This window comes from Haliotis rufescens, unplaced genomic scaffold (assembly GCF_023055435.1).
Source record: "Haliotis rufescens isolate VD_foot unplaced genomic scaffold, xgHalRufe1.0.p SCAF_8, whole genome shotgun sequence".
NCBI classification, from domain to species: domain Eukaryota; kingdom Metazoa; phylum Mollusca; class Gastropoda; order Lepetellida; family Haliotidae; genus Haliotis; species Haliotis rufescens.
In genome coordinates this window covers 2,373,370-2,611,719 of record NW_025964372.1, presented here as the reverse complement: position 1 = coordinate 2,611,719, position 238,350 = coordinate 2,373,370, and the positions used below count along the sequence as shown (strand labels likewise).

Here is a 238,350-nt window from a genome sequence, read left to right as displayed (position 1 = left end):
ACCTATTACCCTATGGATAAAAAATAGTATAGTTATAGGCGCAACCACACGCGCACACAGTGACAAGGAGGGAGAGACATCCAAAATGCTTAAGTATCCTGGGAGATAATGCTAACGCCAACATTCCCCTCCACATTCAATTGGACACTTTTTCACTTTATTTTAGTCTCAAATCAATAGTATTACAATGTTTTCGCAAATGATTAGCTGTAAACCCTGGAGATCTTTTCATCCTATACATTTAAGGATTCGTTTATTGTGCTTTTGAAGTGCTGTACTGTACGTCTATTTCCTTGTTGTGAGCAACATCTTAGTTTATACTATTGTTAGTTAATACGACCAAACGTTTTGTATGCAAGCTTTAGAAATAAAATTTCAAGAATTAAATGCAATTATATTTATTTGTTATCAATAAATGTTGCATTTGTCCATAATAATTATGGAATACAACATGGTGCACGTCACGTTACCACCAACGGAAGCTCAAGATCTTCGCAAAGATATGGTTCATGTTATGAGAAATATTATCCAAAGACATACGCTCATGATGTTAATCTGTTGACGTTTCGATTTCAATTTCATTCACAACGCCAATGCCTCAGTGAGTCATTTTGCCATTTGTTTAGCAATAATAAATTTAATATTTTGCTGTGTATTGATATTTTACTTGGCATCATTCACTTACAGAAATGTGTGTTTTAACTGACACGCTGTGAAGATGCCAGCTGTGCACTGTTCTTTATTATTCTTCGTCACACTTGCTTGGCCTTTCTGATCTAATATATTGGGGGTAGAATGGATCTTCTGCATGTCATCACATCCCATTTGCGTAGATCGATGCTCATGATGTCAGTCATTGAATTGTCTGGTCCAGACTAGATCAATACAGACCGTTGTCATATAGATGGAATATTGTTGAGTGCAACTTTAAAAAATAATCACAAACAAACCTGATCTGATATGCACGGGGTATTTGTCCCCTGGTCGCGAATTTAGGGGTTAAAACAAGGACTTTGTGCATAATTGTCTCCGATTTATACTTATGTGTTCTCGAAATATTGTCAAAAATTGACGAAAGTGAGTGTCGAAGATGGTGCCTCAGGAACTTGAAACCTAGCAAGTTATGTTGGTCGTTTGTGTCGACTCAGTGAATCAGGTTCACACTCGCTGACATGGTTGATAACGTGCCAACCCCCCTCGACGGCAAGATCACCGGGGGCAGTGGCTATCGTCGGATACACTGATTTTCCGTTGTTTCAGTGTAAAATATATATAGAAGAAATCATTTGTGGAAATACAAACGGTACATGAGTTATGCTATGGAAATTAGGCCTTCAATTATTGGAATTTTAAGAAAACCGGAAAAAATAAGAGCAATAACGTTTCATGATGCTGCTAATTAAGATTCAGAATAGAAGTCGGTTAAACCGCCATTCTGAAAAGTAATGGAGACGAGCCCCGATCTTTGAAATATATGTTCTACACAAAAGAAGTTCAAGATTACCCTGTTCTTTCTTTCATATTACTGAAGTTTATTTGTCATGACATACGCTCGACAACAGTGTGAACATTGGAGCAAGTGTGGGAAATTATGTTTTAATAATATTTTACAAAAGATTTTATTCCTTTTGTTCAAGGAATGAGGTTAATGATGCTCTTGAAGGTAGTACATGTGACTTTTTTATTTATTAGTTTTTTATAATGTTATGAACATATCGAAAAACGTATTCCTTGCTCAAAGTGAACCATTTCATTCCTACTTTTCAAAGAATGAGGTTACAGGTTAATAGCGTTCTCAAAGATCGCATATGTGACGTTAAAGTGAAGACATTTATCTAGTCTATTTGTACACTTGAAGTCAAATATAACATTGTACATGTATAACGTCTGTCTGCATTATGTACATACATTCATCATAATCAATATTATGGTCACTCCTTTCGGCGGCGTCTAAATCTCAAAGATGACCGACAACATAATTCCTTGAACAATGCAAAAAAAACACACAAAAAAGTGGCTGATAATACAGACGTTTTTAAGTATTTGTTCTAGCTCAGTCCAATTTATTTACCTATGAAGTCATTTGCAAGTCTAAGCGTGGTAGAGTATTTTAAGAGAGCTGAAACGATTTGCGTTATTAGACCAGAAGTGTAATAATCATCATGACGGTAAAATAAGAACAAAAATTCTAATTTTACTTAAGTACGATCGGAAATGCTACAACACTGCTTATCTGACTTCATGTAATAAATACGAGTCATAGGACTATAATAAAACATATATCAAAATAACGCGAATTGACCTAATCTGGCCTGTCCTAACTGACATTTTGATTACCCTTCAAATGTACTTTTACAGGTAAAATCATGATCAATCAAGAAAATATTCGTGTGTTGTCATGCATGTATGAAATGGCCTAATTACCTGACACCTGTCCCGAGGTGATGACCTCACACCGTCCGTGCATTCTCCGAGGTGCAAATGTCACCGAGTTGGGTGTGGTCTCAAAATATTGCTGTTATTGTATTTAATTGACTAGCGTTGATGGGGTAGCAATTTAGGATATGTACTGCATTATATTTACTTGGAAACTTGATGGACTAGTTAAGAGCTATGAAACGGGATGAGTATTGGAAGCTTGAGGTTTTTTTAATCCAGAGGTACTTGTTGTTCAACAGATGGCTGCTTGAGGTAGCATTTATCTCCGCTGATGACGTATATGAAACTGTACTTATGAATGTTATGTTATGTCTACGAACCCGTTACACTTAGCCAAGATTGGCACAACAGGGTTGAGCTCACAATGTCTGACTGGCGTACGTAAGACAACGTAACCGTGTTGTGCCGCCAGCACATATGTCTTGTACTTTACTGGTTTCTTATTCAGCCGAATTTTCTCCATGAGTTGAACTTTCGTTTCATATGGTCTGAAGTCGACAATGTCATATATTCCTGTATGGTCGCCTTCAGACTACTCATGGTTTGGGCGACAGTATCTGATTCCCGGACGTTATATTAATTGGCGTTATCCATGACAATAACACTGGCGTTGTTTAAAATAGGCGTCCGGTATCATTCAAAGTATTTTTTTTTCATTTCTCTGTGATTTTAATCGTAGTATTTTTGTTTTTTTAACTGTTTGGTTAATAATTCTGACCACCGCCAGTAGCCAGAGCAATGGTGTAAATCCTGCTGGGGACCATGTAGGTAGCAGAAGTACCGTAATTCCCCATGGTCCCTAGTATGGTGGCCGATCTTTGGTTGCTTGTGATCTATAGTTCATTTATATATTGTATCATGACATATAGTGATATCTTTTTATGATTACATGCTTGTTTTAACAATGTATCCGTGATATTCTAGTTATTTTACTGTCCGTTGATGACAAGTTTTTATTAATTGATAATTTATAATAACTTCTCGTCACGTTATGGCTGAAATATTGCCGATATGACGTTAAATTTAACTCACTCACTCACTCACTGTTTAAAATGGGCAATAGCTGAAGTTCCAACCAGTCTATAAACACATCACCTCCTATAATGTCCTTATGAAAATCACCAGTTTTCTTTTTCGCCTCGAAAACTATTACACATCCATCAATAAGCCCCATATCACGGGTTGCAGCGTGCAAAACAATGACACGTTTATCTTTACCTGATGGTACCATGGGTGCTTTTTGTCCATCTGCCGATAGCCACATGTAGTCAGTGGAACGATTCATCAAGGTAAATTATCTGGACGCCCTGACTGTGATAGTTATGAATGGTTCGGAGATAATGTGACCCCATAGACAGGATGGAATATTTCCCCTGAAAAATGCTCGGTCATCGCCACGCGCAGTGTATCGAAATCTCATCTCTTGGAGAGCAATAGTTAGTGCAGTCCGGGAAACATTTATTGTATCTTTAATTCCTCCCAAATTCTACTACCAGTCAGGGTTACCTTCTGCTGATGAAGCTTGTGCGCTATACGCTTCATCACCCTGTATCACAGCCATCTAATACCCTTTACTTCCCAGTTTTGTTTTGAGACCACCCCTATACCTGTTTTGTTTTCTTATCATACCGTAGACTTGATGGTATGATTTTAAAACCCCATAGCTTGGGCAGTTCGGTAATTCACCCCATCTAAATAAATCAATGGTTTCCCTCTATCTCTCTAAAGTGTAAAGAACTTGTATACATTTCCCAGTACAGACTCCATATCGTGTACCATGGTTATGGCTATGCAAGTGTAATGTAACATGCATCATGGGAGCAATGTTAACAAAAAGTGCAGCGTCAGTTTGTCATTTTAGAAGATGCACATCTAGAAATTTCTCAAAATGATTTTTGTGTGTGGATTAGATGTTTTATGAAGACTACATCATTATCATTATAACGGAGTCAGGTGTGCATATTTCAGACTGTCATCATTGGACTTAGAATAAATGTGAACTTCCTGTTTTCGTACGAATTTGTTTCCTGTAAACTTGTCGATAGGACTCGTTGTGACTGAAGTACTTCAAACCACAAGTAGGGCGATCGGTAGTTACTCGATATTTCAATAACAACAGTCTGTAAAAAAAAATAATTTTTTTTTAACAGGCAAAAAGCAGTTTTCCAGCATTTCCGACAGTACTTTGATTATATCTTTTTCTTTTGAGATGAGCATCAGAATCCTATAAACACACCTGTGTACGTCATGGTTCCCAGACATTTTATGTGCGCTTCATAAACACATATGCTCCTCACGCCATCTTCCCGAGGCAAGGGAGTATACTGTTTCCACTTTTTCCGATCAAGGCTGGAATTATTGAGTTAAATTATGGCTGGACTAAAGAGTCTATGCATGGTCCAATTAAAAATCGGGTACCGAAATCGGCATTCGGCGACATGGCGACTGCCCTCATATTTCGGTCTGTTGCGGAGTTTGCAGAGCATGATTACCGCCAACTGGACGTCGACAGATGTTTTCCATATCTGTTAATGTTTTAATCAAGGTGCTTAAATGACTTGATGCACTTCGCGAGGTAGGGCTCACATTATTACAATGAAGGTTTTGACTATCAACCAGATCGTCTTGACTGGGTGCCGCCATTTGAATCAAACTTAAAGGATATGAGAGGTTGAATTTATTGGTAAATTGAAGGGACGTAACAGGGACGCAACGATAGATCAATGAGAGAGAGCGGGAGAGAGAGAGAGAGCGAGAGAGAGAGAGAGGGAGAGACAGAGAGGGAGAGAGGGGGAGAGAGAGGGAGAGAGAGAGTGAGAGCGAGAGAGAGGGGGAGAGAGTAGGGAGAGAGAGGGAGAGAGAGAGTGTGTGTTATACCTTAAAACATTCATTCCACAGCTCTGCACAATAAGCTTCCTTTCAGTTTAACCTCCACTAAATGTCACACTGCATGCTTTTGACTTACAACACTCTTTGCTAGACCTATCTGGCCACACCTGAAACTTAATTGTTTAGATTGAATACATTTATAAAACAATTACTGCTTTACTTCTCAAGGAAGGACATATGTCCTATTGCCATTTATTGGCGTGCTCTTAGTCACCTTCCTCGTCACGTGACGATATGAATGGACAGGAGGAAATTAATTCACACGAAAGGTTAGTTGATGGTGTATTGTATCATAGTGTTTGTTTATTTTTAACGCCGCACTCAGAGATATTCCAGCGACATGACCAGATAATCCAGTGATTAATATCATGAGCATCGATCCACACAATTGGGATACGGTGACATGCATAAACCAAGTCAGTGAGCCTGACCACCCGATCCCGTTAGTCGCCTATTACGACAAGCATAGTCGCCTCTTATGACAAGCATGGATTGCTGAAGATCTATTCTGAACTGGATCTTCACGGGTCTTGATATGAGTGTATGATGTATGTGGGTAAGTGCAGGTGTATGAGCGTTGTATGTTTGATATGGGTGATTGATGTATCAGGATAAGTGCAGGTGTATGAGCGTTGTATGTTTGATATGATTCATTGATGTCTCTGGGTAAGTGCAGATGTATGAGCGTTGTATGTTTGATATGAGAGATAGATGTATCTGGGTAAGTGCAGGTGTATGAGCGTTGTATGTTTGATATGGGTGTTGATGTATCTTGGTAAGTGCAGGTGTATGAGCGTTGTATGTTTCATATGGGTGATTGATGTATGTGGGTAAGTGCAGGTGTATGAGCGTTGTATTTTTAATATTGGTGATTGATGTATGTTGGTAAGTGCAGGTGTATGAGCGTTGTATGTTTGATATGGGTGATTGATGTATGTGGGTAAGTGCAGGTGTATGAGCGTTGTATGTTTGATATGGGTGATTGATGTATGTTGGTAAGTGCAGGTGTATGAAAGATGTATGTTTAATATGGGTGATTGATGTATGTTGGTAAGTGCAGGTGTATGAGCGTTGTATGTTTGATATGGGTGATTGATGTATCTGGGTAAGTGCAGGTGTATGAAAGTTGTGTGTTTAATATGGGTGATTGATGTATGTGGTTAAGTGCAGGTGTATGAACGTTGTATGTTTGATAAGGGTGATTGATGTATGTGGTTAAGTGCAGGTGTATGAACGTTGTATGTTTGATAAGGGTGATTGATGTATGAGGTTAAGTGCAGGTGTATGAACGTTGTATGTTTGATAAGGGTGATTGATGTATGTGGGTAAGTGCAGGTGTATGAGTGTTGTATGTTTGATATGAGTGACGTCACCTTATAGTTTTAAGCATTATTTAACCATTGCATATATCATGTATATATAATTTTCTGCATATTTTATATATACATATTATATATATATATATATATATATATTGTGCGTGCGTGCGTTCGTGCGTGCGTGCGTGCGTGCGTGCGTGCGTGTGTGCGTGTGTGTGTGTGTGTACCATAGTATTTCTTTGCATAGATTTTTTTTAATTTGAAGTTTACACTATACAGGGCTTCTTCCATTAATAGAGAGGTCGGTCACATGACACCGAATTTGACGTTCATAAATGTACGAACGACACAATTTGACGTTCATATGTTTTTCACGAGACCGTGTTCTTGAAATGACGTAAACGCTGACAGACTACTTCAACATTCCTGGGGAAACCCCTTGGAATTCCCGAGAACGAATACATACAAAAGCGTTCTTTCTGATCATTTAGACCCTTTAATCTTGAACTAAGTGTTTTAGTATACATTGGGAAATTTCAGAGAGTTGGACTGCATGGTCGTTAACAAATATCCCCGCTACGACCCATGCAAATAAACAAAACGAAGAAGTGCACAACCAAACTATGGTAGTATCGATTCGATCCGTGTCCAGGTTGACATTTACTGTCTCCAGCAAACTGAGTTTGCCCGTGTGTCCTTTTGACACATTTTGAGTCACCTTTCAATGTCCGGCCAATTGATCATTAACGACTAAAACGTGTAACCTCCACAGGTTCATTAAGAACTTCGGAAATCACACCCTTCACGTTTATCGTGTCGGCTGTGTTGACGTCTTGTACTTGACGTAAATGTATTTATTTATCACGCGCTTTCGTTGTGACTGACTTACAGAGGTAGTTCTTAAACAGACGTTTCTCATCTAATGGTGACATTATTTGAATACATGTGTTGGGTCAGATGTTTCTGAAGAGCAAGTTGTGCATACATCCGCTCATGTCCCCCGGTTGCTGTATGGCTGTCAGTGTAAACATGGAGTCACATATACTAAATAAAATTGTGTATAGATCCAGACAGATTATAAGAATTGACTTTCACGTTGTGTAAGTTCATTGGAGTATGAACATTCATAGAGTAAGGGCCAAACTGTATGAACGTCGGAGCTTGCGACGTCAATTCTTAAGATTTATCACAATAAATTAGATAGCCACGCGATAAATCGCAAAGGACAACGAAGAACGAAGCGTGGTTTTTTTCACGATAGAACATTGTTCACGTCATGTCTGGAGATTCGAACGTACGCTGGCAACTTCATAATGTCGTAAATTGGACGAAGCTATTTTGGAGCATGTAGTGACTTGTTCTCCTTGGACGTAGCTGGGCAACGCAGATAAGCGCAATGGCCGAACAATAGCACGCAAAAGTGGACGAGAAAACGAAAACGTACAGATAATATACCCCCTGTTCAATAAATGGACTTGTCCGACATGGCCCAGTCAGGATTGTATCCAGGGTGTCATCATTATTTAAATACGGGTACACATGTTTTAAGCTTGTAAATGTTAATAACACCCTTAAAGAGGCTGAACATAATGTTGATATTTCATATAAGAAATAAACGACTTGTGGTCATTGTTCATCGTACAATACAACCCAGGGCAAACAAACCTAATCCGTGATTTATTCTCCCTGCAGTGTTTGCTGTACTCCGCCTCGTCGTTCATTTCTTAAATAATAGTATTACTATGGTATGTATCCATGTATCTTGATCTTTTGTCCAGATACGTACGACGTAAATATACTAGATGGATGTAATATAAGTGTTATTTATAGGCGAAAGTGATACGTGCATTTTATACATTCAAAGAGTAACAGTGTGTACATATTTATTAGATTCTATTTTATATTTGCTTACGTTTAAGTTTCATTGTTTCAGGTTGCAGTACGTTCTATCGTACATGCACATACTCAATAAACGTCATCAGCCTCACACCCCACAGCGTTGTGGTCATTTGGGACGCTACCCCAGTCAACTTAATTCTACCTTGTGTTTTCACGACACGCTCCGAACCAATATAACATTTCTTTCTATAACCCTAAATTCTATTTCACATCGTAGTCTAAATGAAAACATAAACTATCTACTCAGTCTATTTAAATACATTGCTGAAGATTTGGTATTCTACCACGACATTGATAAATGCTTTATTCTGATTGGTTTAAAAGAGGTTTCCTATTTGCTACGGAAACCCCTTTCAAATATATTAAGCCTTTTCGCCAAAAAAAACCGTTGTTGCCGCCATGGTAGAATGGAGATAAACCTCCTGTGTTTTGAAATTTGATGTAGTCCCGCTGTAGAGTAGAAGAAGTATTTTATTTGTACTAAGGCCACTGGCCCATATACAATACATACACTTAAAATAGTGTGGTACATGAAAAAAGGTAATGTCAGGTACAAATTTAACACTTTACAGGCTTTTCATAATTACGTCTTCTTTTAAAGCTGTAATACAGGTATTTACAGAGTTTTCCAAGTTATTGTTTACATGAGGATGACAGCAGCGTTTTAAATTTATGCATATTTGGATTATAACAGAAAAGTTGTTGGTAAATACAGTTGACTAATATCGTTGTAAGTTCACATTCTAAAGTAAAATGATATTCATTCTCTATACTTGTTTCACATATGGGGCAGTGTCATAAACGTAAATCAATATCAGCCCATCTACCTTCGTTTACCTTCAGTTTTAGTAGCCCGGCTCTAAGCCTTATCATAACATTTCGATACTTTATTTCAGTAATAATGGAAAGGTATTTTTCTGGTTCCAGGATACTTTTAAACTCTTTATACAGGATGTACCTAGAACTAGCCTTGATAGTACTATTCCATGATTGGTGGAACATATTTATCAAAACGTTTTTAAAACTATAAATGAAAGATGGTTTGTCGCCAACTTCTCCAAATCCATGAAAAAATAATATGGAACGAAAAGAAGAAGCATAGTTATGATGGCCACATTTATCGTTATATACAAGCATATTATAAGATTTTCTTGGTATCCTATCTTCATCATTTTCAATCACGTTTAGCCAATACTTTACAGAACGACACATGACATTTACATATAGTTGGTATCGACCGCATTCCCCATACACAATAGCATTTGGTGTTTGCAAACCAATGTTAAGAAACTTCTTACAAGCCATAATATGCACTTGTTCTATTTTTTTTCAAATCTGTCTTCACCCCATATTTCCGCACCATATAAAAAATAGGCTGAATCTGAGTATCGAATATTTTAAAGAAAACTGAAGTGTCAACAAAACCAATCTTCCATAGATTGCGAAATATTTCCATTAGAGCTCGTTTACCCCTTGATGCCAGATCTGAAACACACTGGTTCATCTTTGATGCATATGCGAATACAAAACCAAGATATTTATAGGAGCTGGCGGTTGAAACACGTTTGCCTTTATAGAACCATTTCTAATTAACAGATAACCGCCCTCCTCGTCTAATACAACACTCGTTTTATCTAAATTTACCATTAATCCGTGTGAATCTGCAAACTTTTCAAGAATATTAAGTTGGTTCTGTAAACCAGTTACTGTGTCAGAGACAAGAATAACATCATCGGCAAACAATAATAATAATATTTCAAACAAGTCTGGAAATAATTGTACGCCGTGTTTCCAATGTGATGAAACATCATTTGACAGTTCATTGATGAAAAATATAAATAATAGAGGGCTTAATATACACCCTTGTTTAACTCCCTTAGGAAAATCAAAATATTCTGTATAAATGTTATCATTACATCTCACACACGCTTTCACGGAGGCATAGATTCCCTTAAGTGCATTCATCATCTCTCCACCCAAACCTACATCGTGCAGACACCCCCATAGCTTAAGGTGATTTACTGAATCAAACGCTTTTTTAAAATCCACAAAAGCAACGTATAATTTCCTTTTTCTTTTCGATAAACATTTTTTAACAATTGCATTCAACGTGAATATGTGAATATCCCCGTCGAAAGCCTGCTTGTGTCTCAGGTATACGTAGTTTACTTCTTATATTAGCCCAGTTTGTAAGTCTAGAGTTTAAGACACTTGTGTAAACCTTATTAATTGTACACACTCCAGCTATCCCTCTAAAGTTATCTGGATTATTTTTGTTACCTTTCTTATGTAGTGGAAGGATGATAGCTTTCGCCCATTTCTCGGGAAATAATCCAGAATCAAATACTTTATTGAACAAATTTCGTAGGAAAAGAGTTGACACCTCTGAAGCGTTCGGTTCAAAATTAAGAAAAGAGGTATCTACTCTACAGCGGGACTACATCAAATTTAGGTTTATCTCCTAAATATCTTCATGTTGGAATTCAACATAGTTATTATTGATTGTCTTTGTGTGTAATATTCACATTAGATAGAATCTTAGATCTCAACGTTTAATATTTTTCACACACAAAAAATGATACTCTTCTTCAACCTCCTTGTTGGTACAGTTACTGTATATACAATTAACAGATTCTACATTCTTGTTTCTGACCCTTGAAGATCCGGGGTAGAAAAGGTATTCAGCAACCCATATTTGCCGTAAAGGATGACTACGCTTGTCGTAAGAGTCGACTAACGGTATCGGGTGGTCAGGCTCGCTGACTTGATTGATACATGTCATCGTATCCCAGTTGCGTGGACCGATGCTCATGATGTCAATCACTGGATTGTCTGGTCCAGATTCGATTATTGACAGACCGTCGTCATATAGCTGGAATATTGCTGAGTGTGGCGTTAAACAACAAACAAATAAACAACCAAACAAAATATTCTTGTTTCTACGTTATCTATTGACATTGACGGTATGGAGATATATTCTAAATCTACAAAGAGCTCTCAAAAGAGATTTTGTAATACAGTTAAATATTTTATGGTAGGCATGCGGAGGAACTTTCCACTGATTTACCCATCTGTACTAGAAATAAAGGAGACCAGTGAGCCCGTCTCATCTGTTTCATATTTCGATCTATCCATAAAGATTCAGAGTGATAAAATTCTCCCAACAAGACCGTATGACAAGATGGATGACTTACCAATTGTCAATGTTCCCTTTACGTTGAGCCATATTCCAGCAGCTCAAGCCTTTGGTGTCTACATTTCACAGCTTTTCATGAACAATCAAGCATGTTCTTTCTTCGAAGATTTCAAAGAGCGTCATACGACTCCTGATCAAAAGTTGTTTAACAAAGGTAACGCCATTCAAGGCCTTAGTATTGCTGTCCAAACGTTTTATGGTAGACGCGTGGAGGACATTTCCAGATTTAATGCACCAATGACCAAAATGATGTGAGTATCCGATGCAATTCCCTATTTTGGCTTGTATCCCTGTTTCTTCATGTGATAACTTTTGTCTTGCCTTTGCATGTGTTTGTAACGGGTGCAACTGATGTGGTGGTATACACTCACCATTTCGCAAACACTATTTGGCTGTGATTCATATACACATTATTATGATATAGTCAGAATCTCACATTGACTCCGCTTTTAGTAGATATTGCTGTCTATGGAAATGTTTTTAGTCGCGAATATTTCACTTGTTGCAAGGGAGCATCACGAATGTGTGAGATGTGATAACCGAAGGTGTTGTTGTTGCCTAGGTACAACCTTGGTTTCTAATTTCTCACTGATTAAATCCTAATTTGCGAGGTAAGGGTATTTTTGTCGCTTAAAATCTTACTAATTTAATCCCCCTCTGAGGATGACATGTGTCAAAAACACTTCTTGAGTCATCACGAATAAATGTATGAATGTATCAAAAGCACGCCACTGTTTGTCGCATGAGAAGTGTTGCGAGGTGATTCGAATGTGTGAGACGTGATAACCGAAGGTGTTGTTGTTGCCTAGGTACAACCGTTGGTTCATAATTTCTCACTGATTAAATCCTAACTTGCGAGGTAGGGGTGTTTTTGTCGCTTAAAATCTTACCAATTCAATCCCCCCTCTGAGGATCACATGAGTCAAAAACACTTCTTGAGTCATCACGAACACATGTGTATGATCCAATAATGAATGTACGAATGTGTCAAAAGCACGCCACTGTTTGTCGCATGAGGCGACTAAATTGGCCAGGAGAAGTGTTGCGAGGTGATTCTGGAGCTTGGACCCCAGGAACAGCATATCTTTGTCAAACTCACCACTTTTGACCTTAACTTCACCTGGACTGCTTCTATCAATCGGCTGGTCACGCCATGTTCAATTGTTCAGAAATATCATTCACTTGCCTTGACCTATGACAGAAGGTGCTGCCTCATAGGCCAACCTGGCATCACTGGCTCACATGTTCTAGTTTTGTTGAGGTAATTACCAACAGCAGCCTGATGTGTACTGTTTGACAACAATATGTCTTTTTTGCCTGGGTATTTGCAGTTGTCTTGAGCCCTTGTTTGACACTTCATGGGGGTGGAGGCCAAGGAGGACCTGACAATTAAGTGGTTCTCATTCAAGAACAAGACTGCATGATGATTTAGACACTGCTTCATCTCTTGATGACGGTTCAGCTGTGCACATCAAATATGGATTGTGGACGCAGAGTAGAGGTTGTAGAGGTACAGAGAAGCAACAAAACTCTGTCGATATTCATAAGAAAACTCTGCATCTGGACTATACGATTCCGAATACATCATGAGCATGTGTCTATGAATCACTATCAAATAGTTATAACACCAGCCTAGCTCAACTGTTTGGCCATATCAAAACACTGGATTCAGTGAGCATGGGTTTACGCAGCTTTGAGCAATAACATGGCGGGGGACACCAGAGAAGGCCGATCGATAATGCATTATCTGACAAGTTTTCTTTAGGGCTCCGTTTCAGACCCCATCTTCATCACCCAGTATTTGATACCTCTTTTGCATCTCCTACGTGAGCTCATCATTCTGATGGTGGACATTCTGATGATTGGCAGTTTCAGTATGGCAACTGACAGTCATGTTGCTTGTCAAAAGTGGATGTTATTACAAATGTAAGAACATAGCGATGAGAACACTGGGGTTATTTTGGTAGGTCCAACTTTACGTCTTAGGAACTGTTGACATCTGACACAAGTGACAACTCTGTCACTCTTACTGTTAGACATCAAGGTGCCTAGCTTCACCATAGGATATGATCCTCTGTATAAAATAAGCTAGCTCCATGTAAGATACAATTGATCTATCCTACATTTTATCACCAAACATGCAACTGCCATCCTTGTTCAATCATTATTCTATCCTGACGAGATTCTTGAAAAGGCCTTGAAACTGGAATATCTGATAAGCAGCTGCTCACAAGTCTGAAGAAAATTCAAAAACAGAACAACTTACATCGTAACTAGAAGCAACCCACATTCCTATATTACCCCTATTTTTCATTGCCTCAAGATACGCGAACGTTTTGACGTCACATTTCTGACTCCTGACTCTGTTGCTTCTCGATCCTTGCAATATGCCGCTGCTTTCACAATGGTACTCTCCTTACCTCAGCCTCAGATAAGCTCATACTCAATTCAAGAATAAAAGACACACCATTTTGAATGTTACAATTGACTAGTCATTCACGTAATTTTGTAAGAAGCTGCAGGAAAAGTATTCGACATAAATGGAAAGATGACGATTGGAAAGTTGAAGTCACCCCCCTTGTCATACAGTCTTGTGGAGAGAGTTTTGTCACCCTGGATCAAAACAACGCTTGGGGATCTTTAAGACATGTTCATCTGAAATTATTCTAATTCTCGGGCATCTGAAATAATGACACAACTCATACATGGGACTTTGGGTCTCAGATATTAAAGACAAGATACCATGAAAAGCTAAAATATGTTGTGAACATGTTGGTTATATCAAAACTTCCGTGAGTGTGTATGTAAAATGATGTATGATTTACGTTCAGGTGTTGAAGTTTTGAAAGAGATCAAATGGTTTTAAAATCTTCAATTTTAAGATTTGTGCATCCTTTAATACGCAGATTTTCAGGATAGGGTAAACTTATGAAAAAGGAAAGAGAGAAGATATTCCTGCAAATAAAATCGACAAATCCCTTGATAAGAAATCTCCGCCCAAACCAGCGTTGATTGTTACCAAGATCTAAACTATTGACATTCCCAGATTTAATGAGTCCAAATGTTAGTATGTAGGCAGTGACGGAAAAATTCAGATTTCGTTAGAATGATACTGTTCTATCGCCAATATTTTCAGCCAGACTTCGCCCTGTAAACAGTTTTATGCATTCTTTTGCCTTTTATTTCAATTCCATAAAGAACCGCTGGGGCTTTGAAATGTATTGAAAATACAAAACTATGAACTCCCCATCTTTGGCACTTTCTAACCCCATGTCACATGACGGCAGTACGGCATTGATAATTTATATTTACGTTACTAGTTATCAAGTGGTAACTTTCATTCAATTCTTTGCTTTGAAGAATATGATTACCGTTTGGAAGTGGCATGATTAGAAAACAAATTCCGACTTTCACTTTCCGGATCTGGTAAGCAACACCTGAATGCTTGGGTGAAAGATCGTTCTGAGGTGACGGTTGATCTTAGCGGTTGCAGGAACTAGGATCTGATTTCAATAGATCTTCTGGGATAAAAGTATGTATACTTTTGATAGCTTCAATTATGTCTCACCAAAATGCAGAAATGATGTCTTGAAAAAATAATTAAATTGTCTAAAACCGGGACAAATTGTATTCATTTGTGTCGCAAATTAGACTTCATGAGGATCTTGAGCCATAGCTTGATGGCATTGCAATAAACATTATGGAGGAAGCCACTTTTTAGAACTTATCTTTGAGTGCGTACACAAGCATAACGCGCAACCCACTCTATGGGGTGCAGTATTTCGTGAACAAAACATATTTCTTGTATTATGCACAGTCAAAAACTACATCGTATCACTTCAGGGGAACGAACGGGAGATAACAAAAACTTGATCAATGAAAATGTCTGATAGAACATCCCCAGACATGGTGATTTACCATTCTTTTATAAGCAGTGATTAAGATTAGTGTGTGTATTTATGTCTCTTGTTGGTTACCAAGCCATTTTGAAATTGTTGGTAACAAAATGGCTGCTGTGACTTCTAAAGCAGCGCTCAGCACGTCTGTGACACCACTGCTTATCCCTAACAGTGATTATTAACCTGTGGTTAGAAGTTACAGCAGCTATATATTGAAAAGGAAATGGGACACTCAAGTATTTATGAAAAAATTACATCACTCTAAACCCAGGGATAGGGAACAACCACTTTGGTTGTCAGTCCAAATTTGAAGAGGTCACAATGTGAATGTGTCGTCTTGATCATATGAGTATTTATTGAAATGTGAGGATCCCTTGTGATGAAAGAATGAAAGTCATGTCATGTCATGTCATGTCATGTCATATCTGGATCTGGTTTTTGTACTGTATGACGGTATGTTTGTGGCCTATGGTTATAACTGGTCAATAATATCCCTTGATCGAGGCTTACGTGCCACTGGCAGAAGGACAATATACTTACACCACTCTAACCCCCGAGTAGCCCCACCATCAACAATATCACTTTATGATCATATAAAACTTATTTTCAAACATATACCAACTCTTCTAAATTTATCTATTACTTATATTTCTCTTAAAAAGCCAAAAATTACACGAGTGCTGACATTATCAAAACGATTTTTTTAAGAAGTTAGAGGATATTAGATATCCCTTATCAGAGAAAAAATCTGCACAGTCAAGCATAACATGTTTGACTGTGATTCTTTCATCACAAGTGATACAGAATGGAGGATCTTCAGCTGTAAATTAAGAGAGAGCTAAAACTTAGGGAAGGTTCATCAGCTTCTTCATCGAGACTATCAATGGGAGATGCCCTAAAGGCGCCAAAACATAGTCTCAGTCCTTGATGATGTATTTTGTCTATTTTTTCTATATTACTCTTGCAGGCTCCACCATAAACAATCGGGCCCTATTAGAATTTTGAGTGAATATGTGATGTGTATAAGTGGAGGAGGGCTGTCTGATCCCCTCCCCACTTTTAATTTGATTCGACTTTCAACAAGTCTAAAGTCTTTGGCATTTAGTCGTTAGATACCTAATATGCGGTCAAATGATCGTCAGAACAAGTCATGAAACTCTGGCCTCCTCTCAAACCTAAATAGATGTACCATCAAGAAACAAATCTTTGTCGGGTTTATAGCTTTGACAAAAATGTATACAATTTGTCGCGGATTTTAAAAATTTGAAACAATTTTCAAGATATCATGATTGAATTTTATTCAGACACAGCTGCAATTGTCCTTCAGTAGTACATATATTTTTGCTAAAACATTTAATGTTAAAATCTTCAACAAATGATGACTTAACAATTGAGTCATTTAAAACAGGTTCCAATTACCAAATTAATCTATTGTCTACCATACGTTCCATGGTTTTATAGACACACATAGTTAATGATATAGGTCGATAATTTGAAGGATCTGAATGGCCCTGCCAGGCTTTGGTATAGGGACCTGTGTAATTAGAAGTTGTTAGAAGTTCATTGCTTTGTATTTGGACAATAATTAGTTGTTAGGAATGTAGTATTTTTTAATGTAAGCAGTGGTGGGGAAGTTATAATATTTAGATTTTCAAATTATCTGTAAACGATCGAAATGGCTTGGGTAGATGTCAAGCGTAATAGAATATTCTGGAGTATGTGGCACTGGATTTGTCTCGCACTGTGTAGAAAGCTTGAAGCTAGTTAGACTATATGAGTGGAGCGGGCGCATGCCTGTGGCATCTGACATGTCATCTCACATTTCATCTCACATTTTATCTGACATTATTATAGACAAGCTTTCATGTGAAGATCACTGATACACCCAAGATTCCCAACCTCGGACCAAGTCGGAAGCTTGACCACTGTTATAGCGAAGTGATTTTCATTCTTGTCATTGTCATTTCCACTGCTCACATTTTATACTGCCATTGAATATTGTACCAACCCTATATTGCATACTGTCATTGTCGTTGCTGTGCAGTAATGTGCTTTGATTTGTAAACCTAATTAATTGTGTATTTCAATTGTTGATTGTGTACTATTTGTTTGTTGGTTTCATACCTAATTGTTTTAAGTTCAGATTTTTGTCTAATTGTCTAAATTTGATTAATATCAACATTTGTCTTCTCTTGCTGCTATTTATATATTTGAAAATTAGCTAGGTAATCAGATAATGAAGAATGTTTTGAAAAATACCAGGTTTCAATTTATTTTCACAATTTGCCTATGAAAATTTCCACGGCTCATCAGCTGGGTTTATGGCAATAAGAAAAGAAGGGAAATGGTCCCTTCCGGAAAGGTCATCGTGGAATGATCATGTTAATTCATCTACACAAACTAGGATCTGAAAGTGAAAGATCCAAAACAGACAGTAGGCAAGAAGTAGGCATTCCAATGTGCACCAACTGTACTCCCCTTCTTGATGATCTGTTTCATTGTGCATATGAATCGGAAGTTCTGGTCGGATCGCTAAAGTCAAAATTAGGTAATTTGGCCAAGAAGTTAAGCTTCAGATATATCAATGATCTGATATCATTCAATAACAGTCAAAAAACCAATTGCCTTCCAATAATTTACCCACCTGAACTAGAAATAAGGGAGACAAGTGAGACCGCTTCATCTGTTTCACATTTAAATCTATGCATAAAGATTCAGAGTAACAATAGACTCTCAACAAGACTGTATGACAAGAGGGATGACTTCAACTTTCCAATAGTCAACTTTCACTTCATGCAGCTCCAGCCTTTGGTGTTTACATTTCGCAACTGTTAAGATACAATCGCACATGCTCATTCTACCCAGATTTCAAAGAGTGGCATACGACTCTTGCTCAGAAGTTGTTTGATCACGGTTACAAAATTCAAGGCCTCCATAAAGGTTTCAAAAGTTTTATGGCAGACATGTGGTGGACATTTACAAACTTGACGCATCAGTGACAAAAGATGTCCGATGCAATTCCCTATTTTGACTTGTACCATGTTTCCCCACGTTTGTTTTAGATGCATTGACTTTACATTTCTTAATGACGTGTGCCACCGCAGGGCAGGATATGCTAACCTTTTCGAGAACACCTGATATCATAACTATTTGATAGTGATTCATAATCACATGCTATAGTCAGAATTGTACAATAGATTCTGCTTTATGCAGAGTTTTCTATTGGATATGGAAAGGGTTTGTGGCTTTATTTGCTCTGTTCACTCCATGAAAAGGACGTGAAATAAAAACAGTTGCTCAGTTGTAATGGCCGGGGAAATGCCTGAATGGGCAAAAAACAGGACCTTAAAGTAGGACAGATAATCCAGGAACAATACTAATTCCATTGAAAACTGGATTCACTCAAAACTGCGTCAGAAACTAGCGTTCAATCGACACGTTCACTGTACTACCGGGCATAGACGCCAACCCCAGTACCATTCCTCAGGATCATGGACTTGCCGCTGGGGCCAAAGAGATATACAACTTACTGCAAGACACTTTATCTCATTTGACTTATGTTTGAATGAATCGCGTCAAGGTTTGCATCGCTGTGACCTACAAGCCGTCGATGTGCTTGCGAAATGTGCCGGTTTTGCAGAGACAAACAAGACTTTATGTCTCCTAGACCAGGCTTCATAAACACATTAACATGATACTGTCAGAATCGTACAATCGACTCTGCCTTTAGTAGAAATGCCTTGTGGCTGTGGAAAGGGTTTGTTGCTTGTATTTACAACAGAAGTAAATGTAACCTCACCAATAACTGTTGGTAGAAGCATTAGACTTTCTTTTAAAGCCGCACTGCATACTGCATGGAAGTTTTCAAATGAAAATGATATTCAATGGAAAGTGCATTTAACTTTCTTACTGAGGTAGGCATGTGTAGTTATGTAGCTAGAGGTATAAGAGTTTCTTTTTCAAAGTTGTCTTACATTGGACATGTGTTTCTCAGACCAGAAATCGTGTGACTTCATTGGGTCAGTTGAGGTTGTGGTAGGCGCGTATTACAAGAAAATCGAAGGTCATTGAATGACACTGGAAATGAAATATTGCTCGACATGAAGAGAATGTTCACTACTCGAAAGTTGAAGTCTTGTGGAGAGTTTTCTGTCATTCCGAATCTTTTTGCATAGATCTAAATGTGACACTGATCTCGTTTATTCCCTCATCTCGTGAATGCAAGTATCGTTTTACACCCCTGTTAGCAATATTCCAGCAATATCACGGCGGGAAACACGTGGAATGGGCTAGACACATTGTACCTATGTGGAGAGTCAAACCCAGGGCGTCACAGGGGAATGCTGTAACCACTAGGCTACGACACCAACCCCTACTACAGGTTGTTAAATCAGGGAATTGACTATTTTACCAATACTGAATTATATCAGATCAGCGTTATACCTGAAGCTTAATTAAAACTACTTGGGCAAATTACCAATTGATAAAATCCCTTGATAAAGACCTACATATTGCAACAATTCTTTTTGTGACAAGTGTTCAAACCATGAAGTTGCAATATGAGCTTTAGATGACATTGGCAAAGGTAGTGGAAGTGCATGTATGTCAGGGAATGTGTATGATCCCTGAAAAGTTCCGGGCATTATACATATTTCCTGGCCCAACATGTTTTAGACATTTTCCCTCAAACTATTTTGGGGGACCATAAGGTTAAGACAAAGATTAGACAACGAACAAATTTATATGAATTCAGGTGAAGATTTATTTGGCATCCACTATTCAACAAAGCTGCCTTACATCAGACTCATCCATTGGTAAAACGTCAGTGTCATACTGACGCATTTGTCATATTTGTCTATACACTGCACATAGTACATATATATTACAAAAAACACTTTTAAGCAGTAGTTAATCATTTTTCCCCGACTCGCTCCTCTTCAAACGACGTTTGATTCTTTTGAAGATGTTGATACGATTTCTTTTAGGGAACAGAAAAGATTGGGTTTGAATGGCAATCTCTCTGAAAATGTCTGAAACGTTGGAACTGTCCTTGACTGACACCTCCATGTAGGTATGCTGCCAGCCTACATTCACCATGCATTCGGTTTTCTCACTTGACATAAAACGAGGAGTTGCGGGTATCAGGTCTGTCTTGTTGCCAACAACAATGATGGGAACACCAGCAGGCTTCTGTCGGACGATCATGTCTCTCAGATTAGCCACCGTCTCAAGGGATGCCTCAGCTGCGACTGAATACACTAGCACAAACGCATCAGCATTGGCGATGGCTAATTCTCTTAAATAAGAGAAGCAATAGCCTCCAGGAGTGTCAAAGATGTCCAGAACAACGGACTTTCCATTCACATCAATGTCTTCGGTGTAGCGTTCCTGCACCGTTGGCCAGTAAAGTCGAGGAAACGTGCCGTGCAGAAACTGGCTGATGATGGTTGTCTTACCTACAGCGGCTGCTCCCATGACAGCAATTCTGAACGTGTCTCCTCCAAACGTTGATGATGTGAAGGTGGAAGAAGCGGTGCCGGAAGTCAGGTAGGAATATGCCATCCTTCCTTGTTACGGATTCAGTTGTCCAGCAGCGAATGTTAAATGATCTCACAATCCCAAGTCTTTTATACAAAACGGCTATGTTTTTCACACCAACATTGACGTCAGAAACCAGTCCCATCCAGCCATTTCCAGTAAATTTTCCTTTGGGCAATTCATGGATAATGTTATCATGCCTCTGTGTTGATATTTTTCGATCATTGACATCTTAGACATGAGACGCTTTTTGTTTACTTTGAGAATTACTGAACGGTAATAACAATGTCAGAACTCAATTTAGTGGCAGAACAATATTCAATTGCACAGTAAAATACAGTAGCAGAGGTAATAGAGCAACAGTGGTCAAGCTTTAAAAAAAACCTAGGCTGGATATCCAGGATGAAAACAATGATCTTCACACAAATGCTGACCTTGGTGATGTATGATATGTAATGTGAAATCAGAGAAGCACGCCCTGGACCCCTTTTAACAATAAATTACACTGCATGAAATAGCGAGTGAACCGTATTCCACTAATATCACGGGATGACTCTTTAATGTAACAGGAAAGCCCGAAACGGACAAGACGGGTATGGTGCTGACAAACATGTATACATTGGGGTTGAACCAGGATCCGAAACAACGATCCACGGTTTCTGACGTGCCTAAGACGACTGGACCGTTTCTCCAGAGAGGAAAACAAAACCTTACCTACCCTATCTTTAGCCCTTCCCCTACCCTACCCCAAGCCCTTCCTCTACCTCTAGTCCTACCCTACCCCAAGCCCTTCCTCCACCTCTAGCCTTTCCCATTCCCCTACCTCTAGCCCAACCTCCAGCCCTTCCTCGACATCTAACCTTTCCCCTACCCCTACCTCCAGCCCTTCCCCCACCCCGAGTCTTTCCCCTACCCCTATCCCCAGCCCTTCCCCCACCCCTAGCCTTTCCCCTACCCCTACCCCTTCCTTAACCTCTAGCCTTACCCCTATCCCTACCTCCAACCCTTTCTCAGTCTCAAGCCTTTTCCCTTCACCTAGCTCTAGCCTTTCCCCTACCCCTACCCTAAGCCCTTCCTCCACCCCTAGCCTTTCCCCTACCCCAACCCCCAGCCCTTCCTTAACCTCTAGCCTTTCCCCTACCCCTACCTCTAGCCTTTCCCCTGCCCCTAACCTTTCCCCTACCACCAGCCCTTTCTCCACCTCTAGCCTTTCCCCAACCCCTACCTCTAGCCTTTCCCCTACCCCTACCTCCAGCCCTTTCTCACTCTCTAGGCTTTTCCCTTCCCCTACCTCTATCCTTTCCCCTACCCCTACTCCCAGCCCTTCCTTAACCTCCAGCACTTCCCCTACCTCCAGCCTTTCCCCTACCTCCAGCACTTCCCCTACCCGGGCCTTTCCCCTACCTGTAGCCTTTCCCTACCTCCAGCCTTTCTCCTTCCCCTACCTCCAGCCCTTTCTACATCTCTAGCTCTCCCGTTTCCATACCTCCAGCCTTTCCCCTACCCCTACCTCCAGCCCCTACCCCTACTCCTTACTCTACCTCTAGCCCTTCCCCCACCTCTACTCCTTACTCTACCTCTAGCCCTTCCCCACCTCTAGCCCTTCCCCCACCTCTAGCCCTTCCGCTACCTTTAGCCCTTCCCCTATCTCTAGCCTTACTCCGTCTCTAGCCCTTCCCCTACCTTTAGCCCTTCCCCCATCTCTAACCCTTACCCCACCTCTAGCCCTTCCCCCATCTCTAACCCTTACCCCACCTCTAGCCCTTCCCCAACATCCAGCCCTTCCCCCATCTCTAGCCTTTCCCCGTCTCTAACCCTTCCCCTATCTTTAGCCCTTCCCCACCTCGAGCCCTTCCCCTACGTTTAGCCCTTCCCCCATCTCTAACCCTTACCCCACCTCTAGCCCTTCCCCAACCTCCAGCCCTTCCCCCATCTCTACCTCCAGCCCTTACCCCACCTCTAGCCCTTCCCCCATCTCTAACCCTTACCCTACCTCTAGCCCTTCCCCCATCTCTAACCCTTACCCTACCTCTAGCCCTTCCCCAACCTCCAGCTTTTCCCCAATCCCTACCTACAGCTCTTCCCCCATCTCTAGCCCTTCCCCTACCTTTAGCCCTTCCACCATCTCTACCTCCAGCTCTTCCCCTACCTCTACTTCTACCTCTAGCCCCTCCCCACATTCTCACATGCTGACTGGTACAATGTGTGCAGCCCATTTCTGGTGTCCCCGACAGTGATATTGTTGGAATATTCTAAAAGCGGCGTAAAATCAAATGTTTATGTGGAATGTTGATCATGCCTGTCACCTTTGTAAAACTGTCAAACTTATCGCCATGGAAACGGGAGATGTGTAGGTGTAAATGAATGAGGATTCGCTGAGTCCTGTTTCACAACGGTGTAAGGATCTATACCGAAACGTCGCCGTTACAGTATTAAAGAAGATTTTTTCCATAAACATTGTCATCCGTCAACTTCTAAGTAATGCCTATCAAACAAAACACTTCACACTCTTGATACTTATTATGGGAGACTACTCTCTGCTTTCATTTCAAGATCATGCATCAACTGTTGTTCAATTCATGTTATTGTCTTCTTAGGAATTGTGCTGATAAATCTACACAATGTCAATCTCGCATTCTAACAATACGCTTCCTGACAAACACTTAAGTCTTTCTTTCTGTCAATCTCATTAAAACCAGATCTTTGTTCTCGCTATCGCTAAACAACGATGTGCATAGCTATACAGGTCACGTCATAAGGACCTTTCGCGAACTTTGGCAGATCAATGAAATACCTGACAAGAAGTCGATATTAGCCAGTTAGAAAGCAGATATCTTGAGCTGTAAGGCATTAGTTTCTAGCTGGCGACTTTCATTCCAGATTGCGCTCAGAAAAATCTGTATAATCATCTTTGATTCTGCCTCTGGAATAAGAATTAAACTTTTTATTTCTGCTGCTAATATTGAACTTTGTATATCACCTTTCCACTTGCTGTCTTATCAACCTTGGCAAATGGTAAAGCCATGGGTAGACCTGACATTGACTGAACTAAAGAAACAAGAAACAAATCAATTACAGTATCAACAATAATATGATCAGTTAAGAAGTACATATATTACATATCAATCAAAGTTTACAGATGGTTCCAAGGATTTTCAGCTGTTTGTATGACGTTTACCAGGGTGTACATCAATCATTGTTGTTTGAAACCTATGCGTCAGCTACCAAAACTCCAACAGTTTCAACATCAACATAAATAATTCAGTGCCCAAAAGATAGACATGGGTAAATTCTACACCGACTGCAGATCCAAATCCAGCTACACAGACTTCTGAATCTTGAAGTGAACTTCTGTAAAACCATCTCAATCAACCTTGAAATCAAGTTCACAGCATGATTCGGTACCAGCAGCACAATCTGGAAGAGAAAGAATTGTCATAACAAGATGTAAAACAGACTCTACTTTAGGGCAGAAAAACCAAACCAGAAGAACACCAAAAGGATCATTTAGGATCTCTTGAAGAGATGGATGTTTAAGAAACAATGCATCGTAGGACTACAAGTGTGTCGCTAAGCAACATTGGCAAGGCAGTTCAATGCTCCCTGGAGATGAATGATTCCCAAACATTGATTCATTGTAATTGGAGAGCATTGAAAACAATTATTGGTCCAAGAATGAAGACCAATTAGCATTATGTCTTCAAGAAACGTATTTAAAGCAAAAAGATAGAATTAACTTACGTCAATAGAGCTCTTACCATTGTTTTTCTCCTCGAGGTGATAGGGCAACTGGAGGCACTTCTAACTTCGTGAGGCAGAGAGTGACCCACAGCCCTGTCTCACTAAACGTCAACCTTCAAGCTGTACACTCTACATTACACGTGGCCTTTACACTGTGCTCTTTGTATGTTCCCCTTTCTTTTAATCTCCAGCAGTCATTGTATGACGGATACCTAAACCATCTATCATCATGGGCGACCTAAATGGTCACAACTCGCTCTGGTTTGGTAGACACACAAACACTAAGGAGAAAATCCTTGAGGGTGCTGACTTCAAATAATGATTCGTGTATTTCTAGTGATGATGCACACACTTATCTAGACCCTGCAAGTGATTCATACATTTTGCTGGATTTGTCCCTTACAGATTCCAGTTTGTTCAATGAATTTGAATGGTCAGTTTATGACGGCATGTGTGGAAGTGATCACTTTCCAACTAAACTTTCACCATTAAAGAAAATTGCTGATGAATGTATTCCTAAATCCCCTACAAATCCACACAGACGGAAACCATGTAATCAAACAAGAAAGTGTTTCTGCAAACACACCACAGTCCATCAAAGGCTAGAGCCAGTGCCATCTTCAAGCCAACTAAACGCCAGTCTCGGCAAACCTATGTATCTAAAATTAATTCAAAATCTCATATTAGTCCAGGCAAAATAAGCTTTCACTTGGAATAGAATTTATTTCACCACAATGCATTTCTACAAGATCTCGAAAACAACATACTAAAAGTCCCAAGCAATCCCAGTTTGGGAAATATGTCTAATTTGCATAATCCAATATGGCCACAAATTATCAATATATCTTCGATATTTCAGATGAGGTTCAATGTTTTGATGAAAAAAAGCATGTGTTGTATGTATAACTTCTCGTCACGATATGGCTAAAATACTGCCGATGTGACGTTAAAGTTAACTCACTCACTCACTCTTTCCATCTATATTGTTATGGTTAAGCGGTTTAAAGCAATGTTTCATTTGTAATGCTGAAGACTAGTGTTCGATTCCCCATAGGTGTACACAATTAGTGAAGCCCATCTTTACATTTGCGAAGTATGAAGTTTTACTTTTTCCTGGCAAGACCTGACTGACGTGCTGTAAAGGGATGAAAGGCAGTGACCAACATTAAACTCAAGTTCAAGATTAAATTATTTATTTTCTTGACGAGTTCAAAGTACAAATTAGTCACTGATATATATATATAGTCTAAGAGAGTCCGAAAGACAACTCATTTTTGTGACCGATGATTGTGTAGCACTGTTAGTGGCAAGTGTATGTTATACCCTAGTGTGTGTTCTGAAATAGATTTAATCATGTTTGATTACAATATCGAACACATACAATTCTAAAGAGGATGTCACGCGAATGTGTCTTGGGATGGTGAATATCATGTATTAGTATGTATTTCTAATGTAAACACACAAGCGCGATAACCTCCATAGCATAAAATGACATGTCTTTGAAAAACCAGTTCTCATCGCTCACAAACATTACCGAGTACCGATGACGGACAAGGGCAACACCATGTTTGTTTGAAAACGCTGAAAGTAGTACCTACCTGACCTTTCACGCTTTCTTTATCCATACATGACCTCAAAGGATACCTATTTTATCCGTTGGCTTTATCTGTTGGCTTTATCCGTTGGCTTTATCAGTTGGCTTTATCCTGCGAGAAACGAACCTATTACTAGTATATGATAATATGGTTTATCGACGGGCATTATAAAGTGCATCGATGCGTAGACTACCAATAGATCGATGTCTCCATGGTACGTTTTTGTGTGAATTAGGCATATTATTTATTAGGTATCAAATGGAGGTAGAGACCAGATTTTTATAATATTTTGACTAATCAGAATCGGACATTCTTCAGTGTCACAGACCTTTCTAATGATAAGAGGGGGATGTCTGTTCGTGGTCAGGCAGATTCACACAAATGCTGCATTGACCTTGGATGATTCTGTCTGGTTTACATAAGGGCTCTGTGGGCTTCCTGTCAATATATCAAAGTGTTGAAAGACACAGTTCGTTGTTATTATTTATTCATAGTACATATTTATGTTGGCGATAATAATAAACATAACACTCACCCACGACACTGATAGAAACATGAATGATATGCTACTAGCTGAATGGTATATTTTGCCAAATCAGGATGGAAGTGTTACTGTGGAAAGATCACCGGGGGCAGTGGCTATCGTCGGATACACTGATTTTCCGTTGTTTCAGTGTAAAATATATATAGAAGAAATCATTTGTTGAAATACAAACGGTACATGAGTTATGCCATGGAAATGAGCCCTTCAATTATTGGAATTTTTAGAAAAACGGAAAAAACTAAGAGCAGTAACGTTTCATGATGCTGCTAAATAAGATTCAGTATAGAAGTCGGTGAATCCGCCATTCTGAAAAGTAATGGGAGAAGCGCACCGACCTTTGAGAAATATGTTCTACACAAAAGAAGTTCAAGATAACCCTGTTCTTTCTCCCATATTACTGAAGTTTATTTGTCATGACATACGCTCGACAACAGTGTGAACATTGGAGCAAGTAAGGGCCACCGGTTTAAAACTCAGTCCGACAGTCGGTCGGTCGGTCAGTCAGGGTTGAAGACTTACACGGAAGTACAGTAGGTGTCGTTTCTGGAACAGAACTAAATACCTATTCAGTATTTTTCATCCAAACTTGTAACATTTATTAGTCGAGGGCTGAAGTAATGTCTTTTCCTATTTAGGAATTCTTTAAAAAAGCATTTTTCTGTTTCCAGTTGGACAGTCATATGATTTGTTCTCTCTAATTTGTGGGGGCTGCGGGATTTGTCATCTTCTAATGACCCTTGTTTTTTTAGAAAACGTTTTCTTACAGTTACAAAGTATGAATGGTGGAAGTCAAACACATGGTTCAAGACTTGCGATTACTATGCTTTACCTCTATACAGGCAAAATCTGGCTAATCCCTGCTATATATGTTTGAATACCCCCAGCATGATTTACTTTACGAGTGTTTAATTTTGCTGTAATTATGCACTGATTGTGATGCTAGAAATTATTATATTTTCAGACTATTGACCTTGTATAGAAAACATGAAATTTATTGCTCACCGGCCAGCTGCATCTTACGTTCACACATAACGGAAACTGCAATATCCTCATTGATTTGCAGTCTATTAAGGATCGAAAGGTTCTGAAAATAATACCCCCCTGTCAACACCTCAGGTTCTACATAAAATAGTATATTAAACTGTTTCAAATGTCTATTCCAATCATTCTGTTTTGGCGACGGGTGACGTGCGACATCTACCTGTTTCAAAATGGCGTGGATGAACAGCTGATCGCCCACACAACTGGCTACAGCAGTACTGCTGTACGGAACGGGTCATCGACGGCCAACAGAATCAACTAAGCAGGATCAGACAGGGGAGATGTCCCAAACAGCGGAAAGCTGAAGTTGGGGAGTCACCGTCTGTTCCCCGAAGTTGTCTAGGAGTACAGCAGATGGATCTCGGAATGAAATCGTACTTCATAGTTCTGTTAACAACTTGTGTCTTGAAACTGCTAATAAATGTTTGAAAGGTTTATGTGTTGGTTCAATGAAAGTCTTGGTTAGTTACTGTCCGTTAGGAAATAAAGAAGCCATGCTTTAATGCAGTGTTAATAAAGAAGCACACAAAGCACCATATATATTAAAAAGAAATTAGTTTGCAATTTTTAATAAGTTATGATTCTGAAAATAATGATATACATTTAGACATTGCCATCTAAGGAACTTTGTTGTATATTGAAAAGAACCATTGCTCATTCAGGTGATTGGAATGGAAAGAAAGCATTTCAAGATTTTCAAGATGTTTCCTTTGGCGCTGCTCCTTCTGGCAATGCAAAGTGTCAGTGGTAAGAACGGGTCTGCAGCTCAGTTGAAAAATGGAACTTGTTTCTGTAGACTTTGAAACGAAACTGAAACTTAGAAGACAACTGAAATTCAAAATATTTTTCCCTTAAATTCAAATGATGACACACAACATCAAAGTGCACCTGGTCCATGTAATGTATCATCAAATTTGTGCATAATTGTCTGCGATTTATGCTTATGTGTTTTCGAAATATCGTCAAAAATTGATGCCTCAGGAACTTGAAACCTAGCAAGTTCTGTTTGTCGTTTGTGTCGACTCAGTGAATCAGGTTGTCACACTCGCTGACATGGTTGATAGCGTGCTAAAAACCTGAATAATATGCTACTAGCTGAATGGTACATTTTGCCAAATCAGGATGGAAGTGTTACTGTGGAAAGATCACAGGAGGCAGTGGCTATCGTCGGATACACTGATTTTCCGTTGTTTCAGTGTAAAATATATATAGAAGAAAACATTTGTGGAAAAAACAAATGGTACATGAGTTGTGCTATGGAAATTAGCCCTTCAATTATTGGAATTTTTAGAAAAACGGAAAAAACTAAGAGCAGTAACGTTTCATGATGCTGCTAAATAAGATTCAGTATAGAAGTCGGTGAATCCGCCATTCTGAAAAGTAATGGAGACGAGCCCCGATCTTTGAGAAATATGTTCTACACAAAAGAAGTTCAAGATTACCCTGTTCTTTCTTTGATATTACTGAAGTTCATTTGTCATGACATACGCTCGACAACAGACCGACCGACTGACTGACTGAGTTTTAAGCCCGTGGCCCTTACGTTCTCGATTTATACTTATGTGTTTTGGAAATATCGTCAAAAATTGATGCCTAAGAAACTTGAAACCTAGCAAGTTCTGTTTGTCGTTTGTGTCGGCTCAGTGAATCAGGTTGTCACACTCGCTGACATGGTTGATAGCGTGTCAACGCCCCTCGACGGCGTGGATTGTCGCTCACAGTATCAAACACTGGTTTGTCTTTTCTTACAAATAAAATAATGGACCTGGACCATTCAACCATTAACTGAATGCTCGAGCAATGATCAACTCCTTCGGGCAACATGAAATATAATCGTCAACATCACAAAGTCGGACCACTCAATAATCTTAAATGAATCTTATGACAAGCATGGGGTACTGGTTATACAACTAGAATATTGCTAAGTGCAGCGTTTAACAACAAACAAACACAAAATGACGTGAGCCTTATCCTTGTCACAAAATGTAGACAGAATGAAATGTTTACAATATTATATTCAGAGAATAAATCAAAACAGCACTTGGTTCTTCTGAAAAGAAAACACAGGCGAAGAAATATCTGGTCTGAAATGTGACAGCTAAAAAGAGTGTTTTTTTATTTTGTTTTGCTGGTCCAACCGGTAGGACAGGACATGCGTATCCTTTCGCGAACAATTAGTGTCATCTACAAATAACCCATTTATATCATTTTCATCTTTTGCCTTTAAAGAGCCTGGTGAAATCTGCGTGGGCGGATAATCGTTATTCTCTAACGTTGATGTTTTATCAACATCGGGTCACATCGGGTTATTTATTACAAGCGTGTTGGTTACACGTTTTATTTTATCCGACTTCGTTTTATCCTTTATTGGTTCTTTGAGCACCTCCTTCTGTACAGGATGGTTGGAATATACGCGGCTTTGTAATCTTGTTTTAACTTCAACGGGTGAAGACTTCCTGGCAGTTATGGCATACAAGACGAGATACACCTATGTTCATGCAATAGCTGGAGAGACTGGAGGTCTTTTACAGGTACAGTACCCTCCCTTTGCATATGGAACATCAACACAGTGTAGATAATTCGGTTCTACCTCAGTGACTATTGATGACAAAATGAAGATTGAAAGTGCTATTGAACCCAAGGCCATTATTATAAGTGCCAGCGGTGCTGATATGCTGATAGTAGTACGTGGTGAAAGTAGGTTCTCTCCCTACCAATATCTGTACTAGGAACCAAGTACATAGTGCCATCTGATGTTGAGTTTACTGGGGAGTATCAGAATCAAAGCACCGATGTGGAGATCATTTTGAGAATGATACAAGGGTATGTAAACGTCAACGGTCAAAGTTACAGTGACGGCGGTCTTTCCATTGGCCTTGGTCCCTATCAAACACTGACGATACTCACCCAGTATGATATCAATGGACCTGTGATCAGTGCGAGAGAAAGCATAGCCGTCTATTCTGGGATAATTTACAAAAACACATATACATCATATGATCAACTACTCCCTGTCAAACATTACGGCCAGGAATTTGTTGTTGTTGTTGATACTCCTGTAAGATATAGCCAACTTCAGGTGACCAAAGAGCAACGTGACAATAGTGGCGCAGCATTTCCCCTTGGTCAGAAACGTTTCTATCAGCGACCACTGTACGGGAGTCTTCATGTAAGTGCCGCGCGACCGGTTATGGTGACACTAATTAGACGAGATGGTGCGAAAAGTGTCTTTGCTACCATTCCACCTGTGCAATCGTATGTCAACAGAGCTCCAGATAAGCTTTTGGTGTTGTGGGTATTTTACCCATGCATTTTAAAATCATTTGGTATCAGTAATTCTATCTGGGTATTCAAATTTCTGTTACCCACTAGCTTTTACACATGTGGGTATTTAAATTAAACATTTAAAAACACTATACATCTAGTCCCTGCAAACTGGTGTCGTGTGGGTTCGAGAGCTTTATAGGACTAAAAAATACCAAGATACTTCCACAAGAAAGTGTGATGGCAAATGATCATGATGTAACTGTCATCGTGGAGTTTGGCAAGGTTGACGGGATGCCGTTTATAATTTCAAAATAAGTTGCTGATTTGCTAATCTAATATGCAGGGTTACTTCACAATATTTTGATGATACGCACAAGTTTTATTTTTGTAGCTTATCTGTAATGTTCGTTGCGTATTTCATACGCTTGGATTTTTTTTTACAGCGTACTTCTGCATTTCTGATGCGTATTTTACGCAGATACGCAGCTTATCTGGAGCTCTGGTCAATCACACCGTCGGATTTGTGCCATATCTGATGTATCATCATGGTCTCAAGATTTGTACCCAGAAGAGAGCTTCGGTTGTGATTCAGAAAAGGAACCAATACCAGATTGCAGTGGATGTTACGGCCAAAATGATAAATTTATTATTTGGTATTTATGTGTTCCCGATAGATTGTCGGAGAATTGCTATGATTAACCCTAGTGCAAATAGCAGTAATTTATTGTCAAGTTTGTTTTTTAGCGGGTAGCAATTTTCGTGGTTACAAAGGGGGATAACTGCTGGTTGGTTTTATTTTGGAAGTATGTCGCTGGCCTGCCTGCCATCATTGCCATGTGGGTTATTCTTTTGGAAGAATAGATGGTCTACAAACGGTATGAAATACTTTATTAGCAGTCTTTGCTTGGAAGCATTTTGTGTTAGTATTATTAACTTATAAGCAGCACTTTCTATAGTATTCAGTCACGTTATTTAGTCTGTATTTTCACAAGGCTTTCGAAGCTGTTTGCTGCATTCAAAACTCGCTCGCTTTGCACAAGGTGTTAAAAATAGATTTTGCAACAGGTTGTTTTGTGAGGGCTTTTCAAACTTATTATTTAACAGTAAATGCTTATTTATTGAAATATTGGTTATATGACTTGACTGACATGTTTCGGTTCTCCAGAATTTCAAAGTTGTAGACTTTGTAAAAATATATCTTTATTGGTGAAGTTTGTTACATAAGGTTGTAATAGTATCACAATGTAAAATACCATTATGTCATGCTATATTTTCTTATTTATTGCAGTCAATCTGTCACAAGTGAGACTTCAACACGCTATGAAATATGAACTGAACTTTGATATAAACTTTCACTACAGTCTTCAGTCTTGCTTGTTTTCTGAATTGGCGATAGGGCCTATAGACCTATCTACTATAGAGAAGAACAAATATTGACGTTTTACCCAAACATGAGTAACGACGAAAAGAAATCTCAGACCGATGATGATAATCTCACAAGTACTGATGGTAGAGCAGGGGCTAGGATTAGAAAAGACACAGAGAAAGGTCTTCAATACCGCATGGAATCAAAAGAAAAGAAAATATGTGGTATTTGTAAGAAGTTCAAACAAGTAGAAGAACATATTGATTCTTTGATGCTCAATGAAGATGATTATTGTTATGTACAAGGTGCTTATAGAGACTGGCTATTCACATATGAAGAGTTTATGCAATCCAAGTGTGACTATGAAGAATTATGTTTGCAGTGTGACATAGTGCCAGACTTCAAAATGGTTTTAAGAACAAAGAGTCAAACATAGAGTTACTACATGGCTACAAATTAAGGACAAAGAACGCATTGAATCTGTTAATTTGGAGAGGCATGAAGTAAGGTCCAGGACAAGTAGAAGTAACAGATCACTTGTTTCCAGGGTGAGTTCAGTAGCCTCAGCACTGCTCAGGGAGGAACAGAAGAGTGCCGAACTGTCGGCAAGGGCAGCTGCATTAGAGAGAAAGCAGGATCTAGAACTTAGGAAATTGAAACTTAAGATTGAAGAAGAAAAACTTGAGTTGAACACAGAACTAGCTATCACAGAGGCGAAGAAGTCTGTTCTTGATCGGTATGATGGTACAGACAACTTAGAAGAGCATGAGCTAAGTCACAGGGAGAGGAGATATACAGGTCAGAACACATCCAGCCATCGTGATGGAAGAAACGACATAGAAGAGCATGAGCTAGGTCATAGGGAGAGGAGATATACAGGTCAGAACACATCCAGACGTCGTGATGGAAGAAACGACATAGAAGAGCATGAGCTAGGTCATAGGGAGAGGAGACATTCAGAACGGAACACATCCAGACGTCGTGGTAGTCGTATCTTTGTTCAGTCGCCTGACGAACAAGAAAGTGTATCTTCCTCACCACCTGTTCATACTGACGAGGTTATATTGTCGGTGGTTCGACAATTGCGGAAACCAGTTCCTGACATCAGAAAGTTTAGCGGGAATCCACTCGAGTACCGCAAATTCATGAGACAATTCAGAACTAAAATTGTGATGAATTCAGAATGTGAGGATGAAAAGATGAACTATTTAGAGCAGTTCACCTCTGGGGAAGCGAACAAGATTGTCAGCGGCTATGGCTATTTAGATTCGGAGCAGGGATGTCCAGCTGCATTAAAAGAACTTGAAGAACGCTATGGAAATGAAGAGACCATAGTGAATGCCTTTGTGAAGAAAGTGTTAGATTGGCCACTTATTAAAGCTGATAATGCCAAAGCTCTTGATGATTTCTCAATTTTCCTGTGTGAATGTCAAAATGCAGTGCAGAGTATGCCTTATGTCAGAGTACTTGACTTTTCTGAGAACATTAAGAGAATAGTTGGAAAACTACCCTCTCAGTATCAGGAGAAGTTCAGGGGTGTAGTACAGAACTTGAGAGAGCGGAAGAGAACTGTAAATTTTGACAATCTAGTGGACTTTGTGAAGAATGAGGCCAGAAAAGCGAATGATCCCATGTTTGGAAAAGAAAGAAAGGACGAGAACACAGGAAAGATGGTGCACAAGAAAACAGTATCTGCAAACAAGACTAAGTATACCTTTGCTGCTAGTCAGGTTAATACACTTGAGACAGAGGAACAGACATAAGATGAAAACACAACTGGTAATCAGAATGGCAGGAATGTTAGCTTATACCCCTTTGAAACCAGATCATTGCGAAAACCCTGTTTGTATTGTTATTCCCAACAGCACAGTCTTGTGAGGTGTGAGAAGTTAACAGTAAAACCTTATGCAGAAAGAATTTCTTTCCTGAAAACAAATGGTCTTTGTTTCAGATGCCTTAAGAGAGGTCATCTTAGTAGGACTTGTTATTTCAAAGCCAGGTGTAATCAGTGTCAAGGTCGGCACCAAACTTTACTGCATATGGAGAACCAAGACTTTCGAAACTCTGAACAGAACTCTAAGACAGACCATTCCGTGACAAGTGAAAAGACCATTGCAAGTTCCTGCCCATGTGGTTCTGATAAGGGGGATCAGTGACATTGATTGTGCTATGGCTATCATTCCCGTGGTTGTCAAGATGAAGGATGGTTTGAAGACAGTGAAAACCTATGCATTTCTGGACCCAGGGAGCAGCGTCTCCTTCCGTACAGAGAAGTTAAGAAAGGAACTTGGTGTTCAAGGGAAAAGAATGAAAATCACCATAGAAACTATGGGAACTCCACATACAATGCAGACCTATGCTATTAATGGACTGGAAGTTTGTGATTTACAAATGGAGAACTCGATCAGACTGCCAAAGGTCTACACTAAAGCTATGATGCCTGTGTCAAATAGTCACATACCTACAGAGAATGATATTTCTCAATGGTCTCACTTAAGTGACCTAGAGCTTCCAGAGTTGGATGCAGGAATTGGACTATTAATTGGAAACAATGTCCCCGATGCTTACACACCATTTGAATTAAAAACAGGTCCTCGTGGCACCCTGCATGCAGCAAAGACTATGCTAGGTTGGATTGTGTGGAATGTTGTTAGATTTTCAGACAACATGGAGTCCACAGAGGAACAGCACACAACTTGTTTTGTCAACAGAACATAGTACTTGCCATTCAAGAAGTTGAACAACTTGAGCACCTGGTTAGGCAATCAATGACCTTTGACTTCTCTGAACGTATAGCAGATGATAAGAAAGAATACTCCCAGGAAGATAGGAGATTTATGAAGAAAATGCATGATACTATTGAACAAAAAGATGGTCATTATTACCTGAATCTTCCATTCAGGAAAGATGTTAAACTGCCAGACAACCACAATCAAGCTCAGCAGCGACTTGGTGCTTTGAAGAGGAAACTAACAAAGAACATTGAATTTAAGAAAGACTACACAGATTTCATGGCAAACATTCTTGACAAGGGTTATGCGGAGAGAGTTCCTGACGAGGAGTTGGACAGGGAGGACGGTAGAGTCTGGTATATATACCACACCACGGGGTATACCACCCTCGCAAGCCTGACAAGATACGTGTCGTCTTTGACTGTACTGCTACATATGAAGGAGTGTCTTTGAATGGTCAGCTTCTAAGTGGTCCAGACTTGATGAATAGTTTGACTGGCATTCTTCTACGTTTTCGACAGGAACCAATAGCTATAATGGCCGACATAGAATCAATCTTTTATCAAGTGAAGGTACCTAAGGAAGACTGTGATTGTCTACGTTTTTACTGGTGGCCTAATGGAGACATTTCTAGAGAACCAGTTGTCTACAGAATGTTGGTACATTTATTTGGAGCTATCTCTTCACCCAGTTGCTCAAATGCAGCACTTAGACAAACAGCTATCGATCAAACAGTGTTTGACGCAGATCTTGCAGACAGAATTATGAAGAGTTTTTATGTGGATGACTACCTATCATCAGTTGCTAATGAAGCTAAGGCCATTTCACTTATCCATGATGCACGCTCTTTGTGTCTTCTCGGAGGATTCAGACTGACAAAATGGATTAGTAACAATCACGCGGTGTTAGAATCTGTACCTGTTGATGAACGAGCCAAGGATGTCAAAAACCTGAATTTGTCATGTGAAGATATCCCGTCTGAACGTGCCTTGGGTGTGTATTGGTCAGTTGAGTCAGATACTTTTGGATTTAAAATGCAGATCAAGGACAAGCCACATACCAGAAGAGGCCTGCTATCTGTCATCAGTTCTGTATATGATCCACTGGGATTCGCTGCTCCATTTATTTTGAAAGCCAAACTTCTGCAACAGAATCTCTGTTGTCAAGGAAACAGCTGGGATGAACTAATACCCGAAGATTGTCAACTTAGTTGGATACAGTGGCTGGATTGCCTTCCACAAGTAGAAACTATGTCTATACCAAGATGTTACAAACCATCAGAATTCGGAGATGTAACGTGGTGTGAGTTACATATGTTCTCAGATGCCTGTGAATATGGATATGGGGTAGTAGCGTACCTTCGGCTCTGCAATGCGAAGAATGAATCACATTGTACACTTATCACTTCAAAATCACGTGTCGCTCCTATGAAGAAGATGACTATTCCAAGATTGGAACTTACTGCAGCAACTGTGGCGGTCCGTCTAAGCACACAGATACTTGCCGACATAGATTACTCGTTTGACAGAGTATGGTTTTGGACAGACAGTATGGCTGTTTTACGCTACGTAACCAACGAAACAGCACGATTCCACACTTTTGTCGCCAATCGAATTACAGTGATCAGAGAAGGTTCCAAGAAAGAACAGTGGAGGTACATTGATTCACAACGAAATCCAGCAGATGCAGCATCAAGAGGTTTGAATATGAAACAATTCCTTAAAGCAGACTACTGGATTCATGGTCCACAGTTTCTGTGGAATTTAGAGGCTGATTGGCCACGAGATAGGCAGTTCTCACTTTCTTTAAGTGAGGATGATGCTGAAGTGAAGATAAAGAAGCCTGTACATGCTAGCATTGTCAAAAAGTCACAAGATGCCATGACAAAGCTTTTGAACTACTATTCAAGTTGGGCCAAACTGAAAAGTGCTACAGCTTGCCTTCTACTTGTAAGAAGTTATCTCCATCACTGTGTGAGAAAGAAAAGGTTGAAAAGTTCAAACACAGTTGGAAACAAAATGGTTTGGAATGGGATGGAGTCCTTGCCTTTGACCATGTTGACACCAGAATTGATTAATGAAGCTGAAAAATCATTGATCAGCTACATACAGCATCAGCATTTCTCAAGCGAGATAGAAGCACTAAGATCATCACAACATGGGCAGTGTAAATCTGTCAAGAGATCAAGTGCTATATACAAGTTAGACCCTATCATCATTGATGGTATTCTAAGAGTTGGAGGTCGTCTTGATCATGCAGATATTTCCTATGATGCAAAGCACCCTATTTTGTTGCCGAGAGAGGATACCGCGTCTACCATGCTACTTATGGATATTCACAAGGAAGTAGGTCATCTTGGGAAGAATAGTATGCTTAGCACATTGCGTCCGAAGTACTGGATTCCTGGTGCTGGATCCATCATTAAGAGACTGTTATCCAAATGTGTGATTTGTAGAAGGTATAGAGCACATGAAGGAAACCAAAAGATGGCAAATCTACCCGACGACCGACTGACTCCTGAAGAGCCACCCTTTACTCGGGTTGGCATGGACTTCTTTGGACCATTCTATGTCAAGCGAGGTCGATCACTTGTCAAACGATATGGAGTACTCTTTACTTGCTTATCGATACGGGCAATTCACCTCGAGGTAGCGTGTACCCTCGACACAAGTTCTTGTATTAACGCCATCAGGAGATTTGTTGCCAGAAGAGGTATGCCGAAAGTTATTCGATCAGATAATGGCACAAATTTAGTAGGGTGTGAAAAAGAGCTTCGAGAATCAATTAATTCATGGAATCATGAACAGATCTGCAAAGAGCTCTTGCAGAAACACATTAGCTGGAAGTTCAATCCTCCCCTGGGATCTCACCATGGAGGTGTGTGGGAACGTTTGATACGCTCAGTGAGAAAGGTACTCTATTCCTTACTACATACTCAAGTAGTCCATTTGGATGATGAAGCATTGCAAACTTTATTTTGTGAAGTTGAGGCTATATTGAATGGCAGACCAATTACAGAGTTATCGTCTGATCCAAATGACCTGACACCTCTTACACCAAGCCATCTATTACTACATACAGCTGGAGAAGTCTTACCCCCGGGCATGTTTCACAAGGATGACAATATTGCGAGACGAAAGTGGCGTCAAGTACAGTATCTTGCCGATATCTTTTGGGGAAGATGGGTCAAGGAGTACTTGCCATTGCTACAAGAAAGGCGAAAGTGGTTAGTACCAAAGAAAAATGTATGTGTTGGGGATATTGTCCTTCTTATGGATTCCTCACCAAGAAATATGTGGGCTATGGGCAAAGTAGTGGAGACATTTCCAGATAACAGAGGCTTTGTTCGCAGTGTTAAAGTGAGAACCAAGTCGTCAGAACTGGTTCGTCCCATTGATAAGCTGTGCTTACTGTTGGAAGCAGACTGTGAATTGAAGGCATAGGTCATTGTGACATTGTGGTGACCTTTTAAACTTACCTCTAAGTGGACATTTGCTTAGAATCGACTTTCCTAGGGCAATTGCTGTCTGTTGTTGCAATCCTGTGATTGTCGGTGAACATTTGGTTACCAAGGTAACAAAGTGTCTTCGAATGAGACACAATATTGACTGAGCGAACATTTCATATGGAAATATTTCTCCAAGATTCATTATTTGGCCTGTTGTGTTCATATTTTGTAATAGGTATGATTTAATCATCCCAATTAAGGGGCCAGTGTGTTACGGCCAAAATGATAAAATTATTATTTGGTATTTATGTGTTCCCGATAGATTGTCGGAGAATTGCTATGATTAACCCTAGTGCAAATAGCAGTAATTTATTGTCAAGTTTGTTTTTTAGCGGGTAGCAATTTTCGTGGTTACAAAGGGGGATAACTGCTGGTAGGTTTTATTTTGGAAGTATGTCGCTGGCCTGCCTGCCATCATTGCCATGTGGGTTATTCTTTTGGAAGAATAGGTGGTCTACAAACGGTATGAATTACTTTATTAGCAGTCTTTGCTTGGAAGCATTTTGTGTTAGTATTATTAACTTATAAGCAGCACTTTCTATAGTATTCAGTCACGTTATTTAGTCTGTATTTTCACAAGGCTTTCGAAGCTGTTTGCTGCATTCAAAACTCGCTCGCTTTGCACGAGGTGTTAAAAATAGATTTTGCAACAGGTTGTTTTGTGAGGGCTTTTCAAACTTATTATTTAACAGTAAATGCTTATTTATTGAAATATTGGTTATATGACTTGACTGATATGTTTCGGTTCTCCAGAATTTCAAAGTTGTAGACTTTGTAAAAATATATCTTTATTGGTGAAGTTTGTTACATAAGGTTGTAATAGTATCACAATGTAAAATACCATTATGTCATGCTATATTTTCTTATTTATTGCAGTCAATCTGTCACAAGTGAGACTTCAACACGCTATGAAATATGAACTGAACTTTGATATAAACTTTCACTACAGTCTTCAGTCTTGCTTGTTTTCTGAATTGGCGATAGGGCCTATAGACCTATCTACTATAGAGAAGAACAGTGGAATTGGGGGAAATATCAGGCAGTGGCTACAAAATAGGACTTGTTTCATCGGCAGATTCCAGTTTTTATACCTCCTTTTCCTCTGACCACCCTTTTACTGTCCTGATGTATAATACTGGATCAACTCCCTATTACTTGTACCGCTACACCTTGTCACTGCAGGAAGCAGCAACAAAATCTTTCAGAGGTATGTGTTAAGTTTCATTAAAATGCCAGATGCAATGCCTTATTTTGACTATTACTATAATATGTTCCGGTGTTTTCTCACGTGAATAATTGACTTGCACTTGCATGTGTTTAGGGGAGGGGGAGGTACACTGATCTTTTCGCGAACACCTGGTGTCATCACTATGTGGTAGTCATTCATAAACATATGCTTATGATGTAGACGGAATCGTACAATTGACTCTTTTAGCTGGTATTATTTATGATTATTGTTATTTGTTTGACACTTTTATTCACTTGAAAATAATGCGACAACCCCCTTCCCATAATCATACAGAAGCATCTGTTCCTCCTCTGTCAAACAAACAGGACCATGTGGTAAAAGTCAAAATGGTGAATTGCATTGGACATCAATTTTGGAATTAAAACGTCAAGTTTGGAAATGTCTTTCACATTTGAACCATAAACTTCTTGAAACATTTGAGGCCTTGAATGTTGTGACCCCGTTCAGTCAACTTTCAAGCAAGCGTCGTATGATGCTTTTTTAAACCTTTGAGGAAAGAGCATGCTCAGTTGTATCTCAAAAGTTGTAAAATGTAGACGCGAAATGCCCCTCAAGCTGATGGAATGTCGCTTGACATAAAGGGAAAGTTGACTTTTAGGAGCATGTTCCACTTGTCATAGTCTTGTGGATAGTGCTTTTGTCACTCTGAACCTTTATGCATCGATCTAACCGCCAAAGAAACGTCACTTATTTGTCCAAACGCTGTAAACATACTTTGAGACATATTAAAAAGATGAAACTTGGCAAAATGGATCATCAAGGTTGAAATTAAAGTGTCAAATGTTCTTAAAGTGAAACACAACACTAGTCTCTGAGAAAATGGTATCACAAGTCAGTATCTCATGTGTCCGCCATGTGCATTGATGATTGCCGTGCAACGTCGATACATGGAATGGATGAGGCGGTTGATGAAGGCCATAGGCACTTGTGCGGACGTCATTCAGCCGTCTTTGAGTCTTGTCCCACAGGTGATCAATGTGATTTACATCGGGACTGAGGGCAGGCCACTGCATGGTTCTGATGCCATTCTGCTGGAGGAAGTCTCTTGTTGCTCTCGCAGTGTGGGCCCGGGCGTTATCATGCTGAAACTCGTAGTTGCAGCAACGTGCTAAATGAGGTATGGCGTGTGGTCTCAAAACTTGATCATTGTACCGAGCTGCTGTGACACCCTTGCCTCTCCCTGGACCGATGTTCTGGAAGACCACAGGGCCAACCCTCTATGCAAGACCAATTCCACCCCACACTATGATGCTTGGACCACCCCACAAGTCCATCTCAACAACACAAGCATCTCTCTCTCTCTGCCATCTGCTGTTGAGATAAAGTAACGGCTCTCGTCTGAGAAGAGGACTCTTCTCCACTGCTGGTGACGCCAATGCTGGTGCTGTGTTGCCAACCTGCAGATGGTCCCGGCGATGACGTGGTGTCAGAATGGGTCCTCGGTGTGACCTGTCAATCGTCAATCGTCGACGCACGGTATCCGCACTAATGTGTCGCTGGTGTGTCCCCATGGTCTGTCGAGCAGTTTCCGCGGCAGTAACAAAGCGATCTTAAAGATGCTGTCCCACAATTCGACGACCCTGACGTCGGGTCGTGACCCTTGGTCTTCCACTACGTGGTCGGTCATCTGTAGTGTTGGTGGTCTGGTACCCTTGCTGGAGCCTGTATATGGTCCTTACGTGGACGGGGGCCTGTGTGGCACAGTCGTCTAAGGCGCCGCATTTCACTGTGCAGAGTTGCGTCCCTTAGGCACATCAGAAACCTATGATTGTGGGTTCGGATCCCGGTTCGCCCTGATTATGTTTCTAGGTTTGTCAGCACCATACCCGTGCTTGTGGGTTTCACCGAAGTCGTAAACGTCTGAGACCTGTATCACTTCAGGCTTTCCTCCCACATAAAGTTGACCCACCGCGATATAACTTGAAAACTGTTAAAAGTGGCGTTAAATCCAACTCACTCACTCATCTTACGTGGACTTGAAATGCATTGGCTACTTGCCGGGCGGTTTGTCCAACTTGCAATCGTCCAAAGGCTTGGTGTCGCTGATTTCTTGTCAATGTTGGCATGTGGTAGCAATTCAATAACGAATGAATGTTATCCGATCTGGGTGGATTTTTATAGGGCAAGAAATGGGGTAACACATGTGCATTTCAATTTGCACGGAACTCACGTGCATCGGTTTACTATGGCCGTTGCAGTGATGCGTTTTGGCGATCGGTTTAATTGTCATCTGCTTAGTCTTTTTATCATCAAATTTCATTTTTCCGGACAAGGTAATGTTAAATTTTACAAACTTAGACAAAAATTACCCAGATATTTAAATGACAACTTTTTATGCAATGTAACTTGGGGTGACGTTTCTTTTGCGGTTCAGTATATGAGACAGTTTCACTGATCTCTGCAATCTCCAGCAAATCAAATATGTCGTGTTGCTTTCAATGAAACACTTTAATCCTAATAACAAGTGTGCACTTTTGTATGTCACATTTTGTGATGATTGGATGCGAATCAAAGAAAGATAGTACCAAGGGTACTAAAATAAAACCAAATGCAGATGAAAAGCTATTCTACCACAGTTTACATTAGAAGTGATAATTGACTACACTTCCTGTTTTTCTTGAGTAGGTGTGTCTTTAGGACGAACATACCTGATGGCACTCCCAAGTTTTCAATACAGCCCTGAGATACATGCATCAGTTAGAGAGGAAGGAGGACAATGGCAGGTACAAGATCCGTACACAGGGAAGATCTGGTCTCGACAAGTCAAACCATTCAACACTGACTATTTCTACCCCCAATATTCTGTACACACAACAAATGGTATTCAAAATAAAACTATCCTTGTCCATGTAGAAAGTAATGAGATTCAGATCAGAGGATTCAGTGGCTTCACTCGTTTCTTTCCACTCCCTATATCCGCTTTAGGGACAAAATACGTCATGACTTCTTCATCCTTCTGGTGGCTACATCTCATAAATGGTGATTGCCACGCACAGCAAGAAGACGAATGTGGACATCACATTTAGACTGGATGGTGATGTAACCTATGACAACAAAACGTACACCCACGGAGACACGCTCAGCGTCACACTAATGGAGTACCAAACTTTCACAATCAACAGTTCATCTGATCTCACCGGAACAGTTGTAGCTGCTGAAGAGACTATAGCCGTCTACAGTGTGATATATACAGCTGCTCCTTACATTCGTCTGATTGCCTATGAACAACTTCTCCCGAACAGCCACCATGGACAAGAATATGTTGTAGCAATTCGTGATAATAGTCCGGAACGATATCACAGTTCCCTACCATCTTCAGGTCGTCACCGACCACAGTGACACTCAGATCAGGTTCAATGGCGGCTCTACAGTATCTGTTGGTGATACACGGGTGTACAAAAAGCGATATGGACCCCGTACGCATCTCTACTTCAACACCACACATCCGGTTATGACAACGTTGTGTATTGTTGCAGGGCCAAGCGGGTACTTCCAGCAAGGTTTGTTCACTGTCTTACCACCCGTTAAATACCACACAAAACAAAGTACACTAACCTATGGTGGTACTTTACAAATACTGACAGATAAAGGAAATAACAAAGTGCACGTTGAACGTCGCTTCGGATCTACAGTGAACAATATTGACGTGGACTGGACACCAATCCCTGGGACAAGATATAAAGTAGGGACATGTACAGTTGGTTCCTCAACGTTTATCCGCTCAAATACCTCCTTCAGTGTCCTGGGATACAGTAATTATCGCATCGACAATGGAGGCTTCAGTTTTAAATCTCCAGATCATCCACGTAAGTAAGCCCTTATTTCAATGCCTCTAAAGTTGAGCCATGCATGTATATTTACATAGCCATGTACATGTATATCCGAAGGTGTTTGTACATACTAGATATATTCCTACTACAATGAATAATCAAAGATTGATAACACATCTGGCACTTGTTTTCTTTTATGATTCATCCCAAATTCGCTGATGTTTTACTGGAAAAGGGAATTAAAGGAACATTTTGTCTTCAATGTTACATTTGTAATGGCAGTCATGGTTTCAACTTATTAAATATTTCCTCATGTTTTCAGGGGCGATACCAACAATTAGTGGTCAAACTCCACTTCAAAGTCCGTCAGTCAGTGAGTGACTTGTATAAGTAGTTCTTCTGTGAATGTACAAGTATTATATTTAACTATAAAAATGCAACTTGAGCGTAAGTGCATTTGTTGTAATTTATACTTTTACAATTGAGCAGGTGCTTGTGCACAATGTTAAGCCAAGGTGAATCCTTCAGGAACACGTTGATGCGAGTTATAGTCATGGGACTGGGTGACCACTTGGGTACCTGATGGAGCAATCGACATGCAAATAACCATTCTGAACTGAAATTCCGAAATTCAACCATTTGCCTGTCTCCTCTCCACTTCGATAAGGTGTTGCTATTTTGTATCAAGTCCATAATATGCAAACCTACAAAATCTGAGTTATGTATCGTTGCGTTTCTGTAATGGCCATGGAGTTGTGTGTTCGACTTATTGTGCCACACACTAACAATCACATAGACCCTTTTTTTACTCGTGCGATTTGAGCAATACAAAATTAGTATTGTGTTTAAGCAATATCCATTCTATGATACAGTGAGTGATTTTGGCTTTACGCACAGTGTTGGAGTTCCATCGAGTGTCAACTTGATGCGCGAGGAAAATCCCTCAAATACTTTGGTGAAACCACCATCTTCAAATATACCTGACATCAATGAAATGGAAAGAACAAATATTTAATAATATTTTTCCGAGACATATTATATATAGCTTGCATGTAAGTTGTTATTGTCCTTTCTTCAACAAGGTTAAATTGTATTTCAAGTAACTTTTGGTGACGGATAACTAATAAGTTTCCTAAGTTTAGTTTGTGATATTGATTTGTTATTTGCTTCCAGACGCTGCGATGATTGTGGGAGTGTGTTGTGGGGTGATCATTGTGTCCCTGCTGGTCGGTTTCATCGGATATGTTCTCTATGTGTAGCTGTGCTGAGTTGCGTCCCTTGGGCACGCCAGAAACCTATGATTGTGGGTTCGAATCCCGGTTCGCTCCGATTATGTTTCTAGGTTTGTCAGCACCATACCCGTGCTTGTGGGTTTCACCGAAGTGGTAAACGTCTGAGACCTGCATCACTTCGGGCTTTCCTCCCACATTAAGCTGACACGCCGCGATATAACTGGAATATTGTTAAAAGCGGCGTTAAACCCAACTCACTCACTCACTCACTCACTCTCTATGTGTAAGTATTGCATCCTGCTGTGTTCGGAGACGTCTTGGGAAGGAACCCACAATAAACCTTTAATAAGGGACCCATGAAGATCCGGGGTAGAATAGGTCTTCAGCAACCCATGCTTGCCGTAAAAGGCGACTATGCTTGTCGTAAAAGGCGACAAACGGGATCGGGTGGTCAAGCTCGCTGACTTGGTTGATGCATGTCATCGATCCCAATTGCGTGGATCGATGTTCATGATGTAAATCACTGGATTGTCTGGTCCAGACTCGATTATTTACAGATCGCCGTCATATAATGGAATATTATATTGTCGACATCTCCTCTGAAACTAGAAGATTTATGAAGTTGAAACCTACGAAAGCCTATGATGCCACTTGGGAAGCATTAGTTTGTTTTTTAGCTAAATTTCTCGTTATCAAAATTTCGAGTACTGTCTCTTTACTTCGAATATTTTCTCGTTATTTAAAATCTATATCAAATTTTTATTTGTTTAATTTCTCGATATTTCGATTTTCTCGTTGCCTCGAGGTTTTTCTCATTGCTTAGATTATTATTTCGTCCTTACAAATTTTTACTTATTATTTCAAGCTTATTTCAAACACTCGAATTTTTTAATTTATTCTCGTTATTTCAATTGTTTCCTCGAAATTACGAGTTATTTCTCGTTATAAATGTGTGATCTTACCATCACAGTATAAAAAACCCTTGTCATTCTATCCTTAATTCTTGTGTGAAGTGTTTGTTTTTAACATGTTTAAGGTCAGCCGATCTGTAAACGAGCAAAAAACGAAAACAAGGCCTAAATCATTTGGTGATCAAAAAACTAACAATAACTAATTTTTTCACAAAGTATCTGCAGTTATCTTCAGCACTTGTGGGGTGGTTATAGCGTTCGCTCGTTCGATTCCCGACATGGGTACAACGTGTGAAGCCCATTTGTGGTGTCCCCCGCCGTGATATTGCTGGAATATTGCTAAAAGCGGCATAAACTCAAACTCCCTCCCTCCCTGAGCACCTGCATGTTAACCTGTGATCTCATAACACACCCTCCCTATCTCAGAACACTGTATACATCAGTGCTTGTATAACAAGAGATGTCCATATTGGAATGAATAACGCATCACCAGATCTTAACTAATTCAACACCTGGATTCTCATCAGCATCTGATAAATTCAACTCCCGATCAATAAGAAAATACTGCCATGACCCATTAATATCTGCCAGAATAGTGCTAAAAGTGAGATAATCTCGCTCATAACTAACGCAACATATATAAAAAAGATGCATTGGTTAAAACGTATCTGCTAAATCACCAAGTTGTTAAAGGTGTCTAATATATCATGTCTATGTATTAGGGGTGACTATTGGTCTGGAAATCACTATTGCGATAACTATTGATATTGAAAGAAACTATTGTGATAACTATTGATATTGAAAGAAACTATTGTGATAACTATTGTTATTGCAAGCAAGTATTGCGATAAATATCGATAGTTTTCAGTGTATCATTTTAGATGGATTTTAGAGTTGAATTAAACCTTGGAACTGAAGTTTCCTTTGAATGTGATAACCATAACAACAAATAAAAAGTAAAGTTTGAGATATGACTCATTTGTTTTGTCTTTACCCTAACAATTTAAGAAACTTCCACTTTACCATGCCTGTGTGAATTACTACCACTCATGATAAAAAGAAAAACAAGTTTGACAAGCATTGCATGTATTTATTGATATGGTAAATACAATCGAAACTATCGATATTCCTGACTAAAATCGATACTATTAATCGGAAACTGATTTAACAATCGATTTATTGACTTTAAGTGCTTACCAATAGCAATATATTGAAATTTCGATTTATCGTGACACCCCTACAATGTATAATACTAAAATACAACATATATAGCTAGAAGAGCCCACTGAAATATAGAACATCTCACAGCTTTCATTGTTATCAGCACAACCCGGAAAATTGACAAATGGGGTGCTTATTAAACCCAATAACAACATTAGTTAAATATATTTTCAGAGATTGAGCGGTAGAGAACAAACTTACTTCAAATGGCGATAAACTAAAACTTTTTCAATAAAAGTCTCGAGTAAAACAATCTGTAATATACAGAGGAATGTACAAACTGTTATGTAATCTTCGGTCTTAGAAATTTGGGTGTGGGAACTTGGAGCAGAGTAAAAAATAATAGAATTGGTTCTCAGGCAGTGGCTTTTTAAAATTACTGTGCGGCGGGCGTTGGCATTTTTGGTTGTTGTTCAAGATAGTATGTGACCAAATTTTGTTTACAATAATTTTAGGGAAATCATGTTGTTCTAAGTACTGTAGCATTTCACTGCCGGGGTGGTGTGTTTGAGACGTGGATATTTAGAATTTTAAAAAAAAAAATTAAAATGGAAATAAAGACAAAACGTGTTGCAGACTTTATGATGATTTTATTACGAGAACCAAGACTATTATTTCTTTTTAGTCTAATATGGCGAACACATGTATATGGAATGTAAAAATATATCACAACACTCACGATATATATACATGATATACAGATACAATCATTCATATATCTTTATGTTATTCTATACAAAGTGCAACAAACACAATTACATTTCTGTTTGTAGTAATTTAACTCTGAGACAGATATACATCGGCCGTACACCAGTCCGCAAAACGTAATTCTCCACAGAAATCTCTAGTTTATGCCAGCATGGTAAAACTAACCTAACAATATTAAACTTGTCCATACTAAGTAGGTTAATTACTCAAAGGTGTTGATAGGGGTTCAAAGAAAAGCCCTTAGCAGGCAAATTGGGAAATCATTTTTCCAGAGGTACTTTAATGTTTACTCGTATCACCTAAAGCTAAAGCTTTACAAAAGAGGTAATTATGAATTATGATAACCATCGTAACATGAATTATGAAAATATATATTCCATTTTGTTACTGTCTTTTCCCACAGACTTCGATATTGCAATAAAAATCAAATCCAGCTATAACAGTTACAAGTAATTCAACAAATTTTCAACTAAAAATACATTGTATAATGTCAGCAATCGACAAGTCCACATATTTTCCACTTTAAAAGCTTTCTACAGACCATGCGTAATATTTGACAGTCTGATAGGGCCTCCATTGTAGCAAGAATATGTACAATTATTTACATATAATACAATCTTGAGAGTAAACCTGTACAATTTATACGTTAAAAAGTACAACACTTTTGCAATATGTAATATGAACTAGAAGTACATCAAGGATGGGTAAATAGGTAAAAATATAGACAGTAATATCACAGCTAGCTTGTACAAACCATGTTTGTGATGTGTCTGCAGACACAGAGGAATGAACATTCACACACACACATTAAAATAACTTATAATACTGCATGTAGAGATACCTCGCATACACTCGACCAGCAAAACACTGTCCCAGACACTCATCCCTCATTAGCCAATATAGTGCATCTTAATGTTCAAATATAATTTTTTCAAATCATCATCATCATCATCATCAAAATTACCATTTTCAGCATGAGCACACAAGAGCATCATCATCATCATCATCATCATCATCAACAATTTCGGCATGAGCACACAAGATGCTTATATACTCAAATGCAAAAGTTACTGTGACATGGATTTTTGTATGAACTTGCCTCTGAACCCTCTCTGGTCACATGACACATTTGCATATGATAGGAGTGCTCCTTATATTGACTTGTTAGTTACCATTTCCCCAGACACTGTTCTTTCTATGTTATATAATTCCATACACAGCAGTACAATTGTTTGACCGATCCTCTTTGTGTTTATCACAAGAACTTTTGCCTGAGTATAAAATTGCCAAAGGGGCACTTATTAAAACCATTGTTGTCAGAGATAGTACTGAACAAACTATGGAACATTTTGATAATTGTTACAATATGTAGCCTTATGTGCTACTGTTTTCTGTAAAGAATCTGTAATATACATAAGAAAATATAAACAGTCATGTTAATTTTCAGGGGCATTTATAAAGAGAGTTTACAGATTGGTCTAGAAGTTACGTAGGCACTTACTGGGTTGAATACAGTATACAAGGTATATTGCTGATGAGTTCAAACACTTTTCAAATCCCTATGTCCCCATGTATGACAGCCACAATCCTATTCCAACTATCCATACACACACCCCATTCACACCTGCAACAACACAAATGCTTTAGATAGGCACCAGCGAATGGAAACAACACGCAGACCAGCCGTGACAGGCACAATGAGTCTGCCACCATCACTTCCTGATTGTCATGTGACTTCCTGTTGTGTAACCATGGAGACAGACGATAGATGTTTATCATTTCTTCACATCACTGAAACATGAAAAGTCACCATACATTTCAGTCCCCAGTACTAACATTAAGAGTATGAGGAGATGAAGGGATGTTGAGGTATGGCAACTGCAGCTACAAAGGTATCTCAGTAACTTATCCAGCATAGAGAAACAGCCATAGGGGATATTCTGGGTAGGGGCTAGGATTTATTGAAAAAGAATTACATTTCGCCAAAAATTCTTAAAAAAATAATTTTGCTTCAGACCGTTGAAAAAAAGTTTGTTTTTATTATTATCAATTCCTTTTCTAAACTACATGTGTATCCCAACATTTTCATAATTATAACTATATTTTCATAATCATCACTATATTTTCATAGTTATTACCATATTTTCATAATTATCCCATTTTAAACTTAATTCATTTTCATAATTATCACACTATTTTCATAATTATAACATTATTTTCATAACCATCAATTCATTTTCAAATTTATCATTATTTTCATAAATATAATTTTCATATTGATATAAATTGCAATTGCAAATGGCAAACATTGACAAGCGATATAAATCTCCCAAAAGGACACTTATAAAAGATTTCTAACTTGGTTTGATTTAACTTTGGAGTCATTAGAAACCAGGGTTTGAAGCAAATGTTGGTCTGACATTAATGCCTCTCAAGGTTAGACGCATGAAAAAGAACAGAGCAAAATGTCTGAGGATGAATCCTGCAGGGTTTATTTTTTAATGACCTAACATTTAATAAAATTAAGAAGTTTATTATATAATAAATTGAAAACAAATACAAAAGTGGACACATTGAAACAAGATTAATATCATTTTGATCAAAATATCTATTGCCAAGAGGTGTACTGATACACCTTCAAAACGAGGCGTTGATCTTTCACTAGTTTTAGACAAACTGTTGACAGTGAAGAAAAGATACCCAACCTAAACATTTTCTATTCTTTCGTTGCAATTCATACGGTCAGAAATGTGCAAAGGAATTACCCCAAATTTCATTAAAGTATCCAGATTATGAATTGAATTTTCCAAAACATGTTAAATTTTGTCTGCTATGATCAGAGAATTTGTTTATTACATACATTATTAATTCATCATACTTACAATCTCTTTCGGGTATCAGTGGACTAAGTCTTTCAGATGACCTTGACCTTGACCTTCGATTTGCCAGATAGCTAAACCGACTTCTTGGACTTTGAGAGTTATTCCGAGACTGGAAAGCAGAATTCAGTTTTGAGTAACAAGAACAATGCATGTTCTTCACAAAAGATTTGAGATGATGACAATTCCTGTCTAAATGAATCACTAGTCTTCTGAAGGGTTTTGAACCCTTAATGCAAACTTATGCAGAAAGTTTTGGAAGATTATTTACGATGATTTAAACAAAGCTGCAAAATGCAACCACAGCCACATAAGAACTTACATAAGGTGACCTTGGTGGTGAGTTTGACCTTGACCTTGTCAACTCATGTATTGCGTGAATATCTGATGAGAGATGGTTGTTGTTGTTGAAAAGCACTTCCTGTAGTGTGTTGAGCTTGCGTTTGAGACTTTCAATGGTGCCCTCGGACTGCAGTCGCGTTGACTCCATCGACTCCGCGTGCCGGAGCATCTGTTGTCTCAGCTGATGCTGGAAGGGCAGCAGACCATATACATGTGAGGAGGCCAAACTTCAAACAGGTGAAAAAACTTCGGGGCCACCACATAATCATCGTCTCGAGGCAAGCGTGTCCACTAGCCTATATCAGAACCTAGTTTCTACCATCTGTCCGAGACAAGCGTGTCCACTAGCCTATTTCAAAGCCTAGTTTCTACCATCTCCCCGAGGCAAGTGTGTCCACTAGCCTATTTCAAAGCCTAGTTTCTACCATCTCCCCGAGGCAAGTGTGTCCACTAGCTTATATCAGGACCTAGTTTCTACCATCGTCCCGAGGTAATCGTGTCCACTAGCCTATATCAAAGCCTAGTTTCTACATCTCCCCGAGGTAATCGTGTCCACTAGCCTATATCAGAACCTAGTTTCTACCATCTCCCCGAGGCAAGCGTGTCCACTAGCCTGTATCAAAGCCTAGTTTCTACATCTCCCCGAGGCAAGCGTGTCCACTAGCCTATATCAGGACCTAGTTTCTACCATCTACCCGAGGTAATCGTGTCCACTAGCCTATATCAAAGCCTAGTTTCTACCATCTTCCCGAGGCAAGTGTGTCCACTAGCCTATGTCAGGACCTAGTTTCTACCATCTCCCCGTGGCAAGCGTGTCCACTAGCCTATATCAGAACCTAGGTTCTACCATCTCCCCGAGGCAAGCGTGTCCAATAGCCTATATCAGGACCTAGTTTCTACCATCTCCCCGAGGCAAGCGTGTCCAATAGCCTATATCAGGACCTAGTTTCTACCATCTCCCCGTGGCAAGCGTGTCCACAAGCCTATATCAGGACCTAGTTTCTACCTTCTCCCCGAGACAAGCGTGTCCACTAGCCAATATCAAAGCCTAGTTTCTACCATCTCCCCGAGGCAAGCGTGTCCACTAGCCTATATCAAAGCCTAGTTTCTACCATCTCCACGAGGCAAGGGTGTCCACTAGCCTATATCAGGACCTAGTTTCTACAATCGCCCCGAGGCAAGCGTGTCCACTAGCCTATATGAATGCCTAGTTGCTACCCTTGTCCCATCAAGGCCACTTTCTCATGTGCCCCAAGTAATGAAAACGATATATCCAATCAGATCGCTGTTATCTCGTATAGCTTCACAAAGATGGCGACTACCTAGTCGATCAGATAATGAAAACATTTGCTATTTCATCACTGACACAACAATAAAGGCAATCCTTGGGTGGGGGGGTAAAAGATGAAAGAGACATATTTGAATCATCAAAGACAGACAGCGGTAAATCACTTTCATACAAAGGTGTATCAGTCGTGGATGTTGATTTTGTGAAAAGTTCTCATATTTATCACAGGAAATTGGGCTTGATGTGGCAAGGGTGGAAACAAGACTTTGATAAAAAGGCAAGGGAACGCTCTTGCCTCGGGAAGATGCCAGATAATATTCGGGACCAGGGTTTACTTCGTATACTTACTGTAAATCTTGAAATGCTCCCATTAATTATAGTTCGCATTTATGTCTCCAAAATGACTATCAACAATAAGACAGCCCCACTGCACACTTTAGACAGCAAAAATAACAACCTATCGACGCTTGGTATGAAATTCATTTGCCACTCTAAAAGTATATTGAAGGGGGCGGTCGGGTAGCCTAGTGGTTAAAGTGTTCAGTTGTCACGCCGAAGACCCGGATTTCGATTCCCGACATGGGTACAATGTGTGAAGCCCATTTCTGGTCTCCCCCGCCGTGATATTGCTGGAATATTGCTAAACTTAAAGTTATATCATAGAAACATTACTTTTAAGTGACAACTAGCTCGCTCATTGTTAATACATGATAACAGTAATTCTTATAGATCTACGAGAACTTGCAGACCACAAGCATAACTGTACTCACTCTGAGATAGTCTTGTTCTTCCAGGAGCTTGTCTTTCAGGGCCTCCTTCCTCCACTCCTCTCGGAACGATATCGACACATCACGCCGAGACAATCGGTTCTCCTTATTGTCTGTGCGGTTGTCCGTCTGCAAAAAAATTATGAAATAAAGAATTGGAAGACCTGGCAGCGGATATCCCCAGTCTGCTGGTTCAAAGAGCAGCAGTCTTACTTCATCAATAAACGGGACCATCCATGACATAAGGGACCCTATGGGGGAAAAATCACATTTTAACTAGGGCTGTTACGATGCACTTCGGTGAATTGAACCGTATCCATTCATGAATTGAATTCGTTATTCGTGGCCACTAAATTCAAATAATTATGAATATGCAAGCATGTGCATTTACATAAAAATATCCATAAGAATATATTATATGCATAGATTTCTTCAAAATACAACACTCTATACTATTTAATTTGACAGTATTGCGGTCACTGGTCATTGTCGCATTTGAGCAGATACTAGTACCTGGACAAGTGCAGTATATAAATGTATAAGATATTATTAATTAACAAACCATGTCAAATAATTTATGTTGTTAATGTTTCACTGAATACAACAAATAATACATACTGCTGACTTATTATTGTATTCGTTGTATTCGTAGTCGTTACCCTATATTCGTGATACGAATCGTATTTGCCTCATAGTGTATTCATTGCAGCCCAAATTTTGACTTTTCATTATGTTTTAAAACTATAGTATTTTACTGAACCCATGATCAGAGATGCAACGCAGCACAGCGAATTGTGATGCGTTATGCAACTGCGTCTCCTCACGCTGCCAATCAGACGTCTTGTTTTTAACATTAGGATCCCCTGCCAACCCTGGTGCAGTGCCTGGGTCAGTCCGTTTGGGTTTTGACCTGGACGATCTCTAGCTCTCACGTAGCTGCCAAGGTAATCCCAAACTAGCTCAAGTGGGTTCACAGGATTTGTCATTATTTTTCAGAATTGAATTTTGAATCAGGCTGTGCTTGATTAATGTTCAAGTGTACAGTCCAATTAGGGGTTTTTCACAAACAGTGTGAGAATCAGTATAATTAGCCATCCAGAGTGCAGAAAACCATTCCTCGATGAAAACTACCAAAGCTCATTTCTTGTTCAACATGGCTGTTTGGGTGACAGAGTTCTTATAACTTGAAGGCTCACAGGTCACGGTGTTCTGTGAACAGGATCATTAATCACTACGCCATTCAAGGATCTTTGATACAAGGAATAGCATCTTAACATGTAACTCATGAAAATGCTTAATCAACATTCTTTCATTCAGGCTGATTTCAAAGCAAAAGCAAAGCAAAGCAAAGCAAAGCAAAGCAAAGCAAAGCAAAGCAAAGAGGTCAGAAAAGCGGTGACAAAGTCATTCATAAAATATGACAATATTCATTTTTATTTTTTCCCCATTTTCTAAGAATTCTGGTCAGAGGAACTGCAAACCAAATAACAGTAAAAGAGGCCAAAGTGAGACTTCAGTTTCTGGGGGGAGACAGGTCTGTAATAAGGTCTCACTGAATCAAGAGAGACTGAATCACTGTGGTTAACAACAGCGCGATACACAAAAGCTGACTGGCAACGCAACTGTCAGTTTGTGTTAGTAGATGGAAGCATGTCCACTGTCCTTCAGACCCGATCTGGGGTAGAATAGGTCTTCAGCAACCCATGCTTGCCATAAAAGGCAACTATGCCTGTCGTAAGGGGCGAATAACGGGATGAGTGAGGCTCGCTGACTTGGTTGATCCATGTCATCGTATCCCAATTGCGTGGATTGATGCTCATGATGTCAAACACTGGATTGTCTGGTCCAGACTCGATTATTTACAGACCACCGTCATATAGCTGGAATATTGCTGAGTGTGGCGTTAAACAACAAATAAACAAACAAACAAAAACACTGTCCTGCACCTCAGTCTCAAGCATGTGTCTAATGTCCAGCATGTGTGCCTGCAGGCGAGACTGGACCTCCAGAGGGTGCAAGCTGGGCGTGGCAGGGGCGGGGCCAGGATCGGGAGTTGGGTCCTGGAAGCAGGCAATATGTCAGGCAAACAGTTTGGAGTGGTGAAGCATGTTAAGAGATACGACATTGAAAGAAGAGGGGTCATGTAGATTGCTGCATCATTTTCATCTTGATGATAAAAAAAAAACTCTATCCCTCGGAAGTTGGGATCATCTATCTGTCAGTATATTAAGTAATGGGGTGACATTTTCCAACAATACAGCTGGATTCTGTGAGCTAAGACCGTCTCGTTCTCAGGCAATTCCAAGCAACCCATGCTTGCCGTAAAAGGCGACTATGCTGGTCTTAAGAGACGACTAACGGATCAGGTGATCAGGCTTTTTGACTTGGTTGAGGCAAGGCATCGTATCCTAATTGCATGGAACGATGCTCATGATGTCAATCACTGGATTGACTCCATTATTTACAGACCGCCATCATATAGCTGGAATATTGCTGAGTACGGCGTTAAACAACAAACAAATCAGGCAATTCCAAAACAGTTGTTTATGAACATTATCCACTTTCAATAAGGATACGTTTTTACCTTCCTATGATAAACAAAAATGATTCTCATAATATTTTAAGTGTATATTTAAATGCATTGATATATCTGATATCTGCCTAGTTCTGGCATTGATAAGATGGGTCACTTGTCCACTCGTTCTGGCATTGATAAGATGGGTGACTTGTCCACTAGTTCGGGTATTGATAAGATAAATGTGCTTCAACAATTCATAAAATCATGTCATAAATTATCTCCCTTGTGAAATGAAAGGGTAAGTCCCTTCTCAAGGTTCTTAAATAAAATTGGGAGTAAAAATCCAGAATTCTTCATAGCCTGTATGTATTTGCATAAAAAATGAAGGTTACAAATACTGTCTGCTAGAAGTCTGTAAATTAACATATGATAGAAAGTCCTGCAAAAGTAGAGTATTTGAGGAGTAAAATACTGCTGAGGGGGTACTCATGATACAACTGTGCGGTGAGTACGCGTGATATGATACAACTGTGCGGTGAGTACACATGATATGATACAACTGTGCGGTGAGTACACATGATATGATACAACTGTGAGGTGAGTACACATGATATGATACAACTGTGCGGTGAGTACACATGATATGGTACAACTGTGAGGTGAGTACACATGATACGATACAACTGTGAGGTGAGTACACATGATATGATACAACTGTGCGGTGAGTACACATGATATGATACAACTGTGAGGTGAGTACACATGATATGATACAACTGTGAGGTGAGTACACATGATATGGTACAACTGTGAGGTGAGTACACGTGATAAGATACATGAGGTGAGTAGACGTGATATGATACAACTGTGCAGTGAGTACGTGTAATAAGATACAACTGTGAGGTGGGTACACGTGATATGAGTGATATACACATGCTTGGTGTGTACTCACATCTGATTGGTCGGAATCGTGTGAGTCTGATGGTGTATTACTCTCAGGGTGTGGGAGTGACTGGGTCTGCTCGCGTGTTCTAAGCGCCTCCTCTAGTGTAACCAGCCTTATGTTTAACATGTCCTGAGACAACAGCTGAAAGTAACCAGGCCACACATCACCAGGGAGGATGGATTCCTAGTGCCAAGTGAGTGAGTGAGTTGGGTTTAACACTGCTTTTAACAATATTCCAGTTATATCACGGCGTGTCAGCTTAATGTGGGAGGAAAGCCCGAAGTGATGCAGGGTCTACTTCGGTGAAACCCACAAGCACGGGTATGGTGCTGACAAACCTAGAAACATAATTGGGGTGAACCGGTATTCAAACCCACAATCATAGGTTTCTGGCGTGTCCAAGGGACACAACTCTACAAACCATTACTTTAATTACATACACTATCCTACATGGCTCACACAAGCATTACTGTAATTAAATACACTATCCTACAGGAATTACATAAGCATTACTGTAACTAAACTATCCTACATGGCTTACACAAGCATGACTGTTACTACATACACTATCCTACATGGCTCACACAAGCATTACTGTAATTAAATACACTATCCTACAGGAATTACATAAGCATTACTGTAACTAAACTATCCTACGTGGCTTACACAAGCATCAATGTGGTTGTGACAGAATTGAAACAAAAGGCTTGAGGCGTAAACTAGAGCCAGCGGCCATTTTATAGATCCACTCAACACAGAAACATGAAGCATATTTCTAACCTGCTTCTTAGTACTAAGGACCTCTCTCTTTAACCTGGAGAGGTCATCATTCAACCGATTGGCTCGGTTATAATGTTCCTCCGCAATATCCTGGAGCTCCGAAACTTGACCTGTTGACCTAGACTGCATCAAGGCCATCTCCTGACCAAAAGAAATGTCTCATTATTTTCAGGTGTCAGACTCTGCTGCCTACTCAATGTCTCATTAGTTTCTGGTGTCACATTCTGCTGCCTACTCAATGTCTCATTATTTTCTGGTGTCAGACTCTGCTGCCTGCTGAATGTCTCATTCGTTTCTGGTGTCAGACTCTGCTGCCTACTCAATGTCTCATTAGTTTCTGGTGTCAGACCCTGCTGCCTACTCAATGTCTCATTAGTTTCTGGTGTCACATTCTGCTGCCTACTCAATGTCTCATTAGTTTCTGGTGTCAGACTCTGCTGCCTGCTCAATGTCTCATTAGTTTCTGGTGTCAGACTCTGCTGCCTACTCAATGTCTCATTAGTTTCTGGTGTCAGACCCTGCTGCCTACTCAATGTCTCATTAGTTTCTGGTGTCAGACTCTGCTGCCTACTCAATGTCTCATTAGTTTCTGGTGTCACATTCTGCTGCCTACTCAATGTCTCATTAGTTTCTGGTGTCAGACCCTGCTGCCTACTCAATGTCTCATTAGTTCCTGGTGTCACATTCTGCTGCCTACTCAATGTCTCATTCGTTTCTGGTGTCAGACCCTGCTGCCTACTCAATGTCTCATTAGTTTCTGGTGTCAGACCCTGCTGCCTACTCAATGTCTCATTAGTTTCTGGTGTCAGACCCTGCTGCCTGCTGAATGTCTCATTAGTTTCTGGTGTCATACTCTGCTGCCTACTCAATGTCTCATTAGTTTCTGGTGTCATACTCTGCTGCCTACTCAATGTCTCATTAGTTTCTGGTGTCAGACCCTGCTGCCTACTCAGTGTCAATAAGGACAAGTTGTACTTGGCATAAGTTGATAATCTTTTAAGTGCATCAGGGACAATTCAACAGTAAACCATCTGTCTCTACCCAATCTACAGTAAAAGATTTCTGTCTCTACCCAATCTACAGTAAAAGATTTCTGTCTCTACCCAATCTACAGTGAAGGATCTGTCTCTACCTAATCTACAGTAAAGGATGTCTGTAGCTCTACCAAATGCACAGTAAAGGATTTCTGTCTCTAACCAATCTACAGTAAAAGATTTCTGTCTTTACCCCATTTACAGTAAAGGATTTGTCTCTACCCAATCTACAGTAAAGGATTTCTGTCTCAACCAAATCTACAGTAAAGGATGTCTGTCTCTACCCAATCTACTGTGAAGCATCTGTCTCTACCAAATTTACAGCAAAGGATCTGTGGAGTTAATGTGGAGTAAAGGATCTCTGTCTCTCTGACCCCTTTCTAGAGTAAAGTATCACCTAAAAGTTCTACTCCATCTACAAGTGATTGCTACACAATCAGTAAGCTCTGGTACCTGTTTTGTCGTCTCTAGATGTTCCTGCACGTCTCGCAGTGTGTTCTGGAGCTCTGCTCTCTCGGTGTTCAGGCGTTCCTGTTCCTGGGGACATCCACGGCACTTTAGTCACTTTAGTCACTTTAGCCACACAGCTCAATGTCTAACATAGTGAACAGGTCCTACATCCATGGCACTTTAGCCACACAGCTCAATGTCTAACATGGAGAACTGGTCCTACATCCAAGGCACTTTAGCCACACAGCTCAATGTCTAACATGGTGACCAGGTCCTACATCCAAGGCACTTTAGCCACACAGCTCAATGTCTAACATGGTGACAAGGTCCTACATCCATGGCACTTTAGCCACATAGCTCAATGTCTGACATGGTGACCAGGTCCTACATCCATGGCACTTTAGCCACACAGCTCAATGTCTAATATGGAGAACAGATCCTACATCCATGGCACTTTAGCCACACACCTCAATGTCTAACTTGGTGACCAGGTCCTACATCCATGGCACTTTGGCCACACAGCTCAATGTCTAACATGGTGAAAATATTCGAGTCTGGACCAGACAATCCAGTGATTGACATCATGGGCATCGATCCACACAATTGGGATAAGATGACATGCATCAACAAGGTCAGCGAGCCTGACTACCTGATCCTGTTAGTTGCCTCTTACGACAGTCATAGTCGCCTTTTATGGCAAGCATGGGTTGTTGAAGACCTATTCTAACCCGGATCTTCACGGGAACACAAGGGAATGAGGAAGGTGTGATGTGGACCTTAGTACTTCTGCATCAACACCACAACACCCACACAGGCTTCACAAGCAATAAACACAGGGAGCTAAACTCAGAATTTATGTATGACAAGAAAATGCCTTCACCAATCAGCAACCCCATTGTGACCCACCAGAGGTAGACACTGTTGGTCAAATCCAACAAGTCTTCAGTTCATTTTGGACTAGTGGATTATGTTAAGTAGATAGGACTGGTACTGTGGTAGAAATCAACCAGGGGGTCGTTGTACAGAGCGATCTTAGCGCTAAGGTGATCGTAACTCCCATACCTCAACATAGACTTACGACAGTCATAGGGCTAAGGTTGTTTTGCACAATGGCACCCAGTACCTCTAGATTTCCACGGACAAGAGACTGTGTCTGTCCCTGCCTGTACAATACAATCAATACCTAACAGAGTCCTTGGTATGCACCTGTTCACAAACATCTTTTAGTTGACACACAATTATTCTCATAACACACGTGATAGATTTAGCAGACATATACAGGAACACTCAATCATTCCTTAGGTCAGAGAAATTACTTCTGTTTCATTTGATTTCCTTTGTCAATATGTTGTTTTTGGGGGTTCTTTTTGTTTGTTGTTTAACGCCGCACTCAGCAATATTCCAGCTATATGACAGCGGTCTGTAAATAATCAAGTCTTGACCAGACAATCCAGTGATTGACATCATGAGCATCGATCTACGCAATTAGGATATGATGACATGGATCAACCAAGTCAGCCAGCCTGACCACCCAAATTCTGTTAGTCGCCTCTTACGACAAGCATAGTCGCTCTTTATGGCAAGCATGGGTTGCTGAAGACCTATTCTCAGATGTTCACGGGGCCTTTGTCAATAGGTCAAAATGCACATGGAATGTTTTGTTGTTGCCAGGGTTAATATAGGATTAATTTCATAAATACAAAATAACATAGAAATGAAAATGCCAAGAAGTAGGTGACCCAACAGGCACATTACAAACCCCTGACACCATGTTAATAATGTCCTTGTGTCGATTACCTTTACAACATCGGGGCAGGGTAATCTGTAAAACTAGAACAATTTGTCTGGCCTAAGAAAGTTAGTGGCAAATCACGGAGGGCAATCCCCAAGATATATGTGTGGGTAGACCTCATTGATGTCTGACCTCAGAATGTTAGTGGCAAATCCAGAGGGCAACTCCCCTGTTTCATGTGTGGACTGACCTCATTGGTGTCTTGTCTTAGTTTCTGCAGTTCCTCGTAGGACATGGTCAACGCTTTAGCCAGCTCCTTCTTCTCGTCATTCCGATCACTCACCTCCCGCTCTGCAGGAACAGGAAGTATTATGTAACACGCATGAAATACTCATATTGCCACCAATATGACATGTCCGGTTGTGTGCAAGGCAAGAAATATTGTAGATTTTTCAAGATCTGCTCCGGAAAGTAGCACAACCACCATTTTCAGTCTAAATCAATGTCGTTGCCAGTGAAACTCGAAAAATAATTTTTTTTTAAATCCGAAACTGTCAAAAGGCACCAGTTCACCACTAGACCTACCTATGTGCCAAGTTTAGTTAAGATATCTCTCATGGTTTTTGAGTTCTGCAAGGACTATCCTGGATATTTTTACCTATGAAAGAAAATCTCCCCTGGTCCAAAAGCACTGAGATTTTTTGGTGTGTGATGAGATTTTGCTAATATTCAGAGATATTTCATCTTCACACGGGGGAAACTGTATTTGATTTTTGGTACTTGTGACACAAATAATGTTGCAAGTAATATTACTAGATTATATAGATATATCCTCGGATATCCTATTTTCGAACATTAATTATTCCACTGCGAATACATGTATTTAAAAATATTAGCATTAGCATTAATTACATTCGACTTATATTTCTCTTCATTGTCAACTTTAAGGAGAAAATTACACTAATATTTATGTATTTCTGTTCATTGTCGAATTGATGGGGAATTATTCGCGAGGACAATTATAGATCGTTTGGGAGGCATGTTTACCACCATCAGCTGTTCATTTCGTTGGCATGCAGGAGACAACAATCTGCAGTTATCAAATTTCGACAATGTGTGTTTAGATCGTAATTCAATATATTTAGAGTGATGACATGAAATAGCTACTGTTGTAAATGGTATTACAGTTTGTTGGGTAAAAAAACATTATTTACATTCCAGTGCTTTCGTCAATTTTGCCGTCTTATTTCCGTCTGAAGTGTATCAAATGAAATCTTATCAATATGGACTTTTCAGTTAATTAGAAGTGACAGTTCATTTTACAATGACTATTGCTCCAGGTTCATGCTCTTGTTTAATTAGCAACAATTAAGTCATTTATTTCACACAGAAGGCAGCGTGTTTGCCATGTGCAGCAGCCAGAAAATGTTTACTAGTAACCAGAAGTTGAAAAGACTGTTGACATTCACGATATTTAAGAGTTACATTTGAGAGATTAAGTCACAGTTTTCAAGTTTTATGGACAAATTTGGAAGCAAACGTATCGTAGCATATTCTAAAAAATCTAAATCCAACTTCCTGTTTGGCCACACAATAACATGTAAATACATCAAATACCATGTAAAAAAAACCATATTTATCATATAATGGGTATGTTTCTTGGCAGGATAAAGCCAACAGATAAAAACGATATCTGTTGGGGTCATATGCGGATAGAGATGCAAATATCAAAGGTCAAGTAGGACTACTTTCACTGTTTATAAACAAACATGGCGTCACCCTCGTCATTCGGCGATCGAGTCAGAATTAACCATCGGGAATCTGGATAAACTACAGGGATAATTGCTATCATTATCAAAAGAACAGTCTAATATACTGAAAATCAGTGTCTAACTGTGACGTGGCTAAGGCATTTTATAAGTTTTGGCAACTTTGGAGATATCTATAAATTTCGAAACAATTTTGCAAGGGCACGAGGCCTAGCCAAGCGGGATCAGTAGCCATATGTGCTTGTAGACCTCTGCGGCTTGAAACCTTCTCCACAAATCAAAATAGTTGGATTTGGCCGAAATATGTTTGAATTGTTACCTTGTTTCATTGTGTCGCTGTGTGTACATCTGACTACACTTCTTAACGTTATGACAGGACAGACAGACTGTCAACAACGTCTGACCGTGGAGGTGACGTCTCATAGACAAGGGTTAGAGTAGCTTCCCTTTGACAAAGGGCAGTTACTCTAGCGGACAGACCGATGGATTGCCGCGAAAGGCAATTAAAAAGAACTGTTGTTTTGCGTATATGTTGCTTTGCCACTGTATAAGAAACAGATTTCAGTTGGAACTATATTGGCTACTGTCACTGTCCGACTGACACATCACTTACCCTGTGACGTAATAAATATTAATGCGCGCATTCCAGGAAAACTCGCAATGTTTCGGTAATGTTTGTGAGAGAGGGAAAGCGATTTTAAAGCACAGAATTAAAGAATGACATTATATGATAAAGAGGTTTTCACGTTTGTGTGTTTGGGGATGGTAAATATCCTGCATTAGGAATAAACACTATGTATTTAGCTGCAGTGATATAGGAATCAGTTATGCACAGTAAGAGATAGCATGCAATGTTTTGAGTATGCAAAATCACTGTTTCGATTTTAATTTTGACGATTGAATAAACTAGCGTGTAAGTTTTTTATTGACATTTTTAGGTACCATTAATAAATTTATTCAAGCAATACAACATTTTTGATTTTTGTAGGTGAAAATGAGAGTGTTAATGTAGATAAAACTATTGAAAGATCTACAGATTTTCAATTGTGCTAATTAAATGTAAAAAAATTAATATCATTAAAGAGGCGGTAAAAAATGTTGAAATCTCACACAGAAAAAACAAGAACAAACTTGCTCTTTATATGGAAAATTCATACTTGTGTATGTTTAGACAGTAAAACCATTATTATTCTGGTCACTGTAACTGTAGTAAGGTGAGTGAGTATGTTTTATGCCGCTTTTAGGAACATTCCAACAATATCACGGCGGGGGACACCAGAAATGGGCTTCACACATTGTACCCATGTCGGGAATCAAACTCGGGTCTTCGGCGTGACGAGCGGACACTTTAACCACAAGGCTACCCGTCTGCCCCCACAGTGAAGACATACATGTATATGCATTCATAACGCATAACATACATGGCTCTTTATTGTATTGGCAGAAAGTGGTTCAAAATATCGTAATAATTCTAAAAACATCTCAATAGTTGGCATCTATGTTGAGTGGTTGCGGCAACAAAAAATTAGACACACAAATATTTTACAAAGGACTAAAAGACACCATGAAGATCTCCCGATGACCCTCCACAGGTAAACTATCACCATGGTGTTTACAACCCCTGATTGTTCAACTACCAAGATAACATGACGTTGGCAGATAACGTTTTTCATAAGCATAGTCTTGATTAAACAAAAGAATAAATAAATTTTGCTTCAGGTTCTAAAAAAGGAATATATTCACAAGATGTTCTGAAAAAAAGGTCACAGAACCTGTTTGGATTCTACTGGAAAAAAAAAATTGAATGTCTAGAAGAAATAGGCAAAATATTTGGTCTCCTAAAAAATGCCAGTTGGTCCCTAATCTGATATCATCTTTCCAGTAATGTCTTACCTAGCTCTTTGATCTTTTTATCCATCTCCACAAACTTTTCCCCGCTGTCCCTGATGTCAGTGGCTTCGGTCTACAATACAAATGTCTACATCAATCAACTGTGCTTCCATGATGTTACCCTACCTCAATCCATGTGTTCAGATCAAACCAGCAGTGTCGAAACGAGACGGAGATCCTGAATTAGCTCTCCGTCAAGTGTCTGGATGTTGTAAAATACAACATAATACTCGTATCATGTTGAGGCAGTGAGGCTAAAAAAACAACTCTTGGTTCTCAGGCATCGCCTGCATCATCCTAAAGTTCACGTTTCATTTTTATTTCCATTTAAAAAAAAAAAAAAAAATCCTTAAATATTCCAAGTCCAATGGTAGTCAAATACTTTATTCCAGTATTTTACTCATCAAGAAATACGTTTTCCAGGTTGATTGTACACAACTGTTTATTGGTTACACAACTGTTTATTTGGCTACACAACTGTTTATTGGTTACACAACTGTTTATTTGGTTTCACAACTGTTTATTGGTTACACAACTGTTTATTGGTTACACAACTGTTTATTTGGTTACACAACTGTTTATTTGGTTACATAACTGTTTATTTGGTTACACAACTGTTTATTTGGTTACACAACTGTTTATTTGGTTACACAACTGTTTATTTGGTTACACAACTGTTTATTGGTTACACAACCTTTTATTTGGTTCCATAACTGTTTATTTGGTTCCATAACTGTTTATTTGGTTACACAACTGTTTATTGGTCACACAACTGTTTATTGGTTACACAACTGTTTATTTGGTTCCATAACTGTTTATTTGGTTACATAACTGTTTATTTGGTTACACAACTGTTTATTTGGTTACACAACTGTTTATTGGTTACACAACTGTTTATTTGGTTTCACAACTGTTTATTGGTTACACAACTGTTTATTGGTTACACAACTGTTTATTTGGTTACACAACTGTTTATTTGGTTACACAACTGTTTATTTGGTTACACAACTGTTTATTGGTTACACAACTGTTTATTTGGTTCCATAACTGTTTATTTGGTTATATAACTGTTTATTTGGTTACATAACTGTTTATTTGGTTACACAACTGTTTATTTGGTTACACAACTGTTTATTTGGTTACACAACTGTTTATTGGTTACACAACTGTTTATTTGTTACACAACTGTTTATTTGGTTACACAACTGTTTATTTGGTTATACAACTGTATATTTGGTTACATAACTGTTTATTTGGTTACACAACTGTTTATTGGTTACACAACTGTTTATTGGTTACACAACTGTTTATTTGGTTCCATAACTGTTTATTTGGTTACACAACTATTATTTGGTTACATAACTGTTTATTTGTTACACAACTGATTATTTGGTTACACAACTGTTTATTGGTTACACAACTGTTTATTTGTTACACAACTGTTTATTTGGTTACACAACTGTTTATTGGTTACACAACTGTTTATTTGGTTACACAACTGTTTATTTGGTTACACAACTGTTTATTGGTTACACAACTGTTTATTTGGTTACACAACTGTTTATTGGTTACACAACTGTTTATTTGGTTACACAACTGTTTATTGGTTACACAACTGTTTATTGGTTACACAACTGTTTATTTGGTTTCACAACTGTTTATTTGGTTACACAACTGTTTATTTGGTTAGGCAACAGTTTATTGGTTACATACTACCTGAAATTGTAATATAAAACATCCCTCATGCAGTAATCGCAGCATCCAAGGAAGGACGAAGTTACTTTGACTTTGTTCTGCTCAGTTTGCATGTGTTCTCTTGAGCAGGTCGGATGTGGTAGTTTGAACATAAAAAAAAAAAGAAGTAAATAAATAAATAAAAAAAAATAAAAAATACACTTCCCGCTGCACTATATTTTCTAAAGCCACTGCCTGAGAACCAATTCTTTTATTTTTAAGCCTTATACATGATACAAGATACAACAGATGATACACAATACAATTCATGGCCAATGGCGCCATAGAAGGTACCTCAAAGGACAACGTATGATTTGGGCTCTTGTTGGCTCCCATGATCTGCCTAATTTAAGATGTATGCAAAACTTGTAGAAGCTGTTATGACAGATATGTATCTTCACAAAGACGAACAAGACTTGTCTAAATGTACATGCAGTGCTGGAGTTTAAAAGGCTGATTTTTCATCTTTGGACTTGAGTGAGTCTTTGATCAAGGCTGATTTTGTTAGAACTTACATGAAACAGTACAAATATACGGCATAAAAATCATCATGGGTCACAGAGTTGCTCATACTTTGATTTTGTCTTAAAGTTCGACCAATCAACCTTTATCACTCATTTTATCCATACATTGTTTTGCTTCTTAAAACTAGTATGTAACCAAATAAACAGCTGTGTACCATCAACCTCGGAAAGGGCCTCCCTACATAAACAAGCGTACAAACTCCTATTGCGGCAATGACCATAACACGAGATGCGCAGTATAGCATTGTGCATGTAAAGGGCACTAGCTGTGCACTATACTGAATCACATTCTTTTAAATATTTGGATTTTTTTTTTAAATAGAAATACAAACGAAATGTGGGGCAGACTTTACGATGATGCGGGCAGTGCTTGAGAACAAAGACTTTTATTTTTTTAGCCTTAAAGTTGAAATTTTTCGCTGGACCCAAAAGCCCCTAATCATACTTTGTCCTTTCTCATCATAAAGAACTGTATTGGGGTACTACTGCTAATCACTGAAAGTTAATCGTAACAGCTCCAAACTTCAACTGGCCTTCTGTTACAGACTGATACACATACCGTAGTTCATGTGTTTAGTGCCTCTCTTATTAGTTCATCATAACACATAGTCATATTCACAAACATGAACTAAAGCCACATTCCTTTTCTTTCAGATTACTTACGGATGACCTGAAGCTTAAAACAAAAACAAAAACAAAAAACAGCCAAAAACAACAAAACAATAATTTCATCTGGAAAAATTACAAAATTAGAAGAAATCCCAAATCCATAGTTCTACAAAACTCAACACAACACCAGCTACAAAAGTCAAACTGATAAAATAGACTGTGTGGTCTTGACTCTTAAATACAAAGTAAATATGAAATCTAAGTAGGTTTAGCATTTTCTTTTGCACTGATGTACCGACCATCAAAATCAAAAATTTCATTTTAAGAGATCTATATAAAACATAACAAAAATTATTCAGAAACTAAATTTTACTTTATTTCAACCCACCTATTAAAGCTAAAAAAAAAATTAAACTAAAACATAAATACATAGTGTTGCCTAATGACATTTTTAACATTGTAAATAATTTTTTCAAGAATAAGCACAAAATCTAGTTCTATACTGTTGTAGATAAAACAAGCACGTGATACACAAGCACTGATACTCAGACTTGTGGTACAAGAAGCATGTGGTACACAAGCACATGGTACACAAGCACATGGTACACAAGCACATGGTACACAAGCACGTGATATCGATCCAGTCCACCTGCACCTGACCCGGGGAACAAACCTTGAGGGAGTTGATCTCCTGCGTGACTGACGCCAGCTCCTCGTGTTTCGTGTTCAGCTCACTATGCAGCGTGTCCAACTCTATGTTAGCGTTACTGACAAGCTACGTGACGGAAATAAACCAAAAAAGAAACAAAATGTTAATACATCTAAAACTACTGCTAGCTTGGCTCGGGACGCTTTCATGCACATGCAGCAAGGGGGGGTAACTCTCATGGGGCATGTCAACACGGTGGCATGGAGACTAATATTCAAGCACATTCTATGGTGTATTTGTCGCGGGATTTGATACGGCTCAAAGCACAAGGGATGGAATTATAAGGAAGGCGACGATACGTATCTTGATACACTGCCTACAATACGATATATACCTTGACACACTGGCATTGATACGTTATGTATCTCGATACATTGGTCCTACAAAACTCATCTCGATACACTGGCAACGATACAATATGTATCTTGTTCCGCAGTCACGATATATGTATGTCGATACTCTGTTCACAATACAATACACTGGTCACAATATGATATGTATGTCATTACTCTGTTTACAATACGATACGCATGTCGATACTCTGTTTACAATACAATACGTATGTCGATACTCTGTTTACAATACGATACGTATGTTGATACTGTTTACAATACAATACGTATGTCGATACTCTGTTTACAATACGATACGCATGTCGATACTGTTTACAATACAATACGTATGTCGATACTCTGTTTACAATACAATATGTATGTCGATACTCTGTTTACAATACAATACGTGTGTCGATACTCTGTTTACAATACGATACGCATGTCGATACTGTTTACAATACAATACGTATGTCGATACTCTGTTTACAATACAATATGTATGTCGATACTCTGTTTACAATACAATACGTATGTCGATACTCTGTTTACAATACGATACGTATGTCGATATTCTTTTCACAATATGATACACATGTCGATACTCTTTTCACAATACGATACGTATGTCGATACTCTGTTCACAATAGGATACATATGTCGATACTCTGTGTACAATCGATACGTCTGTCGATACTCTTTTCACAATACGATACACATGTTGATACTCTGTTCACAATACAATACGTATCAAAACATACAAAAAAAATCACAAGCCCGTATGTATCGTGTATCCTATCGAAAGCTATGTATCATGGTACATACAAATTTCGGCATACCATTTCACCTATAGAAATCATTGATAACATTTCTTCAAAAGTGTGCATAACGTTATCTCCCTCTGACATGAAACAGGCAGACACCAGCAGATCCGGGCCTGATTAAGGGAAGCAACTCTACATAGGTAATAATAACCAAGAGAACTGTATATCCATCCAGAGAGTGACTCATCGGTCAACAACAAAAGCAAACGCTGCTTGGTAACTACACTGTATCTCAATAGAAAATTCAACAGGGGACTTGTTTCTGCAATATTTACTGACGTATTCCAAAAACAAATCTGAACGTTTGATTCATATTTTTTGCACGAATGCACAGGACAGCATCCCTACCGACAAACGGGTTCCCATAAACCAAATTGCAAGCAAGGACAAAATGAAAAACTCCAAAAAACATTTGCAACACAATTAGGATTCTTTACAGATTATTCCAAACCATTAATCACAAACAAACTTAATGTTTATATAAATAAAGAAACACAAAAAAATACATTTTCAAACAACATAAACCAATATATACAGATATGAAAAAAACATTCCACTAATATAATGTTAATGAAAAATAAGTAATATACACAAGCCAAAGTATATATAAAAGCTTATGTGAATACAGGAATAAGCATATAGATATCATATATGATAAGGATTGCCTCTTAGATAAGTTGTCTCCAGATCTTGCATCGATTTCAAAAGAACCCCGTAAACCACTAACGACAGAGCAAAGGTAAGAACTGGGAGTTGTTGTTATTTGTGATTACAGAGAGCTGGTTCTATTTGTTAAAAGATGCACAGTTATATCTAAAGAATTAATCCTATTAATAACTAGTTCTAATTAGAATGAAATCTCTCCTTATACAAGCCCAGTTACAAGATTGTCAGTTAGAGTGTAGGGTTTCATTCTATAGGCGGATTCGTCCCGTGAAGATTCCGGGTTAGAATAGGTCTTCAGCAACCCATGCTTGCCATAAAAGGTGACTATGCTTGTCGTAAAAGGCGACTAATGGGATCAGGTGGTCAGGCTCGCTGACTTGGTTGAAGCATGTCATCGATCCCAATTGCGTGGATCGATGCTCATGATATCAATCACTGGATTGTCTGGTCCAGACTCGATTATTTACAGACCGCCGTCATATAGCTGGAATATTGCTGAGTGCGGCGTTAAACAACAAACCAACCAACCAACCAATATGGGCGGATCCAGAGGGGGTGTCCAGGGGATCCGAACCCCACCGTCTTTTGAAAACCAAATGCATTACGTTGTAAGCAGTAAAATTATGAGAGAGAGGATTTTGATATTTTGGACCCCTCCCTTTAAAAAAGCTGGATCCTTACATTCCTCTCGGATCTCTTCCTGTTAATCTTTTAGCGAAGCGTCTTAGAAAAATACTTTCAGTCTGCTTAAAATTCATATGATATTTTTTAGATTGAATGGTTTTCTGACTTTGACAACTGGTGCACCAAGAATAGCTTCACTTATTGGGCACTGGGATTGAAACCTAGAATTTTGTCTTTCACCACTGGGCTTTCCTCCACTGCCTTAGAGTGAGTATTGTTTTATGCCGCTTTTAGTAATATTACAGCAATATCGCTGCGAGGAACACCAGAAATTGTACCCATGTGGGGAATCGAACACGGCAAAACGAGCGAACACTTTAACCAGTAAGCGACCCACCGACCCTACTCCCATTTAAATTGTCTTTCCATACAAAATGTCCATTGCCGAAATTAACTTTTTAATCCTCTGCATATACGGATAAAAATATTTTAAATTGAAAACATCTTGTTTACCGCCTAATTATCTGAGTCTCAAACAGAGAGATAACATCGACGTATGTTAAAAAGTATCTACATGATCTGCAATCTGAACTATTATTTAATCATTTCCTATTTCAGTGCAAGCAGCAGCTGATTATATGGTGGTGACTAAATACTGCAAGTGTGTCTACAAATTATCTACAAAGGCAAATGACTATACAAAAAAGCGACGAGGTTAGTTGAAGTTCAGTAAACAAGAAATTTCAGTAATTCTGTGGCTTGAGATCGGTGCCTGGCACAGATGACAGAATACCTGCCACCCCTTTATATACGTGTACTCACCCGGTTGAGTTTATTCTCCTCAGTCTCCATCTCCTGTCGGACTTTGCTCAGAGCCTGAGATACAATATTGTTTGATGGGTCAAAACATGTCCCTACGTGCAGGTCTGGGTTATAATTGGTCAAAATCAGGCGACTCACGGGATCAGGTTCGGTCAGGTACCCCACTTGGCACAGCTTATGTTATTAGCCACCAGAGTGCTGACTATTCTAGAAGCACTACCTGTCTGAGATTACTGGTGAGTGAAATGATGTCTACATCTTCAACACTGAGTTGGAGAGATTCTCTACCTGCTTATGGCTACCACACAATGTAGAGAATCTCACCAAGGGTCTTCCAAGATCAAATATACAAGACAAGTTTGACCATCTCCATTGTTTGATTGTTTGGGGTTTGATCTCCGGCCTCGTCATACCAAAAGATGGTATTTGTTGTTACCCTGCCTGGTGCTCGGCATTAATGGGCTAAAACAAGGACTGGTCGGTTCGGAGTCAGTATACTGTGTCTGAGTGGGTTATTCATGTTAAACTGCGGCATGGTATCTCAGTGAGATAGCACTATAAATTGGCATCAGTCCGGACCAGTACAAGCAGCCACACATACACACACACACACACACACACACACACACGCATGCACGTCGCTATAAAAGTGCAATAATCTTGGACGCGACGTTAAACCCCATTTCACCTCACCTCACCCTACAAGATGAGTTGATAAAGGTTTCAAATATCTGCGGTTTGCTCCGGATAATTTAACATTCATCAACAAATCTTGATATATTTGACCTTGGAAAACACAAAGGAAAGATTCTATTTATCATCCAAAATCATTTTTCCAACTTTTTCAGTTTCCAAACAGTAATAACTAGTAACTTTAGTGTAAACAGTTGAAGTTGAGTGATTAGTGATTTCATCTGATTGTGACGCCATGGTAACTGATGACGTAGCAATGGCTTGCAAAGCACTGTTAGGCAACTTAATAGAAGCGATATCTTCAGGGAGACTTCACTTGATATCACCCAAGCAATATCTCCTGTGAAAGCTGGGTTTGGATGACAAACTACTGATTAACAGAATTATTTATATGTATACACCTAATGACCTACAAAAGTTAGAAAGCATCTACAAAAACAGCTAGAAAAAAAGTTTGATCTTAAAATGTGACAATAAAGAGTATTATGAGATGTGAATTAATAATGTGAATTTAAGGAGTGTGACTTGTCTGTGGATACACAAATGACTCAGCACTAACCTGTCTGGCAGTCTGGTACTCCACGTCGTGATGTTCGTACGTGTGCAACAAATCTTGCAGTTCCGCCTGTTTCGACTTCTCCTGCCGTAGCGCCTCTTCGTGGGCAAACCTGGTGGTCCGTATCGCCTCGTTCAGCCTCTCTATCTCGACCTTGGCCTCATCCCGCTGGCTGTGTGCTTCCCGCAGATTCTAGAACCACAATTGTCATCTCATTTCATTGAAACTGATTGTACCAAAGGCAAGAGTTGTGGGGGACTTTGCCAGTACATCATATAAGTCCCTTGAAGCTTTTACCATTGGCAGCCCAAGTAGTGCAGTCCTCCTGATGAGTGAGAAAACCATACTGTCTTTGTGATAGTGTCAGGATAACATCAAAGTTATGTATACAAATGTCCCTTTAAACATGTATGTATGTTCCAAACAGTCGGTTAGCACTAAGACTATCGAGTAATGTTCATCGTCACACTAAGACTATCGTAAGCCTATCGAGTGTCGTTCATCATAGCACTAAGACTATCATAAGCCTATTGAGTTAGGATCATCGTAGCACTAAGACTATCGTAAGCCTATCGAGTTACGATCATCGTAGCACAAAGACTATCGTAAGCCTATCGAGTTACGGTCATCATACAAATAGACTTTCTTAAGCCTATCGAGTTACAATCATCGTAGCAATAAGGCCATCGTAAGCCTGTCGAAATACAATCATCGTAGCACTAAGACTATCGTAAGCCTATCAAGTTACAGTCATCGTACAAATAGACTTTCTTAAGCCTATCGAGTTACAATCATCGTAGCAATAAGGCCACCGTAAGCCTATCGAAATATGATCATCGTAGCACTAAGACTATCGTAAGCCTATCAAGTTATGATCATCGTAACACTAAGACTACCGTAAGCCGATCTATGGGAGTTACGATCATCGTAGAGCTGTTGAAGGGGATCCAGGATTGCAGGGTTCACAGAATGTCAGGAATAAACAGACATTATCGGCTGAATGTGTTTCTGTATCGTAAATATCATATGTTTGGAATAGAAATTGTGTTATGCACACAGAAACACATGAGGGCAGTAATCTCATTATCATATCATGTCATTCTTAAAGTAATCATTGTTTAATACAGTCATAACACCATGAGGTAATTTTAGAAACTGTGTATGAATATAATATTTGTGTGAACTGCCCACATTATCAAAGTGCCAAAATATTTACAACCATGTTTGTCCACAGAAACACACAGAGTGGGAAATCCCTATCTAAACATACTGGGAACATCAGACACTATTATATTGATCAAGCAGTCATTGCATCAAACATGACATCTTCCTGAGGCAAGGGAGTTAACTGAATATAAAAGTCCAGTTTCCAACCTTGCCGAACTGGGCTCCAATTATGGAGTTATATTTTGGCTGGACTAACGAGTCTATGCATAGTCCAATCAAAATTATGCACCGAAATCAAAATCTGGTTCGTAAACTGTCAAGCAGATTGAAAGCATGTGCACCACCAACTCGTTGTCAGCAGATATTTTCCAAATCGTTACATGTTTTTAATCAAGGTGCCCACGTGATTTGATGCATTTCGCGATGTAAGACACGTTTTATCACAATATAGATCTTGATTATCGATCAGATCATCCTGACCGGGCGCAACCATTTTGTGTGAAGCAAACGCAAGTGATACGAGAGGTGGAATCTGATTGGTCCATAATAAAAATACACTGACCTGTTCGAGCTGCCGGAGATGTTCCTCTGACTCTTGGATGTTCTCCTCCAGCGTCTGCAGCTCCGTCCGACTCTCTGAAACAAGAAATACAACAAACCCCTCAAGCATCTTACAATGTCTAGATGTTATCCTCCTGAGACGCGACCAGACTACAGCATCTTACAATGTCTAGATGTTATCCTCCAGAGACCAGACCAGACTACAGCATCTTACAATGTCTAGAGGTTATCCTCCTGAGACCAGACCAGACTACAGCATCTTACAATGTCTAGATGTTCTCCTCCTGAGACCAGACCAGACTACAGCATCGTACAATGTCTAGAGGTTATCCTCCTGAGACCAGACCAGACTACAGCATCTTACAATGTCTAGAGGTTATCCTCCTGAGACCAGACCAGACTACAGCATCGTACAATGTCTAGATGTTCTCCTCCTGAGACCAGACCAGACTACAGCATCGTACAATGTCTAGATGTTATCCTCCAGAGACCAGACCAGACTACAGCATCTTACAATGTCTAGATGTTATCCTCCAGAGACCAGACCAGACTACAGCATCTTACAATGTCTAGATGTTATCCTCCAGAGACCAGACCAGACTACAGCATCTTACAATGTCTAGAGGTTATCCTCCTGTGACCAGACCAGACTACAGCATCTTACAATGTCTAGAGGTTATCCTCCTGAGACCAGACCAGACTACAGCATCGTACAATGTCTAGATGTTCTCCTCCAGAGACCTGACCAGACTACAGCATCGTACAATGTCTAGAGGTTATCCTCCTGAGACCAGGCCAGACTACAGTATCTTACAATGTCTAGATGTTATCCTCCAGAGACCAGACTACAGCATCTTACAATGTCTAGATGTTATCCTCCAGAGACCTGACCAGACTACAGCATCTTACAATGTCTAGAGGTTATCCTCCTGAGACCAGGCCAGACTACAGTATCTTACAATGTCTAGATGTTATCCTCCAGAGACCTGACCAGACTACAGCATCGTACAATGTCTAGATGTTATCCTCCTGGGACCAGACCAGACTACAGCATCTTACAATGTCTAGAGGTTATCCTCCTGAGACCAGACCAGACTACAGCATCTTACAATGTCTAGATGTTATCCTCCAGAGACCAGACCAGACTACAGCATCGTACAATGTCTAGATGTTATCCTCCTGAGACGCGACCAGACTACAGCATCTTACAATGTCTAGAGGTTATCCTCCTGAGACCAGACCAGACTACAGCATCTTACAATGTCTAGATGTTATCCTCCAGAGACCAGACCAGACTACAGCATCGTACAATGTCTGGATGTTATCCTCCAGAGACCTGACCAGACTACAGCATCTTACAATGTCTAGATGTTATCCTCCTGAGACCGGACCAGACTACATCATCTTACTAGCCTCCGCACCAAGCTTCATTTGGTGGATTCAAATATGATGTCATGACATCATGGTGTCACTCCTACTTACATCATTTTGAAATAGAACGTAATGTTGTGATGTCAGTCTGTGGCAAGTTGTTGTTTATTGTTGGTTAATGACGTACTCTGCAATATTCCAGCTGATTGATACTGTAAGCAACGACAGCGTTAATAATTGGCACTCATCCTACAGTCCCAATAGTTAAGGTATCCTAAGGACAAGTAGAAATTTGCCTTTTCTAGGGGTTTTGACAAGTGGGCTAAAACTATTAGTTTCTATTGCTGAACACCACACCGTCGGTGTACGTTGACATGCCTTCAACCCGGATTCTAACCCAGAATCTACCCAGGCTTCTGCTGCAAGATATTGGTGAGCTTGCTTTATCACGATAGCAGCAAGATGGGGTCTATGGAAGAAAGGCATCCATTCACTGCATCACTAGAGTACAAACAGTATTGGTTGTTTTCATTGAAATCTGTTTCCCTTTTAGTCGTGCTTGCTTTGCATGTTACCTTTCACATTCTGTTTGAGAGAGCTGACATCTTTCTGCATGAGTGATCTCTGGTGATTAGAATCATCCATCTCTCGTTCCCGTTGTCGGAGTTCCGACTCTACTCTCTCCAATCTGTCCGACGATGACTCGATCTTCTCATCCATGATCCGGTGATTCCTACAACATACATTCCATGATCAGTCACATATTCCATGATCAGTCACACATTCCATGATCAGTCACATATTCCATGATCAGTCACACATTCCATGATCCCCCCCAGTCCACTGGAAGCCTGCAGGACCCCTAGCTATCTGTCCACTGCCCCCAGTCCACCGGAAGCCTGTAGGACCCCTAGTTATCTGTCCACTCACCCCAGTCCACTGGAAGCCTGCAGGACCCCTAGCTATCTGTCCACTCACCCCAGTCCACCGGAAGCCTGTAGGACCCCTAGCTATCTGTCCACTGCCCCCAGTCCACTGGAAGCCTGCAGGACCCCTAGTTATCTCTCCACTCCCCCCAGTCCACTGGAAGCCTGCAGGACCCCTAGTTATCTGTCCACTCCCCCCAGTCCACTGGAAGCCTGCAGGACCCCTAGTTATCTGTCCACTGCCCCCAGTCCACTGGAAGCCTGCAGGACCCCTAGTTATCTCTCCACTCCCCCCAGTCCACTGGAAGCCTGCAGGACCCCTAGTTATCTGTCCACTGCCCCCAGTCCACCGGAAGCCTGTAGGACCCCTAGTTATCTGTCCACTCACCCCAGTCCACTGGAAGCCTGCAGGACCCCTAGCTATCTGTCCACTCCCCACAGTCCACCGGAAGCCTGCAGGACCCCTAGCTATCTCTCCACTCCCCCCAGTCCACTGGAAGCCTGCAGGACCCCTAGCTATCTCTCCACTCCCCCAAGTCCACTGGAAGCCTGCAGGATCCCTAGTTATCTACCCACTGCTCCCTGTCCACCGGAAGCCTGCAGGACCCCTAGTTATCTGTCCACTGCTCCCTGTCCACCGGAAGCCTGTAGGACCCCTAGTTATCTGTCCACTCACCCCAGTCCACTTGAAGCCTGCAGGACCCCTAGCTATCTCTCCACTCCCCCCAGTCCACCGGAAGCCTGCAGGACCCCTAGCTATCTCTCCACTCCCCCCAGTCCACTGGAAGCCTGCAGGATCCCTAGCTATCTCTCCACTCCCCCCAGTCCACTGGAAGCCTGCAGGACCCCTAGCTATCTCTCCACTCCCCCCAGTCCACTGGAAGCCTGCAGGACCCCTAGCTATCTGTCCACTCCCCCCAGTCCACCGGAAGCCTGCAGGATCCCTAGTTATCTGTCCACTCCCCCCAGTCCACCGGAAGCCTGCAGGACCCCTAGTTATCTGTCCACTGCCCACTGCCCACTCCCCCCAGTCCACCGGAAGCCTGTAGGACCCCTAGTTATCTGTCCACTCACCCCTGTCCACCGGAAGCCTGCAGGACCCCTAGCTATCTGGTTATCAGGCCACCCACCTCTTCATCTGGTTGAGCTTGTCGTCCAGGGTCTTGCAGTTCTCGTTGAGCATGTCCCTCTCACGCACCAGGGTGGAGATGCGGTCCTCCAGCGCCTGCTTCTCCATCGTCAGGTGGTCCACTTCCTGTCTCTCTCGCTCCAACGTCTGCCGCAACCTCTCCACCTCGGACGACTTCCTGTTGGTCTCAGTATTCAGCTGTTCCAGTTCTGACTTCTCCTACAAGAGGAACACTTTGTGTCAATTTTGTTTAACTCTGTTTTAAAAGCGGTTTTACATCACTTTTAGCAATCCTCCATGGTGGAGGACACCAGCAATGGGTTTCATACATTGCACCCATGTTGGGAACATATCAAGTGAACGCTTTAACCATCACACTACCTCCACAACAATCTGATTTGATGACAGGTTAAATTATACAATTCAAATTAATTCAAATTTCTTAAGGAAAACAGAAAAGTTTGAAATCCACAAGTTCGCATTCATTTTGGAAATTTCGCATTCATGGTAAGAAAGCTCCCCCTGACCTCTAACAGCGCCCTTTGCGTCTTCTCCAGCTCAGCAATCTTCTGGTTGTGCTGGGCCTTCAGGTTCTCCAGCTCTGTCTGTTCGTACTTCTGCATCTCGTACACATGCTTCAGCTCGGTCTTGTGCTTGTTGACGGAGCTGATGAGTCGCTGGAGGACTTCATCCTCCTGCTCCGTCTCCCCCTTCAGCCGAGCCAGCTCCGCCCGCTTCGACTTGATGAGAGTCAGGATGTCCAGCTTCTGCTGCTCTGTGGTCTTGATGTGCTCTCTCTGGTCCTGTTGGCAGAGATCATAACAGTATTGGGGAGATCATAACATTGTTGGCAGAGAGATCAGGACAGTGTTGGGGGAGATCATAACAACATTGGCAGAGATCATGACACTGTTGGCAGAGATCATAACAGTGTTGGCAGAGATCATAACAGTGTTGGCAGAGATCAGGACACTGTTGGCAGAGATCATAACAGTGTTGGCAGAGATCATAACAGTGTTGGCAGAGATCAGGACACTGTTGGCAGAGATCATAACAGTGTTGGCAGAGATCATAACAGTGTTGGCAGAGATCAGGACACTGTTGGCAGAGATCATAACAGTGTTGGCAGAGATCATAACAGTGTTGGCAGAGAGATCAGGACAGTGTTGGGGGAGATCATAACAACATTGGCAGAGATCATAACAGTGTTGGCAGAGATCAGGACACTGTTGGCAGAGATCATAACAGTGTTGGCAGAGATCATAACAGTGTTGGCAGAGATCATAACAGTGTTGGCAGAGAGATCATAACTGTTGGCAGAGAGATCATAACAGTGTTGGCAGAGATCATGACACTGTTGGCAGAGATCATAACAGTGTTGGCAGAGATCATAACAGTGTTGGCAGAGATCATAACAGTGTTGGCAGAGATCAGGACACTGTTGGCAGAGATCATAACAGTGTTGGCAGAGATCATAACAGTGTTGGCAGAGATCATAACAGTGTTGGCAGAGAGATCAGGACAGTGTTGGGGGAGATCATAACAACATTGGCAGAGATCATAACAGTGTTGGCAGAGATCAGGACACTGTTGGCAGAGATCATAACAGTGTTGGCAGAGATCATAACAGTGTTGGCAGAGATCATAACAGTGTTGGCAGAGAGATCATAACTGTTGGCAGAGAGATCATAACAGTGTTGGCAGAGATCATAACAGTGTTGGCAGAGATCATAACAGTGTTGGCAGAGAGATCATAACTGTTGGCAGAGAGATCATAACAGTGTTGGCGGAGATCATGACAGTGTTGGCAAGATCATCATAATAATGTTGGTAAGGATATCACTGATGTCAAGGGATCATGGTGTTGGTAAGGAGACATTATCTGTGTTGGCAAAGGGATCATAAAAGTGATGGCTAACAGATTTTAGTGTTGGGACTATCATTTCATGAGAATGCCAAGTAAAATCTCTGTCTAGCAGGTACCACAGCCATGTACCATAATCTGTATTGTGTAATTACATGCAGATTCAACTAAAGCAAGGCCACACACTGTAAACCTCCAATCTCGGTCTAGTGGTCAGTTATGACTGCGTGCTGGTACCCCAGCATCCCATCCCATCATATCCCCTCCCCTCAACCCCCGCAACCCTCCTCAATTGGACAACACAAGGAGGAACCTACCCTGAGTTCCCTGTGCTTGCTGGTGATCTCGGCCTCGGCTTCTCTCAACACGGAGCTGAGGTCAGTCTGCCGTCGCTCCATCGCCTCAGTCATCAGCTGCAGCTCTGTCTTCTTCTTCCCCATCGTCTGGTCAAGCTTCTCCAGCTCGGACCGCTGACCGTCCAACTGTACAACAGACAGACACTGGTCACAGACACACAGTTCACACACAGATAGCAACAACCAAGCTCAGAATCATATAGTTTAGTTTGTTTGTTGTTTAACGCCGCACTCAGCAATAATCCAGCCATACGACGGCGGTCTGTACATAATCAAGCCTGGACCAAACAATCCAGTGATTGATGTCATGAGCATCGATCTATACAACTGGGATGCGATGCCATGCATCAACCAAGTCAGCGAGCCTGACCACCCTATCCGATAGTCGCCTCTTACAACAAGTCGCCTTTTATGTCAAGCATGGGTTGCTGAAGACCTATTCTTTCCCAGATCTTGGAAGGTTTCAGAATCATACAACTCGTGGTGTTCTTCATTGGAGAAACATTGACGGACATGGCTTTCTGTCTTACACTGCAGCCTTACAAATATGTCATGTTAAAATGGTTCAAAGGGTGAGTCTTGTTTAAAGGGGAAGTGTACACGCAAAAATCACTTTCTTTCTTTTTCTAAACAAAACGCAATTTTAGAATTAATTAGTATCTGTGTTTGAAAATATACACTCATTGTTTTCACAGTGAAAGTAGGAAGCTCACAATAGTGTGAAAATGATATGCCGTTATGAGGCCTTCGTTTTTCGAGCTAAACAGGCCTGAGTTATCCCCCTTAGATTATGACGTAATTGGTGCCAATTCAACTGGGGCCCTGTCTATTCTCAACGCAAAAGATATCAAGTACCAGTTTGCGGTAAAACAACATGGCCTACGACACACTCCGGCGCAGAGGTGACTCAGCATAACACTATGCTGGCTGGCATCTGAGACGCTAGAATCACACACCTAGACCTACACAACGTGAAGCGGCTCTAACAAAGCATGATGACGTCATAATGTTTATCAATTGGCACCAATGACGTCATATTGCAAGGGGATAAGCCATGGTGTTTTTGTTGTGGAAATAGAACACTTGGTAAATGTGAAAAATATAAATCGTTTTAGTGCGAAAAATATGTTAATTAATGGTGATATTTTTATATTTTTGTCTATGACACTTCTAGGTTAACACTTTTAATGTGGAAAAAGTACAAGAAAAATAGGTTAATTTCCGTGTGAACTTGCCCTTTAATATCACTTTCAAGAGTATTTCAGATTGCATCACAGGTGTCATCCAAATTGATGCTTTAAACTTTTTCTTTCAATCTGAACTTTTAATCATTTAGAAAAACATTAACAATGTATCCATGAGAAGTCATATCATGAGCCTGTAAATAATCATGTTTGGGTCAGACAAACCAGTGGTTGATAGCATGAGCATGATGCATGCTGACAGGCTTTGATGACAGTCATAATCGGTCAGATGACACATTGTAGCATAAACATATTTTTTCAAAGCTCTTCTGAGAAGCATGCAAAGAAAACAGACGACATATTCTGCCCCTGAATCCCAATGGGACACAAGCATTGTGCACAGATGACCTGTGATGCCCCTGAGTCCACATGGGACACAAGCATTGGGCACAGACAACCTGGGATGCCCTGAATCCCCATGGGACACAAGCATTGGGCACAGACAACCTGGGATGCCCTGAATCCCCATGTGACACAAGCATTGGGCACAGATGACCTGTGATGCCCCTGAATCCCCATGGAACACAAGCATTGGGCACAGATGACCTGTAATGCCCTGAATCCCCATGGGACACAAGCATTGGGCACAGATGACCTGTAATGCCCTGAATCCCCATGGGACACAAGCATTGGGCACAAATGACCTGTAATGCCCTGAATCCCCATGGGACACAAGCATTGGGCACAGATGATCTGGGATGCCCTGAATCCCCATGGGACACAAGCATTGGGCACAGATGACCTGGGATGCCCTGAATCCCCATGGGACACAAGCATTGGACACAGATGACCTGGGATGCCCTGAATCACCATGGGACACAAGCATTGGGCACAGACGACCTTTGATGCCCTGAATCCCCATGGGACACAAGCATTGGGCACAGACGACCTGTGATGCCCTGAATCCCCATGGGACACAAGCATTTGGCACAGACAACCTGTGATGCCCTGAATCCCCATGGGAGACAAGCATTGGTCACAGACGTCCTGGGATGCCCTGAATTACCATGGGACACACGCATTGGGCACAGATGACCTGTAATGCCCTGAATCCCCATGGGAGACAAGCATTGGTCACAGACATCCTGGGATGCCCTGAATTACCATGGGACACACGCACTGGGCACAGATGACCTGTGATGCCCTGAATCCCCATGGGACACAAATATTGGACACAGACGACCTGTGATGCCCTGATTGTCTATTGGAAGACAAATGCTGGCAATACTTCACCCGGTTCCCCATGGAGAACATACATGATGACAACACATTTGCAACACAAGAACATGCAGCACACAGACCAACATCCAGGCATGGAAATCACACAACATGCGAGTCAAACCTGCTCGACAGAACACATGCAAAGTAAGGTGCAACAAAGTCAAACTATCTTCGTCCTTCCATGGATGCTTTGATTACTGCATGAGTGATATTTTATATCACAATCATCATTACTGAGCATCACCATGTTGGATGAAGACCTAATGACTTTAACCCACCTGAGCTGTTGACACAGAAAATGGACCATGCATCTGTTAGTTTTGGATGAAGTTAGGATGAGCTGCAGTACCCGAGGGTTAACATCTCTACTAGGTCAGTAGCAAACACACCACACAGTAAGCCTTGCTGATAGTTTAACCTAACTCTATATGATAAAGAGGTCAGACTAATCTTGTTATTGTTTAATACAAAGAGACGTGCGGCAGAATTTCTGATGATGCGGGCAATGCCTGTGAACCAAGACTATTATTTTTTTTAGCTTAATTGGTCAGACCTCCTTTATTTCGCAATGACTTGGTCAGCATCATTACAGAATCAACAGTTAAAAGATGCTGAACAAACTTGATAAACCTGGAAATCACTTAATGTGCAAAACAGGACATAAAACTTGACACAAATGGAAAAACAATTAAATGTATGGTGAGAATAAACATATTTAAAGTTACGTACTGTCATTTTGTATTTATCCACACTCAAAGATAGCTTGCGAAAAAAAACAGGACCATCATTCATCATTAGGAAAAACAAGGGAGACAATCATGCAAAGGGGAGACAATCACGCAAAAGGGGAGGTAAATATGCCAATTTACCAACCATCACAAGAAATGTCACACATGTTAGGTCAAGGTCAGGTAAAAGTTCAAGGTCATTGAGGTAATTCAAGAAGTACACACCTTTGAGGCCATGGCGCTCTTAACCTTGGAATACTGGTCAAGAAGTGAAGAAACGATGTTCAAGATGACAACAGAATATCTAGTGCAAGGACATATTCCTCCAGGGGAGGGTGGAATGAATGAATATTGTTTTACGCCGCATCAGCAATTTTCCAGCTAATCACGGCTAAGGGAGAGTGGAGGAAATGGGGTGTAACACTGCGTTCAAGACAAGCCTTATTGGCACTACATTCACTACAGTAATGGGAAAGAATCAGGTGCTCTTTAACTTCCTTTGAGTAGTATACTTTTAGTGAGTAGTAAAAGTGAACATTACATCTATAAAAGTGAACAAAAAATGAAGCTGCTACTATTATTGTGAATATTATGACAGTCTGGGACTGCAGCATCGATGATGATGAATGGTTACCATGACAACCACACGTACCTGATCTCGTAACCTTGACAACTCCATGCGTCGTTTTGACAAGATGTCATCACTGTCGCGGAGAGCATCAACAGTTTCCTTCTCCTTCATCTGGGATGTTTTCAATTCTGAAGACACCCGATGCAAGCTGAAATGAACAGTCAATCAACTCAAAAATAATTTTGAAAATTAAATGTTTGTGACAATATCAGACCCTGACAAAATCAGTCAATACAGCATTGCGTATTATTCTAACAATACCACCTCTATTACACCATAGCCATAAATTCCTGGTTTGGATGTCATTCCACTATAAAATATTAACATGTTCAACAGACGTCCTCTTCACTGCTAACTTATCTAATAGTTTTGAGGTGAACCCAATGCAACTGTGCATCCGTGAGGGGGAACACCGTTGGTTTTGTTTATTTAATGAGGCCGCAGCCTGTAAATAGTCAAATATCTGACATATTTGACCTTGTCTATAATAGTTAAAATGGCTACTCCGATAATGGCAACATATAATACATCTCATGATCTCATCTATGTTTGTCGTAGGAGGCGACTAACGTGATCGGGTGGTCAGGCTCGCTGACTTGGTTGATTGATGCATGTCATCAATCCCAATTGCGTGGATCGATGCTCATCATATCAGTCACTGGATTGTCTGGTCCAGACTGGATTATTTACAGACCACAGTCATATACTGGAATATTGCTGAGTGCGGCATAAAACAACAAACGAACCATGATAGAAACTATTCCTACTATCACTCTAAACTTTGAAACACAAATGACTTACTTCTTGGTCGACATTTTAAGCTTTGAGTCAATCTCTTTGAATTCACTGTCCTTCTTTGCTAAAACCTGAAAAAGAAAACAAGTGAGTGAGTTGGGTTTAACAGCACGGTGAACGGTATTTCAGCAATATCACAGTGTTTCAGCTAAATGTGGGAAATTGCCAAAAGCGATGAATGTCAAGGTCAAGGTCAAGGTTTATTGTTGTGTTAAAGATTGTTGCACTAATGTAGGGGTGTTGGTGCGACTTTCATAAAGCTGATTTTAGAGTGCGAGACCACTGAGGTACTGAGCTGACCAGCGCCAGACAGGGTAACAACAAGAACCAACTTTTGGTATGACATGGGCAGAGACTGAGCCAACGACCTTCTGCTCTCCGGGCAGACGCTCTATCCACTGCACCACGGAGACGGTCTCCGGGCAGACGCTCTATCCACTGCACCACGAAGGCGGTCTCCGGGCAGACGCTCTATCCACTGCACCACGGAGACGGTCTCCGGGCAGACGCTCTATCCACTGCACCACGAAGGCGGTCTCCGGGCAGACGCTCTATCAACTAGACCACGAAGGCAGTCTCCAGGCAGACGCTCTATCCACTGCACCACGGAGACGGTCACCGGGCAGACGCTCTATCAACTAGACCACGAAGGCAGTCTCCAGGCAGACGCTCTATCCACTACATCATGGTGGCGGTCTCCGGGCAGATGCTCTATCCACAACAACGTGGAGGCAGTCTCCAGGCAGACGCTCTATCCACTACACCACGGAGACAGTCACCGGGCAGACGCTCTATCCACTGCACCACGGAGACGGTCTCCGGGCAGACGCTCTATCAACTAGACCACGAAGGCAGTCTCCAGGCAGACGCTCTATCCACTGCACCACGGAGACGGTCACCGGGCAGACGCTCTATCAACTAGACCACGAAGGCAGTCTCCAGGCAGACGCTCTATCCACTACATCACGGTGGCGGTCTCCGGGCAGATGCTCTATCCACAACAACGTGGAGGCAGTCTCCAGGCAGACGCTCTATCCACTACACCACGGAGACAGTTACCGGGCAGACGCTCTATCCACTGCACTAGGAGACGGTCACCGGGCAGACGCTCTATCAACTAGACCACGAAGGCAGTCTCCAGGCAGACGCTCTATCCACTGCACCATGGAGACGGTCACCGGGCAGACGCTCTATCAACTAGACCACGAAGGCAGTCTCCAGGCAGACGCTCTATCCACTACATCACGGTGGCGGTCTCCGGGCAGATGCTCTATCCACAACAACGTGGAGGCAGTCTCCAGGCAGACGCTCTATCCACTACACCACGGAGACAGTCACCGGGCAGACGCTCTATCCACTGCACCATGGAGACGGTCACCGGGCAGACGCTCTATCAACTAGACCACGAAGGCAGTCTCCAGGCAGACGCTCTATCCACTACATCACGGTGGCGGTCTCCGGGCAGATGCTCTATCCACAACAACGTGGAGGCAGTCTCCAGGCAGACGCTCTATCCACTACACCACGGAGACAGTCACCGGGCAGACGCTCTATCCACTGCACCACGGAGACGGTCTCCGGGCAGACGCTCTATCAACTAGACCACGAAGGCAGTCTCCAGGCAGACGCTCTATCCACTGCACCACGGAGACGGTCACCGGGCAGACGCTCTATCAACTAGACCACGAAGGCAGTCTCCAGGCAGACGCTCTATCCACTACATCACGGTGGCGGTCTCCGGGCAGATGCTCTATCCACAACAACGTGGAGGCAGTCTCCAGGCAGACGCTCTATCCACTACACCACGGAGACAGTTACCGGGCAGACGCTCTATCCACTGCACTAGGAGACGGTCACCGGGCAGACGCTCTATCAACTAGACCACGAAGGCAGTCTCCAGGCAGACGCTCTATCCACTGCACCATGGAGACGGTCACCGGGCAGACGCTCTATCAACTAGACCACGAAGGCAGTCTCCAGGCAGACGCTCTATCCACTACATCACGGTGGCGGTCTCCGGGCAGATGCTCTATCCACAACAACGTGGAGGCAGTCTCCAGGCAGACGCTCTATCCACTACACCACGGAGACAGTCACCGGGCAGACGCTCTATCCACTGCACCACGGAGACGGTCTCCGGGCAGACGCTCTATCCACTGCACCACGGAGACGGTCACCGGGCAGACACTCTATCCAGTGCACCACGAAGGCGGTCTCCGGGCAGACGCTCTATCCACTACACCACGGAGACAGTCTCCAGGCAGACACTCTGTCCACTACACCACAGAGACAGTCACCGGGCAGACGCTCTATCCACTGCACTACAGGAGACGCTCTATCTGGGCAGACGCTCTATCCACTGCACTACAGGAGACGCTCTATCTGGGCAGACGCTCTATCCACTGCACTACAGGAGACGGTCTCCGGGCAGACGCTCTATCCACTGCACTACAGGAGACAGTCTCCGGGCAGACGCTCTATCCTCTATACGACGGAGGCGGTCTCATGATCACTGCTCAAATCATAATTCAAAACTGCGAATGCAAAGGCATACAACTCTGCCCCCCTCCAGAGTACTGTGACAACAACCCTTACTGAATGATCTATATTTTGCTTTATATAATGACATATTTCCAGGCTGGTGTGTCTGTACACAGCATCTCCGCACCTGCATGACCTCGCGAAGTAGCTTCTCCTGCTTCTCCCTCTTCCTCTCTAGACCTCGGACCTCAGTCCTGAGTGCCCCGAGCTGGTCCTGCGTCTTGACCAGCTGAATCCCAGCCTCTGTGGCTCGCTTCTCCAACTCCTTGGCCTCAAGGGCTGTCGTCTGCAGGTTGACCGAGGCAGTGTCGTACTTCTTCACAGTGTCACGGGCCTGGGAACAGACGAAAGGAATACAAAATAACATCAAAATAAATAAATTAGCAATACAACAGTGACAGAAACATGTTCAGTATTGTCATTGTTTCAGTAAATCACCTGTGACGATACCACAATTGACCATAAAAGTGGAAACCGGAAAACGAAATCAATAACTAAACTTGAAATGGCGTTGGACATTTTAGAAATAAATTCACTAATTATTTTCAGGATATTTTCAACATCATTACTAATTTGGGATAATAATCAGTCAATGACCTACAATTACTCTGATACCGTGTTAAAGCAGGCCACAATGCAACATGTACAGGTCAAGCACCATAGTGCGTGAGTGAGTTAAAATTTAACGTTGCATCAGCATTATTGCAGCCATATAGCGACTCAAGCACCAGAAAGGGTTACAATTCATTATTGAGGTCTCCATCAGATATTCTTCAAACTATATAATTCTGGTTAACCTTGGAAGATTGATAATAAACCAAACAGTCAGCTTGAGATTCACGAAACGATTACAGATCTATGGCTGTTGCATCGCCATACTTTAACGTAGCCTTAATGTTGTAAAACAAAGATCTTTTCTTTTAGACAGGGCTGAGCTGGTTAACCTTCCGAGCTACAAGAGGCGATAGGGAGATATCGCTTCAACCAGATGGTTAACATTGTGCACCTATATCACAAACAGAGAGAGTTATCTGCCCCTACCTGTTCGCGGGCGTCCTTGAGGTCAGTGTTACACTCCTTCAGCAGCTTGTCTGCCTCCCGGAGCTGGCCTGTCCTCTTGGCTAGAGTCTTCTCCAGGCACGCGATCTCATCCTGCAGGTACGTCTGGCGGCTGCGACACACTGACTCGTCCAGACTGTCGTCATCTTCATACTTCCTCTGTCTAAGAAGTTAACAGTTAAAGTTACTGATCTGTGAAGGTTCCAATCGACATGGCAAAACTGAATGGTAACACATTCAGAGATTACCCCATCTTGTACTTTGCTTTGTCAAGTTTCTGCCTACCAACCACATTGATCAGAACTCTACAAGTAAGCTGAACATAGCAATGTCATTAAAATCAGATCTTAGTTCTCGCTACCGCCAAACTAAGATCCGAGGACATACCATTACAAGTCACGTCAGAACGACCTTTCATCCAGACAATCAGAGCATTACTTCCAGATCAGGAAAGTGACAGTCGGAATTTGTTTTCTAATCATGCAACCTCAAACAGTTTATCACTGGGTATCCCGAATGACAGTTACGGTCTGTACGAATGAATCTGTCAAGTCATCGCCCATGTCTCACTTCAGTGGGATCAACATTTGAACGAAAGAGACTTTTCCTAGCCCGTGGGAAGTACTGCTATACAATCTTGGTCATCTATTAGAAATTCAAGAATGTTCTTTGGTTCAGTTTTCAAATTTTGAATGGAGAACATTGTCAAAATATATTCCAAAGCATCGTCTGGATGGAAGTCCCCAGTTATAAAGCTAGTGCCGACTAGCTCATGAAAGTTGCTTTCTGATTGGCTGTCAATTTCTTGTTAGTAATTTCATTGGTAGATCCAAGTTCGCGAAAGGTCTTTCTGATGTGACCTGTAATGTGATGTCCTCAGATCTTTGTTTAGCGGTAGGGAGAACAAAGATCTGATGTCAATGAGATTGTTTAACACAGTCATTTTTTTGTTTTGTTTTGTTTGTTGTTTAACACGTACTCGGCAATATTCCAGCTATATGACAGTGGTCTGTAAATAATCCAGTCTGGAATGATAATCCAGTGACTGACATCATGAGCATCGATCGACGCAATTGGGATACGATGACATGCATCAACCAAGTCAGCAAGCCTGATGACCCGATCCCGTTAGTCGCCTCTTATGACAAGCATGGTCGCCTTTTACGGCAAGCATGTGTTGCTGGAGACCTATTCTTCCCAAGATCTTCACGGACCAGTAACACTATCATTGCAGCCTCCAGATAAATGAATCTGAAGCAGGCAAATCAATGGTTGGTAGCATCATCAACAATCCTTAACAAGGGCTATTCATTGCTAACTGTCAGTCTTGAAAGACTGGAATGTTCAATGAGATATGATTGTGACTGTTAACCTTATAGCACCTCACAGACAGCAAAGGTTATATACTCCCCAGGGAGCTGAGAATGAAAACCCAGAGTGTACACGGATCCATTGACCGGGGCAATAATTTTCTTTGTGCTTTGAGCATGGTATCCAGCATGGAGTGAGTGACTAAGTATGGTTTTATGCCGCTTTTAGCAATATTCCAGCAATTTGACGGTGGGGGACACCAGAAATGGGCTTCACACATTGTACCCGTGTCTGGAATCGAACCCGGGTTTTCAACGTGACGAGCGAACGCTTTAACCACTAGGCTACCCGACTGCCCCTTATCCAGCATGGAAAAGTGACATCCAAATGGACAATTATTATTATTATTATTATTATTATTATTATTATTATTATTATTATAATTATCTCCCAATCAAACAACTAGATAACTGACTTGCTCCTGATGGCGTTCTTCATGTTGCGTGTGCGGAGGAAGTCCAGCTCCTCCTTGGCCGATGACCTCTTCTCCCGGATGCTCTTCTCGTTGTACTTCAGTTTCCGCAGACTCTTCTTCTGCCTCTCGATGGCAAGGTCAAGGCCTTCCAACTCATCTCGCCGATCCTGCACAGTGAAATTCTCACATTATTTGGGGTAACACGCAATTGACCCAATCCCCTAGTCTGACAATCTGATCCAAGTTAGTCGCCTCTTATGAACTTATTTATGAACTTTAAGTCTCTATGTAATATCCATGGATCGGAGTCTTGTTTGTAAATCTAGAGGGTCTTGGTGCTTTCTTCCCAGTTCATTTCATGTTACATTAGACCGACTTCACAGGAATATATAATTTCTCATATGAACAATTTTACAGATGATAAATCTCCCTCTCCCTCCCCCCATCTCTCTCTCTCCCTCTCTCTCCCCCATCTCTCTCTCTCCCTCTCTCTCCCCCATCTCTCTCTCCCTCTCTCTCCCCCCGTCTCTCTCTCTCCCTCTCTCTCCCCCATCTCTCTCTCTCCCTCTCTCTCCCCCCGTCTCTCTCTATCCCCCATCTCTCTCTGTCCCTCTCTCTCCCCCCATCTCTCTCTCTCCCTCTCTCTCCCCCCGTCTCTGTCTCTCCCCGTCTCTCTCTATCCCCCATCTCTCTCTCTCTCCCTCTCTCTCCCCCCATCTCTCTGTCTCTCCCTGTCTCTCTCTCTCTCACTCACCTCCAGCTCGCCCTTGAGTCGGTGGATGAGCCTCTTCTCCTCGTCCATCATTATCTCTTCATGAATATCCTGTAACCATAGTATAACGCATCCTCAGCAAGCTCATTAGCAACCTCTTGATATTATTTAGAGTAAACCATGAAACCCACATACACTGAAACCCCGGTAGCAATGGAAACCCACACATAGTGCAAGCCTGGTAGCATGGAAACCCACACATAGTGCAACCCTGGTAGCATGGAAACCCACACATAGTGCAACCTTGGTAGCATGGAAACCCAAATACAGTGAAACCCTGGTAGTATGGAAACCAACATACAGTGCAACCCTATTAGTATGGAAACCCACATACAGTGAAATCCTGGTAGTGTGGAAACCAACACATAGTGGAACCCTGGTAGTGTGGAAACCCAAATACACTGAAACCCTGGTAGTATATGGAAACCCACATACAGTGCAACCCTATATGCATGAAAACCCACATACAGTGCAACCCTATTAGCATGGAAACCCACATACAGTGAAACCCCGGTGGTGTGGAAACCCACATACAATGAAACCCCGGTAGTGTGGAAACCCACATACAGTGAAACCCCGGTAGTGTGGAAACCCACATACAATGAAACCCCGGTAGTGTGGAAACCCACATACAGTGAAACCCTGGTAGTGTGGAAACCCACATACAGTGAAACCCTGGTAGTGTGGAAACCCACACACAGTGCAACCCTTTTAGTATGGAAACCCACATACAGTGCAAACCTAGTATTATGGAAACCCACACACAGTGCAACCCTGGTTGTGTGGAAACCCACCTTCAGGACAATAACTATCTGCAACATCCATAGAAACTGAAAGGACACTACAATGATATGACTCAACTATTTCTTGGAATCTACACTGTCCTGAGTGCCAGGGTTTCACTATACACAATGTCACTGCCAGTATCTACACCCGACCAGGAAATACAACAGTACAAAGTCATCCAAATACATCTGGAATAATTCCGTCAATAAATATCTGTCACAAACCTCTTGATGGGAAATCTTGATTTTCACTTTTCGTAGTTTCTCCTGTAGTTCCGCAATGTAGTCCTCCTGTAGCAAACAATGCCATGTTAAAATCCAATGCCAAAATACCACTGAATTCAGGAAAATATCAACCATTAAAGCAATCCCAATTTAGAATAAAATAACGGGTTTTTTTTCCAATTTGCCTACCATGGGCACTAAGTTTGGAAGCCTGGTTAATCCTTCAGAGATGACAGGTCCACCGTGCCCCTTGTCTTCTTCAAATGACGATGGGTAAAAAACAGAATAACATACTAGAAACTCACAATTCAGGATCATCTGTCCCTTGTGATGAATCTGCATTTGTAGTTGTAAGTCATTCATCCTCGGAAAGTAAATCTTACCTACACTGGAGGTGGGGTGAAATGGGGTTTAACGTCACATCCGATTATTGCACTTATACAGCGACGTGCATGCACGTGTGTGTGTATGGCTGTTATAGTCCGGACTGATGCCGATTTATAGTGCTAGCCCACTGAGCTACCATGCCGCAGTTTAACACGAATACCCACTCAGACACAGTATACTGACTCCGAGCCAATAGTCTTTGTTTCAGGCTCTTAATGCCCAGTGCCAGACAGGGTAACAACAAGTACCATCTTTAAACACCTTTTGTTTTGACACAGACAGTGACCTGCTCTCCGGGCAGATGCTCTACCACTAGAACACGGAACATCAATCATACACTGGACACATAATATGGCATTTCCCATAGCTGGTTATTCTCAAGTTATCGGGATGGTAATTCAAAAGGACAAGGATTCCGAGATGGACAGACAGAATTTCTGCACATCTCAAACAAACAATGAATTAACAGTAGTATGTTCATCCAAGTTACACATGTAGACATTGTGACCAATCAATACCCATCTAATTAATTATTTGTTTGTTTGTTTCTTGCCACACTCAGCAACATTTAAGCTGCATTGACGGCCTGTAAAAATTCGAGTCTGGACTGGACAATCCTGTGATTGATATTGTCAGCAACGATCCAGGCTGTCAGGGTACGATGACATGCCATCAACCAAGACAGCCAGACTGACCACCTGATCCAGTTGGTCATCTCTTTGACCAGCATAAGTTCATGGAGACCAACTGTAACCCGGAATCCCCACGGGGCCATATCAGTTAAACAGGGGCCACATGGGTACACATGTGTGACAACCAGTCAAGAACAAGTCAGCAGAGCTCCAGATAAGCTGCGCATCTGCGTGAAATAAGCATCAGAAATGCAGAAATACACAGTAAAATATAATCCAAGCGTATCAAATACGCAACGAACATTACAGATACGCAACAAAAATAAAACTTGTGCGTATCATCAAAATATTGTGAAGTAACCCTGCGTATTTGATTAGCAAATCAGCAACTTATTTTGAAATTATAAACGGGCATTCCGTCAACCTTGCCAAACTCCACGATGACAGTTACATCATGATCATTTGCCATCACACTTTCGTGTGGAAGTATCGTGGTATTTTTGAGTCCTATAAAGCTCTCGAACCCACACGACACCAGTTTGCAGGGACTAGATGAATAGTGTTTTTAAATATTTAACTTAAATACCCACATGTGTAAAAACTAGTGGGTAACAGAAATTTGAATACGCAGGTAGAATTACTGATACCCAATGATTTTGAAATGCATGGGTAAAATACCCACAACACCAAAAGCTTATCTGGAGCTCTGAGTCAGTATTTGAAATTAGACCCGTGAAGATCAGGGTTAAAGTAGGTCTTAGAATAGGCGACTTGCTTGTTGTAAGAGGCGACTAATGGGATTGGGTGGTCAGGCTTGCTGACTTGGTTGATGCGTGTTATCGTATCCCAACTGTGTGGATCGATGCTCATGATATCCATCACTGGATTATTTACAGACCGCCGTCGCAGAGCATTAAACAACAACCAAACAAACAGCATTCAAATTTAGTGGGCTTCCCGGTGTTTGTTAAAGCGTTCGCTCGTCACCCCAAAGACCCGGGTTCGATTCCCGACATGGGTACAATGTGTGAAGCCCATTTCTGGTGTCCTCCGCCGTGATATTGCTGGAATATTGCTTAAAGCGGCATAAAACCAAAACTCACTCACTCACCTCTTTGGTATTTGTGTGTTTATTGTCAGTTGCTTGATTTTAAAGCATCATTATATTAAACAAAGATGAATTGAATTAATAACCTAAACCTAAACATCTAACTTTTATTTCCTTAAACACTTGTGTTAACTTCAACACTTGCACAAATCTACTAATTCATAGGTAAGCTAGTTTCTGTTTTCAGCTTGGGTTCGTCAGCCATTTCTGTCTCAGGTTCATGGCTATTGTCACTGGGTGGTCACAGCTTGGCCTGTGATTAGGTTCCTATTGTTCTCTGGGTCTGCAGGATCTCCTCAATCATGAAAACTTCCTGGTTACAACAGCTGGCCAGTCAGCATATCTCTCTACACATGCTCTGAGAGCTCCTACTCATCACTGCATCACAGGGTAAGTTTATTGAATCATTACTTTACTTATCCAACACTCAGGTTAGATTACTATGTATTTTAAGCATTTGTGAATATAGTTCTTGAGCTAGCATTGTCTTATGACACTGTAATGTATTTATATGACACTGTAATGTATTCATATTTAACTTTCTTCTGTGTTTAACTTGGATATAAGCCATGTGTATATACTGTAATATGTCAATAAAATGAATACAAGTAACACGTATATGTACCATGTGTAAACGTATAGTATTTTGTAGTTTTTATAACGCTCGTATTCCACATATGCTTGTGTAACTGTGTTCATAGTACCATATTCGACATAATAAGCGCCCTGCTCTAATAAGCGCCCACGGCGATATTTGCTTATATATTGGCTAGTGAACAATCCCAATTAGCACCCTTCCGATTGATCAATGTACACAAGACTTATTTATTTGTGTATATTACGTGTGTTATATGCATCCTTAATTATGGGAAATTACATTCTGGAAAAATATAACTGTCGTATATAAACATTTCAGGCTGTTGTTTTTCACCAAAATAATATTCTAATAAGATCCCCCTATTTCTAATTTTGAGAGATCCCTGGGCGCTTATTATGTCGAATAGGGTATATGTATTTATAGTATATGATATGATGAAATATTTCAGATAATAAATTCGGGGAATTAAACGTGAATCTCTTCTTTAAAAGATTAAGAAATGTTAATGTGACAAAATTAACTAAATATGATTCTTAAAATCTGTTGCTATCAACCTATCAGTCTAGCCCTTTTTTCGCTAGCATTGTTGCATCCTATTGCGACAGCCTATCTTAACTAACATGTTCTACAACGTCTACCTTGACGAGCTATAGAGCGAAAGTTATGAATGTACGTCCTATCGCGACAACATATTATGTATGGCAAACTGAGGAATGTACGTCCTCTCAAGCCGAGATATGATACTACCTCATTTTGCACGTGCTTAGACAGCATGTGCCATGTCACACTTTTGTTTTCTCCGCGAAGTAAGTTGTGTTCCAGCTATCTGTTCACGCTTAACATGTCTTCAAACCAATGACTGTAACTCCATACTTTTATATAGACTAATGAAAGTCAGCATGCTATGATCGATTTGAGGAACAGGGCCCAATAATTCAATAAAAAAACACTCACCGTGATAAAGTCACACATCGAACCTGTCACATCTACTCCGATTTACGACCCTTGATTCTATGAATTCCAATATCCTCCAATATCGTACATGGACATTAAGCGTGGCCCCCACCCAGTGGAGATATTTACAACACCACTTGCACATCGCTGAAACAGTACAGGCAGGTTCAATCTCGGGTTAAGTGTGTGCCAATGTCCTTTATGTGTTGACTGTTGGGAAGAGAATTCCGTTGTACAGATAAGAGTTATTAAACATAAATTACAGCCATGTTTGTTTACATACAACGGCTGTTTACTTTACAAGATTTGGAAGGCTGGTCTGAAGTCTCTTAGCTGACGGTAGATCGTGATTGTGTTGATAACAGTTCTTTGTGATTGTTGGAAGAAAACTCAGATGTTAACACAATTATTTATGTGTTTAAATGTGATGAGGGTATTATAATATTGTGTGTAATTGTGATGCAGGTATTATAATATTGTGTCTTATTGTGATGCAGGTATTATAACATTGTGTCTTATTGTGATGCAGGTATTATAACATTGTGTCTAATTGTGATGTAGGTATTATAACATTGTGTCTAATTGTGATGCAGGTATTATAACATTGTGTCTACTTGTGATGCAGGTATTATAACATTGTGTCTAATTGTGATGTAGGTATTATAACATTGTGTCTAATTGTGATGCAGGTATTATAATATTGTGTCTAATTGTGAAATAGGTATTATAACATTGTGTCTAATTGTGATGCAGGTATTATAACATTGTGTCTAATTGTGATGGAGGTATTATAACATTGTGTCTAACTGTGAAATAGGTATTATAACATTGTGTCTAATTGTAATGTAGGTATGATAACATTGTGTCTTATTGTGATGCAATTATTATAATATTTTGTCTAATTGTGATGCAGGTATAATAACATTGTGTCTAATTGTGATGCAGTTATAATATTTTGTCTAATTGTGATGCAGGTATTATAACATTGTGTCTACTTGTGATGTAGGTATTATAACATTGTGTCTTATTGTGATGCAGGTATTATAACATTGTGTCTACTTGTGATGCAGGTATTATAACATTGTGTCTTATTGTGATGCAGGTATTATAACATTGTGTCTAATTGTGATGCAGGTATTATAAGATTGTGTCTAACTGAGATGTAGGTATACCATTGTCAAATTGTAATGCAGGTATTATAAAATTGTGTCTAATTGTGATGCAGGTATAACATTGTGTCTACTTGTGATGCAGGTATTATAACATTGTGTCTAATTGTGATGCAGGTATTATAACATTGTGTCTAATTGTGAAATAGGTATTATAACATTGTGTCTAATTGTAATGTAGGTATTATAACATTGTGTCTAACTGATGAAAGTTTCACAACATTGTCTAATTGTGATGCAGGTATTTTAACATTGCAATCTCATTAAAATCAGATCTTAGTTCCCGCTACTGCTAAACAAAGATCTGAGGACATCTCATTACGGGTCACTTCAGACCGACCAATGGATTGACCAATCAGAAGGAAGCTTTCTCGTGCTTTACGGCACTAATTTCAAATTGGCGACTACACTTTAAAACATATTTTGACAAATTCTCGATTACAAATTTGAAACCCGAACAAAAGAACATTCTGGAATGGCTAATAGATGGTCTAGATTGTATGGATTCAGTCGTTAAACCTGTAACTATAGTTCGGAATACCCCCTGTTAAAGTTTTCGAGGTTGCATGATTAGAAATCACATTCCGACAGTCACTTTCATAATCCGGTAAGTGACGCTCTGATTAGTCGGATGAAAGGTCGTTTGACGTGACCCCTTATGGGATGTCCTTAGGTCTTTGTTTAGCAGTGGCAAGAACTAAGATCTGATTTTAATGAGATTGTATAACATTGTGTCTAATTGTGATGAGGGTATAATAACATTGTGTCTAATTGTGTTGCAGGTTTTATTACATGTTGTCTAATTGTGATGCAGGTATTATAACATTGTGTCTAAATGTGATGCAAGTATTATAAGATTGTGTCTAACTGAGATGTAGGTATTATACCATTGTCAAATTGTAATGCAGGTATTATAAAATTGTGTCTAATTGTGATGCTGGTATAACATTGTGTCTAATTGTAATGCAGGTATTACAACATTGTGTCTAATTGTAATGCAGGTATTATATAACATTGTGTCTAATTGTAATGCATATTATAACATTTTGTCTAATTATAATGCAGGTATAACATTGTATCTAATTGTGATGCAGGTATTATATAACATTGTATAGAATTGTGATGCAGGTATTATATAACATTGTGTCTAATTGTGATGCAGGTATTATATAACATTGTGTCTAATTGTGAAGCAGGTATTATATAACATTGTGTCTAATTGTGATGCAGGTATTATATAACATTGTGTCTAATTGTGATGCAGGTATTATATAACATTGTATAGAATTGTGAAGCAGGTATTATATAACATTGTGTCTAATTGTCATGCAGGTATTATATAACATTGTGTCTAATTGTGATGCAGGTATTATATAACATTGTATAGAATTGTGAAGCAGGTATTATATAACATTGTGTCTAATTGTGAAGCAGGTATTATATAACATTGTGTCTAATTGTGATGCAGGTATTATATAACATTGTGTCTAATTGTGATGCAGGTATTATATAACATTGTATAGAATTGTGAAGCAGGTATTATATAACATTGTCTAATTGTGATGCAGGTATTATATAACATTGTGTCTAATTGTAATGCAGGTATTATAGAAATGTCCATGAGGACAGTGCTGTGTAAGGGGATAGTGGTTGGCAACAACAGTAAACTACGTTAATAACGAACACGCTCATAATGAACTGACCTATATAACGGAAATATTTGTTAGTCCCGACCATTTGGTGTATATATATATATATATATGCTTCATAACGAACTATGGTTATTACGAACTAATAGTATTGGTCCCTATGAGTTTGTTATGACTGTAGTTTACTGTACTGTGAATTATAATAGCCTTGTCACAGTTGCGAATAATAATTCAAAAGGCTTTCATGATTAACACTGAGAATTCAGAATTATTGCTGCATGATTTAAATTAATTATGACAGCCTTGTAAGATGATTAATTCACATGTTATTCACATGATTAACATGGTGATGACTACAGTGTAAATTTGGATTACTTGGCATAATAATTATGAGGAGAAATGATTTTAAACGTTGTGTTAAAGATTATAGCACCAATATATAGCGACAATAGACTGAGTCATTTAATGTCTTTGGTAGCTGAGGATTAAAACCCCAAACTTTTGCTCTAACCACAAGAACATGGAGAAGGTGTTATAATTAGGATGCAATAGCCTTGTGAATAGTGACTGTCAATACTGATGTTCCCAAATACTGCCTCAGAAACAAAATGCCATGGATTTAATCGATTTCATTTTTTGACATTCCTTTAGGTAAAAAGTTTTGTTTACATTTTAACAGAACTGATTGACTCACAAGTAGAACAGGATTGTTGTATGTTGTTTAATGCCGCACTCAGCAATATTCCAGCTATGTGACGGCGGTCTGTAAATAATCGAGTCTGGACCAGGCAATCCAGTGATTGACATCATGAGCACTGATCCACACAACTGGGATACAATGACATGCATTGAGCTTGACCAACCGATCCCGCTAGTCACCTTTTACGGCAAGCATGGGTTGCTAAAGACCTATTCTAACCCGGATCTTCACTGGTCACAACTGACAGACTCACATGTAGAACAGAACTGACACACACTCACATGTAGAACAGGACTGACACACACTCACATGTAGAACAGAACTGACACACTGACATATAGAACAGAACTGACACACACTCACATGTAGAACAGAACTCACACACTCACATGTAGAACAGAACTGACACACACTCACATGTAGAACAGGACTGACACACACTGACATAGAAAAGAACTGACACACTGACATAGAACAGAACTGACACACACTCACATGTAGAACAGAACTCACACACTCACATGTAGCACAGAACTGACACACACTCACATGTAGCACAGAACTGACACACACTCACATGTAGCACAGAACTGACACACACTCACATGTAGAACGGACCAAGACAGTACATACCAGGTCGTGATGTTCCGGGACGTTACAGAACAGATAGCTGTCATCATCCACAGCAACTCCATTTCCACCATTTTTCAGAATTCCCCTCGGAGCTACCGGAGACTCCATGGCAACAGGTCCTGTTGGATAGCAACACAATATATTCAGTAATCACCTTCAGCACAAAAACACAGAGCTATCCAACACACAGCTTCCCTCCGAAGCCTGAGAGACTCAGGCCATCTTGTTTCTACAGACGCTTTAGCTACTCCATGTTGACAGAAGTTTGAATATATTCACACCTCAAACTCAGTTATCTCCCTTAGGGACACAGCAGCATGAGAACCCTTTGTTATACCTGGATCTTGTTTGCTGAGTTATTCAGGTCGGACTGATCGTAGTATTACAGCGAGGAGATCATGTGACTTGTCATGCCCAGGCAAGTATGAATGAAGCATTAGATGTGTGTCAGGTTTTGCCGCCAGTCAGACAATTGTACCACCAGGCTTAGGGGAAGGATTTGTAGGGGGATAATCTTATGGGTGCCACTGTAAGAAGCGATCACAGCAGATTAAGCATGCATGGGCATTAAAAACATAGCCATGAAGGATTTATTGTTTTAACCAATTGCACTTTTTAGACTCTTTTGTCTATATAGAGATTAAAGTCATGTAATTGGCTGAACCTTCATTGTTGTTTGTTTAGAGTAGTAAACTGGTTAATTAGGCATTGTCTTTCTTGGACCCTAATTAGCAACTGGAAAATTGGATTATTGCAATTACTATATACAGTTCTTAGAATCAACACCTTAGAATTAAAAAATTAATAAATATCTATTTTCATAAGTAACCTTTAAATATCTAATACTGTCCTATCAACATATAATTGAAGGAGAATTTTAAACTCTTCCACCTTGTACACAGATCTTGACCTACTGTCCTTAAATTCTGAAATAATATCAACAAAGCCTGAAGGTAGAACATTGGCTTGATGCAAGCACTTGTCTATGAAGCAGGGCCGGTGGTGTTTACACAAACACTGGTCCTGCTTGGTCTGGATCAAGTGTGTTCATGCTCAGATACCCATGTATGGGACAAGGAAACAGATCTATCTTCATATATTTATAAACACACACACATATATATACATATGCTGATTGTCTGCATTGTGTTTTGATGTGATCGTGGCCTGTACATACATAAGCACATGGGAAATTGCAATAATAAAGGCATTCGGACCCAAGTTTGCAGGAAATGTCACTAAAAAATGTCCCAATTCATGTCAACTAATTTTATGGTTTTGAAAGAACCTGCATTTCAGATCAGAACAAATAAAAAACAAGGTACAATGGTCAAATTTAAGAAAATAGAACTTATAAAAATCCCAGTTTGCCATCTTCCCGAGGCAAGCGTGTCCACTAGCCTGTATCAAAGCCTATTTTCTACCCTTGCCACTTTTCTTGGCTAGACCCTGGCGCCCTCCCGTGTAGATCACAAGTTCAAAGATGGCTTCAACCTTGTTGATCAGTTAACGAAAACATTTGCGATTTCATCCCTGACACAAAAGCAGAGGAAATCGTTGAGGGGTTTAAAAGATGAAAAAGACATATTTGTGTCAACAAAGACAGGAACAGCCGTGTATGATTTTGTGAACAGGAAAGTGGGCTTGATGTGGCAAGGGTGGAAACAAGACTTTTGCTAAAAAGGCTAGTGGACGCTTTTGCTAGGGAAGGTGCAGTTTGCCCGTCAGTGGCATTAGTTTAGAATCTTGTATTATACACCCAGACAAGTCGAGCACCACCTACCAAGACTATGGCATTATTTAGTGACATGTTTTGTAACCATTCCAATGCAGTGTTGTTGTTTTTTTACTGGAATCAGTATTTGTGTTTTATATTTTAAATGTACCATTATGTAATTAGTGTCTCGTAGGCCGGGTGCTGTTTTTTTTTATGAAATATTTATATGTCTATATATTTTGTACTGCAGCAAGTGACACTCTAATAAAACAATTTTCTTCTTCTGTGACCATCTTGACAAACATCCTTGTTGCAGTTTATCAGCAGTTGAGGGCCTCGATATGATACAGGACAGTACTTTTATTCTTTCTTTTAGCAGGTGCATCACAACCCTGAATCATTAATCTTTAAATTCCAGAGATGTTGGGCAGAACATATTTATTGCCAACCAGGAAATACTAGAGAATCTGTAAGCTGGATCCTGAAAAGTTTGTTATTATTCTGTTTACAGGAATATTACTTGTATTATTATATTATTACTTCTATTATAATATCACACAGTTGTAAATCGTCACATCACTAATCAATTTCATATGTAGTATGCTTATAACGAACTGTTTATTTGGTCCCGGCCAATTGCTGTATATTTTATCATATAAAATTGATGGATATAACAAACTCACTTTGTGGTCCCTTGTGTGTACTGTGTCAACAATTACCTGTTTATCCCTGAGCTGAGATCTTATGTGTCACCAATCTGCCTTTCAAAATATCCGCGGCCACAGTTTTTCAAATCAGCAATAAACAATTGAAGGCAATTCATTTACAGTGTATCCTGTGAATAAGATGCAATGACTTGAGTGATGAAATTCAGTTTGTTTTTAGTGATTGATAAATCCATGAAACCAAGATGTTCTAAGAACGCTGTGCAGCCGACCAGTCCTTGTTTCAGCTCCTTAATGCCAAGCACCACATACAACAAGTCTTTGGTACAAAGCATCTGGAGCTCGAAACAATCATCTTCAGCTCCCCAAGAAGACAGGCAAATCTTGGATCCTGACACGGCAAAGGGATGCAACTCAAAACACCCATTCCCTTGCTGTCATGCAGCGATAGAAACTACATTTTTAGTCCACTATAGTGATCTGATGATACCTTATCATGACATACCAGGCATGCTTACTTAAAGTCAAATAACGTGTCTACATGTGTAGTATTGGGTGTCAAGTCCGTAGCACACGTCTCACACACCCTTGTCCCCCAGTCTTGATTATACTGATTCCATGGCCTACCACAACCAGGTAATATAATTATGTGACTACAGTTGACTTTCCGACCAACAAGTTCACTCAAGGACAATACACAAGGAACTCAGTTGTTATTGCTGTGCCAAGAAAGGGCTCAAGGAGGCTTTTCACTACAGCCTGAAAGGAGATTCAACCACTACCCTTGCCAGCACACATACCCTGATCACTCACACACTGTCAGACAGACCATCAGAGTTTTCCAACATATTTCTTTGTTACATGCACTGATATGTGAAAAAGAAGAAATTAAAGTGCGTGCTTCAAAACAATGTCCAAAACAAGAGAAATAAAAAGAAAAATCACAGAAATATTCTATTATTTAAACAGTTAATACTTGTAGCTCTTTTATCTTCTGATTTTGGATGTGTTTGTTGTTTAACTCAGCAATATCCCAGCTATATGATGGCGGTCATATAATTGAGTCTGGACCAGACAATATGATTTTATCATAAGTATCAATCTACGCAATTGAGATATGATGACATGCATCAACCAAGTCAGCAAACCTGACCACCCGATCCTGTAAGTCGCCTCTTACAGCAAGCATAGTCGCCTTTTAATGCAAGCATGGGTCTTCACATGTCTTATTTTCTGATCCACCTGAGGTGGGCAAAGAAAATAAATTCAGACGATTTTTTCATATCATGAGATTGTGTTTTTTTTGCACCAACCACTCGTTTAACACCGCAATCAGAAATATTCCAGCAGTATGATGGCATCTGTCAATAATCAAGTCTGGACAATCCAGTGATCAATCTAAGCAATTGGAAAATGATGCCATCTTGGAGACTAACATGATCGGGTAGTCATGCTCACATGTACAGCAATTGCAGATGGATGCTCATGCTGTCAATCACTGGATTGTGTGGCATTAAACAACAAACACAAACTAATTAAGACAATTTGACATTGTCCCGTGCAACAAAGACATAAAACTACAAACCAGAATCCAGTTTCCAAATTGGCTGCTAATGTTTTTAACGAGCATACCCATTGTTTTTTTACAGTAATCTTCACTAGAACAATTACCTTGTTGACGTGTGTGGCTAGCTGATACAATCAGGGGGAGGGTGTACGGTTACCTGGGCACGTGAACACCTGTAACGAGGTAGACGGCTGACCGCACACAGGTATTGTGAGATTACTGCTGCCTCCTGAGTGGTATTGATACGCTTCAACAGTTGCTAACTCAACAAAGCCACCCCATTACTACAGCTGATTTAATAAAGTGACCGGGTCTATTATTAGGAAAGAGATATGTATCTTGCATATTACTATTAGAGAATGGGTATAGAATTTTGTGCTCTTTTTCTACATATGAATATAAATAGGCTTCAGAAATAAAGAATTAACCCTCTTTCTTCAAGGCAATCTGACATGGGTGACCTCTTTGGTCATGTGGACAAGGCATCCGACCTCTGATCAGAAGGTCGTGGTTTGAATCCCATCACGGGACTCAGATATTTAATGGCCGGTACATTGGTGCCCAACTGAACTTGTTTATATTAAATGTGAGCTAAACAAGAAGTAAGCAAAGTGGTCAACAACAAATAGTAAATAGTTTGTTAATTAATTAAATATTACATATTTCTAACTGATTTAAACTTCAATGTTTTAAAATCTAAGATTGAGTTCCAGTGACAATTGACCCCCCCCCCCCCCCACCCCTAATAAAAAAATATCCCATGTTACCAGTGTTCACTACGAGGAAGTAGATCACCATGAACACCTTTAAATAAAAAATTGATTGAGGAGTTACATAATAAGAATTATCAAAAGGACCAAAAATTGTTGATATAAAAACAAATAAAAAATGGAACAATATCATATAAGAAAATCAATAATTTCCATCTAGCCTTTACATATATGGTAAAGAATTCAAACTAACACAAAGCACAGATAGTTTTATGATGATCTACATGAGTGGAAACAATTTTGTATAGCTAATATATTTTCCAAAACCAGTCATCAAAATTTCTAAACTCCATCATGTTTCCATGAAAACAGCAAAAGAGAAAACTTTCAGAATCTTATAAAAGATAAAAAACAATCATAGTGGTTAATGTAGCAAGTTTGCTGAAGCTAGGATACATAATATTGTAAACATGGATCGTACAAAAACTCTACCCAAAATTTATGTTTCACCATGATTTCATGGAAACGGCAAAAATAAAAAAATTCAGAATCTTCAAACTAGCAAAAGGCACAAGTACTCATTGTGGTAAATGTGTGTAGAAAGTTTGGTGAAGCTAGGGTGCATGGTTAAAAAGTTATGGGCCGTACAAAAGCTCGGACGGACGAACGGAACGCTATATACCGATTTACTTCGTAAACGGGGGTACAATAAGTCTCAGTACCCAACTATGCGACCCAGGATGTGCCTTCTGTTGACGGGGGAGTATGAAGCAGGGCGTAGAGTCATCCTACAGATGACATCCTTAACTTTTCAGTTTGCTGACGGGGTTAACCTATTTGGTCATGTGGACAAAGGCGTCCAACCTTTGATCAGAAGGTCCGTGGTTCGAATCCAAGCATGTGAGTCGGCTGCTACACAATCAAAGCTCAGCGATTGAAAAAACTTTTCAATTGTGTGCTTAAGCATGTTTGAGATGCACCATCAAATTTCACAATTCTCTCATGGATAAAAGGTGCAAAATTCTACTCTGAAATTCCATCATTGTGATTCAAGATGCATATTTGATAATCCAAATAAGTCAATAATGGACCACCATCACTGACACATTTCTTTCTCAATCATGACCAGAAAGCAGTTGAGAAACAGACATAGGAAAAAGTAGCTGATAAATAGCTAAGTAAAAGTTCCAAGAATAGCATGTACAATTGTTGCACTATAATTGCGCTTTAAACACAATAATTGCAAAATTTGATGCTGCATCTCAAACATGCTTAAGCTTGAAACTAAATTTAGCATCATCCACTCTACACAATTGATTTACACATTTAACACCCAAAAAAACAATCCATGCCCACTAACGAACTACTGTTTCCCCGACTGACTGATAGAAAGGGCGGGGTTTGCGTTGCATGATTTCGCTGAATGAGGTCACCAATTTTGTTTGGTGGCTACAGTTTCTTTGGGTGTTAGCGATTAAATTAGCAGTCTGTGAAGTTATTATTGTCAACATAAAAAAGAATTTACTTCAATATAAACGTGACACAATTTGCATAAATCCACTACACAGGATGCACACCAGTTTTCATAAACATACCTCCAAAAATGCAAAAAATATGAAGTAATTCTTCAACATAATTGAATTGTTTTGGAATAATAAAATATAGAAAACATAATATGAGTGCATTAAAGTATTTTCAATTCAGAAACAAGTGATAAAGACCGTAACACATCATGGCATGTTGGTATTGCAATGTTTTGTAGTATTTGTGTTATTGGTAAGACTAAGAGGTTAAGTAAAATATCAAATCAGAGTCCGAGAATTTTCTTTATTGTACTTTAGGCTAAAAAGAATAATAGTCTTGGTTCTCAGGCACCACCTGCATCATCATAAAGTCTGCCGCATGTTTCGTTTATATTTCCATTTTTAAAAAAATAACAAAATCCTTACACTTAAAAACAATATAACGCACAGTTACTTCCCCTTACATCTTGTGTTACGATCATGGCGGCAATAGGAGTTTGAATGCATGTTTATATAGGAAGGCCCTGATGGTACACAATTGTTTATTTACATACTAGTTTGAACAACAACAAAAACAAAAAAACAACATCTGCACGCACCATATTTAAAAATTTTACCAATTTTTTTCCTTTTTTTTTTTAAGCCTTACATGAAGGATTCAGAGCAACAAAGATCTAAAACTGCCATTTATCAAAGCTCAATTATCATCGATAAATTTAGCCAATGATCAATTTTGAAAATTTAAACCAATTCCCTGCACTACCTTGGGGTTTCAAATCGGTTCACAGAGCTCCAGATCAGCTTTTGTTGTTGTGGGTATTTTACCCATGCACTTTCAAATCATTGGGTATCAGTAATTCTATCTGCGTATTCAAATTTCTGTTACCCACTAGTTTTTACACATGTGGGTATTTAAGTTAAATATTTAAAAACACTATTCATCTAGTCTCTGCAAACTGGTGTCGTGTGGGTTCGAGAGCTTTATAGGACTCAAAAATACCACGATACTTCCACACAAAAGTGTGATGGCAAATGATCATGATGTAACTGTCATCGTGGAGTTTGGCAAGGTTGACGGAATGCCCGTTTATAATTTCAAAATAAGTTGCTGATTTGCTAATCAAATACGCAGGGTTACTTCACAATATTTTGATGATACGCACAGATTTTATTTTTGTAGCGTATCTGTAATGTTCGTTGCGTATTTGATACACTTGGATTATATTTTACTGCGTATTTCTGCATTTCTGATGCGTATTTCACGCAGATACGCAGCTTATCTGGAGCTCTGGGTTCATTTTCTGGGATAGCCACTGATTGTCATCCAAAATGTCCATAAGATGTTTTTCAAATTTGATCAAGATGAAGAAGACTGTATCAAAAGTAGATGAAATCACAAAAATGTCCTTGTTCCATTGAACCTCATTCTCAGCAACCCTGATGTTGTCAGAGAATAATCTGTTCTACTTTTTAAATCAACAATTTTCACATAAGTGAGATGAAATAAGGTTTAACACTGCGTCCAAGATTAATGCACTTATATACCAACAGCCATGCACGTGTGTTTGTGTGGCTGCTTGTACTAGTCCGGACTGATGTCGATTTATAGTGCAAGCTCACTGAGACACCATGCCGCAGTTTAACATGAGTACCCTACTAAGATACAGTATACTGACCAGACCTTGTTTTAGGCCCTTAATGCTGAGCACCAGGCAGGGCACCAACAAGTACCATCTTTTAATGTCTTTTGGTATGACGCGGCCAGGGATCGAACCCTGGACCTTCCGCTCTACCACTAGACCACGGAGACGGCCTATAAGTACCATGGCTTGCTCATATCAACATATGCTAGCTGTATTAAGTGGATCAAAGATTTGCCTCGACAAATTTTGTAAAAAATATTAAAAAAACTTACGTATTGGGCTTGGTGGTGTAATGAATGACCCATCGAAGTTGACAGTCGTCGAAAGTCTGGAATCCGAAATAGGAGTCCCCGTAGCAACAGGTGTAACTGGCATGGATCCTGGGCGAGGTCCAGGGGAGATAACTCCAACACTATGCATTCCCGGCGGAGGCGGTGGACCAGATGAAGGCATGGGGATTCTTCCATTAGCAGGGTAGTAGATCCTCACTGGTGTTTTCCCACCTGCTGAATAATAGACTCTTCCAGGCTGATACCCAACACTTTGTGCTGGCCCTGTGGGTACATACACCTGCTGGCCCACACTGTAACCGCCTGGGGGGACAGGCACGCCCCCAGGGGGTTGGGGGTAAAACCCAGGTTGTACCCCAGAGTAACCAGGCTGGACTCCGGGGTAGGCTCCTTCAGGGTAGCCAATGGGGTAGGAATATTCCATATTAACTGGATCAAAAGCAACTCTTGGATCTGTTTGAGAGGCAACAGGAACAAAACCCTGGGGTGGGGCACTAGGGTCTATGGGAGCGTATGTACCCTCAACGTGACCCAGGGTACGCCCTGGGGCAGGGCCAGGCATTGGATGGCCACCACTGACTACATGGCTTTGGCTTGGCACTCCATGTGATGGCCCGGCAATGCCTGGCGAAGTGGGCACTCCCCAGGACGGCACTCCCGTCTCTCCCCTCCCAGGCTGTGCTGGTGTCCCCCCAACATACATGCTGGGGTCAGCTGGGTGGAAGCCTGGGGGTTGGGGAGAGTGGTACTGCGCGTGGTGAGGTTGAGGTCTGTACACAGGCTCGAAGGCTGAAGGTTGCGAAGCTTTCCTACGCGTCTGAGCGCGGTTGCGCCCGAAAATGCGACTGGCGGCACGACCACTGCGCTGACTGAGGCGATCTGCATCATCAACTGAAAAAACAAACAAGTAGATGATGACTGTGACCTAGATGATACCTATGACATGGAAATAAGAAATATCTGGATAATTTCATCCTGAACATAATCATTTGAGGCAGAGGAAGATGTAAAGCTTGACCTTCCACCAATCAAGTCAATTTGATTCACGTGCCATTGAAATGAGATATCAAACATATCTACAACAAACATGCTTTAATATCATACCTCCATGTCAGAATGATGAGATCTTATGAGTCCATGTGATCTTGATAAATTACTAAGTATCCTGCCTTGGAGGGAAACAAGTTTCTCAAGAGGGAATAAATCCCTTATACCCCGCCATGAGCAAGTCAGGCTGGATGTGGATTTCTTTGAGGCAGAATAAATCCCTTGTATCCCACTTTCGAAACAAATAGCCACATGTTTTTTCCAAGTCAATGAAAGTCACGTGACATAGCACAAGTTAACCTCAGCTCAATTGAACAACTGTTTTCTATCAATTTTGAATTTGTTTTAATTCTTTTTCAATGTCATATTAAAACATGTTGGTAAGATACATTTTTTGCACAGGATTACTTGTGGTAAATGGGGTTTTAGACAACGAGCCTCCGACACGAAGTCACACATACGAAGTAAAATTGTGTTTAAATCTAGGCCTACATCCTTTGAGGTTAAAAACTGTGATAAAACTTCATCACAAACTCCAACGTTCATAAGGTTTGGCCCTCACTCTATGAAGGTTCATATTCCAGTGAACTCACACAAAGTGAAAGTCAATTCTGCAATAAATACACTAGCAGCTCTTCAATATTCAAAATGTACTTTGTAAAACTGGGATTATGCAAAAATCAATCAATTGACGAAAAGTAGGATGAAAGTAAGGATAAAAAAAAGGATGAAGGTCAGGATGAAGGCCAGGTGAAGGTCAGGGTGAAGGTCAGGATGAAGGCAAGGATGAAGACCAGGATGAAGGTAAGGATGAAGGTCAGGTGAAGACAAGGATGAAGACCAGGATGAAGACAAGGATGAAGGTAAGGATGAAGGTCAGGATGAAGGTCAGGATGAAGGCAAGGATGAAGGTCAGGATGAAGGTCAGGATGAAGACAAGGATGAAGGTCAGGATGAAGACAAGGATGAAGACAAGGATGAGGGCAAGGATGAAGACAAGGATGAAGACAAGGATGAAGGTCAGGATGAAGACAAGGATGAAGGTCAGGATGAAGACAAGGATGAAGGTCAGGATGAAGACAAGGATGAAGACAAGGATGAAGGCAAGGATGAAGGTCAGGATGAAGACAAGGATGAAGACAAGGATGAAGGCAAGGATGAAGACCAGGATGAAGGTAAGGATGAAGGTCAGGTGAAGGTCAGGATGAAGACAAGGATGAAGACCAGGATGAAGACAAGGATGAAGACCAGGATGAAGACAAGGATGAAGGTAAGGATGAAGGTAAGGATGAAGGTCAGGATGAAGGCAAGGATGAAGACCAGGATGAAGGCCAGGTGAAGGTCAGGATGAAGACAAGGATGAAGGTCAGGATGAAGGTCAGGATGAAGACAAGGATGAAGACAAGGATGAGGGCAAGGATGAAGACAAGGATGAAGGCAAGGATGAAGGCAAGGATGAAGGTCAGGATGAAGACAAGGATGAAGGTCAGGATGAAGGTCAGGATGAAGGTCAGGATGAAGACAAGGATGAAGGTCAGGATGAAGACAAGGATGAAGACAAGGATGAAGGCAAGGATGAAGGTCAGGATGAAGACAAGGATGAAGGCAAGGATGAAGACCAGGATGAAGGTCAGGATGAAGACAAGGATGAAGGCAAGGATGAAGGCAAGGATGAAGACCAGGATGAAGGTCAGGATGAAGACAAGGATGAAGACAAGGATGAAGGTCAGGATGAAGGTCAGGATGAAGACAAGGATGAAGACAAGGATGAGGGCAAGGATGAAGACAAGGATGAAGGCAAGGATGAAGGCAAGGATGAAGGTCAGGATGAAGACAAGGATGAAGGTCAGGATGAAGGTCAGGATGAAGGTCAGGATGAAGACAAGGATGAAGGTCAGGATGAAGACAAGGATGAAGGCAAGGATGAAGGTCAGGATGAAGACAAGGATGAAGGCAAGGATGAAGACCAGGATGAAGGTCAGGATGAAGACAAGGATGAAGGCAAGGATGAAGGCAAGGATGAAGACCAGGATGAAGGTCAGGATGAAGACAAGGATGAAGACAAGGATGAAGGTCAGGATGAAGGTCAGGTGAAGGTCAGGATGAAGACAAGGATGAAGGTCAGGATGAAGACAAGGATGAAGACAAGGATGAAGGCAAGGATGAAGGTCAGGATGAAGGTCAGGATGAAGGCAAGGATGAAGGCAAGGATGAAGACCAGGATGAAGGTCAGGATGAAGACAAGGATGAAGGCAAGTATGAAGGCCAGGATGAAGACCAGGATGAAGGTCAGGATGAAGACAAGGATGAAGACCAGGATGAAGACAAGGATGAAGGTCAGGATGAAGGTCAGGATGAAGGTCAGGTGAAGGTCAGGATGAAGACAAGGATGAAGACCAGGATGAAGACAAGGATGAAGATCAGGATGAAGGTCAGGTGAAGGTAAGGATGAAGACAAGGATGAAGGCCAGGATGAAGGTGAGGATGAAGGCAAGGATGAAGGTACAGTCATCCCTGAACTAAGAAGCACATACTCATGGTTGCAAAATTCTAGCAGCTCAAGTCTTTGAATGGCATTTAGAAGTGATACACATAAGGAAGAGAATAAGAGCTAGAATGTGGAAGGGAATTTATGGATGTCAACTTCTTTATTACTAGGAACACAATGTTTCGGAGTGTACACTTACTCCTTCATCAGGCCTTGTTCTTCATAATAAAGACGCTGACATCCATAAATTCCCTTCCACATTCTATCAGCTGATACAAACGAGGCACAACAGTGTAAGCTGTACAAGCACACCACAACCACAACCACAACCACAACCACAACCACAACCACAACCACACCGCCAACAACAGAAAGCTAACACAGAAATTGAAATTTATGCAAAATATAAAATACATTTTTCACTTTCATAACACAGGTTTTTTGACTTATCAGGAATATTAAATCTATGAACTGTGATCTTCTTACAACATTCTCATGTTGTTTAATGCCGACATCAGCAATATTCCAGCTATATGTCAACCTCCATATAATTGAGTCTGGACATGACAAACCAGTGAGTGATATTATGAGCATGTCCCACAGCATTGGGGTATCAACATGCAATCAACCAAGTCACTGAGACTGACCCGGGATCCATGTTGTTGATTTGTACGACAGCCATTGGTTGCTGGGGATCAATTCAAACCCGAATGCCCACGGGGAACACCATTTAAGATATTTGCTTCAATTATTGCTTGGACACACAGTTCAACATGTCCTAAATTCATGAATAAACGTGAAATAGTTGGTTGTAAACACATCCAGTGATCGGGCCAGACCAGGAGGCAACAAGTTCAAATGAGGCCTGCATTCACAATTGGGACTAAAGCATTCTCATCTCATGCTTTTAAAAATAATGTCCAGTTGAAAAAAGGCTAAAAAAATACTAGTCTTGGTTCTCAGGCCCCGCCCGCATCATCAGAAAGTCTGCTGCACATTTCGTTTTTATTTCCATTTTTTTTTTTAAAAATCCAAATACAATAAACTTTTTTGTAATGCACAAGCTTATAACAAACTGACGTATATAACGAAATGTGTTTTGATCCCGTCCATTTGCTGTATATAAGCTTATAACGGACTACTGTTATAACGAAATAAAATTAGTGGTCCCTTTTGAGTTGAACCATAGTTTACTGAACTTAAAAACAATGCAATCCAATATAGCAAACAGTTACTCCCCTTTACATGTGCACTGCTTTACTGTGCATCTCGTGTTATGGTCAAGGCGGCAATAGGAGTTTGTATGCTTGTTAATGTAGGGAGGCTTTCCCAGGTTGATGGTACACAGCTGTTTATTGTAGTTACATACTAGTTTGCCCGCCCTCACTATATTTTCAAAACTCATTGCCTGAGAACCTATGCTTTTATTTTTTTAATCCTAAAGGATGAAAGATTGACCAGTCATGTTTTCTATTCAGATCAGATCTAATCGGTTGTCAGTGACATCTGTTCACATTGGATCAAAGAGGTTGTCAGTGACATCTATTCAGATTGGATCAAATGGGTTGTCAGTGACATCTATTCAGATTGGATCAAATGGGTTGTCAGTGACATCTATTCAGATTGGATCAAATGGGTTGTCAGAGACATCTATTCAGATTGGATCAAATGGGTTGTCAGTGACATCTATTCACATTGGATCAAATGGGTTGTCAGTGACATCTATTCAGATTGGATCAAATGGGTTGTCAGAGACATCTATTCAGATTGGATCAAATGGGTTGTCAGTGACATCTATTCACATTGGATCAAATGGGTTGTCAGAGACATCTATTCAGATTGGATCAAATGGGTTGTCAGTGACATTTATTCACATTGGATCAAATGGGTTGTCAGAGACATCTATTCAGATTGTATCAAATGGGTTGTCAGTGACATCTATTCAGATTGGATCAAATGGGTTGTCAGTGACATCTATTCAGATTGGATCAAATGGGTTGTCAGCGACATCTATTCAGATTGGATCAAATGGGTTGTCAGTGACATCTATTCAGATTGGATCAAATGGGTTGTCAGTGACATCTATTCAGATTGGATCAAATGGGTTGTCAGTGACATCTATTCAGATTGGATCAAATGGGTTGTCAGAGACATCTATTCAGATTGGATCAAATGGGTTGTCAGTGACATTTATTCACATTGGATCAAATGGGTTGTCAGAGACATCTATTCAGATTGTATCAAATGGGTTGTCAGTGACATCTATTCAGATTGGATCAAATGGGTTGTCAGTGACATCTATTCAGATTGGATCAAATGGGTTGTCAGTGACATCTATTCAGATTGGATCAAATGGGTTGTCAGTGACATCTATTCACATTGGATAAAATGGGTTGTCAGAGACATTTATTCAGATTGGATCAAAGAGGTTGTCAGTGACATCTATTCAGATTGGATCAAATGGGTTGTCAGTGTCATCTATTCAGATTGGATCAAAGAGGTTGTCAGCGACATCTACTCAGATTGGATCAAATGGGTTGTCAGTGACATCTATTCAGATTGGATCAAAGATGCTGTCGGTGACATCTACTCAGATTGGACACAAAATGTTACCTTCTGCACCAGGTGGAGCTGATTGTCTGACTGGAGTTGACTCCGTTGGTCTGCCACTGCTGGGTTTGCCACCAGGAGGCGCCTTTGACTCGCGCCTCTCGGTACCGAGGTGTTCCAGCATGTGTATACGAGGAGGGGAGCTGAGGTGAGTGCCCTGTGATCAAACAGTTGTATATCATCACTGACAACCTGATAATAAAACCTATACCACATTCAATTAAAAGTCAGTCATTTATTTTGAACTCTTTGAACGTATAACGCATGTTTGACTTCAGATCTTAGAAGTTTATCACATTGGTTAAAATAATGAGCATGGGCAAAGGCAAATAAACTAAGAATCATAATTAGGGCAAATTCATACCCATGATCATCAGATTCTGGTACACCTAAGGGAAGCAACTCTGCACAGCAAATTCGCATTCAGGGTGACACATGCCACCTAACTTTTATAAAAGGAACAAAATGATGCATGATGTTAAAATGTCTAGCCCAGAGAATTAGAGATCTTTGTTTGTTTGTTTGTTGTTTAATGCCGCACCCAGCAATATTCCAGCTACATGGCGGCGGTCTGTAAATAATCGGGTCTGGACCAGACAATCCAGTGATTGACATCATGAGCAACGATCCATGCAATTGGAATACGATGACATGCATCAACCAAGTCAGCAGGCCTGACCACCTGATCCCGTTAGTCGCCTCTTACAACAAACATAGTCACTTTTTACGGCAAGCATGGGTTCTTTAAATCCTACTTACCAGATTGCCTCCCATGATGGGAATGGACATGGAGCTGGGTGGGGGGATGCTGCCGTGGCCGGACGCTGCCTGACTCTGTCCGGGGGAGCTGTGCAGCAGGGGGTCATGGCCTGGGGAGGAGTGCAGCAGGGGGGCGGAGGTCCGTCCTGGGGGTGAGGACTGGGGTGCTAGGGCTTGGGGTGGACTAGAGGCGGGCCTTGTTGGAGGCTGGGCTGTTGGGCGGGTCGAGGGTGGGGCTGGTCCCACCAGGGCGGCGCCAGGGGGTGCAAACTGCTGGGCGTACATCGTTGGCTGCGGCATCTGGGGAGGGAAAGAAAACTGCATGGATCTTCACATGACATACATCTCAGCCTGACATGGGTCTCTAGATTATATGGGCATCCAAATTACATGGATATCCACACCACATGGGCATTAAATTACATGGGCATCCACATTACATGGATATCCACATCACATGGGCATCCACATTACATGGGCATCCAAATTACATGGGCATCCACATTACATTGATGTCCACATCACATGGGCATCCACATTACATTGATGTCCACATCACATGGGCATCCACATTACATGGGCATCCACATTACAAGGGCATCCACATTACATTGATGTCCACATCACATGGGCATCCACATTACATTGATGTCCACATCACATGGGCATCCATATCACATGGGCATCCACATTACATGGGCATCCACATTACAAGGGCATCCACATTACATGGGCATCCACATTACATTGATGTCCACATCACATGGGCATCCACATCACATGGGCATCCACATTACAAGGGCATCCACATTACATGGGCATCCATATTACATGGGCATCCACATTACATGGGTCTTCATATTACATGAGTCTTCACACTACATGGACCTGACAGACCGCCTCTGTGGGAAGAGCTTCCGCCTGGAGAAGGTCGAGGTGGTTCAATCCCCGGCCTCATCAAAAGATGTCAAAAGATGGTACTTGCTGTTACCCTGCCTGGCTCTCGGCATTAAGGGGCTAAAACATGGACTGGTCGACTTGGAGTCAGTATACCTGAGGTATTCATGTTAAACTGCAGCATGACATCTCATGCACGCATGCACGCATGCACGCATGCACACATGTCGCTATACAATTGCAACAACCTTGAACTCAACGATAAACGCCATTCCACCACACCTCATAATGGACACAAGATTCATGTTTTTCTGTGTTGAATGAGCGAGTGAATGTATAATATCACAGTCAGCTACACCATCCACACCATCAAGGTGACACACAATCTGCCTCCACACAGTTTCTGACTGACTAACAACAAGCAGCAGAATGAAAGAGGTGAGGTGAAATTGGGTTTAACGTCGCGTCCAAGATTATTGCACTTATATAGCGACGTGCATGCACGTGTATGTGTGTGTGTGGCTGCTTGTACTAGTCCGGACTGATGCCGATTTATAGTGCTAGCTCACTGAGATACCATGCCGCAGTTTAACATGAATACCCCACTCAGACACAGTATACTGACTCCGAGCCGACCAGTCCTTGTTTTAGCCCCTTAATGCCGAGCGCCAGACAGGGTAACAACAAGTACAATCTTTTAACGTCTTTTTGTATGACGCGGCCCGGGATCGAACCCTGGACCTTCCGCTCTCCGGGCGTACGCTCTACCACAAGACCACGGAGGCGGTCCAGAATGAAAGAGACCACATGTGTCTGTTCTGCTGTACATACCACCGGTGGTTGTCTGTACGTGGGTGCAGCCCCAGCCCCTGACCCAGCGCCGACTCCAGCCTGTGTCCCCATCCCTGAGGCCCCGGCATGGTCAGGGGGCATCGTCTGGACATACGCTGACTGCATGGCAAGCGTCTCCTTCAAGTTGTTCACTTCTTGTCTGATTCGCCAGAGTTCATCATCAAACCCAGGTCCAACTGACATGGAAGGTAATGCAATAATTAATAAATGGATATGACATGAACATCGTGACAGACATAAGTGAAGGAAATGAGAGGGGGCTGACTAATGCCACAGTACATTTTAGCAATATCATGGCAGTCTGTAATTGAGTGTGGGCCAGGCAAACCAGTGGTTGATATCAGGGACAGTGTGGAGGGCACCTACCTCCCTCAGGGACAGACAGTGTGGAGGGTCACCTACCTCCCTCAGGGACAGACAATGTGGAGGGCACCTACCTCCCTCAGGGACAGACAATGTGGAGGGCACCTACCTCCCTAAGGGACAGATAGTGTGGAGGGCACCTACCTCCCTCAGGGACAGACAGTTTGGAGGTCACCTACCTCCCTCAGGGACAGACAGTGTGGAGGGCACCTACCTCCCTCAGGGACAGACAGCGTGGAGGGCACCTACCTCCCTCAGGGACAGATTGTGTGGAGGGCACGTACCTCCCTCAGGGACAGACAGTGTGGAGGGTCACATACCTCCTTCAGAGACAGACAGGGTGGAGGGCACGTACCTCCCTCAGGGACAGACAGTGTGGAGGGTCACCTACCTCCTTCAGATACAGACAGAGTGGAGGGCACCTACCTCCCTCGGCGACAGACAGTGTGGAGGGACCCTACCTCCCTCAGGGACAGACAGTGTGGAGGGTCAACTACCTCCCTCAGGGACAGACAGTTTGGAGGGTCACCTACCTCCCTCGGGGACAGACAGTGTAGAGGGTCACCTACCTCCCTAAGGGACAGACAGAGTGGAGGGCACCTACCTCCCTCAGGGACAGACAGTGTGGAGGGCACCTACCTCCCTCAGGGACAGACAGTGTGGAGGGCACCTACATCCCTCAGGGACAGACAGTGTGGAGGGCACATACCTCCCTCAGGGACAGACAATGTGGAGGGCACGTACCTCCCTCAGGGACAGACAGTGTGGAGGGTCACCTACCTCCCTCAGGGACAGACAGTGTGGAGGGCACCTACCTCCCTCAGGGACAGACAGTGTGGAGGGCACCTACCTCCCTCAGGGACAGACAGTGTGGAGGGCACCTACCTCCCTCAGGGACAGACAGTGTGGAGGGCACCTACCTCCCTCAGGGACAGACAGTGTGGAGGGTCACCTATCTCCCTAAGGGACAGACAGTGTGGAGGGCACGTACCTCCCTCAGGGACCGACAGTGTGGAGGGCATCTACCTCCTTTAGAGACAGACAGTGTGGAGGGTCACCTACCTCCCTCAGGGACAGATTGTGTGGAGGGCACGTACCTCCCTCAGGGACAGACAGTGTGGAGGGTCACATACCTCCTTCAGAGACAGACAGAGTGGAGGGCACGTACCTCCCTCAGGGACAGACAGTGTGGAGGGTCACCTACCTCCTTCAGATACAGACAGAGTGGAGGGCACCTACCTCCCTCGGCGACAGACAGTGTGGAGGGACCCTACCTCCCTCAGGGACAGACAGTGTGGAGGGTCAACTACCTCCCTCAGGAACAGACAGTGTGGAGGGTCAACTACCTCCCTCAGGGACAGACAGTTTGGAGGGTCACCTACCTCCCTCGGGGACAGACAGTGTAGAGGGTCACCTACCTCCCTAAGGGACAGACAGTGTAGAGGGACCCTACCTCCCTCAGGGACAGACAGTGTGGAGGGCACCTACCTCCCTCAGGGACAGACAGTGTGGAGGGCACCTACCTCCCTCAGGGACAGACAGTGTGGAGGGCACCTACCTCCCTCAGGGACAGACAGAGTGGAGGGCACCTACCTCCCTCAGGGACAGACAATGTGGAGGGCATCTACCTCCCTCAGGGACAGACAGTGTGGGGGGCACATACCTCCCTCAGGGACAGACAGTGTGGAGGGCATCTACCTCCCCCAAGGGACAGACAGTGTGGGGGGCACGTACCTCCCTCAGGGACAGACAGTGTAGTGGGCACATACCTCCCTCAGGGACAGACAGTGTGGGGGGCACGTACCTCCCTCGGGGACAGACAGTGTGGGGGGCACGTACCTCCCTCAGGGACAGACAGTGTAGAGGGCAAGTACCTCCCTCAGGGACAGACAGTGTGGGGGGCACGTACCTCCCTCAGGAACAGACAGTGTGGGGGGCATGTACCTCCCTCAGGGACAGACAGTGTGGGGGGCACCTACCTCCCTCGGGTCCCTGTTGGGCCAGGTAGTCCAGCATCTGATTCAGGTTCTCCATCTCCTCTTTCTGGGCATCCAGGATGTCATACAGCCGCGTCAACTCCTCCTCCTGGGCAACTGGAGCACAGAAAACATTAAAGTGAATGAGTGGGCGAGTTGGTGGTTGGATGAGTTGATGGGAGAGTGGGTAGATCGGTGGTGGGTGTTTGAGTGAACGAGCCAGACTGTGTGTGAGTGATTTTGGATTGATAATTGCTTGACATTGTTTTACAGACTATAAAGTTAGTTGGACGCCATGCTCTTAGTCAGATTATCAGAAAACACAGTTTTTGCTTGTTTCTATTCTTACACCAGGTTATTTTGTGCATCATTTGTAGACAATAGGACACTCAATAGGAAAATATTGAAATGGCAGATATATGGCAGTTTTGCCTCGGTCAGCCTACCCATAAACCTATAATGAAACCAGTGTCACCTCATCTACGTGCAGTGCTACACCCAATACCTACCCATCATCTGGTTGGACATGTCGGCCTCCTGCATGTCCTCCTGCATCTGCCCCTCCCGCGACTCCAGCAGCCCCTGCAGGTGGTCCGCGGACAGCTGAGCCTGGTCAAGGTCATCCGCGATCACCTGAATGCGAGCCTCCTGCTTCTCCTGCAACAGTGATGCCACTTCAAGGTCAATGAAACTCCAAGATGATACCTGTCTGGATGAAGGTGCAGATGGCCCAGTTGTCTCAGGCGCCACAATTTGTTGTGCAGAGTTGCCTCCCTTAGGCATGTCAGGAACCTATGTCGCACTCAGCAATATTTCAGCTTTATGACTGCAGTTTGTAAATCATCAATTCTCGACCAGACAATCCAGTGATTGATATCATGAACGTCAATCCACGCAATTGGTATACGATGACATGCATCAACCAAGTCAGAGAACCTGACGACAATTCCGTTTGTCGCCCCTTATGACAAGCATGGGTTGCTGAAGACCTATTCTACCCCGGATCTTCACAGGTACAGCAGTGAGACAAACATTAAGACAAGAACATCCAATTTCTTGCCTATATCAAAGCCTAGTTTCTACCATCTCCCCGAGGCAAGCGTGTCCACTAGCCTATATCAAAGCCTAGTTTCTACCATCTACCCGAGGCAAGCGTGTCCACTAGCCTATATCAAAGCCTAGTTTCTACCATCTACCAGAGGCAAGCGTGTCCACTAGCCTGTACCAAAGCCTAGTTTCTACCATCTCCCCGAGGCAAGCGTGTCCACTAGCCTATATCAAAGCCTTGTTTCTACCATCTACCCGAGGCAAGCGTGTCCACTAGCCTATATCAAAGCCTAGTTTCTACCATCTACCAGAGGCAAGCGTGTCCACTAGCCTATGCCAAAGCCTAGTTTCTACCATCTCCCCGAGGCAAGCGTGTCCACTAGCCTATATCAAAGCCTAGTTTCTACCATCTACCAGAGGCAAGCGTGTCCAATAGCCTATATCAAAGCCTAGTTTCTACCATCTCCCCGAGGCAAGCGTGTCCACTAGCCTATATCAAAGCCTAGTTTCTACCATCTCCCCGAGGCAAGCGTGTCCACTAGCCTATATCAAAGCCTAGTTTCTACCATCTCCCCGAGGCAAGCGTGTCCACTAGCCTATATCAAAGCCTAGTTTCTACCATCTCCCCGAGGCAAGTGTGTCCACTAGCCTATATCAAAGCCTAGTTTCCACCATCTCCCCGAGGCAAGGGTGTCCACTAGCCTATATCAAAGCCTAGTTTCTACCATCTACCAGAGGCAAGCGTGTCCACTAGCCTATATCAAAGCCTAGTTTCTACCATCTACCAGAGGCAAGCGTGTCCACTAGCCTATACCAAAGCCTAGTTTCTACCATCTCCCCGAGGCAAGGGTGTCCACTAGCCTATACCAAAGCCTAGTTTCTACCATCTACCAGAGGCAAGCGTGTCCACTAGCCTATATCAAAGCCTAGTTTCTACCATCTACCAGAGGCAAGCGTGTCATCTAGCCTATGCCAAAGCCTAGTTTCTACCATCTCCCTGAGGCAAGCGTGTCCACTAGCCTATATCAAAGCCTAGTTTCTACCATCTACCAGAGGCAAGCGTGTCCAATAGCCTATATCAAAGCCTAGTTTCTACCATCTCCCCGAGGCAAGCGTGTCCACTAGCCTATACCAAAGGCTAGTTTCTACCATCTACCAGAGGCAAGCGTGTCCACTAGCCTATATCAAAGCCTAGTTTCTACCATCTACCAGAGGCAAGCGTGTCCAATAGCCTATACCAAAGCCTAGTTTCTACCATCTCCCCGAGGCAAGCGTGTCCACTAGCCTATATCAAAGCCTAGTTTCTACCATCTACCAGAGGCAAGCGTGTCCAATAGCCTATATCAAAGCCTAGTTTCTACCATCTCCCCGAGGAAAGTGTGTCCACTAGCCTATATCAAAGCCTAGTTTCTACCATCTCCCCGAGGCAAGCGTGTCCACTAGCCTATATCAAAGCCTAGTTTCTACCATCTCCCCGAGGCAAGCGTGTCCACTAGCCTATATCAAAGCCTAGTTTCTACCATCTCCCCGAGGCAAGGGTGTCCACTAGCCTATACCAAAGCCTAGTTTTTACCATCTCCCCGAGGCAAGCGTGTCCACTAGCCTATATCAAAGCCTAGTTTCTACCATCTCCCCGAGACAAGCGTGTCCACTAGCCTATATCAAAGCCTAGTTTCTACCATCTACCAGAGGCAAGCGTGTCCACTAGCCTATACCAAAGCCTAGTTTCTACCATCTCCCCGAGGCAAGGGTGTCCACTAGCCTATACCAAAGCCTAGTTTTTACCATCTCCCCGCGGCAAGCGTGTCCACTAGCCTATATCAAAGCCTAGTTTCTACCAACTACCCGAGGCAAGTACGTCCACTTGCCTATATCAAAGCCTAGTTTCTACCATCTCCCCGAGGCAAGCATGTCCACTAGCCTATATCAGGACCTAGTTTCTACCATCTCCCCGAGACAAGCGTGTCCACTTGCCTATATCAAAGCCTAGTTTCTACCATCTCCCCGAGGCAAGCGTGTCCACTTGCCTATATCAAAGCCTAGTTTCTACCATCTACCAGAGGCAAGCGTGTCATCTAGCCTATATCAGGACCTAGTTTCTACCATCTCCCCGAGACAAGCGTGTCCACTTGCCTATATCAAAGCCTAGTTTCTACCAACTACCCGAGGCAAGCGTGTCCACTAGCCTATATCAAAGCCTAGTTTCTACCAACTACCCAAGGCAAGTACGTCCACTTGCCTATATCAAAGCCTAGTTTCTACCATCTCCCCGAGACAAGCGTGTCCACTAGCCTATATCAAAGCCTAGTTTCTACCAACTACCCGAGGCAAGCGTGTCCACTAGCCTATATCAAAGCCTAGTTTCTACCAACTACCCGAGGCAAGTACGTCCACTTGCCTATATCAAAGCCTAGTTTCTACCATCTACCCGAGGCAAGCGTGTCCACTAGCCTATACCAAAGCCTAGTTTCTACCATCTCCCCGAGGCAAGGGTGTCCACTAGCCTATACCAAAGCCTAGTTTTTACCATCTCCCCGAGGCAAGCGTGTCCACTAGCCTATATCAAAGCCTAGTTTCTACCATCTCCCCGAGGCAAGCGTGTCCACTTGCCTATATCAAAGCCTAGTTTCTACCATCTCCCCGAGGCAAGCATGTCCACTAGCCTATATCAGGACCTAGTTTCTACCATCTCCCCGAGACAAGCGTGTCCACTTGCCTATATCAAAGCCTAGTTTCTACCATCTCCCCGAGGCAAGCGTGTCCACTTGCCTATATCAAAGCCTAGTTTCTACCATCTCCCCGAGGCAAGCGTGTCATCTAGCCTATATCAGGACCTAGTTTCTACCATCTCCCCGAGACAAGCGTGTCCACTTGCCTATATCAAAGCCTAGTTTCTACCAACTACCCGAGGCAAGCGTGTCCACTAGCCTATATCAAAGCCTAGTTTCTACCAACTACCCGAGGCAAGTACGTCCACTTGCCTATATCAAAGCCTAGTTTCTACCATCTCCCCGAGACAAGCGTGTCCACTAGCCTATATCAAAGCCTAGTTTCTACCAACTACCCGAGGCAAGCGTGTCCACTAGCCTATATCAAAGCCTAGTTTCTACCAACTACCCGAGGCAAGTACGTCCACTTGCCTATATCAAAGCCTAGTTTCTACCATCTACCCGAGGCAAGCGTGTCCACTAGCCTATACCAAAGCCTAGTTTCTACCATCTCCCCGAGGCAAGGGTGTCCACTAGCCTATACCAAAGCCTAGTTTTTACCATCTCCCCGAGGCAAGCGTGTCCACTAGCCTATATCAAAGCCTACCATCTCCCCGAGGCAAGCGTGTCCACTTGCCTATATCAAAGCCTAGTTTCTACCATCTCCCCGAGGCAAGCATGTCCACTAGCCTATATCAGGACCTAGTTTCTACCATCTCCCCGAGACAAGCGTGTCCACTTGCCTATATCAAAGCCTAGTTTCTACCATCTCCCCGAGGCAAGCGTGTCCACTAGCCTATATCAAAGCCTAGTTTCTACCAACTACCCGAGGCAAGTACGTCCACTTGCCTATATCAAAGCCTAGTTTCTACCATCTCCCCGAGGCAAGCGTGTCCACTTGCCTATATCAAAGCCTAGTTTCTACCCTTGCCACATCAAGGCCACTTTTCTTGGTTCGACCCTGGCGCCACCCCGTGTAGATCATGAGTTGTGTCCCTTGTAATGAAAAGGCGATATCCAATCAGATCACTGTTCTTATCTTGTATAGCTTCACAAAGATGGAGACTACTAGGCAAGCGTTGGGAGGTTTAAAAGATGAAAAAGATGCGTCACCAAAGACAGGCAACGGTAAATCACTTTCATACGAAGGTGTACCAGTCATGGATGTTGATTTTGTGAAACGTTCCCTGATTGGACTATCCATATGTGCGATAGTCCAATCATATTTAGCACAGGAAAGTGGGCTTGATGTGGCAAGGGTGGAAACAAAACTTTGCTAAAAAGGCTAGTGGACGCTCTTGGAAGAGCATCTTCTCACCCTGATCAGCTCTGCCTCCTGCCTCTGTTTCTCCAGCTCTTTCTCAAACTCTTCCTCGCGCTGCTGCATCTCCTCGGTCAGCAGAGCGATCTCATTCTCAGCGTCCAGCACCTTCAGGGAGAGAGGTGGGCAGAGAGAACATTACAACTGAAGTCAGTTCTCACCCAACTGCTGGAACAACAATCCTGCTTCCCAGGTTCAGTAAACACCATTTACACTGTGTAACTAAGATGGAGGCAGATATCAAAGTCACAAAAAGTCGGGGCCTCAAAACTGAGTCACAACAATCCGGTTTTATCGCATTAACTTCATCTGTAACAGACCCCTCATACTAGCATCCTCTCGCCAGCTGCTGTGTATCAAACTATACAGTAAATTATGGTTATAACAAACTCAAAGGGACTACCGATTTGAATTGGTTGTAACCGTAGTTCGTTCCAAGCATATGTATGGCATATATACAGCAAATGGTTGGTTGGTTTGTTGTTTAATGCCGCACTCAGCAATATTCCAGCTATATGACGGCGGTCTGTAAATAATTGAGTCTGGACCAGACAATCCAGTGATTAATATCATGAGCATCGATCTACGCAATTGTGATCGGTGACATGCATCAACCAAGTCAGCGAGCCTGACCACCCGATCCCGCTAGGCACCTTTTACAACAAGCATAGTCACCTTTTACGGGTCTTAAAGGGTCTACAGCAAATGGACGCGAGCATTGTGGAAACACTGCATTCACGCTGAAACACATGCTCTCAGCTCCACACATTCATAAGTGAGTGAGTTTGGTTTTCAACACTTTGAGCAATATTCCAGCAATATCACGACGGGGGACTCCAAAAATGGGCTTCACACATTGTATCCACATTGTAAAATTCATCATGTGACAATATCAACTGTATTGCAGAAAGACAATGTGGTGTTTCAGGTTCCTAAGAAATATCGGTGTACATGCAATTAGCTCCCTGTAGAATGCTTCATGTGATTGGTGCATTAACAATTTGCTCTCCTTGATATTTTATACATGTAAATAATTTGTGAGGAAAATGTCAAAAATCGTAATTTGGGGAGGATAAGTGTAATAGGGTAATTTTTGCCTCAAAAGCACAATGATTGGAAACGCTAAAAGCGTAATGGTTGGCAGCTCTGTATCTGGTAGAGAGAGTCGCCAAACTTGCAAATATATTGACCGAGGTAAACCCTGACTAGGTAAACGACTGACACCTGTAACCCATGTTGGACACTCACCCTCCTCTCACTCTCCTCCTCCTGGTTCCTCATGTTCCTCCTCAGCTCCATCAGTTCCCGCTGGAGTTCATCGTACAACGCCTTCTCCTCTGAGTTGAGGGATGAGGCCCTGTCCGAGTCGGAGCTTGGTGCATACGTAATACGTGTCCTTGGACGCTCCTGACAAAAGACAACAGGTGTTACTTCATCACATGCAGTTTAGGAGGTTGAATAAAAAAACAGCATTATAGTTCAACATGAAAATGGCTTGCATCCTTTGGAAGGGTGATGAAATATAAGCAGATAAGGAAAGGCATTTGAGGAGTACATGACAACATTTGTCCTGTTTACCTTGATGAGGCAGACAGTGAACAACTACCCCGGGCCCCCTGATCAACTTTCTCCTACCTGTCTGCCCCAGACCCCCTGGTCAACATTCTCCTACCTGTCTGCCCCAGACCCCCTGAGTCAACATTCTCCTACCTGTCTGCCCCAGACCCCCTGGTCAACATTCCCCTACCTGTCTGCCCCAGACCCCCTGAGTCAACATTCTCCCACCTGTCTGCCCCAGACCCCCTGGTCAACATTCTCCTACCTGTCTGCCCCAGACCCCCTGAGTCAACATTCCCCTACCTGTCTGCCCCAGACCCCCTGAGTCAACATTCTCCTACCTGTCTGCCCCAGACCCCCTGGTCAACATTCTCCTACCTGTCTGCCCCAGACTCCTTGAGTCAACATTCTCCTACCTGTCTGCCCCAGACCCCCTGGTCAACATTCTCCTACCTGTCTGCCCCAGACCCCCTGGTCAACATTCTCCTACCTGTCTGCCCCAGACTCCTTGAGTCAACATTCTCCTACCTGTCTGCCCCAGACCCCCTGAGTCAACATTCCCCTACCTGTCTGCCCCAGAACCCCTGAGTCAACATTCTCCTACCTGTCTGCCCCAGACTCCTTGAGTCAAGATTCTCCTACCTGTCTGCCCCAGACCCCCTGGTCAACATTCTCCTACCTGTCTGCCCTAGACCCCCTGAGTCAACATTCCCCTACCTGTCTGCCCCAGACCCCCTGAGTCAACATTCTCCTACCTGTCTGCCCCAGACCCCCTGGTCAACATTCCCCTACCTGTCTGCCCCAGACCCCCTGAGTCAACATTCTCCCACCTGTCTGCCCCAGACCCCCTGGTCAACATTCCCCTACCTGTCTGCCCCAGACCCCCTGGTCAACATTCTCCTACCTGTCTGCCCCAGAACCCCTGAGTCAACATTCTCCCACCTGTCTGCCCCAGACCCCCAGGGTCAACATTCTCCTACCTGTCTGCCCCAGAACCCCTGAGTCAACATTCTCCCACCTGTCTGCCCCAGACCCCCAGGGTCAACATTCTCCTACCTGTCTGCCCCAGAACCCCTGAGTCAACATTCTCCCACCTGTCTGCCCCAGACCCCCTGATCAACTTTCTCCCCCAGACCCCCTGAGTCAACATTCTCCTACCTGTCTGCCCCAGACCCCCTGAGTCAACATTCCCCTACCTGTCTGCCCCAGACCCCCTGAGTCAACATTCTCCCACCTGTCTGCCCCAGACTCCTTGAGTCAAGATTCTCCTACCTGTCTGCCCCAGACCCCGAGTCAACATTCTCCTACCTGTCTGCCCCAGACCCCCTGGTCAACATTCCCCTACCTGTCTGCCCCAGACCCCCTGGTCAACATTCTCCTACCTGTCTGCCCCAGACCCCCTGGTCAACATTCTCCTACCTGTCTGCCCCAGACCCCCTGGTCAACATTCTCCTACCTGTCTGCCCCAGACTCCTTGAGTCAAGATTCTCCTACCTGTCTGCCCCAGACCCCCTGGTCAACATTCTCCTACCTGTCTGCCCCAGACTCCTTGAGTCAACATTCTCCTACCTGTCTGCCCCAGACTCCTTGAGTCAAGATTCTCCTACCTGTCTGCCCCAGACCCCGAGTCAACATTCTCCTACCTGTCTGCCCCAGACCCCCTGGTCAACATTCTCCTACCTGTCTGCCCCAGACTCCTTGAGTCAACATTCTCCTACCTGTCTGCCCCAGACCCCCTGAGTCAACATTCCCCTACCTGTCTGCCCCAGACCCCCTGAGTCAACATTCTCCTACCTGTCTGCCCCAGACCCCGAGTCAACATTCTCCTACCTGTCTGCCCCAGACCCCCTGGTCAACATTCTCCTACCTGTCTGCCCCAGACTCCTTGAGTCAACATTCTCCTACCTGTCTGCCCCAGACCCCCTGGTCAACATTCTCCTACCTGTCTGCCCCAGACCCCCTGAGTCAACATTCCCCTACCTGTCTGCCCCAGACCCCCTGAGTCAACATTCCCCTACCTGTCTGCCCCAGACCCCCTGGTCAACATTCTCCTACCTGTCTGCCCCAGACTCCTTGAGTCAACATTCTCCTACCTGTCTGCCCCAGACCCCCTGGGTCAACATTCCCCTACCTGTCTGCCCCAGACCCCCTGGTCAACATTCCCCTACCTGTCTGCCCCAGACCCCCTGGTCAACATTCTCCCACCTGTCTGCCCCAGACTCCCTGAGTCAACATTCTCCCACCTGTCTGCCCCAGACCCCCAGGGTCAACATTCTCCCACCTGTCTGCCCCAGACCCCCTGGTCAACATTCCCCTACCTGTCGAGCTCTGTTCTCAGCATCTTGCAGAGCTTTCTTTAGCCTTCGAATTTCCTCCTCGAGTCTGCTGATCTCTGCCTCCTCATTCTTCCTGTCTGACCTTTGCATCTTGGAACAAACAAAACATAACACTCACACTTCACCAAGTTCTCTGGCTGACGTAGGGCTTCCTCAACACACAAGTACTATCAGCTGTTTAATATCATCTCAACAGGTTCACAAATTCTGTTTGTTTGTTTGTTGTTTAAGTTGCACTCAGCAATATTCCAGCTATATGACGGCGGTCTGTTAACAATCAAGTGTGGATCAGACAGTCCAGTGATTGACATCATGAGCATCGATCCACGCAATTGGGATACGATGACATGCATCAATCAAGTCAGCGAGTCTGACCACCCGACCCCGTTAATCACCTCTTATGTCAACATGGTCAAGCATAGTCGCCTTTTACAACAAGCTGCTGAAGAACTATTCTACCCAAGATCTTCACAGTTTCACAAATTCTGAAAACAGTACATCACTGAATATGATATCTCTATCCAATGTCTTGTTTACATAAATGTCTGTAAACATGGTAAACTCTAAACTCCCTGATGTTATTTTTCTGCAACATTTGCATGAAACTAAATACTGTACTTCCCTGGCATTTTCTCATCAGTCAACTGCTATATTTTCCTAACATCAAGATTTATTCAAAGATTTGTTTCACTGCTTCTGTATTTAAGCCACTCAATGCCACATAGTACCGAGCCTGACCACCCTATCCCGTTAGTACCATTTGTAGGGTTATTTTGTATGAAAAGTTTTATTGTCACCATCTTCTCTGGGTCTTTCTTCTCCCCTCTCTTAGCAAGGTCGGCCTCTGTCCTCTTCAGGTTTTCCTTGAGAGTCTGCACCTCCACAGAGGCCTGCAACATGGACACCATCCTGCTTAAACCTGCCTCCGACACCCACCACACTCATCTGCTACAAACACCTTCTACAGATGCTGGCAACATGGACACCATCCTGCTTAAACCTGCCTCCGACACCCACCACACACATCTGCTACAAACACCTTCTACAGATGCCGGCAACAAGGACACCATCCTGCTTACACCTGCCTCCGACACACACCACACACATCTACTACAAACACCTTCTACAGATGCCGGCAACATGGACACCATCCTGCTTACACCTGCCTCCGACACCCACCACACACATCTGCTACAAACACCTTCTACAGATGCCGGCAACAAGGACACCATCCTGCTTACACCTGCCTCCGAAACCCACCAGACACATCTACTACAAACACCTTCTACAGATGCTGGCATCATGGACACCATCCTGCTTAAACCTGCCTCCGAAACCCACCACACACATCTGCTACAAACACCTTCTACAGATGCCAGCAACATGGACACCATCCTGCTTACACCTGCCTCCGACACCCACCACACACATCTGCTACAAACACCTTCTACAGATGCCGGCAACATGGACACCATCCTGCTTTAACCTGCCTCCGACACCCACCACACTCATCTGCTACAAACACCTTCTACAGATGCCGGCAACATGGACACAATCCTGCTTAAACCTGCCTCCTACACACACCACACACATCTGCTACAAACACCTTCTACAGATGCCGGCAACATGGACACCATCCTGCTTAAACCTGCCTCCGACACCCACTACACTCATCTGCTACAAACACCTTCTACAGATGCCGGCAACATGGACACCATCCTGCTTACACCTGCCTCCGACACCCACCACACACATCTGCTACAAACACCTTCTACAGATGCCGGCAACATGGACACCATCCTGCTTAAACCTGCCTCAGACACCCACCACACTCATCTGCTACAAACACCTTCTACAGATGCCGGCAACATGGACACCATCCTGCTTAAACCTGCCTCCGACACCCACCACACACATCTGCTACAAACACCTTCTACAGATGCCGGCAACATGGACACCATCCTGCTTACACCTGCCTCCGACACCCACCACACTTATCTGCTACAAACACCTTCTACAGATGCCGGCAACATGGACACCATCCTGCTTAAACCTGCCTCCGACACCCACCACACACATCTACTACAAACACCTTCTAAAGATGCCGGCAACATGGACACCATCCTGCTTACACCTGCCTCCGACACCCACCACACACATCTACTACAAACACCTTCTAAAGATGCCGGCAACATGGACACCATCCTGCTTAAACCTGCCTCCGACACCCACCACACACATCTACTACAAACACCTTCTAAAGATGCCGGCAACATGGACACCATCCTGCTTAATCCTGCCTCCGACACCCACCACACATCTGCTACTGAATCCTGCTACAAACACTGGATTCTGACATTGGCTTACAGCTGATAGAGAACCCTGTCAAACAGAACTGGTCTGATATTGGTGCCTGTTACAACTGCCTGACATAAATTCTTGCTACCGATGCCTGAAATAGATGTCTGATACAGATCCCTGTGTCCAATGACACACCAATATCCCACCTATATGATGGCGGTCAGTAAATAATCAAGTCTGGAACAGACAATCCAGTGATTGACATCATGAGCATCGATCAACACAGTCTGGGTACGATGACATGCATCAACCAAGTCAGTGAGCCTGACCACCCGATCCTGTTAGTCGCATCTTACGACAAGCATAGTCGCCTCTTACGGCAAGCGTGGGTTGCTGAAGACCTATTCTAACCGGGATCTTCACAGTATGAAAACACTTGTATTTGGATTTGGTAGCTCAGTAACAATAAATCCTGCTGACCTTCTGGATGTTCTTGCGGGCCTCTTCCACCTCCCGGCCGCTCTTGTTTAGCTTGTCCTGGACGTAGTGGTGCAGGTCGTGGAAGGTCTTCCCAAGGACATCCTCACTGCCCTGTGGGGGGAGGGGACCCTGCCAGGACATGAGCACGTGGGTCAGTCACTGAATGTTGGTTTATGCCATACCTGCACTAGCCCAGCCATTTCATGGTTGTCTGTATTTGTTTTTTTAACACCACACTCAGCAATATCCCAGCTGTATGATATAAACATATTTATTTCCATAAAGTGGAGGGATTGGCAAACAAGCAGATTTGGCTTATCTGAATGCCTCTCCCAGCTATATGACGGCGGTCTGTAAATAATCGAGTCTGGATCTCATCATGAGCATGAGCATCGATCCACGCCATTGGGATACAATGACATGCATCAACCAAGTCAGCGAGCCTGACCATCCGATCCCATTAGTCGCCTCTTACGACAAGCATAGTCGCCTTTTACAGCAAGTATGGGTTGCTGAAGACCTATTCTAACCCGGACCTTCACGGGTCTTGATGCCTTGGTGATACGGTTGTGTGAAAGGGGTGGGGGTGATGTGTTGACTCATTCACTCCATACAAACCTTGCCAGCTCTAAAGTTGTAAGTGAGGTCCTTCAGCCTCTTCTTGAGGTCACTGGGCCTGAAGCTGTCCTTGGTGTCAGCAGTACTCTGCTTCCTGGCCTCCGACAGCTGGTCCCGCAGGGAGTCATTCAAACCCTGGACACACAGATCATCAGGTACACACAGACCATCAGGTAAACACAGGCCATCAGGTACACACAGACCATTAGGTACACACTGACGGTCAGGTACACACAGACCATCAGGTACACACAGACCATCAGGTACACACAAACCATCAGGTAAACAAAGACCATCAGGTACACATAGACCTTCAGGTACACACAGATCATCAGGTACACATAGATCATCAGGTACACATAGACCATAAGGTACACACAGACCATCATGTACACACAGACCATCAGGTACACACAGACCATCAGGTACACACAGACCATCACGTACACACAGACCATCGGGTACACAGCTCTAATTAGTCAATTACCATTACACAATTCATCTTGAAATGCATACAGATATGCATAAAAACTACACAAAAAAAACATAGTTAAATTAACCAATGCGTAAAATTAACCAATGTTGCCTTTTCAACATGATTTGTAAAATGACAGGGAAAGAGGGGAAGTCCCTGCACCGACCTTGGCAGCCTCCAGCTGGGCCTCCATCCTCCTCAGGTCCTCCAAGCCTCGGCCTCCATCCTTCTGTTGCCGCGCCAGCTGCTCCGCTCTCCCTCGCTCCACCTGCAGCTGCTTCTCCAGGTTCTTCCTCTCTGTCTGAGAGCATACCGATGTAGTTACATACAGAGTTACATACAGACGTAGTTACATACAGACTTACATACAGACATTATTACATACAGACGTAGTTACATACAGAGTTACATAGAGACGTAGTTACATACAGAGTTACATACAGATGTAGTTACATACAGAGTTACATACCGATGTAGTTACATACAGAGTTACATACAGATGTAGTTACATACAGAGTTACATACAGATGTAGTTACATACAGATGTAGTTACATACAGACGTAGTTACATACAGAGTTACATACCGATGTAGTTACATACAGAGTTACATACCGATGTAGTTACATACAGAGTTACATACCGATGTAGTTACATACAGAGTTACATACAGATGTAGTTACATACAGAGTTACATACAGACGTAGTTACATACAGATGTAGTTACATACAGAGTTACATACAGATGTAGTTACATACAGAGTTACATACAGATGTAGTTACATATAGATGTAGTTACATACAGAGTTACATACAGATGTAGTTACATACAGATGTAGTTACATACAGAGTTACATACAGATGTAGTTACATATAGATGTAGTTACATACAGACGTAGTTACATAAAGACGTAGTTACATACAGATGTAGTTACATACAGAGTTACATAAAGACGTAGTTACATACAGAGTTACATACAGATGTAGTTACATACAGAGTTACATACAGATGTAGTTACATACAGAGTTACATACAGATGTAGTTACATACAGATGTAGTTACATACAGACGTAGTTACATACAGAGTTACATACCGATGTAGTTACATACAGAGTTACATACCGATGTAGTTACATACAGAGTTACATACCGATGTAGTTACATACAGAGTTACATACAGATGTAGTTACATACAGAGTTACATACAGACGTAGTTACATACAGATGTAGTTACATACAGAGTTACATACAGATGTAGTTACATACAGATGTAGTTACATACAGAGTTACATACAGATGTAGTTACATATAGATGTAGTTACATACAGAGTTACATACAGATGTAGTTACATACAGATGTAGTTACATACAGAGTTACATACAGATGTAGTTACATATAGATGTAGTTACATACAGACGTAGTTACATAAAGACGTAGTTACATACAGATGTAGTTACATACAGAGTTACATAAAGACGTAGTTACATACAGAGTTACATACAGATGTAGTTACATACAGAGTTACATACAGATGTAGTTACATATAGATGTAGTTACATACAGACGTAGTTACATACAGAGTTACATACAGATGTAGTTACATACAGAGTTACATACAGATGTAGTTACATACAGAGTTACATACAGATGTAGTTACATACAGAGTTACATACAGATGTAGTTACATACAGAGTTACATACAGATGTAGTTACATACAGACTTACATACAGACGTAGTTACATACAGAGTTACATACAGACGTAGTTACATACCGATGTAGTTACATACAGAGTTACATACAGACGTAGTTACATACAAACTTACATACAGACGTAGTTACATACAGAGTTACATACAGACGTAGTTACATACCGATGTAGTTACATACAGACTTACATACAGACGTAGTTACATACAGACGTAGTTACATACAGACTTACATACAGACGTAGTTACACACAGACATAATTACATACAGACGTAGTTACATACAGAGTTACATACAGACGTAGTTACATACAGATGTAGTTACATACAGACATAATTACATACAGATGTAGTTACATACAGAGTTACATACAGATGTAGTTACATACAGATGTAGTTACATACAGACGTAGTTACATACAGAGTTACATACCGATGTAGTTACATACAGAGTTACATACCGATGTAGTTACATACAGAGTTACATACCGATGTAGTTACATACAGAGTTACATACAGATGTAGTTACATACAGAGTTACATACAGACGTAGTTACATACAGATGTAGTTACATACAGAGTTACATACAGATGTAGTTACATACAGATGTAGTTACATACAGAGTTACATACAGATGTAGTTACATATAGATGTAGTTACATACAGACGTAGTTACATACAGACGTAGATACATACAGATGTAGTTACATACAGAGTTACATAAAGACGTAGTTACATACAGAGTTACATACAGATGTAGTTACATACAGATGTAGTTACATACAGAGTTACATAAAGACGTAGTTACATACAGATGTAGTTACATACAGAGTTACATACAGATGTAGTTACATACAGACTTACATACAGATGTAGTTACATACAGAGTTACATAAAGACGTAGTTACATACAGATGTAGTTACATACAGAGTTACATACAGATGTAGTTACATACAGACTTACATACAGACGTAGTTACATACAGAGTTACATACAGACGTAGTTACATACCGATGTAGTTACATACAGAGTTACATACAGACGTAGTTACATACAAACTTACATACAGACGTAGTTACATACAGAGTTACATACAGACGTAGTTACATACCGATGTAGTTACATACAGACTTACATACAGACGTAGTTACATACAGAGTTTCATACAGACGTAGTTACATACAGACTTACATACAGACGTAGTTACACACAGACATAATTACATACAGACGTAGTTACATACAGAGTTACATACAGACGTACAGTGATCGCTCGCTATTGCGCTCTTCGATAAAGCGCTACTTCGGTTATTACGCGCGGTAACGCATGGCTCCCAAAATTTATGTACACTTTTAATACTGAGAGTTTTACACAGACATGATTGTATTGTTGTTCGTTGTTTATTTGCACATAACGCTTCTCATTGCATAATCAACGGTTTATCGCTGAATGGAGTTCTAATAATCTGTTTGAAAATATCCGCGGCAAGTCCCGGAAATACGATTGTTCAACTAGTTAACTTTTCACACTATACATCCTTTGATCTTAGAAGCGCATGCATGCAATAAAAGAGAACCACAAGTGAAGTTTATATTCTTAATTAGTGGGCAATCCAATTTAAGGCTAAACTGTCACACAAATGTAGTTGCTGTCACAACACGGCGGTCATTCATTTCGTAATCGCGCTTTCGTAACATCGCCTGTTTTTTCCCCGTAGTTATAACAAGCGATTTCATTGGATTAAAATTTGTTTCTAATGACGCTTTCTTGCCGAAATCTGCTACAAGTTTCGTGATTGGTCAATTTTGAGCACGTGACCTCAGGCAGCCAATCAAGCTTTGATACAAAGCTCGTGTTTGATAAATTTCAGAAGTTAGCGAAAGATTTTTTGTTAAATCGTGTTATTCTGAACGTTTTAAGCAGGAAATCACGATATATATTAAAAATATGGAACTTCGCGAATGTATCGTGCTAGGTTACGAGCTGTGACAAAGATTTTTCATGCATATATTTTTGCATTAAACGTTGTGTCCGAGCCGAGAATTCAAGGCGACGAAAGCCGAGATGTCATTTGACTTACATTACACGCGATCGCACAAAACGATGGAAATAATAACTTAGATGTAAGTTTGATTACTTTTAGATATATTTTTGTTGATTTTATTTATCACTTTGTATAATATATTTAAAGATTTGCTTAAAATAGTCTATATTTTGCTCTTTGACATGTTCGATGCGGACCCGTTGTCGAAATGTGTGTCCGAGAATTTTATTTTCAATAACATCGCGGGAAATAGTGAATAATTTTTTAATTTATTGATAAAAAATGATAAATTAGAATGGAATACGTATTTCAGACATTGTGAAATATGACAGATTTAATAAATGAATGATATTACAGGTAGATCTAGGTCCATAAAAATATATACTATTTTGACGTGACGTGAGATAAACACATAGGCCTATTGATGATTTGAGATTTGCCGAGCGCGCTCCCCCGCCTCGGCTTCGGTTAAACGGCTCATCGTCTATAACGCCCACCAATTATTTGGACCCCATTGGTAGCGCAATAGCGAGCGATCACTGTAGTTACATACAGATGTAGTTACATACAGACATAATTACATACAGATGTAGTTACATACAGATGTAGTTACATACAGACGTAATTACATACAGATGTAGTTACATACAGAGTTACATACAGACGTAGTTACATACAGACATAATTACATACAGAGTTACATACAGACGTAGTTACATACAGACATAATTACATACAGACGTAGTTACATACAGACATTATTACATACAGACTTACATACAGACGTAGTTACATACAGACTTACATACAGACATTATTACATACAGACTTACAGACATTACATACATACTTACATACAGACATTATTACATACAGACTTACATACATACATACAGACTTAATTACATACAGACTTACATACATACATACATTCATACATACATACATACATACATACATACATACATACATACATACATACATACATACATAATTACATACAGACTTACTACAGATGTAATTATATACAGACTTACTACAGATGTAATTATATACAGGCTTACTACAGATGTAATTATATACAGACTTACTACAGATGTAATTATATACAGACTTACTACAGATGTAATTATATACAGACTTACTACAGATGTAATTATATACAGACTTACTACAGATGTAATTATATACAGACTTACTACAGATGTAATTACTTACAGACTTACTACAGATGTAATTACATACAAACTTACATACAGACGAAATTACATACCGACTTGCATGAAAACGATTATAGAAACTTACAGAATTACATACAGACATTATTACATACAGACTTACATTTAGACTTACATACCGACTTACACATAAAAACTTTAATACAAACGACATATAAATACAAACTAACATATAAGCTACATATAATCATCATTACAAACTAACATACAAACATACAGACTTCAAAAGAAACATATCAACTTCAAAACATACACACAAATATACATCCAAACTTATGTAGAGAGGAACATTTGAATACAAACTTATTTATTATTTTTCAGACAATCTCACCAACAAACATCAAGGTACCTGGGATCGTTTTTCAGTGTCATTGAGACTTCTGCGCAGGTTACGAGCCTCCATCTCAGCATGTTCCAGCCTGTCCTGTAGCTCGGGGTCCAGCTGCCGGCTCCGGTGCAGCTGGTCGTTCAGCGACTTGTTGAGGTCGTGTGCCTGCTGCAGCTGCTGCTCCGTGTCCCCCAGGCGCTGCAGGGAGAGGATGGGTGAGTGAGGGAGTTGAGTCTAGCGTTTATGTTTGTTTGTTTGTCGACTAACGGGATCGGGTGGTCAGACTCGCTGACTTGGTTTGAAGCATGTCATCGATCCAATTTGCGTGGATCAATGCTCATGATGTTAATCACTGGATTGTCTGGTCCAGACTTGATTATTTACAGACTGCCGTTATATATCTGGAATATTGCTGTGTGCGGCGTTAAACAACAACCAATCAAAACAAATCATTAACTGAAGCAACACCTAATGGGAGATGTGCAGACTAGAAAAATGACTAGTCAGGTACTTCATCAACAGCTGACAAACACACGACACACATAAGTTTCAAAGTTAATACTGCCGATTAACATACATGCTTGAGGGCAACAAAATTATATGTTTCCACTTGTCTGCAGAGCTCCAGATAAGCTGTGTATCTGCATAAAATACGCTTCAGAAATACAGAAATACGCAGTAAAATAAAATCCAAGCGTATCAAAAAGGCAACGAACATTACAGATAAGCTGCAAAAATAAAACTTGTGCGTATCATCTAAATATTGTAAAGTAAACCTGCGTATTCGATTAGCAAATCAGCAACTTATTTTGAAATTATTAACGGGCATTCCGTCAACCAGTTACATCACGATCATTTGCCATCACACTTTCTCGTGGAAGTATCGTGGTATTTTGGAGTCCTATAAAGCTCTCGAACCCACACGACACCAGTTTGCAGGGACTAGATGACTAGATGAATAGTGTGTCTAAATATTTAACTTAATTACCCACATGTGTAAAACCTAGTGGGTAACAGATAGAATAACAGATACCCAATGATTTTAAAATGCATGGGTAAAATACCCACAACAACAAAAGCTTATCTGGAGCTCTGTGTCAGGCACTTAATTTTCACGGCACTTTATTTTCAGGGGTCAGACAAGTCTGGCGTGCTAATTAAACACTGCTATGAGCCAGTAAAGATCAGGGCAAGACAAGGCCTTCATCCCAACATCCAAGGATTTGTCAACAAAGTGTCATTGGTTGGGAAATTTGGAAAAAATGTTCCTGTAAAATCATTTGAATTTTTTCATACATCCAGAGGTAATCTAAAGGTGAATTCAATGCAATGACATGTTGAATTCAATACAATGATATGTTGAATTCAATGCAATATGTTGAATTCAATGCAATGATATGTTGAATTCAATGCAATGATATGTTGAATTCAATGCAATGATATGTTGAATTCAATGCAATGATATGTTGAATTCAATCCAATATGTTGAATTCAATGCAATGATATGTTGAATTCAATGCAATGATATGTTGAATTCAATGCAATGATATGTTGAATTCAATGCAATGATATGTTGAATTCAATGCAATGATGGGAACTGAGCTGCAAATGCAGAGGTATAACATACAAAGTTAAACCTATCTTCTACCTGACATGGGATATCTTTAATTTCAATTTGGGATTTATCAACCTTTGCTGCAGACCTTGAGCCGGATATCAACCTCAGGTGATTTAGATCAATCCCAGTAATCAGCTGATCCTGGCAGCAAAAGGGACACAACTCTGCACAGAGAACTGCAGTGTCTTTGTTCTTTGTGACTGCGTCAAAAGCCAACAAGAGCCAGCGCGCATGTATTGTTTTAGCGGAAGTACTCTACTCAGCGCTAATAAGCGGTGCTATTTGGTGTGTGATTGGATTAATGTAAGGTTGGATTAAGGTGAGGATTCTCCTGTAAACAGAGGACATTTTCTACATAATAATGATGATGATGATGATGATACTCAATACATATATAAATCCAGTGATGCTTGAGAGCAGGGGATGTCGCATTCATATTGAGTCGCATTTTTTACAAGGGCCCAGCGGTCGCATTCTTTTGGAGACTCATAAATTTCATGATTTAGAGTACTAGATCCTGTTTCTAGTTCAATGAAAGGCAGTTATTTCTGAAATAAGTAAAGCCTTTGAACACATCAGAAAAAAGCCACTATTCTAGTGTCATTTGTCAGCAACTTTATGAGTGAGTGTGTGCTCACTCTCTAACATTCCTGTAATGATATCCACATGTAAGATGATCAAAGACAGCCATTGTTTATTGTTTTTAAACCTTTGAAAAATAGACATCTCCTTATCTACATAATGTCATCATGTATTAGTAGAGTACAAAATAACTGTAATACGTACATGAATACCCCATGTTAACAATGGACTGGCAAATTCAAGGCCTTTCCTATTCTGTGCAAACCTTGACTTTCAAAACCCAAAGTCAATTTCTCAAAGCCTTCTTCAGAAACCCTCAAAGCATTAGGTCGTACCTTATATTGTCTATTGTAAATCCTTGATCATTACGACCGTGCTATTCTCCAGGAATTTCTCACACCGTTATGACCATTGTCTGACAATGTCCTGGTTTATTTTCATGGGCTTAACGACAGAGTTCATGATTAGCCCCTAACACTATTCTCAGTGCCAAACATTGCAGGCTAGCTATGAAACATGCATTCAGCTTATCAGAGGTTATCTGCCCCTTTGTGTAGCTCTCCTGACAAAGAGGTTGATAAATGCTGATGGGTCAAGGTCATATGATAACATAATGTAGGTTCGCAGTAAATGGCTCTTCAATCAAAAGGTCAAGGGCCCAGGATTGACATTCAATGGGGGTTTTAGGTGATCAGTTTGATCCAAGCCCCCTTACTTGTACAAACAAATAATCAATAAAGCTTTGGGTGAGTTGGGTTTAACGCCGCTTTTAACAGTATTCCAGTTATATCACGACGTGTCAGCTTAATGTGGGAGGAAAGCCCAAAGTGATGCAAGTCTTAGACATTTACCACTTCGGTGAAACCCACGAGCACGGGTATGGTGCTGACAAACCAACAAACATAATCGGGGTGAACCGGGATTTGAACCCACAATCATAGGTTTCTGGCGTGCCCAAGGGATGCAACTCTGCACAGCGAATTGCGGCACCTTAGACAACTGGGCCACCCATGCCCCATTTAAGTATTAGGAATTTTTCAATTTTATTTTTTTAAATGGAAATAAAAACGAAACATGCGTCAGACTTTCTGATGATGCAGGCGGTGCCTTAGAACCAAGGCAATAGGAGTTTGTGTGCTTGTATATGTGGGGAGGCCCTTTCCCAGGTTAGTGGTACACAACTGTTTATTTGGTTTCAACAAGCAAAAAAAACAACCACTGTCCACACTATAAGTCTAACAATCATCTGTAGGAATCGGGACAATAAGATAATGTGTTTGTTTGTTTGTTTGTTGTTTAAAGCCGCACTCAGCAATATTCCAGATATATGACGGCGGTCTGTAAAATAATCGAATCTGGACCAGACAAACCAGTGATTGATGTCATGAGCATCGATCCACGCAACTGAGATTGATGACATGCATCAACCAAGTCAGCTAGTCTGACCACCCGATCCCGTTAGTCGCCTCTTACGACAAGCATAGTCACCTTTTACAGCAAGCATGTGTTGCTGAAGACCTATTCTACCCTGGATCTTCACGGGTCTAAGATAATGTGAGACCGTCCAGAATAAATATCTAAAATATTAATTCATTATGGCCTTACCACTGTAAATCTGTAAGTCTTTGTGCCATGAAATTACTGGAAAGGTTTGCAACACCCTCTTAAGATTACCAAATATCACAGCTACTTTTGCAGGTTATATTTGATACGGAGGCAGGGGTATGATGAAATGGAAACTCACAGTACTTTCCTCTCACAAAACTTTCCAGATGTACAGTATTCAAGGAATAAACATCTGGTTAAGTATATTTGTTACAATATATTGAAAAATAGATGCAGCCAAAAAACAGGAGTAACTGTAGATCAAGTCTGATAATTTCAACTGACCTTCTGCCACGCCTGACTCTCTTCAGCCTCCCTGTCAATGATCTTGAGTTCTGCATCCAGACGTCGCACCCGCTCCTCCAGGCCCTCCTTCTCCTTGACCAACTGCTCGAAGTCCTCCTTCTGCCGGACACTCTGGTCCTTGACATTCTGCAGGTAGCCCTGGAGCCCGTCCACCACATCATCCAGCTCCTGCCGCAGCTCCTCGTTCGCCTCGATACGCTCTGAAGGAATCGTGTTTGTTTGTTTGTTTGTTTGTTGCAGCATTAAACAACAAATAAACAGAATCAAAAGAGACCATGGCTGATTTCTACTTTAGCAGGTAATGGAAAGGTGCTGACAGATTTAGATCAGAGGATCCAGATGTGCCTAAGGGGTGCAACTCTGCACATCGAAACTTGGCACCTTGGATGACTTGGGCACAATGCTACCCATCTTCCTGAGGCAAGAGAGTAAACTGACTTTAAAAGTCCAGTTTCAACCCTTACCGAACTAGACTGGAATTACTGGGCTCGATCGTAGTGCCATCAGTGGCTATTACCAGTTATGTCCCTTCTAAGCCTCTTCTATGGACCAATCAGATGCTACCTCTCGTATCACTTGCATTTGCTTCACACAAAATGGTTGCGCCAAGTCAGGACGATCTGATCAATAATCAAGATCTATATTGTGATAAAACCGGTCTTACATCGCGAAATGCATCAAATCACTTGAGCACCTTGATTAAAAACATGAAAAGATTTGGAAAATATCTGCTGACAATGAGTTGGCACTGCACATGCTTTGCAAATCCTGCAATAGATCGAAATCTACACAACCGTTTACAAACCAGATTTTGATTTAGGTGTGCAATTTTGATTGGACTATGCATTGACTCGTTAGTCCAAAACGTAACTCCGTATTACCAGCCTAGTTCGGCAAGGGTGGAAACTGGACTTCTATAGTCAGATAACTCCCTTGCCTCAGGAAGATGGATGCCACCTGAGTGAGTGATAGTATTTCTGTCAGATTGTGTCTGGGAGATTAGTCCAAGAATCATATCAATGACTTTTACTGCTTTGGAGAAATCTGTGAACTTGAGCTGAGTATTGCCTGGTGTCTGGCGATTTGTATCACGATACGAACTAACGATACTACTGGTATCATGATACACCACATCAAAGAGTAAGAAATAATAAAATCACTGAAATACAGCTCTAAAACCTCTTTCTTCATAAATTTATGTATTGTTATCTCAAAAACTTTACCAAAAAAATCACAAGAACAAAACAGTTTCAAATGAAGGGATGGTTAGTCAATATGTTTTCAGCCATCACATTCTCGTATTCTGCCATGCTTCTGGCAGCGCTATTCTACTTCTGCCATTTCGAGAGGTAACTCTATCAGATTCTGTTCTATTTATAGAGCATCGCGATATCACAAACAGACAATTCAAGTATCGTGTGTACCTTAACATAGATGATATCGTAGGTGTCAGTGAATTGTTACAGCAGGCAAGGTCCTGGTAGATCACGGATCATAATCATGGACCTATTGGCACCATCGATCACAGTTCTACCACAGAGTCAGTTCTACCATTGAAACCCTATAGACAATGGACCGCCTCTGCGGTCTAGTCGAAGAGTGTCTGCCCGAAACAGCAGAAAGTCTGGGCTTTGATCCCAAGCCATGTCATACCAAAAGTAAAAGTAAAAAGATGTTTCTTGTTACCCTGCCGCTGGCATCAGTCCGAACTAGTACAAGCAGCCACACACACACATGCATGCACGTCGCTACATAAGTGCAATAATCTTGGACATGACATAAAACTCCATTTCATTTCACCTCATTTCATTTCGTTTCGTCTGTTTCTTGTTTAACGCCGCACTCAGCAATATTCCACCTATTTGACGGCGGTCTATAAATAATTGAGTCTGGACCAGACAATCCAGTGATTGATGTCATGAGCATCGATCTACGCAATTGGGATATGATGACATGCATCACCCAAGTCAGCGAGCCTGACCACCTGATCCCGTTAGTCGGCTCTTACAACAAACAATGTTGCCTTTTACGGCAAGCATGGGTTGCTGAAGGCATATTCTAACCCGGATCTTAATGGGTTTCATTTCACCTCACCTCACCACAGACAATGACAGAAAGAGACACACGTAGCAAACACCAACACACATGATGACAAAGCCACATCAGTGATGCTGCCTGTACACTACCTTCATTGAGCTGCTGTTCCAGCTTCTTGATGTCTGCGGTTTCCCTGGCAACCGTCTGCAGCATGTCCTGGAGCTGGTTCTGCAGCTCGCTGTACACGTGGTTGTCCTCCGAGATCTGCTGCTCCTTGTCCACCATCTCCGCCTTCTTCTTCGGCTGCCATGGCAACATTAGAATCAGTCATTTGTGTATGATGTTATGAAGGACAGCTAACTGTGGGAGTCACGCAGCCAGGGGTTGGTTGGTTTGTTTGTTGTTTAACGCCCCTGGCAATATTCCAGCTATATGACGGCGGTCTGTAAATAATCGAGTCTGGACCAGACAATCCAGTGATTAATATCATGAGCATCGATCCATGCAATTGGGATCAATGACATGAATCAACCAAGTCAGCGAGCCTGACCACCCGATCCTGTTAGTCGCCTTTTCCGGCAAGCATGGGTTGCTGAAGACCTATTCTAGGGGTATGTCTCAACCTTGAAGTGGGAAAATGCTCAATTCCAATTGGTCAGGTTTCAGTTCATAATAACCACCTCTGAAACTAACGAAACAAACAGACTGAAACAACTGGTTTGACTTCTGCATCACTACAGAAACATACTTCTTTCTCAATGAGTGAGTGAGTGAGTGAGTGAGTGAGTGAGTGAGTGAGTGAGTGAGTGAGTTGTGTTTAACGCCACTCTTAACAGTATTCCAGTAATATCACGGCGTGTCAGCTAAATTTGAGACGTAATCCTTATGTCATTAAGGTCTCAGAGGTCTCAACTTCGGTGAAACCCACAAGAACAATTATGGTGCTGACAAACCTGGAAACATAATCGGGGCAAACCAGGATTCGACCCCTACAATTATTGGTTTCTGGTGCGTCCAAGGGAAGCAACTCTGCACAGCGAATTGCAGCGCCTTAGACGACTGGGCGAACCATGCCCCATTTTTCAATGAAATAAAGCTACGAACAAATATAGGTTACAAAATGAAGCGATGCAGTTACTACAATATACAAGCTATGTGTGGCAAAACATTTTGGGAAGTAAATGTAATCAAAATTGACTGCACATTCGATTACAAATTCAATGAAGTGTGGTTAAGTCTACAGGTTACCTAGATTTACATTGTAAACACAGTATGTTTATCTCCCAAATTAGAAGTTTCACATCTCTGAATCTACGGCATCTCTGAAAATTGGCAAGCAAGAACAACGTCTTATCGCAGGATTGTGATGAAATCTTTGGCATAGCCTTGATGACAGCTAGACAGAGTGGACATTTCAGTGTTAGAAATCGGCACTGGTCCTGTAATCCTGCATGCATCTTATTGATATGGTAAATACAATCGAAACTATCAATATTCCTATCTGAAATCGATACTATTGATCGGAGATGTTCGATCTGCTCCTTGAGGTCAATAACACAACTTACAATGTTTGGGTCACCCATGTTTAGATGTGCGATCTGCTCCTTGAGGTCAATAACACAACTTACAATGTTTGGGTCACCCGTGTTTAGATGTGCGGTCTGCTCCTTGAGGTCAATAACACAACTTACGATGTTTGGGTCACCCGTGTTTAGATGTGCGATCTGCTCCTTGAGGTCAATAACACAACTTACCTTGTTTGGGTCACCCGTGTTTAGATGTACGATCTGCTCCTTGAGGTCAATAACACAACTTACAATGTTTGGGTCACCCGTGTTTAGATGTACGATCTGCTCCTTGAGGTCAATAACACAACTTACAATGTTTGGGTCACCCGTGTTTAGATGTACAATCTGTTCCTTGAGGTCAATAACACAACTTACGATGTTTGGGTCACCCGTGTTTAGATGTACGATCTGTTCCTTGAGGTCAATAACACAACTTACAATGTTTGGGTCACCCGTGTTTAGATGTACGATCTGTTCCTTGAGGTCAATAACACAACTTACGATGTTTGGGTCACCCGTGTTTAGATGTACGATCTGTTCCTTGAGGTCAATAACACAACTTACGATGTTTGGGTCACCCGTGTTTAGATGTGCGATCTGCTCCTTGAGGTCAATAAACACAACTTACAATGTTTGGGTCACCCATGTTTAGATGTACGATCTGCTCCTTGAGGTCAATAACACAACTTACCTTGTTTGGGTCACCCGTGTTTAGATGTACGATCTGCTCCTTGAGGTCAATAACACAACTTACGATGTTTGGGTCACCCGTGTTTAGATGTACGATCTGTTCCTTGAGGTCAATAACACAACTTACGATGTTTGGGTCACCCGTGTTTAGATGTGCGATCTGCTCCTTGAGGTCAATAAACACAACTTACAATGTTTGGGTCACCCATGTTTAGATGTGCGATCTGCTCCTTGAGGTCAATAACACAACTTACGATGTTTGGGTCACCCGTGTTTAGATGTACGATCTGCTCCTTGAGGTCAATAATACAACTTACAATGTTTGGGTCACCCGTGTTTAGATGTGTGATCTGCTCCTTGAGGCGAGCAACCTTGCCCTTGTTCTCCTGCACCTTCTGTTGGCGGCGGTCAATCTCGGTCTCCATCTGGGTTGCGCTATCACGCATCTCATTCACCTGCACAAAATTATGGAAATATTATATTACTACCGCTAAACAAAGATCTGAGGACATCCCATTACAGGTCACTTTAGACCCACCTTGCGCGAACTTTGACTGACCAATGGAACGACTGACAAGAAGTCGACATTAGCCAATCAGAAGGCAGCTTTCACGTGCTTTAAGGCACTAATTTTAAATTGGCAACTACACTGCGAAACATATTTTGACAAATTCTCGCTTAAAAATTTGAAACATCAACAAAAGAACATTCTCGAATGGCTGATAGATAGTCTAGATTGTATAGATTCAGTCGTTAAACCTGTAACTATCGTTTGGAATACCCCGTGTTAAAGTTTTTAAGGTTGCATGATAAGATATCACATTCTGACTGTCACATGATCTGGTAAGGGACGCACTGATTGGTTGGATGAAAGGTCATTCGGACGTGCCCCCTAATGGGATGTCCTCCGATCTCTGTTTAGCGGTAGCGAGAACTTAGATCTGATTTTAATGAGATTGTATTTCACACTAATGTTTACAATATTCATCAGCTAAATGTGGGAGGAGGAAGAAAGTGAGGTGGGAGATAAAAGTCCACAGCTCTGATAAACCCTTCCAACATAAACACTTGTTGCTGACAGTGTTCCAGCAATGAAGAAAGTCAACTGACATAGTGCTAGGGCTGGGACCCGGGTCAGGTGGGTACTGAGTAGGCCCCGGGTACCCACAGGACTCCGCCAACTGTTTTGACAGCTACCTGACATAGTGCTGGGGCTGGGACCCGGGTCAGGTGGGTACTGAGTAGGCCCCGGGTACCCACAGGACTCCGCCAACTGTTTTGACAGCTACCTGACATAGTGCTAGGGCTGGGACCCGGGTCAGGTGGGTACTGAGTAGGCCCCGGGTACCCACAGGACTCCGCCAACTGTTTTGACAGCTACCTGACATAGTGCTAGGGCTGTGACCCGGGTCAGGTGGGTACTGAGTAGGCCCCAGGGACCAACAGGACTCCGCCAACTGTTTTGACAGCTACCTGACATAGTGCTGGGGCTGGGACCCGGGTCAGGTGGGTACTGAGTAGGCCCCGGGTACCCACAGGACTCCGCCAACTGTTTTGACAGCTACCTGACATAGTGCTAGGGCTGTGACCCGGGTCAGGTGGGTACTGAGTAGGCCCCAGGGACCAACAGGACTCCGCCAACTGTTTTGACAGCTACCTGACATAGTGCTGGGGCTGTGACCTGGGTCAGGTGGGTACTGAGTAGGCCCTAGGTACCCACAGGACTCCGCCAACTGTTTTGACAGCTACCTGACATAGTGCTGGGGCTGTGACCCGGGTCAGATGGGTACTGAGTAGGCCCCAGGGACCCACAGGACTCCCCCAACTGTTTTGACAGCTACCTGACATAGTGCTGGAGCTGGGACCCGGGTCAGGTGGGTACTGAGTAGGCCCCGGGTACCCACAGGACTCCGCCAACTGTTTTGACAGCTACCTGACATAGTGCTGGAGCTGGGACCCGGGTCAGGTGGGTACTGAGTAGGCCCCGGGTACCCACAGGACTCCGCCAACTGTTTTGACAGCTACCTGACATAGTGCTGGGGCTGGGACCCGGGTCAGGTGGGTACTGAGTAGGCCCCGGGTACCCACAGGACTCCGCCAACTGTTTTGACAGCTACCTGACATAGTGCTGGGGCTGGGACCCGGGTCAGGTGGGTACTGAGTAGGCCCCGGGTACCCACAGGACTCCGCCAACTGTTTTGACAGCTACCTGACATAGCGCTGGGTACTGAGTAGGCCCCAGGGACCCACAGGACTCCGCCAACTGTTTTGACAGCTACCTGACATAGTGCTGGGGCTGGGACCCGGGTCAGGTGGGTACTGAGTAGGCCCCGGGTACCCACAGGACTCCGCCAACTGTTTTGACAGCTACCTGACATAGTGCTGGGGCTGGGACCCGGGTCAGGTGGGTACTGAGTAGGCCCCGGGTACCCACAGGACTCCGCCAACTGTTTTGACAGCTACCTGACATAGCGCTGGGGCTGTGACCCGGTCAGGTGGGTACTGAGCAGGCCCCGTGTACCCACAGGACTCCCTTGACCCGTGGCTAGTCATGTGACATATTGTTTAACGACAAAAATTATCTAGATCTCTATGGCAACACTTCAAGTCTCTAATGTCCGCACTTCTTTCTGACAATGCACCCGTTCCTTCTGACTTTTAAAGGTCTGAATAAAGATAAAATTTCAGTCAACTTCAGTGTATGCATGACCTGATCGTTGTATATATGTGTATCTCTGTACATTCTGCCAGGGCTACGGTCAAATCGGTCATTTTGTACCCAACTCTTAAGTCTATCGTAGGTACCCGGGTAGGGTCGAGTAATAGCAGGGTGGGTACCCGGGTAGGGTCGGGTAATAGCAGGGTGGGTACCCGGATAGTAAATTTGGACTCGTCCCAGCCCTACAGAGTGCACGATATTACTTTCACTCAATGACTGGAATTTCACAAGCAAATATGTATGAAAAACACACCTCCTCTAAACCATGTTACTTTAATACTGTAAAACATGAAATTAATGCGTCTCCAAAAGAATGCGACCACTGGCCCCTAGCCAAAAATGCGACTCAATATGAATGCGACACCCCCTCCTCTCAAGCATCAGTGGATTTCTATCTAAACAAAATGTCCTCTGTCAGATTTACAGGAGAATCCTCAACTTAATCCAACCTTACATTAATCCAATCACACACCAAATAGCACCGCTTATTAACGCTGAGTAGAGTACTTCAGCTAAAACGATACATGTGCGCTGGCTCGTGTCGGCCTTTGATGTCGCAAAGAGCAAAGACCGTGTTGGGTGGCGTCTGTCTGGACTTGCAGGTGTGATCAGTGATGACATGAGTGAGTAGAACGCTTGTCTTGACCCCAGCAGTGACAATTCACAGGATGTAATTAGTGTTTGAATGACATTGTTTATATACTTGTAACAAGTGCTGCTCAATAAACAGTGATGTGGAATACATAGTTGTTTGTTTTCAGCAGATGTATAAGTTGTTATTTCTGCAATCCAAAATGTCTTATTGTTGATATAAATGTGATGTTTAATAATGCGAGCAAAGACCATTCGCATTTTCGCATTTAATTCACGCTCGCGTTAATATCAAGATTTACAGTATATTGAACAAAAAAAGTTACAGATCATGAATATTTTGCATGTGTATTTTTTGGCCTGAAGACTGAGCAACACAATTTCATAAAAATATTCCCACAAAAATATTCAAGATACCTACCGGTAACATTTTTGTGCAGTACATATAATTATTCAATATACGTAACAATCAGATTTAAAGCCAAACCTATTTGTATTATAAACATAAATCCCTCCTGTGTGCCACAAGATGCTCAACTCCTAATGGTGTTTTGGTTTGCCTTTGGGAATTTAAGTGTTCCAACATGAACATTTATCACGAAGTCCTGTAATAACCATTTTTCTAAAAGAATCTGATTTCTATGTGTGTTTTCAAGCAAGGGTACATATTTTAAGCATGCTGTTTAGACCTTAACCATCTCTCTGTCACTCTAATACAAGGATTTGGCCAGCTCACCGTCTTCATCTTCTTGGCCAGCCTCTGTCTGATCTTATACTTGTTGTCATCACGGAAAGGCTCCGGTGTCTTGCGTTCTGACATCTTCTTCAGTTCCTGTGTCGCTCGAACCAACTTATCCTCCGTGGTGCTCAGATTGGACTGGAGGCTTTGCAATCGATCTTCAGCTGAACAAAAAGAAGTAACAATTCTAACATTTCATGATACTGTTGGGTATATTAACAGTTCATTTTCACATTGACCTCAAACTCTCCATGTGATAACACTCAGTGCCCAAAACTGTTGAGGCTGCTAGCCTGAACTTGGCTATTAGCATCATAGGCTTCAGGCTCCAGACTGCCATCAAGGTACAAAATGACGTGAGATTTGTGTTCAACAGTGGGTGAGATTTCTGCCCATCTTCAGGGAGAGAGAGAGAGAGAGAGAGAGAGAGAGAGAGAGAGAGAGAGAGAGAGAAGAGAGAGAGAGAGAGAGAGAGAGAGAGAGAGAGAGAGAGAGGGAGGGAGGGAGGGAGAGAGAGAGAGAGAGAGAGAGAGAGAGAGACCGCTCCCGTTAGTCGCCTCTTTCGACAAGCTTGGGCTGCTGAAGACCTATTCTACCCCGGTTCTTCACGGGTCAGCAACCCATTTGAGATAACTAGTATCAAACATGGAATTCCAGGTCTGTGATTGGCTACTCCACGGTGATGACCAAAGGTCAAATTATGACGGACTACTTTCCCGAGTGTAATTCATTGATGAGTTAGTCATGCTTCAGTCAAATTCACCTACATCTGTGTTGAAACTTTATGGCTAATAAATGTCCTTTGGTCTTGACCTGTTTGCAGTATCATCATCACCTCGATAATCCACAAATATGGCAGAAACTTATATTTTGGGGGGTCACAGTAGGTATGGGTAGTAAGCAGGTGGCCAGATGATCTCACTAATGACCGTTATGTATCACTGTGCCACTATGATCATGAGAATAAACAAAATATGCATAATACGATCCTAAAATGGTGCGGTTTCTGAGTGTGAAAAAACATATTATTGCACTCATGCTTGTCAGATACTATGTAATTTACAACTTGTTTCAAAACGAATCTAACTCGCATTTGCTCATTGAATACCTTTTAAAACAACTCGTAAGATAAATGGTGTTTGACAGACACTCATGTAGTAATCTCTCTATATTACTTTCCCGTGAAGAGATCACCCGTTTAATAAACATACAGCTTTATTACACATTGTGTAATACCAAAACGCGTGCTTATGTACTCTCGGAACACGTTTCACGAACAAATATTGAAAGCTCTCAACATCCCTTGGCGTATTCAACGACATTGTGTGTGGAGATGATAGATCACTGGGAGGAGCTTATGCACACTCGATGACCCCAGCAACCTTGTTGCTAGGCTGACGTCACATGGCATTGTTTCGCCGATGGATCTTGCAACAAAATTCAACAAATTACGTCATCGGGTATTGTGACGTCATTGTAAACTTTGAGCTGCAAGGCCCCGTTCCACAAGGCGATCGTACTCTAGCGCAACGAGAGTCTTTAGTCTAAGTTAAATTATGTGAGTTGTGATAGCCTTAGCACTACGATAATTTTGTGGGACGAACGCCTGAATTCTAAAGGTGGACCATTGTATGATATTAAATTCATACGTTTCAACTTTTGACGTGTTTGAAGTATTATTCTGTTAAACTCAATTGGATTATGCCATGGATCGTGTAGGTGTCAGCCTATTTACACTCAACAGTATAATTCTAAAAACATTATAAATGACAAGTAATAAATAAAATACTAAACTCGCTCTCGTGTAAAACCAATTTTATGAAACTCGTGAATAGTTGTGGTATCTGACTCGCTTTCGCTCGTCAGATACCAGAACTATTCACTCGTTTCATAAAATTGGTATTACACGGGAGCTCGTTTAGTATTCTATATATATAAAATCTCTCCCCGGGGAAGACCTACCGAGTTGTATCTCCCGCTGTTTGTCTACAACCTGCGCTGTGAGCGCCTGGTGATACTGCCCCAGCCCCTCGGGTCGCTGCGCGGGCGTGGCAGGGGAGGATGCAATGGAGTGGATCTGTATTTTCTGGGGCGTGGCCAGCAGTGACCCTTCCTGGGAATACTGGTTGGCCTTGTAGCGGGCTCGGCCGATGTACGGGCTCTCATCCAGGAGTCCACTGTTATCATCATCATCGTCCTGGCAAGAACAATTTAATACATAATGAGTCAAATCTAAATATGTATACTTATCCTGCATTACTCCTTAATGCGTTCACTGCTTACCTATGACAAGAAGAAGAGACAGCATAACGGCGATGGTCCTGGGTGAAGAAATAAACTGTTGTTCTTTAGTCCCACCTGTTATGACCACCGCCGCTGTCCTGTGACCTTGAAGGAAAGGTCACCTTCTTCACTGCCAGTCGCTTAGAAAAACATACTTTTGAGGTTTTTGAAGCCAAAGTGGGGAGACAATTCCGCTGGTACACATCCATGCTGTAGCACGACTTTTTCAGTCAGCAACTCCCTTGCCTCGGGAAGATGCAATATCAGTCACTGGATTGTCTGGTCCTGGCTTATTTTCAGGATGCCATAATCAGCTAGAATATTGCTGAATGCGACGTTAAACAAAAAGCAAAGGTCTCATAGAGACATTCTTGTGACTTTGCCTAAACAGACACCTACCAAGATCTGGGGGCGAGGGACTTCACTGAGACTGTGGAACTTGGAGTCTATCTTGTAGAAGGCCAGTTCCTGCTCCAGCTGGTAGTGCTTCTCACACGCCTTGTTCAGCTCACTCGTCTTCTTCTTCAGCTGCCAACACAAGCACACAGGTGCAACATTGTTATTGTGAGTGAGTGAGGTGGGTATAACGCCGCTTTTAACAGTATTCCAGTTATATTGCGGCGTGTCAGCTTAATGTGGGAGGAAGGCCCGAAGTGATGCAGGTCTCAGACGTTTACCACTTAGGTGAAACCCACGAGCACGGGTATGGTGCTGACAAATCTAGAAACATAATCGGGGAGAACTGGGATTCGAATCCCAGTCATAGGTTTCTGGCGTGCCCAAGGGACGCAACTCTGCACAGAGAATCGCGGCGCCTTAGACGACAGGGCCAACTGTGCCCCCACATTGTTATAGGGACTACTGAATAAGACTGGGTTATTCCCTCTGTGAACAATATTTGATTACATCGTCTGTTTGTTTTGTTTCTTTGTTGTTTAACGCCGCACTCAGCAATATTCCAGCTATATGACGGCGGTCTGTAAATAATCGAGTCTGGACCAGACAGTCCAGTGATTGACATCATGAGCATCGATCCACACAATTGGGATACGATGACATGCATCGACCAAGTCAGCGAGCCTGACCACCCGTTCCTGTTAGTCGCCTCCTAGGACAAGCATAGTTGCCTTAATGGCAAGCATGGGTTGCTGAAGACCTTTTCTTACCCACATCTTCACTGGACGATTACATCGTAGTAGAGCTGAGTATCACCTAGTATCTTGATTGGTATCACGATAGGGAATGACACCAAATAGTAAGAAATGATGAAATACAGCTCTAAAACCTGTTTCTTCATACATTTAGTTATTGTTATCTCAAAAACCTTAAAGAAAACCACAAGAAGAAAACAGTTTTAAATGAAGGGATGGTTATTACCAGTTAGTCAGCATGTCCTCATCCTTGTGTTCTGCCATGCTTACAGCATACACTTGCTTACACTTCTTCAATTATGGGGGGTAACTCTATAACTGTTCTATTTATAGACAATCACAATCTCACAAACTGACGATTCAAGTATCGTGTGTACCTAGGGATCTATGATATTGTAGGTATCGGTGAATCTTTACAGCCCTATATCGTGGCATAGATGTTTACCACTCTGGTGAAACTCATTGACAATAGTTTGGAGCGGACAAACCAGACAGATCTGGGATTTGAGCCCAGATCACTGGAACCTGGCACAAGCAGGGGACAGAACTCCCTTGAACTGTGGTGGAAACTGACCCTCCAAAGATTACTTCAAGAAGATATAACCAGTAATCTGGTGACACTCGTTGATGAACTGAGTTGGGTTGATTTGAGATCCTTGTTTTAAAAACGTCCTCATTTTAATGATATTTGCTTGCTGAAATAACCACATTTCATGGTTGATGAGATAACACAGTGTATACAATGGTGTATTGATGGTAAGCTACAGAAGAGGGAGGACATACTCACCAGGTCATTCTTGACCTCTAACTCTCTCTGTAGCTCCGACACCTGGCCTTGGCGTGCCATGTCCTTGACCTTCATCTCCTTGGTGGTGGCCTCCTGCAGGGACTTCTCCTGCAGGGACTTGTTGTGGCTCTCCTCCAGCCGCCTGCTCCTCACCTCCTCCTGCTCAAGCTGTTTCTCCAGCTTCTCCAACTCTCCTGGAACCAATCAGTGTACATGTAGTCAGAGAGGGGGAGATGGAGTAGAGGGACTGGGTAGCAAGGGAGGGGGCAGGAGGGGGCAGGAGAGGGGCAGGAGGAGGGAGTGGACAGGAGGCAGGAGGAGGGAGGGGGGCAGGGGGCAGGGGGCAGGCAGGAGGCGGGCAGGAGGGGGGCAGGAGACAGGAGGGGGGCAGGAGGGGGGTAGGAGACAGGAGGGGGGCAGAAGGGGGGCAGGAGGGGGCTGGAGAGGGGCAGAGGGAGGGGGGCAGGAGGCAGGAGGGGGGCAGGAGGCAGGAGGGGGGCAGGAGGCGGGCAGGAGGGGGGCAGGAGAGGGGCAGGAGGAGGGAGGGGGCAGGAGGGGGCAGGAGGCAGGAGGGGGCAGGAGGAGGGGCAGGAGGAGGGAGGGGACAGGAGGCAGGAGGGGGCAGTTTTCCCACTTAGCCACCATGTCAGGAGAAGAGAGGGTGTTCAATCTTACATGTTATGACTGCAGTTGGGTGAATGCTGCACATGATCTTTCTCTTGCACATATTCATTGAATTCCATTTATACCACGACGCACTGTATTGTTCACTGTAAGGTATCACAATGTCTTCTTATTCTTTCTGATATTTCTTGTATTTAGACTGTTTATAAGTTGGCTAAAAAACCTTCAGCTCGGTCTTGACTGAGAATGTAAGCCCTCTGCCCTCCCAAAGAGGAGGTCTATATATATGCAGACATATGCAGACAACATTATGCAGACAACAGTATAGAAGGTGATGATAGGCAGGGAGGATGTCAGGGACATTGGACACAATAATAGGACCTGGGCCCACTTGCACAAAGGGATCTTAGCGCTAAGATGATCGTAACTTCTATACTTTAACATAGGCTTACATTAGTCGTAGCACTAAGACTGCTTTGTGCAAGTGGGCCCTGGTATACACTGGAACTGTGTATGAGTATAGATACAAAGGACCCGTGAAGACCCGGGTAGAGAATAGGTCTTCAGGAACCCATGCTTCCCGCAAGAGGCAACTATGCTTGTGTTAAGAGGCGACTAACGGGATCGGGTGGTCAGGCTTGCTGACTTGGTTGATGCATGTCATTGCATCCTTATTGTGTAAATCAACCATGATGTCAATCACTGGATTGTCTGGTCCAGACTTGATTATTTACAGACCACTGTTACATAGATGGAATATCGCTGAGTATGACGTTAAACAAAACACAAACAAACAAACATGATACAAAGAGACAAGAAACTCAAACTCTATCTTAACACTTTCTGTCAGCAAATCTGTCACCTTGAGCAAACCTCTGCTGCGCCAGGTCCCGTTCGTGAGCTGTGACATGGGCGGCGTCCAGGGTGGCCACTGTCCGCAGGTGGAAGACAATGTACAGCCGGGAGTGTGGCAGCTCGGACAGCGGAGAGCCACTCACGTCCAGCTGCGTCAAGTCAGGGATGGGCTTCAGCTTGGACAGTTCGTTGAGCTGCAAGAGAATCACATGTAAAGTGTGCGTGAGAATGTAGAAGCTGATCCAGGTCGGCAACACTGCAGGTTATCATCCAAAACTGGCTACCACAGGAGATATCACTTGGGTGAGATTAAGCGATATTGTATGACCTAGATTTAAGTTGCGTAAAGCTTACCGATACAAGCTGGTTAGGACCTAGATTGAAGTCGCATACAGCTTACCGATACAAGCTGGTTAGGACCTAGATTGAAGTTGCGTAGAGCTAACCGGCGTAAGCTGGTTATGACCTAGATTGAAGTTGCGTAAAGCTTACCGATACAAGCTGGTTAGGACCTAGATTGAAGTCGCATACAGCTTACCGATACAAGCTGGTTAGGACCTAGATTGAAGTTGCGTAGAGCTTACCGATACAAGCTGGTTACGACCTAGATTGAAGTTGCATACAGCTTACCGATACAAGCTGGTTAGGACCTAGATTGAAATTGCGTACAGCTTACCGATACAAGTTGGTTATGATCTAGATTGAAGTCGCATACAGCTTACCGATACAAGCTGGTAAGGACCTAGATTGAAGTTGCGTAGGGCTTACCGATACAAGCTGGTTAGGACCTAGATTGTAGTCGCTTAGGGCTTACCGATACAAGCTGGTTAGGACCTAGATTAAAGTTGCGCAGAGCTTACCGATGCAAGCTGGTTAGGACCTAGATTAAAGTTGCGTAGGGCTTACCGATACAAGCTGGTTAGGACCTAGATTAAAGTTGCGTAGGGCTTACTGATGCAAGTTGGTTAGGACCTAGATTAAAGTTGCGTAGGGCTTACCGATGCAAGCTGGTTAGGACCTAGACTGAAGTTGTGTAGGGCTTACCGATGCAAGTTGGTTATGACCTAGATTAAAGTTGCGTAGAGCTTTCAGTTTTTTGCCAATCCACGGCGGAATGTGCTCAATCTGATTCCAGCTGAGGTTCAGCGTCTGCAGAAAGACGAGGTTTTCGATGCCTTCTATCTTCACTATGGAATTATGGGAAAGATTGAGATCTCGTAGACGGAGCAGTTTGTCCAGTTTCTCCATCTTCTCGATCATGTTGTTGCTGAGGTTGAGAGTGTGCAGCTTCTTCAGCCTCTCAAGGTTCTCGATGTACTGGAACAGTGAACAAAAACAGCTGCTTACCGTATTGGGCAATTGACACGATTGACACGTCTGTTTTGGCAAATTTCAACTTTATTTCATCACAATTGATTATGTAAGATATTATCGATGACACAATTTTCATATCGATAATCGTTAATATTTCTTCCCATTGACGATAATTTAACAATTATTTTAGCCAGCCCTAACCAACAGTACAGGCAATTGCTTACCACATCCTTGCAACAATCAACATATACTGCTAATCATCATAAGTCCTTACACATATGTCCTAACTTCAGTAAGTTTAAGGCCCCTTTGAAGAGTATTTCAGTTATTTCACAGCATGCTAGTTTAAAGTGGGTGAAAGGCCTGAAGTGATGGAACTCTTTGACCAACAGGTGCTGACAATCCAACGATCAGTTCCTATTCCTTATCAGACAATCTGGGATGGAAACCCATGATCTGGCATGACCAGCTGCCGTACCCTTGAGGAATGGAGGAATCAAGTACTTGCAGAAAAAGATGAGGCGAAATGGGGTTTTACGTTGCATCCAACATTATTGCATTATATAGCGACGTGCATGCACATGTGTGTGTGTGTGGCTGCATGTACTGCTTTTACAGCACTAGCCCACTGAGATACAATGCCGCAGTTTAACAAGAATACCCCACTCAGACACAGCATATTGACTCCGAGCCGACCAGTCCTTGTTTTAGCTGCTTAATGCCCAGCGACAGACAGTGTAACAACAAGTACCATCTTTTAACGTCTTGTGGTATGACACGGCCGGGGATCAAACCCCCGACCTTCCACTCTCCGGGCGGTTGCTCTACCACTAGACCATGGAGGGGGTCTGCAGAAAAGGGCTTAGCACCAACAGGCATCCATTAAGAACAACAGGAAGCCCTTTCTATGCCATCGTAAAGAGGTTGGCAGTTGAAGCGTTGCAGTGACAACCTTGAAAACGACCCCCATCCTGGAGTGAGTGAGTGGTGTGTTGGGTTTAACACCGCTTTTAACAGTAACATATCACGGTGAGTCAGCTAAATGTGGGAGGAAAGCCCGAATCAATGTAGGTCTGAGACTTTTATCACTTTGGTGAAACCCACGAGTACGGGTATGGTGCTGACAAACCTAGAAACATAATTGGGGCGAACCGGGATTCGAACCCACAATCATAGGTTTCTGGCGTGCTCAAGGGACGCAACTCTGCACAGCGAATCACGGCGCCTTAGACAACTGGGCCATCCGTGCCCCCACCCCCATCCTTGAAGGCCTGTCACATCAGCAACACCAGAAATGATCCAACGAATCCACAATATGGTGATAACTGGGCGATGAATGACCGAGCGTCATATTGCTAGTTCATTTCCCGGGAGTACGTTCCATTATCAGAGAAACTTTGGCAATGAAGAAAACATCAGCTAATTGGGTTCCAAAGCTTCTAACATCTGATCGAAAACACACCAGGCACATCACACTGCACATGTCTCATGACAATCAAGCTTTGTTTGTAGCTGATCCAGAAAGGTTCTTGCAGTTCTTTTTGACTATGGCCAAACCTGGGCTCATCACACCAATCTGCAAATACTGGATCACTGCACATTCTTAGAGGTAGTCCATTTACCAAAGGTTACAGACAAGCTCAAGTTAGTGTGGATATACCTCTATGACTCAATGTCCACAACAGATTTCACTATTACTAAATTCCTTCAATGTGAGGCTTAGAACTTATCAATCAACCTCATAGTTTCAACATAATCTCTTGGAGCTGAAGGTTGTACAAAATGCCAGTTCTCTCAGCCTGAGCAGGTATCACTGAAACTCTTTACTCAATTGAAGAATATCATTTCAGTATTACAAATACCGTATTCGACATAATAAGCGCCCAGGGCGCTCTCAAAATTAGAAATAGGGGGCTTTTATTAGAATATTTCTTTGGTGAAAAAAAACAGAGTTGAAAGATAAAATTTGTGGTTTATGCTGACAGTCTGAACTGTTTATATACGACAGATGCATTTTTCAAAATTTAATTGCCCATTATTAAGGGTGCATATAACACAAGAGTACTCTTGTGTACAGTGATAAATCAGAAGGGGGGCTAATTGGGATTGTTCACAAGCCAATATATTAGCAAATATCACCGGGGGCGCTTATTAGAGCGGGGCGCTTATTACGTCGAATACGGTAACTAATATTTTTCACTTCTATGTCACGAACTAATCCAAATCCCACTATCATTACAACGATTATAATCAGGGCTCACCAATACCATGCCTTCGACTCTCATGTATTTGAAAACATGAAGCAAGCAATAAATTCTCAGAAAATCCACATATCAAAATCAAACTTTGCACTGTATCTCTTCTGTTAGTATGGAAGCTGTTCGCTAAGTTTGAAAAAAATCTATACAGTAGTTTTCAAGTCATAGGTCGACCAATTGTAAAAAATTCTAAGTAAAAAAATTAAAAAATACCCACACATATTTTTTCAGAAAAAACAAATATTGAAATCAAACCTCACTATGCACCTCTCCTATTGGCGCTTAAATTGTTCACAAAGTGTGAAAAGAATCTATGCAGTAGTTTTGAAGTTAAAGGTCGCACACAAAAATGTCCTTGGATGGATGGACAAAATTCCTTGGTATAACCATAATAACTATATATACCCCCACCCTTTTAGGTTGGTGTATAATATTACAATATGTATCATTTGAAAAGCTGGAATACAGTGCAGTCCTAAGTTAGTAAGTACACTGGTTATCTGGAACTCTGTCACACCATGATCTGTGAACTTTATCAGCTGATCATAAAGTTGTGGGCACAAATAGCTGTCAGCCATCTTGCTTTCAGCTGCACAAATTGCGCAGTACACAGACATTAAAAGTTTTACTTGAAATTTAAGAGTGAAAAGTGAATCCAACCTATTGCAAAATATTTCCTTTATGAACCTCTAGTTCCAAAAGAGGTTGCTAAGAGCTCAAAATACAAAATCACAGGAGAATGATTCATCTGAACACAAGCTCTTGCCAAGTTTATGAGAATGTAAAATAACCCTTGTGTCATATACATGAGGAAATACGAGACATGTTTTTTGCCACAGTCTCAAAATCACCAGCAAACAAATCAAAGAAGCGCTCCTGCAATAGATTCACCTACATTTTCAATACTTTATTTAAAATAAGCTACATGTTCACAAATCAAGTATCATAGTACATGTCAGAGCGACCTTTCATTCAACCAATTACAGTAGAGAGTTTCCACAGCCCCTGAAAAGTTTTCAAATTCTGAATTGAGAACTTCGCTAAAACATTTTTCAAAGCGTAGTCTGGGTGGGTGTAGCCATTTTGAAACCAGTAAAATTCGAGAAAACTACTTTCTGAGTGGCTAATGTACACTTCCTGTTTGTCATTTTATTGTTCGGTCAAAGTTCGCGCAAGGTCATTCTGACCTGACCTGCAATGGGTGAGTGAGTGAGTGAGTCAGTTTGATTTTACGCCGCTTTTAGCAATATTCCAGCAATATCATGGCGGGGGACACCACAAATGGGCTTCACACATTGTACACATGTCGGGAATCGAACCCGAGTCTTCGGCCTAACGAGCGAACGCTTTAACCACTAGGCTACCCGACCGACCCGACCTGTACTTGGATCACCTGAGATCTTTGTGTTATGATAGCGAGCTAGCACTAAGATCTGAATTTAATAAGATTGCAATAGTCATTGCGATGCATTAAGAAGTCAGTAAACAACAACATTAACATACCTGTGAATTTCAGAAAATAGGACAACAAAACTAAAAATCCCAATTTGAATCGTGTTTTTTTCTAATTTGCCTGACCAGAGCACTATGTTTGGAATCCCAGGTGAATCCTTAATACCAGAGATACTGTGAACAGATACGCGATTGTTTGTTTGTTTGTTGTTTAACGCTGAATGTTTCAATATTCCAGCTATATGACGATGGTCTGTAAATAATCAAGTCTGTAACCGACAATCCAGTGATTGACATCATCAGCATCAATCCACGCAATGGGGATACGATGACATGCATTAACCAAGTCAGCGAGCCTGACCACCCAATCCCCTTTAGTCGCCTCTTACGACAAGCACAGTCGCCTGTTACGGCAAGCATGGGTTGCTGAAGACCTATTCTAACCCGGATCACCATTTCACATCATTTTTTTTAACATTTTCCCTTTCTATGTCAAGATTACTATTAAATGTTTTTCAAAAGTACATTAATACAAACATTATGCAATAGCAATATTCCAGATGTATGACGCAGACCTGCAAATAGTCAAGTCTGGGAAAGGCAATCCAGTGATCGATATCATGAGCATCGATCAACGCAATTGGGATATGATGACATGCATCAACCGAGTCAGTGAGCCTGACCCAATCCCATTAGTCGCCTGTAAATAATCAAGTCTGGATGAGGCTAGCTGCTATCCAGTGAACAATGATCCATGTCATCAGCCAAGTCCCCAAGTCTGACCTCCCGATCCTTTTGGTCATATTTTCATCATAGACAACATTTTTAGTCCACTCATGGCAAAGAAATGGCAAAGAAATGGCAAATTTCTACTTGTCCTCACCTTAACAATGGGCAGTTTTGCAAGGACAACAGGACTAGTGCAAATATCTAACGCTGGTTTTACAAGCTTGCTGTGGACCCATTCTACCCAAGAATCCCCACATGGTTCAATCACAAAATACATTACATTACACGCGATTGCACGAAACGATGGAAATAATAACTTAGATGTAAGTTTGATTACTTTTAGATATATTTTTGTTGATTTTATTTATCACTTTGTATAATATATTTAAAGATTTGCTTAAAACGTCTTTATTTTGCTCTTTGACATGTTCGATGCGGACCCGTTGTCGAAATGTGTGTCCGAGAATTTTATTTTCAATAACATCGCGGGAAATAGTGAATAATTTTTTAATTTATCGATAAAAAATGATAAATTGAAATGGAATACGTATTTCAGACATTGTGAGATGTGACAGATTTAATAAATGAATGATATTACAGGTAGATCTAGGTCCATAAAAAATATATACTATTTTGACGTGACGTGAGATAAACACATTGATGATTTGAGATTTGCTGAGCGCGCTCCCCCGCCTCGGCCTCGGTTAAACGGCTCATTGTCTATAACGCCCACCAATTATTTGGACCCCATTGGTAGCGTTGTAGCGAGGGACCACTGTAGTATCATTTGTCTGGTTGACTATTTCCAGTGTTCCCGGTTACCGGTAATTACCAGTTTTTAACCAGTAACTTTAGTCTTAGATCGGTAACTCATGTCCGCGTTAGAAATTGGCACTAGTCCTGTAGTCCTTACCGTACTGCCCAATAGTAAAGGTATCATAAAAACTAGTAGAAATTGGCCCTTTGTAAGGGTTTTGCTATATGTTATCATTATAAGGACTAGTGGACAAAAACAGTTAGTTTCTAACCCTGCATGTGACTGCCAGTCCCTGTGGACCGTCAAATAAAGTACCTTATAAATCGGCTATATAAAAACGGCTATATTCATGTAAGTATATTTTTCGAACAAAGTCAGCTTGTCTGTTACCATCAGGGTTCCCCTGGTCTATTTTTAGTGCATGGAAATAGCATTTAGCTTTATTTCGAGGTTAAAAATATATTTGTAGTGACTTAGTCTCAAAAAAAAATTTTTAAAAAGAAAAATTTGTGACTGAAGATTGTGTAAATGATGTGTAGATCTAACCAAGTTACTTTAGAGATGACATCATTGCATTGAACATGAAAAACCAGGTAATATGCATACGTTTTTTATATTTGTTGAAAGTTGGGACTGGCTAAAACTAGAAGGGACTGGAAATTTTAGAGTTGCCTGTCCACCAGAAATGGCAGTTTCAAAAGCCATTAGGAACACTTATTTCTAGCATCATGTCAATCAAACTGGACTCAAATTAAAGCTACAGGGGTGAATGGGTCAAGAGTATTCGTCTTACTATAATGTACACATGATCATGATGATACACTCTTTGTTTGTTTGTTTGTTTGTTTGTTTGTTTGTTTAATGCTGCACTTAGCAATATTCCAGCTATATGACGGCTGTCTGTATATAATCATGTCTGGACCAGACAGTCCAGTGATTGACGTCATGAGCATCGATCCACGCAACAGTGAGCCTGACTACCTGATCATCTCTTACAGAAAGCATGGATTGGTGAAGACCTATTCTAACTTGTATCTTCATGAGTCACATGATACACTGGATAATGGCGGATGCATGATATACTCCTCGCTACGTTTCAAGCTACGATGATTCCGTTTTCAACAGCAATAGGTGCCATACTTATTTAACCAAGGATGGAGCCAATAATCAGACCTTACCTTGATTTTCTTGCCTCCTTCCCGGCCTAATGTCAGGCTGAGAGTTGTTATCATGTCGAAGTTGTCCTCCTTCGCCATCTTCTTGATCATATCCTCAGTGATGTAACGAACACCAGGCTGAGATGCTGGAACATCAGAAATAAAAATACAGTGCCCCACCACTGAATCCCCCCTCACCCTGTTTTTACAGAGAATTCCTACATCTTCAGCAACATCTGATACACATCATTGATGTCAGCCTATTGTTCCTCAGTCGGGTTAACTCTCATAAGCAGGGATGTTATAATATACCCGAGATTTTACATAGTACCACTAGGATACAGCCGTGCTGATAAATCACAATGCTTTTAAGAATGTCTTTTGCAAGTACCCATATGCCAGCAACAGATATTTCAAGCCCGTTTCCTGAGGTTCATGGTAAGTAATGTTGATAAATGTTGCATTTAGCTTCTTTTTTAGGTTTATAAGTTGGACAAAACACTTACCCTCGTATTATTATGAGTTTTAAAACCCTCATCCTCGGGATAATTGTGAGTGAGTTGGGTTTAATCCTTACTTAGTACTCCAACTTCTAAATGCCTATCAAAGAATTATTCCAGTTATATCACGGCATGTCAGCTTAATGAGGTCTCAGACGTTTACCACTTCAGTGAAACCCACGAGCACGGGTATGGTGCTGACAAACCTAGAAACATAATTGGGGAGAACCGGGATTTGAACCCACAATCATAGGTTTCTGGCGTGTCAAAGGGACGCAACTCTGCACAGCGAATCGCGGCGCCTTAGACGAGTGGGCCACCCATGCCCCCCCTCGGGATAAAACTGAGGGACCGAAGCTTCGAAGTTTTATCCCTCGGATAAGGGTTTCAAATCTCATCAAAACCCTCTGACGTGGTTTATCCTACACAATGACATACTCCGCGGGTTTGTATCCACAATACGGTGTATGCATCAAAGGTATAATGATATGCAGGGTTAGAAGTTAACACTAGCCTGCTAGCCGGGGGCTAGTACAAATACAAATACAAGTACAAATGAGGGCGTCCCTTAGGCACGCCAGAAACCTATGATTTTGGGTTGGAATCCTGGTTCACCCCGATTATGTTTCTAGGTTTGTCAGCCCCATACCCGTGCTCGTGGGTTTCACCGAAGTGGTAAACGTCTAAGACCTGCATCACTTCGGGCTTTCCTCGCACATGAAGCTGACACGCCGTGATATAACTGAAAAAGTGGCGTTTAACGCAAATCACTCGCTCAATCATTACATTATTTATATTTCATAAGCTGATATTCACCCTGTTTCTATTATCAGTTACTCAGGTGTTATTCACATTGAGAAGAAGAAATAAAAAAAAAAAATGGGAGTCAAATGTAATGTCAAAATATTTGAGAAACAATACTTTCTCCAAAGTTTGAAATATGTGACCAACCATGAGATAATGACCTTGTGTGTGAAAAAATCACATTTTGACTTCTCATTATATTTTAAAACTACAGGATCGTAGGAACACTAAAATACAATTCACAAGCTTCAATTCATATATATTACAGAGATATACGGCATCAACGATTTGGACTCATTATCTGCCAAGTTCCATTTTCCCTGACTTAAAACTGCAATGCTTGCAGGTTTTAGATATAATGTCTGATTAATTGAAAGTGGGCAGGTATGCTGAAATAGTTTGAAATAATGTTTTTATTACATTACAAACCAACGAGAGAAAAATATTATTGTACAGTCCACACACTCTGCAATCTTTAGTTAGTTGACGTCAAACATCTTTATTAATGACATCACAGCATAATTGGTTCATAGCACCCACACAAATACTCCAACATTTATAATATGAAATATTAAAACTGCTTTTGTTAAAAAAGCAAAGAAATGTATTATATCATTTCGTGTTTGCACCTAAATTGTATTTCGTCTGTACAAAAAGGCCCATGGCCTACAAGTACTGAATAAAAGTGAATAAAAAAAACAAAAAAATAAAACACCTACACATATATTAAAAGTCTTTTGTTTGTGAGCTGAAAAGATTTCTGAATAAAATAAATACATTCTTCACGCTTAATATGAATATGATGGCCAACTTCTCACAAAACAGAAGATGCTAATGGTTAATTAATTTTTAACTTGTGCCAAGTTTATCACATATAATTAAATTTCCGTTGTGTTCATTGAAATTCCTGTATTCTGATTAGCTGAATTGGTCACGTGTTATTGCATTCATTTCCCAATGAATGTAAAAAATTAAGCCACGCCCACCGAGGCGCACTACTTTTATTACTTCAGAATGTCGGGGAATCCCAATATTATTACAGTCGAGGGAATTCCCTTTCTGCTCACATGTATTGTCATGCACAGGACATTTAGCGACTTTCATGCATATTCATTGTCCTAACAAACCTTTGAAACCGAAGGCCGAGAATGATTGAAACACCAAACGTGCAGGCTCGCTCGCCTGTTTTTTTTCTGCTCGCCTCAGTTCAACTTTCTTGTCTTCTGGTTTCATTTCTAACTAGCATTTTTCCAACTGTGTTTTACCATAATCAGGCAAGTAATGTTTGAATCTGGCAGTAACTGACCATGTAATTTGAAACAGCCGCCTTCTCACGGACATATTTCTTCCGGTTGGTTACAGTCTGACTGTTGCAGTTCTTTTTGCCTATTGTCTTAATTGACAGGTCCAGTGAACATTGTTTTGATCCTGCTCTCCGTTGATTGGCTACTGACTGTGTAGGCGTGTCAAGTTATGTGCATAAATTAAGCAATCACCTGATTCATGTCACGCCACAGTATATATTCCTACACCTGGAATGTTTATCAATCTCGTCATTTTTGTCTGTTTTGATATATAAAACTGTTTTCGGTTATACTATTGTAGACAAAACATGTTTTATGTTGTCGAATTTAATCATAAGCATTGACTGTGTATTTTTTTCGGTTCATTGAGGTATGAATCGAAAAACCAATGTGCAAACTTTTGTAAGAATCCGCTACACACATTGGTTTTTCGATTCATACCTCAATGAACTGGAAAAAATACACAGTCAATCCTTAAATAAAAACATCTTAATGAACAAAAAATAATTGTCATCTCGTCATTTTTGAAGATCCTCAAAGATTGTGACATGACTTGGCAGGAAAACTTACTTGGTGTCCGAACTGGCGACAAGCCTTTCCTGAGATTGCTGCCCGGAGATACAGCCCTTCTGGTTGAGGTCCCCTGACCTCCACTGACGCTGAGGTTTACCTGACGGGGGAGGTCCTCCGCTGACCGGGCAATGTTGCCCCGCCCCCTGGCTAGGTGGGACGAGGCCGTGGAAGGGCTGCCCTTGGATGTCTTTGGGACGGGCAGGTTGGACAAACCTCGCCCTGTGCTCCTCTTCATCCTGGATTGTCCTGGTGAAACCTATCTGAAGCAGACAGAAAAAACCTGAGTATCCGGCGTGAGTGAGTAAGCTGTGTTTAACCCCACTTTCGATAGCAGTTTAGTTAGCCCTCTTGTGTGATAATTTTCATGAAAGGTTTGGTTTAAATCATGTTATTCTGAATGTTTTACGCATAAACTTGCGATCTCTATTAAAAATATGGAACTTCAAGGATGCATAGTACTAGGTTACGAGCTGTGACAAAGATTTCTTATGCATAAATTTTGGCATTAAAGACATCTAGTCTGAAACGAAAAATCAAGGCAAAATAAGCCAAGATGTCATTTGCGATCGCACGAAAATATGGAAATAATAACTTAGATGTCAGTTTGGCAACTTTTAGATATATTTTGGATGATTTTATTACTTTGTATAATATATTTAAAGATTTGCTTGAAACGTCTTTATTTTGCTGTTTGACATGTTCGATGAGAACACGTTTCGAAGTGTGTCCTAGAATTTTATTCCCATAACATTGCGGGAAATAGTGATTAATTTTTTAATCTATTGATAAAAAATGATAAAATCCAATGGAATACGTATTTCAGACATTGCGAAATGTGATAGATTTAATAAATGAATGATATGACAGGAAGGTCAATAAAATTATAAAGTATTTTGACATGATTATGCCGGTCAACCCTGCGGCACTGGTGACTCCATGGCTAGTGCACCGGTCACCACTGCACTTTGGGTTGACAAGCTTTGATAGTATTAGAGAAGGATTCAGCAAGAAATATCAGAGTGACTTCCCTTTGCTTTACACTCGCGGAGCAAATGAAATAAAAAAAATTGTTTGAACTTTTTATGCATTTTTTAAAGTGAAGATCGGCGGTAATAAAAAAAGGGGTAATTTGTATTATTATTATTCATCATTTGGACTTTGAAAGAGCGGCACATCCATAAACTAAGTAATAAAAAATATTTCGCCTTATGGGAAGAAATGACAGATAGTAAGCTGTTACAGAACTGAATGTGAATCATCATGTTGTTGAATTTTCTCTTTGCGTATGAATTAGTCATGAGACACCACCCGCGTATTTGTTATAAAGTTGTTTTTGAGCAAGGTGATTATATGGTTTGTTTTTTAATATTTCTTCACAAGAGGTAGTTTTGTTCTTCATTTTAGCTAAATATTTCTCTCTTTTGGCATTTGGCATGTTTCCCCTATTACCTACAGCATGAGAAGGTTGTTTTTGCCAAAACAATTGGTGCCATTTTGGCAAGAATGTTTACCTAGCCAGCATTCGTTGAAAGGTCAATCAAATAGTTCATATACTGATTTCAGAGTGTAAATTTAACGAAACAGGTTTAACAAGTTTGCCGACTGTTGAAACAAGCACCTGTCTGTCTGACAGCCGCACGCTGCATGGGAAATCAATCATAAATAATCAAACGTGATAAACATGCCCGTATACACTGCACGGTTAAAATGACAAACTGAGTCATCTAGCATCAGGGATCATGCATAAGTACTCAAAAATGTTGAAACATGACTCTCTGAACATTTGTAAACTTTTCCCCTAAAACATTCGGCTTCGCGAAGTTGGTTTCTTGACAGGTGTCCGAAGTGTTAATTTTTACTTTAAGCACGGGAGAAGGTGACTTTTAGTATCCAGTTTCAAACAATGTCTTACCTTTGTGTGCAAACTAAAACAATTTAATCCACCAGCAAAAATAAACGAAAATATAACATTTTCAAGTATCGAACGACGCCATGTTGTTTACCCGCCAGTTTCTGCGAGCCTGTGGCAACGGCGAGATACAATGTGCAATTAAAAATTATTCCTTGTTATTCTTCAAAACACTACAGTTCTCTTGAAAACTAAATAAATACACAGACATGAATTAAATGTTCAACATATTTAGTCCATGATTGTTAAATCTATTTCCACAAATTATTATCGAGACTTCCAGGAAGTGCGAAGTAATCTGGATGTAAACACAGGCACATGCACGGACACGACTTTATTGACATTTGTGAAGGTGACAGTAGATGTAAACATGAATCTTGAGCCGGCGTTTGGTTCGTGTGTCAATACCGATTCACTGAAGTGTAAACGTGATCAATATGTTTGCACACTTAAATGAAAATATTAAATTGCGACCAGCACTGAAAATGTTGAACAAAAATTGCGATGTGTAGGCCTCAACATGAATGTAGATCTATGATACATATATATTGCACAGATCTGAAGATTTATGTGGTAATATATACTTCATTCAGACATTCGCTGCGAACTAAACAACACAGCAATACGAGATTGCGGAGAATGATCTGACACCACCCTGTCATTCATCTTAATTTTGGCAGTCTCGTACACAAATGTCGGATAACTCGTACCTAATTAACTGGATGACTCGTACTCAAGAAGGCTTATCCGTACACAATGAAAATTATATGATTTTAAACATAATTCACTTTTGCTCTACCCATAATTAAAATGATTAAACAGGTTTTCAATTAAGACTTTGGTGTACTGCTACACGGTCCTGGTGTCTGAGGGCAAGCTGTCCAAACACCAAAGGAAACAGGTCACTCATTATAATTAGGAGATGAATTTTTGTTTAAAGTTTGTTTAAATCGTAATGTTTCATTTAAACTTATGACAGGCACTGAAAACATGTAGCTTGGCAACTTTGTAATTTAACATGAGATGGCCACCGATAATGAAAACAGTGCAAGCCTTGCAAAGAGTCTTTTAAACCATGCGTCAAAGTTATGACGTCATATTACTCATTGTGACGCAAAATATATGATGCCACAGTCATATATAGAAAAGCACCAAATAGCAAATTCTCTGTTGTTCTCTTTGTAGATTTCTAAAGTGTTTTCTGTACAAAATGTATTGCCACAAATCTTTGAATATTGTAGAAACTATAATTGACATATACCGTATTCGACATAATAAGCGCCCCACTCTCATAAGCGCCCACAGAGATATACATGAAAATATTTAAGTCTTGTGTACATTGATCAGTCGGAAAAGGTGCTAATTGGGATTATTCACTTGCCAATATATTAGCAAATAATACGAAAATGTGAATTTCATGCAGTGAATAAATAATTCTATATTAATTTTGTCATTTTTACAGTCAAAACTGGTTAAAACAATCTTGTTTCAGACATCTTGCTTTAGACAAAAACGGGTACAGGTCATCCAAGTTTTGGTACGGGTCATCCAAATTCGCGAATGAGCCGTACAAATTTGTGTACGAGTTGTCCAAATAAAGTATGAATGCTAAAAAAAAAACAGTTAAGAATTAGAAAGGAATTTTACTTACGGGTGAGCCATTTTCGGAGGGTAAAAATCTCAGTGCTATGGATCGTCTAGTATACCTTCATGTGAATAATATGTACATAGATGGTCTGATAGATTTATTAACACAACTATTAAAATAGTTTTTGAACTATTTTGATTACAATTTATGATGATTTTTTGTGGCCTTGTGTTTGGTGAGATTTGACTGTCATCTTTGTTTCCATCCAGGCTAGACCATGTCCAGATTTCGTCTGGTGACCTTGGACGTCACCAACACACTCCTGAAGATATCGGGGAGTCCAGGGCACCAGTATGCCGCAGTAGCCGGCATCTATGGGGTCAAGGCCAAGGTCAGCGACATTGACTCATCGTTTAGATACAGATATCAGCAGTACAGCGAGAAGTATCCAAACTTTGGCACAACGGTTGGAATGTCTTCTTATAAATGGTGGACTGATTTGGTCAAGGACTGTTTCAAATCAGTTGCAGATGCCAATGTTCATACTCAAGTACTGCCACTAACCAATCAGGATGAGACATTGACCCAAATAGCCAATCACCTGTATCTCCACTTTTCAACAGCAAAAGCGTGGGAGATAGTACCAGAGGCGGAGAATCTTCTCCAAAGTCTGAAAGCGGACGGGGTCATTGTTGGTGCTATTTCCAACTTCGATGGACGACTGGAAAAAATATTGTCCTGTCTTGCATTAAGGCACTACTTTGATTTTGTTATTCCGTCAGCAAAAATTGGGTATGAGAAACCGGACAGACGTATTTTCGAACATGCTTTAGCACTGTCAAAGATTCCTGCGACCGAATCGGTACATGTTGGCGACAGTTATGAGAAAGATTACCTAGGTGCTGTTAATGCTGGTATGTCTGGTTATCTTGTACATAGAGGAAATAAGCCTTTAAAGAATATAGATCCTAAGTTTGTAATACAAGAGCTGGGCGATCTACCTGAGTGCCTTCGTGTGCGTACTATGTCCACAGAATTATGATAGGTTTTTTTTTAAGGTTTTTGTTGTTGTGAGATGCAGTGGATTTGTGTCAGTAAATAATTGCTATCATGTCTTGTATCTACCTGTCACGGGCAGTGGGGAGCCTAGTGATTAAAGCGTTCACTCGTCACACCGAAGAGCTGGGTTCGATTCCCCACATGGGCACAATGTGTGAAGCCCATTTCTGGTGTCCCCCGCCGTGATATTGCTAAAAGCGGTGTAAAACTATACTCACTCACTCACTCTTCCTGTCACGGGGCAGTGGGGAGCCTAGTGGTTAAAGCGTTCACTCGTCATGCCAAAGAGCTGGGTTCGATTCCCCACATGGGTACAATGTGGGAAGCTATTTTTGGTGTCCCCTGCTGTGATATTGCTGATATTGCTAAAAGTGCCGTAAAACAATACTCATTCTACCTGTCCCATCCTGTACCCTCCACATCAACTTGGAAATAATAATCTGAACTTGCAGCGGTTGCCATTTTCCCAGAGAATGCTGCATGTGAACCGGAAATGGAGTTACCTTCCATTCCAAACAACGCATGTTGCCTTCAAACTACTGGTAAACTATGGGCCATGGAGAGGTAACTAAGGTACTCAGGTCAGGTGGTTACTGAGTAGGACCCGGGTACCCAAAGGACCACCCGGACCCGTGGTCCGTTACGTGACATATAGTTTAATGACAAAATTATCAAGAACTCCATGAAAACACAACAGCTCACGAATGTTCACATTTCTTTTGGTCTATTCACGCATTCCTTCTGACTTATATATTTTTCAATAAAGATAAAGCTCAGTTATGAATGACCAGATCTTTTTATAGTGTACCTAAATACTCTGGTCAAACAATTCGCAATCGAATTACTCACTATTTGACATTTTGTACCAATCTCTTGAGACCTACAGTGGCTCCCAGGGTAGGGTCGTGTAATAGGGGGTTAGGTACCCAGGTAGTAAATTTGGACTCGTCCCAGCCCTAGTTAACTAGGACAAGTTGAGTTGTGACCTAACAATGAATTCCAATTGACATGAATGAGGTCAGCCCACTGGCGCATACCATTGTGAACAAAGATGTAGCAGGTGGTCCACAGCAAGTTGTTGGATAACCGTGTGTCTCGGTTAAGAATTCTGGTATCTCATTGTCACACTAGCCTCTTAATAGTCTTAGGAGCAACACATGTGTCTAATGGAGTGTAGTCAATTTCATCACCATCTTCCCGAGGCAAAGGAGTTAACTGACTTTAAAAGTCCAGTTTCCACCCTTGCCGAACTAGCCTGGTATTATAGAGTTACATTTTGGCTGGACTAACGAGTCCATGCATAGTCTAATCAAAATCGCACACCGAAATCGAAATTCGGTACGTAAACTGTCATGCAGATTTCTATCGACTGCAGGATTTGCAAAGCATGTGCAGCACCAACTCGTTGTCAACAGATATTATTCCAAATCTTTTCATGTTTTTAATCAAGGTGCTCACATGATTTGATGCATTTCGCGATGTAAGACCTGTTTTATCACAATATAGATCTTGATTTTCGAGCAGATTGTCCTGACTGGGCGCCACCATTTTGTGTGAAGCAAACGCAAGTGATACGAGAGGTGGAATCTGATTGGTCCATAGGAGAGGCTTAGAAGGGACATAACTGGTAATAGCCACTGGTGGCGCTACGATCGAGCCCATTAATTCCAGCCTAGTATGGCAAGGATGGAAACTGGACTCAGTTAACTCTCTTGCCTCATGAAGATGCACCATGACCTGCACTGCACAACATGTCTGCACCCTCTCTACCTGTAGCAAACCAAATACAGTCAAGTCTTGTTAATCCGACACTCGTTAATCCGACAATCAGCTTTATCCGACACTACTGATGGGAACAGATGAAATCAGTGCTATTTAGACCTGTTAATCTGACAATCTCGCTCTCAGACTCCGAAACACCTAATTTGCAATGAATTACCGAAATCACTCATTAATCAGTCTCCTTAATCCGACACAGTGATCAGTGTACTCCATGGTTATCTGCCCGCGAGTACACAGCCCATGTTTTGATGCGAGACGAGTCGGCTGGTAGCTGCATATTACAACGGCTGCAGAGATAAACTACTTAACAATAAACAATTAATGAACAATTAGTGTTCTATCATGTAGTTGTCCAATTTTCGATCATGAACTTTGATACTGCTTAATATCGTTTATCCGGCATGCTAGTTAATCCGACATAATCATATGCAATGTCGGTTTAACGGGACTTGACTGTATGTTTGCCCGACTTCTGTGCACGCCCTACTTGTGTTAAACATGATTTGTGATTTGGTTCAATTTATCCCCACTTCCTACCAGTGACATGTAGTGGTTACAAGTTACAACTTTACACAACTGTTTAATCAGAGCATTTTCTCTTTTATTATATTTGTTATTAAAACTGATGCATTAGATTTCCTTTTTTGTCCAGATTTTTTAATATTTTAGGTTGGCAGATCCAAAAATCATGAAATTAAATAATTTCGCCTTGTGTTTTGGCAGAGGCACTAGCAGAGTGAAAAACGTGCAAATCAGATAATTAAGGTAAAAAATATAATAGTCTTGGTTCTCAGGCACCGCCCGCATCATCATAGAGTTTTCCACGTTTCATTTTTATTCCCATTATTTAAACAAACAAAAACAAAACAAAAAAACTATTCCAAGTCAAACGGTAGTCAAATACTGTATTCCAATATTTTACTCATCAAGGAATACATTTATGTAGGAGGCCCTTTCCCAGGTTGATTGTACACAACTGTTTGGTTACACAACTGTTTGTTTGGTTACACAACTGTTTGTTTGGTTACACAACTGTTTGTTTGGTTACACAACTGTTTGGTTACACAACTGTTTGTTTGGTTACACAACTGTTTGTTTGGTTACACAACTGTTTGTTTGGTTACACAACTGTTTGGTTACACCACTGTTTGTTTGGTTACACAACTGTTTGGTTACACAACTGTTAGTTTGGTTACACAACTGTTTGTTTGGTTACACAACTGTTTGGTTACACAACTGTTTGTTTGGTTACACAACTGTTTGTTTGTTTACACAACTGTTTGTTTGGTTACACAAATAGTTGTTTGGTTACACAACTGTTTGGTTACACAACTGTTTGTTTGGTTACACAACTGTTTGTTTGGTTACACAACTGTTTGTTTGGTTACACAACTGTTTGGTTACACCACTGTTTGTTTGGTTACACAACTGTTTGGTTACACAACTGTTAGTTTGGTTACACAACTGTTTGTTTGGTTACACAACTGTTTGTTTGGTTACACAACTGTTTGTTTGGTTACACAACTGTTTGGTTACACCACTGTTTGTTTGGTTACACAACTGTTTATTTGGTTACACAACTGTTAGTTTGGTTACACAACTGTTTGGTTACACAACTGTTTATTTGGTTACACAACTGTTAGTTTGGTTACACAACTGTTTGTTTGGTTACACAACTGTTTGTTTGGTTACACAACTGTTTGGTTACACAACTGTTTGTTTGGTTACATAACTGTTTGGTTACACAACTGTTTGTTTGGTTACACAACTGTTTGTTTGGTTACACAACTGTTTGTTTGGTTACACAACTGTTTGTTTGGTTACACAACTGTTTGTTTGGTTACACATCTGTTGTAAGACCTGCATCACCTCCCACATTAAGCTGACAAGCAGTGATGTAACTGGAATACTGTTGAAAGTGGCATTTAACAATTCACTCAAATATCAGAAAAACCTGTAAACCTCTAAAATGGTCTGTTTGACATATAACATCAAACCTCCATAACATGATCATAACAAGTTTCCCATCCATTAAATTATGCATATCTATTAAGGCATTAAAAAATAAAAAGACAGTGAGTTTGGAAAAATAAAGTGTGGGCAGGCGGTGGTTCTTTTTGTTTGCTTGTTCAAACTTGTATGTAACCAAATAAACAGCCGTGTACCATCAACCTGGGAAAGGGCCTCCCTACATAAACAAGCATGCAAACTCCTATTTCTGCCATTACCAACACGAGATGCACAGTAAAGCATCGTGCATGTAAAGGGAAGTAACTGAGTGCTATATTGGCTTGCATTTTTTTCAAGTTTAAGAATTTTGTTTTCTTTTAAATGGAAATAAAAACGAGACGTGCAGCAAACTCTGATGATGCGGCTGTGCCTGGGAACAAAAACTTGTTTTTTTAGCCTAAAAGGCTCCTTATCCTCATCATATGTAAATAGTAAGGATGAGTGTTGACATCTACATACTGATACACAGAGACTATTGGAGTACTAATTAACGGGATCGGGTGGTCAGGCTGGCTGCCTTGGTTGATGCATGTCATTGATCCCAATTGCGTGGATCGATGTTCATGATATCAATCACTGGATTGTCTGGTCCAGACTCGATTATTTACAGACCGCCATCAAAAAGCTGGAATAATGCTGAATGCAGCATTAAACAACAAACAAACAAACTGCAAGCATCTTTGTGCTTTAACTATTTTAGTTCAGGGCAAAACTATAATATAATGAAATATTAAGATACACAGTGACTGGAATATTTACTGTAGATATTGCTTGTTAATGTACATAGTTTCCATGGCAACAACTTTGACTTAGGCTGAGGATGGCTTCAGTGCTCATATCCGGAGCAGATCTTGAAAACAGTGCAATATTTCTTCTCACTGAACCTGGTACATCATATAGTCTGGAAGTTAATTTAAGGTACCGACGTTGACTACAATATCTGAAAATAGAGTTCAGAATGAAATGCACGAGAAGTTAAGTTCTCGCTCATATGTTGTTTTTGGGGAGAGGGGTAATAGAAAGAGGCGTAATAGAAAGAGGCGAGTGAGAAAGCCATGGTGGAATGATAGCCTACGTGTGTATTGGCATGCAGTGTGTGTGGCGGAAAGAGTGAGTGAGTATGGTTTTACGCCGCTTTTAAGCAATATTCCAGCAATATCACGGCGGGGGACACCAGAAATGGGCTTCACACATTGTACCCATGTCGGGAATCGAACCCGGGTCTTCGGCGTGACGAGCGAACGCTTTAACCACTAGGCTAGCCGACCGCCCTTATAGAGTGGTGTAAATGTAAGCATGGGCCCGACAGAGTGAATCTTAAGTATAGCTATTTTTCTACTTTAATTATTCGAGTAAATATCTGATAATTAGATTTCTAAACACACAGTAAATATTTATATAACTCCGTGAATTGTGATTTGGCGAGATTGACAATGTACCTAATTTTCAGAAGTCACTTTCAGTAATTTTGAATTGCCTAAAATGACAGTAAATGATAAACAGAAGGGGGAATTCAAAACTGTGAAGTGTATTAATCTGCGTGATGTATTTTGAATTTTATTCGATTTTGAAGAGGAGGGACATATGTGTCGCTGTGGCATCCACGGGGTTTACACTCTGAAAAAACGATTATGTTGACATAACAACAGATAATGTAACTGATAATAATAACAAACAAACTCGCAGACGATTTCGAGTTTGTTTATTTTTATTATTAATTATACGGTCCTGTTGTTCAATACAGACGTAGGTGAACATTCGACTGAAGCACGAGCAACTTATGAATGACGTACATTCAGGAAAGTAGTCTGTCACCATCATTACCAAAATCACAATTACCATAGCAACAACAGAACGTTCGATGTTGACGCCTCACAACCGAGTAAGTACGAGGTGTTAAGGAGTGCGCATGTTTTTTTTCTAATTAAAACAATAGGTTTACAATATCGATAAATACTATGTGTGTCTATTTCCGGGATTTTATCGAGTATTTGCATCTTGGAAATTTTCATTTTCAGATGAATTTCCAAGATGCATATACTCGATAAAATCCCGGAAATAGACACACACATAGTATTTATCTTCTAAATAATCTCAGACCAACTTTGACTGGAGTAGGTCCAATAGTTTTTCAGTTATTGTAGTAAACGTCGGTACCTTAAATCAACTTCCAGACTTTTATAGGTCCAACGGTGAACTGTGCCTTGCGATAGTTTTGGATTTAAAACAATAAATATTTTAGAGTTTCCATGGTAAAATTTTTACTGAGACTGAAATGGTGCCCGTTTCTGGAACAGATCTTAAAGACTGTACAATATGTTTTTACCAAACTTGGCACATAGAGAACTGGTGCGTTTTGATGTGAGTTTTTCGACAAATATATTTACCATGGCAACAAGTTTCAATTATACTATGCAAAAGAAGATGCAGATAGTTTGTTTTGATGTGAAGCTACAGGTAAATACACCAGTGTCTGGCAATGAAAGTAAGTGATTTATATGGCAAGAACATTTCCAAAGAAATCAGGCTCCAAAACACAACATCGGGACAGTCATGAAGCACGTTACATCGGATAGCACTTGCAAGGGATTTAACAAAAATATGTAATATGAATATCAGGATTGGTTTTGTAAGATGTGTAATATAATGTACGTGGATTGGAAAAAATATTATGGCAATTAACTTTACAAGGACATGCTGTTTGTTTGTTTGTGCGTTTGTTTATTTTATAGTTATTGCTTTGGTGAATGTCTGGCTGCTCAGGAAATCATCACAATCTTTTTGTCAAGGACTGGTTGGGAATCTGTTTTATTAAAATGATAAACTGAACATTTATCAAGATTAGAAGTACATATATCTTTTAACATATTGATCAATGTGGCTGGTCAAACTGATTCACCATCTTGATGTTGAATGTGGGGTTATATCCTCGATTATCCGGTGTGTTCTATCTCCTATCTGTCGGGGGCATTGGTGGCCCAGTTGTGCAAGGTGCCGCAGTTCGCTGTGCAGAGTTGTGTCCCTTAAGCACATCAGCAACCTATGATGATGGGTTCGAATCCCTGTTCGCCCAAAGTATGTTTCTCGGTTTGTCAGCACCATACCCGTGCTTGTGGGTTTCACCGAAGTAGTAAACGTCTTAGACCTGCATCACTTCGGGCTTTCCTCCCACATTAAGCTTGCACGCCGTGATATAACTGGAATACTGTTAAAAGCGGCGTTAAACCCAACTCACTCACTCACTCACTCACTCACCCAAGTGGTAAACGTCTAAGACCTGCATCACTTGGCTTTCCTCCCACATTAAGCTGACACGCCGTGGTAAAACTGGAATGCTATTAAAAGCGGCGTTAAACCCCAACTCACTGCTTTCTATGAGGCGATGTACCCTGGGCAGGACCATTCACCCGCTCTTTTTCCCGAATTCAGCAACCAATTAAATGGCTGGCATGAATTATGCAGTGTCCATGAAAGTCCACAACATTTTTAATCTAGTCGGAAGACTGTTAGGAAATTAAGTTTTAGCTGAAAGAGATCTTTTGCTGAGTATTCAGACAAGTGAAGGGAGGTCCTTCTTTTCAGACGGCACAAAAAAGAGTCACATACTCATGATATTGCCATAAGTTAATCATGTATTGTGATTGTTCGTCTATTTCTAGCATCGTGTCCATTCAACTGAACCCAAAACAAAGATATAGTGGCGACTCCGTCCACCGCATATATCAAACAGAACTGGGATAAGATAAGCTTGATTGTTGAGGATGCATTTGGCTGAGAGCTGAGAAGTTATTTCTTGTCTCTGCTTGTAAATGTAATTAATCTCGGCAGAAATTGTGCAATATGTATTTCATCTTCTATGAATATCCAGTTGCCACCCTTGTCGATTTAAGCTGGAATAATGAGTTATATTTTGGCTGGACCCTCGAGGCTTTGTATAGTCCAATCAAAATCGCGTAACGAAATCGACACTTGGTTCGTTAACTGCCATACAGAGTTCACTCTGTGCAGGATTTGCAGAACGTGTACCGCCAACTCGGCGTCAACAGATATTTTCCAAATCTTTTCATGTTTTTAATCAAGGCTCTCACATTATTTAAAGCACTTGGTGAAGTAAAACTCATTGTATCACAATATGGATTTTGATTTTTGATCAGGTCGTACTGACTGGGCGCCGCCATTTTGTTTGAAGCAAATGCAAGTGATATGAGAGGTGGAATCTGATTGGTCAATGGGAGGGACACAGAAGGGACATAACTCGTTATAGCCACTAGTAGCGCTACGATCGAACCAAGAATTTCAAGCTTTGGTCGGCAACGGTAGACACTACGTTTAAGCTCCGTTAACTCCCTTGCCGCGGGAAGATGTACTTTGTGTGATGTGTTTGTTTTTTTCATTCTATGCATTGTGTTGTTTCGTCATGAATATGGTGAATGGTAATGCCAGTTCATATAATTGGATTACTATCACGAATTATTACAACGTGTTTGCTTGTCATGGTGTTGCTATTTACATGTTGAGTTGCATCCCTTAGTTTTGCCAGGATCGGAGATCATGTGTATGGTCGGATTTTTTCCTGATTATGATCATTCATAGATGTCCCATGAAATTCTTTTTTAGACCGCAAAATTATGTACCTCTAAACTATCGTTACTCCTCTCCTGGGGGCACAGATGGCCCAGTCGCCAAAGGTGCTGCAATTTGCTGTGCAGAGTTTTGTCCCTTGGGAAGCCAGACATCTGTGATTGTGGGTTTGAATCCCGGTACACCCCAATAGGTTTGCTAGTAGGTTTTACCAAAGCGGTAAACGTCTGAGATCTGCATTACTTCTTGCTTTCCTCCCACATAAAGCTGACAATACGTGATTGAGTGATATGACTGACTGGGAACTACGAATAATAACCTTATTTTACCCCATATTACCCGGCAGAAAATACAAGAATGATGCATTTTAATCTTGTCCTTTTCTTCTCATTAGCCCGATGTGCTTCTGCTGTGCTCCTGACAATCAATATTGATATTGTTCACCCGTGTGATTGGCATGTTTCTGGCACACCTGTATTTCTGATTGTGGATCAAATCCCACCTCTCCCTGATTATGTTTCTTGGTTTATCAGCACAATACCATACATGTTGGTTTCACCAAGTGGTAAGCGTCTAGGACCTGCACATCTTCCCGAGGCAAGAGAGTTAACTGACTTTAAAAGTCCATTTTCCACCCTTGCCGAACTAAGCTGGAATTACTGGGCTCGATCGTAGCGCCACCAGTGGCTATTACCAGTTATGTCCCTTCTAAGCCTACCGATCAGGTTCTACCTCTCGTATCACTTGCGTTGACACAAAATGGTGGCGTCCAGTCAGGACGATCTGCTCGATAATCAAGATCTATATTGTGATAAAACGGGTCTTACATCGCGAAATGCATCAAATCACGTGAGCAAGTTGATTAAAAACATGAACAGATTAGGAAAATATCTGCTGACAACGAGTTGGCGGTGCACATGATTTGCAAATCCTGCAATCGATCGAAATCTGCACGACCGTTTACGAACCGGATTTCGATTTCGGTGCGCGATTTTGATCGGACTATCCTTAGACTCGTTAGTCCAGCCGAAATGTAATTCCATAATACCAGCCTAGTTCGGCAAGGGTGGAAACTGGACTTCTATAGTCAGTTAACTCTCTTGCTTCGGGAAGATGGGACCTGCATCAATTGGTGTTTCTCTCCCATATTGGTGAGGTAAGGTGAGGTGAAGTGGGGTTTAGCGTCGCGTCCAAGATTATTGCATTTATATAGTGACGCTGATGCCGATTTCATGGAGCTAGCTCACTGAGATACCATGCCGCAGTTTAATATGCATACCCCACTCAGACACAGTATACTGACTCGGAGCCGACGAGTCCTTGTTTTAGCATCTTAATGCCGAGCGCCAGACAGGGTAATAATAGGCACCATTTTTTAACGTCATTTGGTATGACACGCCCGGGGATCGAACCCCGGACCTTCCGCTCTCCGGGTGGGTGCTCTACAAGACCACGTAGGCGGTCCACTCCAATTTCGAGTTGACAAGGCATGATGTCAGTGAAATTCAAGGCTTTGTGTGTGTATATATCTTCAGTGATTCCTGCTTGAGACTGTCGCGTTCCTTCCACAGCAAGCTGAGACGCCATGATACAACTGAAATGCTGTAAAACCGATATGTAAGCCAGCTCACGCATTCAATCAAATGCCCACGCATGGAACGCGGAGGTGATGATAACTGGTCATAGTATACTGTATAAACTTAGAAGACAGGAAAATTGTCTATATCTATTTTCAAAAAAATTAAAATGCTTTAATATGTCGTTACTGTTTATATATATAGTTGGCCATATTTCAACAGGAATTAGCATTATCTATTGGACTTGCAGAAAGTCAACAGTTTTCTACTTTGTTTATATTTTGGTACTTATATATTTTAGACTATGCGTTTTTTAAGGCGGTCGGGTGGCCTAGTGGTTAAAGCGTTCGCTCGTCACGCCGAAGACCCGGGTTCAATTCCCGACATGGGTACAATGTGTGAAGCCCATTTGTGGTGTCCCCCGCCGTAAATATATTGCTAAAAGCGGCGTAAAACCTCACTCACTCACTCACTCACTCACTATGCGTTCAAGCTATTAAAATATATCTGAAATGTACACAAATATTTCATTTTCCATGAAGACTGACCACCCCGTCTTCACGAGGCAAGGGACGTAACTCACCATATAAGTCCAGTTTCTTCCCCTGCCAAAATAGGCTGGAATTTCGGAGTTATAGTTTGGCTGGACTAACGAGTCTGTGCAGTGTCCACACGGTAATGAATCTCTGAACGGCAGATCTGAATTACAACCGCTATTTTGAACGGTTTATTCCAGAATATACCCACTTAATTGTGCACACAAGATGCATGTATGCATAACGTACAACCACGCCGACATCGGTACAGTACGACTGGTAATACCAATAATTAACTATGCTGCTGAATGCGATGAATTCAAGAGTGCTGTTTTGATAATACCACAGCAAAATTACATTTTTTACAAGGTTTGAGGGAGGGGCGCGGACACTCAGCAATCATGTTTTGTTTGTTTGTTTTTTGTTTAACGCCGCACTCAGCAATATTCCAGCTATATGACGGCGGTCTGTTAAATAATGGAGTCTGGACCAGACAATCCAGTGATTAATATCATGAGCATCGATCCACGCAATTTGGACCGATGACATGCATCAACCAAGTCAGCGAGCCGGACCACCAGCAGTCATGTGATCCCGTTGAACGGATTACTCTAAGGGCATTTAACGAATCACCTTTTTCAAAATATGTTTGAACGCATTAATTGAGTAATTGTTTTTTAAATACTTTTTGGTACATAATAATATAAATACAATCGAATTAATCCATATGCGTTATTGAGAGTGTGGTTATCATGTATCTTCTCGAGTACCGATATCTTTAGGGTCTGGATAAGCGGTTGGGTTCCACTGTATACATACTCTCCAAAAAGGAAGGAGATAATTAAATATTTATGTTATCATCTTTTATCAGAAGGTAGATTAGCTTTGTAAAATTACTGCCTGGATAGAACGTATTGGGAACCAAAAGTTAACACCCAAACACAACCGAAACATTGCACGTGAACAATGCAATTCCTCTCTGTGTGTGGGTAGGGGTCATTCTTCATTGACACTTGTGAAAGGCATCTTCCCAAGGCAAGAGAGTTAACTGACTTTAAAAGTCCAGTTTCCACCCTTGCCGAACTAGGCTGGAATTCCTGCATTCGTGACAAACTCGTGTTATTCCGGGACAAGCCGAATAGCGACTCGTGCCCCTCTCGTGGCCATTTTTGCGACCGGGTTCCGTCTCAGCGCAAACGGGCATCCCTAAAACAATTGTCAACTCGTTGCGTAATCGTTCACACATTTTCCCAATATATTATATATATTTCAGTTGTAATTTAAAGCACATCGGGACGAGCGGAATTATAAAGTATGATTGAACACATTTAACTGTGTCTTTGGTATATTTTTAGATGCAAGACATATGTAAAATCAAAAAAATATTTCTGAGGGATTCTTTGACGAAGAATTTGAAATCAAACGCGCATTCTGATTGGTTTGTCGTGTTTTCGCACATAACATTCATCGATAGGGGGACGAGTCTGCTTGCAGGTTACGGAAAGGGGCGAGTGGTGACGAATGGAAATCCTGGGCTCGATCGTAGCGCCACCAGTGGTAATTATTACGAGTTATGTCCCTTCTAAGCCTCTTCTGTTATGGACCAATCAGATTCCACCTCTCGTATCACTTGCATTTGATTCAAACAATCAAGATCTATATTGTGATAAAACGGGTCTTACATCGCGAAGTGCATCAAATGACGTGAGCACCTTGATTAAAATCATGAAAAGATTTGGAACGATGTGCATGACAGTTGACAAACCGGATTTCGATTTCATTGCGCGATTTTGATTGGACTATGAATAGACTCGTTAGTCCAGCCAAATCTAACTTCATAACAGCAGCCTAGTTCGGCAAGGGTGGAAACTTGACTTTCATAGTCAGATTATTCCCTTGCCTCGGGAAGATGTAAACTCTACAATCGTACATTCGGAATTTATCAGGTGATCCGGTACACAAACACGAACACAAAAACAAAGTACTTTGTATTTGCAATTAAATTACACAGTTACTCTACGAGAATTGCCAAATCACCAAATGAACTCTTTTAGCATGTTTTACCAACTGTATTCTAGTTACACAGCCCTGCTTTTTTTCTGCGATAGCGTTTTATATAATTCATTTACATAATAACCTTTATAAAAGTCCAACGACATTTGTACTGCTGACAGCACTATATTGAGCTGACATTACAACATTGATCAACAAAATACATGCAACGGAGATACATTTACGACATACTATTCCTATTACAACATTTGAGATGAGGTATGAAAGTTCTTATTACGGAGTTATTACTAAGTATTCACCGTCACCTGAGATGAAAGAGAAGAGTAATCAATTTTCGTACATCACTATTTACGAGAGTATTCATTTGGTATTTGCCAGTGTGATGTAGAATGCGCTGACCGAGAAACCGCTGCGGAAATGTCAACTTTATAAAGTTGCGTTTAATTCCTTGTACGTATTTTGAGGTCTGTACTTGTAGCAACTCAAAGCGCTCACGAGGACGCGTGGTTTAATTAGCGTTGTTAAAAGGGTGTCGCCCGATAGTGCCAAAGTTGATATCTCAAATGGCTTTACATACATATCATCTAGAGACGTTTCAGTCGTCGATTACTGCCTCAGACCATATGAGAACTTGGACGATTATAGTCAGGTTCGGGCATTACGCCCATCTCGTCTTGTCAGACCTACTCGTCTAAGGCGCCGCGATTCGCTGTGCAGAGTTGCGTCCCTTGGGCACGCCAGAAACCTATGATTGTGGGTTCGAATCCCGATTCGCCCCAATTATGTTTCTAGGTTTGTCAGCACCATACCCGTGCTCATGGGTTTCACCGAAGTGGTAAACGTCTGAGACCTGCATCACTTCGGGCTTTCCTCCCACATTAAGCTGACACGCCATGATATAACTGGAATACAGTTTTGTGCGAACGAAGAGAGTGAGTTTGATATAACGAGGCTTTGAAAAGAACTTCAATTATTCCTCGGCAGGTCACTTTGATGTGAGGCTTAAGCCCGACATGATGCAGGTGTAAGACCCGACATGATGCAGGTGTAAGACGTTCACCACGTCGATGTAACGCCAATCTCTTAAAATTAATTCTTATTTCTCTCATCCCCCGTTACAGGTCACATCAGAACGACCTTTTCATGACCTTTGACCGACCAATGAAACGACCAACAGGAAGTCGACATTAGCCAGTCAGAAAGAAGCTTTCTCTGCACCTTTTTAGTTTCAAGGTGGCGACATCCTTTGACTAGGCTTTGAACATATTTTGACAAAGTTCTCGATTCAAAATTCAAAACTGAACAAAAACATAATCCTGGCATAACTAATAGATGACCGAGATTGTATGGCAGTGCTTCCCACGAACATCTTCCCGAGGCAAGGGAGTTAACTGACTATAAAAGTCCAGTTTCCACCCTTGCCGAACAAGGCTGGGATTATGGAGTTAGATTTTGGCTGGACTAACGAGTCTATGCATATCCGAATCAAAATCGCACAACGAAATAGAAATCCGGTTCGTAAACTGTCATGCAGATTTCGATCGATTGCAGGATTTGCAAAACATCTGCACTGCCAACTCGTTGTCAGCAGATATTTTTAAATCTTTTCATGTTTTTAATCAAGTTGCTCGCGTGATTTGATGCACTTTGTGATTTAAGACTCGTTTTATCACAATATAGATCTTCATGATAGATCAGATCGTCTTGACTGGGCACCGCCATTTTGTTTGAAGCAAATACAAGTGATACCAGAGGTGGAATCTGATTGGTCCATAGGAGAGGAATAGAAGGGACATAACTCGTAATAACCACAGGTGGCGCTACGATCGAACTCAGGAATTCCAGCCTAGTTCCGCAAGGGTGGAGAAGCGGGACTTTTAAAGTCAGTTAACTCTCTTGCCTCGGGAAGATGCCCACGGATAATGGACGTCTCTCCGTATCAAATGTTTATCCAATTTTAAGCGAGAGATAGACTATGATTTTGCCGAAACCGTCCTATAGCCTGTAAATGTCGTTCGTAATACCCGTGTTAACATTTTTTGGAAGTTGCACGATTGCAAAAAAAACACAATGTGACTGTCTCCTTTCCTCTGATTAGTCGGATGAAAGGTCGATCTGACGTGACGGCCCGTAATTGAGTCCAAAATTATGCTAGTCTTTTTGACGTTTACAACTTTGGTGAAACTCGGGAATACGGGCTTGGTGCTGATAAACCAACAAACGTTGATGAACAGGAATTCGAACCCATGATCGAAGGTTTCTGGGACGCCAAAAAGACACCCCCCCCCCCCCCCCCCCCCCCCCCCCCGCACACACCACACACACACACACACACACACAAAGAGAATGAATTAAATAAGTTTCTAATGTACCGACTGTCTGTGTACTTTTACGAACTTTGAGTTTTAGATTAAGTTTGGTATGTCTGAAGAAGGTTTGTAAGTTGATGATAGCAAATTTTTTTTAAATTTACTGTAAATGTCTCGCAGTTATTCGATATAGTAATAAAATTAAACATTGCTGTCGTTTTTAAGATGGTGAAAACACTAAAGAAGTTTTAGTATTTGGAACGAATATAGAAGATGTGTTCACTCAGTATTCATGACGAGCGTGGGCTTGTTTCAGACACGTTGTAAACCTTTTCTAATATTCGTTTAATGTACATTCTCCAAGGAAAACTGGGTTTGAAATTGAGAAATTGTGCAGTTTCCTTTAAGGTGCTTTTTATGGGTCTGCCTAGCTCACATTTCCATCAGCCACGACCGAACCAAATAAATTGGGAATTAAGTGACACATCTCTGATATATATATATATATATAAACCTTTTCTAATATTCGTTTAATGTACATTCTCAAAGGAAAACTGGGTTTGAAATTGAGAAATTGTGCAGTTTCCTTTAAAGTGCTTTTTATGGGTCTGCCTAGCTCACATTTCCATCAGCCACGACCGAACCAAATAAATTGGGAATTAAGTGACACATCTCTGATATATATATATATATATATATATATCAAATAAAACTTATTTCTTCTCAGGGGCGGTCGGGTAGCCTAGTAGTTAAAGCGTTCGCTTTCACGCCGAAGACCCGGGTTCAATTCCCGACATGGGTACAATGTGTAAAGCCCATTTGTGGTGTCCCCGCCGTGATATTGCTAGAATACTGCTAAAAGCGGCGTAAAACCATACTCACTTACTCTTTCAGATGGGGTCGCTTTGTAGTAATAACGAGCTTAAGCTTGAATGTACGGAAGCCTTTTAGGCCCATTTGTTTTTTTAATTTTTTTCGATACTCTGTTGAAATTTCAAGATATTAAGTTGAAATTTCAAGATACTAAGTTGAAATTTCAAGATACTAAGTTTAAATTTCAAGACACTATCTTGAAATTTCAATATAGAGAAGTTGAAATTTCAAGATACTATCTTGAAATTTCAAGAAACTAAGTTGAAATTTCAAGATATTAAGTTGAAATTTCAAGATATGAAGTTGAAATTTCAAGATACTAAGTTTTTAACATCCTTAGATGTAAAAATACGTTTGAAGTGAATAATCTTGAAATTTCAAGATAGTATCGAAAAAATTAAAAAAACATATGGTCCTGAAAGGCTTCCGTATGAATGTGTACATTTGTCCACATTTCCCTAGTCAGTTTCCACAAAAAGCCTGCTAAAAAAAGACGCTCCTTCAGCTGACTGAGATTTCATTATCAGCTTTAGCGCAGCTTTTAACTGTGTTTCTGTAAAATATTTCGATAGTGTGCTCCAAATCGAGAAAAGAAATTGGCTAACGGTCTGTAAAGGTGACCTAAAAACTCGTCTGGCAAAGTCCGAGATCCGTACGACGATTTATCATTTTTCGTCCAAAAGAACGAAAGTCCAACGCCAGGAGGTCAAACGCGACTGGGATTTGATGTGTGTTGAAACTCCGCAGGCGGGTAGGCCTTGATCCGGAGGTCACATTTTTCCTTAAACATATTGGAGGTTGAAATTGATATTATGAGGTCGAACAAACACTAGAACTCGAATTCTGTTTGGTATCTGTAGGATTGAGAGATGTGATCTTTACAAATTACCGCCCAAGGTATTACAATATGCCGCACCTGCCTCTCAATAGGAATTATAGAATTTGAAACAAAATCGCTTTTTTATTTCCGTAAACATGCTGGAGGTTGGAATTGATCAAACACTGGAACTCGAAATCTGTTTGGAATCGGAAGGATTGAGAGATGTTATTACAATTTACCACAGTTGGTGTTACAGTTTGCCACAGTTTGTTACAAAAATCGCTGCTTTTATTTCCTTAAACATGCTGGAGGTTGGATATGATGCCGTTAAGCCCCAACAAACACTGTAATTCTATTTGGAGTAAATACAAATATTAAACAATTAAGGTATACTCGTCTTTATCAATTCAGTCTTTTCAAAGTCCGGATTTTGATTTCCAAACAGCTCAGTCGCACATGTTCTACTAGCGTGTCTCATTGTATATTAGCAAATGAATAATATATTATTACAATTTACCGCAGTGGTTATTACAAATTGCCGCAGTTTTTATCATAATGTACGTCAGTGTTATTACATTGTACCGCAGTTTATTACAATTTACGTCTTAACAGTGTGACTCATGAAACAGTCTGTCAACCAGATGACACCACACATTTCACAGGGCAAACTTTTTGAAATTGACATAACAAATGATGTTTCGTTTCAAACATGACATAATTCAATGAGGGTAGTAGCCAATGTCTGTAATAACATAAAGATATTCAACACGTCAGTGTCTGTAATAACATAAAGATATTCAACACGTCAGTGTCTGTAATAAGATAAAGATATTCAACATGTCAATGTCTGTAATAACATAAAGATATTCAACACGTCAGTGTCTGTAATAACATAAAGATATTCAACATGTCAATGTCTGTAATAACATAAAGATATTCAACGCGTCAGTGTCTGTAATAACATGAAGATATTCAACACGTCAGTGTCTGTAATAACATAAAGATATTCAACACGTCAGTGTCTGTAATAACATAAAGATATTCAACACGTCAGTGTCTGTAATAACATAAAGATATTCAACATGTCAATGTCTGTAATAACATAAAGATATTCAACACGTCAGTGTCTGTAATAACATAAAAATATTCAACACGTCAGTGTCTGTAATAACATAAAGATATTCAACACGTCAGTGTCTGTAATAACATAAAGATATTCAACATGTCAATGTCTGTAATAACATAAAGATATTCAACACGTCAGTGTCTGTAATAACATAAAGATATTCAACACGTCAGTGTCTGTAATAACATAAAGATATTCAACATGTCAATGTCTGTAATAACATAAAGATATTCAACACGTCAGTGTCTGTAATAACATAAAAATATTCAACACGTCAGTGTCTGTAATAACATAAAGATATTCAACATGTCAATGTCTGTAACAACAAAGATATTCAACACGTCAGTGTCTGTAATAACATAAAGATATTCAACACGTCAATGTCTGTAATAACATAAAGATATTCAACACGTCAGTGTCTGTAATAACATAAAGATATTCAACACGTCAGTGTCTGTAATAACATAAAGAAATTCAACACGTCAGTGTCTGTAATAACATAAAGATATTCAACACGTCAATGTCAGTAACAACATGGATATTTTCTGCACGTCAATGTTCGTTACAACTTGAATTATTCAACACATCGGTAATGACGCGAACGTTTTGAACACGCCCCAGAACAATAGACATTTTATGAGCGTTTTATTCAATTTGCTCTCACTAACAATCATCAGACAAAGCGTAAAACCATCTACTGTAGGATAACAATATCAAACATATTAAAACTCAATGCCTGAAGCCCCGGACTTTATCGTATAAGTAGTTTAGTGAGTGAGTGAGTGAGTGAGTATGGTTTTACGCCGCTTTTAGCAATATTCCAGCAATAACACGGCGGGGGACACCAGAAATGGGCTTCACACATTGTACCCATGTCGGGAATCGAACCCGGGTCTTCAGCGTGACGAGTGAACGCTTTAACCACAAGGCTACCCGACCGCCCCATAAGTAGTTTAGAATTCAAAATTGGGAGGGTATCAATCAACCACGAGTCATTTAATTCTTATATGAGATATCAACATCATGCACAGACCCTATAAAGTTAATCATATTTACTTTTACTTAAATAAACTTTAAAAATATTTACTCGTAATTAACTAGTGATGACTCCCTGAATACAATCGGCAATGTCGGAAAAGTCCATTTTAGGAACAGGGGGGTTTAGTGACGGCTTGGATTTTTTTGCCGAGATTGGATGTTTTCCCAGCTTCAGTTACAAAACAGGGTATTTGTTTTATAAAAAAAACTACGATTCTGCATTTTTGTTTGTTTGTTTGTTGTTTAACGCCGCACTCAGCAATATTCCAGCTATATGACGGCGGCCTGTAAATAATCAAGTCTGGACCAGAAAATCCAGTGATTAATGTCATGAGCATCGATCCACGCCATTTGGATCGATGACATGCATCAACCAAGTCAGCGAGCCTGACCACCCGATCCCGCTAGTCGCCTCTTACGACAAGCATAGTCACCTTTTACGGCAAGCATGGGTTGCTGAAGACCTATTCTACCCCGGATCTTCACGGGTCCCTAGTGTTTGTAGTCTCAATTATTGGTACATAGGAAAAGTCCAAGGTGAAGGTAAGCTGCCTTTAAAAATGCTAATGTCCCCAGTTGGAACCGATAGCGACCCAACATCTCCTGCCAATGGAAGAGACGAGTATGCGAATCACATCCAGGGGAATGGTAGCCCACTCGGCCTGCAACGCAAAAGCCAACTGCTGCAACGATGTTTTGGTTGACGTAAGATTGTCCTGGATATGGATCAAACCTGTCCTGCCATGATGAGAGAATGCCGCCCACATCATAACGCTACCACCACCAAACCTGTCCTCTTCCTGTGCGCAGTTTCCAGCGTAACGTTCTCCCCAACGCCTGTAGACCCGTGCTCTTCCGGAGGAAAAATCTTGAACCAGACATCTCTCCATCGCAGTTGAGGCCATACCCTGCGTTGAGTGAGTGAGTGAGTGAGTTGGGTTTAACGCCGCTTTTAACAGTATTCCAGTCATATCGCGGCGTGTCAGCTGAATGTGGGAGGAAAGCCCGAAGTGATGCAGGTTTCAGACGTTTACCACTTCGGTGAAACCCACGAGCACGAGTATAGTGCTGACAAACCCAGAAACATAATTGGGGCGAACCGGGATTCGAACCCACAATCATAGGTTTCTGGCGTGCCCAAGGGACGCAACTCTGCACAGCGAATCGCGACGCCTTAGACGACTGGGCCCCCCGTGCCCCCCGTGCCCCCCGTGTCTTGCTCGTAGACCTGCTGCTCTTAAACGGTTTTGTACGGTCTGGTCGGAGATTCTGCGCAGTCCGGGCATTTGGGATGCGGTTGGCGTGGCTGCAGTCGTCCTTTCACGAGGCGCAGTCGGATGTAGCCATCTTGGCAGGGATGGTTACTCTTGGTCGTTCGGACCATGGCCGATCACGTGTTGGCCAATGCTGTTGAAACCGATCCCATAGCCTTGTGATGGTGCTGGGCGCTACATTGAAAACCCTGGCTACAGCTGATCGGGATTCCCCAGCCTGCCATTTTCCCGAGGCAAGGGACTTAACTGACTATAAATGTCCAGTTGCCACCCTTGCCGAACTAGGCTGGTATTACGGAGTTACATTTTGGCTGGACTAACGAGTCTATGCATAGTCCAATTGAAATCGCGCAACGAAATCGAAATCCGGTTCGTAAAGTGTCGTGCAGATTTCGGTCGATTGAAGGATTTGCAGAGCATGTGCACCGCCAACTCGTTGTCAACAGATATTTTTCAAACCTTTTCATGTTTTTAATCAAGGTGCTTGCGTGATTTGATGCACTTCGCGATGTAAGACCGGTTTTATCACAATAGAGATCTTGATGATCGATCAGATCGTCTTGGCTGGGCGCCGCCATTTTGTTTGAAACAAATGCAAGTGATGGAATCGGATTGGTCCATGATAGAAGAGGCTTAGAAGGGACATAATCCGTAATAACCACTGGTGTCAGTACGATCGAGCCCAGGAATTGCAGCCTAGTTCGGCAAGGGTGGAAACTGAACTTTTAAGAGTCAGTTAACTCTCTTGCCTCCGGAAGATGCCTACCTGTGACGGTGTTTCTTTGGGGGGGGGGGGGGGGGTAGGCTTATACCTGGAAATTTTCAGACAGACAGACAGACAGACAGAGATAAATTACAAAAGTCCAAAGATCCGTAATTTACGCTGTTTTGACGTCACAGTGCACTCTAACACTATATATATAATATATACACACACGAGATACTGACTTGTGATGCCATTTTCTCAGAGACTAGTGTTGTGCTTCACTTTAAGAACATTTGACACTTTAATTTCAACCTTGATGATCAGTTTTGCCAAGTTTCATCTATGTAATATGTCTCAAAGTATGTTTACAGTATTTGACAAATAAGGTTTCTCATATCCATCTATCCATGATGACGTTACCTTTACGGTTTAGTATATATATATATATATATATATATATATACACACAGAATACATATTATATAGTGTTAGAGTGCACTGTGACGTCAAAACAGCGTAAATTACGGATCTTAGGACTTTTGTATTTTATCTGTCTGTCTCTCTGTCTGTCTGTCTGCCTGTCTGCCTGTCTATCCATCTATCCATTTATATATAGGTATGGCGTGTGGTCTCAAGACTTGATCAATGTACCGAGCTGCTGTGATACCATTGCCTCTCCCAGGACCGATGTTCTGGAAGACCACAGGGCCGACCCTCTGTGCAAGACCCCACGTAAAAACACACTCACTCGCTTACTTGTATGGGGAACTGAAGAAACCCACAAAAACGATCGATAGCGTTGCGTGTTCGTCACTATTTAAAATGTAAATATGTACAAAATAGCTGAAATCAACACCAGTATCAAAGAGCACAAACTTCAACTATCAAATTAGACAGTAAATCAGCGGTAAATCTCGGACCATATCAGCAACTGCCCCAATCACAACATCAACTGGGAAAACGTCCAAATCCTCTCCAACAACCTCCATGACTCCACTAAAAGAAAACTAACAGAAGCAATCCACATTCGTCGCCACAAGCCATCAATCAATAGAGATCAAGGCTATTTCATCCAATCCGCCTACTATGAACTCATTAAGCAATAATCACCACACCTATGTAAACCTATCCTTATAATTGGCTTCATACCTATGTGTTCTCTGTCCATCATATTGTGACAGTATTATCCTTCTGTTGTCATTACCTTACTTACTCATGTTATCCCAATCATGTATGTAATTGTTGTTACTGTTAATCCTCCACCTACTACACTCTTCAAAAAAAAGAAACGTACAGGTGATATGTAGTTCATTGAACCTGACTACACAAAACAATCCGGTATATAAATTGGTTCTATGTTACTGGGAAAGGTTGGTGGCCTGATATTCGCCAAAACGCAGTCATTGTCGATTTGCAATGTCTTAAACGGCATTGTTTTCACACTTGTTCCAAAATGTCATGGAAGAAAATAGTAAAGCAAAATGCACGTGCAAGTCATGGCATTCGTAACTCGTGGTAGTGGCAAAAAAAGGCAAGCATAAGCCAATAATTTGTCATTCAATTGCCAACATTTTTCAAGTTCGAAAATGCCGAGACTCAGCGCTGCCGATCGGAACATCGCCAAAGGACGTATCCAAAGAGGGGAATCGAAGTCTTCTGTTGCACGCCACTTCAACGTCCACCACAGCACCATTTGCCGCCTTTGTGACCGATTAACACAGTTCAATTCCTATGCAGACCGTCCGAGAACCGGCCGACCAAGAGTTACCACCCCTGCACAGGATCGCTACATTCGACTGTTCCACCTACGTCATCGCAATGCCACAGCTTCGGAGACTTCAGGACGGATTCCTGGTTTCAGGAGGATATCGGACCAGACTGTCAGGAACCATCTTCGCGGGGCTGGAATCCGACCGGTTATCAACCCTGTTTTGCAACAGATCCATCGACAGCGACGTTTGCGTTGGTGCCATACCTTACAGCCTTGGAATTTGAGAAACTTGAGATGAGCGTAGTTTAGCGATGAATCACGATTTCTTCTTCAGGGCGAGATGGAAGACAACGTGATTATGGCTGTCGACATGAGCGTTTTGCCCCACATTGTGTACGTGAATTCGACAAATTCGGTTGCGGTAGTGGCATGGTGTCGGAAGCCATATTCTACACCACGAGATCTGACTTGGTTGTGATTCACAGAATGTTGACAGCAAATCGCTATATGATTCTTCAACCTAACCTTCTTCCAATCATTGACCGCCAGAGGGAACTGTTTCAACAGGACAACGCTCCACCGCACACAGCTCGTGTCACGGTAGACTACTTTCATAATGCCAACATCAACGTTTTGCCCTGGCCGTCGAGATCTCCAGATCTCAACCCAATGGAAAACCTCTGGGATGAACTCGATGGACCTATCCGTCAACGTCAGAACAAACCGCAGAAACTCCCAGAACTGTTCGAAGTGTTACAAGCAGAATGGCGCAGAATACCGCAGGACAGAATTCGCACACTTATCCAGTCAGTGCCGAGGAGATGCAGAGCCATGATTGCTGTCCGATGCAGTCACTTGAGATACTGAGTTCAGCGCAACCTTGTGGCCTTATGTGACATGACAAAGAACAGTTTTCAATGCCTTTATACAAAGACAACATGTGACTATCGAGCTCAAACATTTCATATTTGTATCTATGGTATAACATTAAATATATCGGCTTTATTAGGTACAATATTTACTTAAAATCTACCAGTGCGTTTCTTTTTTTAAAGAGTGTATATATATTATGTACCATGTTCTTCATTCAGTCTTGCTTGGCAACGGAATAAGTTGGTCTTAAATTTGGTCTTTCCCGCATATTCTCAGAAGTATCATGTCGATTATCTGTACCTTTTCTCCCAATACCGATTGTCACATCTCTCCCACTTTTGGGTGCGATCGTTCGGACATCAGTGCTGTCCAGCTGCATCTATGGGGAACAACTCACTACACACTTCCCTCTCAAAAACAACGTTGTCCAATCAAATTGCGAGCGAATGTTCGAATCTCAGGAAATGATGTCATGATAGAGCCATGTTCTTTATTGTTCTTTGCGATTTATTGCCATCTTATATTAATATTCAATAGTTCTTTGGAATGCCATCACATCAATTTTAACATTATTGACGGGCATAATAGCTCACGCATAGAGCACAAACTGTTGATCCTGGTTGCATACACTGCCACATACAAGAAAACATTATTTGCAAACACTATGGACAAATTTAACGTTGTTTAGGTTGTCAGGTACTGGCAAAATGTGAGGGAAAACTCTTAGCCGATGCTTTCGTCGTATAGGTCGGCCACATGTGCCTGTATATCAAGGAATGGTAGCTTAAACGCCGGGACGTTGACTTAACTTGAATCTCTGAAATGAATATAACACAATTTCATTCAGATTGTCAATGCAAGAGAATAACCATGCTAGATTTTCTGCCGAAAGAGATTCCACTTGGCGTGAAGAGCAAATAGCTAGGGAAATTGTGTGAGTGATTGAGTATGGTTTTACGCCACATTTTAGCAATATTCCACCAATATCACGGCGAGGGACACCGGAAATGGGCTTCACACAATGTATCCATGTGGGGAATCGAACCCGGGTCTTCGGCGTGACGAACAACCGCTTTAGCCACTAAGCTATCCGACCGCCCCAGAAATTATGTGAATGGTCCACTGAAAATCAGCGATGACACCAGGATTTCGTGAAAAGGGTAAGCATGTCCTGCCCTACCGACAGAACCCGCCACTCATACAATTTGCTTAATATGTAAGTATTTATCGCCTGGCGCAGCACAGTGGTACTCCTGCCATTTCTTTTACACGTTACAGAAGCAAATGGGTTTTATTTGAAGAGATCTACACTCTCTAAGATATGAAAGACTTGCATGTAGGTTTTATTGTATTATTTTATTTCACGACAGGCTATTCGGGTAGGGTTACCGGGTGGTGCTACATGTATATGTGAAAACGATGTTATAAAACATATTGCCAAATTGATCAATGTTACTATTTAGTGTGTATAAGTGTTATTTATATATGCTTGTCTTCAGCATTAATAATTAAATTGATATTTGAATCAGAGATCTTGTTTACGTTTTACCGTTGGGTAAGCGTTCGGCTGACAAACAATGTCTGCAAGAAATTGTGTTTCTGATGTTAAGTCAATTCATTGATTACGATCCTCGCGGAATAATGCCGATTTTATGTACTATCCGTATGAGATACCGCTGACTCCGGGCCGACCAGTCCTTGTTGTAGTAGCTTAACGCAGAGCGCCAGGCAGGGTAACAACAAGTTATGTTTTGACCATTCCTTTTTCCACAAGACTGCATGACAAGAGAGATGAATTCATTTTTCCAATAGTCAACTTTCCCTTCATGTAGAGCAATATTCCAGCGGCTCCAGCCTTTGGTCTTTACATTTCGCAACTTTGGAGATACAGTCGATCATGTTCTTTCTACCAAGATTTCAAAGAGCGTCATACGATTCTTCTTCAGAAGTTGTTTGATCAAGGTTACAACAGTCACGGCCTCAGTAAAGCTTTCCAAAAGCTTTTTGGTAGACACGTCGATGACATTTCGATGACGCACAGTGACAAACATGATGTCCGCTGTAATTCCCTATTTTGACTTGTACCTTATGTTCCCAATTGCCTTTTTAGGTGAACAATTGACGTGACTTTGCATGTGTTTGTGACGGGTGCCACCGGTGGGGCAGGATACGGTCATCTTTTCGCGAACACCTGGTGTCGTCACTAATTGATATTGATTCATAAACAAATGCTCATGATGTGGCAGGAGTCGTACATTCGACTCTGGCTACAGCAGTGATTTCTTGTAAGGGTTTTGTCGCTTGCAATAAATATTAGAAGTGTGACACAAACCTACTTAACATTACACACAAAGTAACAAATTCAGGTAACATTTGGAATCTTTTTCTCATTGTTATACGCTTTCAAGCGGAGGTGTATTGTAATGGCAATATGACCGCCCTAAACTACTGAGCGGAAACAAACCATTCTTTAAAACCATTCAATATAGTGATTAAACAGTAACGGTGTTTTGTAATGGAATTATACTTGAACGAGTTCTCGGAAGCCCACGGGATATATCCTAAGCAAATGAAACAACAACGTTAAGCTCACATGAACACATCTCGCCCACGCATACACGCCCAGCAATAAATGAGTATATAAGATGAAAGACGCTCGTTGTACAGAGGCGTAGAAGGCTGCAACATTATTCGACTTAGCTTCACCATGGTCACGTGGCCCACAAACTTCGCACTTGGACTCGTGGTAAGACTTATGACTATATCTAAATTGATTTTATTCATGTATTTGAATATCATATTACTGTCACTAATGAAAACCGGGATTCTTAAATAACGGCGAAGCAAGCGAAACTGTATCTCTCAGTGGATTTTATATGTTTGATTTTCAGCGGAAAATATTTTACGATAGTAATATCATATCCAAACTGTACTGTGATCTGTACTGGTACTTAGCACTCGTAAAATACTTCTACATGATTTCATTTTGTGAAAAAATAATTGATTTCTGATATATACAAGATTGAACTAATTTTTTTCGCATGATACACAACAGCTGATGGGTATTTTAGACATCTTATCTTTGAAAATAAATAAATGTGATTTTTCCGGCACAAATTTACAATTCAAACATGGTAGGAGCCATATGGTTTCAGATTCTTTATCATCACAGTCTTCATTGGACAAATTAATTTTTGCACAAAAATACCCAGCCATAGATTTTATTTTACTGTTTTACAAACCGTTTCAGGGATGGTTAAATAGACATACTCAAATTCAACAACTCGGTATACTTTCTTTTCCCTTTAAATTGATATTTGTTTGAAACTGCAATTGACGAACTTCTCTCATGGCACGACCTAAAGCGAAATTTTGTTCGTCTGTTGTTTAAAGCCACGCTCAGCAATATTCCAGCTATATGACGGCGGGAAACGAAATTTAATTTTACGTTATTATATGTAATAGCAATGATCGTGAATTATTTCGGGCTCACTTTGTTCCAAACTCGAATTTCTAGATGGGTTACCTCAGGGATGACCTTTAATTATATTCAGAAAAAGTGCTTTGTGACAAGTTTTCGTAAGTCAGTAACTGTGATTGGGTACAATGTATTTTGCCGATCACGGTATTAACCTACAATAGATAATTATATTATATATTGAACAGCCCAACTGTTCGTCGTACGACTGTTTACAAATTGATAAGATTTGTTTCTTTGTTTGTTGATATGATGACATGTATCAACCATGTTAGCGAGCCTGACTACCCGATCCCGTTAGTCGCCTCTGACGGCAACAATAGTCGCCTTTGATAACAGGATAAAGAGGGTTCCCTATTATACTACGGTAATGGCGAGGGCCCGGTAAAGCACATGTTCCGAACAAGTTATGTTTGTAAAGATTTGTTGAAATTGAAATTGAAATCGTGAAATTTGTCAATACCAGGGAGAGGGCAGTCCAGTTTTGAAAAACTTGTCCCCCACTCCCGTTCACTTGAAGTGATTGCCGAAAGGCGACTATGCTTGTCGTAAGAGGCGACTAACGGGATCGCGTGGTCAGGCTCGCTGACTTGGTTGATGCATGTCATCGATCCCAATTGTGCGTATCAATGGTCATGATGTCAATCATTGGATTGTCTGGTCCAGACTCGATTATTTACAGATCGTCGTCATATAGCTGCACTATTGCTGATCGCGGCGTTAAACAACAAACCAACAACAACGTGATATTGCTGGAATATTGCTAAAAGAGGCGTAAAAAACATACTCACTCAATCACTCATATGTGTATGGAAAGGGTGAGTGAGTGAGTGAGTATGGTTTTTTACGCCGCTTTTAGCAATATTCCAGCAATATCACGGCGGGGGACACCAGAAATGGGCTTCACACATTGTACCCATGTCGGGAATCGAACCCGGGTCTTCGGCGTGACGAACTAACGCTTTAACCACTAGGCTACCCGACCGCCCTGTATGGAAAGGGCTTTGTCGCCGTTATTTATACAATTCAAGCAGTCGTTGTATGTTCTGCGTTCTCATACTGACGACTCAAGCGAAATCCATTGGTGACCAAACCACGTGCTTGAGAACTTGCATACGATACAGTAAAAAGTTACAAAGACAAACAGCGGCTTTAAACAACAAACAAACAAAAACAAATACAAAGACACATTTCTCATTCGTTGAAATAATATGTAAAACAATACAAGAATATAACACATTTTTAGCGCGTTGGAAACAGCCGCTATTTATAAATACAATATTTGATCCTCATAGAATATAATAAATGATTAGCTTTAAGGAGAATATCATTACTACTGCTTAGTATCAATGCTTCTTGGCATCATCTTGGCACTACTTAAGATGTCATTACTTTCTCACTGATATTTATAGATGACCTTTGCAAGGATTGAAACATGTCTGTTTTCTGAGTAAAGCTGAAAAACGTCCCGTGAGTGAGGCAATTTTATGAACGCCGCTGACAACTGAAATACGTTTCAAACATAAACGACAACACCCTTTCCATATTCATAAGAAATCTCTGCCAAGCGCATAGTCGTTTGTCACCATGATATCAATCACTGGATTGTCTTGTCCAGACTCGATTATTTACAGACCGCCGTCACATAGCTGGAACATTGCTGAGTGCGGCGTTAAACAAACAAACAAACAAACAAATCAATCTGGACATGTCAAGGAAGAATAAAGGGCGATAGACACAATTAATGGACAACATCTTCCTTAACGCTAATAATACCACTAGTAATGCGACATTTCGCCATTGATCCTTCTCCCGTTATCAAGCAAGACAGAATTGCGTGAGCATGGTACTGAATTATGTATGGTGAAGGATTAACATATCAACAATTTACATACATGAGCGTGATTATAATTAACATGAGTGGGTCGTATCTTTCATGAAAAGGAAAGGATAAAAATCTACCCATTATCACCATAAAGTTCCTGAATTGCATTTTTATGGATATTCTTTCTGTTTTATGGCTTATTGGATGATGTTCCATTTTCAGTGTCATCTGACAATGATGATTGATGCAGACAGAGGATGCGTAAGTACCCCATAACCATTTATGAAATCAAGACTGATTATTTTGTTTCTTTGTTTGTTGTTTAACGCCACACTCAGCAATATTCAAGCTATATGACGGCGGTCTGTAAATAATCGAGTCTGGACCAGACAATCAAGTGATTAAATTAAAAACATCACCACAAAATAATCGACTGTGCTTGTCATAAGAGGTGACTAACGATGCATGTCATCATATCACAATTGCGTGGATCGATGCTCATGAGGCCAATCACTGGATTGTCTGGTCCAGACTAGATTATTTACAGACCGTCGTCATATAGCTGGAATATTGCTGAGTGCGGCTTTAAACAAAACGAAAAAGAAAAAAAGTTGTGCAAACAAACAGTGCAACCAGTGTAGACAGCTGACAATGATAAAAAAAATACAAAAAACATAATAGTAGGAAAAAATGTTTTATGTTGCAGACTCAAATGTGCCCGTCCGGCACGCACTGTGTTCGTACTGCCGTCACGTGCATCAATGGAAGCTGCGCAGATAGGTTTATATGCGGTAAGAGAACTAGTTGCTGAAAGCATGTTCCGACATTTTGTTTATAAAGGTGACGTAAAGAAGATTTAATGTTAAGAAGCTAATATACATTTCCTGCACATATGATTTCGTTTGCTGTTTACTGCCGCAGTCAGCAATATTCCAGGTATATGACGCTGGTCTGTAAATAACCGAGTCTGGACTAACAATCCAGTGACTGACTTAATAAGCATCGATTTACGCAATGACATGCTTCTACAAAGACACGCGTGAACCAAGTCAACCGACCTCGTCACCCGGTCCTGTTAGTCGCCTCTTACGACAAGCATGGGTCCCAGAAGACCAATTCTAACCCGGATCTTCATGGGTCTGCAGTCTGAACACTTGATACGCAGCGATCGAACTCATCCGATACGTGTCCTTTCGAGTAGGAACGTTAGTTTGTTGTTTGTTGTCATTCATATTGCCATTAACAATGACGAGTTATGTTCCCTGTGAATTGTGATGCCACTGCCATTACACTCCCATCCTCAAACTGACGGCGTTGTGTAAAACAATCGTAAAATGTTCTCCTGGGCACATTTGCACAAAGCGATCTTAGCGCTAAGATGATCTTAACTCCCATACTTTAACATAGGCTTACAATAGTCTCAGCGCTAAGATCGTTTTGTGCAAGTGGGCCCTGGACGCTTGTAGACCCTCCTCTGAGCTCAGCATACTTTCCCAGTCTTGTCTTCTGAACCTCAGATGACGTCTACACCAAGCAAGGCGTGTCTGACGTTGACGTTGAAGCAAAACTGGCCGTATCACTGGACGTCGGGCCGTATGTTGTGCTCCCTCAACCGGTGACTTACAGTTCTGCCACCAATTGGATTTGTCCGAGCTGTTAATGTGGCAGTTTGGTATGAATTCCGTAAATGCACCAACCGAATATGTTTGTTTTGCTGACGTGTCATCACACGTGGACGACCGGCCCGTGTCAAGTCATGAGAGTTGCCCTGCTGTAGATAACGTCTGCAAAGGGATGAACGATGTTGCGATGAACATTAAATTGCCTGGCAACATCGCTGTGCGCCAATCACGTTTGCAGCATACCCAAGGTGGTATTTGTTTAACATGAGTATTGTGTAAGTTTTACTGACTTATTATATTGCACGTAATCACTTTCAGTAGACGCTTGGGTTATGCATTTTGAAGTTTTAGCGTTTTGAAAAGTCTAACAGTGGCATAACGAATTTGGTAGCAAAAGAGACTATATTCATACTTCACACATAAAAGGGCATATTAATTTATTTAAAGAACATGTAAACACAAATTGGTGTTCTTTCGCATGTGCTAAATACAACTGTTTCATGAAGTCCTATAATCGCCGTCCCTCTCTAAGAATCCATTAAACGTGAAATAATATAAGATTTATGGTATCATATCAGCGTAATTATTTCCTCTCATAATGTATGGCAAATCACCTTTTCACCATTTCGCTATGGATCATGTGACTCATGGCAAACATGACTGTCATTATTTTGTGATTTGTCTCACAGATGCCTTTAATCGTGAAATAACAAGGTTTCAAGACGATCATGAGATGTGTATACATATTTACTCACTATGTTTCGTGACTTGTGTTGACATTTCCCGTATGGCCAACAGAATCTACAGACGCAGCCAGCCACTCTCCGTCGATCGAGCGTCGAAGTGAGGGGAGCTGCCCGACGGCGCTACCCGGGAGGTCGGGGCCTTGCGTGGAACAGTGCCGACATGACGAGGACTGTAGACGGGGCAAAACATGTTGTTATAATGGGTGTGGCCACACGTGTATGCGGATGAACAGACAACGTAAGCATGGTTTCCAACCCTCAATTGTTATGATTATGATTATAATATGGATACCTACCAACTGTCATCGCCACATTTCATGGTCCTGATTGAATATGTTAGATTGATGGAGTGAGTGAGTGAGAAGTGAGTGAGATTGGTTTAACGCCGCTTTTAACATTTTTCCAGTTATATCACAGCGTGTCAGCTTAATGTGGAAGGAAAGCTCGAAGTGATGCAGGTCTCCGACGTTTACCACTTCGGTGAGACCCACGAGCACGGGTATGGTGCTGACAAACCTAGAAACGTAATCGTGGCGAACTGGGATTCGAACCCATAATCATAGGTTCCCGGTGTGCCCAAGGTACGCAACTCTGCACAGCGAATAGCGGCGCCCTCGACGACTGGGCCACCCGTGTCCATTAGATTGATGGAAGACAACAGCAACAACAATAATAATAGAAACAACAACTACAACAATAATAATAATAGATCCCACCATCCTCGCTCCTCCCTCAATCGCTTATATTAACCAATCATAATGGGAGGGCGTGGTTTGATTAACATGGAGGCTCTTTGTGCTAGAATTGTTTTGTGCACTTTTGCACACATTTATTTGTCTGATGATCCTTTTGTGAAGCATGTCTAGACTCATGATGAAAACAAGGCATTCCACAGTTTTCGTAAACGAGCCAAGGATGTGGGACATAATCTTAATGTCAGTGTTGATTTTGTTGATGGTTCTGTACTGCTGGACGGTACAGAAATGAGTGTCAACCAAGCGAAGTGCCATATCAAATCGGCTCAGAGGCTATCTGAACGACCACTGCATCGAGTTTATGTTTAATGTGTTAAGGCTTGGATGAAGTCGTCTGGCCTGAAAAGTGAAAACAGAAGGCTTTCTGTTTGCTGCTCAGGACCAGTAACTTCCCACTCGAATCCGTCAATGTGCGATTTTGCATCAAAATGTAAATATAAAATATAAATTATGCACTGAATTTAATGGGACTGTCAAACACATTGTCAGTGGATGCCCAACTTCGGCCCAGTATCTGAAGCGACATGATGGAGTAGCTCGGTCATTTTGTTACCGCCTTCGCCATGCTTGTGGTTTTGACATAGAGGTCCATCCATGGTACGACCTAGAATAGAGGGCGTCATGGAAAATGATAAATACAAAATTCTATGGAATAGGCCCGTTTACAGCCTCAGACATATCCAGGCCAACAAACCTGATCTAATCCTTTTAGATAAATCCAATGAAATTATTAATATTATTGAATTTTCTGTCCCTTTTGACACTAATTTAATTGACAAGATTTAGGAAAAACATGTCAAATATGCAGACTCGCTTTCGAAATGTCACACTTGCATCCCAAGTACCGAGTTGTTCGACTCCTAATTGTTCGCGATGCCTTAGGTTTGGTACCTCCCAATCTGTTGACTGACATTGGGAGAGTACCCGGTTTTGCTTCCAGGAATACATGTACAGACAATATGGGTAATGCAGAAGGTTCCAGTGTTGAGGAGTCTTCACATTCTCTGAAAAGTTCTGGGTGGGTTTGACGAGGCAGCACTTCCTGGGAGAAGTCCCATTCGCTGTCTGGGCTGCGCGTGGAGTGGGCCAGGGCCCTGAGCTGATGATGAGCCTAACCAGCCTGACTGAGCCGGGTTCACCCAAACCCTCTTTGCTGCATTTTTAATTGTAATCTGCAAATAATAATAACTTCTGGCCAAAGAAGACTTCACACAACCAAAACAGATTCTCCTTGTCGAGTCCTTTTCGAATGATATTGGCAGTTCCTTTGGACTCGACAAATGGAACATTCTCTATCTGTGAAACGTGGCAAGGTAGCAGAGGGAGGATCAGTCAGTTTACTTGGGAGGGTCCGGGGTAGAATAGGTCTTCCGCAACCCATGCTTGCCGTAAAAGGCGACTATGCTTGTCGTAAAAGGCGACTAACGGGATCGGGTGGTCAGGCTCGCTGACTTGGTTGAAGCATGTCATCGATCCCAATTGCGCGGATCGATGCTCATGATGTCAATCACTGGATTGTCTGGCCCAGACTCGATTATTTACAGCCCGCCGTCATATAGCTGGAATATTGCTGAGTGCGGCGTTAAACAACAAACAAACAACAACTTGGGAGGGATGGGGGGTGGTAGGAGATATCGAGCATCTCGGAGAAGGTCGGGCCTATACGTACTTTGGGATGCAGGTTAAAGTTAAAGTTTGGTGTTGTTGATTGGACGAATCAAGAACGAAGAATCCAACAACCAATAATGCATTTTTGAAGCAGACATTTTATATTTCAGGTAGTTCAGGTCGGCGAAATAAGCCAGGTTCATGTCCCTGGTATGCACGAGAGAGTCTGTCCTGTGATGTTGAGTGCCTTCACGACCATGGGTGCCCCGGGCGCAGCAAGTGCTGCCAGACTACATGTGGAAGTACCTGCGCCCAGCCCTGTTTCCACTGGCTGTCAAACCCATCCTCAAGCAGTGGAACGTGGAGCCTCCCGCGACGGTGCGAGCGGCCTGCTTCGTGAAGTTACGAGACGATGTTTTGACTTCAGTGAGATTCCTCCAGGGACCAAATGCCAAATATAAGTAAACAGTTCGGCCTTATCATCATCAGTCCGATACGAAACCTGTCTGCGCGAAGACCTCGTCTTCCTGATAGAAGCTTGCTTCACATGAAGCCTGGGCGACCTTGATGCTTTTGTTGTTTGTTTGTATGTTGTTTAACACCGCACTCAGCAATATTCCAGCTATATGACGGCGGTCTGTAAATAATCGAGTCTGGACCAGACAATCCAGTGATTGACATCATGAGCATCGAACCACGCAATTGGGATACGATGACATGCATCAACCAAGTCAGCGAGCCTGACCTCCCGATCCCGTTACTCGCCTTTTACGGCAAGCACGGGTTTCTAAAGACCTATTCTACCCCGGATCTTCACGGGTCGACCTCGATGCTTGGGAACCTGAGACAGTTATATGTAAGCTCTGTATTTGGCTTCGTTTCGTTACACTTCAATTCGGAAATGTCGATTTTAACAAAAGAAATAAATACATAAAACATAAATATTCCTTTATTCCGTTTTAGGTGGTGATGCTTTTGAGTGCAGAAATCACTTGGTGTGTCAAATACCCACAAAATTATTATGGATCAGCCTTCATGTTGTACCAATCTTTGAATGGCATTTAGAAGTAATACACATACGACAGAGAAAACACAGATGTCATTATGAGGAACACAACGTTACGAAGTATATGCTAACCCATTCATCACTAAGCGTATATTCCGACACGTTGTGTTCCTGATGATAGAGAAGTTGCTTTCATATCTTCTCTCTCATATATACATTCGGAATATTTCTTCACGTTGGTTTCGATATACAGAAATCAAATATGTTGGTCTGAATGTTTTATTCACTCATGGAATTTAGACGCCTGGACGTTAATTGGCTTACCAGGGTGTGAAACTATACAACCAGTGGACCTGTCCCTGGACAAATATACAGTCAACATTCACTTGTCCGGGAACAACGTCCAGACAGTTTAAATGATTTTAATCTAAAAAAATAAAAGATGTAAATGAACTTGAAATGTTGTCTCCATGTTATTCCTTTTGGAAGCTAACGAATAAATTCGCAAACAAATAATATCTTTTCACCTTGTTTTTCAACCTCACTGTTTCAACAGAGGGATCTTTAGAGTTTTCTCCAGGCTTTGTCTCAAACACTCTATGCATTGAAAGTGGAGTGACTAAAAATCTCTCCAGAATGTACGTTGACATTGTCTCAAGCAGACTGGATACCCGTTTCATCTTAAAAAATGGAAACATTGTCATCAAGCCTCTTGGAATCCTTTTCAAACTTGGAACATAATTATTGAAGGTATTCTCTGGCTCTTGTCAAGACAAGCAGCTTATTGTGTCTTCCCAACTAGTTCACAACAAATTCCCATCTAATACACCCAACTGTGTGCTAAGTTTTAAAGTCTATCGCTCATATTCTGTGGTTGGTTGGTTTGTTGTTTAACGCCGCACTCAGCAATATTGCAGCTATATGACGGCGGTCTGTAAATAATCGAGTCTGGACCAGACAATCCAGACCTATTCTACCCCGGATCTTCACGGGTATCATAATCTGTGGTGGGGTGGAGAGCGGAAGGTTGGTGCGTCATATCAACATAAGCTTAAAGATTGTATTGGCATTAAGGGCATAAACAAGAACTTGCTAGCTTGAGGTAAATATAATGTGTCTGCGTGGGGTATCCTTCTTAAAACTGTGGTGACTGTTGCAGCGGCCATATTGAAAATCTGAATCGAACAAATCACTGGTGGGATCAATCATTGAAAGTGTCAGCTTCAGTCTTGTTTTTTTCTGATGTTTGCAGTGCGAGGAAATGCATTTTGAAGGAACGTCGGAGTGAGTGAGTACTGTTTTACGCCGCTTTTAGCAATTTTCCAGAAATATCACGGCGGGGGACACCAGAAATGGGCTTCATGCTGAATATATCAAATTGAGATCAAAATTAATAGAATTGATTTTGGAGGTAAAAACCTCGCCCTATACCTGTTAATATGCGGGTTGTTATGACACCCACTACCATCTACACGCATATCAAATTCCATCGCATTTTGGACGAAAATGGAGTTAATAACCATACAAATGTTCAGCTTTCAGTGCGAAGGTCAAATTAAGGTCAAAATTTATAATACTTCAAAGAATGGAACAAATCTCTACATGAAATGTCGCCCCTTACGACAAGCACATGTTGCTGGAGGCGTATACCCTTGCCTGGAATACTCACGGGTGCACGCTACCAACACGTGAGACCCGTGAAGATCCGGGGTAGAATAGGTCTTCAGTAACCCATGCTTGCCGTAAAAGGTGACTATGCTTTTCGTAAGAGGCGACTAACGAGATCGGGTGGTCAGGCTCGCTGACTTGGTTGATGTATGTCATCGATCCCAATTGCGTGGATCGATACTCATGATATTAATCACTGGATTGTCTGGTCCAGACCCGATTATTGTACAGACCGCCGCCATATAGCTGGAATATTGCTGAGTGCGGCGTAAAACAACCAACCAACCAACTAGATCACAAGGGGCGGTGGATTGGCCTAGTGGGTAAAGCGTTTGCTCGTCACGCAGAAAACCCGGGTTCGATTCTTCACATGGGTACACTGAAGCCCATTTATGGTGTCCCCCGCCGTGATATTGCTGGCCTATTGCTAAAAGCAATCTTAAATAACCTACCCTTGATTTTAATTAACATTATACCGACCAATCAAACATCAAGATAAGAAAAAAGATAATGGGTAAGGGAGGTAACTCGTATTGTCTAGATACCAAAGGCACCTGCAGTTTTATCAGACATGAAGACATGTTGTTCAGTTAAAGATTTTTGAGGGCTTCCTTTTAGGTGTCAGTTGATACTGAATGTCTCACAAACGCTACCGAAATCAAATGGACACTCTGCCATATTACTGATATCGCCAATCTACCTATCTAACTAAGTATCTATTACATCTACAAAGAGGCGACTAACGGGATCGGGTGGTCAGGCTCGCTGACTTGGTTGATGCATGTCATCGTAACCCAATTGCGTGAATCGATGCTCATGATGTCAATCACTGGTTAAACAACAAACAAACTAAGAAACGAACAACTCATGAGACCAATACACATATGGAACAAACGCAAGCAGATGCAATGACAGGATTTGCGCATGACTCCGATAAGGGTAAAGTCTGGTCGTTGAAGCTACACATTATAAAATGATTATCCAATATTTAAGAAATATAGTTTTCTCTTTTGTAGTGGAATAAAGTATAGTTTTCCCCTGAACTACACTCTTCAAAAAAAGAAACGCATAGTTAAAAATAAGGATATTTATTAAGCGGATGTAAATGGATCTACAAAGAATATGAACACAATCAAATGAAATTAGACACAGTGATCGACAAAAGCATTGTCGTCATTGTCAGCATTAATTCAGTTCAGTCATTGCACATGTGTAGCCACAAGGGGGCGTCATGGTCAGTACCTGGTCACACCACCACTTGCTGCCGTCATTGCTCGACACCTCCTTGGCACAGATTGCACAAGTCGTCGGATTTTTTCGTAGGGAATTCTCCGCCATTCCTCCTGTACGGCTTCGGCGAGTTGTGCCAGTGTGTGGGGACGCTGGTGACGTTGACGGACGCGTCGATCAAGTTCGTCCCACAAATGTTCAATCGGGTTGAGATCAGGCGATTTGGACGGCCATGGAAGGACATTGATGTTCTCATTAACAAGAAAATTAACTGTTGCACGTGCTGTGTGGGACCGAGCGTTGTCATGTTGGAACAGCTCCCTCTGGCGGTCCAAAGTTGGGAGGAGGTGAGGACACAGAATTTTGTCTATGTATCGGTTTGCTGTAAGATTGCCCTGGACAACCACCAACTGTGATCTACCAGTGTAGGATATGGCTCCCCACAACATAACACTCCCTCCACCAAATCGGTCCACCTGTCGAACGCAGTTCGGTGCAAAACGTTCATGTCGACGTCGGTATACACGTTGTCTTCCATCCCGTCGTTGAAGAAGAAAACGTGACTCTTCGCTGAACCAAACGCGTCGCCAGTACCTGAGATCCCATGCCTGTACTCTGTTGCATCACCGGACACGTCGTTGACGGTGAAGACGTCGCAAGACATGCCCAACTTTTGGTCGTCTCGCTCGAATTCCCACTTCCCTCAGACGATTTCTGATGGTTTGTTCTTCGCATACCAGGCACTTGTCCTGCAGTGTCCGTTTCTGTAGCAAATCGATTCCGAAGGTGATACAACCGGATGTACCGATCCTGAGCAGGGGTGGTCACTTTTGGTCTTCCACTTCTGGGATGATCTTGAGTCGAATTAGTGCGGGTATATCGATCCCATAGTCGAGATATGGTGCTTTGGTGAACGTTGAAGTGTCTTGCAACGGCAGACTGGGACTCCCCTGCTTCCAAACGTCCAATGATGATATTTCGGTCAGCTGCAGTTAATCTTGGCATTTTTCGATCTCCGTTCACGTCAGAAAATTCGTAATGAACTGATGAATTTTGTACGGTGTTTTATAGTCAGTGTGTCTACTCTTGTTTCCAACACTTTGCACGTGCATTGTGCTGAAAACTATTTATGAAAGCAATTTCCGTGCATCCTTTGCATTTTTGCTGATAAACGTTTACAAAAAAACATTTTGAGATGTGTTTACAAAAAATGCACAAAAACATAACATGATTAACGGGAATCAAACATAAGAAATGTGTTTATGACGATTGCCGGGGAAAAAATCTAATTGGAATTCTCCAAACACCTATGCGTTTCTTTTTTTGAAGAGTGTATTATAGTTAAAGCAGTAGGACGCTATAAGTTGTAGCAGAATCACGAGGGGTACATGGAGGTAAACGCCTGCTGCGTTAGCTTTTAAACCACGAGTGATATAAACCTAACGTGGGACGCTTAAAACCCCATGTACCCCTCGTGATACTGCTACATTGAATTCATCTTACCTGTCATCAATATGACATTGTAAATGCATTAAAACAATTTTTTAAAAATTAGAAAACAGCTCTTCGATTGAGCTGAGGTTAACCTTTGCCGTGCCACGTGACTTGCATCAACTCGGAAAAAGCGTGCGGCCTTTTACTTCGAAGCAGGGTTTTGGGGATTTATTTTGCCTCTCAGAAATCCACGTGCAGCCAATCTTGCTCGTGGCGAGGTATAAAGGATTTATTCTCCGCTGAGAAATTTATTTCCCTCCAAGGCGGGATACAAGGTATTTATTAAGGTCACGTGGATCAATCAGATTTCATCGTTCTGGAAGTATGAAAACATGATTTAAGGACGTGAGTTAATTGACCTCTGTCCATGACAGAATGATATAAAATTAACCATTAAATATTTCCAAATATGTTCTCCTTAAAGCATTGTGTTGTGTTATACGGAGTGTTGTGTTATATAGAGTGTTGTGTTTTATAGAGTTGCCCATGTCAATAATCATGAGAAGCACATGTCTGTGAGGGTGTTCCCAAAGCATGCACCCCCACCCCACCCCACCCCCACCCCACCCCCCACCCCACCCCCACCCCCACGCAGTTGCAAACAGCCTTGTAAATACGAACTATGTATTGTCCATTTTTTTAAACCCATTCCGGATGACTCCGTTAATTAAATATCCGCAAAGGCGGCATAAAATCATACTCACTCACTAAATGCTAAGCCAAGCTCATACTCTACTTTTGACACAGTCGTGTACAATACAAATTGCCAACGCAAGAGAACAACATTACCAGATTATTCATTGAAACAGATTCCGTTTGGCGCAAAGGGCATCCTTGCTGTGAAAAGTTTATGAATGGACCACCGAGAATCCGCGATGGCATTAGGTGCTCGCGAAAAGGGTAAGCACATCCTGCCCTACCGGCAGAACCCGCCACCCACACAATTCAAATACAATAGTTAGTATTTAAATTGTCAGAGAAATATCTCCCAAAACGAACACCCGTTTTTACAGTTTTGCACAAAAGCAAATTAATAGAAATTCCCTTTTTAATATGTGTCAACCACGTTATCATAAATCAGTAAACACAGTACGCTTTATAATGTACCGTATAATAAGCGTGCCCAGTTAGAGTGAATGGATATATATGTTCTCATTTGCTGGCATTGGAAATAGAACAAAAGTGTCACTTCGTGAAAATAATGTTTCTCGAAATTTCATCTCGAGGAGCTTCATGTTTCATGTCTGGACATCTATATTTGACTTGATGTCGGTGATGTTGGTCTCAATTACTATCATTGATTTTCTATCGTCTCTACTTTCAAGGTATTATTCTATAAACATGAAAAAAAGAGAGAGTTTGAAACAATTAGAAGAGAAACAAGCATGAAATACTCATATCCCCCGCCAATATGACAGGTCCGGTTATGTAGAATGCATTAGCTCCTGTGAACTATGTTCACTGGGCCTTTTTGAAAATGGCCTAATTGCAGCACTAAAAAAGTTATTGCTGGTGTTGTTTTACCATCTACAGTTTATGATAGAATACGTAACTGTATTTGTAATGAGTAAGGATGAGACATATGGACGAACAACTTCTTTATTACAATTAGGGGCGATGGTTTCGGTGTAAGTTCTAACAGCCTTATCTAGCAAGTGAAGTACAGAGTATGGTTGACAAGAATATATACAGGATAGGAGGCAGTGTTCACTGTTGTATTTGTAATGACGCTAGTCAGTGAATGCAACAACCGTGTCCATGACACTTTTGTAGGAACATACACACAAGCAATGCAGAACTTAGGAAAGGAAAGGTATTCAATTCTGTGAGATGACATTACAATGTATGGTGAAGAAATATGGTACGGTTTTCAAGATCTGCTCCGGGAACAAGGACTACCGCGATTTTCAGTCTAAATCAAAGTCGTTGCCATGGAAACTCGAAAAATATTTTTTTTTAAATCCCTAACTATCAAAAGGTACCAGTTCACCACTAGACCTATCTTTGTGCCAAATTTGGTGAATTTTGGTCTTCAGCAACCCATGCTTGCCATAAAAGGCGACAATGCTTGTCGTAAGAGGCGACTAACGGGATCGGATGGTGAGACTCGCTGACTTGGTTGATGCATGTCACCGATCCCAATTGCGTGGATCGATGCTCATGATGTCAATCACTGGATTGTCTGGTCCAGACTAGATTACTTACAGCCCGCGTTCATATAACTGGAATATTGCTGAGTGGAGATCCCCTGATTGTCGGATATCAGGCCACCAACATTTTCCAATAACATATTTTCAATTTATATAACGGATTTTTTGTGCAGTCAGGTTCAATGAGCTACATACTACCTGTGTGATTCTTTTTTTGAAGAGTGTATTCTACCCCGGATCTTCACGGTCTGTAAATGCATGTGTCATATTGGACTGTTGGCCTAAAGAATACTCTAAGATTGTCATTGCATGTCATTGTATCCCAATGGCATACATCGATGCTCGTGATGTCAATCAATGGGTTGTCCATTCGATTATTGACAGACCGATGTCTTAAAGCTGGAGTATTTCTGTGCGGCGTTAAACAACAAACAAACAAACTAAAAAAAACGAAATGACGTCTGTCTTCTCATTAGTTTTGTTTTATCGTTGTTAAGAAGTTCGACCCTGCAGCAAAGGGAGTGAGTGAGTGAGTGAGTTGGGTTTAACGCCGCTTTTAACAGTATTCCAGTTATATCGCGGCGTGTCAGCTTAATGTGGGCGGAAAGCCCGAAGTGATGCAGGTCTCAGACGTTTACCACTTCGGTGAAACCTACGAGCACGGGTATGGTGCTGACAAACCTAGAAACATAATCGGGGCGAACCGGGATTCGAACCCACAATCATAGGTTTCTGGCGTGCCCAAGGGACGCAACTCTGCACAGCGAATCGCGGCGCCCTAGACGACTGGGCCACCCGTGCACCCTGCAGTAAAGGGAAACCCAAGCAGATATCAACAGACACTGAGAAGTTAAACCAATAATAGTTCATTCATTCTTGCCCTGGCAGCGAAGACGATTTGGACATTGTTTTATTAGCAACTGTCGCCAGCAATATTTGAACCTCCTACACATATCCCTGAAGAAATGTGATGAAAGGTCAAGTGCCAAGCATATTCAGTGACGATAAAAGGAGTATTCTCATATATCAATTTTTCCGACGTATCGAATGTTTCTAGTGCCACGGTAATTTGACCCAAGGTGTCCAGATAACAGGTCAATATAATTTTATCCCTGAGGTGTGGGTGTAATTCCACAAAGAAGAAGTGTTCCACACATCTTTTATGGGTATCATCGTCGTCGTCGTCGTCGTCGTCGTCGTCGTCGTCGTCATCATCATCATCATCATCATCATCATCATCATCATTTATTTCTGGGGCGGTCGGGTAGCCTAGTGGTTAAAGCGTTCGCTCGTCATGCCGAAGACCCGGGTTCGATTCCCGACATGGGTACAATGTGCTAAGCCCATTTCTGGTGTCCCCCGCCGCGATATTGCTGGAATATTGCTAAAAGCGGCGTAAAACCATACTCACTCACTCATTTATTTCTAAAACAAGAATCATCTGCGGTGGTACAGGAGAAAAAGTTTCTTAACATGATAATAATTAATATTAAACAAGATGTCGGTTATACTGTACAAATATTTGGCAATAAACATTTTGCTTGAAGATTTGTACGAAATTTAAACAGAAACACATACATAGAGAAACACACATATACAGTTACACTCAAAGGTACTTATCTATTATACATATGCATTTTGCAGGGTTCTTGATTTCTTTTACATTCCTTGTACTCAACATTTTTTTGTAATTTATCATAATCGGAAAATGCGTATATTTGTTCGAGATAAGTTTAGATCTAGATTCACGGAACGTTTGATATTTAAACAGGTAGTGGAATTCATTGGCTATAGCTGGCGTTAAACACAGTTTACATGTCCAAAATTCTCTATCTTTACCAAGCCAATGGCCATCTTCGACAGGTAGATTATGGTTACATTGTCTATGTTTTAGAGTAGAAAAATAAATTCGTTTAGATAAGAGAAAAAAAGTTTTCAATTAACTTGATAGCTTTTAAATATTTATTATAATACCCTTTGGAACTTCTCTCTACGTCAGATCTCCATTTTTGATAAAACTGATCATTTAAAGTTTTTTGTTTCTATCTGGGCAGTTAGCCACTGGCTGGAAACGCTTTGTGGGTTATGAAATACATACAGTGTAGGACAGACCACATTTATTAAATATTAGCCTCACATTTCTTAGCTGAGCATTTTGTTCATTATTAGGTAGAAATTGCAAATGAGCAAACTTATAGATAATTTGGGATAGTTTCGGTGCAGGTCCGGTGTAAAGGATTATTTGGACCCCCATGGTAGAAGTACCCCAGGTACTTTTTCTGTACATGGTATTTGCACCCCGTCAGGGATAAATGGACCCCACTCTTCAGGGACTAGCATATTAGCTTTGGTGGACATATAATTGGTGGTAATCGCTACAACTAACTGCAAATACAGTCAAGCCCCCTCCCCAAACCTCACCCACACACCTTCAAGAACCAAATTAAAGCCTAATGTCCCCGTGTTAGCTCATATTTCCAAATTGTTCCATCAAGTCGTTCCTCCAAATTGTGTAAACGGGGCTGAATAGCGCAGTTATGAGGGAGTTCGATTTCGGACCTGAAAGTTTCGGGTTCGCGTAAAAGGAGGTAGCGTAAAATTTGCCATGAAGTTATGCGAACTGTGACGTCACATTCCACATATACAACTGGATGGCGTTTTTACTTTGCAATTATGCGACGTCACAATGACAGCTATGACGTCACAACTGAGTACGCGTTAGGCGAATCATTGGGGTGAGGGGTGTGTAATGTCACGTTATGTTATGTTAATTTATCTTTAGTCTTTTAGATTGTAGGGCGTTTTGATACAAGCCGAATTTGAAATAAGCTTGGTTAATTACACTATATATCGGAATTTCCAAGTCATGAAGGTTGTATGTGCATAACCCGTGATTAGTTTGAAATTTCTACATACGCACTACTCATTTCCTTTCGATAGTTCGTGTTCATATCGTCGTGGTAGAATGGTGATTAACCTGCTGTTCCTTTTTTTATTCATAGGTATTCTATCGTTGATTCAAAACCAAGCGTTCGGTTCCAAATGAAAGTACCAGGTTTCGAATCTACGATCGAAATATTTTAATTAAAAAAAATCAATAGGGCAATATTCTTAATGGAAGTGATATCGACTCCTTTGATCCAGTTCTTCACCCGAAGCATCTTTGAATCCATTTTAAAATCGAGCTTAAATTTTCTAATTAAAATGAATGCCCATGAGGATGCTAGATTTCAAACTAAAATTATGCCCTCTTCTTAACGAGTGCTATGTAATATTGTATTCTCTCTACAGATGGCACAGACTCACGCAGCGTTATTACTGGAAAGGCGCCTATAAGGACACTGAGCTGTTTATTTCGAGATGTGACCCGTGTCAGCGACATGCTTCCCTCAGAAAGGATAAACTCCCACGGCATCCCATTAAAGTGAAAGACACTCCATTCGTAGATTGGCATGGATCTTGTCGGCCCCCTGCAAGAGACCCAAAAAGGTAAAAAATACTAAGAGTATATTCTTTGTCCGTATTAAACAATTAAGTCTCGCATGAGTAGCCATTACATGATTCATCAGAAGCCTAAAATCTGAAGTTAATGTGGAACAGTTCCACACACGACGAGGTCAGAGTAAGGTGCTGCAGCATACCACCCTCCTAGTACATGAACGTTTCTGTCCCCTCTGTGTTGTAAGTGCTATCGAAGATGAGTTCCACTTGTGTATGGTGTGTCCGTTCTATCTTGATCTGCGGTCTAAATCTCATACCCAATTATTATCACATGTTTCCAAGTCGTGAGAAAATGTCCTTATTATTCAGCTCGACTAATCAAAGTATTTGCAACAATTTAGTAAAATATGTATTTCTGGTAAGAACGTAATTCCATTTTCAAGGGAATACCTGTGTCATATAATTAACTCCAATATTAACAGTTTGAATACTGCATTGTAAATCTTATAATTCAGCGCTCTGTCATATTTGTATGCCATCATACTCTGCACGTGTATAATGGGCCGGTGGCCTCCTTACCTGAATATAGCATCATTCAGTACCACGTAGATTTTACAATTGCTAATGCAGGCTTTCTCCTTGTAGTAAATCTGGCTACCGCGATATTATTCTTTTGAACTCCCTCAGATATATACCCTTATGGCAGCTGCATGCTAAATCTACATTTTTATCCCCCCGACACATAATGTCTGTCTGTCTGTCCAAAATCATTTTCTTTTCCGGGCCAGAACTTGAAAACCGTTCAATATTTTTTTAACGAAACTTGGGGAATGTAATATTTAGGTACTGAAGTAGTGCCTTTTGCTAATTTGGAGTTTCCATGGAAATAAGTTGGACATAGGCTTGAGTCGGGGTGTGGTTTGTTTCCGGAGTGTATTTCGCCAAATTTTGCACAGTTATCAAATAGATAGAAAACTGGTGCCTTTTGATATTTTGGAATTTTTAGAATTTTTTCTTTTTTCCGTTTTTATAGAAACAAGTTGGACATAGACTTGATTGGGGTGGTGTTCGTTTCCGCTGTAGAATTCAAAACGTATGTAATATTATTTCACGAAACTTTGCACAATTATCAAATAGATAAAGAACTCGTGCCTTTTGCTATTTTGGAATTTTTCAGATCATTTTTACAGTTTCCATGAAAATATGTTGGATATAGACTCAAGTTGGGGTTGGGTTTGTTTACTGAGTAAAACTAAACAAACTTGGAATGTTTCTTCACAGAACTTGGTACATTTATCACCTCGTAGGTGAACAGGTGTCTTTTGCTGTTTTGATTTCTCAGATTTTATTTCTTTAGTTTCCATTGAAAGAGGTTGAACTCAACTGGGGATGAGTTTTGTTGTCTGAATAGAAATTGCAAACTTTGTAGTCATTTTGATTGTGAAACTTTCTACAGATATCAACTGGATGGTCAGCTAGTAACTTTTGCTTTTTGGGGTTTAAGTAGACCTATATATTTTTCTGTTTTCATAGAAACATTTGGGCTTGGGGTTTGGTTGCTAATAACCATGTAACAGCGGTATTAATTGAAATTCAAAAGAATAAAGTGCATAATTGAGATTAGTCGGCTATTGGGTGTCAAATAATATGCCGGGGATATATGAAACATGGTTTTATATTATATATGAATCCTGTGTTATATTTAAACATGTCTGATATGTATGAAACATTTTATTTTGCATTTTCATTCAGGTATATTGTTGTCATCACGGAATATCTGACCAAATGGTCTGAAGCAGAAGCAGTGGAGAACAAGTCGGCTGAAACTATCGCAGACATTCTCACACGCTTCATATGTCGATTTGGGGTTCCAGAGACGCTTATTACAGACCAAGGTCGTGAATTCTGCAATACGTTGAATGATGAGCTGTGCGAGCGTTTGGGAATAGACCACAAGATTTCACCCCCGTACCATCCGCAGACAGGGGGCCTAACTGAACGTTACAATAGAACTCCGTGTAATAGCCTTGTTAAGTACACAAATGAGGCGCAAGATAACTGGGACATGTATCTTCCTCAGGTGCTATTTGCCTACAGGACTTCACGACAGACGTCAACCAAGAATGAACCATTGTTTCTAGTTTACGGTAGAAAGGCAAGGTTACCTGTTGAGTTGGATACACCTTGTGACAGTGGATCAGAAGAAGCTGATGATGTCAGTGCATTAGAAAGCAGGATAAGTTCATTCGTTGCCTTAGCTGATAGCCTCTCCACTGCAACATACAACATATCAAAGGCTCAGAAAACCCAGAAAGAACATCATGATTCTCGGTCTCGTAAGATGTCTTACAAGAAGGGTGATCAAGTGTTGCTGTTCAATTCCAGGAAACATGCTAGGAAAGGCGATAAACTGAAAACTCGCTGGTCTGGTCCGTTCATTATAGCAGATGTATTTAACAAAGGGACGTATCGTCTTCGTGAAAAGAAGACAATAATCAATGGTTGCAATCTGAAATTGTACAAAGAATCGAAAGTAGCGAAGTACAAGTCAACTACAGCAGAAAGGAACAAACTCTTCACCCAGGAATCAAGCCAGCGTACAAAAAAGCAATCGACGCATCCAGGATGATATTCAGCAAGGTTGTCAGGTTGGGGAGCCTACTGATACACAAAGCTCCCCGGATGTCAATACCACAACGTCCCGTGAATCAGCAAAACCAGATCAGGTCGACTGCGGTCCTGACCCCCTGTTATATTATCCAGTTGGCCCATACTGGCAAAGAGAAAAAGCAAGCTTGTTTGGCGTAAATTTCAAAACACTCCATAATGAAAGCTCTCCAACTTTACTGCCTGCAAAAGCATCACCAAAGGATGTTGTTCGGATGCGAGGTGACGGAAACTGCCATTTTCGTTTATTAAGTTTTGCGATTTTTGGAAGCCAGAGTCTTCATGGTATTGTCCGAACTTCTGTTGTACAGTTTATGGAGTCCCACGCACATCTTTCGGATGATATATCCATTACTCCTATGAGTACATAAGCAGAAGTGAAATGGATCTTGATGGTACTTGGCGAACAGAGACTGAGATTATTTCCGCAGCTACAATGCTGAAGACGTCAATCCATGTCTATAGCAGAGTAGGAATGAAGAGTGGAGAACCCACATTCGGATGGCTCGTATAACAAAAATGACTGAAGAAGCCATATATCTTGAGAATATGAGCGACCATTTCCAGCCAGTCAAAAGCACCGATACTACTGGCATCCATACCCTGGAATGAAGACCGTTCTTCAGAGTAGAAAAACATCTCCAAAGGAAGTTCTTGAAATATGTTCCCCGTGATGTTCTTGACTCCTGCTTAGTCGACAACTTCAAGGACGCGCAGTTACTTGAAACTCTGTGTCCTGGGCGGGATATCATTATCCAGAAATTCCAAGATACCTACTACGATATTGGTGCTTTAAACGAGATTGGTGAATGTGCACGCCGTGAGATGAATGCAAATCTTTTCAACATGCTGTGTGATCAGGTTTCATTTGAAGAAAACTTCAGATTAAAGTACTGGACCTTCTAGCTTAGCTTAATAGCTGACTTCATTGTCAGAAATGTGTCGAAGGTGTGGACAACTGACTACAGATTTCAAATTTACCGAGTAGAGATGGTTTGTGTGTAAAATATTTCTTTCATATAAATATGCATTCAATCACAAAAATGCAAACGGTGTTGTTGTTACATGGATGTCCATTATTTCCGAGATTTGCATAGCTAAATACAGCCTTAAAATTGACCGAGATGGCGATGGTTTGTGAGTTACATGTATCCTTCTCGAATGTCAATAAAAGTATGCGTTCAATAAAAAGAATGCAAACGGAGTTGTAGTTACTTAAATTGCTATCCCAGGAACCATATTTACATTTCCATGTCTTTAATTAAAACACTATTTGTGCAAATAAGGTCGCAATGGGTTGTACATTTGTCCTTTTAAGCACAGAGCTGATCTCATTTTAGTGAGACCAATCAACTCAACTCGAAAGGGTGTACGGGAATCACGCACGTTGAGACGCCCAACGCTAACACCGTATTCGTGCGTGCATCATTCCCGTGCAACCTTTCGAGTCGAGTTGATTGGTTCAACTGTGTCATATGGCCCTGTGATGCAGGGGTAGCATTTTGCAGATGGCTGTTACAATGAAAGCTCGTTCCACCCATGACGAACAGGTCTGGTTGTTGATGAATTATAGTGATAGCTAAATAGACAGATTTTTTTATTCATGCACCGATTGTCTTTAAATGTAATATCCAGTTATGTATGACTGTTTAATAATTTCATACCAACTTTGACTGTAGTAGGTCCGATAGTTTTTCAGATATGGTAGTAAACGTCGGTACCTTAAATTACCTTCCAGACTTTACCACAGACAGAGTTCCGTCGCCTTGGCAGAATTCGAACTTGGGATTAACTTTGATCACTGCCGAGCGTTTTGACCACTATGCTGGTATAAATCGCGCTGGGGTCCAAATATATACAGTGGGGTCAAATTACTATGGGGGGGGGGGGGGGGCAAATGCTGTGGGGATATAATTACTATAGGAGTCCAATTATTTTAGGTCAGGGGGTCCAATAGCCACGGAAGAGCTTTGGGATGGGGGGTCCAATTGCTATGTATTTTTTTATCAAAGAAGTACCGGGGGGTCATAGTACTATGGGTTCAGGTCCAACTACTTTGGGGTTCCAAATTCTTCATTACACCGGGTTTACAAAGTTTATACCAAAAGTTGACTACCCGTTTAGCTGCATAAATCGATAAAGGTATACCTACCTCCATAAACCAAAATAAAATGGGGTAGCATTTCTATGACCACAGTCTAGTTTAAGCAATTTTAGGTGGGTCTTTTCAATTATGTTTATATTTTCGTATGCCGAATTTTCACAGCCATATAATAATATTGGTAGTATCATTACATCAAAAGCCTTAAGTAAACAATCCAAAGGAATGTTATAATTGCTCGATTTTTTTAGAAGACGGAACATTGCTTTAAGTGCACTCTCCGCTAAACATGTTATTGCTGGCTTGAAATTTCTGTTTCTACTAAACATAACACCTAATTACGTAAAATTGTCTACGATATCAATTTACGTCTTCTCCAAATAAAAAGATAACCTACTGTTTTTGGACGGCCCGCTTCCAAAGATCAAAACTTCTAAATGTATTCTGGAGTTCAGATGCAGAATCACCAAAGGGGACACTGTCACCAACATACAGATGGGTAAAAAACAGATGCATAAATGTACATGTAAGGTCGTTCACATCGCCAATTTTCACATTCGTACATCAGTCTTTCATAAGAAATGTTTCAAGATCATTGATAAAGAGACAAAATAGAAGAGGTGACAAATAGTCTCCTTGCCGCACGCCCGAATAACACGGGAAATAATCTGATACAACACCTTTTACAGACACACGTGATCATTTTTTGAAAATATACCATATTTTGAACTAACTGGAAGAATTTACCCTTAATACCATATTTTTGTGCTTTATATCATAGCCCAACTCCTCACACATTATCGAAAGCTTTTGAAAAATCAATAAAAGCGCAGAATTTTTTTTTCTTACTTTGTTTAAGAATTTGAGTGAGCATATCCAGCTCAAAGATGTTATCATTTGTCGAGTAACCCTTTCTAAATCCGGCTTGCGCTGGGGTAACGACATTAATTATCTCCAGGAACTTATGTAATCTATTATTGCGAATATTGATGAAAAGTTTTTCAAAACAGCTAAGTATTGTAATAGGTCTGTAAGCGTTAGGGTCAGATGTGGTACTGTCCTCCTTGCGGATAGGACGTATAGAGCCAGAGCTATGCCTCAGGTAATATTCCTGAAGATAATATCAAATTAAAATAATCGACGAATATATTTCCAAAAACTTTAAACGAGTCAATAAGGTCGTCATTCTCAATTTTGTCAGCCCCTGATGCTCTGTTACGTTTACTCTTAATGTACTGTGACATTTCATTAAAGGTTATGTCATTATTTAAAACATTGTCAACATAATTTAAGACTTCATTTTCGTCATTTATTTCTAAATCATCCATATGAGTTTCACCATTAATGTTCTTAAAACGTCCAAAAATTCAGTGATATCGATTGTTTCCGAATTTTGGTTTCTATTACTCTGATTGAGGATTTTAACAGAATTCTTTAGGTGAATATATAGCTTTTTCTCTTATCATTGTACTAAATTCAGTTTTGTACTTATTAATATGTTTATTAAGGCACTTCTTATATTCTTTTGAACATTGTCGATAATACAGTTTATTAATTTCTGATTTATGTTTAAAGTATCGGCGTTCTGATTTGTAAAATGTTTTGCGTTTATTTCGAAATTCTGTCCCGAACCAGGGTTTGTTAGTTTTACTATTTCTCGGGTTTGGGCGGGCTGGACGCCTTTCCCCAAACGTTGCACATGCTGCATCAGTGAGCAGACGCGCGATCTCCTCAGCAAATTCATTAATAGCACGTGCTGTTCCGTGATGACCTTTTGTTGATTTACTGTGATGATATTATTTAAAATGGATTTGTTTTATCCCTTTCGTAATGTTTTGGTTTTGCATCGTGATCTGTTAGGTGGATGTTTCAAATTTGATTTTGCTTACTTACATAACTGACTATGGTTGTATTGCTACTATTTAAAGTGAGTGAAAACATAATTGGGCAATGGATATCTGAGTACAGATGGGAAAATTCAGAAATATCAAATTCACTAAAACATGGAAGGCATATACATGAAGATAGGATATAATCAACTAAACTGGAATCTTTACAAGTTACTTTACCAACTCCTTTGTCTTTATCTAGCCTGCCATTACATAACAACATATTGCATTCTTACATATTTCTACTAACTTAAATCCTAAGCTATTGACTCTTCCTATCTTGATTACATCTTGTAGTTGGTAAAGATAAGGAGTGGAGTACAATTTCAGGTTCATATATATCTTTCATTTCTTCGTTTGTATCAAGTTCTTCAATGATGTATTTATCTACAGTCCAGTAATCTTTCAGTGTTCTAGTCCTTGCATTAAAATCGCCCATCTGTAAATTTAAATCACTCTCCGCTTACATGTGCAAAATAGATTGTTCTACAAGGAAATATATGTCATCTTTGGCATCATTGGAACCTTCTGGGGATAGATACTGTATTCCTAGATACAGGTCGTTGTCAAAATTGAATAATGACTTGGATATACAGAACCATTTAACATATTCACAATTGTATTCAACAAGAGAGATATAGTCAGAGTATTTATTTCTTACTACTAAACCAGTGCCATCAGACTTCCTTTGGAAATTGATGGCATTGATGTAAGTACTGCTGATAACCTTCAATGTCAAGCTCATCAAGTGAATCTGTTTTTGTTTCTTGCAAACCAATTATATCAGATTTTTCAACTTGAGAGGTAAATTCAGGATATTCCAATTTCCTTCTAAGTCCACACACATTGAGACTAATAAAATGAAGTTTATTTGCAGTATTGGGAGAATAATGATCATTAGACTTGTTCATATTGTTTATTACATCATATGTTATGCTAGAGCCATGCTGTGGTTGAGTATATTGGTTAATAATAGAAGATGCATTATCAGGATTATAGTTCTCATAATGTGTCTCTGAGCAGCAGGTAAAATCGTTAAAACATGTTTAGTTACACTTTGGAAATTATTGGTATGGGTAGGATTTGTTTGTGGAGATTGTAAAGTGTCTGTATTTGCATCTCCATCAGAAATCCTATTTTTATATACAATATTCGAGGTTGAATCATGGACAGTGTTACTAATATCAATGCTATTTACAGAATTTCCATTAGCTGCCATCAGCAGTAGGGCTGCTCTGGATGTACAGGTCCTCAAGACCACCGTCGTGTACCTATGGTCTAGAGCTAGGTGTAGTGTTAGACCTGGTGCTGGTGAATCTGTATGGGGGTGGCACAGGCACATTCTGGAGTTTGTTCTCAATGTACAGTTTATCTACCGTTATGTGGGCTTTCTTGTTCTCTCTCCTAGCCTCCCTCAGGAGGGGCATAAGAACATCCTTTCTATTGCTGCTCACATTCCCCCCCCCCCCCCCCCCCCTCCCAGCCCTCTTAACAACATCTCTTTCCACAGTATAGATAAACTTGGCTATCACAGGGCGTGGTCTAGCTTGGTGTTGAGGTTTCCTGCATCGCCCAAGTCGGTCGACACGTTTAAACTTGATGTCATCACTGTTAGCCAAGTGTGGCTCATCTTTGATGAATTGCCTCAGTACCATCTCACACTGCTCATAGGTAGAGTCTGACTCTGACTCTGATATGCTTGTAAATATGAGATTATCTGTCATACTTCTCCACGTGGAATCAAGGAGGGATTCTTTAAACCTCAAGTTATCCATCTGTCCACATGCATGGCTTTGAGTCTGGAATAATATTTGATCTTTAAGATGTTTAATATCGTCATCAATATGAAGTCTATAATTTCTCAAGGCATCCAAGTTTGCACTGACAAAGGCAATGCTATCTTCTAGTATATTAACTCTCCCCCTTACCTCTTCCAACTCTTTCACTTTTAGCTCAAGTGAAGCTATATTTGATTTAATAGGGGCGATATCAGTCTCAATCCTATCCAGTTTAACCAACTTCATGTCCATCTGATCAAGTTTCGCCATGATGGCCAACATGTCGAGACCCGGGGTGACATGGGTGTATTGAGACTGGGGGCCAGGATGAGGGTTAGGAATTTGGTGATACTGCCCCTGGGGTGTAAGATATACCTGTGGTTGCTATGCTGACGGGTTCGCGTACATAGTGTCCATAGATTGCCTTACCAGACTGCCTGTGTCTCTCTCTGACGAGACGGGTGGGATGGGGGTGTCACCTTAATTCGTCTCTGTTTCACTCACTCGTGACTTTTTTCTTCTTGTTAGCCTTTCGTGAAACTCCGTGTTTGTCTTTTGAAGCACTTAGGCCAGCCACAAAAAAAATCCAAAAATCACAGCGACGAGGACACAGTGTTGTTATCCGCCATCTTGCTTTGTTTCTTACTCAGCTGTCTGTTTACAACTATATTGACAAACTTCTAAGATCACAGTAGGATGACAATAATGAAAGAAGAATGTTGCAATTTGGTCGTTCTGACGTGACCAGACAATCCAGTGATGACATCATGAGCATCGATCCACGCAATTGGGATACAATGACATGCAACAACCAAGTCAGCGAGCTGGACCACCCGATCCCGTTAGTCACCTTTTACAGCACAGCATGGGCTGCTGAAGACCTATTCTACCCCGGATCTTCAAGGGTTTCAAATGTGTTAAGTACAGAACGTGGTAAGGATATTTCGTAATATCTCTGGTTTAGATAAGTGTGACTGGCCTGCTTGTGTTTGTGTTTGAGAAGCGTTATGAGTGTTTAAGAAAAAAACGTACTGCAATATGATGTCTTACATTTTAATTTCCCCTACCTACGCCCTTCTAGAACCATAAACCACTCTTTTTAAAAGATAGGGTATCATGAAATATATACGTTAATACTAAATACTCGTATTAGAACAAAGATAAGTGTTGAATAACATTTGTCCCTGTAAACCTAACACCACAACACATCCTACAGTTTTCTCCGCCTCACGCAGGAGCACGGCACTCGTAAGAAGGGTGTCATGCCTGATTCTGACATTTTCAGAGAAGGTTGATTTGTCCCTGTGGCCCACTGTATCTGTCAATCATCTGTCAATTTATTTTGTTAGTGCAAGAAAATAAAAGCTGTAGATTATCCACCGAAGCAGAATCCATTTGTTGTTAAGGGCAAAAGCTTTGAAAACGAATGACCGCTGAATATGAGTGATGACACCGGGTGTCGGCGAAAAGGGTAAAGGAAATGTAACAAGCAAACAATAACATCGAACCACCTCGTCGACAATTTTAACACTGGTAGGCGGGTTAATCTGTAAATTAACAAAAGATCATGTAACATAACAACAGACTGAATGAAGAAAGCACTAAAGTACTTTTTTAATTATATATTTTATTTTATTTTTGTAACGATTTCGAAGTAGAGGCACTTTAGTGTAACTCACTAAAGTACTTTTTTAATTATTTGTTTTATTTTTGTAACGATTTCGAAGTGTAAGCACTTGCTTTTTGTGCTGTGTGGTAGCTACGCCACTGATATGTAGACATGAAAGGGAGATACGTTTATAGATATCAAGCTGTGACATACAGAACAGGGATCTATATCAATCTTAACATCCAGACAATCAGAAATCGATCGGATTGCACTGCGTGGTGGAAATAAGAGTAGCCAGAGTTCCTTAAATCAGTTTTCAGTGCTAATTACCATGATATGCCATTTTGACGTATATAGTTACCCTGAAAGCAGTTGTATTCCTGGAGATGTGTGTCGTGTGTCACAAGTGTAATGTGTTCCAAATGCGTTCATTTTTTATCGGGGGAAGAGGGAGGGGGAAGAGGGGTGGGGGAGGGGGCACGGGTGGGCCAGTTGTCTGAGGCGCAGCGATTCGCTGTGCAGAGTTGCGTCCCTTTGGCATACTAGAAACCTATGATTGTGGTTTCGAATCCCGGTTCGCCCTGAAAATGTTTCTTGGTTTCTGATGGTGTGTGGTGATTGGGTGTGGTGATGGGGTGTGCTGATGGTGTTAGGTGTGGTGACGGTGTGTGGTGTTGGGGTGTTGTGAGGGTGTGTGGTGATGGTGTGTGGTGATGGGATGTGGTGATGGGTGTTTTGGTGGGGTGTGTTGATGGGTGTTTTGGTGGGGTGTGCTGAGGGTGTGTGTTGATGGGGTGTGTTGATGGGTGTGTTGATGGGGTGTGCTGATGGTGGGTGGTGATGGGGGTATGGTGATGGGTGTGGTGAAGGGGGTGTTGTGATGGTGTGTGGTGATGGTGTGTGGTGATGGGGTGTGGTGAGGGGGTGTGGTGATGGTGTGTGCTGAGGGGGTGTGGTGAGAGGGTGTGTTGATGGGAGGTGGTGATGGGGTGTGATGATTGTGTGTTGTGATGTGTTGTGATGATAGGTTGTGCTGAGGGGGTGTGGTGATGGGTATGGTGATGGGGTGTGGTGATGGTGTGTGGTGATGGTGATGGTGTGTGGTGTTGGGGTGTGGTGTTGGGGTGTGGTGATGGGGTGTGGTGATGGGGTGTTGTGATGGGTGTGTGGTGATGGGGTGACGAAATGGGGTGTGGTTATGTGGTGTGGTGATTGGTGTTGTGATGGGGTTTGGTGATGTGGTGTGGTGATAGGGTTTGGTGATGGGGTGTTTAGATGGGGTGTGGTGATGTGGTGTGATGTTGGGGTTTGGTGATGGGGTGTGGTGAAGGGGATGTTGTGATGGGGTGTGGTGATGGGGTGTTCTGGTGGTGTGTGGTGATGGGGTGCAGTGATGGGGTGTTGTGACGGGGTTTGACGATGTGGTGTGGTGATAGGGTTTGGTGATGGGGTGTTTAGATGTGGTGTGATGTTGGGGATGTGGTGATGGGGTGTGGTTATGGGGTGTTGTGATGGGTTGTTGTTATGGGATGTGTTGATAGGTTGTGATGATTGGGTGTGTTTATGGGGTGTTGTGATGGGGTGTGGTGATGGTGGAACATGGCGTGTAGTGATGGTTGAACATGGTGTGTGGTGATGGTGGAACATGGGGTGTGGTGATGGTGGAACATGGTGTGTGGTGATGGTGGAACATGGTGTGTGGTGATGGTGGAACATGGGATGTGGTGATGGTGGAACATGGGGTGTGGTGATAGTGGAACATGGGGTGTGGTGATGGTGGAACATGGGGTGTGGGGATGGTGGAACATGGGGTGTGGTGATGGTGGAACATGGTGTGTGGTGATGGTGGAACATGGGGTGTGGTGAAGGTGGAACATGGTGTGTGGTGATGGTGGAACATGGTGTGTGGTGATGGTGGAACATGGGATGTGGTGATGGTGGAACATGGGGTGTGGTGATAGTGGAACATGGGGTGTGGTGATGGTGGAACATGGGGTGTGGGGATGGTGGAACATGGGGTGTGGTGATGGTGGAACATGGTGTGTGGTGATGTTTGAACATAGGGTGTGGTGATGGTGGAACATGGGGTGTGGTGATGGTGGAACATGGTGTGTGGTGATGGTGGAACATGGCGTGTGGTAATAGTGGAACATAGGGTGTGGTGATGTCGGAACGTGGTGTGTGGTGATTGATGGAACATGGGGTGTGGTGATGGTGGAACATGGGGTGTGGTGATAGTGGAACATGGGGTGTGGTGATGGTGGAACATGGGGTGTGGTGATGGTGGAACATGGGGTGTGGTCATGTCGGAACGTGGTGTGTGGTGATGGTGGAACATGGGGTGTGGTGATGGTGGAACATAGGGTGTGGTGATGGTGGAACATGGGGTGTGGTGATAGTGGAACATGGTGTGTGGTGATGGTGGAACATGGGGTGTGGTGATAGTGGAACATGGTGTGTGGTGATGGTGGAACATGGTGTGTGGTGATGGTGGAACATGGGGTGTGGTGATGGTGGAACATGGTGTGTGGTGATGGTGGAACATGGTGTGTGGTGATAGTGGAACATGGGGTGTGGTGATGGTGGAACATGGGGTGTGGTGATAGTGGAACATGGTGTGTGGTGATGGTGGAACATGGGGTGTGGTGATGGTGGAACATGGGGTGTGGTGATGGTGGAACATGGGGTGTGGTGATGGTGAAACATGGGGTGTGGTGATGGTGGAACATGGTGTGTGGTGATGGTGGAACATGTTGTGTATTGATGGTGGAACATGGTGTGTGGTGATGGTGGAACATGGTGTGTGGTGATGGTGGAACATGGTGTGTGGTGATGGTGGAACATGGGGTGTGGTGATAGTGGAACATGGGGTGTGGTGATGGTGGAACATGGGGTGTGGTGATGGTGGAACATGGTGGTGGAACATGGGGTGTGGTGATGGTGGAACATTGTGTGTACAAGACAAGCTACAGGAAGACAAGCCCTGTCATGCTGAGGGTGGAATGTGGATGCCTAATCATTTCAAAGGATTCTTTAAAAGGTAGAGTTGATGGTTTCCATGGAAATTTGAAAACAATACCATACCGTACATTTTTTTCAAAAGGTAAAGGGTGGCATGCATGGAGAACTGGAATAATGTTTCCCATGAAGGATACCGTGGTAAAATGTCGTATCAAGGATGTGGTTGTGAGGGTGGGATTTTAGCGAAACCTCAGACTGCTTGAGAAACAAGAAATTGTCAGCGACGAAAACACATTGCTACTTGATGCTTTTTAAAACATGTAAGCACACATAATTAGATATCTGGTTTTGAAGATGTAAATGTAAAAATATCCAGTTTCTGTACAGAATTCAAGACCTCCAGAGAGTATCAAATATATCCCTTACTGACAACATTGATATCCCTTTTGTGCCATCAGCACAACTTCATAAGCTGTGTGTAGGTGCATTGCTGAAGGAATTTAGAAGGAATGTATATTTATAAATATTAAAAGCTGTGTATATCCCAGCATATTCTCTGGGGGGTACTCTAGTATTTGCTAAAATGTAGCATGAACGCTTAAAACAGTGAACCAGGTTTTAAGCTTGCAGTGGTGACTGAAATATGGATCAAAACGTCGTTGGTCCTTAACAATCACCGAAATCTTCTTCAACAGTGTTCATAAGTGGACAACTATTAAGAGCATAGGCCAACAAGAAATATCGAACATTTTCACAACAAATTGATCACAATATTAACGTCTGTTATACTGCATCTGAAAAAATGAACATGTAATCAATGTCCAGTTACAGACCTTTAACTATGAGTAAGCTGTGTACCATAATTATTCTTAAATGTAGATAATAATAGTGTGTATAATATTGAATAATCTTACAAAAACTGAACAAAAAGCGCCTTTAAATATGGGATTAACAATTACAAAATACAACTCTCTTGGCTCTGTTCTATTGAATACGAACGCTAATTGTGTCACTTTGGTAGCCTTAACTTAAACTCGACATTTTTTATTTTTTATCGTTGCTTCGAATATTTGCTCCTTACTTCATTTATTTACTCGTTATTTCAATTATTTTCTCGTTGCTTCGAGTTTTTTCTTGTTATTTCGATAATTTTCTCGTAATTTCGATTATTTTCTCGTTATTTCAAGTTTGTTACAAAAATTCGAAATTTCGAGAAAATTAGTGAAATAACGAGATTTTTTTTTTTTAAATCGGGTTTTGAAATAACTTGAAATAACGAGATAGTAATCGAAATTACGAGAAAAATCTCGAAGTAATGAGAAAATAATTGAAATAAGTAAAATTTCGAGAAAACAAACAAATAATTGAAATATCGAGAATCTCTTCCTTTAAAAAATGATAATATACGCTACCACAGTGGTACCATTAGATTTTCGTAGTTTTAACGTTAATAACGGTTTATCATAATTAGTTAATTCATCTAGTTATCTCATTGGTCAGCTTTCGTCTTGAAATTTTCCCCGTACGAGATCATGACACCACTTGGTCGTCACGTCACAACTGACGTGTTTTCACTTCAAGTAAACCATCAAGTCCGATGGCGGTCAAAATAATTTTTTTTATAAAAAGTCAAAAACAAAATTTACATTTCACCGAAAAAACGTCACCAGCGGATGAACGGCATTTTGAACGTTCGTGAACACGCCTCAACCTTGGCCCAATCAGCTTGTACAACGTCGCAAAGTCCGCAACTGCCACTTGCAACTCATGAGATTACTACGAAAGCCTATTGGGGTCAAAATTGAAATATGCACAAGACACCAAAAGAAATTCGTTATGACGGAAAAAAGATTTATAATAACAAAAATAAATTTATTATTACGAAAAAAGATTTGTTATTACAAAAATAAATTGGTTATAACGGAAAAAGATTCGTTATTACGAAAATAAATTCGTTATATAACGATAAAAGATTCGTTATTACGGAAATAATTTCTTTATTACGGAAATAATTTCGTTATTGCGGAATACGGAAAAAGATTCGTTATTACGAAACGAAGTTCGTTATTACGAAATTATTTCCGTAATAACGAATCTTTTTTCCGTTATAAAGAATTTATTTTCGTAATAAAGATTCTTTATTCATAATAACGAATCTTTTTTCAGGTTAGAACAAAATTATTTCCGTACTAACGAATCTATTTTCCGTTATATCGAATTTCTTTTCTTGTTTTTTTACATATTGCAATTTTGACCACAATAGGTTTTCGTAGAATACAACTCCTAAGTATCTGTTCAATTATTGATATAAGCCCCGTCAGGAATCATTCAACCCTGATCAGTGTACAGTTGCAGCAATGTGTGTTGGCTGTGTCGTTGGGGTGTTTGCCTTGGAAGCTCTGTTTTCAGATCACATCTTACTGGGTGTTCTTCCTGAGATGAGCATGGTATCTGAGATTGCCTGTGTCAAGCTGTGTGTAGATCGTCCCCCTTGCAGGTCTCTGTTCTACGAAGACGAGGGGGGACAGTGCTTCCTGGCAGATGAAGCTGTAACAGACATACATCAGCTGTCTTATCGGCGCGGCATGAAATACTACGGAAAAGTGACTGCCATCAGTAAGGTTATTTTTTTTACACATTCCTCATTGTGTGGGCTGAGGTATCTGATGTTATTCCTGATTTTGGGGACCAGTATTCTACAATAGTTCTAATTTGAATTTTATTATCTCAAAATATTAAGGGAAAGATATGGAAACCTTTAAGGGCCATTCGTTTTGGGTTTTTTAATTTTCTTCTTGAAATTCCAAGTTACTAAGTTGAAATTTCAAGATACTGACTTGAAAATTTAAGATTATTACTTGAAATTTCAACTTAGTACACTCTTCAAAAAAAGAAACGCATAGGTGTTTTGAGAATTCCAATTAGATTTTTTTCCCCACCAATCGCCATAAGGACAATTCTTATGTTTGATTTCCGTTAATCATGTCATGTGCATTGCGCGCAAACACATCTCAAAATGTTTTTTTGTAAACGTTTATCAGCAAAAATGCAAAGGATGCACGGAAATTGCTTTCAGAAAAAAGTTTTCATCACAATGCACGTGCAAAATGTTGGAAACAAGAGTAGAGACACTGATTTTAAAAGACTGTACACAATTCATCAGTTCATTACGAATTTTCTGACGTGAACGGAGATCGAAAAATGCCAAGATTAACTGCAGCTGACCGAAATATCGCCATTGGACGTTTGGAAGCAGGGGAGTCCCAGTCTGCCGTTGCAAGACACTTCAACATTCACCAAAGCACCATATCTCGAGTATACCCGCACCAATTTGACTCAAGATCATCCCAGAAGTGGAAGACCAAGAGTGACCACCCCTGCTCAGGATCGGTACATCCGGTTGTATCACCTTCGGAATCGATTTGCTACCGCAACGGACACTGCAGGACAAGTGCCTGGTATGCGAAGAATTTCCGACCAAACCATCAGAAATCGTCTGAGGGAAGTGGGAATTTGAGCGAGACGTCCAAAAGTTGGACCTGTCTTGCGACGTCTACACCGTCAACGACGTGTCCGGTGGTGCAACAGAGTACAGGCATGGGATCTCAGGAACTGGCGACGCGTTTGGTTCAGCGAAGAGTCACGTTTTCTTCTTCAACGACGGGATGGAAGACAACGTGTATACCGACGTCGACATGAACGTTTTGCGCCGAACTGCGTTCGACAGGTTGACCGATTTGGTGGAGGGAGTGTTATATTGTGGGGAGCCATATCCTACACTGGTAGATCACAGTTGGTGGTTGTCCAGGGCAATCTTACAGCAAACCGATACAAAGACCAAATTCTGTGTCCTCACCTCCTCCCAACTTTGGACCGCCAGAGGGAGCTGTTCCAACATGACAACGCTCAGCCCCACACAGCACGTGCAACAGTTAATTTTCTTGTTAATGAGAACATCAATGTCCGTCCATGGACGTCCAAATCGCCTGATCTCAACCCGATTGAACATTTGTGGGACGAACTGGATCGACGCGTCCGTCAACGTCAACAGCGTCCCCACACACTGGCACAACTCGCCAACGCCTTACAGGAGGAATGGCGAAGAATTACCCACGAAAAAATCCGACGACTTGTGCAATCTGTGCCAAGGAGGTGTCGAGCAGTGACGGCTGCAAGAGGTGGTGTGACCAGGTACTGACCATGACGTCCCCTTGTGGCTACACATGTGCAATGACTGAACTGAATTAATGCTGACAATGACGACAATGCTTTTGTCGATCACTGTGTCTAATTTCATTTTACTGTGTTCACGCATATTCTGTGTAGATACTTTAACACCCGCTTTATAAATATCCTTATTTTTTAACTATGCGTTTCGTTTTTTGAAGAGTGTATCATGAAATTTCAAGATACTGTGTTGAAATTTCAAGATACATAAGTTGAAATTTCAAGATATTAACTTGAAATTTCAACCTATTATCTTGTAAGTTCATCTTAGTATAGATCCTTAAAGTTTAACTTTTGTAAACTCTAATATTGCTTCCGTAGACAGATTTAAATGGCTTTTGTAAACTCTTATATTGCTTCCGTAGATAGATTTAAATGGCTTTTGTAAACTCTTATATTGCTTCCGTAGACAGCTTTAAATGGCTTTTGTAAACTCTAATATTGCTTCCGTAGATGGATTTAAATGGCTTTTGTAAACTCTTATATTGCTTCCGTAGACAGATTTAAATGGCTTTTGTAAACTCTAATATTGCTTCCGTAGATAGATTTAAATGGCTTTTGTAAACTCTTATATTGCTTCCGTAGACAGATTTAAATGGCTTTTGTAAACTTCTTATATTGCTTCCGTAGACAGATTTAAATGGCTTTTGTAAACTCTTATATTGCTTCCGTAGACAGATTTAAATGGCTTTTGTAAAGCTAGATACCCTGTCATCGTTTTACGCAGAATCAGGTTTACCTGTACAGGTGGCATATTAGCAAAATCAGAAAGTACTACCAAACTTGAAATTGCTATATCAGGCAGATATTTACCAGCAATGTGTGCTTCATTAATCAATAAAGGCTAATAAGAGCCTCATACAGTAACTGAACAATTTTTATGAATATAGATAGTAAAAAGGTGAACATATTTAAAAAAATATTTTATACAAAAATATTTCCAGTTTTATCCGATGGTTGTTAAATATGGGGTTTTAAGAAGTCTGATTATCTTGATAAAGTACACCAGTATTGCTTGCTTGTGTTGTCTTAGGTGAATGCGTTCGGATTCCATTGAGTATTGCTACAATAAAAAGTAATGTGAAGTGTTTGTTGAAAATAACCAGATTACTAGAACACAAAACGTCGTAAGAGGCGATTAACGGGCTCGGGTGCTCTGGTTTGCTGTCTTGGTTGATGCATGTCATCGTATCCAAAATGTGTAGATAGATGCTCATGATATCAATCACTGGATTGTCTGGTCCAAACGCGATTATTTACAGACCGCCGTCATATAGCTGGAATAATGCAGAGTTCGGCGTTAAATAACAAACTAACAAACAAAATCCGTTAAAGTATTGGACATATTCTAATCTATATAACCTTATCCTGTTGCTGTCTTCTAAAAATAATGATTTAATGTATAACTTAGCCTTGTCTCGCCAGGGGCAGTCGCGTAGCCTTGTGGTTAAAGCGTTCGCTCGTCACGCCGAAGACCCGGATTCGATTCATGGGTACAATGAAGCCCTTTTTTGGTGTCCCCCGCCGTGATATTGCTGGAATATTGCTAAAAGCGGCGTAAAACCATACTCACTCACCCCCTTATCCAGTAACAACATTGATCCATAGAAAGTCACTGGTAAATGTATGAAGAGACTGTAAAATACATAAAGTATGTGGATTGTATGAACCGTGCGTAAAAGAATAACTGCTGTTACCTGCTGTTTTCTGCTTTCCAGGCGCACTTTGAATGATTAATATATGTTTTGTTTGAGTATTGTTATGGGCCGGAGGCTTACACAAACACACTTGATTTATTTACTAAACCAGTTATTGTGACTTGTTTAACTGTTACCTCACATAATTGAGTGCTCACTGAACAAATAGGCTAAGTATGACACGTTACATCTTCCCGATGCAAGGGAGTTTACTGACTGTAAAAGTCCAATCTCATTCAAATCAGACCTAAGTTCTCGCTACCGCTAAACAAAGATCTGAAGACATCCCATTATAGGTCACGTCAGAACGACCTTTCGCAAACTCGAAGTCGACATAAGCCAATAAGAAAGCAGCTTTTTCGAGCGTTACGGCGCTCGTTTCAACCTTGCGACTTCCATTTTGACCACGCTTGAAAAAATATGTTAACATAGTTCTCGATTAAAATTTTAGAAACTGAATAAACCAACATTCCGGAATGTCTAATACTAGTATATGGTTGAAATTGTATGGCAGTGCTTTCCACGTACGGTGTAACGCCTCCTCCGTTCAAATGTTTATCCCACGGAAGCGAGAGATAGACGTTAATCAGTCGTACGGGCCGTAACTGTCGTTCGGTACACCCCGTGTTAACGTTTTCGAGGTTGCATGATTAGAAAACACATTCCGACTTTCACTTTAATGACCTGGTAAGCGACGCTTTGATTGGTCGGATGAAAGGTCGTTCTGACGTGACCCGTAATGGGATCTTTGTTTAGCAATAGCGAGAATAAAGATCTGATTTTAATGAGATTGGTAAAAGTCCAGTTTCCACTTTTGCCGAACTTGGCTGGAATTTCTGGGTTCCAGGGTAGCGCCACCAGTGGCTATTAAGAGTAATGTCCCTTCTATGTCTCTCCTACTGACCAATCAGAGGCCATCTCTCATATCACTTACATTTGCTTCAAACAAAATGGTGACGCCCAGTGAAGACGATCTGATCGATAATCAAGGTCAATATTAAAATAAAACGGGTCTTACTTCGGGAAGTACATAAAATCACGTGAGCACCTCAATTAAAAACATGAAAAGATTTGGAAAATATCTGTTGACGCTAAGCTGACGATGCACATGTTTCCCAAATCCTGCAATCGACCGAAATTTGAACGATAATTTACGAACCGGATGTTGATTTCATTACAAGATTTTGATTGGATTATGCATAGACTCCATAATTCCAGCCTAGTTCGGCAAGGGTGGAAACTGGACTTTTACTGTCAGATCATCCCTTGCCTCGAAAGATGGCTATTTTAGCAAGTGTTAGTTCATTGGTGAAACAGACGAACAGCGCCGCATTTGACCATTGGGTCTGTTTTTGGTCAATGATATTCATTCACAACAAAAGGAATTTGTAGTTACAAATTGTGTACATCAAATAGAAAATTCAAACATAACGTGGCATCTCGATAAAGTAGTAGTTAAATAAAAGCGACAAAACTCTGCTCATTTTCATAAGAAAAGTCTGCTTGAGAAGCAGAGTCCATTATACGATTATTGTCCGAATATGTCATGAGCATGTGTTTAAGGATCACTATAAATACATGCAAAGACAAGTCAATTGTTCAACTGAAAAACAAAGCGAGAACAAATGGAACAACTACAAATAGGGAATTGCATCCGGCATTTGTAATTTTAAAAAATGCATTTTCGAATAATACGAATTACCTTCCTTTAGGTAATGCCGCAGAAGTGTGCGGTGTGAAAGAATTTGTCTACCACTCCTTGGGGAACTTTTGCTACCTCGACAGGACAGCTTCCCGCAATACGTGGCACATGGCTTGCAAAGTATGCAGGGCGGATGGAGGAACGCTGATGAAGGTTGACACGGAGGAAAAACACAAGTTCATGGTCACGTACGGAGAATCAGCTCGTGAGTCTACGTCACACTCATGGAGAGTGGGTTGAATCAGGGCTAAATGTTTGATGGGAGGCTGGGTGGTGGAGATGCTTCGGGCTATTTTGAAAGAAAAATCTGGATATCCAAAACTCTAATATTTTCCATTCAAACTGAATGCTTTCAACTGAACTTTGCAAATAACTGTGTACTATTTTAAGCAACTTCAAGCAGTGTTTTAGGAATATAACGGTGAGAATGGCGGGACGATAACTCAAGATGTTGTACTGACAGTTGCAAGGTGGAAATTCCATTGTGACGCATTTTGGGCACATGCCCCTTTTAGGCTCCAAGCCTTTAGATGTCAAAGTAGGGCTTTGTTTAACCTTTCTTTACTTCTGGAGTCACGGTGGGCCTAGTCGTCCAAGGCGCCGCACATTATATTGCTAGGTTTGTCATCACCATGCAGGTCTAGGAACAACATCACTTCAGAAACCCCCATGTAACTTACAGGCGAGTTTGCTTGTCGTAAGAGGCGACGAACGGGATTGGATATTCAAGCTCACTGACTTGGTTGATACATGTCATCGTATCCCATTTGCGTGGATCGATGCTCATGATGCCAATTACTGGATTGTCTGGTCCAGCCTCGATTATTTACAGACCGCCGTCATATAGCTGGAATATTGCTGAGTGCGGCGTAAAACAAACAAAAATCTCTTCCAGATCTTCCATTATGGATCGGAGGCAAAGGGAAAATCAACTGGATCTGGTTCGACGGTACGCCCATAGTCAAGTTCTATTGGCAGAAAAGTGGAAAGGATATATGGCTTGCCAACTGCTGCTTGTGTTATCGATGGACAGATGGTCAGTACAGATGGGATGACTCCAACTGCAAAGAACACCTGGGCTTCTTTTGTGAAGTTCCCGTTAAACGCTAGAATTACATACAGTCAATGCAATCTTTTATTGCACAATATATATCTCCCTTATTTTGTTTTCTGATGCTAATTTCGAGGAGCTAATTTTACTATTTTGAACATATGTATTTTATGGAATTGAATATATATACATTGTTCAGGACTAGTTAAATCCTTATCTTAAGATGTTCATGGACACTGTTAATGAGGTGTTGACGTCGTTTCACTGTTACCACGGTGTTCTTGTTTTAAATGAACGTTGTAGAGTATAAGAGGTTGGGATCAATAGGTTTGTTTGTTTGTTGTTTAACGCCGCACTCAGCAATATTCCAGCTCTAAGACGGCGGTCTGTAAATATTCGAGTCTGGACCAGATAATCCAGTGATTGACATCATGAGCATCGATCGATGAGATACGATTACATGCATCAACCAAGTCAGCGAGCCTGACCACCCGATCCCGTTAGTCGCTCTCACGACAAACATAGTCGCCTTTTACGGCAAGCATGGATTGCTGAAGGCCTTTTCTACCCCGGGTCGGATCAAGGGGTATGTGGGGTGGAGGGGGTGGGGACGGATCTCCGGGTTATTTTTGTACACACTTGATGAAGGACTAAGCATATACTCCGAAACGTTGTGTTCCTCATAATAAAGAAGTTGACATCTACATATTCTCTTCCTTATTACTGGAATGATTCTCAGAAGAACTTTGCTTAGCCATAGCATGAGTTACATTATACGAAGGAAAGTACCTGGAATATCCTTTTCAAGATTTTCAGTACTTTCCGAAGTGCAAAGACAAACAGCAGGATCAGTCAAACATCACCCCCTGACAAATCATTCCCAATGAGCAAGTCTACACTTTTATCAGGTAGAGTTTCTACGACCCCCACCATGACCAATCCAGACACCACATCTGTCTTAAAATTCACAAAATGGAGATGTGCACTAGCTGGTACAACCACATAAACCCTCCAACAAAGCCTCAGAGTTTGCTTGATGACTCCTACGAAAGTGGCAAAATACCCTCCAAAGTCAGAGTTTGAAGAGCACCAGGATCCCTCAAAACGGTAATGAGCTTAACATTTGAACTGTTTCCTTCAGCTGACAAGCCCTTTTCTAACAAAGGGTAAGTACTCCCCTCTCACATCAACAGACTTTGATGACTGGTCTACAACTCATTCCTCCTAAGCCGAGCCACAACAAGGCTGTGAACTGACATTCACAAAATGATTCGGGGAAGAATGACTGTTTTTGAAAGCGAACTTTCTACACTCAGAAATTATTCGCCCTGGTTTGCGGCAATATCTACAAGTAGACTCCGACGAAAGTTCAGTAGTATTTTAGAACCAACTGGAGTAGAGCTTGACTTTTTTATATAATAATTTTACCTTAGAAATGAAAAATGTGATTACGTGACTTTGTAATTTCAATATCCATTTGGAGTTACATCGCATCATGGCCATCACTTTTTCATTGGTGTGTACGGTATGTATAATTGCTGTAACAGTTTATTTGAATCGTGCTTATTTTTTTTTACATTCAACAGAAGATCTTTTGCAAGTGACACTTATATAAAATGTTAGGTCACACTTATACGAAATGTTAGGTAAGCTCTTTTCACAAGCCAATAACAAATAAGGCACGGCGCCTGGCCCCGTGCAATAAACCATATTAATACAGGAGGACACACAAAAGCCTGTTTCAGTGTCAAGTTAAAACTATGCTGGAAATTTTAACACAAATGACCTTGTAAGAATATGTTTTATATGTCTATGAGTGAGTGGGTGAGTTGGGTATAACACCGCTTTTAACAGAATTCCAGTTATATGACGGCGTGTCGGCTTAATATGAGAGGAAAGCCCGAAGTGATGCAGGTCTCAGACGTTTACCACTTCGGTGAAACCTACGAGCACGGGTATGGTACTGATAAACCTTGAAACATAATCGGGGCGAACCGGTATTCGAACCCACAATCATAGGTTTCTGGCGCATGAATAAGCTTAT

The 238,350-nt window shown here is 41.4% G+C and overlaps 4 protein-coding genes across 9 annotated transcripts; 2 read left to right on the top strand and 2 right to left on the bottom strand.

Moving 5' to 3' along the window:
• Positions 1-20,549: 20,549 nt before the first annotated feature.
• Positions 20,550-21,203, bottom strand: LOC124144680 (ras-related protein Rap-2c-like). The gene has a single exon (XM_046514215.1). It carries the CDS (start codon positions 21,201-21,203, stop codon positions 20,550-20,552), a length of 654 nt encoding a protein of 217 aa, XP_046370171.1.
• Positions 21,204-47,211: 26,008 nt separating this feature from the next.
• Positions 47,212-167,829, bottom strand: LOC124144629 (centriolin-like). 5 transcript variants are annotated; one of them, XM_048389941.1, is made up of 53 exons: positions 167,729-167,829; positions 165,814-166,076; positions 162,657-162,781; positions 156,013-156,285; positions 154,976-155,162; positions 153,490-153,683; positions 151,951-152,079; positions 151,231-151,465; positions 149,266-149,432; positions 145,537-145,674; positions 143,111-143,264; positions 140,904-141,124; positions 136,835-137,011; positions 131,660-131,794; positions 131,019-131,153; positions 130,401-130,529; positions 128,417-128,509; positions 127,602-127,709; positions 124,975-125,133; positions 123,724-123,834; positions 119,160-119,307; positions 118,654-118,767; positions 116,291-116,487; positions 114,563-114,862; positions 113,807-113,960; positions 107,641-108,549; positions 99,544-99,662; positions 91,714-91,779; positions 90,686-90,754; positions 89,932-90,098; positions 88,128-88,308; positions 87,214-87,420; positions 84,552-84,616; positions 83,772-83,898; positions 83,345-83,377; positions 79,888-80,052; positions 78,234-78,509; positions 77,708-77,925; positions 76,227-76,384; positions 74,282-74,355; positions 72,556-72,744; positions 71,304-71,357; positions 68,000-68,101; positions 64,463-64,532; positions 61,051-61,151; positions 59,072-59,155; positions 57,585-57,725; positions 56,811-56,945; positions 55,287-55,400; positions 53,344-53,469; positions 51,266-51,472; positions 50,947-51,055; positions 47,212-49,855 (listed from the first exon to the last, which is right to left on the bottom strand). In XM_048389941.1, the coding sequence occupies exons 2-53, from the start codon at positions 166,049-166,051 to the stop codon at positions 49,848-49,850; spliced, it is 8,295 nt and encodes a 2,764-aa protein (XP_048245898.1). In that variant the 5' UTR covers positions 166,052-166,076; positions 167,729-167,829; the 3' UTR covers positions 47,212-49,847. The 5 variants fall into 5 exon arrangements, with proteins under 5 accessions (XP_048245898.1, XP_048245899.1, XP_048245901.1 ...); XM_048389942.1 differs by lacking the exon at positions 55,287-55,400; XM_048389944.1 differs by lacking the exons at positions 55,287-55,400; positions 56,811-56,945.
• A 183-nt stretch (positions 167,830-168,012) lies between these two features.
• LOC124144632 (haloacid dehalogenase-like hydrolase domain-containing protein 3) lies at positions 168,013-170,418 on the top strand. Of its 2 annotated transcripts, none has more exons than XM_046514128.2 (2): positions 168,013-168,077; positions 169,583-170,418. In XM_046514128.2, the coding sequence occupies exon 2, from the start codon at positions 169,591-169,593 to the stop codon at positions 170,353-170,355; it is 765 nt and encodes a 254-aa protein (XP_046370084.2). In that variant the 5' UTR covers positions 168,013-168,077; positions 169,583-169,590; the 3' UTR covers positions 170,356-170,418. The 2 variants fall into 2 exon arrangements, with proteins under 2 accessions (XP_046370084.2, XP_046370085.2); XM_046514129.2 differs by lacking the exon at positions 168,013-168,077 and adding an exon at positions 168,084-168,298.
• Positions 170,419-196,275: 25,857 nt separating this feature from the next.
• LOC124144660 (perlwapin-like) lies at positions 196,276-204,328 on the top strand. The gene is made up of 5 exons (XM_046514195.2): positions 196,276-196,347; positions 199,127-199,165; positions 199,611-199,695; positions 201,325-201,510; positions 203,806-204,328. Exons 1-5 carry the CDS (start codon positions 196,309-196,311, stop codon positions 204,033-204,035), a joined length of 579 nt encoding a protein of 192 aa, XP_046370151.2. The 5' UTR covers positions 196,276-196,308; the 3' UTR covers positions 204,036-204,328.
• The last annotated feature ends 34,022 nt before the right edge of the window (positions 204,329-238,350 follow it).

Coding starts and splice junctions, on each gene's coding strand:
- LOC124144660 (XM_046514195.2), top strand. CDS start 196,309: ATGGTCACGTGGCCCACAAACTTCGCACTTGGACTCGTG. Junction 199,166..199,610: donor TTGATGCAGACAGAGGATGC/GTAAGTACCCCA, acceptor TTTATGTTGCAG/ACTCAAATGTGCCCGTCCGG. Junction 199,696..201,324: donor CGCAGATAGGTTTATATGCG/GTAAGAGAACTA, acceptor TATGGCCAACAG/AATCTACAGACGCAGCCAGC.
- LOC124144632 (XM_046514128.2), top strand. CDS start 169,591: ATGTCCAGATTTCGTCTGGTGACCTTGGACGTCACCAACACACTCCTG.
- LOC124144629 (XM_048389941.1), bottom strand. CDS start 166,051: ATGAAGAGGAGCACAGGGCGAGGTTTGTCCAACCTGCCCGTCCCAAAG. Junction 90,099..90,685: donor GACTCAAGGGCGAGCTGGAG/GTGAGTGAGAGA, acceptor TTCACTGTGCAG/GATCGGCGAGATGAGTTGGA. Junction 57,726..59,071: donor ATCTAGAGACGACAAAACAG/GTACCAGAGCTT, acceptor TCTTTTGGTCAG/GAGATGGCCTTGATGCAGTC.
- LOC124144680 (XM_046514215.1), bottom strand. CDS start 21,203: ATGGCATATTCCTACCTGACTTCCGGCACCGCTTCTTCCACCTTCACA.